The sequence below is a fragment of the Aythya ferina genome, assembly GCF_964211825.1.
Source record: "Aythya ferina genome assembly, chromosome: 8".
Lineage (NCBI taxonomy): Eukaryota > Metazoa > Chordata > Aves > Anseriformes > Anatidae > Aythya > Aythya ferina.
Window position 1 is genome coordinate 4,715,521 of NC_140304.1, and position 288,358 is coordinate 5,003,878.

A 288,358-nucleotide genomic window follows, 5' to 3' on the forward strand; every position below is an offset into this window, starting at 1 on the left:
CAAACTCACCAAATTTAAGTCAGGGTATTAAATAGCTGTGAGGACGGATGCCAGTTTGAACTATCATGATGTTCCTCTAAAAAATAAATTTTAAAAAAATCTGTTGATTGAAATTATATATTTTGATATTACACATATATAATCATATCAAAAACAGCTGACCTTAGATATCTCTGAAAAAAAATATTTCCTAAAGAATTTCTTTACAAGAAGACAGTAGGAAGACAAACAGCAGCAGTTTGTAGATTTATGTTCTTGACTCATGGGTTTTGACAAGAAGTTTTTTGTTTCTTTTTTGTTGTTAAGCAAGTGGGTGAATACAGGATGACAGGAATAATGTGTGTTCTTAACCAACTTGCTGTTTCAAAACAATGCTGGGAAGCTGCTGACATATCAGTATGTATCACTTGTACAGCAAAACTGCTGGAAGGAACTCAGAGAGCAACTTCATCTACAGTTTCAGATCTGCTCACCAAGTTCCTTGGGGAAAGCACCTGGCTCCAGACTGCAGGGTTTCTCCAGGGGCAGTAAACATCTGATTTTTCTCACCATCCTGATACAACTCATAGTCCTGGGTTTGTCTTGTGCACCCAACGTCCTGCCATCCCATCCAATCCATCCCTTGGTTAATGACATCACTGAAGTGGAAGACGTTCAAGAACTGGTGTCTCGGTAGTATGGGGAAGCGCATACTGGAGTTCAGGGCTGAACCTGGGATGCGACTGGTGTGATTATAAAACAGATAATCCAGAACAGATATACATGTGAGAACTTTCAAACAGAAAAGAAGCAGAAGAGGTGTTTTGCATATCTAATACTAATGTATTAGTACTACTCTAATCCATTAGTATCTAATACTAATGTATTAGTATTAGAAGTGAAAACTTCTACATTTTACTCAATGGTTATTCGGTAAAAACAAAATATGTTGGCCTTCCCCCATATCAAAAGTTCTTATAAGTTTCCATAGTGAGATACACATACATGTATTTTAATAGACTTCTGATAATATTAGTGACACAAGGATAGCTGATCCTAAATGCTGTTTGCAACATTCTAAAAAGGAAAGGGTTATGGCTGCAGAGAAATACAGGGCAAAGGTAGGAGAAATACAGCCCATCATCACATCTTCCTTTGTGAAGGTTGAATCCTGTGTCCCGCATACTCTCTGACAAGACTCATTTATTTCTACAGTGCAGGTCTTTACATTTAAGAGAACGTTAAGACAACCTTCAACTCTTTTCACTTGAATACACTTTTCAATCAAGGATACTATAAAGGAAGTCCTAAATGTGGTTATCAAATACATTTAAAATGTTCAGGGAAATGGAAAATATTTTTCAGTCAACTTACTTGGAAAACGCAGGACATGCTTCAGAAATATCAAAGACAGAGAGAGAAGCCTTTGATTTCCTACAGGAAATTTTTGCTGGTGAGATGCTGAACAATGACTGTTTAGATGAGGTTATTCAATCCACTGTAAGTCTAGAATCCATTTTATAAGCAGGCAATTAACAATCACTGTTCTAAGCTCAGTAAAGATCTCTGCTGAGCGTGCATGTAAGGTTAAAAAAAGGTCAGCTGTCAAGAGTAACTGGTTTCACAGAGAGGGAGAACTGATGCGAGTGTGGGAGAGATGGCTCTGTCATCATGTTGATCATCATCACTGCCACTAGTTTGATTGCTACAGACTAGATATGAGTAAGACCCTATGGCAAGTTGGGTGCAGGACCTGACCCAGCTGGAAGCTAACCCAGCAGAAAAAAAAAAAAAAAAAAGGATTGACTGGATGAGAAATTCGGATTTAGTAAGTAGCTAACTCTCCTTTTACCTACCATAGGTGAATGGGAATTTAAAGTATGAAATAACCTCTTTTGGCATCAGCTGGACTCTGTTGACCTAAGACCACTGTATCCCAAAATACTAGGATCTGCAAGGAATGAGATGAAGAATAATACAAAATCACTATTATTTGCTTAAGGTAACAAAATGATGGGGCTTCATTTGGAATGGTAAGTACCAGATTGATCACCACGTATGAAAGGTGATGCTGCTCTAGAAGTTTTGGAGAGGGTTACAAAGATTACAGACATATGAAATGCATTTCTAGACACAAACACTTGAGTGATATTTTGGCGATTTTTTTTTTCCATTGAGAAAAGATGTAAGACAGAATTGCACACATTGATGAACAGTAGAAAAGCAGTTGATGACCAACTTTTGTCTCCGTATATAGTAGTTCAAAAACAAGGGGACAAAGGAGACATATTTTAAACCATTCAAAGGAAATACTTCTTAGAAAGTGTGTAATTAAACTATGCTACTCTTATCCACAGGAAGCAATTTAGGACAGTACTTCAGCAAGAGTCGTAAAATGGCTGGCAATTTAGACTTATGACTAACATCAGTGATTTGGAAGAGAGACCAAGTCTTATGCCTGCAAACTTAAATTTAAGCAACTTAGAGAAGCAAACAAACAAACAAACAAACAAAATACTGTAGAAGCAGCGGTTCCTAAAGGACAGGGGTGTTCTTCAGGGGTGCTTTTTACATCCTCTTGTGAAACATTGGTTGCTGCTTATTACCAAAGAACTGTTTGTGTATTTTTTATTTTATCCTGTATGGCAATGACATCGTTCCTTATGAAATAAGCAACGGTAAGTAACTCAAGGAAGGCTCTGTAACACCATGTTACAGAAGAATTTAACCTGGGATGACCACAGGAGATCATCAAGTCCATTGCCCTGTTCAAAGCAAGGCTAACTTTGAAGTGAGATTAGGTTACTCAGGCTCTTTTCTAGTTGAACTGCAAAAATCCTCAAGGACAGAATTTATACAGCCACTGAGTAACTTGTTCTGAGTGCTGAACCACCCTTGCCATAAGCAATTTTTTGCTCACACACAACTAGAACTTCCCTTGTTGCACCTTTGAATGTAATTCCTTGTCTTATTACTGTTCACCTCTGAGAACGGACTGTGTTCTCTCTAAAAGGTAAGCAGAGGGATATTGAAAGACTACAACCAGACCAGAAATACACTTTGCCCTTCTAAAATGGATTTTTTAATCTATCTGGCAATGGTGTTTAAACATACCTGCAGATTACAAACTTTTAATTGTAAAATAGATTAAATGGGATGGAAAAGTAATCTTACACTACCCACAAAGTTTCTCATACTTTGGCTTTTAAACCTGTAGTCAGTATATTCTCAAAAAAATCCATGATTTAATTCAATCTAATCATGACCTCTTTAAACTTAGGAAATCCTACTACATAACTTGCATAAAAATATCAAGAAATATATCGATCAAACCTATTATATGAAATTGAAGGTGCTTCTGTATGTGACTCTTGTACTGGGATATAATCGCAGGCTGACCTAGAAGATACCCTGTAATACATTCCTTTTATCTAGACTGCAGACTTCTGTCTCTTCCCATAAAAAAACAGGAGCCCCAAGATGGATCTTCTTAAAATGTATATTCAAACCACATACTTTCCAGATGTCTGTGCTTGACATTTCAACTGCAGGAAAGATACAACTAAAAAGAGGTATTCATCTTTTAACTAAAGGCAAGGATATTAATTTTGCAGCTCAAAATTGACACCTTTTCTTTTCAAGTGTCATAGACTTGAGCTCTGATTACACAGTCTTCACAGGCATCAACAAAAGAAGCTCTTGTTTCATCTTTGCTTCATGCTGTTGGTTTATGGCTTCACATATTCATTTTGATAAATCTCACAAAGTGCTACCTTTAAATGAAGTTTTCATTATTAAGTTTTTGTCATTAATGGTGGAAACAATACCTATGCAAACAATCTTTTATAAAATGAGATTTTTAAAATGTTCCACTAATTCAGTAAGCTCCATAATATTTCTTGCTCATCTGCTTCCTTACTACTCTCTAGCCTGTTTTATTTTAACTCTTATTTTACTCTAGGACATTTAACAATGGAGTGTTTTTTTTAACCTCTGGTCAAGGTTTCTAAGCATTTAAAACATTAGAACCCAAATAATGTACATTAAAAAAAAAAAAAAAAAAAAAAAAAAAAAAATCCCAAGGTTCTGAAAAGCATGGTAAAGGCTTTCATCTTGTTTGCAATGAACAGGAGAAGGTGTGGTGGCTAGTCTTGCTCCTGCCAGCCCTGAACACAATTGTCACAGCTACCTCATTTCATTTCAAACAGACAAAACTGGAGTCAAACAATCTTTCTGCAGCACACCCAAAATCTACTCTCATCTACAGTACTTCAATGACTCAAAAAGAGACCTTCCACCACCTCAAAACTATCCTTCTTTACCTTGATTTCAGTTCCTTGGAAAGGCCCAGGTCTCAAAAAGAAGCATTATTCTAAATTGATTTACACCTTCTGGAAAATAGTTCTTTTCAACTTTGCTAGATGAAAATCGATTTTGTGAACAGACATGCCATTCAAACCAGCCCAAAAAGTGGCCAACCTAGACTTAAAGATAAGCATTTTTTCAGTGTTTAGTCTGCAATGCTATTCTAATTAAATAACTTCAGTTTTTACTTCACAGAGATACAGTAAGAAAACACTATTTAAAATAAGTTTTTAACATTCTACTCTGAGTCAAATATAAGCTCATAATAAAAATACTATTATGTCAGTAGCCTGACTACCCTATTCAAAAAAAAAAAAAAAAAAAAGAAAAAGAAAAAGAAAATTTGGCTTTTCCTCCAACCGAATTTTTTATAGGAAATACCTGACCTAATTTTTAAAAGTAACTATGCAATGTGCTTACATTTGCTTTAAAAAAATACTTTGAATGTTAAATATCTAAGTGAGAGCTCTTGAAATGCAAAAGTAATGCTCACTACTCACTTGTACTGCATTAAATACAATACAGACCGCATGCAAAATTACTCCTTAATAGACTTTCCACATTCAGTCCTCCAGCTATACTTTGTGAGATCACTGTCAAATCCCACCTTCCTGCTGCTGACAGCTTACAGCAATAACGTGTAGCATTCTTCATGCTACATTCTCTCATGTCCAAGACGTTATCTAGAAATCTAGGTAGCTCGTTGTTGGAAGATTGCTCAAACTTTCTCTTGCTTTCTTCCATTTTGAGAAGATTACAAACCAAAATGCTTAAAGCAGAAACTCCAAAACCTCCGTGAAACACCACCACTGGATATCAAACTCAGCAAAGTGGTGCTTACTCCCTTGCAAACAAGGGTGTTGTGGATGCTAGAAATTTACATAATTTCAAGTGACAAAACAAACTGAAAACAAATTAATTGCAAGTTACTCAAACACAGAGAAGCAAACTCTGACTCAGAAAGCTACCGAGCTTCAAAACGGTTGGAGGCTGGGAGTGCATTTGGAGAAGGTGTTACTATATGCTTTGATTTCCCACAGCATTTTTCAGGCATTAACTTTCATCTACTGCTAGTTAAAAATTTGGTCTGACCTACTAGCATGGTCATTCTTATGCTCTCCATCTCACTTTAACTGTCTCTTTCTATATAAGTCTTTTCTATATTGCTACCTCCTTTCCGAATCCAGGTTCCAAAATTACGTGTGCACATTTAAAAGACTGCAGAAACCTTGGGGGTCAGCCAGTATCCACCTCACTTTGCCATTCAATCATGCCCAAGGCTGAACAGATGCATCAATCATAATCTAATTCACTTGTCTCTCATCTCTGCATCAAGAGTGCTTTGCTAATAAGAACCACAACAGTTTTTCCTATTTTTTTCCCCACATATAAAGAAGCTAAAATCTTAGAGATTTATACAGCCCCCATCTATTGAATTAACAGTGAGCTAGACACAGGAAAGAAAAAGGAATACATGCATACTACTGGTAGAGCATGCTCTTCAGTTTCTTGTCACTGCAGATACTTGCTACAAAACAGGGAATGAAACAAAGAAGAATTAAGTTATCTCAGTACCGTTATAGATCTAATAAGCAGAATATTTCAGTACATCTTCATTTTGAACATAGAATTATCAGCCTATTATTTGGATGTGGAAATAAATTCTCCTGTATCTTATACTTTTTTTTTTTTTTTTTTTTTTTTTTTAAATCTGCTTCTACAGCTATACCCCTTTCTGAGCTGCTAAACAAGGCAAGTGGAGCACAATTCTGCCATGTTCTCGATTTTTACTTCAACTCAGACAATTTGGAAAGAGTTATTTATGCCAACATTGTCACAATTTCTCAAAAGAAGTGATGTTGTTTAATCAATATGAACAAACCTGATGCTATCTGCTCTATCCCTACTCTGTTATCAGCACAAAGCCCATCTTGGCTATGAACTAGAACAAAAGACTCAACAATAAAGTTGTGCCAGAACTACAGTTTGTATCTGAGAAGGTTTTTTTCTTTCCTTTTTCCCAGAGCTTATCTACATAAGCTAAATTATCTCCCTAAAATGTTTATTTCTGCATGCTTTTCAGATAAGAGTGTCCAAATGAATTATTCAACAGGGAAGAATCATGCCATCATCTACTGCTATTATGCTTAGATAGGTAGAGAGGGACAAAATGTTCCTGAATTTTATTTTATTTTTAATATAATTTTAAAAATTGCAGGGAGTCATGTTTTTATCTCTATTTATTTTATTTGTATTTCTGATATTGAAGGAGGGAAACCAAACCATAATCTGTGGTAAAATTTTAATACCCCAAGCCCATTTCCTGAAGTTCTCCCTTCAGCTGCATGTTAGAAGCAGTGCTAAATGATCTAGTGCTATGATTTGTTTTGCTTTCATGCATACTGAAGTGCATGGGAATGTAAAAAGTTAGTTTAATCTACTAGGTTCAACTACGTGCAGTGAAAAGGCTCTGTGGCTTAACAGGTATCAATGTCACAAAGTTACATTACAGTAAAAATCTCCACCATTACAGTAAAAGTCTCCACCACTCTGTCTCTCAGCCCTTGAAAAATATGGAAGAACAACATAAAATACATCTATCTGAAATGTGTAGGAGTGTTCAAGACATGACATCTGTGTTGGGAACATGGATTCATTCAGCTTCTATGGCACCATTTTTTTCAGCTGCTGACAGCATATGTCCCATATCTGCCTCTCATTCAAACAAAGGGAAACTAAGAGAAAAATAGCATTAGGTCATAACACTCTGATTTTTACAATTAAATGCAGCAAAGAAAAATAAAGTCATTTTGGTTTCCTCATATGCTCCTTTCTGGTTCAATTATGACATACTTGTATACATTTCATTATTTCAAGGAAAAAAAGATGTCATTGTTGCCCCCAAGTCAAGTTGTAAAGTCACATTAAGTACAGAGTTCACATTCCTCTAGACTCACAGACCTTCTGACCCATCTTCTATTTATTTATTTATTAGTAAATCTTCAGTTAGTCCTGGCACAAATCTTAGGATTTAAATATCTGAACTTCTTCACTTTGCAAAAAGCAAAAGGTGACCTTGCACACGTAAATTTTCAGCCAACCAAAAAACCGTTCCCCTTGTTTCATTCACAACAAATCATAGACATATCAGACTCACCAAGAGGAACAATGAACAGAGTTAGCAAAAAAGACTTCACATCCCTGTATCTCAGTTTGGCCATTTTGTGCACTTCAACAGCATCAAAAGAACTACACAGGTGGAAAGGGCAGAGGGACATAGAGCGGATTCCCTGCTTTGTTGCCTGGTAGCTACCCAGTTACTCAGAACAATAAATTTGTACTAAGATGCCTGGTAGCTAACAGGAAAGCACATTACTCTTTTTACAAACATTTTGATATTTCTGTTAGCAAAACCTCATCACTCTGGTGGCAGGATATATAGCATGTGGACCTCAAAGACGGTGATGTTTAAAGACAGTTGGGCTGCACACAGACAACAAAAAAAGAGAGGTAGTTTCCTGATATATCTGCTTCTCTCATTTCTTTTTTTTAAATGCAAAGCAGCTTTGAAACTGAATATACATGTAGGTTCAAAAAGTGTCAGCTTTTTTACTGGTCAGCTGAATGGTTACAGTAAAATTCAGACTAGTTGTTATGACAAAGATTTAAATAATACAAAAGATGATACAGGGATTAAAGGATTAGAAACATAATTAGTGTCAGTTAGTATGGTTTTATGGAATGTAGGCTACAACAGAAAATTTGTATTTAAGGTATTTGGACTTACGAGGCATTTGTGCCTCAGAACTCCTCTGAGGGACTCTATCCTATAAAGGATTGAGAAACTGTAATGGGAATAAGGAATTGAACAAGTTTCCACAGTGATTCTCTAACAACAACAAATATATATATATATATATATAAGTTAATGTAAATAAGGCTGTTTATGTAATCAGAGCTGCAAACATTAGGAATAAAGAAACAAAATCACCTCTTGGAAAAGCAGCAACAGTACAGGAGCATCATATACAGGTCTTTTGTTGACACCTTACATCATACTTTGAAGTACTGGAAGGGATTTAGAAAAGAACACATGGTTTATTTATGTACTGCAGAAAAGGCCTTATAGACAAAGGTAGGCTTACAACAGCTCAAACAGCTCTAGTTTATCAAAGAGACGAGAGACAGCTTAATTACAGGATACAATTATCTTGTGAGAGGAAAGGCATAAAAGGCCAGACAAACTGAATTAGCACTTCTGTAATGGGATTTATTAACTGTTCCTTTCAGTATACCTGCAAAATCATTTGAAAGCATTCTCAAAAAAGTTTTTAAAAGGTTAAAAACTTCTTCTGTTTGAGCTTTACATTTTAAGGAGGAACACGTTTCAAACTAGTTGTGGCGAGTGAGATTTTGTAATCACTTTCTAAAATTTATACTCATTAAATTTATAGCATTGACATTTAGCATTGCCCCACAGCATTTCTGGGATAAATTCTTGCTCAGAGGACACAAGGGAAGAGGTAAGATGAATGGGGGAAAAATAAAAGTCATCTTGCAATAGCACTTAGGTGCTTGTATATACTGTGAACCTGAAGGGAATTTCCAGGAAAAAATATACAAGCACCTAAGTGCTGTTGCGAGATGACTGTATTTCTCCCCCATTCATCTTTTACTCAGATGATACTCAGAGGTATCTTTTTATTCCTTCTAAGGGACTACGAAGAAGGAAAAACAGCACAGAAACTGCTATGCCCTTTCTCCAAGCAAGTCTGACCCACAGCCCATTCAGAAAAGGCCTAAGAAAGCAAGAAATGCCTTACCAGGTGTGACCACTGTGGCAGTACTTCTCCAGCAGTGAGAGACTGTTCTGGGACAGTATACAGACCTGGCCACTTTCTGCAGTGTATTCCCTGAAAAATTTCTGCCTATTCCCTTTATTATTTGCTTTTGGACATTTAGTCCATTATTTTTTCCTTTCCCATTTTGTGCCAATTGATACTGTCTTCCTCCTGGAGCAGCAGCTTCTACTTTTTTTCCCCCCTTACTGTGAGAAGTACCTTCTATTATTTGTGTTAACCTGGTCTACCCCTTGCTTGAGTGCCCTGCAGTTCTGGCATTGCATGATATAGCCACCAGCAGTTCTGCATCTGTTGTTTGTTATCAACTACCTTCACAATTTTGAAAACTTCGATCATATCTCTTCCTCCTTCAGAATTCCCTATCCAAACTGAAAAGTCCCATACATTTTAATTTTTCCTTTTTTTTTTTTTTTTTTTTTTTTTTTTGTCCCCTAGGTCACCCATCATCTTAATCACTTTGGTTTCTTTACTTTTTATCTTCTACGTGTGCTACATCTTTATTGCAATACAGAAGCCAGAACTGTGCTCAGTAGACAAAATGTGTGTGCACTAAAGTTTCACACAGTTGAAAAATTATACTTTCTGGTTTGCTCACAAGCCAGCACAGAGACAGGCCTGACATTATTCTGAATAAATCTGCCTGGCACCACCTCCAAGAAATTTATGTCATGGGCCTGTCAAAGCTCTCCTCCTCCTCTGTCTTCAATCTTTTCTTCGCCCTCCTACTGCACGCTCACATTCCTCCAAGCCAAGTCCACACTGCTCTCCCATTTTTCTGCTACACCCCCACTTTCCAAACCTCCCATTCCAACTGTAAATAAGCATAGGACCCTGCATGAACTGATTTACTGTGCACAAAACAGTGCAGAACATGTTATGAAGAAGACATGAGAGATCCATACGCCACCTCACCCTGCAGCTAGCTCCCATGAGACATCTGCATTTGTACTGCTGTTGGTGGCAGCTGTTAGCATTTTTAAAGAATGGTAAATAATATAAAGAAATTCCTTTCACATATCCGTCAGATTTGGTGTATGCGAGTGTGTTTGGAGGAGCCAGGCCCACCTTCTTGTGCCTAACACAGTGCCTCAGGGCTGCTGGGCCTAAATGCGCTCCAATACCTCACCACCTGCATGCGTAACCTCACCTTGTACCTCCCACAACTTTGCCTTCAGTGCTGAACATCACTGACCTAATGAGTCAAAGCAGCACTGCTGCCCAGGAGTAGAGATACAAAGGAGAATACCATTTAATGCCACCTCGCGCTCCCTCTCATCTTTGCCTGTGCACAGAGGGCCCACTGTTTTCACAGCCATTTTCCCAGCACTGGAGAGAGCACGTGGTGGAAAGGGGCACTAGCCAGGGTGAAACACGCAGGCACAGGTTGTCTATTCAAAGGAAATCTGTCAGGCAAGTAATCTGATTTTCCACAGTGAGCAGCCTGGGAAGGGTATTGCTCCAGTAACCAACTCAACCCCTGTGGCTGAAGTTGCACAGATTTTGCCTCTCCCCACTTACATACACTCAGAGTTGCTCGTGCCTTTACAGAGAGAGCTTCCCCTGACACAACCTGCTATTGCTAATGACAGCAGTTTTCACTCGTTCCTTCCACAGGAACATGCCTGAGAACTGCACAAGTTTTCCCTCAATAACGCTAACCTACACCAAGATCTCTCTAAGTTTGCATACATCAGATGAAGTCCACAGATAGAAAGTAGCTACATTTTCAGCAGCTGATTTTCAAGTATAAACCATTGTGCTCTCCAAAAAATAAGCATTAGCAAAGGGGATATGGTAAGCAGGTATTCTGACATAATATTAAGCAAGAATTACTAGAGGAATCTAAAAGAAACCCAGAGACAGTATTATCTTGTAGTGGAAATCCGTAAAAGTATAGTTAATGGTAGCTTATACTCTAAATAAAGGGTCTGATTTGGTTCCTCAGGAAACAACAGAATACTACCATTAATTTGTGAATGACTGAATCCTACATAAACACCTTAGCTGTACTAAAACTAACATATAATCCCAGCCACTTTCTGAATAATATTCATAGTAATATATTCACTAGCTAAAATACAATATTTCATGAACAAGTCTTCAGCTTGTAAATTAATTTAAAATAATTGAAAGCGTACAGCCCAGTGATTGTGTAACTTCTTTGGAGGTACAGAGTTTATGGTAAAATAAATGAAAAGAGAACATTTTCCAAACATTACCACAAGCAGAAAGATTATATTAAAAACAGTCACTCTGTGGAATAATACAAAATAAAATATCATCTGATCAGCTCAAGTAATGCTGATTTGTATTTCTGAATTAACAAAATCTATGTACAGTTGCAGAGACTGCAATTTTACAAACTGATATCCAGTTGAACATATTTATAACACAATTTATACACTATGTACAAACCTAGTTCTCCAAGGAACTCTGTTCAGCCTGCTTCGACATGGAAGTGTATTATCTATTCTTAGGACAGGATGCTGGCCTTCCCTTTCATTTAAATACTGAAATTCTTAACAAGACTTGAAAAAATTTCCATTTGCTATCACATGATAGTGTTCTTAAATCACTTGTTTGTTACCAAATGTAGAGGAGTAGAGCCAGTCACAACAATAAATAACATTGCTTACTATGAACTACTTAGACTTATATTCACACAATCACACTTTCAGCCTCAGTGCTTTAACAAGACTGTAGGATCCATTTATCTTCGCTTTTCTTGACACGTAGATCAAAATTGCAACCACAGGTATCGCTATTGCTGTTGTGCAAGAGAATGCAATAATCAGTGGCATCATTTGATGTCTTTTTTCCAATTTTCCTGAAAATGGAGACAAAAGGAAAAAAAAGTTGTGTAAAAATTGATTCAAATGGATATACATGTATAACTAAAAGCAGAGCTATTAATGACCTTCATTGGAACACATTTTCTGTTTTCATGCACAAAGCACATTTCAAAACCTTTTCCTTATGTTGTTTTTTTTGTTTGTTTGTTTGGTTGGTTGGTTGTTGTTTGTTCATTTTCTTTAGTAACTTCATAGTACTACTTTAATTCTTGGCAGGTATCTTGGTCTTCAGTATGCTACGCATGTTCAGACCCATCTGATATAATCTACAATAAAGATTACCATGGAGTTCATAAAGAATACAAGAAGAACATCATGTGTAGTTCATGCAGGGGACAGAATGGAGCCAGAATCCACCTTTTTCTGGCCATATCCTTAAAGCTACTATGCCAACTCAGGTAGCAGAGACAACATCCATGCTGAAAAGAGGTTCTCACCAGCTGTCCTGTTTATTTATTTATTTATTTATTTGTTAATGTTAAGTGCGGTATTTTTGTGAAATATCAGCTGTGAAAACTATCTGTGAACTAGTTTTGCTCACCTGGACACAAAATTCATTGGAAGGTGCAAACAAAATAAGTTTAAGGTAATACATTGACTTACCTATAACAGCTATCTCTATCACTTTGATATTGTTTCCAACCTCATTGAAAACATCAAGCAAATATTTGCCTGTATCGTTTTTGGTGACATTGTAGAGTGTAAAGGTTCCATTCACTGATGGCAGAATAATTTCTCTCTCTTGGTGAACTTTTTTCAGGACCATCTGTGATGGTGGGTTACTGTATGTGCTACATGTTATAGTGACATTTTCTCCTTCTTTAACATTTTCTGATGGATATACTAACACGGTAATATTTTGAGGAGGAACTGAAAAGAAACACAACATACAAATTAGAAATAAACAGAAGAAAAAACAAAACAAAACAAAAAAACACACCAAAACTCACAAAGTATCAGCGGCTTGTATATGAGAAGTACTAATCCAGCTGATGAATTCACTACATTCTTCAAGCACATAGCTTTATAATATTAGACAGACACTACTCTGTCACAGGCTATCCCACACATACTTCATCCAACAGCAGTTGACAGAAAGAACATTTTGATGGGGTATTCTGTGTATCTTTACATTATATGGAGCCTTTTCTTCTCTTGTTTTAAATTCACTGTGTATTCATTTGAGTTCACAAAAGGACACAGACCAATAGATCCCAAGGTCCTCTTTCAATAGAAAAGAAGTACAAAAGGCAAAGAAGTTCTAAAATAACAGCTTTTCACCAGCTTCCACAATTTTAAATCCTGTTTTCAAAGTTGGGGGGGGAAGTGGAAATATGAAATATTTTGAATAAGCAAATATTTTGTGCTCTGCAAATCCAGACAGAAGTTTTCATCACCACTAATACCCTACCACTTATGTCAAGAACCTGTGCAACTCATCTCAGTTTTTTAAAGACATTGTCATTCCATCCATCTAAACCAAATATTAACTCTGTACGGTAGTTATTTTAACTTACCTTTGACATCAAGTACTATGTGTTGAGACTGCTTTCCAAGTTTGTTAATGGATATGCATTCATATATTCCTGCATCCTTTAGTTGAGCCTTGTCTATGGTGTATTTGCCATCTTCTGTTTCAAGGGTTGTGATCACATCACCTGTTTTCTTCCTCAGGGTAATCTGAACAGCTGGAACATCTGCAGATGTGCAAGAGATGGTAACACTTTCTCCTTGCTTCACCACACTTGAAGGGAAAATTGAAAGTGTTGTATTTTTTGGTGGCGCTACAAGTAGAGAATAACAAAGACATAGATTAGTGCCAGAAACAACCCCTACATACTACTTCATTGTTATGTAATAAACAGCAGCAGGGCTTAAGTAGAGAAATCCACTTACTACTGAAATGAAACTGCAATCATTTCATATTGGTTGAGGAGTCAACATTTGGCATAGCTTAAATGGCAGTTGCAAGAACAGTCTACGAAGTTGTAGCTCAAAGGAAAGCCAGAAGGTGCACTGTAGTCTCCTCCACAGAAAAAAAAATTAGTTTGTATTTTCTCTTTGAATCTTTTGTATGCAGGTAACTGGATCCTACACCAAGAACTATTTGATGGAAAACACAGGCACTTCTCTGCATAGGTTCTTTGTCTCATGCATCACTCAAAGGAGTGATGAAAACTCAACTGACATGAAGAACTTCATATAAGCTATCTGTACTAAGGCAGATTTCACCCTTAATTATTTAAAGATACCTAAATGACAGTGGCGTTGGGGCCACCTTTTGTCTCCATTTTTTCTTGTCACGCAGGTGCCCCAAATATTGTAGAACTCTGCACCGAGTCTTCTACAACAGTTCAAGTAGGAAAAAATGTTTCCATACAACTCTCTGCTGAGAGTAACCCTCCTCACAAGATTATTTTAAGGAATAGTGTAGACACTGACAGTGTAGGCATGGAGCCTTACAGCAAGAGTTCTCCTTCTTCCATCTGTGACATTTGTAAATGGAACCAACTACCAATGTGCAGCAGAAAATAAGTATGGAAAAAGTGAAGTGACACTTAATGTGGAATGTGTCTGCAATCTATTCTAAACCACTTAAATATCATTAGTTATGTTAATTCTGCATAAGGCAAAAGTAATACTAAAGATAGAGGAGATTTTTATGAAATCAAGAACTGCTCACTCAAGTATTTCCTCATTTTGGTTTTGGTCTCAGATTCCATCCGAAACATTTGGCTCTACTAAAACAGCAGTAGCACAATAATCAGAACAACAACAACAAAATATAGTCCAAAGTAGTTTGTAGTACTATTAAATGACCACTAAGTAGTAGACAAAGTAGTACTATTAAATGACCACTAAATTTGCTCATCACTAAAACTACCTGTCCAAAGGAGACTGAGATGTTGCTGTGAAATTGCTACGGACTATTTCTACAGACTATTCCTACGGCTTATTTCAAGGAAATAAGTATCCCCCAAAACACCAGTTCTTCAGATTCTTTTATCACTTTGAGTGTTGCATTGCAGTAAACATACAGAGGTATGTATGTATAGCCTTAGTGAATTAGCTGAAAATTAAGCATAGAAATTAAAAGCATAGCCTTAAAGAGCATTAGTAAACTGTAAGTTAAATCCTGAATACGTAAGGAAAGCTTCTTAATTTCCTATATATCAGTATGTCAGCACACTCCAACCCAATACACAGACTGGTTACTGAATTAAATTCAAGTAGACTTGTACCTTGTATAAAAATGTCGACTGTTGCTTTTTCTGTTTTATTAGTTACAAGATTAATTACTTCACAGATGTACAGTCCTGAGTCAGTGAAACGAGCATGAGGAATAGAAAGGACATTGTTTTCTATAAAATGCTCAATGTTTCCATCAGCCAGATGTTTGCTCCAAACTACTTGTGCTGGTGGATTACTCTCAGTCACACAAGTGAGTTTTAGAGGGTTGCCTTCCACTGTAAAGTTGCTTGGAGATACAGTAATGATAGTATTTTGTGGACCAACTGGAAGAAAACAGAAGAAAGACAAGGTCAACATGTTAGTGAAGAATGATATGTACATCTTTAACAGCAGCTTCTCTACGGGTGTGTTGCATGCACTACAAAGGAAAAATGAATAATGTGGATAGCATTAATGTAGTGGAGCACTTTTGCCAGACTTGATAAGACATTTAGTTTGCAGTTTTGAAAGCGAAGCTAGTCACAATATGTACCCATAGCTTAGTGTTTGTTTACTCTTACGTTTGTCTCCCTGTTAAGTCTATAAACCTGAAATTGCTAAGCATACCATGGCAATTTTAAAAATAATTGTTTTTCTGCATACTGTCATTTTTCTTCTGGTCTTCAACTTTCTGACTGAGCATCAGGGCCCAAGATATGAGAGTGACAGATGAGTTACCACAGGACAGATTAACTTCTGTCATGAACAACAGCAGGTGCTTAAGGCAATATGCACAAGCTTCTCAATGACCATTACTGAATAAAAACATTAAATTTCTATGCCCTGGCCTTTGAACATGAAACCATTATCTGTTCCACAAAGATGTTAAAAGACTGTGCTCAGAGATAACATTTAAGAAATAAAAGGCATATCCTAGCTTTGATATTTTTGCAATACATTTGCTACAGTTTAACATAGATCCTAGGCAATAGACTATATAAATACAAAGAAGTGCAGATTATTAATGATTTATAGCACAAACTTCATAAATCTATTTAATGAACCATAACATTAAACAGTATTTGGTATGAAAGCCCTGATATAAAAACACTTACAGTTTGCATTCAGTTTCAGAGAAGTAACTCTTTCTTTGGGCTCAAAGTCCATGGTAGCAATTGGCAATTTGGCCACACAAGTAATCTCTTTCCCAATATCTTCAGTTGTGGGGTTAAATGAGTATGTCACAGTTTTTGTTTCTTTATTTCTGCTGTCGTCATCAAAGAAATGTTTCTCATGAAGAGTGTGTCCCTCTTTCATTAAGAGTACTTCCAGGTGATCAGAAGGAAACACATCAGGAATTTTACAGATGACAGTGGCTGGTTCCCCGGCAACTAATGATGTGCTGATCTCAATGACAGGATCAGTGGGGAAAGCTGTACGAAAAAAAAACACTTTTCTTTAGTCTACTTGAGATTGGCCCTAGACTCAACATAAGAGCAAGATCCAGACATCACACACCTTCAGTTTAGATGTGTTCAGAACATGACCTTATATCAACTCTATTACAAAACATACATTGAATACATACAGGTCTTTTATAAGCAGTTCACACACCAACGGGTAATACATTTGTAAAGTTGTTGAAATATACAGATGAGTTAATAAAATCCAACAAGGCACCTAGGCAGTGGTATAGCTACCTAGGTAAACAGAGGCATCTGACAAGTTTAGACATCTGGATCATCCCTCTGCAAACTGCAAAGACTTTGATTAGGTGTTTTGCACTTATAGCTTTCCCATATATGTCCATCTCTACCATGCTGATTTTTTTTTTCTTGTGTTGTTTTTGTTTTGGTCCAGCACTATAAAAGTTTTGGGGAGTCTATGCTCTGGCTTTCAAGTATTACCAACAATAAAAACAAATAAGAGCAATACATACTATCTTCAAGATAGAAAGCTAAGCAAAAAGGGGCTGAGAACATCCTGAACAGACAGAGGAATCTTTACAAGGAAACATACGTTGAGCTTTATCAGACTCCTTATTCTATCATTATCAGTTAAATACCAGCTGCAATGTCTAAGAACAATTAATCTTTTTTTTTTTTTTTTTTTAAATGAATGAGTACTACCTAAATAAAAGTAGCTTTTACTTACAGTAAAGTTCAACTTTGATACTCTTCTCCTTTTTCCCTTTTTCATTGCAGAAGGCAGTACACAGGTAATCATTAGAATTCTCAACACTAACTGGATTCATAGTCAAGGTAGAGTATGTCCCGTAGTTGTTCACTGTTCCTCCAAGAGGGTGGTCCATTTGGGTTCTCCATGAAAAACTTGGTGATGCACAGCCAGTAGTATTGCATGTGAGTACGAGCATTTCTCCAATCTGTACAACAATTCTGCTAGCAGGTATAATCTCCATTTCAAAGGCTTTAACTACAATAGGGAGAACATACACAAACTCAGTAGCATTCTCAACATTTATTTCCCCTCTTCTTCTACTGTGACATGAGCTTATTATTTTACAAGTTTACAATTGTGTTGAGGTTAAATTAACAGATGATACAATGGTTTACATTTCCAAAATATCCCATAAAAATCACTATTTTTGTCATAGTTAACACAGATTCAGATGATCCTAACAGGTAGTTATGATGAATAAAAAATGCATAGAACCAATGTGGTCAATGAAAATAAATGCATTGGTACAATATAACTTTTCTACCAGGTGGATCTAGTTCTAAACCTTTGTAACATTTGTGGGGATGGATGGTAAATAAGATAGTAAGGACAACTGCAGAATTGCTTTCAACAGGGCATTTAGTACCAAGCTTGACTGGTACTGTCAGTTATGACAGTAAAAACCAGACATACAGTGATGTACTGCAGTTGTCTCCAAGACTGTCTTTTAGCCAAATTCAATAAGAGTTTTTGTGGAGCAAAGAACAGCTCAAAATAAATGCCAAAAATAAACTTATTGACATTTTGAAAGAACTACTTAATCGACAGTTGTGTTCACTGGAATGTAAAAGCAAACCGAACAAAGAGAGAGAACAATAAAACAGTAAATTGTAGGTCAATTTACAATTAAGAAAATTGAAAGCAAATGAAGAAACAAACCTTCCCAACTTACCAGTTATTAACACATACAAAATAATTAGCACAGCTTGGTTTATTCTTCCCATCTTTTTTAACATTTAGAATTGCTGTTACTAGGAAAAAAAAAAAAAAAAAAAAAAAAAAAAAAGCCTCGCTTTATTTTCTGTGAAGAAGCACAGTGAGAGCCTGCTGCTCTGCAACTGTTTATGATAATCGCTGCAGTGAGCTCTTTATAAAGGCTCTTGAAGTGGAGCGGGAAATCCCATGATGGGGAAATCCAGGGTAGGGAGGAAGAGATCCGTGCAGGGCTGTGCCAGCAGTCTCAGCGCCCTCTGCTGCTTTTTTAAATGCAAAACTTAAAGCGCAAGAAAATAAATATTAACACTTGTAATGGAGTTCCTAGAACACTTTAAAAAAAAAAAAAAAAAAAAAAAAAACAGTCAATATCTGATCTGGCATATGACTGATAAAATGAATGGATGTGGGTAATTATGTGTAAGAAATGGAACTATATCTGAGATGGAGAAGTTATTCAGGTTTGTTTTTAGAGCAAACATTTTTATAGGACTGAGTCATTGGAGAAAACTTGAGAGTCAAAACTGAGCCAACTGGAGAAAACAATGTTCTTTGATGAATAATTTTACCTAGCTCAGTATTTCTTTTGAAAACTACTAGCACTCCCAGAGGCGATGCTACTCATGTTACTAAGTATTTTTGATCCTTAATAATGAAGTCAGCCAGCTAACAGAAGTCTGCAGATCTAGCTTGCTCAGCTTGAATTAAGATCATCATGTTCAGACAAACTGAATGAACTCATTTTCTAAATTCTACTTCAACAATGTCCCTAAAATGTCCCTCTTTCAAGATGCTACTGCTCTGTATTACATTACTGATATGCCTCTCAGGTCTCTCATGTCCCATTTCTATATAACTGAAGTACAGAAGTTGAAAATATGCAGATCAAGGATTATCTTCAGTGTTAGACATCTAATGGATATACAAATGCAGTTGGGAACAAAGACTATCTGAGGACTACTACTTCTGGCTAATAAAGAGACAATATTAGGAAAAAATAAAATTACATTTTCTGCATGTAATTCTAAATTAGGAAATGCTATGAGTGCAAAGAATGGATAAAGGTTTCCAAACCTCAACAACTTGGGTAGTTCATATTGTTCAAACATGCATCACTAAACAAAAGCAGCAAGAAATTCTATGTAAAACATACATGTTTTAAAAATGTTTCTGACAAATCATTTGGTATGCAAAAATTTGACTATTTGATATCTATGAAATATTGTCATCATGAAGCATATTTTATAAAGGACATAAATTCAGCTATTTAGTAAATGAGTAATAAACTGGAAAAATGAAGGCTGAAGAAATAATGCTGTCAATGCTGAAGAAATTTAATTGCTGAAACATTTGTCCTACATCAACCTAATCCTTTTTGAGCCATGCATATTTTATGGTCATTAACCTAATGCTAGCTCTAAAATCTCGTATTCGGGTGAGATTAGTACTGGAAGATGCCAGCTCCTGCTGGCCTACAGGCATGATGTCTTCTTCAGATTAATTTTATTTTTTTTTTTAAATGATTTTTCTCTGACTATAGTTTCCACTACATTTATATCTTTGTCCAGGTATAGCCCGACTGGAAAAGCTACTTGGGTAGATAATGATAGGACAAGGGGGAATGTTCTTAAACTTAAAGAAGATAGATTTAGACTAGATATAAGGAGGAAGTTCTTCACTGTAAGGGTAGTGAGGCTCTGGAACATGTTGCAAAGAGAAGTTGTGGATGCCCTGTCCCTGGAGGTGTTTAAGGCCAGGCTGGATGGAGCCTTGTCCTACCTGATCCAGTGGGTGGCATCCCTGTGCCTACGGCAGGGGGGTTGGTGTTAGATGATCTTTAAGGTCCCTTCCAACCCAAGCCATTCTATGATTCTATAGAAACACCAAAGCACAATGTAGTAACTACATTCATGACTCTGTCAAAGATCTTACACGAGGCAAAGTAAGAAGCATTGGACATTTTTTCCCCCCTTTATATACTCTTCATGAACTCAAATATAAAAGGGATGTAATAATTGTGGGAAGTTAGAATTGTAATGTCAGAAAATGTCTTCAAACCAGTAATAATTAATAGCAATAACAATAAACAGAAGAACCCAAGAATTATGTTGAAGACAATAAACAGGGAAATACGAAAAAGCTAGGAATGCCCAAACAAAACTCACTAAAGCTAAAACTGTCACAGTGGATTCTCCTATAATTTTTATTAGAGGAGGAGGAGGATGACAAATAAAAATTCTCGTAAGTCTCAGAAAATGCAAGAAACGGACTGTTCTGGAAGTATTGTTTATCAAATTCTGTAAACAAAAATCTGACCAGAGAAAAAAGTGGGAACTATATTCTCCTACTTAAGTTGCAAATAAATACTTCTTAATCACAGCCAGAGAGAAATAAGAGATAAAAATTTTGTTTTGATTGCTTAAATAATCACAGTCTAAGCTGAGGGAGAAAAGGCAAACTTTCCCTATTTCTGGGAAATCCGTTTCTAGACACAAGAAGATATAAACATAGAAGGCCATATCCGCATGCTGGAAAAACTGTAATCAAACCTTTAATCAGATAACTCAGAATAGGAAATAACTCTGATATGGCTCCCACTAAATTAAACTGGACAGCTGCCATTAACTGGAGTTGGATCCTTACCAGAGGGACCTACTATACTGAGTGATCAAGTTTAATCAGACAGAATAGGTAAGAGCAAGATGAGCCAATACATGTTCAGATTCTAGATCTGCCAGGAAATTCAGAAATTTCTTAAAATGTACTTTATTGTTGTCTCTGTTATCCTCAACATCAACCTGCAAATAGGAAAGTGGATATCCAGTTTGCTTGTTTTCAGAACTGGCTGTTCTGTTTGAAAACAGACAGAAAGCAGCTGACAAGTTTTAGGGGTTGACAAGAGTTCAACTCCAGCTTTTCAAATGGCACAGTGGAGGATGCTGGTGATAAAAAATAGAGGATGCATCTAGATTCACAAGCATTATAGGATCAACTGGAAGAAATTCAGACACACGCAGAGCATAATGAACACTGGAATGTAACCAGTATTAAAAATAATAATAATAATATTGCTAAAGACACAAAAGATTGAAAGAATTAAGCACTGGGATGTAAATAAATGTTTTCCCAATACATCTAGTAATCAAAAGAGACTTTTCTCAGGCTTTGGTGGACAAACCAAGATAAAACAAATGTGTGTCTCAGAAGGCAGTTTGGAAATACTGAACACATCATTTTTGGCCTGGCATCAAAAAAAACAAATGTCCTCCAGGAAACCGAAACTTAGTTATGACCTCTTCTGGAACACAGGACAAGAAAGCCACGTCGGAACTTTTCTAAGCATTTGCTTTAATTCATACTTCTACAACCATGTTAAATATCTAGAAACAAATTTCACTTAATTTCCTCTAGTCAAAGAGAGATCACAAGTTCTCGATGCCTTAAATGAACTAACATATAATAATGAACAAAATGTGCATTATGCAGGAAGCTAGTTATCCAACATTTCAAACCCTCTTTCTGCATTTCTGATGTCCTGAACTGCGTGAAGGAAAGCTGAAAGGCTAAGAGTAATGCTGAATCTGGTCTCCTAATACCTTCACCACTGATTTTGTGATTTACCGCCAAGAGGGTTAATCCTTCTCTTTTGGCATAGGGGATTTAAAAAAAAAAAAAAAAAAAAAAAGAGTTAGAAGGAAACTGGCCTGATTTCACTTTCTGTTTCCTGTGCCAGTTAAAAATACTATGTAGTGCTTCAGCACAATCTCTGCATCTAGAGCCACCGCTTGGGATTTCTACTAAAAAATACGTACTGCTGGAATAATTATTTCTATATATGGCCCCAACACAGAAAGATATGCAAGCATATTTATTACTAAGCATCTTCAGTAAGTATGATCAAGTAATTACATGATCAAGTAATTGAAGAAACATGAACCTGGAGGACACGTATGAATACTGCTGACCTATACAGCAGGCAATGATATGGTAGCTTCAGCCTCTCAGTGCTCAGTAACCTCAATAGACTGTTATATGGGTTATATACCATTTTTCTTTCCTCAGTGCCTACTGGCTTTTTGGTTCCCAGTACTTTCCTGACCCTTTGCTTTCCTTAACTCCCTTCACCTTCTTTCTTATCACCTGGCAATAGTACAAATTCTGTATAACCCCAAGATGGGGAGGAGAGCATCACTGACTCCCCATAATTTTCATCTCTGGATGAAAAGGATGGGATCTACTTGCAGATCTATTTAAAGGATTGTGCCTGTTTCAGGAATTGTAACTTTGTTCCTAGTTACAAAAAGAACACCAACGCCTTACCCTGTAACCCACATCACACCTTACAATTGTACTCCACATCTAACTTGTCATCTATTGAAGAAAGGTAAAAAAGAAACAACTTAAAGATTTATCATCTGCTTCTTTACCTTTTCTGGAATTTCTGAAATACTGTCTATTAAAAATCACCAACAGCAACTAAAACATATGCATTGACTTCCTTCGTTATCTTTCTCAGGCACCAGCTCACCAGCTATGACAATTCCTGTTTGATTAGTAACTGCACAGCAACTAAAATCACCCAAAATACACAAAAAATATCAGATAACATAAAAACACAAGTGTGTTATCATTTGCATAGACTACAAAATAGCTAATATCTTATTCTCTTCAGAGGCATTGTCTGTTTCATTTCACAGAAGAAACAAAAAGTTCATTATGAAGTAAATCGCAGCTACTGAAAAGAAAAGTCCCTACTTTTGATCTTACTCAGTTGTTGCTGCCAAAAAACAAGCTGTGGAAATCCCAAATCTTATTTCTGAAAATAAAGAAAAAAGTTTTTTAGATCCAGCAGGGCTGGAAGTGAAACTGTTGGCTAACCTTTAAACCCACACATTCCTTAAAGTATTAAGCAAAGTACTGGAAGTAAAACTTAATCAGTTTGAGTAGCTGAGCACCACTCTTCACGAAGACATATGTTAAAAGAAAAAAAAAAAAAAAGAAAAGAAAAAAAAAGTTCCCCTTTTGAAATACACCCTGGTAAATACACTCCAGTATATATCAAGAACCAAATTCAAGTACACCCTTGGAGTTTTCAAAATGTTTTTGTGACTGTAGAAGCTCAGACCTGTTTTGAGCTAAATGTACTGAGATATATCCAAGTCATTTGTTCTCACTGGAATTGCAACTTTTCAGACAAAACTAATTCAAAATGGTCAGAGTAAAGAAATAAAGTGGAATTTGGGTAAAAGTGCAGACACTGGCTAGGACCTGGGATATGGTAAGATAAAGTAAACCAAAACATTTAATGAATACAACTGAGTTACTTAATTCTCCCAGCAACCCATGTGAAATCCCAATACCAGTAAATCAGTTGTGTACATCGTTAAGGCCAGCACTTCACATCATTAGATTAAATCAGTCAAGAAGAGGGTAGAGGAACACTTTCAACCAACCTCCATTATTAATTGCCAGCAGCTCCTCCCCAAGGCACTTGTAGATACCAGACTATGGGAAAACAGAGATCAGTCACTTCCCTATTTCCCATCTCGTTTCTGTCCTTCAGTCATGAGGACAAGTATGTCCCTACACAGCCGGAAAGAAAAAGGGTAACGATGAGAGCAAGTTCTGTAACAGATCATTCCAGGTGGATCAGAAGCGAAATAGACACATCAGAAACAAATGAAGAACTTTGACTCTCCCTAGACAGACTACTGATAGCTGCACCGCTACTAGCTGATTATCTGTCCTGAAACTTGTCTATCACAAACTATATTCTTTATTCTTTTATGATAGTTCTTACTCTGAAGAGCTGTGTTCAGCGGTATAGATATTATTTTTGCTGCACCGTGTTATATAAATGTTACCTTTGTAATCCCAAAGTAGACCACCTCACTAGCAGTATTGTACAGATATCACAAAGACTTAACATTGCATGATTCAAGAATCATCATTTTCAAACCTTCCACATGGGAAAGGATTATGGGGAACTCTCAATGTATTTATTTTTAACTGGCACATATGGAAGTCTTTTTTGATCTAGATATCGCCACTTCTCTGTCTCTGTAGGTGGGCTGGAAGTTCTATAGTAAACAACCCTCCAATTAGAAACAAGAAAAAACAAAGTGATTTTCACTTCCATCAAGCCAAAATGCAAACATCCAAGAGAGCATTTTGCAGTAGCAAAATATGTGGCTGTATGTACATACACTAACAAAGTGACACTTACAGCCAGCTGCAAGTCCATTAAGGACCTGGCATCTTTTCCTTCTTTTTTTGAATGTGCTCTATCCTAAACCAACAACATGCTGTTTTATGACTTATACTGTTTTCTTCCCCACCACCCAGAGTTAACTATCATCCTAGCTACTCGCCTTATTAACACTTTCATGGAAGGAATATGCTAATGTAGGATTAGCAAAGTAATAAAAAACATCAGCGATTGATTTTTTTCCAGACAAGCAAGAGTAAGAAAGCTGGGAGTTCCTGGGATTTACTTCCCCTTTCAAGACAATTACTTGGCACAGCATCAAAGCCAAAATCCTTGTTGTCCGAGATAGACAACTGAACAAGAATAACTTTCAAGGTTGTGTCACCTATCACAGACCACGTTACTCTGCAGTGATAAGAGAGGCGACTTAAGAAATGTGACACACGTTTGAAACTGCTGTCAGGCAGGATAAAGCTCTGTGCTGAATTACCTTGAGAAATGTTTGACTTCTGACATTCCCATGCTTCTTAACTAAGGATCCCTCCCGAAATTTCCCAGAATTGCATGTGAATACTGATTCGTTAGGAACAAACAACCTTTTTAATTGGATATATTTTGTCTCCATTGACTTCATTTATGACTTTAACCAACTCTACAGCATGAGGAACAGACAGTAGTACCTCTCCCCCAATAGTAGAGCTCCAGACAAATGCTCCACCTTTTTTTTTTTTTTTTCTGGAAAAATTTCTCTAACTGATAGAAAAACCAAAACACTACTGACTGGATCAGAGAGGACCAAGCAGCTAGTGCAAGTGCTTTTAATTGAAAGCTGGAGTATCCTAATAGGAAACATAAAACATTTCTGTGCAGCCCAGGTACTAAAAGGTAAGTCATCAAAATGTTACATATGTAGTGTTGAACCCTTTTCTGGATGGAGGACCAAATCCACTTAACTTCTGGTAGGCTCATGATCTTGAAATTAGACACCTACACAATGCCTTCCTGTATTCAAGACATCAAGCAGCAAAGTGACTTGGTATTTGTAAGGCCATCAGGGCACAAGAATTTCCAGGGCCGTGTTCAAGGGTTAATTCATTAAGATTTTGAGCAAATTATATAAGGCTTAGTTTCCTAAACTATTTGAATTAATACAACACAACTATCTTATGCTGAAAATAAATACTCTCTAGTAGTTCTGTATTATTGATATAAATTATTTGATATAAAACTATCACCCTTTAGCTGACATTTTATTACACTGATTTACCCACTGTCATGCCATGATCCATCTGCCGACTTCTTTTTTTTTGCACATTGCTCAGGTGTCTTGTGCCATGACTACATTGAATTTTGTGGTATGAAGAGACATTCTAGCTCTAAGGTCAGCCTATGGACCTTATGAGTTCAGAAAATACAGTTTACACGTAATTTAGGATGACTAATAATTTTAGGAAAAAAAAAAAAAAACAAAAACATTTCCTTTTATCCTGCCAACTGGAGTTCATAAAATTTATTAAGCAAGCTGACTAGAAGATTTGCAGATTTAATGTAAAGGAGGACAATTTTTCAGGTTGAATATAAAGTACATAGATATGTACTTTATATACACACAGATAGATAGATAGTATATAGATATATGTATATATATGCAAATGATTACAAGAATGAACACAAATTTATCACAAAGTAGAAAAATAAGCAGCATCTTTAAAAATACATAACTACCCAGGTAAAGATTACTAAATTAATCTGAACAATTTACCAGTAGCTACTAGATCATCGTATTAAGATCTTATTACAAGTGCAAATATTACTTTCTTAGATATTAAAAGGAGTAGACAACACAGTATAAAAATTATTAATTTAGACTAGATCTGGGAGTTATGGTAGATACGAATTAATTATCAGTTTTGCATAATATCCTTTTTAAAGATATATATTTTTTCTAATTACCTATAAACTTACCTTGATATTTGGTTTTCTTACTCTTCCTTATAAATATTGATGTTTTAATAAACATATTTTGTACTATGGTATTCATGTATTTTTAGCAGGATTCGTATTGTATAGTTAGCCATTTAAGATTAATTTTACCCTTCCAACCTTTTTTCAGGTGACCAAAACTCGGACTGTCAAGTTCAGTGCTTTCACTGATGTAATTATCTACTCGATATGACTGGAAATAGCACTTTCTGGCACATAACTATAAAACAAATCATTGTGAATAACTGGAAATCCTGGATGGACCTAATTAGAAGAAATAGTACATAAAACCAAGCAAGAAGTCACTGTAATTTCTTGGTAATCTCATTATAACCCATCTATATCAGGTTCATAGCTACTCTTTAAGGTCACTGAAGGTGATACACTATAGAAGCCCGACTTGAAACATGACAGAGAACTTCCAGATTTATCTGGGCTTTAATTGCTTGCTGTCTTTCAAAAGAGAAATGCCTAGATTATTCAGAGAGCTCTGTCAAGTGCATGGCATCTCAAGAGCCCGGAATGAAAGCGAGTATAGCCTGCATTGTCACATCTCTGTTTACAATACACAGCAGTGTTCAGTAAAAGTGAGAGCAGCTTTGTGCTTCCCCAACAAATATGGAGCAAGTGCCCAGGAACCCAAGGCAGCTTTAAAATCTCACTGTTAAAGAAGAATGCAACCTACCACCCTGACAATGAGGAACAGTGGTTTACACAGAGATAAATTACACAGGCTCTACTCTGAGAAATTTACTGCTCAAAGTAAGCATGAATGTCAGATACCATCATTAACTTCTTCATAAAATTTCCAGGATCCACACAACAGGAGGCTGTTTGAAAGAGCAGTAAAATAAATTCTTACAAATACCATAAGATCTTTTTACTCAAGCACTCGAAATATTTCCTGACAAATGCCAGCTTTCTGCTCAGGAATCACTTAACATTGTTCCATGAAACACAACAGAAGATGTAAATATATTTTATACATAAAAACTATATATAATTTTTATAATAATGATATAATTTACAATATAATTACAATATATTAACATAATATATATAAAAGATAATTTAATTTGATATGATATAATTATATATATATTTATGAAAAAAAGGGGGGAGGAAAAAATGTGTAACAGGGAATGGATAACCAGAAAAAGGCTCTACCTGAAATATCATTAGTCTCAGCATCTCACAGATTTTACGAAAAATGTTTTATCTTCTCAAGTAGTTCAAAGGGAAGGACAAATGGTGCTACCATGCACATTTCAGATAGAAGAAAATTTTATAGAGAATATTCTTAGTATCCTATTCTCATATTATGAAACATGACACACTTAGGGTTTTTACCTCCTTATATAAAAAGGAACCTTTTCCATCTATAAATTCCACTGATACAGTTTGTCTCTTATATTACACAGTTCCAAATATACTAGAAAAGTAATCTTACTTCAAAATGTTTGACATAAGATATATGCCTTTGTAAGACAAAGAAGATTTTTCCATTTAATTCAATATTCCTCTATACCTTTGAACAATAATGAAGAATAGGCAGGGGATAGTTGGTACACAAGATCTCACTCCTCCTCCCCCATTTACATTATTTCAGGAATTCAAATCTTGTTTGAATGTACTCTTCAGTGTATTTTTATAGGGAAGAGAGAGATAACATTATCCAGACCTTGACACACCAGTGAGTTTTATCAAATTTAGGATTTTGTCTAGATACAATTTTGACTGATCCACTGCAAGTGCTCATGTATTTGATAAAAATCTCTTTCTGACACCTGCCAAAAGCAGATTAAAAGGCAAAAGCCTAAGAACAGGGGAATCACAAGTGATACATTTGATTACATACGGACTCAGAGAGATGGTTTCTGTGCATCTAGTATGCGGTTTTGGGAGTATAATTCAATATAATAAAATCTTATTAACACATGGAAACAAATTTGATAAATGTCTAAGAAATCTGGAAGTGGAACTCTATTGACTCTCTTATTTGACTCTTTTATTCTCCATGCAACTACAAAACAGTCTCAATCATTGCTGAATTTTGGATGCTACTAAGCTTCATCAAATGACCTCTTCAGAGCATCTCAATTTTGCACACAGACTGACAAGCTTTTGCTGTGAAAAGCAGCTGTTGCCATCTTCCAGCTTCAAAGAAGCTGCTGCTTCTTCTGGGTAGCAGCTTCACCACCTGCTGACTTTGCACTACGTGCTGCTATAAAGCTGCCTGTTGCCATCCACCTCTGAAGGTAAATTTTCCTAAAGTTATGCTCATCACCTTCTTACGTGAGTCTTCATTCTGACCTAATCTAAAATCCAATGGACTTAAATATTTTTCTAGAGAAACTACTAGACTTTGCATTGTCCCCTTCAGCTCTATAATGTCGTACTAACTGATTTCGTAAAATTGAGAGCATCTTATTTACTACCACTAGAAACTGGAGAGTCTAAAAAACTATGCAATTTCACTGCCCAGAATCAGTTTAACTGAAGTTGAGAGGAACAAGATTCATAAGTACTTTGCAGGGAACTTTCTGTTATGATAGGCAACTCAGACCAAGGCTCAAGTATGAAGCACAGCTGCACTTTAGGAGGCAGTCTTTGCTGCGGTACAAAAGTTTGCAAACTTTGTCAAAAAGAACATCATTATCCAAAACGTGAAAGCTGGGTTTGCAACACAATGTGGAAATGCATGTTAAAATTGATTTCAAAATACAAGAAGGAAATAGTAAATCCCTAATATTTTGTAAGAACCACTGTTTTTTTCCCCCCAATGCATTTCTTTCCATTCTTTCTTGAGAGAAAAAATGGCATTTACTATTTCAGTAGCATCTATTATTACTTTTCAAGCATTTCTGAATTTTATTAGAAGAAATTCCACCTTCTCCAAATATATCATATGTGAAACCTTTCCATGGATTCAGTCCTTTTTGAAATCCAAATGTCACACAGTGGATAAAGAAAGAAACAGGATATCCAAGTAAAATACACAAAAATAGGAAGAAGTTTGTTTATGAAATGGCAACCAGAGTCCTGACATATACAATATTCTCATTGTTTTTTCCTTTGCCATAAGTTTTCTGACCCCCCCCCTTTTTTTTTTTTTCCTGGTTGATTTATTCATCAGCTTTTTCTATCACTATGGCAAAGGCAAATATCCTTTGGAAGGAAGACCATTTTCCCTCCTCCACACTTCCTCTGTGACAGAGAAGAACATCGATTTATTGCCCTGACAAAGTTGGCCACCTGGACAGAGAGACCCATAGCTCTCAGGCCAGAAGTGCAAGACTATACAGTACTCTGGCAAAATTGCCTGAGAAACAGATTGTTCGCCACATCAGCAGCATTTACCATTGGTAAAAAAAAAAAAAAAAAAAAAAAAAAAGCAATAATCAACAGCGTGCACTTCAGAGGAAGATGAGGACTGCACATAGGCAAAGTTCATCATGCAGTTCTTTAAGTAATTTCCTTATTTGAACACAATAGTATTCCCCCTTACTAGAGATATGATTTCCTTCTTTGGGTTGTCTTATTTTATTGCAAAATACTGTTTCTTCAGCAATTAAAAAAAAGCACAACATGAAAAAAAGAATCAGAACCCACACAGAATGAACAATACCTATGAAAAGTGTTAAATATTGGAGCATATAAATTTGTGAAAGGATCTAGCATTTTATCTTTGGAAAAAAACAAGAAGCTTCCTGAAAGTTTCCCAACTAAATTGTATCATGTAATCAGAGAGTATCATTACCTGAAATCAAAGCCTATTTAATTCACGGAAATGCAAAGCACTTGACTGGAAATGAGATGAATGTTCATTTATCAAGGCACAATGCATGCTACTTTTCAGATAAGAAAATTAATCTTCCTCTTTTCACCTGTGCTGTGATATTTATAATGTTGGATTTGCCTGTGTTTAGGTTGTGAGCTTAATATTTGACCTTTAATCAAGTTCTAGAAAGGCAGAAAGAAAGGAAAAAAAATCCTAAGGTTTACATACATTCCATTTAGTTGTAGGATTTAGACCAGTTTTACCAAATTTGAGTAACTATGAGTGTTCACATATAGACCATATAGACTCCTACACTGCAAAAAAAATCCCCAACTTACATTTAGTTGTTTATATCTGCAGTTTGATCCCATCCTGTTATGTTCCTTTGAAATTATATTCTTTCCCAGTTGCAGTTTAAAACTCCTTACAATACAAAACTTTATGGCCTGCACTAATATTTTAAAATTGTTCTGCATTTTGTTAGATATGTACAGATATACTGACACAGTAAATTATTATTGATATACATACTAAAAAAAAAAAAAAAAAAAGAAAACAGTATACAAAAGAATATACATTTATCTTCTGGTATTATCATTGCTTTTGTAGTAAGTTTTTAGTCATTGATTTATGTACATACTGAAAATTTCTACCAAAAATGCCTCTTACAAATTATCTTTTAGTGAAGCTACATAAAATAGAAATCATTTGTTTCCTAGTGCTACAGGTAGTGCAGTATCTGCATTTATCTTGTCAGTAATTAGAGATTATACAGGAAAAAGAGAAACTCAATTCACTATGACAATGAGCTTCTTGGTCCAACTCTTCACAAGACAAGGAACTTGTATTTGAAATTATCTCAGAGTTCTCAGAGTTACTGAACTGTAAGATCATTTATAAACATTTTTCTCACTTTACTGGTGAATGTCAGTATCACCAGGTTGTACCTCTGTTTACAAGTGCAGCCCATGCACCGCTGTTTCCGATGGAAACTCCTATGTGACTTTGTTTTACAAGCTCGGTGGAAATGTGTGCCTCTATTCAAGCTGTGATGGAAAATACTCACTATGAATGTGTCAATGTGAATTACACAGGAAAGTTAAAGACATAATTGAAATATTAAAGGGGAAGGAGAGCAACACAACATTCCAAGTCTTACTGCAATCCTTCTAGACACCTAAAATGCTAAACCAACATATGTACAAGTTGAATTGTGTCAGTCTTCAGAACTGTATCCACTGTAGGGTACATAAGCTCCATATAAAAGCAAATAGGTAACTCAGTCTCAATTTTAGTTTTCTTTAAAAGATTTGGAAAACAGTTACAAAAAGTCATGCATAACTTGTTTTGCTTTTGACTTCACTGTTGTGTGTTCACCTGCAGGACCACAATTTGTCTCTCTGAGGTAGGTAGCTTCGATATCTTTTTTTTTTTCCTTCCTGTGTAATATATTCTATTCCTTATACTATTATTATACATTTTGTGAGTACACATTCTCGTCACATTTTTATAAATGCCCATCAAGTAATTACGTAGCACAGCATCAGAGTTAATAACATAGTAACCAGTAATAAAAATAAGGGAGATAATTGCTTTTATTCTATGCCTGAATGAGAACTGAGTCATACTACCATTTTTGTCTTTGCTTCTCTAAAGAAAAATATGTGACCAGAGTGATTTGGCTATACAAACATTCATAAGATTTTCACAGAATCACGGAATTGTCCAGGTTGGAAGAGACCTCAAGATCATCGAGTCCAACCTCTGACCTAACACTAACAAGTCCTCCACTAAACCATATCACTAAGTTCAACATCTAAACGTCTTTTAAAGACCTCCAGGGATGGTGACTCCACTTCCTTGGGCAGCCCACTCAATGCCTCACAAGCCTCTCAGTAAAGAAGTTCTTCCTAACATCCAACCTAAAACACCCCTGGCGCAACTTCAGCCCATTCCTCTTCATCCTGTCACCAGGCATGTGGGAGAATAGACCAACCCACACCATTTCTTCACATTGGCCCTCTAAATCTTGCTACTAATCAGGCAGTGCAAGTTATTTATTTGCAATAACTTCAGAAAGTTATTGGCAAGGATTAGCACTAGTCACTGAATTTTTTTTTTTTTTGGACCAATTCAAAGAGGATGAAGCCTTATCTTCCTTTGGAAGGACTTCAAAATGGTGAATGATTGCCAAGACAATCAGCCTTTGCTCGGAAAAATAATGTTAGAACAATGCAATAGGTCACTGGAACTTTCCCTCCAATATTTTTTATATGCAGACATTTAGGGAGAACTGGGAGGTAAGGCATTTTATTTGAAACAATAAAACCCAACTAAATAAGATTTAAAATGTCTTTCAAAAGAAGAAATTTTGTTAGGACCATTAGAAACTAACTACTACTATGCAGCATTAGGCTGCTGCAGTTTGTTCTCTTAGTTCACAAATGATGGTAGTCTAGTCAGCCCTACCGTGCATCCCTTATTGAACAAAAATCTTCCAGGGCTAATACAATTGGAGCAACAGTAGTGGAAAATGGCATTTTCCTCTGGTATGGAGAGCAATATTTGGGAGAGCTGTAAGTACATGCAATGTAGCTTACTCTGTGTCCCTAGACGAATTCTAGGCAATTCATGTTGAGCTGTTTCATATAAAACACAATGAGAAAGACAGGTTTTAGTAAAATATATAACACATCTATTGCACATTTTTAAAAAAAAAAAAAAAAGGTAACATTTGTGTAAGTTGCAAGACCTTATAGTTTTCAATGTCATACTAGGCCATTGCATGTGGAATGGAGCAGTTTCTAAGAACTTCTGTAGTTAGGAGAGAAGAGTGCTACATTTAGGGGCAAGTCAGCTTACTGTAAATCTACTTTCATAATGAGATTGTTTCTGCATTCCTTTGCAATTATGGGGTACGGATATATATAAAGTTAACATACAGCCAGTTCCCAGAAGCAGAGCCATTTTAGAGTTGGGTTTCAGTACGGCTTTTAGGAACAAAAATTTTTAATCTCTTTCTTAAGTCAGTCTTACCTTGTACTGGCTGTACTAAGAGTTGACTCTGTGATAGAAGTGCAACAAAATTCCTCCTTTTGCTATGCAACCTGTTTTCCAGAGTTTGCTAAATGTAATTTCCAAATTTTTGTTACATTTTGGTATCTGTTTGAAAAATGGATAAGAGCCAGTTTGATGATGACATCAACGGAAGTTTAAAATATTAAGAAGCAAAGGGGAGAAAAATAAAGAACTCCAAACATCCGTATGACAGTTACAGAAATGTAGGTGTTTTAGAAAATTTTGTTAAAGAACAGCAGATGCTATGGAAGTCCCCACCTTGAACCAGTTTCCTAGTTTTTCAAAACTTAGCTACCAATGCTAAAAAGGCCCCACCTTCACGCAGTTCACTTTATTACAGCCCCTGTGCCCTGTTTGCAAATCTTTTCAATCACTGAAATTAAACTTTCATACAGCTGTGAATTCTGTGCAGACTGACCATTGAGTACATGCCAGATCAGAATCTGATATGAACTTACCCAAATTAAGGACCTGTCTTCTCATTCTCAGTGTGAGGTACTTCATATTCTGAGGTGCTATAACAATAATTAAAACCCTTAAAAAATACACACAAAAAAAGAAAAACTCATCATTTAAATTGAACTCACTTCCTAGCTACTGATGAGTTTGTTCATTCAGCTGTAGGGTTAGCTTCAGACTTTCAATGTGCTCATTAAGACTGTACAGATAAATTTACAGAAACACAACCTCACAGGATAAAAGCAATTAGTCATGGATCAAATACAGGTAATAAAAATGGAAATGCTTTGTACTTCCAAACTTGTTCTAGTGAAGATGACTATTGATCAAAACACTTTCATAGAAACTCCCACATCAATAGCTATATGTAGAAACAACCAAAAAAAAATAATTACATAGTCAAATTCTGTATTGACATGACTTAATAAAACAAAATCTGTCTCATGGTCCCTTCCAAAGTACATCTCCTGTTTTAGTCCATTTTCTCTCTTTTCTCTAAAAAGAGAATGAGTCAGGCTTTTACGAAACCTAGAGAGCAGACAGTTTTCCAAAGTATTTAGGAAGTACTGCCCTTCCCAAGTTATGTCTAAGCTCTCAGGGCAATTTTAATAATCTCAGAAATGTATTTGGGTAAAATAAATAAGTTTATGAGAATTGCTCTCAATACTTTTAAAGCTCTATATTTTTTTCAGTTTCATTTGTATATTTCTTTTCATATTTCTCATGCAATGTTTTTCAAATTACAGGCTGCAATAGCATGAAATCTCATTAGACCTATGCTACTTTATTGCACTTCAAAGACAACCTGAAAATAAATAAATAAATTTTGGTTTTGACATACAAACCCTCTCCAGTCCATATTCACTGTCTTTATAGTACATGAGTAAAAATTGACTGATAGGAATTACTGTATTTTTCCCTATAAAGGCTTTTTGGCTTTGAGAAACTGCCTGGCAATTAATATTATTTTTAAAGCATCTGCACCCCTTAATAAATCCATTGAACTATGCATGTTTTCAGCACTACCAGTTTTCTTAATAGTCATTAAAGAATCATTTCCTGGGTAAAATCTGAAAATTATCAACATCATATCTGATATTTTATAAAAGGTTTCGGTCTGTTAAGCTTTGAGCCATGTTTGTTCTCTACGCATATGAATGCCTGCATACATAGCTATTTCACAAGTACAGCTGAAAACACAATTTTGGGTTCTTGTTCGCATTAGAGTTTAAAACACATTACTGGTATTTCAGCAACTTCCATACAAAACAGACTGGTTATAGCAAAGCCCCCAGCAGGCTTCACGATATGTATGCTGCTCTTAAAATATAATTGCTAATAACCTGCATCCAAAAATAAATAGTTGTTCACACTACTCATTTTAAGATGTTCCCTAAAACACTTGCAAGTCTGTAAATTTTAACCTATTTTTTTATTTATTTTTTTTAACTCAGCTATTTCCAAATTGAGGTATTATCTCCTCATACCTACTATGTATGATATGACCAAACATACAATCCCTTCAGAGTAAAAAAAAATGTTTCAGCTCTTGTTTACATATACTCTGGATAGTCCTAAATAAGTATACATCACTGTTCAACAATACAGCTGCATCTAGTGGGGCTGTAAATATAAGGCATTTCCACAGTCTATATCAGAATGATACAACATGAAGAAATTTCTGCAATACTAAACATTACTTTCAAGGATGTTATGTTAAAAATGCCATTAAGGTTGCATATCCACATTATAAAATAGGAAAAGAAGAGAATTAAAGATTACTTACACTCACACATAACTTTTTCAAAGAAACTGTCAGTTCCTTTACTGTAGAAGATGGACTGTAGGAATGAATGGGGAGTTAGAAAACAAAGAATAATCTTTTTATCCAAACCTTGCCTTATTTAGCCAAAGTTAAAGTTAATTAGAACTATCTCTTGAATAATTAAAGTAGTAAGAAATGCTTATTACACTGAAAACTCAGGTGCATAAATTAGGTACTAAAAGTTAGTAGAGTTCAGATGTTCCAGAGAATTGGGTGGGGAAAAAAACAATAAATTAACCAGCTTTCTTCCACGTTTTGGTAACCAACATCAACTGTGTGGCTGTAGGTAAAATAAAGCCATATATATTCAAATCAGTACAACTACTACTCTCTGAATAAGCTGAAAGGAAAAGGAAAACTCTTAAATCCTGACGCTAATGGGAACTGCAGTAACATCACCATGATTATGAGGAAATAATTTGAGATTACAGAGGAAAAAGAGAAGTCGTCATAACCCAGCAAGTGAAAAACCAGCTTTAGGCTGTATCCAGCTTTTGGACGGTTTTTACATGGGAAGTGACACCCATTTGTTCTATTTCCAATGAACATATCCACTTCTCAAGGAAAGAACATCAAGCAAAAGCCAGATCACTGCAGTTTCTCTTGCCAGAAGCGCACATTTTTTTTCTGTACTAAATGCATTTAAGTTCCAGAGAATTCAAGGAAAATAACACCTCAGAGTATATATTGAGATTCTAATCTCCAGAACAGGACGCTTGTAGTCTTTCATTTACACCAGGAAAACACTGAAAGCTCTTTTCTTCCTTTTTATAAACTGACCTGATGAAGAATTTGCTGTGTGTCAGTTCACCTGATAAAACACAATGATAAATCTGAGACCAGTGAAGTCTGTATGAGAAGCAACTTACAGATAACAGAATATGATGGTCCAGCACTTGAAGAGAATCCAGATGCCAGGCAATCAGCAGTGTCTGTTGCAGGCCCACTGAATGGCTTCTTCCTGGCTCCTATAGGAATGTCTTAATTTTGACCAAGAAGAATCTATTAAGAAAGCTTATCAATGAAAAAACATCTGAACTACTGGAGGAAACCTCACGCATAATTTAGATTCAACAGCAATTCCTACCATTGGAGAATGTAGTGTGATGTAACGGTTATAGTAGGAAATTAAAATGGAAAAAAATGAGTGCAACTGAGCTTGTTTAATATTGGATAATTTTATATTACTTGTAACCTGAAAAATATTTACTTACAACAGGCATACAAAACTGTGCGCTCTGAAGATCTCAAAAGATTCAGAGCATGTACCTTTCCCAGCAATAGCCCAGTTGGCTATTCTCTTTTGATAAAACATTTGGAAGTGATAGCATTTAAATTCACATCAGGTGTATGAAACTTATGAACATTTCCTGCATAAGTGTCTCAATAGGTACCCTGGTTCTCCTCTTTAAATTTATTTTCCTTTCTAAGTAAGTTAAGAAGTTATTTTAAATCTCTTCTTGCTCTTCAACAAAATGAGATTCTTCATCTCATTTTCAGGATTTCAGTTTGACTATCTTTCTCCTTAATTATAAAACCATCTGCAACTTTATGTACTAGCTTCAGCACATCCAGTTTCCCTTTGCATATTTATTTTCTCTTCTCAGCTCTGCAGAGGTTAACCTCAAAAACTGTTCTTTTCTTTAAAGACTCTGTTCTACACTGACAGTTCTCATTTTCTGTCACCATAAGCGTTCTTACGCCTTTTTCCAGTCCTCTCAAGATCACAGGTTAAATGTGATTGATTCTTTTCCAATATGCCTTACCAAATCAGCTTCCAACATTTTGAATTACAGCTAATCTTACTCCTTCATAAAGACTTCCTCACTTGTACTTAGTTAGCAAGACCACTCAGCTGTTTACTTTTTCAGAAGCCACTAATGGTTCAAGCTGGCACTGAATGTAGCCTGCAGGTTCCCCAGTAGCTGAAACTAGTAAAATAACTATGAACTGTTTTGTAGCATAATATTTGCAGGCATTTAAGTTTTTTACATTTCTTATAAATTCCAATACTAGCTGAATTCTCAAACTCCTTGCTTCCAAATTCTTCCCAAATTTAGTTCTATATTACTCACCAGTACTGCGTAAACATGCTATTGTTCTTTTCCTGCTGAGTTCCTGCTCTGTCATTCCAGACAGTTCATTAGTATAAAAATAGTAGAATTAAATTGATTAAGATTTCCTACTATTCTTTCTTTTGGTTATCTTGTTGGAAATGCCCCACCTACTGAGACAGAAATCTGGAAAAAAAAAAAGATTCTGAGACACTGAAACTGAAAACTTCTATAGCAGAACAAGAAAGAGAGAGAAAGAGAAAGAGAAAAGAAAAAGGATAAAAATTCCCCTTACTTGTGAAATATAATTTTCCTTTAACAATACTCTTAAGTTCAGTGTAGGCTCTCAGTACATTATAGATTCTCAAGACTGAAAAAATAATATTTAGGTGTTACACTTCAGGTATTTTTGGTTACTGGTTTTCCAAAATACTGAAATATACACATAACATGGAAATATACTCATAACTAATGGATTAGTTTCAGTTTATTATGTACCTAAAATCTCAAACATACTTAAAGAGTATTGCTAAAAAAGTCCATAGTATTGTTAAATAAGGGAACATGAAGGTGTAAAAATGCTGCAAGATACTCCCCTTAGTTGCTAGAGCATTAAACAATGAACTCCCAGTCTCATAGTAACTTACAGGCTTTGTGTAAAAAAAATTAGCAAGCTTTTACTACAGCAATTATGTCTTAATAGCTCTGAGCATATGTTTTTGAACATAGGTACTAAGAGCAGACAGCTGTTTAATGAGGGTTTGAAAGCTGTGGAAATACCCTCGTGAAAGAGGAAATGGAAATCCCACCACCCAATTACTATCTTGTATATAAAAAATTATCAGAATCATGCATGAAGTTCAATGTTTAGGAATATGGAGAGATCTCCCTATATTTGATATTTTGTGGAGATCCACAGGGCCTGTGTTGTTACAAATATCTCCTCCTTACATCTCTTCGTTCCCAGTACAATAGGAATCTCTTTGAGATATTCATCCCTTACATATTTTCTGTTGGAATCACTATTTAGGAAGACTGCAGTAGAACTAAAAGAAAAAGAAAAGGAACATACATGGTCAAACTACCACAGGCCACACGCAGATGCTGCAGACAGCAGAGCAGACACGTGGAGGTACAGCTCACTCTCAGACTTGTTCCACTGATGACAGAATATTCTCGTCCTTTTTTCCTTATGTCTCACCTGTGTTGGAGCAAAGCTGCTTGTCAACATTCCCATTCATAATAGAAATACTGTAGTTTAGAGCTGCATAACTGCTCAGAGCTTAAACTTGGGGAGAAAGCACATGAAAAAGAAAAAGAAAAAGAAAAAGAAAAAGAAAAAGAAAAGGAAAAGGAAAAGGAAAAGGAAAAGGAAAAGGAAAAGGAAAAGGAAAAGGAAAAGGAAAAGGAAAAGGAAAAGGAAAAGGAAAAGGAAAAAGAAAAAGAAAAAGAAAAAGAAAAAGAAAAAGAAAAAGAAAAAGAAAAAGAAAAAGAAAAAGAAAAAGAAAAAGGAAAGAAAGAAAGTGAAGCACTAGTAGCAGGAGGGAACCTTTGCTCTTCCCTGTGCAGCAGGCCCTGGCAGAAGACTGCTGCTGCTGGGAAGGTGCCTTCCAGGCAGGGAGTAGCTGAGGAAGCTGCGGCTGATTTCAAAGCTGTAAAGGAAAGAGATGCTTGAGCAGACAGACTGGAATGACTTCCACATAAGCTATTACTACAACTAGCAAAGTTAAGTTTCAACAGGAGATGTAAAGAAAGATGTGTAGCTTTCCACAAGCTGTCTTTTATCTACAAATGCAGTAGCAGACTTGAAGTCTGCATCCTGAATCGGAGCAAGCAGAAAAATGGCTTTCCAGCTTCAGCTTTTAATCTGTTCCCTGGCCTGCCTTCCTCAGCAGGTAGCCTGGAAGACATATTATAGCTGATTAATTGCAACCAAGTTAGGGTTTTCATGGAAATAATGGACAGCACTGGGTATCTCATGTATTAAAAGGAATTAAAAATGCAGCAAATACTAACAGAAGACTGAAATAAAATGAAAAAAACAAAACAAAACAAAACAAAACAAAACCCACAGCGTAATTAATTTGGCATCCCCCATAAATGTTAAATTAATTTACCAGAAAGTTTTTAAGCAGAAGAGCAAATTTTTAAGTTACTGTTGCAAAACAGATGCATTTACAATAATCAGCTCTTCAAGTCAGTGAGGAAAAGAATGCTACACCATGAAAGAGCCTATTCAACATCCTATGTATTTCTAATTATGTTTTTATAATACATTTCCGGTATTGCTCAGAATATTTTCATTGTAATTAATAATTGCTCATTAATTCAGAGCCATTAACACCCTTATGAAAAGTTATTATTGTCAATTACTCTCTTGGTTTTATTCTAGAAACCCACAAAGTGCTAGGCCTGTTTTACAGGCCCTGTGTGGACTTCCTTCAAAAAGTCAGCAGCCAAAATTTTCATATACTATTACTTCTTGTTTCCCCATAAAATATACTGCTTTGATTTATCTTGTGGATGAACGCATACAAGGACAGTGAGCTAAAATAAGCGGTTTCAATGTAAAGTAAGTAATTAAAAAAACTATATGAATTTTTAGAACAATTATTGTAAATATTCTCACAGATTTAAAATGCATTGACTGTATCAGCTCATGCTTTATTCCGCTCACCTATGACACTAAATCCAAAAAATAGCCCTGCCGGATTTCTTGCTGAGTGTGTTCATTTTAGGGTAGTTACTGCAATCCAAAATTAGTACTTTATTTAAGCATCAGCATTTTCTTGGAAACAAATACAAAGTTGATGGTTATTTTTAAGAACTTGCTGCATCACACATTTAGAAAATACAAATAACGGCAGCAAACATGAATGAGATGTACCTTATACAGAGTTACAGGAAACAGAAATCAGACAGAACAAGGAGATCTTCCTATCACCAATAACTAGAAATTGGACCTGCTATTGTTTATTTAAAACATAGGGAAAAGTCTGCTTCCTGTCACCATGCATGCATTTTGCACCATATACAACATGACCCTTGGCTTATAGTAGACATCAGAGAACTTCTTGGCTTCCATTCAGTTGATCCATTATAGACTGAACCTGCAGAAGGTTCAGCCAACATCCACACTTCTTTAAAAGGATTTGACACATCAGAAACCAGAAAATTAGAGTTTCCTTGAATTCTAGGAGGAAAGCACTTGAGCGACAAAAGAAGAAAAGCACAAAAATGTTTTAGGTCAGGCAGTACTATGTGGATGGTCCTTCCTGCTGCTGAGGCAGCACAAAGCAAAACTTAGAGCTATGTAAGTGATGTACCAGGCTGAAACCTCCAGCCAGATCTTGAAAGTCAGGTGCCAAATGAGACACTGCACCGTAATAAAGCACATTAATAAAGGACATTAATAAGGACATTAATAAAGGACAAGACTCATTATTTGCTGTGTGTTAATGTAAGCTGAAGGAATGATGCTACTTACTGGAAGGTGCTTCTTTTCCTGTGTAATATACAGCATCTGGGTATTCAATGCAAACGCTGGGCAGAGCAGCAAGTAGGTGGTGTTTCTACACGGTGTGAACAGGAACCAGAGCTTTTCACATGTTGTTGATATAAGGGAAAGATTTTGTATTTTCTTATAATTTATTCTGAATTTTCTTCCTAAATCCCTCCAGTTAGCCATGCTGGTCATAGAGGACTCTTTAAGATTTCCACCCCTCAGAAAGCATCATTTTCCCCACTTGATCTTCAAACATGTCCTCCTAGCACACCGATACTGAGCACGGGGGCTAAAAAGAACTCCTGAATCATCAAATACACAATAGAACAGGAGCTGATAAATTCAATGCATTATGAAATGTGAGGAAGATCTCAAAAATAATTGCTCTGTAATCCATTTCACTTTTTTTTTTTTTTTTTTATTTTTAAAGTCAGTGCCATATTAAAGGCAATTGATTTGTCGGCTCTCTGCTAGCCCAAGAGAAATCTATTCAAGCATACAGTTGTTCCAATGGCCTGGTTCTTCACATTTCCAATCTCATGGCCAATTCATATGGACCTGCTTCTCTGCAGACTTTCTGTACAATGACCTCTTTCTTCCACTATGTCTTCTGTCTACAGATGATGCCCTCTTTTTGAGCCTCTCCTGAAGTAACTTTGATAAACTTCCTTCTGGCATCCATGCCACTATTTCATCTTGGCTATATCCACTAGCTCAGTTTCACTCCAAAGGAGGCGACTTATTCTCCTATTCCTTTCAACCTCATTTTCTCTGCTTCAGTCCTTTCTCTTCTTTCTTAGCACTTTCTCTTCCAGCTGCTAGTCGCTGCCCTTATTTGTAATACAGGTTTGTGATTGTGTACGGATTAAAATTCTGTAATTATATTAAGCTTTTCATTTGAACTTGCTAGTCCTTTCTGCAGGTTCCCCTGAAGTTCCTCAAAGTCCTCCCAACCAGTGACTAACCTCAAAGCTTTTCTGGCATTTCCAAATTAATGTCACTATCCATGCCCGTTACTGTCACACTACGGGTGCACTGAACCCTGAAGGCACAGTATGGTATCTCACAGCTACCTTCTGCCTTGACAAATTCCTACATACCCAGTCATTTTGTGCCTGTGTTTTGTGACAGGCCCATGTCTGTAGCAGAGGAACTTAGTCCAAACATAGCACTGGCTCAGTGTTGGCCCCCTCACGGCGTGAGCAAAAGCACTAATGAACAAGCCTGGAGGCTGGCTTCACCCTAGACACAAAGTTATTGGGCTGCCTGGATGTGATTTACTTTCAAATGCTTAGATTTTCTTTAAACTCAGTATTAAATAAGACCTCCCCAGATTTCCACAGCTTAGGGCTATTTTTGTTTATGAGTTTTGCTTTTTTAATAACTTTGATGTTGTTATAAGGAATACCTAAGCTTACATTGCCTCTTTGTATTCTTAAATACCAATTAGAGGTGAAGTACAAGCTTTGCTTGGCCTTACAATTTTATTAAGAATTATATTAATATATCTTGTCTGACTTTAACTTCTAATAAAAATACCAATGGATGAATTACACGTACTAGCTAACTAAACATGACTATAAATTAATAAAAAATTATTTTGTTCTAGAAATTAAAAACTAAATTTAAAAAAAATAATAAAATTAAGACAATCAACATATGAAAAATAAAATATATGCAGATAAAGATAACTTTATGAGTGTCTTACAATAACTAGCCCAGATATTGACTTGTACAACGTTCATATTTGGCAGTGCTCCATCCTTCAAAAAATGAGCAATGACATTTATAAGTGGATCAAGGAGGAATTTTTCCCCTCCAGTTTTCTGGACCACATAAAGATGTTTGTTTCCTGTAACCACACAGATGTGGTGCATAACTTATCTACTTCCGCATTTACTTACATATATGAGCAGAAGAATCTGAATGTACATTTAAAATAAACAAATATGCATAAGTAATGTTATGTCAATAATGCACTACTTATTTCTCACAGTTTTATCTGTGCAGATAATCTTAAAGCCATTTTACATCTGCAATTTTCTCTTTCTTGTCCACACACTTAAATATAAACCTGTTTCCTAAACTATTCAATTTGCTGTCAGTGTTAAAAAACAAAAGCTAAATAACTGCATCAGTGGAAACCCTGTTCCCTCTCTCATTCCATTTCAGGGATTCTGACCCTGTTTTTGCTGGTATCTGTGAAAATCCAGAGGTGTTGTAGACCAGTTGACTTGCACAGCTTCATCCTGTTCAGCTGCAGCAGCACAAGATCTCTTTGGACCATAGTGCCATCTAGCTTCTCCTGACCTCAGTAATTCTCTGCTGGACACGATCCACAGCTGTAACAAAAGGAAGAGTCCCAGGGAGCCATTGTTAATGTAACTGTCGATACCCTCGACTATTTCTCTAGACATATAGCTGAATAAGAGGACAAAATTACCGGCCTCTCAAGGAACTCCTCTCTGATCACCCATTTAAAACTGGGAGACTAAAATCTGGATTTTCCTTTGGAACACACTAACACCTTCCCTCCAAAATGGAAAATCAAGATCCATCCCAATGCTCTAGGCAACCTACCTGTGCCTCAGCTGAAGCTCTGGCACCACACCAATACTAATACAAACTTCACAGGACATCAAGGGCAGCACGGCTAAATCCTCTCACATTGCTGAAGGCAGTTCTAAAACAATCCCTGCTCCCGAAGGGGCAATACTTGAAAAGATTTGGAAGATCCCCTGATGTGCCAAGAAAGGAAAAAAATAAATGGACAAAGACACTTTTAATTCATATGAGGGGTTTTTTGTGCCTCTTTTTTTAGTAACAAAAGCTCTTTTATAAGAATTACCGAGCAGACATGAAATGATCCACCACAACTCGTAACAAGCTGTGTGAAATAGGAACCCTTTTCAAGTAACGGATTTCCCATTTTCCAGACGAATATCTGGAATCTGAGATGCACCGAAAGCTGCCTGGGTTGCCTTTGCCTTGGCAATGTGAGCGGGAATCCCTATACACAAGCAGACAGCAACAAACCCAGTCCCCTTACCAAAGGACACAGCAGAACAGCAGATGAAGTCTCCAGGTCTGGCTCATGCCCTCGGCAGCTTGGGGTGAGCTGGGAATACACAAGATCCTCCCTTCCTCTTGATCCTTCTTCCTAATTCACTGCTGTGCTCTTTACTACTAGGAGGGATATCTCCTGCTGTGTCTCCCACATGGTTCAATTCATCCACACCGGATCATTACACGGACTTCTGCTGCCAATGCCCTGCAGCAGTGGGCAGTGAAACAGCCAAGTCTTCTAATCCTTACTTCAGGCTCAATGGCAAGATAAAGATTCTCCATTAAATTCTACTAATCAAACAAACTTCTTAAATGGCCAGGGCAAACTAAGGCCTTAAGGCCTAAATAATGGACAAGCTGAGATTCCACTGCCCTATCTTCCTTTTCACATAACTTCATCTGAAGTCTGGGGAGAGATGAGGATAAATGTGCTACTCGGTGTGTAGTCACATCACTGAGCACTTTCTAAAGGGATGCAGAGTTGTGACCCTTTGCAACTGGCTTCTGTGAGGGAGAACACAGCCGTCACTTCCCTCCTGCACACTGGCTGGCTGGCCTTGTTCTGCTGCACACAGCCAGCCGCCCTCACTGCTGACAGCACCCACTAGCAGCAGAAACCCTTGCTGAATATCTGAAGGCAACCCTGCCATCACTGGGCATGGTGACGGACATCCTTGGCAAGAGTTTGCTCGTAGACTGTCTGAACAAAAGCATTCACATAATGGGATGTATGTTAGCCTGGGGATGGCTGGCACAGAAAATGTACAGTCGTGCTCGAAACCAAACACTGTGTAAAAATATTACCAAAAATGTATTACAGCAAGTTAAAAATGTTTTTTGTTTTGAAATCAATAAAACGTAGTATTTCAACATAGCACTGTGTAAGTGATGAGGACAGAAAGCAAAACAACACTGCAGCATTTCTACAGAGACCTCAATCAGAAATGAAAAACTGTTTGTGCCATTCAATCCTGAGTGTGGTGATCATAATAATTTTCAAATTACAGATAAAATTAATGTATAATCAGCTATTTTATTCATTACCTTAACATAATTTTTACAGTGTTAGATATTAGAAAATGAGGTAACAGTTACAAGACCCTTAGGTTTACATGCAATGTGCTTTTATTTTTAACTGCTGCTTTATCTTCCCTTTGCTCACAGAATTACATTCACAAAGATTCCTCGGAACGCGTTCACATTTGGGAAGATAACTGGTTTACGCATTTGTATGTGAATGAGAGACTTTTTTTCCTTAGAATTAAATAAACAACTGTCTCCCTAATCTAGAAGGAAATAGACCAACAATGGCAAGAAAATCTGAAGATAACGAATAATGACCTAAAACCGATTCTCAGAATTCTGCCCTTACATTCCACAGAAACCCGACCACCCCGTGGAATGGCGTCTTTTATTCCCTGGCCAGTCTTCCTCTACCCGCACCGGCTGCAGCGCGGGTCTCAGCGCCCTCCTGGCTCTGGTTCCCTGATCAGCCTCTGGGCATCCAAGGTTTTGGGCTGTGCCCCAGGAGCCACGCTCTGAACATGGGGCACTACCTGCACTGTGTCGCAAATCGGTATGGCCTTATGTGACACACGGGCACGTGCTGCCCAGCAAGCTTTTTAGTGGTTTCGCTGATCTCTGAGTAACAGCTGTGGTCTTTGATAGTCTTAAATTCCCAAACTCAGCCAAAGGGATACTTGGCAAGGGATAAGAAGTTCCTACAAATTTTGTTCATATCAAATTAAGAAAAAAGGTAGTTCAAAAGGCTATATATATATATATATATATATTATTTTTTTTATTATACACACACACATATATACATATAAGTATATAATAGTCCTTGAATGAATGACAATAGCTCAGAAATAAATTACCTCTCCATCAAAAACCTCAGAATGTATTCATGTTTGGGTCAAGACCAAGCATGGGACACTACCACCTCAACAACACATTTTTAAGCATAGGATGCCTACATCGCAGAAGGGACTATAATCATAATCTTGACATTACCATAACGACCGTGGTTGCTATCAGGTGACAGGTATAATATAGATCATCAGTAGACAGTACAATAGCAATATTTAATGATGCATGAGATAGAAAAAAATTCATGCCTTTAATTCAGCTCAGATCCATCACTTGTTATATTTGACTGTGAATTGCCTAATCTTGTTAGTATGTACATAAAAGTTACAATAAACAGCAAAAAGCCAAGCAAGGTATCTACTGCAGAATCCAGAGAGTTCACATTTACTCATCATATACAATGAATATTTTTTGTGATCCACTTTGTCTCTTTTATTTTAACATGATAGGTAGTTCTACTGTCTTGTTTTCATACCACACACACACAAGAAAGCTGATTGTCACAGCGAGAATTATGAAAAGTGCCTTTGCCTTGAAGTCAAACAAGCAGAAGTGAGGCTGTGCTTTTGTTTTCCCAGGTTGCAGTCTACCAACTCCCTGATTTAATCAGCCTGAGAGAAATAATGCCACAACTGGGGGAAAAAAAAAAAAAAAAAAAAAAAAAAAAAAAAAAAAAAAGACCTACAGTAAAAGAAGACGTTCTATTAAATGAAACAAGCATTTTACTACTACCTGTATAAAAGATGATTAACTAAATGAGAAATGTTTATGGAAAAGGTGCCTCCTGCAGTGAAGCTATCCCAACATGCATAGATAGAACGGGATGAAATGCAACAGAAGACAAAGGAGTAATAACTTTAAGGTAAATACGTAATATTTTAACAGTATTTCTTGACATTACCTCTGCTCAAACCCTGCTGCTCCTGTCTCCACAGCTACAATACAGCCATTTCACTAGGTCTTGGAATGAAAAATATGAAGTTTATAAGGAATCACAGAAACGATGTTTGTGAAATGATATAAAAGTCAGTGTCAGAGGCTTGAGGGTGAGAGGAAAGCAGCTGTTCCAGCACTGAGGTACCCTGAGGTAAGGCAGACAAAGGGGACAGAAGAAAACAAAGAGGACATCTCACTCAGTGGAATAAACAGGAAACAAAGTCTGTGCAATGCTTTTCAAAACTCTGGCTATTGCTTGATTCACCAGATTTGTCTCTCAAATTCTTACATTTAAAAATAGTTTTCTTCTGTAGCTAATGCTCACTCCGTTGCCTTCAGACTGACACTGCACCTCCATCACATCATCAGCTTCAGAAATGATCAGGATGGCTGAAGATCTTGCCTGATGCATATCTGCATTTTTAATTCTGCACTGAGAATGTCACAGGACAGGTGAAGACTCCAGACAGCCTGAAGACAGCTATTAAGAAATTTCCATCTGAGATGTTAACTTCATAAAGCTCTGAATAAAAAATTAAGATACTGAAGAAATTTCTTCCAGGCATAGTAGTTCTTTCTGTGTCTCCCTCAGGACTACTACACTTAACTTCCCTCACTCAGCTGCTCTCTGAACCCTTGGGAAGAAAGGGAACGGATCAGAGAGGCCAAATCCTGCTGCAGTAATTGAAATTTGTCCTTTCCCTAACAGCACCAGCATGTCCACTCTGAAAATGGCAAATGCAACAGCCTCCTGCAGTATGGCTCTACGACCAGCAGCTGCTTCACTTTGTCGGACTGCTCCCGAGCACAAGGCATCTTTGGTCTAAGCGAAGCTTTTCAATAACAGCAGCTCTGTCTTTGTTCTTTGTACCTTGGTCTTTGAACTATAGGAGCTAGTTAGTGAGAATAATAATTATTCTTTCTTTTTTGTGTGTTTCTTTTTTAATTGATAATAAATATGGGTTTCATCTGCTGTCACTTCTAAAGAAGGAGGAAATCTTTTGAAGCAGAGGTCGATCCCACAAAAGTAGAGAAAAAAGGTGCTTAAAGAACACTGTAAAATGTTGGCAGAGGCACAGTTTTCAGTTATTTGTTATTTTAACCCTTTGTGCTGAAGCCTACAATACATACAGCTCCCCTGTGGGGCTCGAGCTCCCCCTCCAACAGGTAGTTTGCTCTCCTTCAGAATGCTTCCCAGAAGCTCAGCTGTAATTAATCACAATGCATGTTAACAATGAATGTTTTTCTCCAACCTTCAAACTATTTGTAACTTTTTTTTCTGTATCACTTTAGTTTTTTTTACATAGCCTTAATCAAATGTGAATATCTGTAATACAGACAGCATTATCCACTACTCTACATAGGAAAAGGCACACCTTCAACTGCTTCTTAGCCTTCAGTAGAAACTTAAGCATGTGGGACTTCTCCCTCAGTTTTTTTAGTTTTAGTTTACATTTGTCTCCCCAAACTTACACTGCTCAAGGAGTCATTCCTTGATCAGCAGGATCAAGTGCTCTGCCCTTAGTGAGGGAAATTACAGAAAATAGTGAAAAAGGAGAGAAAGAGAGAAAAGGAGAAAAAGAAAAAGCGAGAAAGGAGACTATTACCCTGGTAAAATGATGACAGTGCATGGGAAGGATTGACATAAAAGAGTAAAAAAGGTAGCTTTCTTAGAAGTTAAACAGTCACGAGAAAAGCTATTTTCGCTGCCGTTTGGGAAAGGGACTTCTGAATTTAAAGAATACTGCAATAATCTAGTTATGTGATTTAAGATGAAATGGAAAGCTAAAGTATATGTTGTCACTTTTGCTCTAATGAAATGCTACACTTAAACGTCTTCATTTGAAAATAATCTGTATGTGGGTTTTTTTAAAAATAGCATCAATTTGGTAGTTAGAAAAAAAGGTTCACAGTGTGCTTATGGCTGACTGAATCCAGAGGTAAGCTCTTATTCCTGCTTATAAGTCCAGTAGTGCTGATGGATGTAGTCTCCATAAGAACGCTGATGCAATTCATACTGGTAGTCTTTTTTGATGCTAGAGATTAATGCAAATCTGCTGGTGTGTTTGTTAAAAGAAGAAATTGAGAATGCAACTGTGCAGTCTTACTTATTAAGAAAAGTATAGAATTCTGTTTCCTCACCCGTAAAAGGAATCAAACAATTTTATAGGGTTTATTTCATCATAATCCCAGGCCTCTTTTGGCTTTTTGACCTTTTTCTCTGTACTGTTTCTCAGGATCACGCTGTTAGTGCCCTCTCCCTGCCATCTTTATCTCCTCTTGTCACATTTTCCCAGCCTCACTTTGTTCATGGCACCTTTGTCTAGGGCAACAATTGTCCAGTTTTGGTGGAGGTCCGTATTATTGGAGCTACCTGATTCCACGAAAGAGCTCAAGGCTTTTTACAACTACCTTAAATTAAAGATAACTTCAAATGATTTGGTCCAAACTGTAACTTCACAAACAGCCCCTGCAAGCTTTTTCACAAATAGCTGTATTTGTTAACACCTGCCTTGGGGTGTAGTTCTGAAGCATCACAATTTTACCTGCAAAGAGCTGGTCCCGCAGGGAAAGGCTGTATTTCTGCATAGGCAAATCACAAACGGAGTGGCTAAATTACAGGCAAATTTACTTTGGTTGTAATACCAAATGGCTGTTTCAAGCCAGACCAATACAACTGACCACAATTCATCCAGCCTGTTCCTGACTGCTAGCTGCTCATTTCCAGAAGCCCTGAGGAAATAGCAAAAGAATAGGCACCTGCTGCACATGAATAACGTGATGCATTTGCACTGCCGTATAAGAAATTCAACACTTTGGTGAAATCACACCCATCGTTCAATATTCGTGAAGCTGACCGGTCATTCCAGGAGGGGGAAGCTTGAGGCCACGCTCAACTTGTTTGGCACCATGCCAGATCAAAAGACAACTTCGCTTCATTGCCATCTTCATTTACATCTTTTGAAAAATTGTTTGAAACATTTTAAAGAACAATATTTAAAAGTACAAATATGCCTTGCACCTGCACATTTTAATGGACAACTGGCAACGCATGCTTTGCACCTGTCAATTAGTAGTGTGAACATAACAAATTCATATTGAAGAAAAGTCACCAGTAAGCTAGCAGTGGACACATGTGAATTGGCTGTAAAAAGAAAAGCAGAAATGCTAAAAACTGAGACCAATCAATTTTCTCATATAAGAAGCAGTAACACAGAGGCAGGAAAAGTTGAGTTAACCTGTGCTTCCATTGTGATTTACCACACAGTATTTATAATGTGGAAATACAAAGAATATCACTGCAGAACAAGGCATACAGGACTTTTCTGAGCAGTAAGTTTAAAATTTTTAAATTAAATTAAAATTAAAATTCTTAATTTAAAGATTTAATTTAATTAATATTATTTTTATTTAAAATTCTTAAATTCTTTAAAATTTAAATTAAAAATATTTTTTTTAATTAGAGAAATTTAAAATTAAAATTATTTTCTGCGTAATGCTATTTATGTCACCTGAGTGTATTAAAACAGTCAAAGATTTACAGTCAGATGTAATTACATCAAACTTTCCAAGGGATTTCCAGCTGTTCTCTGGAATTAATGCATAGCATGAGGATAGCCGAATGACGTTTTGCACTATAGCATTTTTTATACATACTTGCATTTAAAACATTGTCTATATAAAATACAGGCATTTCAGATTTAACTTGCATGCTATTTGATAAGGGAGAAACCCAGAAGTTCATTTTCTGACGTTTGGATATTGATTTATGAAACAGGTTATTGCTTGAATTCCAGACTGCCGTGTTCCATAGTCAAAATCAGGGGGGATGTTGTTGGCTGATTATTTTAATGTTTGTTCCTTTGCTTATGGGCCCAGTACTGAGCTTTGCCAAGTGTCTGCAGCTATGGTGGGAAGTGGTGGCACTCATCCTCTTGTGGGTTCCAGCCCAAGGATTACCTCATAGTAGAACGGCGTCTTAGCCCTGGGAGGCCCTTGGTTTAGCTTTGTTTCGGCAGTGATTCAGAGTATGTTCCAGAACTGGTGTAGACGTGTTTGGAACAGCTCTCCTTTGTCTTCATTTGCTGCGCAAAGCTAGCAAAAGTACAGTCACTTTGATTACAATGTGAGATTACAAGAAGACTTTCCAAGTCTTTCCAAGACAGATGCACAGTGGATAAAATAAACTTTGCAAACTTTCTATGACCATGATTCCTTGTTAGCCCTCCCGATCCTTCCAGTGCTGTCACACAGGTGGCATGCTGTCTCTGAGATGGAGTTGGAAACTCCGTCAGCCTCAGATCCTAGGAAACTCCTCTTACTTTTCTACAGGTCCTTCTAAGTGACTACAGCTGTTTTCAAGATGTGGATACATTATCAGGACATCAAGATATTTTATTTTTTCTCCTTTTGAGGCCGTAGCTCCTTGGCTTTGTCAAATCCCATCCTCAAGAAGAATCTTTTCTGTGATTATGGCAACTTTTTTTTTTTTTTTTTGAAAAACAGAAGATCAGTAGGGGGATTTATATATAGATCTGTGTATCATAGATGTTGAATGGGTCTAAGAGTCATGAAAAAATGAAATTATTCCTTTAAAAGAAACTTCTGTTGAAACTTTAGTCACAGCACGCAAGGTAAGTGAAGTGCGGAGCAGTGTAAATATGGCCAAGTAGCCTTTGATGTGATACCGTTGTGCTCGTTTCCTCTGTACTGTCTTAGCATCCAAATATTCTCCTAAGCCAAACTCACATAAATACTTGTCATCAAATGCAGGAACCTCATTTTTTGAATAACTCTCCTTTGCTCCCCGTGTCCATTCACACTCTCAAGACAGCACAACGGAGGTGTTTCTGCCCTGGTTGTTTTAATGAGCAGCGGCCACAGATTCAGAAAAGAATTTCCCCCTTCCAGCCTTGTGTGCCAGAAGGCAAACCAAGCACCATCACCATGAGAACAGCATCAGCTTGGCAAAGGGGCAGGAGGTGGTCAGGCACGGGAGAGGGAACCAGCGGTGTTTCGGGTGCGTTCCTGAGAGGAAGGCGGCTGCAGCGCTCCCCGCCAGGCCCATTTCCCTCGCCACCCTCCGTGGGAGGAGCTGTCGCCTTTCCAAACGCCACAGAAAATCTGTCATTTTATATTTAGCAGAAGCTGTGAAATCCCGCTTCAACAATAACGTATCTAATAGAAACACAACAAATTGGTAACCGAACAGATGATAAGGCCAGAAGGACAGCACTAGTCTCCATATTGCGTTATATTTTACTGAGTGCATTACCACAGGCAGAGGCCCTTGTCAAAACAGGCCTTATATAAAGAGCTTTTTAAAAAAAATCCAAACCAGGTTACTAAAAAGGTGTCTGTTTTTAACGATTTCCACAGATAGCATCATCTTGAAGTTTGCCAAAGAGGAGGTCACGGAGGGTCCCACACGGAGCCCTGAGACGGCACAGCTGGGGGACAAGGAAAGGGTTCCTGAGGGGTTCTGGGGAGGGGCACGAGGCATTGGCCAGCTCTCCACAAATGGACCTTGCGTTCGGGGAGCTCCAAGTGCTTATTTCAAACGCTCGGAGAATCACACCGATTTCATAAAAGCAAGAAAAACGAGCTTGCAGCGAGTCTCGGCCAGACGCTGAAGCCGTTGGAGGAGCTCGGGAGCGGCTCGGGCCCGCTGCCTCCTTCAGGGGGCCGAGGGGCGTGCGGCCGCCGCCCGGCCTCGCCTCACGGCCGCGCCCGCGGGCAGCAGGCGGCGAGCGGGGCCGGCGGGGCGCGGAGGCGCCGGGGCTGCCCTCGCCGTGCTCCGCGGGGCCCGGGGCCCTCAGCGCGGCGCGGCGGGGGCGCCGCACACCGTGCCCCGGCGCCGCGGCAGCTGCGGGCAGGGCGGGGCGGCGGTGGCCGCGGCGGGGCCGGCGGCGGCGGCCGCGGGGTGCCGCGGGGCGGCCGAGCCCTCGGCGCGGGGCAGGACGGAGCGCGCCGCCCGTCGGAACTCCTCGCTGCGCCACGTGTAGAGCAGCGGGTTGAGCGCCGAGAGCGAGCAGAGCAGCAGCCAGCTGGCCGCCTGCAGCGCCGCGGGCGCCGGGCGCAGGAAGAAGGCGAGCAGGCTGACCCAGACCAGCGGCTGGGTGCCCAGCAGGAAGACGCAGCAGAGCAGCAGCACCGAGACGCTGCTGAGGCGGCGCTGGGCGCGGCGGGGCGGCGGCGGGGCGGCGGGGAAGGGCAGCTGGTGCAGGAGGTGGAAGTTGAGGACGCTGACCCGCTTGGCGCTGCCCCGCACCCGGCGCACGATGCCGAGGTAGCAGTGCAGCAGCAGCGCCGTCTGGCCCAGCACGGCCAGCGCCAGCAGCAGCGCGGTGTAGCGGGAGCCGGCGGCCGGCTGCCGGGGGGGCGGCTGCGGGGCCGAGCCCGGCGTCCAGAGGCCGGGCAGCAGCGGCAGCAGCAGCAGGGCCAGGGCCCAGGAGAGCCCGATCATGCAGCCCGTGTGGCGGCGCTGGTAGAGGGCCTGGTAGACGCTGGGCAGCTTGGTGATGAGCACGTACCTGTTGAAGGCCACCAGCAGGTGGGAGGCCAGCGAGACGGTGAGGCCGAGGCCCAGGAGCCCCCCGCGGAGCAGGCGGTACTCGGCCGAGCGCAGGGAAGAGGAGTTGGGGGGCAGCAGCCCCAGCACGGCCTCCTGGGGCATCCACAGGGCGCAGACGCTGAGGTCGGCCGCGCAGCCGTTGACGATGAAGGCGTTGCTGGTCGTCTGCAGCTTCTTGAAGGAGAACACCAGGTAGATGACCATCACGTTGGATAAGGTCCCTGAGATAGCGAGGGCCGCGTAGAGCAGCGACAGGAAGATGCGGGGCCCGGAGGAGTCCTCCCAGAGCAGCAGCAGCGGCGAGCTGGCACTCCAGGAAGAGGCGTTGGGCATCTCGCTGAGTACAGCTCAGTTTTGGCTTCTCCCTGTAAATCCCATCCTCAGCCGGGGCCGAAGAGCCTGCTGCAGGAGCCCCCCGCCAAACACGAGAGAGGATGTGCAGCTGAGGGACTCTAAGGCAGATTTCAGTCATAGAAGCTGCGAGTCCAGCAGACGCGGTTAGCAGTAGCCATCTGCAGAACAGCAGCGTCCAGGGTTGGGAGGTAACAAGGAATCCCAGAGACTAGCTAGCGAAGGTGGGTCCATAGCGTGCAGATAGCTGTTAGCAGACGGGAGCATGACTGAGGATTCGGTAGCTGTGAAAATGCCAAAAGCAGCAGCACCTTGCAATCGGCAGCAGGAACGGCAGCAACTGATACAAAGCTTTGCAGTTTCTCCTGTGCCACAGTACGTACACTGTATATCATTCCAGGAAGATTCAGCCCTTCCACTCTTCATGAATTATTCAGCAGATTTTCAACTTGTTAAATCAAGAAGGAAAAAAAAAAATCTATCATGCTCCAGAAATACTGCAACTACACAGTCTGACTCTTTTCTCTTTGCTTTGCCAGTTTCCTGGTTCTAGCCCATTTACGCAACTTTAATTTTCAGCAAGCTTTCAAACTAATATCAGTCACTTATGACTAAAATACAACCCATTTGCTGTAGAAACTCCTCAGCTTGATACTGAACCTGATTTTTCTGATCTTATTTCTGTTAAGCAAAAATGTACTGTTCCTTTAAACAATTTCAGAACTGGTCTGTAATAACGTTTGCAAATTAAATCTCCCCAATGTGATAGGTACACAGATCCCTGCTAAGACAGCATTTCTTATTTGAGGAAACCGGTCCTCAACCTACATACGTTACATTTCTTCATAAAAGACTCAGCTTGTTTTCTCTTAACAGGACGTTTTGCATCACTAACCTGCTGGAGGTAAATGTTTGTGTCACTAAGTACACAGGTGAAATGGAATCGGTATAGTCTTTGAAACGGTCTCACAACAAATTCAATTCAAAAAGCAAGTTCTTTCAAAACGGAATGAAAGCTTCTCACACAGACCAAGAGTTGGTTGAAGAGCAGGGTGGAACAGTCACAGGATGGACAAGAGTTGGCACTGGGATTCTCCCAGGTACTCTACAATGCTTTACTCAAACAGGGACCAAATGTTAACTCACTTACCATTGAAAAGATTTAATAAGAAACCGAGAAAAAATGACTTCTTAAAAAAAATTTCTTCTTAAAAGCATTCCAGAAAAAGAATGCTGATTAAGAGAGAAACTGCTTTTACACATGGATTATATATGAGCTAGATAAGTAAACTTTCTCTGCTGGTTAGGTATTATCTGGGTATTGACTAAAGATATCTTCGTAAGGTATTTTAGATATTGTCAAACTCACGATGCTGATAAATAACAACAGCAAAATAGTATGTTAGCAGGTAATCACAAATTCTTTAAGATAATGAAGTTAATCTGTGTAGATCAGTGGATTAATTTTCAGCATAGCACATCTTTTATTTGGCAGAAAGTCTCATGTTTGTAATTGACAGGACTGTTGATCCAAATATGTATTCATTACAACTATGAGTATCTGTTCTTTTTTAATTAACTAGATTGCTCATGTGCTTAAGGTTAAAGACATACCTGAGCAATTTACTTGATCAGGCCCTTAATTACCATATTTTTTTGCCTGCTGCACTTTACAGTGTAGATCTAATCATGTGTCAAACCTTTTGAGGCCTTTCATTGTTTAGCTGTCAGTAGAGAACAGTTATTATAGAAACTAAAATCCTCCTCTTTCTGCAGTACTGTAATTGAAAAATATTCTTTAAATCTGTAACAAGAAATATCTCCCTAACCGAAAGGCTTCATAAAGCATACCTTGAAGAGATTAATGGTTCCATAAGGCATTATCCACAGAATTGTAAGCCCAGTAGAGACCTCTAGATTTATTTAATCCATCTTTCTGTGTTTATCCAACCTCCTTTTCAAGATCTCATGCGCTACAGTTTTTTTCTCCCAGGAGGAGGAGATGCATTTATATATGAAGCAATGGAAGTGGTAGAAGTTCAAGGTTAAGTGAACAGGATATAAAAATTCAGGGCATTTCTGAAAAGCTAAAAGGTTCTAAAGACTTCCTAACATTTTACTGTCCCCAAACTTATTTTTTAAGAAGTTGATTGTTATGGAATACTGGTTATGTTTATCACAAATTGTTAAGAACACAAAACATTATCCATTAGCTGGAATTTACTGTCTTTAGTATAATACATCAGTAAGAGGGAAGTATAGAAAAAAGGGAAAGGGAGGAATTGCTTTCAGTGTCCTAGACACTTTTTAATTAACTGTTCTTCCTTCGTAGTTACTATATGCCTCCAAACCAATATCTATTGTTGTATCCAATATCCAGTGCAGTAACAGGAACCCTTTATTGTGTTATTGGAAGATTATTATATTATTTGCTAGAACTTGGGCAGCTGCTAAAGCAGCTGTTCTATTCCTGATTTTGCCAGTCCTTCAGAGAGGCTGTGCAACAGTTACCATCACCTATTGCAGTACTGACTGACAGGAATATTAAGCACCATGGATAAGTTATCATGCAACACAACAAATTTGCTGAAAATCATCAGCAGAATTAAACTACGTTAGAACCATTTGTGACTAATTTTTAACTAAAGGAAGGAGAAAAAGCAAAATGAAAACATGGCTGTTTGTTTTCTTATGGACAAAGACCCTACTATTATTAGTGAGGCTAAATAAAACTGTTGCACATGCAAAAAAGATAAGGTGTATTACACCTTTAACAAGGATCCTTCTGTAAAGCAATGTTTCCAGAAGGCATTTTAAATTATGGTATTTAGAAATGTAATCTTCAGAGAATAATATTGTCACATTGATTAAATACTTGAGACTGTTATGCAAAGCAAATATAGTAATATCAGCTAGAAAGATTAGAGATAAAAGATACCCATCACACTCATTTCTTTTGCAATGTTATCTTGTAAGTGATGTGCTTTAGAAGAAGGTGATTTTGCTGTTACGATGTTAGATAAAGAGTAAGAAAAGACAAAAACAAGAAAGCTGGCTGATATATGCGTTTTATTATCAATTAGCTGTATAATATATATATCTACATTCCAAAATTAAACATTTTATTAAGGAAAACTATTTATAACAAAGCACAACTTTTTTTCCTTGAGAGGTAGAATTACCTTACCATTAATCTATAATTCATATACATATATGCACACACATATGCTACTTTGTGTGTGTATATGTTCCATATACACAATTGTGGAAAGGTACAGTATTGCATGTAACTTTTATTCAGTGATTCATATAGCTGCTCTCGGTATTGCTTATTAACACTTTCAGTATAACTTTATGTACCAATTTGCAATCTAAAACTTTTCAAAAAAATTTGTGGCACTTAACTTCATTTGCAGAGCAAATGCAGGTCATTCACAGGTCTTCGGGAACAAAGACTGATAAGTCAACCCCATTTTATTTTGAAATTCCTGTAGATATTGGAAAAAATAACGGGTAACACATCTGTACTGTGTTTGTTTCCTGAACTACAATGGCAAATAAAGTTTTCACAGCTGCTTAATTTTTATTTTTATTTTTCTTGTGGAGTCTTAAGTTTTAAACGTGATCTCTCATACGTCACTGGAACACCATTTCATTTAAAGTTTCATTCCTAATTGCACCTGATTGTATATTAAAGGTTATCTTTGCTAATGAGAAAACTATTCAGTGATACAGCAGGTTACGCTACCTATAACAGTAGTTTTCAAATCAAAAGATTTATGGAACATCCAATCAGTAAGTGAAAATTCAACAGAGTTCCAACATCTACTTCAATGTGCTTTGCTAATGAAACTTGTATGCATACTGCCAAATGTAGGTTAACAACATGCAAGTATGCAGAACTGCCAAATTCATCATACAAACATATTCTTACCAACTTCAGCGTTGTCTATATTTTTGCAGTATGTATGGCAGAGCAAAATTTAACATTCTATATTGAAAAGAAAAAGTTAAAATACTCCTTTAAGACAAATTGAAAGAAAAGTATTAATAATATGATTGAATCATCAGCTAAATTACCTTCTTTTTGCAATTGAGGATGTAACTTACATGTTGCATCTCAATTTATTTTTCCTTATGAAAGATCAGCAGCTGAAAGTGGAAAGCAGAATATGTACTCAAGTGCTTTCAGTTAATAGTGTAATAACTAGTCTCTCACTAGTTAGACTTCTGTTAACAGAAGACCAATTAGTGAAAGAGGTAATTACCTTAGGTTTTAAGCAGTAATGATGGACCCATAAAATGAGAAAAAACTTCTTGTTCATAAATTTTTCATATCTGATAAACACATAAAAAATTTTTAAAATACACATTTTGGTAGCAAAGAAGTGAAAAACTAAATTAAAACATTCTATTTTTTACATAATTTTATATATATAGCTTAATAAAATATTCTCTTAATACATTTTAAGACTGTACACAAGTTAATAAATGTCATAATGAAATTCATTAGAAATATATTCAAGTAGTTTCAACATTAAAAATTTTAAATCTGTATATAATAACATGGAGTAATAATTTCCACAAATTCAACTTCAGTGCATCTGTAGTAGTCATTAACCAGAAGCTTCCTGCTGTTGAGAAGTTGCCTCCTGGTGTTAAGGTTTTAATATATCTTGTATTGAAGAATCCTCATCTGAATGAGCAGCTTATTTCCTTAAATTCTTCATGAAGGACTTCCATTGTAAGATCTCAACAGGTTTCACCAAAGCAGCAAGGCTTTAGTACTGAACATATTCAGACTGAAGGGACTGTGCAGAGAAGAAAAACTGATTAAAACTCACTAAAAAGGATATATTTATATGTAATACACATTTTGCACTTAAAGATGTGCAGGAAGGGCACATCTTTAGGAAGGACAGGAAGGACAGGAGGAAGAAAAAGAGTTGGAAGTGGATCTGAATTTCTGCGTAGGAAAAACTCAAAATACAAGCAACTCAAAAAAACTGGACACAGAAGCTCAAAAAACAAACACTAAAATTCATCAACTTCTCTGTATCTACATTCCTCCAAACCAAATTCTAGAGATTCTTGGAGAAAGCACTACAAACCCTCTAACATAACAGCATAAAATACCACGTTAAAAAAATGTGTTGGGAAAATATATTATTACAGCTATTATAATTATTTCCATTTATCCTGAATAAGAATGAAAGTGCTACTGTGAAAAAACAGAGCACGCTTAAGGTGTTGATTCAGGTAATGACATAGGAAATATTCACATTGTAGCTCATTACTGAGAAAAATATTACAGCATCACAATTTTCCAAATTAATAAATTCGAGTGTAATTACTAAAAAGATTAAAATTATACTGTTACTGCAAATTGTTCATAAGGCTCTGCAAATAACATATTTAAGAAGGAGGCATAATCTAATTACTGTATTTATTTCTGGTTCCATTACAGTCTTCTTATAAAGTAATCAGTTTAGAGAGAATCTGAACATTTTATTACCTCCTGTACAAATGTGTTGAGGAAGGTGTCATGACCAGAATGTTTTATCTGAGAGTTCTTCATTGTACTGGTGCAGTTGTAAATGTTGTAAACAAACTCAACTCATCCACACCCCACACCTTATATTTAAAACTGCATCAATACAATAGGATGAACAACATGAGTCCTACGAAATCTGAGCCTTATCGTCTGGTTTCCACTATTCCTCCTGACTTGTGACTGTAGATATGCACACTGACATCCATAATGAAACCTGTTAGTAGAAAAATCACTTCAGTATAAACCTTTAGAACACTAATACTGCTTTTTTTCTTCCTCCTATACACTGAGACTAAACAAAACGTTTCTGAAGTTGTCTTTTAAATGCATTTTTCACATGTTCCAGATCTGAGACCATCTGGATAATCTTTCCTAGGTTGAGAAAGAAGTGCTGCCAGCATACAGACACTGACTAAAAAGGGTATGATTTTAGCACCAAATAGATTTGATAATGAAGGATATCGTGTAATAGAAAACAATTCACTGTAAAACAAAGCAGTGATAAAAAACATTCTTTTTTTTTCTGTTATAGGTCAGTCACTATGAAATATACAATCATAAGTTTCTCCCCCCCCCAATGTTCTCTAATCATTCTGGGTTATAAGCTTTAGTGCAAATATTTGTTAAGTTATTACAAAGAGGGAGGCAGAAAGAATATCCCTTCATTAACAAGCACTCAGAACTTCTGCTCTCTTAATGATCCTCAAAGCTATCTCATTTTTGGAAGAATATTTTTAAAATCAGAATTATGGTTGCATCAGCTAAAGCAGGATTTTAAACTGATCCTCCAGAATTGAATTCCACGCAAAGTTGATTAACAAAAACCAAAAACGCAGGAAATTTAGCGATACACACTAGTGTGATGTACAGTAATAGATCATTTTAAGCTTGGACAGCAGAAGGATGACCTGAAAAAATTGTACATATTCATTGTTCTCAGGAACAGCTGGCATTAGTTGACAGAGAACCACGAGCAACACATGTAAGACAAAATAGACAGTAACCAGAAATTTTACATTACAATTTAAGTAATCCTAAGTATTCTGAAATTTAAAATTCATTAAATTATTATATATATGGATATCCATGGATATTCTTATCCATGCATTCAGATTGCTTGAAAACAAGATCACATGTTTTGTTAATTTTCATTACAGATGGGTGGGTATTTTTTATTCATTTAAATATTTATTTTAAAATAATCAGGAATCATGCTTCTTAGTGTTTCCACCCTTCACAACAATTTTTCTAGAGTAAGATTAATTGAAAATCACTTCTCGTAAAGTTCCTATTACTAAAAACATGGTGGCAGTTATAACATAGCTGTTGTAAAATATATGGACTAATTTTTGAGTTCAAAAAGTCAAAATATAGTTGGGATGTTGATTTTTTTTCTTTTTTTTTTTTTTCTCCTTACTGGATTTTACAGTTAAGTAATACTCTTAATATTTTACATTGTCCAAAGAGATTGACTGTAATATTTCAAAACCTAACTTTTTTTTTTTTTAATCTCAAATGGAGGAGTTTTCTATTTTAGAATTCACATTTCTACCTCCTATTTTGCAGTGAGTCAAAGTATAGCCTTTAATTCTGAAAGCTTTATTAAAAACAGAAAGCCCCAATCCACCTTTACAAGTCACAGGCTGGTATTTAAGACAATCTTTCTTAAAATAGAGGAAAAATATAACAGAAAAATAAAATGAAGTTGCTGAACTGCCACAAAGAGAGAATAAAGTTAGTTAAGTAAAATCCTCAATGTGTAATCCTACAATGGTCTCGTCTCCTGCAGTGTCAAGCTCAGCATTTTATACCCAAGTATCCAACATTTAAACAAACGAAGAATTAGATCGCTTCCCTACAATTAATGATATCATTCTAATCAAATTCATGCTGAAGCAACTGCTTAGATTATCTTTTTCTTGTTCAGTAGGAGACACTGAAAGTCTCATGGAAAAGAAAATAAACCATGGATCCATCTAGGTGCTAGAACCATACTCACATACATTTAACTTCAGGACTAAGTCAGCTACAAACTAACTTTTTAAAGACAACAACCCTACAGCATTTAGGTCTATCTGTTAGGAACTGAACATGCACCTTCTCCAGAAAAGAGCAAAATTCAAGTATTACATAAGGATTTTATCCTAAAAATAGTGATCTCACAAGTAATTAAGTCTGAATGGCCCATCAACTCTCCCAAAACATTGTTGAAACAAGAATGTTGTAGAAGGCAAGAAATAATATGAAAACAAGATCCACTACAATAAATCAGGATGTATTATAAGAACTACATACACACTTCAAGTGACCCTTTGAGTCTGCTAGATTTACAGATTAGTAAGATACACTATTTTTTTTTCCAAAAAACTACATTCCCTGATGTTAAGCTGTAGTTAAGAAAACCTTTTCTACAAGTATCAAGTTCATACACATAAATTTTAAAATGCTGTTGCACTTCTGAATTTTTGAAATTTTTCCATCTTGCCAGTTTCCATGACAGCTATAGAAGCAAAAGGTGACTCATCTTAAGAGTACCCAGATACATACTCTCTGGTAAAAATACATTGTAAGGAGTGATATTTTGTGTTTACAGTAGTTATAAATCCAAGGAAGGAATCTTATTGTAGTAGCTTAGATGTGGTTTTACATTATAACATTATTTCTGCAAACTATAATTGTGAGATTATGTTTAATCAAAGCACACTACTTGTTAAATTTGCAAATAAAATATTTATTCTACTTGGTCAGAATGGCACGTTGTCCATTCTATGAAAACCAAATTTTTTAATCTAGTTCATCAGCATATGGCATCATAAAACATGATAAGGAAATGGATACACCTAGCAAGCTTACACTGATGAAAGAACAAAAGCCATTAGGGAAAAATATATGGCTGACAACCATAGCAAGACATAGTCACAGCCATTTTTGTTTTAAATAGAATGTGAAATAGTAGTATTAATAAAGGGGTATTATTTTTTTTTCTCATAAAATTGAGAAAATGAGTATTAGATAACATTCTCTTCCATACTGGAAAAAAGAATGATGTACTTGCATCACCTAAAACTTAAGGTTCCTCATTTTCTCACTAATTATATTAAAAAATGTTCATTAGAAATGAACATTTACTGTTCTAACCATCTTAAAACGCTCCTTCACCACTGGTGTTAATAGTTAAACTAATAAAGAGAAATAAGAATAAGGTGATTTTCCAAAATAAGAATACCTGTACAACTACAGATAGATAGTTTGACATCTAACTCTGGTTAAGTGAATTCTGCTAGTAAAAAGCACAGGCATGTAATTCATATCGTTCAAGAGTTCTTTGACGAGAAGTTAAATGAATAAACATAACTATTGGTATATGTAATAGACTTCTGTCAGGTACATTATCTGATGTGCACCAATTAGAAAAAAGCTCAATGTAATACAAGCACTTACTGCATCAAGGCTAAGGTTTGGCTGACAGGACTTCAAGTAATTTCAGCATCTAAAGCAGTGAAGTGGAAATCATTAAACAAAATTCTATTTTTAACAGAATTCTGCCAGAACAGGTGATAAGGTTTCATGTTACTCCATATTTTTCTCATGAGCTTATGACTGCTGATGAATATCAGCACAAACAAAATATTACTTCAAGCACTGATATCCAGATAAGACAATCTTCTGTGGTTCACAAATTGTTTCCAGGAAGAAGAGGGGGAAAAAAAATGATGCTTTTATTCAACTAAATGCAGAGTTCTACAATAAAGAACAAGGAATGCAGGACATTAAACTGTAATGTGAGCGTCAGTATCTTGGATAGCAAGAACTCCCAGTGCATTACAGTTAAAGAAGCTAACGCAAACTTTGAATATATAACCAGGATGGCACTAGGTAGAAGCACTCTGCACCTGAAAGATGTCAGAGTGCTACTTTCTGAAAAATAATTTTCAAAAAACTGTAAAGGTTTCTAACATTATCCAAAAGGATGTTTGAGCCAGTGTCATACATGCAAAAAGTTCTACTCATCAAAAGACAACAAAACTGAGATAAATAGTGTGAAATATCTTCATGACAAGAAAATAAGCTAAAGGACTATAATAAAGAGGTATATCAAGTTTCAGATTAAAAGGTTTTAAGTGTGACCGTCTTCCAGTAGTGGGACCAACTATCAAAATAAAACCAATCAAAATAAACCAGTCTCTTCAAAATGTCAAATGTCTTCAAAACAAATCAGTATCAAGTAGGATCCATGTTAGCCAGTACATTTGAGACTCATTACCAGACAAAGAAGTACGCAGAGATTAGATATCTGAGTGTATAATCTTTGCTCCTTATCATCGAATGGTATTAAGCCAGGAACTGCTGAAAGGTTGTATCTTACATCCTTCCATTACTAAGTCACTAGGTAGGAAAAAGACTAACAATGTTCTTAAAACAGCACATTCTAGAAAGCTACTTTTTTCCTGTAGAAATACTTCCTGTTCAACCTAAAACTTCATTCTATGCCTAACAGATTTCATTTAAATCGTTATTTTAAGTCACTTACTAGTTTTGTTGCAAGGGAACAATATTTCCCTCCTGACGAAGATGCTCATAGCTTTACAGTATCAGGATAACCATTTGCCTCTTTGTTAATTACTCTTTTCCTCTTGCTTAAACTAAGCAAGAATCAGTGTTCCTCATTTTCCTCCCTTTTTTGTAAGAATTTCTCACTCTTATCTAAGAAGGAAGCACGTAGCTCCAAGACAAGACATGAGACAGTAATTTATATTGTAAACCCAGCCCCTTTTCCTACATGTTTGAGGAATTATTTGATCAGTTCCATTATCTTTAAGTTTACAGCTTAATCTTGATTTCACAGCAGATTAAATAGCAACATAGTGCTAGCCTTCTGTAAAAGGCTAGACAGAATAAGGAACAAGGCTTCAATCATTACTTAATTTCTAAACCTATGCTTAAGGGGCAAGCCCACCAACTTTGCTTTTCTTGCTAAGGATCACTTGTAGCATAAAGCAACTACCTTTCCAAAGGAGATAACAGTTACAAATTTTTAAGATGTAGTATTTTTATTCAACCTCCAAAGCTTTAGCTGTTTGAGGAAGTGTCTGCTGTTCCTGGAATGGTTTGTATGACTACTTGGTACTCTTGTAACCAACCGGAGCTATTATGAATAACAGCAACTTATTTTTCATGATCAATTCACGCTACTGGTGTAAGGCAACTCTACCCCTTCGGGCTCTCCACGTAGGTTTATGTATTAATGTGTAATATGTAGCTGTAACTAAGATGTGGCTAAAAACAAATAATTACTTCTGGCAGCATACCAGTTACACAAGGTTCTCTATTGTACTATTACTAGGTACTTCTTATTGTACTATTCTGTTACAGGAACTGATTGACCTTCCCAGGAATTATTGTTCAAGCTTATTTAAATGTGACAATATTGAAGGTTATTGAAGGCAAGAAATCCAAAAATGAGATGCTTTGCCACTTAGATATTCAAATTAGTGATTGCTCTCTACCTTTCTTTGTGTACTGACTTTTGTTCCACTATACACAGCTGGAGCCTTTGTCAGTTATCCTCTTCTGAGAATTGAATTTCTGTAAGCATCTTGGATACAAAACTGAGATCAGCTGGAAAGGCTGACTTTCTAGAAACATCAGAATTTATGAACAAGTGAAATACTCATGGCTGTGTCTCAAATCAAATATCCTCAGTTTGCTGTACAGCTTTTCATCTTCCCTTTTCATCTCTGTGTCTAGAAGAATTCAACCAAACTAGTAAGTAGCTTGAACTAAAACAGTCCTGTTCCTCTAGAACTGGTTTCCTTATAAAAGTTACTAGGATGGTTTCTGCATCCAACTTGAAACAAACCTCAGTTACGTATAGTTTGCCTTGTAAGATCCTATGTAACAGGTGAAAGTAGTACCAATTTAAAGAGGTACGATAACTTCAGGTAACTTAAAAGAATGTGGTAGTATTCAAGAAGTCCCTAGGACATAAGTTACTGCCAATGTTTAAAGTAGTTTAAACTCAAACTGAAACTCAATACAGATCACTCAGTGATCCTAATATCATGGAATATTAACACTTATTGCAGATAAGTTGCAGTGGATAAGAAATGCATCGTAGCACAGCTACTCTACTTTTCAAATGCAAGCATCCATTGAAGGAATAACAAAACATCTGAGGTAACAAGTTCCCTCACAGCAGCTTTGTTTTCATAATACTTTTCGTACTAGCTAGGTTTCAGTCCCCCACAAATTCCACAATGAAACAGTGAAAATGCATTTCCTATTGTTGCCTGTCCTCATACAGTGCAACTCATACACCCAAGCTATAAACATGTGGCTTCTGACCTGTAAGTGGTGCCAATATACTAGCTGTTAATGAGAAGATTGGTCTCTTACTTCAGGAAAAAAAAAAAAAAAAAAAAAAAGCGCAACACAACCCATGAATGACCTTTTATGCTGATGTCCTAATAGCATGCAGGGTGTGTATTGCCTGTTTTAAGGCAGTGGACTTGCCACACTGAAAAACAGTAGCAGGTATAACACTAAAACTGTAGTTGTACTGAAACAAATAACGTGTCTGTGGTAAGGAAACAGAAAGGAAAGGTGCAATATTCTCAAGTTACTTATATGTGAAGTTCATTTTATTTCCAGTGCCTGAAAAATGTAAGATATGAAGTGTCAGTAATAAACGGAGGCTGATGGGTTCAATTAATTATAGGCAATATATTCCATTAAGTACAGTGCAGTAATTTTAATAATTAGTATGATATCCAATCTTTGGAAACCAAGTATATTAAGCTGTTTATTAAATACTTATTTTTTTCCCTGAAATTGACATTCTATAGCTGAATTTCTGATTCCACAAGTGAAGTCTCTCTAGTCTCTCTTCTCTACATTTTGCACAGCATCACTTTCAAGTTGCACTAATTTATTCCTGTATCCTCTTTATACATACTCTTTCGCACAGAAAAAGGACACAAAATAAAACCAAGGCAGCAAAGTTCTATAGGTATGAAAACTAAAATGGTAAGATCATCAGAAATATATAGCCCTAAAATATTTTTCATTTAATGTTAGAAGAGTACTTCGGTTTCAAGTCAAACACACTCATCTTTTAAAGGAATCCTATCCTTAAGAATGCACTATCTTCCATTTAGTATGACACATACAGTACAAAAGTTTCTTTAAATCCATTTTTGCATGAAGATTAAGATGCATAATAAACTTATAAGCTATATTATGGATAATTTGCAATGAAAATCTAAAAGGGATGAAGGTCCATAAAAAAGGTATCAAGAAAGGTACTAGCTTAAGTTTAGTATTGATTTCTTTTCATAAAACCTCCGTGATCTAGATGCTAGAAAATAGAAAAAAAAAAAGCAGGGAAAAAAGCAGCTGAAAGGATAGTTACTTAAAAAGGCAACTGACAAAATGCTGTTGAAAAATATTAAAGGAACTCAGAAAATTAAGCTAGTTTAAGATTAATTTTTTTTTTTTTTTTTAAAAAACAGCTTTGCTCACAGAAGCGAGGAAGATCAGCAGTGGTCAGAAGCCTGAAAGAGTTGTGACTGAACTTACAGGAATTGATCGAGTCTGGTATTGTGCTTGAGGAGCTGTAAGGCCCATAAAGGAGGGTTGATGCGTACTCATCTGTCACGGCGCTCTGAAAACTGGTTTGGCTGCTCAGGTTGTTGCCACTACTGCTGTTTCTGTTGTACAAGTTGTTGTTCAGTTCATGGTTATTTCTGCGAGGCAGCTGCAAGCTGCCATTCAAGTGGCTGGAGATTTGGCTTACAGAAAAACCTGTCCTAGAGGACAATGATGTCATTTTGGTCTCATCATCATCTGAAGCATCATACAGGTTCCCTAGAGAACTGGCTAGTCTGGAGTTTATGGAAACGCTGAATGGAAAACACATGGGGGGAAAAAATACACACAATGTATGTAGTACGTACACATAACAGACAATTCAGAAGACATTAGGTGAATAATATGGACCATTCTGAAACAATTAATGCGTGCACACAACTTTATCTTCTCTAAAGATGAAATTAACTAAAAACAGAATTCTGTGCTAGGAGTTCCCATACTTCATTTACTCACACCCCTGTCAGCTTTCACCTCTGTCAAATCACGCACACGTGCAGAAGACTGTGTTAAAAGGTTGAGGCAGTGACTGATCTACACTAACATACTTTATCTGCATGTAAGTTTAGGAACTCCTCCTCTGTTTCTTAGAGGTAATAGTGCGATAAAAGTCTTCAGATAACCAGGAAGGAATATGATAAAATTTGATAATAAAAATAATAATAATAATAATAAAATAATAATAACAATAAAAATAAGGTGTCAAAAAATCTGATTTAGTTGTTTTAAAAGTAAATAGTTGTGCCCAGAAGTTATGTAAAATGCATCATTATATATTTAATTTGACATCCATAATTACTTAGTACAGTAGGAATAATGGAATTGAATAGCAATGAATCAAGGGTTTGTAAAAATCCTTTCAATTACTGCTCAGTATTATTCTGAGATTAATAATATACAGATTTATAGGAATAGTTGCAAAACTCCTATAAATTCACATGAATATAAAAAAACTGAGCAACATAATACTGTTTCTGAATTGACACAATCCTCCCCAAACTTACACTGGTAGTGTTTTTATGTGTGTGTGTTTGGGGCAGGGTTGTTTGTTTTTCTCTCCCCATCTGTAGGCAACTAAAATTTGGCTAGTGGAACAGCAAATAATTTTTTATGTTAATTTAAGCCTTCTCACACCCAAGAACAGCAAGTCCTTCATAGACTGCATATGTGTTGAAAACCAGTAAGCATTTGTACCAAAATGAGAAATAAAGAAAAAAACCTTTTAAGGTTAGAGGCTGACGATGTGGTAAATCTGCTTATTCTTTCTGCAGACGGTAAATTAGCTGTCATGGCTTTGGAGGCCTTCAGTGGAGACATGGATCCTTCGGTGCTGCCTGAAGTATTCAGTCTAGAAGTAGTGGAGTTTTAGTGAGAAGTAAAATTATTATAATTGAAATGCATATCCCAAACACACAGTCTTTCAATACATAGACTGGTATTTTCAAAAGTGATAATCTCAAGATGTACTGAGAACTCAACAGCAAATTATTTGCCTGGTTTGAGAAACACTTAAGGTGTTTTTCTCTTTCTGTACCACATTATATTGTTATAGGTTACTTTTCACCTCAATATTTTGTGTCAAATTTGCAATGACAAAGAATACTTTTTAAGTTTAATAAAAATTAGTAAATGAAGAGCCTAGAAGTAGTATGAAACTCTCTCCATCGTTAGACCAAGGGGGTATAGTCATGATCAGCTCCTAAGGCCTTGGGTACAAGCCTCCAACTACAAGCACAGAAGGAATGACAGCAATATAGCTTTACTTCCACACCAAAAAAAAAAAAAAAAAAAAGAAAACCATGTAAACAGAAGTCTCTGAAGTTAGACACCTGGAGTAATCTATCTCAAAAATCCAGGCTGCAATAAAACTGAAGGTAATGTGTTCTTTTTCATATTAGTGCTTTATAATGACAAATACAATGTCTTACATAGTGTATTTTAAATGTAATGGTAAAGGGTTCAGCGGTTACAAAAGCATAAGACCTAAATCCACTATTCCTATAGCTCTTAAAGTTAAGCCAATTTTTATTCTCGGTTTTATTTTCTTTAGAGGGGAACTGTTACTACTATTTCAATTTCAGTATGTGTCGTAAATGAAAAACATTTATGAAAATGAAAAGAAACCGTTGGCTTTCTTGGATCCACAGAAACTTCTGGGAAGTACTTATTTGTAGTAAAAGGTACAGTGTCCAATTTTAAACCATCAGAAGGTACTAAAATTCAATATTCATCTGGTACATCTTCTGATAAAAATATTGATTGTATAGTCTGTAGTCCATCTACAAGAACCACACAGACCACAACTTGTGATATACAGGCAACATTTAGCTGATTTAGGTTTTTGAGACAAGTATTTATTTTTACAGAAATGAATGGGTTATGAGTTAACTATCCAACTTTCACTGCATAACAGCATGGATATCAGAAAATATGAAGAAATTACTTGTATGTACTAGTTATTAAGGAGAATTCATGGTATCCCCAAAGTACAGCTGTATCCCTCTGCTTAACTATTTTTTTTTTCTGTGATTTGCAGCTGCTTAAAAAGGTTTGTTCCCTGCCATTTCTCACAAGTCAGAAACTGCTAATCAATTGATGTGATACACATAACTCAAAACACTGAATACAGAAGACTAAAGTGGTATACATTTAGAACTATAATCGAATAGACAATTTCTTAAGGTTAATACCTGAAAGGTTGAGATATGGACCTGGTGTGCAGTTTCATTTCTTGTAGCCTAAAGAAATGAAAGAAGGCATTTTAAAAATCAAAAGTTAATTTATTTCAAGTATACTTGCATATTTCACACAGGCTTTAAAGTATGAAACTAACTTAATTTTAATTTAAACAGCAGAGATCATTTAGTATTAAGAAACTGCAGGTTTAATTCCAAACTTTACATTTTTACAGACCCTAAAAGATTCAAAATTGATATAACAAGAAAGAAAAACTACAGAAATTAAAAAGTATTTTAGTTAAGGACAAGTTTTAAAATGCTATATAGACATAAATATGAAGGTTTTGAAATAGTTTTCTGCTTTATCTTTTGCTGCTAAAAAATAAGTAGTTATCCTGAACAGGAAGACAGAAAATAAAAGAACAAATTAATAAATATGCATCTAATACACACACACAAATTTCCACCACAGAAGTGGCACAACTAGTACCACTGCTTAAACAAGATGGCGTACTTGCTATAAAGATCTGATAGCAGAGTGAATTTAAAATTGCAAATTACCACAGAATTATTTAATTACCTCAGAGCTCCAGTTGTAGTAGAGCATGGCCTTCTCCGACTTTTTAAGGCATGAAGCTTATCTCCCTGTGTCATGCCATTCTTTGCTTCCGTACCTGTTTTGTCTTCATATTCATTCTGTGAAACATAAAGTATGCAAGCAAAGAAATATATAGAATTTTTAAGAGCAATGTAGTTCAAAACTAATGAACATCTCCTTTGCAAAGATTAACATTTAAAAGGCTATTTTATAATCTTTTACATTCATGGGGAACTATGCTATCTTTGTACAGTTCCAGTGAATAAAACGTGTCATTGTACAATTGCACAACCAAACCTCAAAATCAGTTCAGGATGCTCGAATCTAATGCCACTATGTATTTAAATAAGTCTGTTTTTATAGTACCTGAATTCCAACTCTTTCCGCCGTAACTATTACTAACAGTTTAAAGTTTTTACTAGTTCAGAAAAAGAAATGTTCACTTTAGCTGACACTTCATGCCTCTCGTTACACTAAATAATTATAAGATCCTTAACCCAGATGTACACGTAACAGCAGTAATCCACAACACTGCAATAAAGGGACAGATATCTATAAAAGGGACAGATATCTATACACTCATGCATTACCAGCTAGAAGCTTGTAATAACTAGATTTCCATTAGGAAAATTTATCCCCTATGTTTTCAAAACAAATGAACAAAAAAAAAAAAAACAAACAAAAAAAAGAAAACACAACTGAAAACTGTGGAAGACTTATCTGAAATTACACAAACCTTCCTGAAGTATAAGTGCCCAGAAGTGACCGACACTTTTACATGTATTTCACAAAGTTTTGTATATTTTTCACAAAGTTTTAAATATACTCCAAGTTTTTTTGTTTTTGAGAAAACTGAGATTTGTTCTAATTGTCACACATTTAAAAAAATGTCCCCAAAAAACCCTCAAACCTAAATGTGATCTATAGCTACTTATAATGATCTGCTTTATATCTGTTTATTTTAAATTCTTCTTATGAACACTTACCTCCCCGTATTGATCCAAGTCTTGTACTTTTTTCAAGCTGTCACTGATTGACATATCACTCAAGCCACAAAGAACTCTGTTAATGTTTCCATCAACTACTCGTTGTTTCTGTTTGGATTGGATGAGATCTCCCTCCAGCCATAACATTGCTTGCTTCCTTTTGGATTCAAAAGGAATCAATTAGTATCAATAAATTTGCACACAGATAAAAACAATATGGAAACATGCTACTTTTATAGATTGACAACATTTGAATCCTCTGTGCATCTTCAACTGAAAATAAATAGTCTGCACATTTTAACACTAAAAAAATCATCTTTGATGGTTAAAACATAAAAAAGAAACAATCTCAAAACAAGTCTGTAGCCATCGAAGAAATATTACACAACTAAAACTTCATTTTACAAAATCCTAATAGTAAAAGAGATTAACTAACTGAATTGCCATCGCATTTAAAGGCTCTTAAAAGCCATTTTAAAAATCATATAAATTAATTCTTTTATATACATAATGGGTAGAAGAAACGATGACACCACACTTTAACTTACTATCAGCATACATCTTGTGTATATGGATATTGTGTGGCAGAAGTGGCCATCGTCATGTAAAGTTTAACAGGAGTTTAGGAGCAACTTTCAGAAAATACAAGATTATATCCTTTAGACAGGTGGCAAAAATAATCATCATTTAATTGCTATGTACTTGGGCTTAGCATGCTTTTGCTGGATAGATACCTGTCAAGCTTCTACACATAGAAGTTCCAATTCAAGAACTGAGATCCTATTACCATAACAAAATTAAATTCTTAAAACTGAACAGAAGAAAGTCTGAGAAGATGAAATTCTGTTTCAAAAGAAAAGTTTCCAGTGAAGTTAAGGTAAAGCCTAAGAGTCAAGTAGCCTGAGCCAGTTGCCCAAGCTTGCACAATAACGAATGGGAAAGTTAAACACTTACTGAAAGGTTTCACCACATCCCAAGAAAACTAAGTGTGTTGGGGTGGGGGGGAAGCACACAAACCCACTAAATCCACCTAACAAAAGCAGCCTATAAAAGACATTCAAATTCAAGCACATTTTAAGTCTTTCAAGATTAATTGCGTTCACAGCAGCAAACTCATTTAATACCCTCCTACCCAAGTGATGTTTTTTTCCTACCAAAAAAAAAAAAAAAAAAAGGAAAAAAAACTGTTCAAAACCTCCCTCAATAAACCTCAAAGGACCTAAGGAGATGAAGCTTTGACATCTATGAAAGCTGGGAGAGCAAATTTGTAAGATTTAACCTTTTTGTCAGATGCAATTTTGCAGTCCTGAGACCAAGACTTTTCATATTAGACTGATAAAACTGATGTTAGTTTCTTCCTCCTCATTCCCATTTTGAGGCTACTGGTGACATCACTTGAATTTTGTCTGAATATCCAAACAGGTACCTATTGCCATTGGGTTTGTCAGTTTTCACTGACCAATACAACAACTCTTGGATATAAATGATATAAATAATACAGATACTAATTAAAACATCTGAAAGATCTTTGGCTATCTACAAAATCAAACTAAGTATTTCAAAGCCACTGCAGAAAAGACTTAGTTACTGTACATGTATTTCTCATTCTTCAAGTGAACAGCATTTACTAATCACCTAATATCTTCCTCTCTTATTCGTGCTGTATTATGGAAGTTATTTTTAGAAATTCATCAACCAAGGATCAGCAAGGTGTAGAAAAATTTGATCTGTCTTCAGTGAGCACTTGTGGTTCGTGAAAGTTTGTGATTTACAGTATTTTGAACAATGGTGGGCCATTTCTCAAATAAATGAGTATCCATTCCAATGAGTAGAATGTAAAGAGGAATCCTAATTCATGCTCCATTTCTGTTAGGAATTACAGTAACACTTCTTTCTCTGGAATCCTATTTTAGATGCAAGGTCAGATAATGTTTTTCTGTATTTATACAGTATCTTTTCCTCATAACAATGAAAATGCCTGATGTTTAGCTGAAGAAGGTATCACCTCAGAAATATCAGCATGACTACTACAGTAGTAACTCAACACAGAAGTCACTATGAAATTAAATGTAACATCAACATCACTGAAGCCAGTGTAATTGTACTGGAAATTGTATTTCCAGTCAGACCCAGTCAGGATCAAACTTTGAATCTCCCATTCAAATTACCAGTACACAAAGTGTTTTCAAATTAAAGTATATAGTCAAATTTGAGAAGGAGCCATATTAAAACTATACAGCTATGTTTTGCTAATAACTACATTAGCTCCAGGTCAGAAATGTTCATACATTATGCCAGGAATCTGACAGAGAGCATAAGTTGCCCACCACACACTTATTTAATCCTTAGTTACAATGAAGAAAAATGATTCAATTATTACTATGGCAAGATTCAAGTGTCATCATAGGCTTGAAGTATATAAAGTATATCTTTTCTATATTAACATTTTAATAAATCTTTATTGTTGATTTAATCTTACATCTACACCTGGAATTTATACTGCCAATGTGTTTATCTCCTAAGACCCCCAGATCACAAATATGCAGTCTTGAGACCCTCTGCCCCTGAAGGCAACAAAAAGCACAGCGCTCCAGAGAAGGTGATTGCTAACAAGTTCTACCTCAATCTCAAATTAATCTCAACTTAAATATATTACAACAGGCAGTAATATACAATATTAGAAGACAGAAAGTAGATCCTAAACAATAGCACAAGATGGATAAAGATGTATGTAGTGGGTTTACGTGGCAAGGTTTTGGTAGCAGGGGGCCATAGGGGTGGATTCTGTGAGAAAGATCTAGAAGCTGCCCCACGTTTGGTAAGGGCCCCATTGTTTTCCAGAGTTGAGCCAATAAGCGATGTTGTTTTGCGCCTCTGTGAGAGCATATTTAAGACAGGGAAAAAAACGCTGCGCCACACAGCAGCTGGGAGAGTGAGAGGAGTGAGGAACAGCTTTGCAGGCACCAAGGTCAGTGCAGAAGGAGGGGGAGAAGTGCTCCAATTGCCGGAGCAGAAGTCCCTGCGGCCTGTGGTGAGGCCCATGGTGAAGCAGGATGTTCCCCTGCAGCCCATGGAGTACCACGGTGGAGCAGGGTTCCACGCTGCAGCCCGTGGAGGAGACCACGGTGGAGCAGGTGGCCCTGCACCGACGGAGGCTGCCGCCTGTGGAAGACCCCTGCTGGAGCAGATTCCGGGCCGGAGCTGTAGCCTGTGGAGAGGAGCCCACGCAGGAGCAGGTGACCTGGCAGGAGCTGCTGCCCGTGGGGGAGCCAGGTTGGAGCAGTTTTCTCCTGAGGGATGGACCCCGTGGTACGGACCCATATCTGGAGCAGTTCTGGAAGAGCTGCTGCCTGTGGGAAGCCCACGCTGGATCAGTTCATCAAGGACTGCGTCCTGTGGGTGGGACCCCACAGCACAGGGGACCAGAATAACCGAAAAGGAGCGGCAGAGAAGAAGCGTTGTAGACTGACCATAACCCCCATTCTCCCGTTCCCCTGCGCCGCTCAGGGGGAGGAGGTGGAAGAGGGTGGATGGGGGGGGGGGAAGGTGCTTTTGGTTTCTTTCCTTTGTTTCTCACTTCTCTAGCTTGTTAGTAAGACTTTTAGTAAGATTTATTGCTTATTACTATCTCCCTATGCCGAGTCTGTTTTGCCTGTTACAATAATTACTGCATGATTTTCTCGTCCTTATCTCAACCTTTGAGCCCTTTTCACATATTTTCTCTCCATTCCTCTTTGAGGAGGGGGAGAGAGAGAGCGGCTGTGGTAGAGCTCGGCTGCCCACTTGAGCGGAACCACGACAATGTAGAATAAGGATGTAGAAAAGCAGTTGATTCTTAGTAGCAAATTAAATACACATACTCTTCCAAGAAGTGTTGCTGAGGTCCTATAATAGAGCCTGGTCGACATATTCTTATCCAAGCAATGGCTTCAGCATGCGTGAATCTATAGTGTTTCATTATGTAGCAGGCAATCAGCGTTCCTGTTCTCCCCAGGCCAGCTAAAGAAACACAAATATTACACACAAAGTCATGAGCATTTCCTAATTATCAAATTCAAGTATAAGATATAAGACAACTTTTTAATAATGTTGTTTACCACTTGAATATTTGAAGAAAATTTCTGATTCAGTATCCTGTTTGCCATATTACTGGATTTCAGTGCTGTACATATATGAAGTAGTATATCATATTTACAAAAAAAACATCCTTAAGAAAACATGCAACTGATCACTTCTCCCTTGTGCACTTCTACCTCAAACATTTTTTAAAGGTTGATATTTAAGAAAACTGTGACCAAGCTTGATTTTGTACTTGTAAAACTAATTAAATAAGTAAATCCAGATACCTTTGTACCTTCAGATATTTATCAATCTCCCCTGTTGAGGGATTTTTTGAAGCAGCAAAAATCCCATGGCTTGCTGTAGCTGAGCAAACCAAGCTACCAGGGCAACTGTGAGAAGTTCCCATGACAGTGTTCCCACATCACCCAATTGAGGAATTTAGAAAAATATTGTTACCAGCAGCTGGCTTCAAGGACAAGGTTTACATGACTGCTAATCACAAGGGGGTTGTTTTCTTGCAGGTAGAGTTGTTTTCTTGTAGTTGTTTGTCTGAGTGCTTTTGACCAATAATCTTGTGTGAAACACTATCCGCCCCTGTTAAGTTCACTATAAAAGTTAGGCTATTCGGGCAATAAAATGGAGCATGATCTGACTCTACTGGTGTCTGTCATGCTTTCGGCCGTGCCTCCTGTAACACTCCCCCACCCCTTTAAGCCCCCTCCTTTTTAGGCTGAATGGTCCCACCTCACTCCTCATAGAAGTGCTCCAGTCCTTTGATCAGGCCCTATGTTGGACCATTTCTAGTAAGTCCGTGTCTGTCTTGTACTGAGGAGCCCAGAACTGCACACAGCACTTCAGGTGAGGCCTCACCAATGCTGAGTAGAGTAGAAGGATCACCTATCTTGGCTGCTGGCAATGCTTTGCTTAATGCAGCCAAGAATACTGTTAGCCTTCTTAGTGGTAAGGGCACAGTGATTTGTTCAACTTGATCCACTAGGACTCCTTGGTCCTTTTCTGCAAAGTTGCTGTCCACAGCCAGGTGAGTCCCAGCACGTACTGGTGCCTGGAGTTGTTCTTCCCCTGTACTTGGTGAAGTGAACTATCTATATAAAAAGCAATATGTATTGAACAGTATATAATTCTGCCAACAACAAGTTGCTGGCAAATCAGCTTGTTTACCTGACATGCATATTTAGTGCTCATGAGGAAAAACAAACAAAACACAACAACATTGATTGAATAGCACTATTACTGTTTCAGATCAGCAAGACATTTGTCTCCACAATGTCCTTACACAATTCTTTAAACATACATCAAGATGAACCCTTCAGAGCCTTTGTTAATCCTTCTTGACTAAGCATGTTCTGTATATTTTCTAGCTGATACGCTGACATAGGCTGGTTTGAAACACTGGCATCACAATAACTCACATTAACTTGAAACGTAGAAGTTATGCTCCACAGAAAAATGTAGAATAACAGTCCCAAAAGCACAAAGAAACCCTTTCAGTCATTAGCATTATACTAATCTGCTAGGAAATGCCAACTGTGAAAGAATAATGCAAAAGAGAAGTCTGCATTAACTAAAACTCTTGCATTCAAGTGAAACTAAAAGAAAAAAAAATCATAGAACAATGAACAACAGTTTGTCAGTTTCTGTACACAGTAGTGTAGGCTGAAAGAGCTTAATATGCACATGAAAATATTTGGTATTTGTCACATATTTAGTCAAATTAAAAAGCAGTATTACTTTCACATGAATAGGTTATTTTTCAGGGTTTTATCATTTTTTAAATTTTTTAAAATAAATTCTATGCATTTATACTTATTTTGAACTTCAGTATGAGAAATAAATACACACACGTACCTTTACAGTGTACAGCAATAGCACCGCCAGCATTCTCACAAATGTTCAGGAACCTCTGAACTATACTGTCGCTTGGTGTGCTTCCGTCTATGAAGAACAAGTCATAATGCTCAAACCCAGCATCAGTGAAACGTTTTGCCTCATAAATTTTTTTGTTTAGCCTTATGATTGATGTGACATTATGTTTCCTGAAATAGGGAAAGTAGGCTTCAGGTGCATGAAGAGGATAACCTGTAAAAAAACAAATAAAGCAAGGTGCATTGCATCAACTGTTTTATGAGAATGAAGTTCAATGTCCTGCTAGTCAAAATCCTTCTAAAAAATTTTGACTAGTAAACATCCTAATACTTAAGATGTTTTAATATTTTATTCAGAATAATACAGAAAGTTGTTGATATTGAAAACATCCACAAAATGCTCACTATAATTAAAAGAAATCAGAAAAAAATAAAGCACAGCATTTCTGAAGCACTGTACTGCCTCTTGTTTAGCCCATTCCCCTCTACTTGTAGAGATTTACAGATAGTTGAAAGCTAACTACATATATGAACTTAGCATTTCAGAACAGCTCTTTATCATAAGAATAAAACATGCTTTAATAGGACAGATTGTGTTTATGAGGAAAACAGATTGGTGATCTACATTATGGACAAGAGGAGTAGTCAAGGGTAAAGCAATGCCAGAAAAATTTATGCTTCACTGTGATGAAAAAAGCTTTATTGCCTTGATTCAATTGAGACACAATATGATCCTCTAGATGAAGTGTTCATAAAAGTAGAGAGAAAAAGGATTAAGTGATGTTCTCATCAAATTTCTAGTTAGTTTACTTCTCCTTTACCTTTAATTTGCCAACTACTTTCTTTTCCCAGCTCCTTCTTGGTAAGTTTCTGCTAATTTATGCTAGATTTCACCTCAGCCCATGTATTTTTCTTCTGATTCTTAAATAGGTTTACAGTTACTTCCCTCCACATTAATTACACTCAAAAATTAAGCTACTTGATATCTGCACGCATTCCTGAATTGAACATTTTTAAATATCAGATGCCTAGGTAGTAAGTAGTGTAAAACTGCAGAAAAGGTGCAGGTGAAATTAGTCCACATCATATCCCCACCAATACAATAGCATTACTTGATCTCCCTAGATCGAACAGGTTTGAGACGTTTCATGGGACATTTCTACAAGTCATATACACATTGGTCAATGCGATTAGAGCCACAGCATAATGAGAAAAATGTAGCTTTGCAATGTGTACTTACTCTCATAATTGGATCATAAGCATTAGTGTTCATTTAATAGCATTTCAGTTGTATACACGTTAAAAACATAACAGATTCTAAAAAAACATATTCTAAAAAACTTAAAAGATTTTCCAGACTCTACAGAATAATTTAGATCATTTTGAAGATGTTCCAATCCAAAGCAACCAAAATATCGTCTCCCTAGCTTTTGATTAAATCTTCAGTGGACACATTGTACAAGTAGAGGAAACATGAGAGAGCAGTAGTAAAGAGGTAGATACTCAGAAAACGCGCTCTTAAAAAACAAAATAGCATGGTACAAGGAATGAGGTGAAATTAAGCAAGAAATATGACTGATTTTCCTTTTAGCTGAACCAAATCTCTACTTTGTCAGTCAAGTTTCTCTTTTATATTCCATTAGAATTACATATTTCTTTTATATTCCATTAGAATTACGTATGTTCTTTCCATTATCCCTAGTAGGAAAGACAAGCTTCCTTTTAAAGACTTTCCTTACCTTTGTTACAAAACCCTTAATACAACTCACCTTTAATTTTGCATACTCATCCTATCAGGTGTCAGTTTCCAGAAGGTAAGTAAAGTACCTGAGTTTTTCTGGTATTTTTCTCTGAATGGAAATCACTGACTGTTAGAAGAGACCTTTGAAATTAAGTTCTATGACTGCATACAAAATGTTCACTGCATTATTATTATTTCTGAAGACAATCTATAAACATCTATGATCTTTTGCTCATTTGCTACATATGTTTAACATGCTACAAAGAAAAATAATAGCACTAAAATATACACTTTAAAACCCTGAACCATACCATTTTCAAGTTTGCTTTTTGGATGTGGTCCACTAAATGCCAGAAATTTTCCTGGAATAATCCAGTTGAAGTCACCATTTTCTACTCGCTGGAAAAAAATGCAACAAAGAAGAACATTTTAACATCTCTAGATACAAGTTAAAAAAAATAGTATGTTTTTTTTTGTTTGTTTGTTGTTTTTTGTGTTTTTTTGTTGTTGTTGTTGTTTTTGGTTTTTACTATGTTCTTGCTGCATTAAAACACCTCAAATATAAAAGTTTGTCCTATATTTATAAGCTAAATAAGAACTAAACGTAAGCTGTTTCTCAGAAATCTCTTCATAAAACAAAGCCACAGCAAGTTTTGCTAAAAAGTTTTTCAAATAAAATCGGATCCTATATCTAAGGTATTTGTCCTGTACAGGACTTGTGGTTTTAAGACACCTATGTATAATATTGCTGGCAGACACTAGCATTATCATGTGTTTTAGTCAAAGAATATGGAAAAATGCTTCCCTGTAAGGAAGTAGGCACTAAAAAGCCAATTCATGGAAAACAAATTACAAAGAACAATTAGCCTTCAAAAACAATTATCCTTTCTCCGTAGAAACAGAAATTCACACATTGGCATAGCTCTAATGAGCTCGCAATCATAGAAGCAAAATATAGATCAAAAATAAAAAATAAACTGAGGTTTTGCATCTCTTTGCAAAAATGGCTTTTCAATTTTAAATGAAAACTTCAGAAAGGTTCTGTGAATTCTTTTCTTGATCAAACTGAAGAATGTCTTCTTTTTAAATGAAGATTGCCCATTCCTCATTTGGCAATGCAATTATTGTCAGCATGACTTTTAAGGACATGGCATTCAGTTCAACTGCATTATGAAGCTTGTGTTTTTTGCTCTCAGCTCACCAAAACATCTTAATGAGTGAAAGGTTCTGATAATGGGCATTACTGTAATCAATTCACCAACTGTTTGCTTAGCTAACCCCATTAGGCTTGCTCCAAATATCCTCACACAGCAAAAACTCCGGTAAGTTAACAAGCTTGCGTAAGGACTAGTGAAATGATTCTTACTGCCAAGTCAGGACCGCTCCTCACAACACACAAATTTCTATTCCAGACTGCAATCTCAATATCATGGCACCTCTACTCCCTTCATTAAAGCAATTCTGTTCAATCAATCTGAATTATTTTTATATTTGCATTACCAGTTTTATTTATGAGTTAATTAGTTCTTTGTAGTACACAGCTTTTTGTGAATAATTTAAATTTTAACCACTCTGAACTATATATATTCAGCACCATATGCAAACATCACTGTAGCAAATTGAGAACTTGGTTAACAAAAGGGGAATTAGCTGCCTTAATAGTGCAGTAAGATGGAAGAACTCTATAGTTCATCTTCATAGATGAAACTGAATTTCCATTAGCCTGTTCCTTTTAAATCTTATGCAACTTTTCTCCACACAACTATACATCTGAAGAGCTAACAGAAAAATATGGAACAATTAAAGTTCTAGAAATACAGCACAGTATATGTCTAAAATACAAAGCTGACCATCGTACATAAAATAGTAGAAGACACACAAAGAATAGACAAAAAAATTAAAAAGGATTCCAAGTTCTCACAAACTCAGACAGCGAGCAGGATTCATTCAGACATGCATACATTTCACAGAAATGTAAAATGATGTTAAGCACTAAACAAGATATTAGGGCTGTTTTGTATACAGCTTTAGCCAATTGTTCTAATACTTTCTTTTCAGGCAGCTCATTGTATACTACATATATACATTCCTAAGAGTTTCCACCCGCCATTCTTTTTTAGAATGAAATTTTACTGCTATACACAGATTAAGCTAAAACTAAGTAGTTCATCAAAGGCCACACTAATTTCTCAAGCTATGTTAATGTTCTGAACTCTAAAAAGAGAGCTGAATATATATTCAAACATTTAGTACACCTCTAGTCTATAAATCTTTCTCCCTAACCAATGCAATAGCAAGAACTATAGACAGCTCCAAAAATAACTTCCAATACAACTACATTGTTTGTCACTGTCTTCATTAAAAACCCTCTTCCTCCTTTCGAGTGGAAATATGAGACAAAAACACCCAACTAATCTGGATATACACTTTGGGCCTGGAATTTCCTCTGGACACAACACAGCTCACAGGTGCAGCAAGGGTATATTTCAAAGTATCTCTGCAGCAATATTGCTTTAAATGGCTGTCTATTACTAGAAGATAGAGATGAGAAGAACTTACACAGTTTACATTTAAAATTACAGAATAAAGTCCTGAAGGAATCCAGAGCCACCCAGAGCATCTATTCTTAATTTGTAAGACAAATGGCAGAAAAATGAATGACAATTTAGCTTTCTGGGACTTCATTAAGGAAATTTTTAGATGTATTTTAATTACTAGAATCCCATATAATGCACTGATTAAAAAAAAAAGTGAGCTCACAATGTGCTTAATCTATATGGCTATACAAAAATTTATCATATACCAAGGACTAATAGCATCTCAAGAAGCTGTTCCACAGGTATTAAAAGAAAACAGATTTTGTGGGGCAGCTGAGAGACTTGGAGTCATATCCTGGAACAAGAATGGGAAAGCATGAAAGCAGTCCCAGAAGCCAGGAAGGCTATGAGAAAACAGATTTCTTGCAATTTCAGTGCATCACATTGTAACGATACTCATCTTGCATATTGTTCAGACAGAATAAAGTTTCAGGTATCTGTAGGCTTCCAACAATTACCTAACCAAGGGAACTGTTGTGGTTTCATGTACTTACCGTACATACAAAGACTGAGTTTTACTTGATTTAGAATACTTTTCCAATATATTTTAAACTTGTGGGATACTAGGTATTCTAACTTAAGGCAAACCGGACACATTAAACCCATTAAACATACAAACCTCATAGTGTTCATATTCATCCACATCAAATGTCTTAAAGTCAAAAAATCCATGCTGTAAGGCCTAAAAGGCAACAACGTGTCAGTTCATTCTTAAATATGATTTATAATCTCATTTTATAATGCTGTTCTTAAAAATTAAAAACTAAATCACTAAATGTTTGTGCTTTTGGCTTGCTGAAGTCTCTATGTTAAGACAACATTCAATTTTGCACAGACTAACAACACAGACAACAAAAACTTTAACAATGTCCAAAAACATCAGGTTCATTATTTCCCCTTCAAAGACATTATGATGTGACATAAGTTTGTTGCATATCAGTTAAATCTTAAAACTGAGTCTCCACACACTCATATGTTTTTTTTTCTTTAAGGCAGATGACAAAAAGTAATTCCCTTTTTGTCATAGTCATTTGATAATTTCTGTGCTGAATATATTTAACATTCTATATTTTATGACCAAAATGCACAAAAAGTTTATTGCTTTTCTGTGTTTGATATGACACTCTGATTTTATTAGCATAATACCCAGGCAAAAATCTTACACAGAAGTACTACGCGTAACCTGTATTTTGTGATTAGTTGTTAATACTTCTCTCAATGCACTCCATTGGTAGAATGAAGTTAACAAGACTATGGTAGACAAGATTTATTACATGATTGAAAGAAATTAAGTTTTGTATTTGATCCCTGTACTATGATTAAATAAGTCCATTTTGTACTAAAGATTTGTATATAACAATATTTAAAACAATTTTATGAATAAGCAATCGATACCACAAATTTCTTCCAAAGAATTGGTGTAATACATTTCTGCAGCATATATTTATACTGAATCTAACACGTTCTGAAAAGTATAGACATTGCACAACATTCTATGATTAAGGTGTGTTAACAAAAGACCATATATCAATGTTTTAGAAAACAATCGTGTTCACCACTTTTTGTTACAGTTATTTTTCTTTCTTTTTAGGCATAACTAAAATAGTTTATTTAAGTAGACAATGTTGTCATGAAACCTAAGATACTGAGAGGTTTCTTTGAATGGCAAATCTAGAAAAACGTATTTCATTGAAGCATGGCTAGACGGCTGCACTCCAGAATTTGTAGGCCCCCTGGATTATGTGTATGTAATATATGCAACAAAGTCATGAAATTTACTCAGGTAAACTAAGATTTTACTTTAGATTTAGCCATAGAGTTTCTACTCGAAGTGGCTTTATTTCTGTAGGTGAACTGGACAGAGATTCAATAAGTTTTATGGGAACAGAAGAGGAAAAAATGGTTTTCAGAGTCCTTTTGACATGTTTGTTGCAGATAAATCATACTGACTGCTTCATAGAGCTTCAGGATCTGTAGAAAGCCACACAAATTAAGAGTCTTACTGTTAACTGACAGCTCCTTTCCCACCCCCACAGAACTAAAAATATTAAGCTTGATCTGTCCTTTTTTCAATTTTTAAGAAACACTTGTTTTGGCATACTTTTAAGAATTACAAATAGTCTATAAGGTGTCAGTACAGAACCATTTATATAACCTGTTCCTCTCATTAAGATCACTGGGAAATTAGATGAAAAATTTGATCTTTGCTTACAGTATCAAGTATATACTGTAACACCAAGTTGACAATTAATATGTAAAATAGCATTTTTAATCTCCAGCGCTGCTTTTTATTTTCCCCAGGACCATAACCACAAATTTAGCAATTTAAATTATGCTTTTCAAATTATTTTTGATAAATTCATAATTTTTACATCGACTATTAAACATATTTTGAAACCACAGCACATGCAAGGCAGAGCTTTAACAAGCAAGTTGACAAACTTTTTTAAATGACACACCAAAACACTAGTAAGATACACTAGTTTTCATTCTTTTTAAAGAATTCTGAAAAGAACAGGTGTCAAACACTGAAATGGAGTTAAGTATCCAAAAAGAAAAATACAAAAAACAGTGCTTAGATTAAGTCACAGAATATCAGTACCTTAATTTTGTCAACCTAGGTTTATAAATGATTCGTTAGCAGATCTAGTGCATTACCTGTAACCCCACCCTGAGATGGGGCCTGGGATGTTTGCATTCTAATTCATGAAGTGAGCTACAGAAAGTTATCAAAGGCTAACCGAGCAGAAACATAACCTTTTCCCGTCTTCCCTTGTCACTACTCCAACACAGTTCTCAGTAACTTAGGCTTCATGACAGCACACTACTCATTGACACGCATCTTGCTTTGAAACCAGATTTTCTTCTAATGTATTTTAAGAGTGTTTTACTTCACCTTTTTTAAAAGTCAATTTAAACCTGTTTTGCTAAGGAAAAGCATGGTTACCTTATTTATTCCCTGTAAACAGTCCAAGATCGTGAGATTGTATGTGCAGTTCCCAAATGAAGCATCTCTATAGATTTAACAAATTCATATAAACATTATTTTAGAAATTAGGGAAAGACAGCACAGAATAAAATACATTCAAGTTATTTCATCCCCTCCAAGAATTCTGTATTAAAGTTCCAAGAAGACATTGCTTTACCAGCTCATTCATGCTAAAGCATACCCTTACCAAGGATGTAGCTCAGTGTAAATACAGTTGATACTGTAAATTATGTTAAGTGCATGTTTTTGTCAGGTACCCACATGGAATAGATACAAAATTGAAAATTATGTGACCTTGATTCTGCCACTCTGAAAACAACAATTTATCGTTTAAAGATGACAGAATGGCAAAAAGCAGAACATCTTCAAGAAGTAAGACATCAACATAAAAACAAACACCAACATGAAAAACAACAGCAACATGTATTGTGGAAAAAAGAAAAAGTACTTTTCAAACTTTGCTTCAGACCGGTCTGCATTTTAACAGTGACTTCTTAATCAGTCATTGAAGAAATCTTTTTTTAGTTTTGCTCTAAGCTATCTTATCAAAAATGTTAAGAACTGCAGTTTCTGAGAATAACAAAATACTAGGTTTCAGCCAGATACATATTTAATCCATAATTTATTCAAAATTTCAATCTTTCACTGAATTTTTTAATTTTTTTTTTTTTTTTGAGAATCTACTTGCTATATTTACTATATTTGTAGTACCAATACGGTCCTTCAATCTCAAGTGCTTAAAGAGTAAAATACTCTCACACATTCTTTAAGAGCAAAATTACAGCAGTTTTAAGCAAGCAGTGTTCACAGAAAACTTAGTTAATTTAGGAAAATTAAAAGCTACAAATTTGGTAGTTTCAGATTACAGTTTACTCCAGAAAATCTTTCAAGTTATTAGATTACTAAAATAAATACTTATTGCAATGTTTTATAATGGGAATTTGTAAATGTGAATACATCTTCAATATTCAAACCTAGCAAAGAATTTTTTTCAAAAAGTAAAGCCATAGAGTATTTTCATTAAATAAACAGATTATACCAAAGCAATTAACCCAGAAGACTTAATATATTTTTCTACAGGGAAAAGTTGAAGATCTTTTTGTCATAAGGTTTTCAGAAAAGAAAAAGGTCTTCTGAGGAAAAAAAAAAAATCTTTAGGACCAAATGGGAACACGTACATATAACAGAAAAATCTTTAAAAGCTACAACAGTTTCATGAAAAATTGACAGAAACAACAAAACCTAAAACAATGCAAACCACAAAACTAATTATTTAAGAGAAATATGAATAGAAAACATGATTGTAACAGCCATCCTGTATTAGGTTACTTTGCTATAACAAAAATATGATTTTGTATCTGTTTGTAACTACTTCAACCAAGAGTACATAAAATACTGCAGAAAAAAAGGAACACAATTAATAAGTGGTATGATGGAGAGGGAAGGAGGACCTAGAACTTGACCAAGGCGCACAAGGTAAGCCTATCACAATTTCAGCTATAGAGTTCTCTTAGCTACAGTTCCCACAGACAGCTGTTACTAGAAACTGTGCACACTGAGCTTGCATCTCACACCCTTATCTATCTTTTGTGGTAGACAGTGATGAAACACTAATGAACGTGATAAAAAGCTAATGAACAACAATAAAGCACTAACTACTAAAACGTAATGAAACAAACAGTAGGTATGAATGGCAGTGCAGCATGGTAATGACAGAACACCTGGAAGCAGTGGCTTACTATCACCTAATGCTTCAAGGGAAAGCATGATGTTTGATGCTCTATGGCAAACAGAGAGTATATTATACCAGACTTTGCCATAGTATCTCCCCCAAGTATCTGCTGGTAAGAAAAAAACAAATCATGAAAGTTACTTCTATAATAATTTGGAAAACAAGTAAAATGGAACGAAATCTGAGCTATTTTAGTGCTTAACACCATAACCATTTTTATTTTAGGCCTCCCATTCCTTTTTCAGGGTAAAGCTAGGAAAAAACATGTCTGTATTTCTAGCTTCCACAAGTACAACTGCCTGTTTAGAATTAAATCTAGATGTGCTTTCCCCTTCTGAAACTTCACTGTTCTCTGTTTCAGAATTTTAGGCTAAACTATCAACAGGTATTAAATTTTAGGTATGAAATGAAAAAGATGGATCTGGCAGAAATTATGCATAATCCATGAGGACTCTGTATGCTGGATCTGTTGATATAGTAGAGACGCATCCCAGGGAATAACAGCGTATCTCCTGATAGTTACGGGACTTAACAGTAATACTAAGAATCCCTCTGTGCCAAAACTTCTTTACTGAAGTATGAAGGGAATTTTAGCACTTTTCACAAATGCTAAAGTTGTTAACAAACACACTTTATACAAATTAACAATATAAAAGGTCACTGAAGCAATAAAGTGTTTATATTAGTTATTTCCAGGAAAATATTTGACTAGTAATCCAGATGCTCCTTTTCAAGTAGCACCATCTTAAATCATCAACTCTAATGCCTCATTTAAAACAAAAAAATCTAGCTCTCAAAGTCTCTCTTAATCCCATCCCTCTGTGCATTATTCAGCTTAGCTTTGTGTCCGTTCAAGAATCTGTATCAGATTCTCGTTATCTAGAAATCACGAACACTAGCACACATCTTTTATTCCACACATCTATGCATCAACAGTCAAAATTCACGAAGAAAAAGCAATCTGAAATACAGATCAGGAGAGTGCTTGTGGATTCCATGGTCACAGGCAAAATCCAAGTCAGCAATTTTCAAACACACTGCAAGCAACAAGATGCAATAGCAAAGAAGGGAAGGAATTTTAAACGTATGTTACATACATAGCTGAACAAAATTAAAAAACAGTTTAGTTTAAACACTATTACTTCGTGACTTTTTTTTATATATATTCAACCTTCCTATCAAATAGATAATTTCAAATTAATCTAGAGAATCGTTAATAGTTATAGATTTTTAGACAAAGAATTTTGCAGAATTTAATTAGAGGACAGACATTTAATGGCAATCTGACTGCTAACTTCAGATCTGTAAAGGTCTTGAAATACTCAAAAAGCAAAGACTTTTTCTTGACCTGATATACCAAGTATTTTAAATAAATTACTCAATTAAAATATCTTTTTGTTTAGAAGGAGTTATCTAAGGTATTTTCAGTCACTAACTCAGTTTATCCTTCATTAAAAGCAAAACCAAAACAAATCTCCACTCTTAACCACCTAGATGACTTCCTCCAGGCTAAGTTTCCATGTTTTTTCCCTAAATGAGAAAAATGAGCCACAAGCCAAATCAAATCATTATGAAGCTTTGTAAATATTTAAAAATCAAATTTTATCTTATCTTCCAAAACCTCTTAAATTAAAGCATTTACTGAAAAAAAAAAACTCACACACAATAATTTAAAAAATGCAGAACAACTGCCTCAACTTCACTATTCTTTGGATAAACCCTTCTTCCAAACGATTTAGTATACAATTTCTAGACCTTGGATGAAATACTGGATACTGTCAGAACAAGTACTAACCTTTACAAAAATCCCATTAGAAATACAGTTAGTATTTCTCATACCACAGTGACTTAAGAAGCTATTTATATAGTATTGGAGCCACTAGCATGCATTTTCTTGAAGCATCTGTCATTGTCAAAGTTCTAGAGTAATAATTAATAGTAACTTTAGCTGTAAAAAATACAATAGCTTTTGAATGGGCCACACTTTGTGCCACGCTAAAAAGCAAATGCAAACACTAAAACAGTTACAAGGAAGACTAATGCACAGAAAGAAAATCTACTAGCTTCAAAAAAACATAATTCAAATGAAACTAGAATTCCATACATTCTTCCTACTTAAACTTATTATTCTCCTTTGTCTACTAGTCTACAGTAAACTATTTCACATGCTTACACTTAAGACTGTAATAATTTTTAAGTTACTGGGACTACTTATGCATATGCAAAAACATTTTGCTTTTTGCTGATGGAAAAAGAACTATTTGGATTTAGTTTATTTTTTGTTTTTTAACTGTTAAGTCTGTGTTAAAGAAAACACAGAGAAAAGGAAGACTTGTACTATTTGACATGAAACAAAAAGATCATACACAGGCGTCTCCTGCATGGTGTTACAGTGTGGGTGCTGTTTACTGTAGCTGATCACGTGTTTCATTCCAGTATTCTTTCAATCTTTGATGGCCAAACACATAACCAGCTTCATTTTCAAACAGTGCTTTACCAACTATTACCTGATAACTCTATTTAGTTTCAAATTCAGAAAAAATGTGAATATTTCTGACATACAGATGTAGCATGAAACTGAGTTGGCATTACAGAGCTGCAAATCCCACATCCGATTTCAGTTATCGGAGCTGACCTCAATACTGCATAATACTTTCTACTTTACCAACCCTCTAAATGCTGTCCATAACAAAATAAATTGTTTCCCTAGCACTTGCAAATAAAGAAATAAAACCTAAACTCTAGCTCTGAAATTCACGTCATATCTAGAGATCGAACACAACTAAATTAAAATACATTTGTTTTTTCTTATTGTATTGAAATCAATACAGAGCAGTTTAAGTTGAAAATCCAAAGCAGTTTTATTACAGGAAACTGTTATTTGTGATGGTTTCAAATGGTGTTAGTCTGTTTTCTTAAGCGGAAGCAAGCAGATACTGTACAAGATCTTCAAGAGACTAGAGCGTCACCAGGTGACAGCGAGTCAGCCAAAAAGAAGGTGGAAGTTTCTCACATACTGCGGCACCTTATCTCCTGCTTTGTCTTCGTTATTTCCATTATAAAAATAAAATAATTTCCACAGAACTTGTAAGAGGGGTATGCTGATTTCCTTCCACCCCTGGACAATATTCACTGAAGCTGTCTTCAAATGAAATACCCAGCTGAAGATCTAAGCCGATTAAGGCCTTTTGAGGTCACTGAGCTGGATGAAAGTAGATCAGTTTGCTGGTGATCTTTTCATGTAAACACACGTCAGGACTCCGTGAAGAATCTGACGGTCTTGCAGAGCTTTCTACCTATTGAAAGTTGTCTGTTGTTTTTTTCCCAAATAGAAGACACTTCAGATATCAAATTAACAAACTTGTTAAATAATCTAGCTGTAACACAACCTTTGATCACTACACCCCGATAGCCTCTTACACTTGAAACTATTCAAACAGAGATACTATATAACTTCTGTAGTACAGGGTATCTAAGTTCCAGGCTTGAAAAAAATTAAATTCAAGACAGTAACTACTGAATACCTGTGAATAATATCCCAAAGTACTTCCTTCCTAGACCTTAGAATAGGAGGGAAGGCACAAGACATTTGGATTATATTTTCCATTGTCATTTGATAAAGTAGTTTTAGCCCTTTTTAAAATGTTAACTATATGGAAGGAGGGCAAACTTCCTGATAGCACTAACTTGTTTTTTCATAGCATAGCCTGATGACAACCAGATATGGTGCCTAACGTGACATTAATGCTTCCAGTGATAAAACAGGTTCATTTGCTTGAGCTTCTGTATCATGCTGTATTTTGCACTAGAGATGCTGCAATGTCTTACAACATAGAGGTAGAAGAAAAACATCTCAAAAAAAAACGGGGAAGAAGAAATAAATTATTTCTTCCCTGCTCCCGTCTGATACAGGTTGACCCACTGCAGGCCCTCATCAGCTCTACTTGCCCTTCTCTCAACCCCAGTAATTCTTAAGCTTCTTATACATCTATTCCAGCCTCTCCCTACAAATTCAAATCCCAAGTACCTCCTCTCTAACTTTGACTCCTCATTTCTTACTTGGCTTCCTATCTTATCAAATTCCTTTAGTTCATCTCCTGTCTTCTTTTTCTCACCTCCTGTACAGCTAGATTACACAGTTTTCTTTACCAGCACGATAAACTATACCACACAGGTAACAGAATCTTCTTAGGCTCTAATCCAGTGCCAAGACCTTACATAGTCTAAAGCAGCACCAAAAGAAACTGAAGTGCTTTTCAGCCTGACACCAAATTAAGAAAAAATGCTAAAGAAATATAGATGCTTATATCTACTAACATATAAAAGCTTTCTTCCAAAAACTCAGAATTCCCTATTCCCTCTGGAGATCAAGGCCCTGGCTCAAGAAGATTGACTCCTATCCTAGAAAATAGCCTAAATGCTGCGTTAAAACAAAACAAAAATAATAGTAAACCAAACTACAGAAAATCTACCAGAAGAAAGGAAAACAAACAAAAAAAAATATCAGAAAAATCCATAACCTCCCCCAAAAGCTTTACTTTTAACCAACGTGTTTTACGGATAGCAAAAGCAACTGAATGTAAGAAAAGTAAAGTGGAATTAAGACCTATTTTATATACATCAAAAAGCTACATACACATTAACTCTAGAGCTTAAAGAAAAGTTTACTTCTTCAGTAACAGTTTACTAACATAACCATTCCACACATATTTTGAGATTTCTTTTGACTGGTATTAGCTGCACGAGTAACCTCAAGGGAGATCACCTGACTGAATTTCTTCGACTCTAGAATATACTTCTTCGTTTGAATGTGGTTAGGATGACGTAAAATAATGCAGTGAAAAGTCACAACAGTGACAAGTAAGTTCTAAGAAGCTTAAGAGCATCAGTGGAAATTAGAACATTTGCCCTTCCTGCCTGTAGAAAAATCAACAGTACAGAATGATTTCAACTTTAATGAGCAATTTAAGTTAGGCTACAGATTTCCTCTGAATATGGAACAAGAAGTATTTTGTTCTACCAAGAGTCACGGATTAGGATAATAATGTCCAAATTAGCCATGTTCGCCACAATTAACACAGTTAAAAGGCTTAAGAAAATGTTAGGACATTGGCGTGCAGCCTACCTTAGAAGCAAGAACCTGATAGCAAACTACTGCTCAGAGAACCTGTGTATCAGCAGAGTACAGGGTAAATCTAGGTGTATTAGAGTATAGCTAGCAATTTTAAAGATTTCTCTGTTGTACATTCTTGAAATTGTTTGCCTAGGTTTTCACCTAGTAGGGTATACTGATATACCCTCTTCTTTCTGGTTTATGTATAATTCAATTTAGCATTCTATTACTATAGTGGTTAAAGATATTTTCCCATCTAGCTAAATGATTGATGTGAAAAACAGCATTATTTTATGCATACTGGTTTTATTTACCAAAGATCCTTTCACTTGCAGCATATGCCTGCTGCATGTTTTATGGTTTTTGGTGTTAGCTCTGGAGAACATGAAGAGAAAGCTAATTAAGGACAAGATAATAGAATTTAATAGGACAGAGGTACTTTTTTTTTTCCCTTTAGAAAAGGGAATAGATTTTACATTTCTTTTACAGTGAGACGATGTCCCAGAAGCCTATCTTCACAAAATTCATGAATTCTCACAGATGGGTTACAACAATCCATACATAACACTCTGGATAGATTTGGAAGACAGGTTTGGAAACACGGATAGCATCTATTACTTTAAAGAAGTTTGACACCACCATTTATCTACCAGGAGCCTGCAGAAGAGTTAAGCATCAGAAGACTGACAACATTTACTGTTCTCTTCTCCTGAAGCTGGCAAACTGAATGAATGGATTACTCTTCGGCAATAATTTTGACAATTCAGACTGCAAATGCTGAGTAGCCTCTTTGTCAGACATTGACTTCTCCAGTGTGTTCAGTTTGTATTCTCTCTTTTTATATACTACAAAGCTATCTTTATAAAATCTTGCTGTTTCTTACATTTTATTTTATTATTATTATTATTATTATTTATTTATTTATTTATTTATTTTTACAAACTCTCATTTCATGATCCCTATTTTATTTTGGAATAGAATCTCATTAAGGATTTGTTCTGAATGCATATTTATTAATTTCAATATTAGTTATTGATAACACAATTGTGTTAACTTCATTATTAAAATTAATTATTTAACAAAATCATTCTGTGCCACTTAGTTTATTATGGTTCTTGTCAGCCTCAAAAAAGTCACATTATTTTCACTATTCCCTACCAGCAAAGGAGAAACAGCATTTTAATAACTTATTACTACATGTATCATTCAAAGGGATTGGTTGCAAGACAAAAGTCTGTAGCCTTCAGTTTGAACAAAAAAGTTCTGAAAAAAAATTCCTCCTCAATTTTCCATTTTACAATTTCAGGACTTGATAACTAAGCTTTTTGCTTTGTCAGTACAAATAATACCTTAATTTTTACTGTAGCAGGGGAAGAAGTGGGGAAGGAACCTAAACACATAGCAATTTCGTATAATTCTGAACGGTAAAGTTTTTGGAATAGATAAACAAAGTACAGCTATTCTGAGATAACGCACATTCTACATTACTGAAAAAGTTTTGCATCTCTACTACATACAGTTTGCTTTTTAAGCATGGTTTTAAGAAGCTCAAGATTTTGAAAAAATTAGGTTGGTTTAATTATTAAAAACTCTTATATGAAAGAAATAGCATTCAGTTGTTCTTAATCTCCTGCCAAAGTTGAACCACTGAGACAACACTATTAGATACGAAAGGAAGAGTCAATTTTCTAGACTCCCTTTAAATGTTACAGAGTAATCCCCAGAAGGAAGGGAAATATTGCAGTGAAGATTTTTACTTGTTGCTTTCCCCAAAATAAGGAGACAAAAGAAAAAACTGACACTGTTTCTGTGCTGAGAATAATATAGTTTGCTCCAAATAACTTCTTGGAGTAATATTCTAATAGCTGAGCCTTCTGTAAATGGAGGGGCTGATGCAACTCTGTTAGATTAGGAGAGCATCAGAAAACAACACGTGTAAAAGGTGTAGAAAACTATACACTAACTTAAATCATCATTCCTGTATTTTATATAGAATTCATAGATGTTAAACAAAAAGACACTGACATGTTCATAAGAGGTCATCTTTTTATGCATTTTATGAAGTATTTTTTTTAATTAGTTTAAAAGTTAAATATATCAATAACCTCGCATAGCTACCAATGATCAGATCAATCTATAAACTCTCTGCTGACAAAAGCAATCACTGATAGGATACTGTTCTTTAAAATGTATTCATTGGCTTAAGATTTTATAGTTAAACTGGTGTTGACATATAAATCTATCATCCCTAAATCTATTACCCTGTACAAACCGCTAGAGATAAACAGATCTTCCTTTGTTGAGTGGCTGTAGAATCAAATGAAGCGTTTGATAAAGACAAGGTAGCTCCGCATTTACAAATGCATCAGCTGACAGTGAGCACTACTTGCTAATTGCTGACTCCCCTAGAAAAGTGGATCTTGACCTTCTTGCAGTTGTCCTATGAGATATTGCCTGTATTTGCATAATAGCATGAGGCACTTTTACTTGTAAAGCACAATGACATTTCATGGCTCACACGACAAAAAAAAATAATCTCAAAGTCTTTTACACAGACATAATAGCTAAATGCCCTCAGATCTCGGCCTCCATACTACCTTGCTATAGAGAATACGGTCAGATAGTTAAAATTAGCTGTTCATTGAAAACAGAAAGGCAAAATAGCTTAATTTGAACTTCTATAGTTATTCTGTAAAGCAGAAAATATAACAGAAAACAAAACAAAAACTTTCATTCACTTAAGTCTGGTTAGGTATTAAGTAATATTAAAGGTAAGAATGACTTCCAAATAGTAAATCATGATATATCATAAAGAAAAGTTTTAATTGCTAAACCACGCACATGCTAACAAGTATTTTCTAAACCTGAAAGTTTGCAAGATTGATTTTGGTTTTAAGATGGCCAATCTAAATAGTTTCATTATTCCAACACAGCGCAAGTGATTCTACCAGAAGTCATTTCTTTTTCTGTATATCAACCATATTGAAATAATGTCTGTATCAGACATGAAACCATTTTCTGGGAAGGGAGAGGAATCTGAAATAAAAAGTATGTTTAGCAAATTCCAAAAGCAAAAGTTAGACCCATTTTTCATGTTCACATACCTAAACGGAAGATATGGCGGATTAGTTCCAGACGAAAGTGTCCTGTACACTTCCTCTGGTGTTTTCTTTAAGTATATTACCTAAAGCAGGGGAGAGAAGAGAATGAAGATGGAGGGAAAATAAAAAAATAACCCGCCCTGATCCTGAAAAGTCGTTACCCATTTATATGCTTCCCTCAAACCACTACTCTTCCAAATATTCCATACTCCTTTACAAGCAGCTCATAGGCCATCTGCAGACCAGAGAAGACAAACCTACATAACACAAAAGCTTCAGAAATCAACAAAAAACAAAATAAACTGGGATTTTTATCCCAGCTTATATTTATATATTTCTATGTTATCTGTGACGGTAAGCAGTCATCTATACTAGGAGTACTCTGCCCAACTTCAGATGATTCAACAGAAGTACTATGGTAGCAGCTGACAAAGGAAACATTTTTCCATCAAAGCTCAGTTGAAACTTTCTATACATGAACATTTTCCGATTCCCAGTTGTCAGTATCAAACTACCCATTAGCAAACAAGATGTCCAATTCAGCAAGCTGAACCTGTGACTACGAGAGCAACCTCTAGTTAACACAGCACACTAAGCCAAGGCTTATTCTGATATCACTGAAGGCCAGCAGTTCCACTGGCTTAACATCAGAGTAAGAAACCAGAAACATCACAGTAAGAAATAAGGAGACACCACCTTGTTGCACTTCAAATCCTATTTGTGCAGTACAACTGCTCCTAAAGTAAAACCAGCTTTGAATTTGTGTTATGTGCATTATTTATAGATACCTCAGCCAGTTTGGAGTGACACATTTTGCATGTGCAAATGTTTTGTGAACAAAGCAGCACAGCTTTCCTATCTGTTACCATCCAACTCACCTTACAGACAGCATCTACATGGCTACTCCTTCATTCTATGCACATTTTACTGCTGAATACTGAGCACCAATGATTGTTTTCTTAACCAAGACAAAGGTCCTGATCTAAAGGCTTTAAGGTTCAACTTCAGACCTTAAGCACATTGGAACAGAAGTAAGTGGTGGTCACTCCCAGAATCTCTGCAAGTTGCTTTATGCCTGGAGTTGTATCAATGTAGTGGAATTCTCAGTACTCTGTAAGATGTCAAAATGGTAGGTAGATTTGCTTGCTTTTCTTACTCAAGCATGGACAAGGGAGACAGCAAAGGAAAAAAAAAAAACTGTTTTGCTTTAGTCTGAAAAACTCTGTGGTGATGCAGTGAAAAGAAGGTCCGAGTTCATCCTTGTCTGACTATCACAGATTTTACTACTTTGAACTACTACTGTAACTCTGGGCCAAAACCCTCTACGTAAACTAATATACTTTCAAAAGATCAATGCAAAATAATAATAGCTGTTTTGTGTTTTTCCCCCTGTAAAGCCACTTTTAATTCTCTTCAAGAGAGATTTTATAATAGGTTCATCCCCTGTTCCCACCGCGTCACTTCTCTTAATGCACATCATACAGGGGCACTGCTATCTGTAAAAAACAGTCTTAAATATTACAAGTTTTCTAGCATTTTTTTTCCCCTTTGATATGTCCATTCTTATGTTCTGAACTTCCTGAATAATCATGCAATTAAAGAAAAAGCTCTTCTCTATTGGGACATATTCCTGCTAGGCACATTATGTGTAGCAATACTGGCCACACGCACACTGCCAAGAAAATGTATGATGTATGTTCCAAAGCGCTTAGGAAACAAAAAGGGTATTTTGCAAGTCCACCTTAGCATTCATCCACTATAATTACAAATACAATTTCATTTCATCTTGTTCACACCCCCAACATACATTTTCAAATTAAAAGCATATGAACAGATCTATTCTATTGCTGTTAAGTTATCACAAGAGTTCTGTGAGGCAAACGTAAAGCAATTTGAGGTGTTGTTTGAAACTGCAAAGAAGCTGTACGTGGTGCAATAGCTGAAAAGCCTTTGTACTTGCTGACCTTCCAAGTGAGGGATTACTGACTTGAGCAGTACTGGGATGTGCTTAGATTAATAGAGAATGAACCCATAAAGCTGCAGGCTGGGCTCAGAAATCTAATTTATATTCTTACATTATGAAAAAAAATCCTGCAGGCAAGTGATTGAATGTGCTTTAGTAGTTCACTATTACTCAGTCTCACTTGCTTTGATAACACTTAAGACCCAAAAAACTCAACAGCTTTTCCCTTGCACTAGCATTACAGAAGTCTAATAAAAGCTATTGGTACCAAAATACACACAAAGTAATCATGAGAAAGCAATACGACCAGCCCATCTGCTGTCTACAGGGAAAAGGAAAGAGAGCTTAGTGGATCTCTTTTCAGAGCTTGTCACAGTAAGTATTGTGTTTCACCAAGACTACTCAAAGTCAGATTTTGGTCCACTAATCAAGCTCTGATCTTAGAATTGCAAGATGCCTACTACTTGCCAGCTCTAAGGATACAGACTAGTATTACTCCTATTCTTCTCCCAGAGCGAACTATTAGATACTGGAGAACACAAACAAGTTGGGGCCTTTTTTTTTCCCCACCCCAACCAGAAGAGAAACGTAATGAATACCTTAACGTTATGCAAAGTGGCATCTGTCCCCCGCTCCACCCCCCAACTCATCCATACATTATTAGACATGAGAATATGCACCCTCCTTCATGATTTTGCAAAGAATGTGCTCTTTAATGACAAGTGGGGAGTTCCTGTCGTCCCTTCTGACTTCACAGAACATTCTGTGTAGTAGTCCCAGCAATTTAGGAGAAATCCTGAACTTCTCTGTAAGATCAGCAAAATCTTCATGTTCTTCTATTCCTGTTTTAAATGTTTGTTGTTGTTTTAACCTTAATCTTAGTTTTATGACAAATGTAATCCTTGCAGAATTCTTCAGAGCAAGGATATGAATTTAGCAACTGGACATGATTAACTAAATACATTGAAAATCCATTACAAAAATTAAAATTTAGAAAATGAATCATTCTGAGATGCAATTTACAAACAGGTAAGCTGTTGTGAATCAAGTTTTAAGCTCTCTCAGACTCATGACTCTTACTAAAATATTTTAATAGCTATTCGAGTGTTTCAGTTCAACTTGTCTAAGAAGCTGTTTAAGTGAACAGTCTAAGTTGCATAATCATTACTGGAAACCCATTCCTAAAACATGATCCACTATTTTCCACGTTTCATTTTACACTTAATATTTTAGCACCAGGAAAAATAAAGCAAGCTTTCTCAATTAACTTTGACATATTGGTAGAGTTCAAAGCTGTGGAACTTTCTGTCTCAAAAAGCTTATGAAATTGAGGACAAGACACAAATGCAAAAGCACTTGAATAAAATAATTCATCATCAAACAGTATGATCAAGTTGTCAAATACAAAATGTTCTTTTCATTGAAGATCATGACTAGATTCCTTCAGGTCAGAAACTTCCCTACCATGTAGCTCATGAGTGTACAACTAATGCATGTAACTGAATACAGCATCTAGAGGTAAAACACTCTAATGTTATTTCCCAAATTAATATGCCTGGATTACAAAAGTTAAGCTTCTGTAGTTTAAAAAAAAAAAAAAAAAAAAAACAGACTATTGTAATTATAATCAGATTATTATAATCATAAATTACTTTTCGGAAAAATATTGATTTTATGAATTTATTGGCATTATTATTGATCACCATAGAAGAATATGATTGAACTTCCATAGGAGGAATACACACATATAGAGAAAAATTTTGGGATGAAATGTTAAAGTAATAGATACCTTTGTGCAAACTGTTTTCCAATGTCACACTAAACTGAAATAAATTAGAAAGTGACTATGCTGCATATACATTGTTTATAGTTAATGGATGCTTTTTTGCATTGGTAGCACTGTATTAGTAAAGAATTACTCTTGGTACAGAGTATCTTCTAATAATCAAAAGATATTTACAATATCTGCTAGTCTTTGACAGCAGAGTATTATATGCAGATGTAGACCACTTGCACATGCTAGCAATTAAGAGCTATAAGCAGCTTAACACAGGCTAAGCTAGCGTTACACGTGCCTGTAGTTGTGGCACACGAGTTTACCTTATCATACACATAAGCTACCTTCTCTCACGTGTGATGAGCCACCGGATACCTACTATAGAGTACGTACACAGCCACATCATGGTACACACACTATGTGCTCCCTCCCCCCGATACGTTCCAAAGCCACCCCCCGTACTGTAAATGGAGTTAAGTGACACAGAAAAGGTCTCTCTAGAACTCATCCAGCAGAGTTTTCAAAGATGGCTTATAAAAGAACCAAATGACAATCTGTCTAGCCCCCTAAGGGAACATCCCTTGGGATGCTATTTTACACAAAAGAGATGTTTCTTAAGGAAGGTTAGAAGTATCCATGCAATAATTAGTACTTACGGCATATGCACCTATTAGAAAAGCTGCATTTGCTCGTTTCCTCTGGTCAAAACTGGTATAGTAAACTATCTTCTTTCTTGACAGACTGAAATACTGTTAAAAAATAAAAATAATTTTTAAAAACCACCATACTTACTGAGAGAAGAATACAATTTTAAAACAATTTAAGTAGTCACTTTTAGTAAACTGACAAGGCAAAGAATTCCTATAGAGTCTTTTGAAATTAAAGGAGAAAAAGTTCCTGGTGGCATGAACTATCTTCTTACATTGCAGATAAGAGTGCAGGGAAGCATTCGCTGTTCCATAGCAAATATATTGGTTTTGCTGTGCTACTTTATTCTATAAAATGCAGTTGAATCAACACATTCAATATAAGATACTATACTTTTTTTTTTCCTAAATATCCAAACAATACCTTATGAATGCTGTTCAAAATCATTGAAATTGTCAGACTCTCATGTGTGTTAAATCTCTTTAGCATACTAAACACATTCTACAGAGAAGACAGTCAATTTCTTTTAAAAAAGCAGTTAAACAGCCCTCATCCTCTATACTACCTAAAAACGGGGTTACAGACAACATACTTTGACAGGTTTAATAACGAGAGTTTATAAAAATATTGTGCAAGTGAAAAGCCTAAAAAAAAAAAAGTTAGGTACAGACATAACTTGTTAGTCTTGCAATTCTTCTTTATTTGGGAAGAAAAGAAGTCTCTGTCAGCATCCTGCAAACAAAACTCCCATTGAAAACAAGACCAAGAAGGAGCAGAAAAGAATAATCAGGACAATCTGCAGCAAAGCTATTTAAAGCTGAAGAGAAAATTGTCACTTAAAAATGGCAAGCTAGACAGTTTATTGCAATTTTTATTTTTCTTTATTAATTTTATTACATTAATTTTATTACTTTATTAATTTTATTATACTTTGAAACCTTGTCACATATGCTTTTCCTTATAGTCTTCTATGGTTCTGTTACAGTTTGAGGAAGTCATCAACAGATACACCAGATTCTGCTTCTAAATACTTAAAGGGTATTTTTATTTTTAAAAGTTGCACAACATTTTATGAACTGCCCGTGTTCCAGTGTTGCTGTTACCCAACTTCAGTATTTTAAAACCTATTTGACAGTTTACTTTCTTTTCCTTCTTTTGACATTTGGGGGTTGGAGGTAGGGTAACTGCGGCAGGACTGTTTTATTCATTTAATTAGTGCCACTATATTTCACTTCCATACATTCATAAACATTGAATATCATCTTAAATCTTGTTGCGAATTCTAGGACTGCTTTCACTGCAGAAACAAACTTTGCACCCAAAAAAAAAATAGCTAAAAAAAACCAATAGCTGATAAACTCAGGAGAAACGTGATATACGCATCACAGTGAGCTTTTTACTCCCACCCTTCATGGTGCCTTTAATTAGCAGCTCTAACTGTACGTTCCAAGCTGGTTTTATTACCCACAACTTCCAGAGGTGGATACAGCATGAGAGCTAATGCCAGTGTGTGCATCTAGATAGGACTACAGGTGCTGAGAGGGATAATTGCCATTGATTGGAAGATAATCATGTCTTGAGATCAACAGCAACATCTCTCAGAGTATATACAAACATACAGGGTATAAGCAGTTATTTAATTAGTGAAGCTTTCAATTATTATTAAAACTTGTCAAAATTTTAAGATCCCTCCTTTCTTCCCCCTCCTCAATTTTTTAATTTTAGTGTTCTCTAACTGCAGTTCCGCCCATGATATGTGGGTGGGATAAGATTACAGTAGTTATGCAACAGTGACAGAACTTCAATTATAACTTGTTGACTACTACTTTTTTAAAGCAAAGTTCTTCGTAACAGTTTACAGCTCACCTGAAATACCACTTGAAACTGCAAAAAGCACAGGCTGCTAGCTAGCAGGAGTTCTATTTAACAATACCACATTTCATGTTTTATTTTACAGAACAGACTTTTTTTTTTTTTTTTTTTTTTTTTTTTACCATATAGGTATATCAGGTCAGACCAATTCTGAAACACTTATGTACCAGCACAATCCAGAGCGGTAGCCCACCTTAAATGCTCCCAGAACATTTAAATGAAAGCAGCGTAGCATTTTAACAGCTTCAATTTCAAAAAGCAATTTCATAATCTTTATGAACCATATAGATCATATGGAATATTTAATTATTTTTTTTAGTCCTGACTAAAGCTTTAACACAAAATTGAAAACTGAGGCTACTGAATGGCTTACAGCATAGCAAGCAGAGGAGAATTGGATCAGAATAGAACGAACCACTATTTTTGTTTGCACATGGGTTAACGAAAATCAAAGTTTACAGCAAATGCTTGCTGAAGTGACTTACTGCTTGAAGTGCAGCATGCGTGATTGCTTCTCTTAACGTGAACAAATTCTCAACTCAATTACACTTTCAGTATTAATACTAAGTTACATAAACTAGCTTAGTATTGTTAAACATACTAGCTTAGTATTATTAAACAAACATGCTGGTTTTTCAAACACATTTAGTAGGCTAAGTCTAGTCCTTTGGCTAGGTTCAATAAGTGTTAGGACAGTTGTTATCATTTTTTTTAATTGTTTATTTTTAAGAAACAGCTCTAGAGCTCCACCTGAATGTAGAGCTTTTGTTTCCTCGGGTACTGCAGAAGGAACCAAAAATGTTTCAACAACGAATTTCTCCATGAGTTGTCTATAGAATAGCTATAGTTAAAAGATGATACGGTAATACAGTTGCAAAACACCTTTTACTTTTAAAAGATTAAAATACATGTATTGTGAAGCACTAAAGATATTTTTCTTTACCAACAAGAGATTTTCTGTAGCACTCACACATCACTAGAACATAAAATGAAACAAAATTCATCTTGTTAAGATGCACCCCAGAGGAATAAACTGAAAGACAGGCTTTTGAAATAAAAGCAGATGTTACAGAGAAGCGTGGAAGTTTTGTTTTTGTTTTTGTTTTTTTTTTAAGGTGATGAAAAAACTCATTGGTGCATGACAGGACTCCAGAACACATTTTTTCACTTTAAAATTATTTTAATTTTATAAAAAGATGAATTCTTGCTTCTTGAAAACCTCAAGAGAGACTTACATGCACAGAAATTGACAACAAACCTAGAAGGTGCTACTGTGGGCAATTACTAGATTAATACCTATTAGAATCACCAGATCACCATGTTACTGTACAGTAATTTAGTTAATGGATATAGTTTAATATACTTGCATTGTTCAGCGAGAAATTACTGCAATGTGTTTAATAAAGCTGGATAAATGTAAACACTGTTTACGTATACACTAAAATATACGTGTGTAACGGTGAATGTAACGCTTGCAAACTGGGCGTGAAAAAATCACATATTAAAAAATGTCTCTCTGACTTGCCTCATAACCTAAGCTGTCCTGAAGGAGACGTTTGTAATTACTACAGTTCCATGTATATGACAAGCAGGTTATTTATACTGAAAACAAAAAACAAAACCCAGAACCCTCTGCAATTTCACAACACAGTTAGTATATGAGAACTGTTAACCCCACAGTTCATAACCCTGCCCAGACCTTCCCTGCCTTTGATCTTCCATAATTCATATCATTTTTGTCAGCAACTTTCCCTCTAATTACCCACTTCTAAATTTATTGAGGTTTTATAAGGTTATATGTGCATGAAACCCAGTAGTTTTTCAAATAGTTTTATGAAATTGGACATTTAAATCGAAGAAAAAATAAATTTGATAATTGAATTGTAATTTCTTAGTCAAGCATTTTTCCCAAACAGGATTCAATGAACAAGTAGGAAGATCGCATGTCCAAGCATTTTTTCTTGCTGTTGACTCAGCTAGTCAAGATCATCTCCATAGCAATCAGCAAAACATTACAAACAATGTCAGTAAGGTTTTCCTGTAAAGCATAACTTTAGTACTTTACCTCTAGCTTTCTCAGCAAAATTGATATTTGAATAAATCCTTCAGTGTTTCTGAACAGAACTATTCACAATTTTTAAAGCGAGTCAGCATAAAGTTATGATAGTTTACTTTAAAATGCTGGTCTGCCATAGAGTACATTTCAAACAGCGATGCCTTTCGCTCCTTACCTGCTTCCTTCTTCCAAAAAGGAGAGGTGGAAGCAGAAAACTGCCTCCTCTGTGGTTATGAGGTTTTCCCTCTCCCAAAAAAGAAATAGATACAGCTAAAAGATTTGTGGGGTTTTGTTTTTTTAAATGAGATCTTATTACATTTTTCCTGTTTCTACTCATATAAATTTTAAACTTAAGAAAAGCCTGCCAAGTCTTAAATTCCTTTTGTGATACCATGGCCACACAAAAATTATAACATGTAGTGCATAATTTTTTGTGCCACACTTCTTTTAAAAACTTTTCATAAGAAAAGTACACACAGCGTATACCCAACCAGGTACATACCAAATCATAGCTGGAGTCATCTGGGCATAGCCACTGTGATTGCCTCAGAGTCCCGAGAGTGTTGCAATATAGCAACAGCAACTACCCAACAGCAGAGGTTGGATTTCCAGAGGATTATAAACCACAGTGTCTTAACTTCCTATGATCAGCCACTGCTTGTGCTGGTCCCAGAGCACGGTTACCTTTAATGCAAGTGTATGCAAGCAGCAGGTTGCCAAACAGGACTCTTTCCCCCAGTTCAATAGGCACTTCCCATCCAAAAAAACATCAATCACAGGCTGCCCACGTGTCGCCCTGGTGCCCCATGAGAATTACCATACTTCTGCTGCAACAGTTGCCCACTGCATCAATGCCTTGCCAGCAGGTAAGTCACAGGTCACAAACTTCTGTCTTATACACACACTAGTTCAGGCCTCATGTGGGAGAAGTCCCTGCAGGGAGGCTTGTGAAGGACAGACATGAGAAAGTGAGAGGTAGAAGAGCAGAGAGAGTAGAAACTGAGAAACTCAACTAGCAAAGCTGAGCAATAGTCTTTTGTAGCTAGATCTACAGTACAAATCAGTTGCATGCTTAGCCTTAGGATTAGGTCTTTCAAGTCTACTTACCCACTGCAGATAGTATGTAAGTTAGGACAGAGTCTGGCATGTATTTTAACTATCAGAGAAGCAAAGTTCATATTAGCAGGTACTGGCCTATCTCAGACATAGTGCCAATTAGGCAGGCTGAAATCTATTCATGCAAGAGTTTCTACACTACTCGGGTGGTATTCCAAGCTTCGGCTGTTTGATTTCAGGTATTACTTACGAGTGGTTGCACTCTCAGGTTACCCTTCTCTATTATACATTAGAGAGTTTAAGTTAACCTATTTGGAATTCCTCTATGGTAAGGTAGCAGCAATAAACAGCACCTCTTTTCCAGGTGATCTGCATGAGATTTCTGTTCCGTTCTTGCCAATCTGTACTCTTCATCTTGTACTGTGAGTTGTTTTTTGTTGTTGTTTTTTTCCCAAAAAATATGAAAGTTACATTAAAATAACATTAAGGTTTACTAAGCCAACTCTGCAAATATCAGTTACTCATTCAGTTTCAGTTTGGCTCCCTTATATATTTTTTCCAATTACAATATATGACCTTTGATATGATTTTAGACAACTACTTCATAGAGACAGGACAAATACTTTGCAGTCAAAATAAAAGCTACCATGGAGGAAGATAGCTAAGTTTTCTATTTCAACTGCAGAACAACTCAAGATTGTCTTAAATCTACAATCCTTATTTGGAAGCAGGAGAATAAGAGGGCTTCTACAAAGGAATTGATAGCAGTGACACCTCTGAGAAGTGTCACTACAGAAAAAAAAAAAAAAAACATGTTATGTGTAAAAGACCTTTCTGTAACACTTATTACAAGCAACATTTTATTGAACTGAAAGATTTCAAAGTTTTAATTTTTTGATTGAGTGAGATTTAAATAGTGTGATTTTGGAGTCTGTTTTATTCTTGTTCAAGGGGGTCAGGGATAGGGAGTTGTTTGTTTTAATATTTTTTGTGGGGGTTGTTTTTCGGGGGAATAGTTGTTTTGTTTGTTTTTGAGTTATTCATACTAACATACCAACTCATTCGCTGCAAACCCATGAAGTATCCGTATAACCAGACTGTTTCTTGTTACTATTTTGTCATGAAACGAAGGTTATGAAAAATGGTGAACCACTCATCAGTAGCTCACCCACTAAGCAACAATCAGGGCATATTCCTTCTTCCATTCTTCAGAGGGAAAAGAATTCAGAACAAAGAAGAGCCTTAAAGCTTAGTTGCAACTATCTAGATAATGAGAACCTAATAATTGCTTTCAAACTGAATAATAGGTTTTAGCTGAGTTTCAAAGCACAAGAATATAGGAACATTGTTTTTAAACGAAGCTTACCTTTAATTTCTTATTTAGTTTACAGCAATATCTGTATAACATTGCCAAATTTAAAGGTCCAAAATCTGCATAGAAACTGGGAGAAAAGAACAAAAATGTGTTATTTATACAAAGTGCTAAGCAAGTTTCAGCATGCATGTTGTTGATAGTTAAAACTGTTAAAGAGTAACTTTTGGGGAATACGAAGTAAACAATATACATATGGCACTAGATAAAACCCTATATAGGTTCATTTAAGAGGAAAATAGTAACAGTTAATTTGAAAGCATATGTAGCTTCAGTTTAAGGTGCTGCAGTAACCACCTGTTCCATTATACGTGCACACACACTAACTTTCACCATATCCAGTCCGGGTTTGGCCAAGACTACAGATAAGGAGAGTAGAGGACTTCAAGACGTGCTCTACTCTCCTTTTAGCCATGCTGCTCTCATTCTAGATATGTCCTCATCTCAATCAGCTATAGAGCCTGTATCATTAGATGCTATGAAGTATAAGCAGAATTTTACAGCTTCGAGGAAATTGTATTTAACAATGTCCAATCTTGGTATCTCTCTGGAATTGAAATCTATTTCCTTTTATTCCATCCTCCCTTATTCCAGAGACTACATATTATACATATACCCTTTACAGAGAATGTGTGTTTCATTTTTGACACTTAGTCCTCTCATCTCTAAGCTCTCTCAATTTATTATTTAATTAATGTTTTTTCATTGTTCTTCTTCTTTTCTTCTAGATTTTCCTCAAACGTTCTCATTACCCCTGAAGCAGCAACTGCTGCCTTTTGGATAAGAGATAATAGCAACAGGCCATACAGAAAAATTATTGCAAAATAAAGGTTGCCTGTAGGGATTCACAGTGCTTTTCGTAGCTAACCCTAAGAGCTATACTTTTGAGGCTTACCACTTTATTAACATCCCCCATACATATCCTCTCAAACAAAAAAAGACCAAGCCCAGTGAAAAAGAGACAATTGTATTAGCCTGATTGCCGTTCAGAAGGAGCAGCCAGCCTGCCACACCAGTGTTATTTCGGTATCATCTACTGTACAACATCAAATAATAGTATAAGTGCTTGTTAAGATTCAGTTCATCCCCTTCGGTACAAAACATTAGGACATAATGCTTAAATACAGAAGCTCATTAGCTGGGTCAAAGACTAAGCTGTCCAACTCAGGACTTTATTTGTAGGTTGCATGGAAGTTAAGTGAAAATTTCAGGGGCAATAAAGCAGTGACTGACTTGAGATTCCACATCTTTTCTAAGATAAGACTGCCAGATATGGTCAACAGTTACAGGTACTTTTAAAAAATATTCTCCATTAAGTTTTTAATTGAGATGAAACGAAGCGCAACATATAGTTCTTATAACACGGCTCTGATCAGCCTAATGATAAGTGAAATGTGTATTCAGCTATAATGCACTGAAAACCTAAAGCCATGCTGCTTTAGGATAATAAATTTTCATTACTAATTTTTTGCTATAAGTACAGCAATATGAACTCACATAATCTACTTTTACCTTTCAGCAAGATTAAGCTCAAACAGGAACATCGGAAAAACACATGAAAATTAATTTACAAATCAATTTATACACGACAGACAAATTACTTACTGTTTTGATGGAGGCAAGAAAAAGATACGTTTATTCAGTCAATCCATGAAGTAACAGGGTATTTTTACAAAATAGACCTATTCAGATTCTCTCAGGAGCCAAGCTAGAGTTAACTTAAATTTACTACTTCTCCATTATTTACTACTAAGTACACTGTGTTTTTCTTAATACAGTAAAAAAAAAAAAAAAAAGAGTAGCAGTACTGAACGCCCTGGTATTATTACCACTATTTAAAACACAATCAGGAAGAGAGGGTATTTTTGGTGAGTGGTGCACCACTGCTACCCATACACCAAAAAGAACCACTGTCAGCTCCCAGTTCATTTGCCCAGCACCACCTAGGCAGTATAAACAAGCTGACTTCACTAATAACACTGTTGTTGCGGTTGCATGAGGGAAAAAGTTTATTTCCTACACAAATAATTTTATTTTTTTATACTAACTTTGTTAAATTTGAATAAGCTTGAATGTCTATAATGGAGCTAAGTGACACAAGTGTTTCGCAATTCTTGAAATCAAACAGTCCTGAAAGGTAACAAAACTCGGTACTGAAGTCAATGAACTCTGATCCACAACCCCCTTCTTCTATCTTTAAAACTAAATACAATTTCTGATAAATTTTAACAGAAGAGTTCAGTCTTGTCCACTCTTATTACTTTTAGTATAAAAGGCCATTTTTTCCTTGAATTCAAGACACTTGATCCTACTCAGACAGAGGATTTTCTTCTTAAGAACAGAATTTTGAGAGAGTGAAATATAAGTGGAGAATGGGAAATAGGCATGGAATAGCGATGAGGAGAAACAGCACACCAACTCATCCGTTAAGTTAAGGAATTTTATCTGGTAAAAGTTAAAGATAAAAATACAATAAATCAAGTCTGATTAGTGATAGTCACTGGTAACAATCTATGCAATATTAGTTCATTTATATTTCTTTTATGGGTAATAGATCTATTGTATCCAGATGTATCCCTACGTTTCTGTAAGCATTTGAATGTGGTAAGACATTGGGATGTCTCTGAAGCTTCAGCCAGTTAAGACAGAGTCATTTGCTACGGAGGTGGGAACCAGATATGAGAACAGAAGGCAAGTATAGTATTAATCTACATTTAATTACATTTTGTTTTAATCAAATATCTTGATGATAGCTTAAATTATTCTTCCCCCTCATCCCATGGAAACTTACTATCCTTACACTTCTCCAACCATGTAACGGTAAAACCCACAAATACACTATATGAATATTTAAACACTTTACTTCATAAATGCTAACATAATGGTACTTGGGAGCAGTAGCATAGATCTCTTGTGTCTGTGTTCTCCTTAGAATCAACTCCTAGATCCACCCCTTCTTATCAGTTCTTACAGGAGATATTTGAGTTATTTGGTTACCCAGGAACTGCTATTCACCTGGAAAGACCAGCCCAAATGAGCTCATCAGTTCACTCTGGCATGCCAGTACAGTCTTCCAAGGAATTTAATCATGAAAAAAAAAAAAAAAATATATATATATATATATATATATATATATCGTCTAGAACTCTTTGGGACAGTAACCTGTTCCTGATTGCAGTTCTGTGCAAGGCCACATGAAGGTGCCACCAGTTAGGTCACGCCTCAGGCACCTCTGCTGCATGCTACTTCTTACTGTGTATTTGCACAGGGCTGACCCTAGCACAGCAGCAGCGTGATAAGCAGCTTTCTGATCCTGAAGTATTGGATGGAGCCTGGTAATGGTCAGTGAAGCCAGACAGTCTTTGAAACGAACTGATAACCTCCATATTAACATCACAATCAACTTACTTATGGCCAAGGTATCAAGTTATCTTTCAAAGATAAATTGAACTGCTTCTATTCTACCCTAGAAACCTAATAGTGAACACAAACTTTTTGCCCTGTAAATGAATGTAGCAGAGCAGTAGTTTTATATTGCCGCTCACACATTCTGTGATACAGCAACATCAGTACAGATGAAAGGACAGGAGATTGCTGCTAGAAGATCTATTTCAGGATTCTGTTCTCCATGCCAGCTCAGTGTAAGTTCAGTGTTACTGCACCTGAACACGAGGGTGCGTGCACACTCTGGCATCCAGTAGCAGGCACTCCCAACAGTCTGAACATGGCTCAAACCCTAATTATCATAGGGGAAAAATAATAGGACAGATCCACAAAGTCAGTCCTAACAGGGCAATAATGCTCAGAGGGGATGATGTTACTTGCATGGCAGCTTAGTCAGTTTTTGAGTTGGTAACTTGAGAACAGGGACACAGCTCAGCGATTGCAATCACTTACTGGAGCATGCTCACCAGAACTGGAGCACAGTGACTTTCTGTAAGAAGCTTGCTTTCTTGGACACGAGCAACTGTGTTAAAGGTTTTTCCTACCAAAGAAGAGCACCTCTAATTGGCTTTTATTCAAACCAAAAATTTAACTCTAAGGACTTTAAGAACTAGCAGAAATGTAATTTCCTAAATACAGGACGACACTAATTTGTAAGCATGGTAGAAAGATCCTGATTCTTGTTTATCACAGAATCACAGAATTTTCTAGGTTGGAAGAGACCTCAAGGTCATCGAGTCCAACCTCCAACCTAACGCTAACAGCCCTCCACTAAACCATATCCCTAAGCTCTACATCTAAACATCCCCCAAAGACTTCCAGGGATGGTGACTCAACCACTTCCCTGGGCAGCCTGTTCCAGTGCCTCACAACCCTTTCAGTGAAGAAGTTCTTCCTAACATCTAACCTAAAACTCCCCTGGCTCAACTTAAGCCCATTCCCCCTCGTCCTGTCACCAGGCACGTGGGAGAACAAACCAACCCCCACCTCGCTACAGCCTCCCTTGAGGTACCTAAAAAGAGCGATAAGGTCACCCCTGAGCCTCCTCTTCTCCAGGCTGAACAAGCCCAGCTCCCTCAGCCGCTCCTCGTAGGACTTGTTCTCCAGGCCCCTCACCAGCTTCGTCGCCCTTCTCTGCACCCGCTCAAGCACCTCCATGTCCTTCTTGTAGCGAGGGGCCCAAAACTGAACACAGTACTCGAGGTGCGGCCTCACCAGAGCCGAGTACAGGGGGACGATCACCTCCCTAGCCCTGCTGGTCACACTGTTCCTGATACAAGCCAGGATGCCGTTGGCCTTCTTGGCCACCTGAGCACACTGCTGGCTCATATTCAGCCGACAGTCCACCATCACTCCCAGGTCCTTCTCTGCCTGGCAGCTTTCCAACCATTCCCCTCCCAGCCTGTAGCTCTGCTTGGGGTTATTGCGCCCCAGGTGCAGGACCCGGCACTTGGCCTTGTTCAACTTCATGCAGTTGACCTCAGCCCATCGGTGCAGCCTATCCAGATCAGTTTAGCTTACTATTAAAGTTAAATAGTGAGACTAAAATAGAACGAGGGAGATATACATGTATATATGCATATCCACTTGCTTTTCTCTCCCCCTTTCCTCGCCTGCAGTACTAGAACATTCAGGCAACTGCCCTGCCAGCTCTTCTTTGCTCCCACTGAGTAGCACAAGAACCAGCCACCGGCTAAGAGGCCACCTGCGTGCTACAGATAAAGGCTCCAAGCCCTGAGCTGAACACGCCTAAGTGCAGCAGTTTCTGGATGACAGCCAAAAGGATTAATCCACATATTCAGTACAGCCTAACTCTGCCCGTCAGGAAATATTACCTATTCTGTTTCTTTTTCCTCCCATTACTTTTTCCCAAAGTGTGTTCTACCTTCCCACTTCCCAGGTGCACGAACGAAGGTGGGATGCCCAATAGCACAAGCTGCCTGCTCTAACCCCACCAGTTCCAGTAAGGGGTAAATCGCTGGCAGCTTTATCTGGGCCAAGGCACAATCCCTAATGCTTAATACTACTTAAGGATCACACGCTTCTGAATGACAAAGGAAGATACAGTGAATACCTGGAAGTGATATAAACACCCCACTGCTTGCATCTGAATGTAGGAATAATGCCGAGGGTCTGGATTATGCAGAACACCAGGTACTCAGTCTATTTCCCCTTCATTGTTCCAAATCCTCCTCAAGATACTGGCTCTTCAAAATCCAAGAAGAGATCACAGCACCAAGTTACAGATAATTAAATAGCTACTCCAGATGCACGTGCTTTTCATACAATGCTCCTTGATGCAAAGAACATAGGATCAGTGAAGAGCTTCTTGCAGAGTTCGACCATAGAAGATTCTTCAGATTATGTTAGAAACCTACTCTCTACAGACAATAAAAGCCTTCTTAACAGAGGCCAAGACTTTACATCAGTTTTCTATATTAAGCTATACTCTTGTCCAATAGGAAAGTGAAGTCTAGAAAAGAAAAAGTTATTCTACTCCAGCCCCACTTGCTGCAAACAAACAACAAAATATCTTCAATGCTTTTGACAGTTTATTTTGTCTTCTCTGTGGGAATCACAAAATTACAGAATGGCTGGAAGGGACCTCTGGAAGTCATCTGGTCCAAACCCCTGCTCAAGCAGGGACACCTACAGCAGGTTTTGAAATCTCCAAGGAGGGAAAATCCACAACATCTCTGGGCAACCTGTTCCAGTGCTCCACCACCCAAACAGCAGAGAAGGGCTTCCTGCTGTTCAGATGGAACCTCTCGTGGCCCTGTTGGTGTCCACTGCCTCTTATCCCAGCACTGGGCACCACTGAGAAAAGCCCAGCTCTGTCCCTTTTGCACCCTCCTTTCAGGAGTTTATGGACTTGGATAAGATCCCCCCAAACCTCCTCTTCTCCAGGCTGAGCAGCCCCAGCTCTCTCAGCCTCTCCTCACAGGAGAGGTGCTCCCATCCCTTGAGCCTCTTGGTGAAATGAAGACATGCTTGCATATGAAATTTAATTTGTACTGGAGAGAGCAACCCAGGTGTTGAGGGGCAGCACTTAGCAAGTTTCATATATAAAGGTATGCCATTAATTCACAACCTAGGCAAAAGTTGATATTCCCAGATCTTCTCATTTTCTTCTTTGCATTGAATTTAATCCCTCGATTTAAGATGGAAAACAACAAAGCTACAGTACTATTCTTAATAGTCACTTGTAAGAATTAGATGTAAAAAGCTGATGTTAGCATAATGAAGTTTTTCTGTTCCGTATGTAAATTGATATTGATAACGAGTTAGGAAGTTCCTTAAATTAAGTATTGTTTTGGGTTTTGTGGACCTCAACTTATTAAGTTATATTGGTCATTTGATAGCAAAGTTCAACTTTTCATAGGCTTCTGACATGAACAAGGAACTCCCTGTTCTCCGTGTGAAGTGACAGGTCTGTTTGTTGTAACAAGGCTAAGTTTAAGTTTTCTCTTTTCCTTTCAACTGATATAAGCCACAGAAGGCTAGCGAAGTTCAGGTTTCCTATGCAAGTACCGTTATGGATAGCCATAGAAAAGAAGCATTTTCCACCAGTCAAATTAACCCTTACTCTTACCACAGGAAAGAGAAACTGCTTCTTTGCATAAACGCATCCTACAAGTCAAAGTACAAAGATTACTCATTAAATGACGTTTTAGCTTTAAGTCTTACTTTATGGCTGCTCAAACCAAAAAATGTGTGTAACATAAAGACTGCTGGGAAGTGGGCAAGTAACACACTAAAATTTTCAACCCACGGTACAAGACATTGGATGTACAGACAATGTCATGTTATTCCTTTTAAAGCTGATCACAAAGTTTCAGACTGGACCTGCAAATGCTGTTTATACAAAAGATTTGAAGTTAGAAGAAATAACCCAATAAAAACATAATGGCTTATGCAAACTGCCAGCACAGTTTACCAAGATGCTATTCCAGTTTCTAATGAACTTTTATTTCTGTTTTCTGAGAATTTACACAACAATAAAAAGGACATAAAAAGTTGCTTTGATAAAAACATGTGAAAGCCAAGTTAACCAGTCAAGTGTAATATTCCTAACCCAGATCTGTGTACTGAAAGGTGAAGCATGAAAGACACTATTCTTAGAGAATAAAAAGCTTCTTACTCTTGCCTAACTCACTAATTGAGGTCTTGCCAAGCAAGGCTTGTGTATTTGCCAAACAACAGTCTTCATCAAACTGGATTATTTCTCATCAACTCCATTTTCCTGACGTAGTAGTTACCTGTGCTATATTACTCTGAAATACTGCATTTTCCTGTAAGTAGTAATGCAGACTTCCTCAGGAGGGACCTCAGAGTTTCAGAGAGAGACTGACAAAATCTTACCGAAATAGAATAACTGGGAATAAAATCTTAACAATTCAGAGTTGCATCAACTCATTCAGGTTTCTCGTTCCCTTACCCGAGGAATTTGCATACCCGCTCTTCCCTAGCATGATAGGTTCAAGGTTAAATTGCAGCACATTAACTGCAGCAGTGACAGTTCTGCGAGTTCCTTGTCAGCCAATGTTTGAGATGTTCCTAAGTGCATTTAAGTCCTTTCAGAAATTCAAAAAAGTATGAATGTTTAAGTAAGACCGTGTTATGAATTTATTAAAACAGTTGACAACTTCAAGTGAAAACCGAAAGCTAAAGTACTCAAGATTACATAACCACATTTGGGGTATAATCTAGTGATAAATCACGTGATAAAACACAAGAGCAAGTCAGCATTCAGCAGATCAAAGCTTCCAAAACCATGAAGTTCAGTGCTAGCGCTCTTTTCTTTAATAAATCGCATATAGTATTGATTTACACTATTCCCTTCTGTCTCATCAAGATTGAGGAAAGGAGGTGAAAAAAAGGAAGTGAGGCAGGAAGGAAGTTGATTACTACGTGATCCAGTAATATGCTCTTTATAATCAGACTAACAAACCCATACCCACATATTCCTGAGGTTTTTAGATCACATGTTGCTTCAGAGAAAGCAAACTGCCCCCAGTAAAGGCAGCTAAGGAAATTTAACACTTCATGCCTGGGAGCTATTGCTGAAGATAATAGAAAAACAGCCCAAAGAAAAGCAGTGTACTTCCATGCACAGAACTATCTGTCCAGTCACTAGTATGATGCACCTTAACATGCATCATATTTGACACAATAACATGCATCTTAAGTCAATAATTGGTTGTGCTAACAAAGTCATTTCACAGCTGTTGAGGATTTTGCATCTGGATGAATATCTACCCACATAACAACTTGAACAAATCTCCTACTCACATAACAAATCTCTTCCACACAGCAATTTGAACAACTCATTTGATTAAAAAGCAGAAGTGGACAAGAAATGTTGATTGGGAAGAACAGCACAGGCAGGCCATTTTGACTCTAGAAAACACTGTTCTGAGCTACAGCTCTTCAAAGCTTACTTCCAAATATTCATTTTATTTTTTTTTTAATCACTTAAATATTTCTATTCTCTTCCTCAGAAAGGCTGCATTTTTAAGAAAGCTAGCAGGAAATCTGATTTGGTGTATGAAGTTATACTCTGGTGTATGAAGTTATACTGCTTTAAACAACTCCTGATGTTAGGGCCTGTCCTTACTGTGTAGCCTGTGAAACAAAACAGACAAATATAATCAAATTGATAGACACGACTGGGAAACTACAGTAGAATCAGCATTTCCCTAAGAACTATCAGATTTGCATTCTCTCTCTCACTTTGCCCCTAGCTTTCCAATTTCAGAAAGATACTGACAAAACTACAAACCTGTAACCCTACCGACTTTTACTTCCTCAAGAACACAAATTTCCTTAAAGATGGGAGTGAGAAGAGGGAAGAAAACTTGAAATCAGATATGGTTTTACTACCAACTATTGCATAACTGATAGTGAAGCATGCTGCGTTACAAGTATCAACAGAAAGCTTAGCACTGTTTCTCTTGAAGAGCTAGGTTACTATACAGGATGCATTCACACCACCCAGCAACTGCCACTTAGTTTCTATTTCGTATTAAGTTTTACTATTGGAGAACACAACAGGAGGAGTACCGTTACTGTATCAAACATGGGAGATACCTTTAAAAAGGTGCCAATAGATTAGCAACTATGGATTCAGAAAAAATACCACAAATTAGATGTCCAAATTCTTTAGATGTGCCCTAGAAGATAAAGGAAATGTGACTTCCTTCCATTATCTTGTAAATATACATGATATTATTATACATTCTGGTGTGCGGTTAATTGACACATGGATTAAGGAATATATTTATTTAGTTTCCTTCAGTGATTGTTACAGAAAATATTTGCAATCCAAACAGTAAATTACAAAAGTTAACTTTGAAGAAGGATCATCAGGAACTCCTTTAGAAGGCTGAAGACAATGAAGAGTCAGAAACGTGCGTAGAAAATAAACCCCAGTACTGTAAGATTTGCATAGAAGATAAGCTAGAAACAAAGGATGATTAGTTTACACCTGCACAGAAACAGCACTGAGGTCACTGGTGTAGGATGCAATTGATGCTCATACATTTTTCAACACATGGGGGAAAAAAAAAAAAAAAAAGTTACGTTTAAAGATATGACTAGAACTTTTTCTTGTTCCACTAGAAAAGTTTCGGTACTGCAGCAACCCTTTGTCAAGCAGCTATAGCTGCCATCGTGCAAGGAGCAGCTGAGCTGGGAACACAGCGTACAGTGACACCTCTGTAACCACAGCACAGAGCTATTACTTTATTTGTTCAGTGTAATTATTTCATGTCTCTTCGAAGTACTCTAACTGCGCTCAGTTTAACTGTTGCCCTTCTACACGCTGTCAGAGTCTTCCAAGCTCACGAGGCTTTAACTTCACCGAATACTTCCTCTGCTGCTCTAAAGCTCCAAAAGCCAACAGGAAGTGCTGTATCAAAACCCTTAAAATAAGTTGCAGATGTTCTTCAAAAGAAGATTTAAGCTCTGCATTCTGTGATTCTGTGTGAAAGGGGGTCACTTCATACGCTTGATAAAGGAAAACATGCAGCAAAAAACTTTTGTGTAGTATGAAAGACGTTTAGATGTAGAGCTTAGGGATATGGTTTAGTGGGGACTGTTCGCGTTAGGTCAGAGGTTGGACTCGATGATCTTGAGGTCTCTTCCAACCTAGAAATTCTGTGATTCTGTGAATATATGGAAGCCCTCTATTAAAGACACTGTTTATAAGGTGTAATTAATCTAAGAGATCTTTTCCACCTTATAAAGCAATCTTACAAAGCTCAACTATTTTACCCCAGGCCAACTACAATTTAACTGCTTTTGTGAGCTTTTAAATATATATATATTTCTGTTTTAAACAAAACAAAGCTAAACTAGCTTCAGACGGGTTATACACACGCTCAGGCTAACTTACACCAAGCCTTCATCGAGGTAGCTGGCGGGGGGTGGCGGCACCCCACGGAAAGCCTGAGAAGCGCTCCCCCCGGCACCCACGGGGCAGCAGACGGCAGCACTTACTTCTCGTAGAGCAGCTCCTCGTCCGTGCAGAAGTAGTGGGTGTTCACCGTGCTCTTGGGCTTGCTGCGCAGGGTGGCGAAGTACAGCCGGTCTGAAACACAGGCGGGGGCTGCGCTAGGACCGGACCCCGCGGCGGGGGCGGGGGTGGGGATGGGGCAGGGGGGGTCCCGGCACGGCCGGGGGGCCGGGGAGGGCACCCCGCGAGCAGGGGGCAGCCCGGGGGGGGCCGCGCTCACCTCTGAGGATCTCGGCGGCTCCCCCCAGCAGCTCGGCGGCGGCCGCCGGCGGCTCCATCTTAAAGAGGGCGCGGAGCAGCGAGGCGCGGGGCGGCTCCGAGCTCATGGCGGCCCCGGGCGGCGCCGGGACGCGTTGGCTGCGAGGGGGCCGCCTGCCCGCGGGGGCCGCCAAGCCGCATAGGAACCGGGGCGGAGGCGAGGAGCGGCTCCGGGACGCGGCGGGCGGGAGGGGCGGGAGGGGAGGGAAGGGAGGGGAGGGAGGGGAGGGGAGGGAGGGGAGGGAGGGGAGGGGGGAGAGCGCCCGTGGGGACCGCGGCTCCGCTCCGCCCCCCGCCCGGGGCCGCCCCCGGATGAGGAGGCAGCGGGCGGTTACCAGGCGACCGGCGGCGCGCTGGCAACAGCGGCTCGGGGCCTTTGTCCGCGCCGGCCCCGGGCACCCCGCGGCGCCTCCTCCTCCGCCGCCGCCGCCTGCCCCGGGGCTGCCGCCGCGGAACGGCCCCGTGGGGCGGGGCGGGGCGGGGCAGGGTGGAACCGGGGCCGCCGCCGCCCTGCCCGGGCTGGGGCGTTCGGTGGCGGGGGTCCCGGCCCCGCTCCGCCGTCCGGCCTGATGGACGGGCAGCCCCGCCAATCCGAAGCCGCCCTGCCAGCCCTCCGGCCAATGAGCTGAGGAGACGGCCGCTCCCGGGCACGCCCCCCGAGCGGGTCTCGTCCCGGCGGCGCCGCCGCCTTCCCGCCAGCGGCCGCGCCCTCGGCGCTGAGGGGAGCGGGGGGCGCCCGGGGGCAGGGGACCCGGACACGGGGCTCGGGCACGGCCCGGAGCGCCCCAGGCGCTAGGGTGAGCCGAGGGCGCTCCCCGAGAAGTTACCGAGGGGTTAAGCAGCGGGGAAGCGTCCCACGTGCGCTGCCAGGGCTGTGGTAACGCGGCCAGAAGGCACCCGCGGCTCCCTGCGTAATGGGGAAAGGCTGGGCTCGGAAAAGCCGAGTTAGGCTGGTGGCTGCAATTAGCCTCCCGACAAAGAAACAGAAGCATTAAAAGCATTAAAACTGCCTTTCTTCCACCCACCCCTTCCGAAAGGACTTGTAAGTGCCAAATAGAGCAGGCTGCTCGTCTCATTCTCACACCTAATCAAGAAAAGGGTAACAAAAGTGAGGTGATCTGTTAAAAAAATGATGCTATTCCTCCCCAAAGGAGGAAAAAAAAGTTGAAATACCTTAGAAAGATGTAATAATGCAATATGCAGCTCTGAGATCCACGTTATCATCCCCATCTTCTCATAACCTAACCTCAAATCACACCCAGTTCATGTACTGAATTCTCGTGTGCTTGCAGATGAGGCTAAACTGGGGTGTAAAACGCTTTTGTCTCTTCTGTTTTTAGTCTAGTGTCATAAGCACAGGATGATACTGAAAAACTTTAAAAGTGCTGAACTGAAAACACTTTTTCAAGTAATCGTTTTTGTAGCTGCTTATTTATTTTTGGTATCAGTTCGAATTATTTTGTACCTGCATTCTTACATTGTTCTTTTCCTTTTTTTTTTTTTTTTTTTTTTATATAGCTCCAGAACTAATATTCCTACATATCACTCTCTTTGAGCCTGCTCCTATGAGCTGAAGCAAGGAATTTCTTTCTTACTAGTAAGTACTATTCTGTACAACGTAATTGCAAGACTGAGACTGTACTCTTCAGTACACCACATTAAATAAAGGTTGCTGGAGGGTATTTGCTTTCCATGGAAATCAATGTGTTCATCTATGTTGTTCTATACGGCTTTCTCTTGTATTTTTTACCTGTAATTAAAACAAATACTCAATTCTTTATTTACAAGCAATGTCTTGGAGTAGAAATTCTCTGTGGGGCAATATATCCAAAACCACAGATTATTTTTACTCAAACTTTCATTACAGGCCAATGCAACACACATTTCTAGGTGCATGCCACATTGAGGGGAATATGCATGAGCAGTCTCAAGTTAGCTTTAACTAAGGTATCTTGGGCAACAGAAGCAAAGATGGAGCTGTTTAACAAGCTACATTCCCAGTATCTAGAATCCCTAGATAGTTTATGCTTAAGCCTGTTCCTTGTAAACATACCTAGCTAGGTAAGTATATCTAGAATGCATACATGACTGGAAACTGAAGCCCGCCTCTCAAAAATTGTTTGCAGGCTTACATACTCTTTGGCAAGGTAACAAATGTTTTGGCTGCATACAAGCTTTTCATTAGTGGCAGTTAGCTAGAACCCTGTCCTGGTTTCAGTTAGCACAGAATTAATTTTCTTCCTAGTAGCTGGTGGAATGCTGTGTTTTGGCTTAGAATGAGAAGAGTGCTGATAACACCCCGATGCTTTAATTGTTATTATTATTTTGTTATTTTTTTTTTCCTGTCTTATTAAACTGTCTTTATCTCAACTCACGGGCTTCACTTTCCATTTCTCTCCCCCGTCCCAGAGAGGGAGGGGGGAGGGTGAGCGAACGGCTGCGTGGTGTTTAGCTGCCGGTCGGGTTAAACCACGACAAACCCTAAGCATAGCAAATACTTAATCTTTCTCTTCCTCCTATAAAAATATACTAAATAACCTCCACGTTGTTGGTTTTTTTTTTTTTTTTTTTTTTTTTCAGTTCCAGCATTCTTTCATAGCTTTTACAGTAGGCTTACACCTTTTAACATACTTTCAGAATGTTTTCATGTCATTTTTTTCTTATTATAATTATTCCAATTACTATCTTTAATGTTTGATATAAAGTATCAAGGTGACAGTGACATCTTGTGGCCTTTATTTTAACTGTAGGTAAAGCAGCAATTTTTTTGTAGTCCTCTCATATAATTTTAGGACTATATCCTGTTTTAAAAATGTAATTTTAAGAAAACAACTTCTCCTTAAATTAAAAATGTTTTTTTACAAGTATTTCTTAAATATGTATCTTAAGACGCCATTTAAAAAAAAAATCTATATTGCATAAACACAAATTTCTACAGAAAATTCAGAGATGGTGATGAATCTGTTTAGACTCCAAGATATTTCCAAGTGACATCTAGGTAATCTCCTAGAAGAACTTATCAAATACAGATTATTTTGTTAGAATATAAATTAAATGTTCAGTAATATATTTGAGCAAAGACTTCCAAGACACTTTTATAACCATCGAAGGACAAATGCATTATGTGTAGTTACCAACAAACAAGTTAAAAACAAAACCCCTTTGGTTCCTAACAAAATGAGTTACGGCTAAACTTGAAGTCCAATCTTTGAATTTGCTTTTTTAAGACTAACTGCTTACTGCTCTGGTTTTATTATGCCTTTTTTACCCCTTTATGTGAACTTTACCTAAATTAAGTGAAAGTATGCGTCAACAAATACCTAGGGTATTTTAAAAGAATTAGTACTACTCATCTGTATTGAAACTGTGAGCTTACTTTAGACATTTAACAATGAAAACTTGGTCAATAATGTGAAAATAAATACATAACAAATCTGTTTATATTTTTTATTTGACAATGGTACAAATTAAATTTACAAGTATAATAAAAGCTTGTTCGATTAATTCCTTCACTGATAAAGAGCTAAAAATAAAAAAGCTCTAAACCAACCCCTTCTTCCCAACAAAGAACCCAATATTAAGATTTGGCTCAGTTGACAGTTCACTTTACATTTTAAAAGTAAGGTAAACAGTATCTGTGACTCTTCACAATTTCAGTTAATACTGCACAGAACAGAAATTACAGATGAACAATTAAGTAAATGAAATGCAGTAAGTTACCTCTATGAAAGTTGCATTTCTGGAAAGGTCATAGATCTATTTGGATACTACTTCTCACTACAGCACAGTAATTAAAATTTACTTTTCACTATTACAAGAAAATTAAACAGATTTTACATTGCCATATTAAGATTTCACCCCTTAAAACTTACAAAAAATACTAGGAAGACTTCACTGACCATAAAACAAATCCTTTGACAGACAGAACAAGACAAGAGTCCGCTGCTCCTCCCAAAGAAACCCAGACTCTGTGTTCAGAATCAGCTGTAAAGAACTTGTTACATTTTTCAAACATTGCTTTTGTTCAGCTGAGCAGCTAACTGAAAACAGGTTTATCCTATGTTAACATAATATTTCCAAAACTAGAGTCCCAATATAACAAAAGCTATTAATAATAGCTGTTTCTTGCCTGAGGCCACATAATTCAGAGACCGGTTATAGTCCATCCCTGCCACATCACTGTACTTTAGAACACTTTTTTTTTTATAGTGTTTTACCCACTCATTGTACATTTTAATTCGGTTGCTGGAGCTACCAAAAACAGAGATGAAAGGAACCAAAGAGTAAACATTCACTTGAAATAGTAGTTAAAAAAAAAAAAAAAAAAAAGCAGACCTGTACTATTATAAAATGTACACTCTGGAATAAATGTAGAACAGCTTCCTCTCATCAAGAACTGTAAATATTATTATTTTTTTTTAAGTGAGAATTTTCTTGGGAACATTTTTGTAACAATGCACATGCAATGTAACAAAAAACTAAGTCCTCAAGAGAGTATTAATAAGACAATCTCATTGTTTTCTTTTGCTTCCCTGCATATATAATTTTTGTATTTTATTTATTCATGTTTTTGTACATTTCCTACAGCTAGGTTTTACCTTTCAACTGTTTGCAGTATTTCAGCAACTCTATGCAAATTATTAATAGGAAAAAAAGCCATATCACAGAGACCATTTTTCCACTATCTCAGCAGGAGCAGTTATTGTAGGCAATGGTTTTAGGACTATCTCAGATTAAGGTGGGGTACTCTTTTTCTGGTTTGCTTTCATAGCAGCTTCAGAAACATCTCAGAATACAGAATAATAGCTTATATACAACGTTCGAAAGGATTTTGTACAGGAGCCTTGCCAGCCGTTTGCTGCAGCCCTTCTATAGTTTCACTGGGAACTGTTTGGAGGAGGAGGAAAGGGAAAGGAAGTATCTAAACATGTCATTATCAAAAATATTCCTAAACCTCATTTGACTAGATACGTATATTAAAAAAATAAATAAATCATGAACATTAAGGGTAGGAGTGCATTTTTGTCTGCCTGTTTCTGGAGAACTGGCCGAATTGTAAATGCTTTTCAGGTGACGGAAAGAGGATAATTTTATTATAACTGAACATTATTATTTATTTTTGAAGTTTTCTCAAAAAATTTCCTTGGGTGGTTAATAAGAAAGGGGGACAAAAAAATAAAAATTAAAAGCTGTATGGAAAAAATTTGGAGGCTACAATTAAGGACGGCCAAGATGCAGTAATTACATCTTCTCTCCTTCCATTCAGTACAATTCACTGAGGATTATTTAACATCTAACCCCTTAAATTCATTGGCTTACATTTTATTTTTGTGATTGGCATAGTTAGGAAAACCAAACTGAGAAATCATGATATTAGAGTATTTTAAAGGCATGCCATCATAAATATTTACCAGTTTATTTACACAGTAAGATCTCTGTAACAAATGCTCTGCTCGGTGCCACATTCCGGAGTAGCCGCTGTTAGTGTCTTTTTCTAAATTTCTTATATCAACAGGCTTCACAAACACTCCCGAAGGCTTCCCTGTATGCCTTGCTACCAGAAAATTCATGGCAATATCATCACAATTTTGAGTTTCATCTATTAAGGCATAAACAGCTTCTGGCTGTCTTTGAAAGTCTTCTAAATACCCACTATGAAAAAATGCTGCACCAATAAGAACCATAGAATATTGATCTCCATTTCCAAATCCAGGGTTCTGCAATTCAAAGCTGCCGTAACTGTACACACCTGAAGGAGTAGAAATGTGCTTTCTAGGAACAAATCCCACTATATGCTCTGGAAATTGCTGAAAGTAAAAAAGAAATTAAAAAAAAAAATTAAAATGAAGGCGACACTGTGAGATAAAAATGTTATACATCTTTCACAAAAACTTATGCTTTTTCTTTTTTTTTAATGAGAGGCGCATAAGATTACTGCCAGTAAATACAGCGAACACAGCTGTTGGCATATGCTCCTTTGATCTACAGAAATGCTGTGCTTAAATACAGTTTTGCAAACTTAACCCAATATGCCTCATTCCATATCACATATCGCTAACAAACATCTGTTCTCAATTTGCAGCTGTAAATTTGGCACAAAATCAAATTTTACAGACAATCTCGTAGATATACAGAAAAACCAAAGCCTCTCTTTTTTTGTTTTGCAGCCTACTAACAATTTAAATAAATTCAGCAATTGGCAACTTCTGTGTTCATGTACAAGAAGAGTTAAAAATCTGAAAGTTACAAACTACAGGTATAACTAATATTGACGAACAGTTTGGCAATTTCTATTACTCAATGTTTCAATCCTTTTAAAATCTAATTTTACAGCTAGAAAAACAACGGTAGAACACTGTGATATAGTATTACTCTAATTAAAACCATTAATCTCATTTGTAACTCATAAATACTGCCTGCCAAGGAGCAAAACATTACCTGCCAAACAGAAAAGGCAAAAGCAAGGTCATGAGCACTGACTAGTGTATCGTCATCCATCATTAAAACAGCTGAAGGAAGGAAAAAAACAACAAATTTTTAACTTAGCAAAGGATTAAAATACATGGGCACAGTATGCAGTACAGAATTTGACAAGTTAGCTGTGAACCTTCTACAACCATTTAGCTAAGTTGCAGACCTGTATCGTAACTCCTTGAAAGCAAATTCTGAAAACATACTTAGATTTCAAAGCTGAAGCAAGGCTGCAGCTCTGTAATAACTGGATGAAAACCTAAATTTTAGAGTATTTGCCATCCTACAACAGAATTCAGGAACCTCTGATCATCTGTAGTACAGCTGGACAGATCGTTGTTGGAAAACTTGGGAGTGTTTCACAATGCAACTTCAGATTCTACTAACCTTGTGTAAAATACAACTAAAAAGAATTAAATCTCATATACTTAAAATGCCTTATACCATTCTTCAGTGTGAAATTTTACCCATCTCCTCACTGCTTCCAAGTTTGAGTAAGCAAGCCTAATAAATCATATTGAATGATGCCAACGCAATTAACTATGATCGAGAAATCTTTGCCTTAAATTTTAGGCAAAAGGCTACCAGAAAATGGAAGAGAAAATTATCAGAAAATTTCATTATCAGAAAATAATGAAAAGTTATATCAGAATTCCAGATGCATTAAGGCTTCTATTTTTTACGTTCAGCACAATCCTATCACAGTAAAACAAACAAACAAAAACACTAGGGAAGCTGAAGTTTCTAGTGTTTGCCTGTAATTCATGGTTTGAGTAGCAAGGCATGTTAGTAAGGGGGCAGTAAATAGAATTACCTTTACTAATCATGAGTAAGATCAGGTCTGTAATGCAACATTTGTGTTTTTTTTCCACTTGAAACAAACAGGACTTATTGTTGTGCTTCTCCTGGAAAGAGCTTAGGAAGAATATTTAGATGAATAGCCAAGGACTTGGGAAAATATTATTAAAAAGTATGAGTACTTGAGATATGAGTACTTGAGATAGAAAGCTGGACAGTTAGGGAGGGGAGTTTCTCTAAAGAGCAGAACATGCTTGAGAACTTTGTCTTAAAATCATGAATTAAATCAAGTCTTATCAGATAGCTTAAGACCAAATTAATGCAGAGACTCCACAAATATGTGCACTATGAATTTCAGTGAACCCCCTATGTTTGCTAGACAAAGCAAATGGAGAACGAAGTTGCAAAGGCCTATGAAATGCATTTGACACCTTTTTTTATTCTTCTTACTCTTAATTGACAACTTCTAGCCTGCTGCTTCTGGTGGTGATGGGCATCTAATAGTATAATACAGGGTCCTTCTGTATTACCTACATTGCATTAAGTGGCCCAACAGTTCCATGGATTCATTACATAGTGTAACTCAAACCATCTCTCTTCAGAATACAGATTTTGAGTATGAAAAAATTAGTAGTAATATGAACTGCTGATTACCTTTTGTTTCCAGCTCGGGGAAATTCTGGAGTCTGTTCCTCATACGATTTACAGCTTGAACTTTAAAGACAACAGGGACAGGATGAGGACCCAAGGAATTCCACATTTCCTCTGGTACTTTCTCACCAATGTTGTTCCACACAACAATCACTTTATGTAAATGGGGGATGGCTTGATAATGATTTAAAAGCTTTAGCAGTAAATCAGTTCTATTGTACGTCTGCATAATAAGAGTAAACGAATCCAAGGTAGGCTGACTCTGGGCTTTTGGTTCCCTCCGCAAATTGGGCATTTTGTCATCTTTGATATTGGGAAGCAAAGCTGTTAAAGCACCCGCCACAAGAAGCAAGACAATGATCACCACGGAAGTGAAGCGTAGTAGGCGGATGCCCATAACTCGTCCTGGAAGTTTACAGAAGTGCAAACACCTTTAAAACAAGTAACAGGAAAGGAAAAGTTATTAATCCCATGTACAGCTACCTCCCTTGTTTGCGCAAAACTCCCATAACATTAAATAAACTTTTGTTTAAGTAAATAAATGAGTGAATATGTAAGGAGGATTTTAAGACCTGAGGCAATTAATTTCAGCTATCACGGCAGATATTTCTGGTACCTGGTTTCTGACATTGACGTGCTTTTCACCTCTGCTTTTTTGGGTTAACTCTGAATTTCCTCATTTTCCAAAAATTAACTTAGGTTAATTCTTTAACTCTATATTGTTACTATCTCTTATTTTCTCAGTACAGTGTTTCTGAGTGAACATTTACACACCAAACTCATCCAGGTGAAATTAGAAAACAAATTTGTACTTCCAGCACTGCAGAAGCCTTGCCTTAGTTGTGAAACAAAAGGGCGAGAAGGTGCCTCCTCAAGTACACAGACTGTAGAAAATACGGTTCTGATGATACTAACTGAAGCTGTCATACAGGTAGGGCAAAAGAACCATGCCAGATGAAGCAGCGTAGGGATGTGGGAACATCAGAAGCAGCTGTTCTGAAATCCAGAATCCAGCAGAAACTGGAGGTGTCAGAGGCTAGGTGCTGTGTGTTAGCTAACTGCAGGGTTGGGGCGCGGGGGTCAGCCTAATATAAGGCAGGGGTTTCTGGATCCTCCTGCTTCTGGAACTAAGTGGGAGCTCTTACAAAGCAGCTCCTACAAAGGCAGCCCTGATTTTCACCTCTTAAGCAGTATTCCCAATTCTCCAGACCTTTATAAATTGTAACGTCAGTGAGATCTACCGATCACTGCATTCCATGGGCTGCACCTCAAATGATGCGTGATCCACATCTGTTCCTTCTCTCTGCTAGCAAGACGGGTATGCATTGGATAAAAGATAAAGAATCTGAGCTTACTGCTAAGTAGTTATTCAACTACAAGTATCACGTGTTAGTCCATTAGTATGTTCCAGGCTTTCAGCTGGAAACTCCGGTTAAATTGAATGATCCAGGACAGTCTCATCAATTAAAATTTTTAACTGACTTTTTTCACAGAAGTTTTGATCTTTTCCACCCCCCCAAAGCTCATATATTGTGCTTGAAGATACAAATATAAATTACGTAGTCTAGAAAACCCTTCAACTTACCTCATTGTTGCCAGGTAAGATTGTTTCCTCCCCTGTTGTTTTTACAGAAGGACAGTCGTTTGTGATCCTTGAATCTGATGGAGAGTAAAAGGAGTCTATAACTGAAGATCAACAGTTAGCCCACATGCTACCACCATCTTTCTGTAAATTAACATTCCTGTTGATTACCAATTTATGTGCACATTCTTGGCAATTATCCAATCCCTTTTGCTATTGCTCAGCTGAGTAATTATCTCTGCCTTTCAATGAAATCTCCAGGAACAAATTATTATATTAAACCAATTGCTTAGAAAGAAAACACAGCACTCCTCCCCCACTATGGCAACATCTCTGTATTCTGTCCTTAGGGTCAGACAGAGATGCAAGCAGGTCTGCAGAACCTCACGGTCCATTACAAAGTTTACCAATCACCACTAAAATGCATCACTTGGCTACCATAGTCAAGCAAGTAGTCCTGCTAACAGATCTTTTCAGGCTCATCCCCTTCAAACTTTCCTTTACACAGCTTACCAATTGCATCAGAGGCACATCTGGTGTTTTTGAACTACCTGGTCTGTCAGGTAGAGAAGGGAAGGCAAATTCAAGTGTAAGCACGAAAAGGAAGCATGCAGAAGATGCAGGACAGTAGCCTAAGCAAGCTGTGTAAGTCTGAGTTCCAGTTTTATCCCTGACTTATTTTGTGATGCTAGCGAAGTCACTGAAGCTGTTTCCAGAAATTAATCACTGGTTTTGGTTGCTTTGTTTCCGGTCATGCCTGATTGGTAAAGAGGATGGATGAGCAGCAGGAGCTGCTCAGCACTTCTTCGCTCCAGCATATCTCGGCCGTATCTGCTTGGTCATCTGTGATTTCGTAAAGGTGAGCCTCACATAAAGGTGAGCCTCAACTGCTCTTCCCCCAGCTGCAACCCAGCCGTGACAGCACTCACCAATTCCACTATGACAATTAATCAGTAAAAATTTAAAAGCAGAATTAATGTTGAAATTTATGCGTTGTTTATCCCAGCACTGAAACCTGCGTTTCATCGCATCCTTACACACCGCAGGCTGTGGCGATGCTGTTACACCACTTGAACGCCTCACACGCAGCCCTTACAGCTAGAAGTCGTTACACTTTTACCAACCAAGTTATGAAACTGCAGCGCGACGCTGCCCGCAAACATACCCCACCTGCAGCGAGCCCCTCTTCAAGCCCAGACTGAGGGAAATGAGAACCGTGAGCCGAGGCGCGGCGCTTCGCCCCTGCCGTCAGACAGCACTGAGCCGGACACAGGGGGCCGGGCCCCCCCCGGCTGCCTCCCGCCAGGCCCCGCTGCAGGGCCCCGGCCGCGGCGCCAGCCCCGGCAGAGCGCGGGGTGCGCAGGCGCGCTGGGGCCGGAAGTGGGGCTGGGGAGGGCAGGGGAGGGGCGGGGAGCGCTGCGCCGCGCTGCCGGGCCCCGCCGGCCCCCTCCCGGCCCCCTCCCGGCCGCGCCGTGCCCGTCCCGTGCCCGCCCCGCGCCGCCCCGCACCATGCTGCCCCTCTCCATCAAGGACGACGAGTACAAGCCGCCGCGCCTCAACCTGCTGCGGAAGGCGTCGGGCTGGTTCAGGTGAGGGCCGGGGCGGTGAGGGGGGGGGGGGGGGGGCGAGGCCGGGGCTGTGGCCGAGGCCCCCGCCGTGACGCGCCGCGTGTCCCCGCGCAGGTCCATCCTGGCCGACAGGACCTCCCGCAACCTCTTCTTCTTCCTCTGCCTCAACCTCTCCTTCGCCTTCGTGGAGCTGCTCTACGGCATCTGGAGCAACAGGTACCGCCCTGGGGGTGGGGGGGGGCTGGGGCTGCCACGTCTGCTGCCGGCCGGGCCGGGCCTGGGCTCGGCTCCGCTCCGCCAGGGCCCCCGGCGGGATGCGGCGGCTCCGCAGGCGCCTGTCAGCGGCTCTGACCGCTTGCCACAGGGATCCTTCGTCTGGGGATGGCAGCGTGTAAGTGCTGGGTGGCATAACCGGCACCGCGCCGACTGTCCCGGCTCTGAGAGAAACGGGAATGAAAGCCTGCAGGTATAGAAAAGCGGCACATAAATCCACAGAGGTGTAAAAGATGGAGGGACTGGGTTAAACTGCTGCTGAAAAAACTTGTATTAAAACATAATTGGGGCATGTGAAGGAACTGCTGTGCGGCGTTACAGGTAGAGAACAGGTAACGTGGCATCTTCATCACGTGCTTTGTTCTCAACAGAGGTGTTACTCTATGGTGACATTTACAAGTCCATACGCACATCAGTTGACTGCCATGGGAATGTCTTAAGCCCAGCAATTTGTCCCTGTGCGTGGAACCAGAGATCCTTATCAAAAGCTGCAGTATGGGCACAGATTACTCAGACACTTGATTAAGAGTCCTAATGAGCAATGTCTGTTTGGAAACAGTTGCATCCTACTACTTACCATACTTTTCTAATTCTCTCAAATTGTTCAATCAGGTCCTTAACACTGTTTACAGTAACAGCTACTGTAATGCTAGTGAGAACCCAGTGCTGTCTGGAGCACAGACTCTCTTGGCACTCTGCAGACTGTCTCAGATGTACTTAAGTTTGACTTTGTTGGTTCACTTCTGCAAATTGTGTGTGGACTATTAGTATGCGTAGTCTGAGTAAGAGTATTTTTCTGAATAGTTCAGGAGATGGGAAGATTTTTTTTCTAAATGGTTCAGGTGTAGACCTAGGGGGTTTCAGTATCATCTTGGAGCAGCTCTTTATTCCAGTGCACCTGTCTTGGGTGCATGATGCTGTTGGAAGCATGGTGAAGGTGATCTTGAATTCTGTTCTCACTAGTGTCCTTAACGATGTCAGTGAGACAGAGACGGTAAGACTGCAAAAAACTGCTGTGATTGTTCAGATGATTCTTCCCTTGGCTTCCATAGGCAATGGATTTTCTGTTTGATCGTGATTCTGAAAAATATGCCTTTATCCATTCAAATGTAAGTAGGTTGCCAGGACTGGGCTTTTCATATTTTGAAATAAAATCTATGATTTCAGCCCCCAAAATTGTTGTTAAGTTCTAAAATACTTCAGTCTTCATTTTTCTTCTTGATTATTTCTTATATTCTTCTTAGGTTTTGTTTACCGAGTTGCTGAGTTGTTTCTTAAATCACAAAACCAGGATCTAAGTTATATGAGCCTCTTACAAATAGTCTGGAATGTTGATGTTCTTGAAGGACAGACAACAGCACGGATTTTCCTAGATGAGAACTTAGTTAGTTGAAGTGAAGTCTGCTACTATTTTAAAATATTTACTGCACATGCATTTGTGCTACTAAATCAGCTGTGGAAGTGTCCTCTCTTAGACACGGTATGTGTGACTACAGGGATTCTGCTAGATCATGCTCTGGTTGACGTGTTCTGCTGCTGGTGGAAGTTTTGCATACATCCCCGTGTTACTACTGCTTAACTGGATCACTTGTTTACCTTCACTTCACACCCACTTTTTTGTCTCTTTAATTCACAGGTCGTTAAAAGAAATCTCAGATGCAATCAGATTGCTAGATTACTAAAATAACTCTTACCAAGTTTCCTGTCTTTTGTGCAGCTGACTCATTTATTGCTGTACCTCGAATACTGAGCGTGTCTATGCCGTGTAGTGAAATGTGTCGCAGACACAGTCTGTCCTGACCCATGGTGATAAATACACGTGGCTCTGTGCACTCGGAGATGTTAGTTTCAGTCCTGAAAGCAGCTCAGCTGTGCTGGTGTTGCACCTGTGGTCTTCTTGCAGGTTTGAGCGCATTGCCATGATCTTCTGCTGTATGGTTTCTGGCTATAGAGCTGATGTGGTTTTGTCTTTGTTTCAGTAGCAGTTAGTCCTTAGACGTTTCTCTTTCCTGAGGGACTGTACAAAAAAGCCATTTCGTAATCACTGCAAACTGAGGCCTACTTGCACAGCCTGTTCATGATTGGTAATTCAGTCCAGTTTGACAACTGTTGTTTGCAGTTTAAAATCCCGTTTATATACAACATACAGTGATACAACTACTGACTTAATTCATAAGTTGCTTTGACCTTTGTAGGGTAAAGCAGCATGCTAAACTTCTGAGTTAGTCACACAAAATTTTAACTCTGCACTGGCCATTAAACTAAACCATTTAACAAGTGGTCTTTCAGCCTCTGCTTCCTTCAGCTTCTAGAACAAAATGTTTATCTTCTGGTCAAAACCTTGTAGCTGATAAGGGAAGGATATAAGGACGGGTAAGGTTTACAAGCTGTGGCTCATCATTATTTTAACACCATTGTATCACTTTTGAACTGAAGTTAACTTGAATGCATTTACCTGAAAGCACAGCTGGAACAGGTAGTTGTTTGCTTTGATTTCAGTGCAGACACATTCCAGTCTAACTGCTTCCAGTTAGGTATGGTGATCACCAGCAAAAAGAGCAAATGATTGCTATCATTAAACTTTGCAAAATGAAGAAGCAGACACCTGTAGCAAACTCAGTAAATTAATTTCATACTTGGAGGGAACCATCAATAACCAGCTTGTGGTTGCTAGGTACAAATACATTCATAAGTTTAAAATATGCTTTGGTAGTGTCATTATTTAAAGTTTAAAAAAAAAAAAAATGGAAAACAAACTTTCCATGAAGATTACTGTTGCTTAAGATTGCTTCAGATTTGAGTAACTCAAATCTAATTGATAGTGTTACGTAAATGGATGTAAACATGAAGCAGGTATGTAGCAGTCAAAAGAACTTAAGGAAAATACTTGTTGCAGTTCTTTTATTTCAGGCAAAAGAGAATATGATCTGTAGAATGTGTACTGGAACTCTGTTTTTCAGCCTGCCCTAATTGTAGGAAGTGTCAAGTTGCTGCAGTGTGAATGAACATCAAAGGAAAATTCTTAGCACTTTGTATCTGATAAAGCATTAGCTCTGAAATAAGATGCCAGAGGGGAAAACTGCTGTGCTGAAGTAGACTTCACTATTGTCAAAAATTCCAAGACTGTGAACTAAAATTATAAATAGAAGATCTCAGTCTTTACAGGCCTAAATTATTTTGTCACAGGCATACATTGCTCAATTTTACAAATGTTTATCATGGCTGAATCTTTTTTTTTTATTTTTTTTTGGCTATAGACATTAAAATTATCTGTGTGTGAAAACTCTTCCAAAGTATCACATTTGAAAATGCATTTGGGAATATTGCTTTTGTAGATGGTGTTAATGGTAGTCTTCACCAGAAAAGTTCCTGTTAACTTACACATACACTGCATATAATATATACTCAACAGCAAAATCTTTAAACCCATTTTTTTGACTATGTGTAAAAAACTACTTTCATAAACTTATATGGGGCCAGTATTTAAATACAGCTTGTATGTGTGCACTTTGCTACCAAATTTGCTTATATGGTCACTGAGGAGGAGCCTTACCTTCTTCTGTACACTTGCTGAAATAGCACATCTCAGCCATGTGCTGTGCTGGTGGTCTATCCTTCGTGTCAGTGTGGATATATCTTCTGTTAAGATTTTTTGGCTTGTAGCAGAAGCACCTTATGGTGGTTCTGGTCCATACTAGGGATGATCCTTAGCAGCTAATTGCCTGTTGTTACCCATTGACCAGCTGAATTTGGGAGGTGAAGTGAATCTTTTAGTCAAAATAGCTCAGTCACGGTGGTGTTTTCTTTTTAGTTTTCCTTCTTGAAAGAGAAAAATGGACTTAAACTTTTTCTGTGGGTGGGGATTAAAGCTAAAGAATTGAAAAGATAGCACATCAATGTTCAGAAATTAAGATTTTACCTAGAGAAGGTATTAAGCACTTAAATGTCATAGCTACCCTGAAAAGCTAACTGGAGAATCAACAGACTTGTTACAAGAGCAAAATGAATGGAAATAATCATTCTCAGAAACTCTTCATCCTATGGAGCATTTTGAAATTGGCACTTATTTAATGCTAGTTAAATTCTTGGTAAACTTTTCTATATTCTGTATCAGCTATTAGACCAAGCTCTCCAGGATATACCAGATCTTTAATGCAACTTGAAAAACAGACTGCTTTCTGTTTTGTCCCTGATATTAATATATATATATCAATATATATATATATATATATATATATTAATATAATATATATATATAAAAATATTTGGTCACACTATGTAAGTGAATTTCTATTCTGAGAACTGTCCACGCACTGAAGGCATGTATTTCTGGCAGCTGTAAGGATTTGTATCATTAATAGCATTAATGAGCTGCATTTATTTGAAAATTTTCTTCCAATTCAAAACTCCTGTTGTTTAGGTTGAGGCTTTGCTGAGACATTGTGTTGATTTCTTTTGAAATCTTTATTGTGGTCTGAATATCTGAATATCTGAAGTCCGTGGGTATATCCATGACAACAGTTCTGATTAACAGCATCTTTCTGGTTATGAAACTTTTGTCAGGAAGTACAACCAGTAGAGCTGTGACAAAGGGAACTTGCATCAAGAAAATAAAGTCTTGTGTGTTGTGTGTATATATATAGTTGGTGATCCAAAACTCTATAATAGTTTCATACAGATCATAAATATTTGCTGGAAGAGTTGAAAAATGCTTTGTGACTGGGTGAAATAGATCAAGATCTTTAGAAAGCATGCAACATAAATTGATTTTTTCTTAACTGTTTTCTAATTGAGGTGGTAAAAAGTAGAAGTTGAGTTCTTTGGTAGACTTAAGGTTTTTTTTATGTTACAGTAATGCTGTGTGCCTTGTGGGGGAATTCTGTCAGAGAAAACGGATGAACCTGGCTTGTCCACCATGGCTGTCGTTACTTGGTATTGATAAACAGAATTCCAAAATATTTGTGAGTGTGTCTACTGCAGGGGCTTTGGTTTGTGTCAGCAGAACACCCTCCCACACCGCTCACCCCGACATCAGATGCTAGGAGGATTTTTCTCTAAGCAGTCCTGCAAAGCACCTTCACGAGGCTGACAGAAGCAGCTCTGGCAGCAGACTTTCGAAGGCCGTCTGGTGGGGGTTTCTGCCTTGTGCTAGCAGAGCTGTGCCTGAGGCTGGCTGAGTATTCTGCTAGTCAAAAGACTGAATGTTCTCTTTTTCTCATACCCAGCATAACTTGTTTTTTCTGTTCTTTTCCAGTTTAGGTTTAATATCAGATTCTTTTCATATGTTTTTTGACTGCACTGCTCTATTGGCTGGATTAGCAGCTTCCGTTATTTCGAAGTGGAGGTCAAATGATGCTTTCTCATATGGGTAAGAGACTTCAAGCTGTTACTCTAATGTACTTCAGTAAATACCTAGGTGGGAATTTTTCACTGTATACACAAAACCTCTTTTTGCAGAACAAGAAAAAGTTATATTGAAAACGTGCTTTTTAGGGTGAGTTATTTAAACCTTTAATATGGACACCTTCCTAAAACAGGAAAAAATGTAGAGGTGTTGCTTTTGGCGAGCACGTTTCACTTCTAAGAGCTCTGCAACAATACTAGTGCAAACAGGTTAGGCAGCAAAAAGCTTCCGTGCTTTGCCACGTGTACAGCACCGGTGTATCATGACCAACTACAGCATGGGTTTGCCTGCATGGTGCAGTGAGGTACATTACAGGGGATCCTGGAGATTATAAACTGAAATTATAAACTCTGCCTTGCAGAACCAGCAGCATTCAGCAGGTGTCTGCCAGGGCTGTGGCTGCCCTTAACAGCTGCCAGGAACAGCTGTGCTGTCCTCTAGGCTGAGGAATGTCAGCCCACACTGCCCTTCGTGGATATAGTTGCTGCAGTGGTTCTGTGTCAAGGGAACTTGGTTCCACTGTGCCCTGTAAAACAATACTGGTGATATAATATTGTTCATCTGTGATGCTAATTAATTAACAGCAAATGAGCTGTAACACAGGTTGCTGCATTCCCCGTAGCGTTACTGACCTGAATGTCAGCATTTAGCTTCAGCTGTCTTGCCTAAGCATGGACCGTGTGGTTTGGGACTCAAAACACTCTTTAATTAAGGTGGAAATTCTGGTATACCTAGAAATCAGCTTAGGAAGAATTGATTTTGCCATGAACTAACTGCAACGAAGGCAGGTTCTGTCTTAATTACTGCCCTGTATTTAAACAGCTTATGTTCAATTTATTAGAGTACAGCCACCATATATTAAGTCTGGTGTTTCCTACACTGGAATTATATGTTAATGTAACCTGGCTCTTTCTTCATTGGAGAAATTTAGTAGCTGAAATAATTGTTTTAGTTAAGACCTTTACTAACCCCCCCGTTAAAGGGGAAACAAATCAATGTATGACTAATTTTTTATTAAACAAAACTTTATATCAACATTCTTAAGTAAACGTTTAAGTAAAAGTTGTAATCATGGTTTCCAGATATACGTTTATATCATAACTTCCAGTACAGATTATCTTAAATGGGAAGTATCAAAAGCTTTCTTTCATCCAGGTCAGGTAATGGCTGCAGAGGCAAGCTCTGGCTGATTTTGCAGTTGGGGCTGTGGACCTAACTAGAACACTTAAGTTAGACTGGTGGGCTGAGGGTTGGGGTTGTTGTGAGTTACTGTCTTGCTCAATTCTCTGTACCAGCTTTGCTTTCACTTGCTCCACTTATCGCTTCATTGTTTTATTACTGTTACGTTCCAAGTGATCTCAGAGTTGCTGTGTTTTAAAACACCTGTGGAAGTTGAGTAAAAGTTTGTTGTAATGGTGAAATTTCTGTCAACATAGAAAATAATGAATTTCATATAATTATCTGTAGCTTTTATACTCTGTCCTCATTTGGAAATTCCCTGTGTAATTCAATTGTTTGAGAACTAGAAATTTGTACTCCAGTTTCTAAGTTTCACTTTTCATTTTCAACAGTTAAATGGAGGTAGTCATAACTGCTGTTCTTTGTTGTTTCTTGCAGATACGTCCGAGCAGAAGTACTTGCTGGCTTTGTAAACGGTTTATTCCTCATCTTCACAGCATTCTTTATATTTTCTGAAGGTGTTGAGGTATGTAATGATGCAAACTACTCTGTCAATTTTCACTTTTCTATTTGATACAAATTTCTATGTGTAGAGTGTATTTAATGGGGATAAAATTACTGAAATCACCCCTTAAAGATGTGGGATCTGAACAGTGTTTTGGGCCATCTGAAATTGCTGTTTTGTGACATAAACCCAGTGTAGCAGTACGAGCTTCTTAAATAGTGTTTTGATGGTGTGTAAAGGTGCTGTCATCTTGACGCTGTCCTTTTTCAACCAGTGCATAGTATATCTAGACAGATCCGTATTTTTCATTGTTAAAGGCCAGATGAAGACAAGAATGAAAGGCCAAAGATTGTCATACAGAGTAGAGAAGTTAATCATAAGAAATGGATACACATTCTGTGAAGAAGTTTGGATAACTCAAAGAAAGAGCATTGTTTTCCAAATCTTCACGTCTGATACAAATGCCAAGTGGTGATAGTTTGAGTTCTTATAAGGACACTTCTGGATTTTTTTTAATAAAATGATTCAGCTGAGAATTTTCCTAAAATATTGGGAAAAGTTGAGTCCAAATCTAGAAGCAGCAGCAAAGCTTACTAGAAAAATTGAATAATACTCTTTACCCTTCCAGTGGTGATGTTGAAACATTATTGCCTTCCTGCTGGTCTTAGCTCCCATGCAAGTACTCCCTTTTTTTTTTTTTTGTGATGATGACCCCTTTTCTCCCTGTCACTTCAAAATTTTTCATCTGCTGAAAGTTTCATTGTTTTTCTGTTGCCTGTACCTTTCATCCCTGTGGATGGATGTTGAACATTTTTCTCTCCTTTCAGTAGCAGTTTACATCCTTCAGCACTTAGCTCCAGATTCAAATTGTGTTAGTCCTTGTCGTGGTTTAACCTGGCCGGCAGCTAAACACCACCACACAGCCGTTTGTTCACCCTCCCCCCTCCCTCTCTGGGATGGGAGGGAGAAACGGGAAAGTATAGCCCGTGAGTTGAGATAAAGACAGTTTATTAAGACAGGAAAATAACAATAATAATAATAACAACGATGATAATAGTACTACTACTAATAATGTGTACAAACAAGTGATGCACAATGCAATTGCTCACCACCTGCTGACTGATGCCCAGCCTAACCCTGAGCAGTCCGGCCCCCCTCCCCCGGCCAGCCACCCCTATATATTGTTCAGCATGACCCCATATGGGATGGAATACCCCTTTGGCTAGTTTGGGTCACCTGTCCTGGGTCTGTCCCCTCCCAGCTCTTGCTGCACCCCCAGCCTGCCCGCTGGCAGGAGAGAGCAAGAAGCTGAGACGTCCTTGGCTTGGTGTAAGCACTGCTCTGCAACAATTAAAACATCGGGGTGTTATCAGCACTCTTCTAATCCTAAGCCAAAACATAGCATTCTACCAGCTACTAGGAAGAAAATTAACTCTGTTCTAACTGAAACCAGGACAGTCCTATGTCTTGTTTTTTTTTGTTTGTTTGTTTTTTTCTAAAGCTTTTTGAATATAGATTTTAAAGTTTAAAAACAAACAAAACCACAATTTGTTCTCATCTGTTGTTTCATTCCCCTTATCCCCACTCTCCAAAGAAGGAAAAAGCTTTTTAGACTCCTGGAAATTATTTATGTTATTCGGGCAATCCGTGTAATGTTAAAATGCTTTTGCATGTTCTAGAGCTGAATCCCACAGGAGAATGAAATCGTACAGTCAATGCTAGCTAGATTGAAAGTATATTAAAATATTCTCAGCACAACTTTATTTATAAAACTTCAACTTCAGACAATAAGAATTAGTCTGTGCACCATCTCAGAAATTGGAAGTCCTGAGTAATTCTTAATTATGTCTTTCTGTATACTTGTTTGTATGGGAGTGCTCCTGTGTCTAAGCACTTTTGTGCTACCTTAATAATGTGACAAGACTGTAAAAACATCATCATTGCTTTTTGTTTTTTCTTTTTTGTTTTTGATTTTTCCTAGAGGGCACTGGAGCCTCCTGATGTGCATCATGAGAGACTTCTTCCGGTTTCTATACTGGGATTCATTGTAAACCTTATAGGAATATTTGTTTTTCAGCATGGAGGTCATGGGCATTCCCACGGTTCTGGTAGGACATCTGTAATTTTCAGTGCTGTTTACTTCCTTAGAACCCTGTGTTCCAGAACCCTATTATCCTTCAGTGACAGCCCCGGGATTACATTTTTAGGTCTTTTTAGTGGCAATCCTGAAATGTATATGTGATATATATACGGGACTTGTTGCAGTGTTGACGTTCATATTTTAACGCCAGCCCTAGTTACTACTGTAACTCATGTATTCTCACATAGTTCCCACCCATTAACTCTGGAACTCCAGGATCTGCATTCTGGAACATGAATTCTACTGCACCTTATGGGAAGAGAGATGCAGAGTATCTTCTGGACAAAATTAGGCTGTAGTTAGGCAGGGTCTTTATGAGCAAAATGTCTGAAACAAATTTTAGTTATAGGATGAAGATTCAAGTACTTCTCAATTTAAGGTCTTTTGAACTTTAAATGCAGAATTTCCCTAACTGTATACGGTAAACATTCTTTTTTTTTTTTTTTTCCACCAAGCTAATTGGTAGCTATTTCAGCTTAACATATAAACTGATAGTATAAAATAGTCTATGGACTTTAAGCAGCAATTTAAGCTTTAATTTTTAATGTGTGAATAATAGCCAGTTTCCAATCTTTAGCTGTTTTTAATGTGTTTGTATCTAGTTTTGTACATGAACTGAGTTGTGTTAAAAATAACACAACTTGTTTCAGAAGTAGGAATGTATAAAAATATTTGACTTTTCAAATCAGATATGCATATCACATGGCTACACAGCACAGGTTTAGATATGAACAGCTTGTGTTAATTTTATTCTAATTTATTTAAAGCCACACATTGAAGTGACCTAAAAGATGAATATGTTTTAAGTAGCTTAGAGACAAATGTAAGCATGCTTCTATTTGGCACTTAAATTTATACTAATTTGTTTCTAGGGCATGAACACAGCCATTCTCTGTTTAATGGTGGTCTCAGCCATGGACACAGTCACAGAGGTCACGGTCACAGCCACGAACATAAACATGGACACAGTCATGACCACAGCCATAGCCATGGACACTCTCATGGTCAGGACTATTGTCATGGTAAGTGCTTAAAGTCATAGACCATGTCTTGACTTGGATATTTAAATGTGGCATTATTGATTTTTCTGAACAGAAGAGAGATGCTGGCAGCTTGTTGTTGTAAGCAAACAAGGAAATAGCACACCTCATATTTAATGAAGCTACGCCAGTGCCTGTCTTGTGGTTTGTTTTGCTAAGTGCTGTTTTATTTGTGCTCTATGCAGTGTTAGTTTTTATAAGTTTTAATTTACCTTTATATTTTGAATATTCACCTTAATTTTATGTGCAAGCAAAATATGAGTATGTATGCAACAGCAATATAATAATTTAATAATAATAATATTAAGTGCTTTATTTCAATTTTTGATGAAAATTAACAGACAACATTAAGATGCTTTGCTAACTTCCCTCTCGTGTGGTCCTTGCTCTCTCCACATTCTCCCCACCTTTCTTCAGTAGAACGATTTGATTCTTGCATAAACTATTATATATGCTCACTAGAAGTCATTTGCTATCCTATGACAGTTTTTTTCTTAGGAGATTTTTTCTGACTTGTTCCACAGAGGCCTTAATCTACTTGAATGAGAGGATTTTTTTTGACTTAATTCTTAATTTTACTTTCTCTGTCTTATCTGTCTTGTTTTATATAACATGTAAATGCTTTCTTGATGGAAATATTCCTTGTTAGCGTATTTATTGATAGTACTCTTTTTGCTTGTATGTATGGCTTGTATTCTTGAGAAGGCTTCTTTTGCTAAGTATTAGGAAGATTTTGTTTCTTACTTTTTTGTTAAATAAATATATGTTGGTCTTTTTATTTATATATTTTTGGTGTGTGTATATTCTATATAAAAGATCATTGTGCAAAGCGGTGCTTTCTTTAAAAATATGTTTTAAGACTTGATTATTGCATTGCTAGAGCAAAATCTAGTCATAGCGAGCAGTTTCTCTGAGTAAGAAACTTCAGAAAGGAAGACCATAACTAAATATACAACTGGAGCGAGTCGTTGTGTAGGTTAATATGCCAATATTAACATTGTCTTCACAGATGACCATTCTCTTGAAGGGATGACTGGTTCCAGCAAGCAGATCTTACAAGGTATGAGAAGAAATATAGTGATTTATTAGTTTATTGTGGTCTGCCTGTGAGTGTCCATTGCTCGTCTATTTCAGAGCGTGCCTCTGGGTAAAAGCTACCTCTTTCTTAGAGGAGCTGTTCTGTGAAGTCCTATTTCACATGTGAACAGACCAGTGCCTTACTGTGTGCGTGACTGGGCATTGAGACATTCACTGAAGTATAGACGTAATGCTTTGTCAACACAGTTTAAAATGGAGAGCCCAAAACTGGGATTCAACTTCTGTTATGATGTTGAAAAATCAAAGAAGAAAAAACTAGGAAAGAGTGGTTAAAAGCAGAAACCTAAGATGCTGAATTGAAATGTATGCCTTGGAAAGTGGAAAGAGTGCCATTATTAAGATAGGCTGTATTTGAAAAATGCAGATGGATAAATAAGCTCAGTAACCCTTCAGGAATCAAAATGTCACTTCATCAAGCTATTACACTTGGTTTAAACAAGATGGTCATTCAAGCTATAATCACTTGAAGGGGAATTGGAGTCCATAATCTCCTGAGTATTAGTGCATATAAACTACTGATGATGTCAGTTCTGAGCTTTGATTTTTTTTTTTTTAAGCATTCAAAAGTTAGAGTGAAAGAATTGTACCATGTAAGAAGTATTTCTCTGGCATAGCCAGATGTACATACTGTGTTCTTTTATTGGGTGATTTTCTGGCTTGTTCGTAGTCCTTAAAAGGGAACATTTTCAACCTCTTCCAATGTTTATATCTTCCACCATTGTGTTTATGTATATTCAGTACTTCAACAACAGATATGAAAAGACTGACTTCCAAATGGAAGGCACATTTTAACTGAATCACAGTTGGAAAAAAAAATAAAATTATTTATCGATACGTATATTTAACTTCTCAGTATTGTGCTGGGTTGGCCAAATAAGCAACCACCTGATGCTCACTTGTCCCCATCCTGCAGTGGGACAGGAGAAAGAGTCAGAAGAGTATAAACAGGAACTAAGTTTGGGATGAGATACAGGCAGTTTAAAAAGTTAAAGGGGAATTGGGAGGAGTGGGTGCAAAGGCAATCCCTTACTACCTCCCAGCCAGACCCTGAGCAACAGCTACTTTGGAAAGACTCAGTGTTGTTACTGAGCATGATGTTATAGAATAAACATAAATATTAAATAATAATTATTATAATAAATGGAATATCCCTTTGGTAGTTTGGGACAGTTGTCCATGCTGTGTCCCCTCCCAGCCTCATGTCTGTCCCCAGCCTACATGCTTTTGGGACAGAGGGCGTAACAGAGAAGGCCCTGAGGCTGCTTGTGCAAGCATTGTTCAGTGGTAGCAAAAATACTGGTGAGTTCCTAACAAACCTAATACCTGGTGCCATATGGCCTGCTCTGAAGAGTTTTAAATCTATGCCAGCCAAACCCAATACAAATGAAAATGTAGGAACATCGCTAGAATGCTGATTTATAGTTGTGGGTTATTTTGGGGCTGGAGGGGAGTATTATTGGAGTCCCAACATTTGTGTTCAGAAAGCTGTTTCTGAGTGTCTGTTCTTGCTATTGCCAGCAGAGAGCTCCAAAGGCTAAGTTGTGGCTAGCTGCAAAGTGCTCAATTACTTGTTTTTCAACTCAATGTGCCACAAAATAAGAGTGAAGTTATTCATGTCTGCAGTATATAATTATCAGAGTCATTTGTCTTAAATCTCTTTGCCAAATAACTTCTCCAAGGTATTGCCAGTGAAGCATCTTTCAAAGCTTTACAGATGTGTTGTTAACATTCTTTATCATCTTATACAGTACTAACTATGGTAAGTGTAAAGGGAACATGAGTTTCTTTAGAATAATTCAGGTGGGTATTGAATGAAGAAATTTAGCTTTATCTGTTGATCACTGCTTAAGTTGATAGCCATGCTGTGACACACCCTTTTATGCTAAGTGCAAAAAATAATACAATTTCTTCAAGTGCTTTATATTTTAAGGATATGTTGAAACTCTGTGAAAGCTTTCTGTGTATTTGACAAAAAATGAAGAATTCAACAAGTACAAATCATGCTATCTAGTTCTTGAAACTCTTCTTCAGAGTCTTTGAAATACTTCCATTAGCTGCGAGAGTACCAAGTTGTATTGATACAAATTAATCTCTTACAGGGGTATTTCTACACATTGTTGCAGACACGCTTGGGAGTATTGGTGTAATAATATCTGCTATATTGATGCAAAACTATGGTCTAATGATAGCAGATCCTATTTGTTCAATGCTGATAGCATTGCTTATAGGCGTAAGGTAAGTACTGATATCAATTGCTTGCTTGTACTTTCAATGCTAGTTACAGTTGAACAATTACAGCTCAGAAGAAAAGGATTATCTGTTATGCTAATGTTCTACAATGCTTGCTTTTATTCCAAGATTGATATGTTACCTCTGTTCTGTGCAACTGTCCTGGTGTATTTTGAAATGTTACCTCGTTTTTCTTTTTCTTCAGCTACTGCTTTTGCTTTTAAGTCTGCATATTTTTAAGTCTGCATATTTTACACCTGTTGGTGTAATATTACAAAAATACTACAAAAATGTCTTTCAGGTTCAAACCATAGAACTCTTCCTCTCTGTATTTAGTACACTGTTATGTAAACCGATGTACTCCAGTAAATGGAGCAGAATGGCTTCAGTGCAGCTGAGTTGAGCCTGCTGGCACGGGACATGCCCTTGTCCCTGATGAATCAAGACTACATTTTTTTTTTTTTTCCCTCGAGAGAGTTGTCTTTTCCTATGCATTTATATTCTGATACATCCTTATTCCTTCTAAGATTTAGTGGAAATGCTTCAAGTAGTTTTGTGCTTTCCCTGTTGTTGCTTACCAAGATCATTGTAAATGTGAATCTATTTGGATTTGATAGGACAAGCAAACATTTTGTTCAGTGATGCTGTTTGTGAGGCATTTCTGGCACCTGTTTCAATGGTGGCATAGGGCAGAATGTCACCTGATTAACTGCATAGTTACATTTACACCATATATGGCATGTTTATGCTACATGCATGGCAGCATTTGCAGAATTATTGATGTGAATCTCCCTATTTATCAGAGCAGGCCAACATGCTTCAGGTACTAAATGCACACAAAAATCCATGTACTAGCAGTCACTATGAAATTACCACTTGAATATAAACTCAAAAGGTTTACTTAAACATCCTGTAATTTTGTAAAGGTCAAATTATTAGCAAACCAATTCTGTGACTGAGATCTCCAAAAATTGGAAAGAAAGTGTGTAGGCTGCCGTGGGGAAAGAAGCTATTGATAGTTAACAGTTAAGTAGAACACTGATTTCTGTACCTATTGTATTTTAAGGGTCTGCCTTTGTGTACAGTAAAGCATATGCAGAGCGTTGATCCAAAAATACCACGTGAATGATTGCTTTTTTGTTCTGCTCATACAGAGTTTGGAAGAAGACTGTAGCTTCTGTAATAGAAGTTTGTAAAATAAAGTTATTCATAGGTCTTGTAGCATAGCTAGGATGGCCCTGTGGAGGTCTCTGTTCGATGCTGGAATGGCTGGAGAATTCCACTACTTGATGCGTCCTTTGACCCCATATCAGACCTAATGTTTAACGTGGTCTGTATCATTATTTTGTTGGCCCAAAACACTGTAAATGATCTCTAGGATTACTTTAATAAGTCTGAGTGCAGTCGTTTGCATCATAGTCAGCAGAAGTAAATCTGTGTTTCTTTGACTGACACATCCTGGCACAGCAGTGGAGCAAAGATTAATTGCAGGTTTTGTTTTTTAAGCAGCCCAACAGACCTAATTACTAATGAATTTGAAACACTTGAAGAAAATGATCAAAATGACTGACAGTTTCAAGTCAATATTTTGATAGTCTTGTGGTATTTAATAATTCTCATTTATGCTCCTGATCATAACACCATTGTTTGTTCTACCATATTCTCCACTATGCCATGTGTGTAATGTGTTCTTTTACAGATAACTCAAACTGTTTTTCAAATTTTATCATAAGGAGATCTTTTGTTGTAACAGTAGGGGCCCAGAGTAAAAAGAATATTTGTGTGTGTGGGTTGTGGTTTTTTTGTTTGTTTGTTTTTTGGAAAAAAAATAGCCCACTCATCTATAAAATCTCCCTCTTTCTAATTAAACCACCTTCCATAAGATGGAGTGGAATGGGAGTACATGCGTGCACCAACAAGTGGACCTATACATGGGTGTTTAGGAAATTGGATTCTTTTCTTTGTGGCTGTAGTAAAACAAGTGTAGTTTTGAGTCAGGGATACAAAAGCTAGTCAGATAAAGTAATTGTTCAAAAGTTCTGATGCTGTCTGAGGATTTTCCCCTAGCTGGGACTACAGAGTTTTGCTGATTTCAAGTAGGGTTGCATAAAAGCTGTTGGGTACTGGGTCTTCTTACAAGAGTATGTTAGCTGATTGGTTAAAAATACACTACTAGTTAGATTTAATTGTTGATCTTCCAACGCTGTCTTGCATGAATCCACATACGTGAAACCGTCCGTTTCCATTTTAGTCAGCTATGTAGGCCCCTGGTTCTACATTACTTTTATTATTTACTGGCTGATGCACCAGGCTAGGCAGCACTCTCCTTACTGCTGTTAACGTTAACCAACAGAGTCACAGAATACCCCGAGCTGGAAGGGACCCATAAGGATCCTCGAGTCCAACTCCTAGGGCAAGCAGAATCCTGAGCTTGGATCCTCTCCTATGCCTTTTAGTCATCTGAAGCTTTAAAAGAAAGCAGCAGGAATGTCAGAATCTGTATGGAAATGTTTTTGTTCCTGGCTGTCAGCTTGTTATATGGGAGGGAGACTTCTTTCCAGAAGTGCCTTTTTTGGTGTGTGTTGACAGGGTTTTTTCTGTTTTATGGTTGTTAGGCTAATTATATCTCCCCTGCCTAATCTTTGATGGGTGTCAATAACCTGAAAGTTAACTGGGACTAATTTTACTGTCTAACTGAAGTCTGTGGTATTAGAAAGGAGACAAAATTCTATCTCTGAGCACTTGTGCTGACCTTTTGTTGTTTGTTCTCAAATGCCAAGCATTTAGGATTGATTTGCCTAAAGCACAGGTGTTTTTCCATCATCAGATGTATCTCGCTGAACTCTGTCTCAAATTTTACAAAAAAAAAAAAAAAAATTTTGTTTTCTGAAATTGCTTCCAGGGAGACCTCATTCTGACCTTGGGGGCTGCTTGTTTGTGTTTTGTTTGTTTGTTTGTTTTACACTCTTTTCTGTGGTACCTGTGTATTCGAAGTGGGAATAAAAGCAGAACACAAGTCCTTATTTCCTTCCATGAAACTGCAGCACCCAAAAGGCCAGTAAAATGTCAAAGCAAATGCATGTAAGTGCAGAGAGCAAATGTTGATCTTAATCTAAGATTGAACAAACTTCATCTGTATACAAGCAATTTGTTGATCAGTTGCTTTCTTTAATGTTGGGCACCTCTCTGTGAGTTAGCATTACCGTTCCGTTTTCTGAATGATGGCAAAGCTTGCCAAAACAACAACAAAAAAAAAGTCACAGAAGTACCTGTGGGATGACTAACGAGATCCTCTCTACAATATAAAGCTGGACAGCCTCTATCTTGTAACCTGTTTTGTCTTGTGTAGATGCACGAAAAGTTGATGGATAGCTCTTCAGAGAAGTCAAGCAGTGCTTTTAATTCAAATGCTTGAGCCTTCCTGTAGACAACATCTCTAATTAGGGCAAATTGTCAACTACTGTTGTGCTGTGTTGCTCCTGTGATCCTTCACTGAGGCTGCTCTCAGGTGGCTTAACTCTCTGCCTGACTCCTTGTGAGTTAGTGTGGAACATTCTGGCTGCAGAGTAAAAATCCGGTGTGAGATGGTCCTGAGGTTGCTTTCACCGACAAATACAGTTCTCTAAAGCTTAGCAGAAGCAGAACTTTGGGAGCTCTTTCAAGACTGTAACAGACATGAGGTCAGCACTTTGCTTTAGTGGACTATGGCCTTCTGTGTTCCAGTAAAAACCCATCTTCAGTAGGATTCCTTAGAAATACTGTTAATATTTATTACTTCCCTTGCTTTAGAATCATTTTTTCTGCAGGCAGAACAGCCTGCATTCTGCTATTCTGATCTGGAGAGGCAAAGGCATAAAGTCAGATAATTCTCCCTTTCAAATTTCATTATGATTTTACCTACTGTAGAAAGTTTGCTTTTTCTCTATTTTAAGCTGTCTATTGAGTCTTGACAAGCAGAGTCCTGTGGTTCCTCAGTAGGAGGGCTATATCCTGTAGTCTTTAAAAATCTTCGCATCATAAATCAATGGCAAATTCTATGAAGCTGGGGGGTGAAGGTATTTTGTAGCCTTTTAAGTGTTCCTTGATACTACTGCTAACATCCGATTAATCTCTTTTCTTTTATTACTTTGTGTTCTATCTCATGGAAGTGTCCATTTAGTTATTAATCATAAGTAGGAAATGTTTGTTCTACAAGTCTGTTTAACTGGTATTTTGTTTAAAGACTTTTTAATTTAAAAAAAGCTTGAATATTTCAGAGTTATTCAGGTTGTCACTCGAGATTTTTAGTGAACGTTTTCTCTATAACTTAATGTCAAAGACGAACAATTTCTCAAGTCTCTAAAACACTCTCGATATGTGAAACTCAATGCTCTTTTTCTTGCCTAAGATTTCTAAATGTAATATAAAATGTTGAAGCAATTTTTGTATTTCCATCAACTATGTGAAATTATTCATCAGACAAAAGCCACAACTCCAGTATGAAGCAAGTAGTTTGTCCAAAACCAAGATTAGAGCCACATCTTTCTAGAAAAGTACCATAGACTCAGTGTGATTCTAGTTTGGGTAGAGCATGTAGACTGCATATTAAGCGGTCAAAGAAACGAGGCAATTTACTTCGTGAAGTTGTTTCTGTGGTTACATCATTTTCTCATTAAGTCTAGAGTTGTTTGAGCACGATAGAATATGGAAGAGCTTTGGGAGAGGGCATGCCTGGATTGTTTGGGGCATATACCTGTAATATTTGGGGCATAACAATATGAACATTATTAGTAAATGCTTTTGGTTTGTGTGCAGTTTTAAGCTGATTATCCTCACTTTTAAATAAAGGTACAGAAGGAACGTTCAGTTGCAAAACTGCCCCAAATGAGCATGCTCCTTGTTAGGGTTGTTTTGAGCCATCATTGCTAAATGGCACGTGCTGCCTTCATTTATAGGGTAATAGTACCTGCCAGCTTTGGCTTTATGGGAAGAGACCGCTTCAGATCGGAGACGTAAATACCAGGCTTGTGATCCTCGTCCTGAGCACACTGGTTAAAATTGCCATTGCCAAATTAAAACAAGGTTTATGAAAGTTAGTTCCGAAATAGGCTGACAGTCTTGGCACTGCAGATGTGGGTGGTGGCTGAAAAGAAGCGATTTTAAAATCCAGCTGTAGATTTTGCAGCTACAGCATTTGAATAACCATAGCTGGTCTTGGGTCCTAGCAGTGTTTGCTTACCTCCCACAAAAATCTTTCACAAGAATCCTTTATTTTACGCAGTGCTGACAGCTCTAAATGAATTTCCTGTTTGTGATCTGACTACAATAACTGTAAAGGGTACTTTGCCCCGAGTTGGTTTCAGTCTCGCTGTGTAAGTTGATGCCAGTGCCACAGTCATGCTAGGTATGCTCACAGAAGCGGTGGCATAAACAGGATGGGACTGGCATGGTTGTGAGTGTTGTCTGAAGGGGATGTAAGCTGATCGAGATCCTGATGCTTTCACGCTTCACTGTTGTTAGTCAAGCAGTGTGCAGTAGTGGCAGGGTGGATTTATCAGATGTCAAGGAGTTTTATCTGCTTCAACACCTCTCTCGCTTCCTCTGTACGTGAAAGTGTGATGTGCTTTCCTGCTGTTAACTTGTTTTGCACACAAGTCACTTTCACTGTTATGGCTTTTGTCGGGGATTTATTTGAGTTAGTCTCTTTCAAGTTCCATTGCATTGTATAATAGTGGGATAGTTTAGATTTAAAGCTTGGTAATTAGGGACAATTGTCAAGTTTCATCTGCTTTAGTAGCACAGCTTACAGACTGCTTATGCGAGAAAAAACTCTCTACTTGGTGAGAATTGTACATTATTTTCCTCGATAGTTCGTTTGTAGTTAGAAAAAGGGGGGGGTGGGGACAGAACTAGTGCAAAAGCTGCTGGAGAACAGCTATGTGCATTTTCACTAATGACTAATCAAAAAATATAGCTGTGGGGGGAAGCTTAGTCAAAATCTCTGACCACATCTTCAGCATGCTTGGTACGATCCTCTTTCCTAGTGGGAAGATGAGAGGGAACTAATGTTCTTAGTGCCTCCTGGTGCTTAAGTGATTCTGGGTTTAGTTAGAGTTTGAGAAAAGAACATATTGTGTGGACTTCAGTTTTTAATCAAAGACTTTCTACTTCAGCAGCATGCGTGAAACAAGGGAATGTCAAAGACATCAGAAAACTGGATTCCAAAGCTTGTCACGTTAGTTTGGTGTGCAGTGAGTGACTGCCTTGCGAGAGAAAGTGTCCCTTTGGACCCAGATCTGTGCATGGGCTTACGTGCTCCAACAGCATTTGTGAGAGCTATCACATCATTGCTGTTGTCTTCTGGCCTTTTCAGCTTTGCAGAAGACAAATTTGAAGCTGAAGTAGCTTCCTAGTTAAAGAAGATACGACCTTATGTGTGTTTCAGCTTTTGCATACCGTCTCAAGCAACTCCCTGACTTGCCTGTATTCTTTGGGTTTTTAAGATGTTGACATTTAATTAAACGCTCTGCTTTTGGGTTTCTCCTTTAGTCTGGATAAAAGTGTAATTTGTGCAGCATTATTGTCAAAAAACTTGTACAGGAGGCGTTGATGTAGAGCCATTGCAGCAGCATGAATAGGTGCAACCTTGTCAGCAGGAAGACAATCTTCTAAACTGCACCGCCTATACCGTGGAGTGTCATTCACCATTCACCTTTTCGTGTAATGGTTGAGTCTGAACTACTGGTTCCAATGTACTGCTTAAAACTGCTGCCTGTTGCCTGGCACGAAGACAAACTACTTGGTGCTGCTGCACGTCCTGCTGATTGCATAGACGCAACCTCAGAAGATCGTTCTATTAGGGTAAAAGGCTTTCAGAATGAAGCAGATCTTAAGTTTAAATACATCTTCAGCAAAACTGAACTCTAATGGGTTTTTAACTTCCTCTTTTCAATGAGTGTCCAGAGTGAATCACCAGTTTCACTGACCAAATTCTTTTTTTGGAGCGGGTTAAGTTAACAGCCCCAGCCTGCTAGTTCTGTGTTCCTGCGGGCTGTCTCTCCAGATCTTCTGCTTCCCAATTCTTTTCCACACCATCAGATAATGTGCATCAATTTTATTAAATACTGTAAATTTAAGCAAATCTAACGTGTTTGGGTCAGACTTCATGGATGCTTTTTCCCCCGTAGCAGTCTATTGCAATAAAAAAGGCATGTTCCTGCGTTCTCCGTTCTGTTAGTCCGTCCTCTGGGAAAAAATCTGCAGCATGTGTGTTTGAAGCCTTTGCATGGAAATGTTAGAACTTTTAGAAATTGTTGAACTTATGGCAATAGTCTGTGTTCAAAAAGTCTTATGTTCAGATTGCATTTGGAACTTTTTTAAATGTGTTGTTCTTCCAAGCTCTTTATTAAGAAGCAAAGTTGCGTTTTTAACTAGTGAGTGAAACTGAAACAATTCAGCAATGGATTGACAGCTCCAGCTCCCTTTGATGTAATGCTTGTGACATGGATGTTTAGTGAGATGGGTCCACTGACAAGAGACCCTTTTCCTCTATATTTCTGTAATGCACTGTCCATAGAATGTCACACTCAGCTTAGGCTTCCTTTAGACAGATTTGGCAATGCAATAGTTGTCAGTGTTTGACTTGGTCAGGTTGAAATATCTCCTGCTTGCCCCTAATTGCTTCTTCCTATTTCTGAAATGATTCCTCAGTAGCAGCACAGCTGTGTGAGGCGACATGGCAGGTATCAGGCAGTGAATCTGGCTGGACTAACAGGTCTGTTTACAAGGACACTTTGTTTTAGGGTGCTCGTTTTCCCAGTGGCTCATTCCACAAGAGCTGTGCAACCTCGAACTCCTTCCCACCCTGGCTAAGGGTTGGCCAAGGGGTGGGCTGAGCAGTTGAAGCTGTGTAAGCTGGCACTGCTTCCATGTAGGGGTGGCACCGTATGTTTAAAAACAGAAAGGAATGGTGAGGTCACAGCATTCGCTGCTTGGGAATATACAGCTGGGCCGTACGGTGAGTTCTTCATTGCTGCATGAGGTTTTAAATGAGGCTGTTCCAGTTTCCTTTAACTCAACGCCCAGTTAATCTCTCAATTTCTTTCTGGTTGCTTTTCGTCCCATCGCTCTGTGTATTTCAGTTGTGATGAGTGTTGAACACTGCAATTGAGCTTATAGCTTCTTAAATTTATCATTGCTTTTGCTGTAGAGCGTTAGGCGACTGTTATGCTCTTGAAACTAGATTCCTAAGTAAGCTCTGGTATTGGGCTATCAATGTTTGTCATCATCTTGAAAATTTTAGGGTGCCCTACCAAACCAGGCATGATACTCTGCTACTAAACAAAAGTCAACATACCGAATGCATAACAGTGTGAATTTGTAGTGGTAGCTTGAGGGTATCAGCTTACTGGTATCCTGGTGGTTTGTTGTTTTGTTTTTTTTTGTTCGTTCTTTTTTAAAAAGAGGTATTAAGTGTCTTTTTAGTTTGCTGATTAAACAAGACGATGCAGTAAGGAGGGAGCCTTTAACTGCTTCCAAATGTTAAATTCTTGAGGTTGGATGAGACCCTACACTTAGTTCACTTCAAGAATATGCTAAGCTGTCTTTCTGACAAAATAACTTTGTTATAGCTGGACTAGTGCATACTAATTTTGTTTTATGACCTCCCCATTATTATCTTAGTTCATAAGAAAAATATGCCTCAAACCAGACACAAAGCAAAACCAGTTCAGTTGCATATTTTTATGGTTGGCTGTAAGCGATTGCAATTGAAATAGGTTTTGGTTTTAAGCTGTACATATCAGCTACTTTGTCATATAAGTTTGATGCTTAAATTTCATCCCAAATTCTACTTACCCCCATTGCGTTAACACTGTTTTGTGATTATTTGCTAAATGTCTCTGGGAAATCTGGGAAGAAGTAATCTTGCCTTTAACCAGACACCGCTGCAATTTTGTCTGTCCTTTTACTTTCTGTAGCAGGTTTTTATGACAGCTCTCTCAGTTTCTGGTGAAATAACTAAAGAAAAAATCAGGAACATTAAGGAATGTCATTTTGCTTTGTTCTGCAACTTTTGAAAGTTGCAGAAAATAGCTAACTTCCTTTTTTCTTTTTAGCATTGTTCCACTTTTAAAAGAATCCATTGGAATTTTGATGCAGCGAACTCCTCCTTCTCTGGAAAACGCCCTGCCTCAGTGCTATCAGAGGGTGAGCTCGTACACTTTGGCCATTTTGCATATGATCAAACCACTAACTGAATGAACCTCAAGCGTATATGAGAATATTGTGATTTATTTTTTTTTCCAGTAATGCCTGTGAAAGGTTCCTTAGATTGGACAAATGGAGATAGCAGTTTAGGATTTCCGAAAGATAAAAATAAATTGTGTATAGCTTCAACTCTGTATTTTAAATCTTGCTAAGTTGTTTCAGAAAAAATGGACCCTGAAGCTTTTCCTCTCAGTCATTTGTTCTGATAGTGCATGATGGTTTTTTGTTTAGTACAGAGTAGTTTGTCTCCCTCAAAATCTAGTTCCTTCTTTAGGAAAGTGATGCACAGTAACATTGAACGTGTGTGTGTATGCAGGTTACTTTGGATTTGACTTTTCCTGGTGTATTCCTGTCTAACTTACCTTTTACCATGTCATGATCTGAACATGTACAACACCTTTACAAAGTTAATACAATACATCATTTGAAGGATTTTTGTTAGAATTGGGCATATTAATACATTTCCATTAATAGTTAGAATCTCTATAATTTTTAATGGGAGAATTCCCATGTTTACAAAAATCACAGTTTAAATTTGAGGGCATTCAACTAAATGATTTTTTTCTTGGACACCACTGTTTTCAGAAATGGTTTCAAGAAAATATATGCAGAATGTAAATTAGCAAGATACAAAATTGGCCCATACATAGTACCTGTCCTCAATGCTTTATAATCACAGTGACAGTAATAATGAATTTAAGTGAATTAGCACAAATTGGATGATGAACTAGATGTAAAAAGTCATATTGCCTTCATTTTTTTTCTTCTGTTACAAAATTCAGAAAAAAAGGTTGCTTTTATTTTTAGGTGCAGCAGTTGCAAGGAGTTTACAGTTTACATGATCCACACTTCTGGACCCTCTGTACTGATGTTTACATAGGGACTTTGAAATTACTGGTAGCTCCTGATGCTGATGGAAGGTGGATTCTAAGCCAGACTCACAATATTTTTACTCAGGTATGTCTCTCGTAAGTGAAAATTGCGCATCCAGGTATAAACGACCTGTCACATGATGTGACACTGTAATTCATATTAAGAAAAATGTTTCTGGTTTTGGTATCAATACAACTGTTGAAAAGCTGCTCTGCTCTAGCTGTGTAGAATGATTTCAAAATATTGCCTAGCATAAGTAGAATTGCTGTACCATTAATTTGCATTAATTGCATTAATTTTTTTAATGTCACTTAATGGAAATAGCAGTTGTTTTGTGAGGTGATCAAGTTAATGCAGAACATTCTAGTATGTGTATTTGAAACTAATTTTACATCTCAAGTCTCTAAAGGATTGCGTTTTCCAAGTGAGTTGTTCACTCTTACACTGTTTGCAGCTTTGCAGTTTCAGAGCCGTGTGTCTGGCAGGGGAGTTGGGAGAACAAGGTCTGTTGTTCTTACCTGGCCTATGGAGATGAGTGGAGGAACAGTTCGAGAAAGTAGATTTTTCTCCTTGGTAATACTGACCCTTATCAATCTTGATATAATCATCCAGATGAGTGGCAAAACCAGCTGTCTGAAAGGAAGTTGAGGATGGTTGAAGACAGTCTCATCTTTCCCAGTGTTCAGGCTGGTGTTTCAAGATCACCTTGCATAACCAGCGGCCATCACAATGCTGGCCTGACCCTGAGGTTAAATAAACGACTGATGATTTCTTTACGTTGTTTTATATTGAATGCTGATAAACTAAGCAGATCCACCTAAGCCTAGTTTAATAGGATTTCTGAGGAAATGAATACTTCAGTGTAATTTGCATACATCTACCAGAAGTTATTTTAGTGTGTCAGTTCATTGTAGCCCTTGTTTCTTGCTAGAATCTCAGTGTAGAGCTGGTTCAAACCACAAATCCCATGCTGTGCTCTTACTCTTCACTCCATTTTAATCTGATAGCTCTTCAAGCAGCTTACTTTTCAGGCAGTTACATTTGTACAAGAGAAAATTTGGGCAGCATCAAATGTGACAGGTATTTAGGATGAATCAGAAAAGGAAAGCGGGCAATACGGGTGTTAATATGCCTACGTATGTCCATTTCTTGACTGTATGAACAACCATGTGTTTCATATAGTACTCCCTAAAAGTCTGTAGGTTTCAAAATGCCAGGTATCTCAGTAAATGATGTGCTTGAATGTATTACAGAATGCATTATAGAAAATGAAGATACTGAGGTTTTTTTGTAGGACAGCTTACTGGTGCACACTCTTGTTTGGGACCATTGTTCAAATTGTCTTGGTGTTAGAGTTTTGTGGTTTTTAATCTCTCCTTCTCTTTTCCACAGGCAGGAGTAAGACAGCTTTATGTACAGATTGATGTTGCAGCCATGTAGTGAGTTTCTGAAACTGCTGTTGGACCAAAGTTTTCTGTACTGTAATGGTATAAAACAACATGCTTATCAAGACAGAGCCTGCCTCCACAACTGGTCTGGAATTGACTGAATAGATTTCTGTCTTTGGGCTATGGATGGAGTTGATTTCTAAGGAGTAAATACAGAATGAATGTTATGGACTTTGGGTCTTGTCTTTTTGTGGCCCCTAAACTTGTAAGTTTTTGACGGTTTTTTACTTACTACGTTTGTTCCAATATGAAACTAAAATGGTGGTACTGGAAACCCTGCAATGTCTTCAGAAAAGCTGCTGAAACCACTGCTCATTCCCATAAAACCAGTGTTATCAACAATTGGAAACTTGTTTTGTATGTAATGTCACAATAGCTGACATGCTTCACTATAATTGTATGTTTGTACAATTGTTTGTACTTTGCAAACTTAATGAACCAAACCATATTGGGTTTTCAAAGTGCCTTTTATATCAGGAGAGGTATTTGCCAGCATAAATATGAAGCATCAAAGGGTTTTATTACTTTTACAAATATATCTTGTATGCAGTCTGATTATTTACTAGTGATGTGTGTGGCGCTTTAGTGTACTTGCATAACTGTAGATGTTAGACTTCCCTTATTCTTGCATCTTAACAAACAGGAAAAAATTCTAAAGGTAAAAGACAAAGCCCTTGTGAAGAGACTTTCCTACCAAACAAGCTGGATATTTAGTTGCACATACATTGTGGAAATTAGTCAAGATTTAGATTAAATTCCAAGTCTTAGTCTCCTCATACTGTTGAGAGTAATGAGATATTACACAATGCTACCCATGTCCATAGTCACTAAAACAACAGGCAGCTGAGGGAAAAGATGATGGTGATGGAAGCCATGCAGGAAGCTTTTTATTTTCCAAATTACGGGGCAAAAAAATAAATGCCTAAGTTTGTGAAAGTCTAAATTTCCTTAATATTAATAGCTTGTAGTAATTTTTATTAAAGTGAATGGTGAGATAACTTTTGCCTTTCCAAATACTAAAAATGTGCTCCTGGTTGTTACACCTGAAATGGAAATAAAGACCACTGTTCATGCTATTTAGGATTATGCTTTTCCAGATTGACAAGTCAGATGTTTTTAACTATCTCACTGTAGTCTTCTATGTTTTCCATTTGGGAAAAAAAAAAATTTCAATGCAGTAAACTGTCATTTCCAGAAATGTCAGTGGTCACATTTTGTAGCATTTATAATCATTTTACGCTCTCAGATCTGAGCGTTGCTTTCAATGACAATCTGCTATTCTTGATATTACAGATGGTAATTCCACTATGCTGTAGTAGTTAACTTAGTAATGGAAGATTTTATAAGAGGACATTTTACAAACAAAACGTTGTGGAGTAAGAAGGAAGACAGATATTTGTCTGGTAAATCATAGCCACTACTGACTGGTATGGATTTTACGTATTTTTTCTGGCATCTGATAGGGAGTAATACTGAAACCAAGGCCCTCTGAAGCTGACAGCACTTGCTTTGAAGCAAGTGCAAGGCACTGGGGAAAGTAATGAAGGTTCATTTGCATCAGTGGTTTGCTTTGCCGCTGATGTTTCTGAATTCACAGTAGAGATGAAGTTCCTTGCACTCATTCTGTTGCTCTTAAAAGAGATCAAAATTCAGGTACTATTTATGCGATAACAGTGTTACTTGCCAAATTGGTGGCTGGTACCTGAATTCTCCTGCTGAAATACAGAAACATTAACATGTAGGAAGCTTGGGGTTGTACTTCTGTACTTGGAACTGAATGTTGGGTGTAAAGAAAAAGAGCACTACAAAGCCATATGCTACTACTTAGTCCTTCCCAGTCTCCAGATCCTCCTTTATCCATACTGCTAGTTTCCAATCCTATTCAGTTCTGGGGATGCAGGTGCAGTCGCCCATTCAGCCAGCTGCACCGTTCCACATCCATCTGCTCTGGCCTCCTGCCTGGCACCTCAGCCAGGCTTGTTCCCCGCTCACCTCGGAGATGCTCTGCCAAGTGTGGAGGTCCTGGGAGGACGGCAGCTGAAAGGTGTATGTGGTGGGGTAGTGTGCAATAATCTGTTGAGCAAATTTGAGTATTTTGGTTTAATATATTACTTGCCTATATGGCCACAAAACAGGTAATTAAAAGATGGTTGTGATCATAGGTCTGAGAGACCTCATTTTTTGTGGTGTTGCCTATAGACTGCTGCTGTTCGGTTGACGGCATAATTTCTTGATGTTGTAGTTAGTTACTGTCTAGAGGGTATCAACTAAAATCATTTTAAAGGCAAGCACCATCCAAATTCATAATAATTGCCATGATCCACGATCAGAATTTGGTTTAAAACATTTTTATAGAGCATATTTTTGGGACTGAGTATTTCTGAAATACTGTACTGCTGCCCAAGTTGTTGGGTTTGGCCACTATTTTAGTTGTCTTAATGAAAAGACGACTGCTACAACTCGTTTCCAACTGAGAATCTGCCCAAGTGGCACTTGGGTGGGTTTTTCTAAGATGTATGGCTACAAAATTTTTCAATATAGGAAATTGAGTGCAAAAGCCTGCAAAAAATGGTTAAGAATTACACAATATTGATTTTAGTCATTTTTGACACTTTTTGCTTATGAGGACTTACCTTACCATTGGAAGCATATGCACAAGTCTGAGACTTCTAATCAAAATAGCACCTTCTTCATTATTAAGGATGACTTGATGTTTCTGTAGTTTCTCATCGTTAGTAGGAGTTGGTGACACTATTTTTACATAGAAATTGAAACTACTGCTACTAATAGAATAGACCTTTGTCATTAAACATTCTTTTTTTTTTTTTTTTTTATGTAGTGAAACTTGGTTTAAAGGTAGAGGAAGGAAAGGTTATCTCTAACTGTTGGTCAGTGAACCTGTTTTGGGAATATAAACATGATAGAAGGTGAGAGAAGCTGCTCCTGAACTGCAATTTTCCATCCTTTAAATACTTGATGGCAATCAAATTGTGGAGTTTGTGGTTTTTGTCCCATTCCAAGTCCAAACTTCAGTTGCTAAAACCTTGATGCTTCTATAAGATTCAAACCTTAATCAATACTCATGTAACAGATCTCACCAATCTTTTAAATGTCAGATCAGAACAGCTTTAGTTACTAGTTAGCCCTGTCCTGCTTTCCCCAGCAGCCACAGACTGCCACTTGCTGATTCTTGACTATCCCATACCTTTTGCATGCATTTACGAAAGTAAGTAAAGGGGATTCTTTTTTTATGGAAGCTCATTTCTCTGATCCCGTATCCTCATTCAGTAGTTAATTCATCCTTTACACTTCTACCAAAATTCCTATCCCTGACTTCTTGGGATTCTCTTTTGGATTTCTCCCCCATTCAGGCTTTGTTGTAGTGACCATCTATGTTGGGACTTCATTGGCCAGAGACTTCCATAATGTGAAAAGGTACCGATTCTGGTACTCTTGTCTCAGGCATGTGAAGGCTACGTGCTTCAATACGTGCAGATAGTGGCTAATCTACTTGTCTGTTTCAGTGAGCCACAAAAGGTTCCTGCCTATGTGGTAATTTGGCAGAAATCATGTAAAAGGAGTTGCGTATTTCACTCCTCTTGTGCATTAAAGTTGTTCATGTGTATGCTAGGATCTTGTACAACAGTTAAATGAATCGCTTCAGTATTTTGGCTGAAGTGTGAAATAATGTGAATGAAGAAATTGCCAAAATCATTCCTGGTAGTATAAAACATACTGCTTGCATACAGCATATTGCTTGCCTTTAACTTTCAATTATAATAATTATTCTTAGCAGTGAGCTTAAATTGAACCGTACAATATCAAAAACAAATAAATTAAGAAATCTTTATAATAAAGCAAGGCAGCTCACTGAGATTCTGAAGACTGTATATGATTTTGTTCTGGAATGCTAATGTAGTAGCTTAGCCATGACTTGTCCCAAGTGCAATATTAGAAATTTTTAATGTAATCTTTTCTACTTGAATACCGTCTATATAAAATGTTAAACGTCCTATATTGCTGAGAAGATATGGGATCAAATTTCTTTCCAATAAATCTTCAGTTTAAAAAAAAAAAAAATGCCTACAGGTCTGCTTTGTTGTCTTTTCCCAGTATGTATGACTAGCTGAAATAGTAACCACCCATAGCTGATGCTAAAGAGGATTCTTGCGGTCTGTTTTCTGAGAACTGACATGAACTCAGCTGTGATTGTTGCAGTTTGAATCCAGCACTTCAGTGGCAGCATTAATGTATGGAGAAATCCAGATCTATTTCAATTTGCAGCATTCCAAAATAAATTCTGTGCAGCCTCTCCCCGTTTCACCAGCTGTCCTGAAGGTGAGTTCTTGTTTTCTTCGTTTAGACAGAAAGAACATTCTCATCTGTATTCATTCTTCCACGTGTAAAGATGAATACAGACCACATAGGGTTAAGCTTGCTATCATTTCTATTGATGAGAAAACTGCTGAGTTTCTAGATATTTAGGTTTTGCTTTTCAACTATCTAAAATGCATTTGCATGCACTGTTGTAATAGACTTGATTAATTGTTTTTACAGAGAAGTGATGCCACGTAGACATCTGGTATAGCTCTTCAGTTTTGTACTTGCACCCCTTGTCCCTGTGATCAACCTAAGATGGATGGAGATGTTGATGAACTGAACTAGACAAAGTAAAGCATTCTTAAGGTTTTAGAGGCTTCTGAAGATGTCTTGACTTGATAAAAACTGATACTAGCAGGTGTATCTTGCAGTTTGTAGTCTGAAGCTAAAGCAGGTCCATGTTCGTACAGTGTTATCTTCTGTAGCTAAGTACAATCTAAATGCATTTAATCTAAGCTTTACATATTGAGAGAAATAACCATACGCTGTCAGGAAAGTAGAGATCAAATAAAAAAATGCTATTTTTATTTAAGCGTTCCTTTGAAATGCATTGTTTTCGAAAGTGGAACTATCTACAGAAAAAAGCTTAAGCATTTCTAATTCCAGAGGGTGCATAGTGCCTGTAACAATCATGGAATGTAGTGGACCGCCTAATTCTACTGTGGACATCTGATGTAGCGTGCCTGAAGCAATCTTCTGATCTTCAGCACCCACACGTGCAAGTCCAACACAAATTGTGTTTTCAGTAATTTCTGCAAGAAAGAATATGTAAGAAATGATTCTCAAAACTTTTTCAGAGACCAAGTTCAAACTGTCTCATAAAAAGGTTAATTTACTGAGTGATAGCCAGATTATAGAAGAAAAAGTACTTGGAATGCTCAAATCTTGTCCCTGCTCTTACGCCTCCATTTAATCATTGGAGTAGCCTAAAATTAAGCCTATTTTTCAAAGAAAATACAAAGCTGTACGCTAGAGCTGCTCATAAGCAAAAGCGGGAAGGCAGTAGCAGTAAATACAATTAATTCAGGAATTTTATTAACTTAGAGGAAACTGCTGTGTCTGATTAATTCTACATAATGGATAAATGAAAGGATTGTTTCCTTTTCATCTTAAAAATGTTTCAGAAATAAACTTTTAAAAGTAGAGACAAAAAAAATAGGAATTCATCTGACACAAGGGAGTTATCTTCATAGCTGCTATGATTTCAGCTCTGGTCTTGATAAACATCTTCCATAAACTCTTGACTAGTCTTAAGAACTCAAAGTCAAAACCACAGTCCTGCATCTTTGGGGTAACTAGATTCATACTGGTATTCATGTACAGCGTAGTGTGACCAATTTAAATAGAACATAGCTGAATTTTTTGAGGCTTGACTTATCTAAAATGCCTGGAATCAGCCTCCTGCAACTAGAATTGATCAAAGAGCTCACAGTTAAAGATATCCAGAAACAGTGCAGTGCTACCAACCTGAGGCTTTGACTAAACCTCCAGGAGCCACTGGTGCATGTTCATCCGTGCTCAGTGAACTACACTGTGTCTAAGCTCTGCCAAATTCATCTAATGATTAGGATTAAGAGCCCAATTCCACTACAGATGATGAGAATGCTAAGGCAATGAGGAAGGAAGTAGATTCAGGGACTCATCACTAAGTGTGAACTGAGAAGAGAAGTAGCAGATAAAAACACTGCAGTAACAGTACCTGGTTCTTCTCCTTGGAGCCTCCTATTTTGAATAATGGTGAGAAGTTGTTCTGCAGCTTGGTTCACACTCATGTAGCGCGGTGGCTCATAAACCTTCCTTCCTCTGCCAGGACAGAAAAGTAGAGTAATTTAACATATAAACAATTCCATTATGGTTTACAGCATTCTTACAGTTTATTTCAAATGAAATATGTGAACTAGCAAATTGAACTTAAACAGGCCAGGCTGTCAGGCTGGCCCTTCTAGACAAGAATGGAAATTTTAAGGAAGACAGAGCAGAAGCCTCTCTTGTGCTCTCACCACACCTGTGAAACTGCAGGTCCTCCAGCTGGCAGATTGTTTGAATCCTAAAAGCAAATTCAGCTGTTGGAAGCAATATGCAGGTTTTGCAATTGCTCCTGAAAGATGCATTAGGCTTAAACTCAAGGGCAAACTACTGTTTTCCTGTCAAATGCCCTGTAGACAGATTATTACAGACTAGCAATATATTCTTAAATGAAATGCTTCTTTCTTTGCCAACTGTGGGTTCAATCAAACAGATTTTATTTTGAAATTCCAAAATAAACAAACCTCAATGATACTGTGAGATTTCACAAATGTTAATTTAGACCAGAGTTACAGCATGTGCATAAAGTAACTATTTATATTCCCCATTGTCAAAACATACAGATTGCACAGAGATGATGAAGGTTTGATGAGTGTTTTTTGGATATAGTTAAATGCACATAAAAGCATTTTCTGTATTTTGCTTGTTTAACTGTTAAAGAACAGTGGTACATATTCAGTACTTCACACTGCTTCCAGACAACGTAAGGAAGAATGAATTCAGAACACTGTTTATGCTATTAACCTATTTCAGGATGGAACAGAACAGCAGTTAAAAAAAAAAAAAAACAAAAACCACCTGACCTGTCAAGGAGAAAGCTCACCACATTCTGACCTAATGCTTCTCAGAGGAACTAAGATTATGCCCTGCTGCAGATTCATTCAGTTACTGTAAGTAAAGCCAGGTCCTGTTGTAATGAACAGAAAAAAAAAATCTACTCCTTATATGAAACAAAAGACCATGGCCACTGAGAAGCACAACAGAAGACAGGCAAGTTCAGTACTAAACTTTACCTTTAGGTAAACCTTTTTTCTTATACTTTATATATACTTTATATATACTTTATATTTCTTATACTTTACTTTACCTTTAGGTAAACCTTTTTTCTTATACAAAAAAATACTTGGTAAATACACCATATGTTTCTATATATTTTCAAAATTGTGACTCACTTAATTAGATTCTCCACAGACTGCTCCTTCACTTTAATATCTGTAGAAAAAAAAAAAAACAGTAACATACAGTACAGATTCCCTACAAACTTCCCAGTTAGCTTTCTGTGTAGGTAAAGCTTAGTTTAATTAGAAAATTCTGTAAACTTTATAGCAACAGTTTAGCTTTTACAGGAAAATGGAATACGGCTTACATTGTTTTATATGTTAACTATAAAGAAAGCAATGTGATTTCATGTGTGTGATTTTACCTAAAGATAGTGCAAGTTCCACAAATTTCAAAGTAGCTGAGATTAATAAAAACTACTAAATTACTAAGTATAAAAATGGCAGGCCTATTTGCTAAATAAACTAAATTTAACTAAATGCTAGCATGTTTAAGCACACCAAGGTATTGGGACTAAATTCTTGGGAATTAATTCTTAAATTATGAATACATTGTGATGACAGAAGGTAAACCCATACAGCTGATGGGCAGTGATTACATCACTCCCATGCAGGAACCTACTTTCGTTAGCACTTCCGTCCTGTCCCAATCAAAATTTAGACAATCTTCTCTTATGGGAAAAAGGGGGGAGGGGACAGGCAGGGAAGGAGGGCAGGTAAGACTGAACATCTGCAATTTTGTGAAACTCCAGTTGCCCACAATCTCTCCAAGAGACCATCAAATGTTACCTGTATTCAAATCCCTGAAAAATATCAGTGAAAACTGGATACATTTTAAAAGTATTGCTTAAGTTCATGATCAGCCTTTAAACCAAGGTAACTCTGAAGAGTGTGGTTTAAAATGCAAATCTCCAAGATTATTAGTGCATAGTTTACCAAATTGCTTTTCTGTCAATGAAGTTGCTTTGAAATCAGAAGTGTATCAGCACTGATCTTTTTATATCATTATTTGCTTACCTGGTAATCTAATCTAGCTGGATAAGCAATCAATACACAGACCAGAACAACCAAATTGTATTAAGGGACTGATTAGCTTAGGAATTAGCAGTTTTCAGCTGTGAGCTACAATGAGAGGTGGGTACTATGATTGTCCCTGAAGCATGAGATTCGATTTTACTATTTCCAAATTTTTTCTCTCTTACTACTGCATAAAGAAATGAAACATAAAAAGGAAGTACATACATGTAGAATTAATTATATACAAAAATCTAAAGAATACTTAGTTTTAATGTATTACAGTTGGAATAATCCTTGTTTCAAACACTTTGGAAGTCATCCTTCTTTAAAACAATTAACAGAATTCTGGTATATAGCCAACTTTGAAAACAAACAACTTTCAAGGCATTGGAAAGTTTGATGTGCAGTGATGCTTACATATTTAAATTGTTTCCTGCTCAGGATTCCTCCAGTTACCTCAGAATTTGTTTTTACGTAAAATATTAATGTACTTAGTACTGAGAGTTCCCACCTGTGTCTGAAAGATGATACAGAAAAGTATGTGTATATATACAAATATATAAGCTCCACATATTTTACACACTGGCAATTCCATGATCTTTAAGGCTTTGCCTAGACTAATACAGTTACTCGGAAAATGGCTTTCAGCCTAGGATTGTTGGGTGGGATAAAGATCAGACAGCACCATGGGGGAGCCTGAGGATAGCACTCAGCTAGGAGCTGTACTGTATCAGACCCAGGGTCAGCAAGAATTTTTACAATACTGAAGCTTCTCACATGACAATCACCTTTGCCAAAACACCACCAGATGAGGTAATTAGGGAATGGAGTATCACCCCACCTCCCTGAAAGTCAAATGTGTTGAGCTCTAACTTAATTAAGTCAATAAAAGACAGCTGCTAGCCACTGCAATCTGACCTGGATCCTGAGCTAGATCTAGCTTAACATCACATTGATCTTTATAGCAACCAGAGGCCTCCTGCTCCTGTGACTTCTACAAAGGTATAATTTCTTACAGATTTTCTAAAGAGGAATTAAGAAATTCATGGGCAGCGTAGCATGAACAGTGGCTGAACTGATTCTAAGTACACATACACTGGAGTTCCAGTTTTGGTATATTTTTAAAGATCTCTGTTATCTAACCTCTGTTTAATCCCAGACTTCATCTCATGCCTTTCACTATTGTATCTGGACCCTGGCAATGATGATAGCTAAGGCACCAGGACAGCTGCTGCTTACCAAGTAAGCACAGTGTGTGCATTCCATTCTGCCTGTTCTTCTTGATCTTGTCAAAAAAGCTTTCTGGCTTCCATGTATCTGTCCAGAAAACTATAGAAACCGTCTCTCCAAAATTGTACAACTGTAAAAACAAAAAACATCCAATGACACACATCCACAGTCAATTCCAAAAATGCTGTTAGTAGTACAGCACACAAGAAAAACTATAAAAGCAACAAATTGGCAACACTGTGAAGTCCTGAGCATAGTGAAGAAGTTTAATAGTTTTTGGAGTACTCCTATGAGACACTTGTTTGGTCTCCCATACATAAAACAAAACATTGCATTAAATAAACAAAATCTCTCACTCTACCTCTTGATTAGTTCTACTGCATTCCTTTTCACTCCCTCCTTTCTAAGAAAATCTGTAATTAGTGAACTGTTTTTTCTTCTTTGTAACATAGGCGTGTTGCTCTTTTACTCTCCAAGCAGTTAAGCGTGTTAAAGACTGATTAATAAGCTACCCGTAACATTTTTACCTATCTTGGCATTTCCCTTTCCGATGTACAATAACTTTCAATCTACCTTCTATTCTTTGTTACTTAATTCTGAAGGCGACTTTGTCTTAAAGGCAAAAGTTTTAAGATTAGCACCAAAACTCTTATTTATTATTTCTTATTTTGGTTAAGGTTGGCAACTTCTGGTAAAGCTGTAATACTTACAATGTTTTCCTAAGCTTTGATTCTACTGACTTGGTAGGATTTATATTACAACAGCACTTTCCTGCAGACAGAAGCTGTGCCATGCAAAAGCAGTTAAGAGTCTAAAGAGATAGCTGAGATGAAGATCTGAAGACAGAGACAGATTGCACCTAAAGCAGAGAGGTGCAAAACTGTTTATGTGCACGTAGGGTGAGAACACTGCCAGCAGATTCTGTGTAAACGTGCTCACTGCCTTTACTTGTCCCTAACCTTGGTGAAGGCATTTGAAGCAATGCCCTTGCCAGTCATTTCCAGTGATGCAAAACTGAAAATTAGATGTAACCTAAAGCAGAATTTGGCTTGAAAGTTTTTGTAACCAACTCGAAAACGGGCAAAAGCATGCGTCAATTTTGGTCAATTCAGCTCTGGAATGGGGCCAACCAAGATGGATTTTGCAGCTTGCCAATGTTCTGTCTGCTCAAGCCTACCAGAGAAACCATCAGCATACAGACTGTCCTCCCCACTTTCTGTTTAAACCCAGAAGGCACAGCAGCTTTTTCCAGCCCACTACGGGAGGCACCATGTACACTGTTAGCAGAAAAGAGGACCCTACATGTAAGTAGCTCTGGCAGCTTTGTGCCATCTGGGGATTCCCCTATACATACTTAATCTATTGTGGCATTAGGTTGTGGTTTTAACTCCCTTACTCTATCTAGCAAAGCAGAATTTGAATCAAAGCAGAAAGTTGTTTGCTTCCAAGAGACTAAGAGCTCAAATTTTAACTATTCATGCTGGTATGTACAGCCTTTATTCAAAGATTCCTGGAAGATTGCTAAAAACATTTACATTTCCTCTTTTAAATATTTCATTCTAGCACAGGAACGAGAACACACAGTGCATATTTCACAACCTAAAGGTTCTTCCAGTAAACTAAATATAGGTTGAACTAAATGTATTGTTCCTGATGTGCCTTTTGAACTATTTCAAGGTTGTATTCTATAGGAAGAAAATAAGGGGAAAAAAAAAAAAAAAAGCTATGTTTTGTCTATGTGGCTAAAGTTCTCTCTATTTTGTACCAAATGTGAAGCAAAAGTATTGGAAAAAGGAGTTTCTCCTCTTCGCTGTTAGAGGACCTGGGAAGCTAGAAAAGCTAAACTTAAAGTTTTAAAAACGTAAAAAGCTTAAAACTAAAACTTAAAGGTTAAGTGAACCTTAAATCTCACTGGGGAGGTGGCAGTACACCTTCAGCCATCAACAACTACTGAAATGTGCAGTACCAGCCTAGCAAGCCAGCTTGCTGTCTGCCATCTGAAAGCCCCTGCAGTCATTTTCCAGAAAGCAGCAGCACAGAAAGTAGCCTCAATTAATCCCTTTGGCATTTTGATGGCCTGAAGGAGAGAATCTTCCACCTCTGCCTTTCTGCAAAAAACAAGGATGTGCAGAAATGGATAAATGACAAGTGTCTTATTGGGAATCAGATCTTTCAAACTACTCTGCCAGATATTAAAAACAAGTTGGATGTAAACTTTTATGCCCTAGAACATTTGTTCCGATTGTTATTTTTCTTAGATATTCTTTTCCACCGATCATTACAAGGACTCTCCATCATCTTTATCGACAAAAAGCAAATTATCCTTTCTGTATAAGCATTACCACTGTCAGATTCACTGAATGTCCTTGTTCAACACATTTTGCATTAAAACCGAAGTCTGTCAAAGAAATATTGGAACACTTTTGTTCAAAATGGCTCATCTGTTCAGTAGAAACAACTTCAGAATATCTTCACGTATTCGTAGTTTCAAAAATCTGTACAGCCTCTCAGCACCTGGACAGCACTGAAGTAGCTCCTACAGACACGGGATGGAATGGGGCGTATTTCATTAACCTCATAGAAGTGACTTTGCAACTTATACCCTTGTATGAAATAAGCTTTTAGATAATAGATTCCCTAGCACTAATTCTATTCATATTTCTTAACTTTAAAGAGGAGAAAATACTACTTTGGAAACTTTCTGGTATACAATCTATGAATGCTGTGGAATTGAGGCAACAAATGGATGCTTCTGTTGTGTTTGACCACTTGTAACCAATCACCATACAAGCAGTTATATAGACACACAAATTTCTTTCTCATCTACCATTTTATCTCTGCAGACATGTAAAACTTAGGCAGACGGAGGTACTGTTCTTCCATTAGAGCAAGCCTGCATGACTTTAAAGAAGCAACACGCAATTGTATCAGAACAAACTTTCAACTTTCTACCCAGGTACCTGTCGGAGTCAGTCAGTTCCCAATACAGCTTCTTGTGCTGCGTGCTAATTCTTACCTCTGGAAATCTAGCACAAAGTCTTAGACTTCAAAGAAAAGCCTTCCTGCAGAGAGAGCATTAATAGCCAAAATGCCGCTGTCACCCTAAGGACTCAGCAGTCACAGATCTCAGCCGGGGACGCAGCAGGTGACTGGGCACCAGAGCCAGAACCCACTGGCAGTACAAATGGACCCTTTCCACAAACCATGGAAGATTCAGAATGGGGGCCCAAACTTCCAGGTTGCAGGTTTGTCACTGGCAAACAAGTGTGGCACACATTTGTCAGCCCACGTGCATTATCACACAGCCAAGGATTGTTATCACGCTTTGAGATTGTTCAACATGACAACAAACAACAGCCCTGTGTTGTATTTTCTGTGAAACACTCGTGTTGCGTGGTTGCTGGCACAGCTTTAAAGATGGGCAACAGCAAATGAAGTTTCACAGCAGTCTTCTGCGTGCTGCACTCGACATCAAACAGCTGGGGTTTCGGAGTGGGCAGCATTTGTTCTGTACGTGCTGAAACATTTCCAGCAGCACATTTGCAGAAACCATCAGATTTGTTACAGTGCCCACATTCTGCTCAAGCACACAAGTGCCAGAATTTCTAAGGGGTTCAATGAACTGGCTGGACAGGCACTTGGTGCTCTGGGCTTGGAAACTGATGTGTTTTTACCTTCTCCCTAATGCTCAAAATCTTCACAGAAGAATTTCAAAAGCTCATTTTGAAAGACCTGTCTTTGGAAATAGCCCTCCCCCTGCTCAAGCAGTAATTGGCTTAAGCAAAGCTTTGTGTGCTTAACTTTTGCAGGCTCTGTCTGCTGAGTTTTCTGCCTCTCACTGAACACTGAAGAAAGCTGTTCAATTCACATTTGCATCAGCTCAGAATAAGCTAGAACCTTCTCTTTTGCTTACACACACAATACGAAAGAACATCAGACAACTTTTGGTACTGAAGTGCCCGTCTGCTTTCCATTAGTATTTCTAACCCTTCTATTAACAATATTTCTTCTTTAATTTGTTTGTATAAGCAGAATTGATTGCAAACTGTGATTTGTTTCACAGAATAAACTGGAAGAAAAAGTGCTGCACCATGATCTCGGCTTGGATAGTCTGCCTGCAACTAGAATTTCAATGAAACTAATGAGCAACTTCAGTAATGACCAATCTGAGAGACATCAGCAACTTGAAGCTGTCCAGATCGACAGACCTCACTAAAAATACTGGTGTCAATAACCACCACAACAATACAGAGCATGAAAAGAAGAAACAAGCTGAGACTAAATAGGGAAATTAAAAAAGGAAGATTCCCCCATCGCCTCTAAAAGCAAGCAGGAGAGACTATGCAAGATGATATTAAAGGGCAGTAGGACAACAGCTGCAGAGAAACCACGAAGTAAACATTTCAAAATGCAGACATTTATTTTTGTAGAATCTCTCCCAGAATTACTGCTGTATCAGCTGCAATGATAAAGCAATTCTTCACTTGACAGCCTATCTCCTCTCCTAAAACTTCAGAACAGCTTTACAAGTGGAAACATGACAGGGAGGAAGGTAAAAGGGAGTCTTGTCAGTACATTTTTCAGCATAAATGTAACCCACACGAATCCCACAAACCCCATAGGACTGTGAGGATACTCAGACGTTACGCTGCAGATAGTTTTCACAGGACAGGACTGCTCTGCAAATGAATATACCACACAGCCTGATCACGTCCTGCTGACACGTCCAGAGACTATTCCCCAGTGGGATCTGGAGACTGTATAGCATCTCGCATCATCCCAGGTGGCTTTTTGATAAAACCCATTGAATTTACACTGCAAATCTAAGGCACGTTTTGTTCACCCTTGTCATAAGAGTTTTGATGGGATGCCAGGTAACATTCATCCTCAAAAATGGAACCTAACAAGTCAGACTTTTTCCCTTTATCCTCCCCAGGCGGTTAACAACCCTCCATACCATCCATACACAGCATATTAAAAGGTTCTTACTGTGCTATGTATTGTATACTGTTGCCAGAGAACAGCCTAGGAAGGACAATCAGCAACAAAGAGGTAGCAGGAATCAGACAAGCTTCATTTTTGTTTGCTATTGGTCCTATTAAACAACCACAGGCCTAGGCCTGGCTGTTTGTGCCATCTTATTTAGTACTATGGACTTTTAACAACTTTGAATCCGTCCCAGGAGAAGGCTCACGTGAAGAGGAATGTTTTTTACAGTTACACACACAGAGCTGCAGCTCCTTGTGCTACCCACAGGCTGTCCCAGGAACCTCCAGTCCCCTCAGTACATGCCAGCAAGGGGACTGTGAAGAGAAAGATGTTTGGCTGGTGGAAGCCCACTCCACATGACTGCAGTCTTCAGAAGGCAGCTGAGAGTAACCACATAAAAGTAGATAAAGGCAAGAACATGTTTTTCCTCTTAGCTGTCTCCTAGATCAGTGCCTAAGCGATAGCTGCTCTACAAGAAGAACAAAATTCAATTATCAAAAGACTTCAAAACTTCAAGCAAACCGAACAGGACAGCATCTTCCCTCTAAGGTAACATCCCTTTATCTTTGGTAAGCTTGTTAGACTCTCCCCAGCGATATCAAACCTTCCCACCCTACTCACTGGTATTACTCATCCGAGACAAAGACAACCAAATGGAGACGAAAGTCTGTTGGGAGTAAATGGGTGTTTCTGGGCTGTATTTTCTGGTGACAAATGGCACAAAGCTGCACAGCAAATACGAGTAATAAGCTCGTGTAACTAACACTGATTTACCATTTAGTTGGTTTGAGAAGCAAATGCCAACTTGTAAAAGGCTCAGAGGCAGGTAGTCAGAGACAAGAACTAGTGGTAGAAAACAGTTTATTTTAACTGTCAGTGAATAAAAAAAAAACATTTGCATAGAGCCCCTCCTATTAGAGCAAGGAGTATTTTTGAAAGGTTAAGAGGCACAGAGAGGGTGGAGGTGGTACTCTGGTTCCGCTCCCGCAACTACTACGGGTTTTCTATTTGACTATGACCACGGCAAGTTATGACAGTATCCTTCAGCCTCCCCATCTACAAGTAATACTCCTCTACTTGACACAGAAAGGTTACTCACCTATTTAGTGGAGACTCAAAGACAACATAGCAAGCTCTGCTTTTGTGTTTAAATGAACAGCTAGCAGCAAAAAGGCAAAACTACTTTGCAGCTGTAATTGTCTTGCAAGGACTAAGTGGACTGCAAACAAAAAAAAATCATGAAGATGAGTCACTGAAAGAGACAAGGGGACATGCAGATGTTTGTTCCGAAGCTATTCAGGTGGAAAGTGGGTATGGCTCAAAAGAAAGGCAGGTCTTTGCTATGACATGTTTTTAACTAACTATCCCACCAAAATATAAAATAAATGCTTACAAAACTAGCAGCACCACTCTCCCAGAAATGAGTGGCTCTTCCTCTGGAGCAACACCTCTTTATTAAAACGAAGAAGTGAATGGAACCAATTGAAAAGATGATAACTGAAAACCTAGAAAATACAATGGTGCTCTTTCTACAAATGAAAGAGGTGTAACTCCTTCCTTCCACAAAGACCTTAGATTAGAGGTGTAAAAATAAAACTATTGTTTATTGCTAAGGTTAAACTAAGAACACATCACTTAAGGTTCTTGAGGCAGTCCAGATCATTCACTGTATTTTGATAACACGGGCAGGATAATAATCTGCTTTCCAGTCAGGCAGAGATTTTGGGCAGTACAAGGGCTATATGCCATTTCAGCTAACTAGCAGGATTAACTAATTGGTATGTTTGCTGAAGCTAGAACCTGCTCACCATATTCTATTCTAGCTATTTTCAAGCATATCTCTTGGAAAATCCTTTCTTCCTTCTTCTGTCTTTTTTTTCTTTTCCTGTACTTTTCTTCTAACTCCTTACCTTAGTCTTTTGTCTCATCCCCATGGCTTGCTTCCAGCTTTGCACCTTAGTGTTTTTTGTTTGTTTGTTTGTTTTTTAATAGTAGCACCGTTTTTTCAAGCCATTTCAAGCTGCATCATCCCTTTACATGCATCCCAGTTCAGAATGATGCATCTTCCTCATGTGCTTGACCATCCATCTGCCCCCTCAAACACACGCCTATCAGGACGGGGTCAGGATGAATTCTATCCTGAGAGCTCTGTTCTGGCCATTCTAGTCAGTGACCCTCTCAAACTCATCCAGATGTCACACAGATTAGGAAGGAAGGAAAAAGGCATAAATTAGAATTTTGTTCTTGTTTTGTTTTTTGAATGTATCTGTCTCTTTATTCTAGGGCTAAAAGCCTTAGCAGCCAGCACTTACTCTAAAAACTGAGTGTGGGTATAGATAAAGCCATGGAAGTCAGGTTAGACTCTTCCCTTTGTTCTCAACTTGCAATGCTGAATCCCCATCAGATAGGGCTGAGGCAGCATCAAGATGACCACTGGGCAGCTGAGCAGTGGTAAATCAGACGTAAGCCTGTTACCGAAAATACTAAGTGTTAAAAGTTACAGAACTGGGGTGCAGCCGTTGACAAGGACAGCTGACATGCCCCATTAGCTACCACCTAGTAGAAGCCCTCTGAGAATTTCAGCCTTCCCTTGAAGACTTCTGTCCCACCTCTCTGACTCCCCCAGTGCGTAGTCAACTGCGTGACTCCTTCCTCTGGCGTTCATTCTCCACTCTAACAGGAGTCGTAGTGACCAATGTACTCGCATGTCAAATTCCAGGCAAGAGAGGTGAACCTTCACAGAACATGCTAAGAGGCATTCACAGAGGCACTTTTCCTTGTGTCTTTCCCCACTTCACCTTCTGTTTCCTATTTGCTCAGTTACTTAAATTACTGAGTCTCACTTACTTATAAGAATAAAATCCTAGCCTGTACAGCCTTCAGAACAGCTCCACTACTTGTTAGTTAAATGGGCAAGGCAGGTTGTTGTTATTTTATTTTTTTTTTTTTTAGAAAAAATACATTCCCCCTTCACAAGTTGACAAGAAACATATTTATGCTCTTTGTGGAAAAACACCACTAATGCTCTGAACTTATCTAAAGTTCATAGATAACGTTTACATATACGCAGAGATTGCTGCACAATACTTCTGATATACAGAATCACAAATCTTACTTAAGTTACTTCAGTAACTATTGTACAGGAAAACTGCACAACTGCCAGAATGTTGTTGGCTACACAGAAACATCACTGGTGACAAGCGACACGCTCCTTTGTGAACACACTGGGCTGTGTAGCTGCATTTTACCAAGGCCTAATCAGCAGTTACAGCTCACTATGCACATGGCTTTCAGAACAGCGTATAAAGGTGTTTCCTGTTTTTCTCTAGTAAGAAAGAAAGAGGTTTTGTATCACAATCAGATTAAAACAAGAAAAAAAGCCAAGCCTTTTCTGTGGTGAAGCAAAAGAGGAATCCCTGTTATACTTGACAGCAACATTGCAAGTTGAAACACGCTAACTCCAAAAGTAAATTGATGGCAGGAGATCACCATGAACATAAAGCAGTAAAGACTGTTGAAAGAAATTATAAACTTCCACCACAACTCGAATTAAACCACCAGCTGTTTTTTGTATGTTTTTTGTTTTTGTTTTTTGTAAGATACCCCTCACTTGCTGCTTATGCCTTTGAGGTACAATGAAGAGTTAAATGTATAGCTGCTTATAGGCCTGTCCGGTAACACAATATGATCACTATTTCCTAAAATGCCTTTTACAACAACGGGAATGTTGACTTATGAGAAGGCAGTCCCTCCCAAGCCAGAACGGAAAAGGAGACTATTGCCAGAGTGAATAACATCACATTTCCTCTGTGCTCTGTTCCTTTCAGTATGGGATAAGGAAATAGTAAGCTAATCTCCAAAACTCTGTATACGTGAAAAAACATACGACTGTAATATGTTCCCACTTAGTTTTCTTCTCTTTTTTTTCTCCAATTAGCCTAGAAGCTCTATAGTCTTCATTCCTACGCCTAACTGGAGTTACGGAGGAAGCAAAACTTAGTCATCTGTACTTTTGGGGAGTATGAGCCTTGCATCTTCTTTCCTACTGAGCTAAAAAACAAGAGTAGAAAGGTAGTGGGTAGCAAAAGCTACCTGTCAACAGTTCAACTGCAGAAGCAAACTTTGCACCACTGTGAAGCCAAAAGGGGAAAGAGTGAGCCCCAGCCTTAGCTCTTGTGTTATCTGCCCCAGTAAGCGCAGTCATGCGATAGCTGCCATCTGTCTGCTACATACGTAGATTTTAGACATCAAGGAACCTATTTCCTTCCTAAAAGATAATGTTGCCAGTCTTATAGCAATAGGCAGGTGTCACTTAGAAAGTGCCCACAGGAAGAACTATAAAGAATGTGATGATCCTATCCTGCATTGCCTTTAATACGGGCATGATCTCAGAATATGTGTCTCTGCAGCGTCGCTGAGCTGTCAGATCAGACAGGGTTCTCACATTTCTAAACCATTCAGAGGTGATCGCAGATATAACACCCAGTTTATTGCAATAGGTTTTCTGCTGTTGGGCAGCACAGAAATATGGCTAGTGAAGTTTGCCAGTGTAAATCCGAAGGCATCAGTTTACTGAAACAAAAAACGGTGTTCGTTCTGTTCGGCTAGGAAGGAATGCTTCCTCCTGCAATGATGAAAACTCATTCAAATGCTCAACTGTTCCCTGTAGCACACCTATATTCCTGTGCTTTCTTATAGTCTTGGCAAAGTGGGACCTTTGTTTAAAGTAGGAAGCGAAGGCTGGTCAACCTGGGAGAGAAGGAATGCATCATATACAACATTTTGGAGTTAGTTACAATCCCAGTTGGGCACATAGGCTTGTGCATACATTCCTTTTACTACAAGACCAGCATGCTCCACAATGGGTTTAACAACCTAATTTAAGAATAAACTTATCAGGTGACCATCAGTAATGCACGGAAGCCAACACGAGCAAAGCTTTATCTGTAAAATAACTTAAATACCAAAGCTTTCTGAGGCAGAGGGAAGTTAGAGAACAGAGAAGAACAAAAGTACTACACATGGGCTCATCAAAAGGGACTTCTGGTGATATGAAGCATGCTGAAAAGGAAGCATTAACAAATTCTGCCAACAGAACTGTACAATTGCTACAGATCTTCAAGCTTTGGATTGCAACACGCACTGCTTACAGCAATAGAGGAGCTCACTAATTCTATGTTTAGCACTTGCGGGATACCATATATCCAAAAATGTTACCTGTAGACCACAGCATCCTACTGCATTCATGATTGAGGCATTGTGAATGACCCTGTACGGAATCCCCAAGTTTACTGCACGTAGTACTAAATCACTGTGCGTCGTGGCCCTGTGGTAAGAAGGGAAAGGGATTAAAGATTGAAAAGATACAGTGACCAAGTCTTGCTATCGTTACAGTTTGCTTTGAAAGTAAAATTAAACCCTTTACAAATAGGGAAATGCGTAGGTGCCAAAAGGGCAACAACAACTTGACTAATTGCTACAGGAAAGTAAAATCCCCAATAAGGTTTCCACACGCTGCCTTCCCCAGCTGAAAATACCAAAAGCCTCAGTGTGCTACCATTCTTTCTGGCATCATCAGAACTCTAACACTAGCATAATTGTTCCTTTTTAAAGCAGCTTTGGCAACTACGTGAAAAGGAAAGTTCCATTTGTCCTTTGTCTTCTGCAGGTGCCTGCTGGACATCTGTTGAGCTGTGAAATTCAGCTCTGTTTGGCACAGGCTTCAGCAAAACGCCTCACTGCACAGGCAGACCTTCTCTCATCGAGGAAATGCTAGGAAAGCAACTCTCGAACAAGAACTTGGAACAGACTGAGGTAAACTAACTGCGTTCAGTACCTGGAAAAAACACCCTTACACTAAATGTACTTTTATGAACATTTAAGCCAAATGACTCAAACTAACAATGCCTCGGCTTGAGTACTCAAGTTTATTCTGAAGTAACTCAGAAAAATCAAGTTAAGTTTAGAACTGAGCTAAATTTGGCTCTTAGGTGCATAATGCTCAAAAAAAAACACTTTACAGTGACTGGAGCAAGAATCACTGGGCTCACAAATAACAAGATTAGGACTAAAGTCTTTCTAAGATGGTAAGTAAACATAGATCCAGCTAATCTTATTTTTGAACTGTGACAATTTTTAAGTGTTTTGCTTGCCCATGTGTTTACGTACCTGCTCAGCACTCCATTTTCCATGTGAAATAGGAAAACGCACCTACCCCTGCCTAAATTTAAACAATGACTTTAGCCATCTCATCCCAAAGATGTACCACATGTTTCTGGCCATTCCAAAGAAAGAATTTGCATATGCTGATTGGAATAATTAAATAGGAAAACTGCTTTCACCCTGGCCTGGTTCGGTTGCTCTAACAGAATTTCCCCCATTATCAGTGTGATAATTTCCACACTTCATGTCTGACCAGCACCAATGGCAGATCAGGTGCTTCAGACAGGAACACAAATGTGGCAGCAGCTGTTAAGTCTGTGGAATGAGTCATTACAAAAAAAAAAAAGAAAAAAAAGAATCAATTTCACTGAAGGAAAAATGAATAGAGGAATCTGAATTTAGGAAATCAAATGAGCAAGGGATCAGCTGGCTTTATTCACTGAAATGTGCTCCCGCCAGATTTTTCTCCCAGTAGATCTGTCTGTAATGACTGTGGCTGAGAGCAGAAGTGCCCTCACGAGCCCTCAGCTATACGCACAGAAGCTGGATGGATTCAGCCCTCTGCGCCCAAGGCTATACCAGTGTGTTTGCTGTCACTGATACTGAGTTTAAGACTTTTTGTGGGTACTAATAATACAGATATTAGCACAGGCTAGATGAAGGCGGGCTTTCCAATACAATACTAAAGTTGTCAGACTCCTGCTAGCACATCCATGGTTTTATCTATGTCTGCAGAGGAAACGCAGTGAGCACCAGTGAGAACTTTAAAACGGACACAACTTGTTTCATCACCTTCACCATTAACCACTTACACCTGAGGGTTCCTAAGACTGCCAAGTGCTCTTCTTGCTGGCAAGCATACTTGAAACTCTAAGATCAGCTGCAGTCACACAGCTTCTGCCCAACTCTCATGGGGTTTCTCTTAGGATAGAAACATTCAGTATTCTTTCCAAGAAACCTCTGAAAGCCCTAAATCCTCAGGGCTCTACATAGGCAGAGGAGCAGTTCTAACTAAAATACAAAGAACTAAGAACACAAACATTTAGACAGTAGCAACTCATTCTAAAAAAGGGTAGTTTTCTACGGTGATGGAGTATGTTATAGCTGATCAGAACTGCAATATTTCATTGCTGAAATGACTGATACTTGAAGCAGATGGAGATGCTGCTTACAAGTAGCAATTATAATTAAATAATGTAGAGGATTTATGTTGTGCACTTACATCAGTCCCTTGATCATAGCATAAGGATACAGGTAATGTGGCTCTACACTCTACATGAATCCCAATGTTAATGTTAATATGCACTAAAAGTATAATTAATATTTCTGAAATACAGCAACATCTGTCCCTAAGAACTAGTTTAATACAATATTCTCTTGCCAATTCCCTTCAACCTGTATTTACATAAATTATCTACTTTTGACAGGTGTGCACTGCTCTTCTTTTTCATAAACTATTTTTTCACTGATAAATAGGGTGCTTGGTGATTTGATTTTTTCTTGTGCCCCATAGCACTGTGAAAACAAATAAATCTTGAATCACCAGCTGGAGACTAAAAGCTCTTCTATGTGGCTTGACATTACAGATTGATGATGCCTGACTGATAAGACAGAAGGGAGATCCTTCTGGTAATAGAAAAAGACTGTACCTTTCAGTAGGAATTAGAAGTGGAAACAAAAGGCTTAATAAACCAAACTGAGAAGACATTTTTAATGACTTAACTGATTTTAAAGACTAGCATATATCAAAGCCTAAGTGCTGTACAATCAAGTCAGTATTCTTTCTAAAACAGCTAAGAATTAAAGCTGCAATTTACAAATGCTAATCACAAGTAAAAGAATGTTTTCTCAAAACATAGCACATTTCTTTACTATGTGATATTCTAGAATCTTTTCTATTAGCAGATAAAACCTGGAGCAAAATATTTTCTATAAAAGCTAGCATGAAGATTGTGACTGCTGAAGGAAACATCTATATATCCCAAGGGGGATCTATATATCCCAGATATATATTCCTGGGTGAGGAAACTCCAAAGCAAGACAGAAGTGTGGACAACTGCGTGTATATTTTGTATGCAATAAAAATATACACAGACATAAAAAGTGCTTCTGGTCTGAAAATCAGCTTCTTCATGAAGAGTTAGAGCTATGGATGATAGCCCCTTTCTTTTGAAAGAAGAAAGTGATCAAGCTTGAGCAATAATTAAAATTTTGCTTCATCTTACCCAAAGGGATCACCAACAACAAGAAAAGCGACATCGCTAACATCAGCGTCTTTTAAAATGCTGTCTGCTTCCTGTTCCACCATTTCTCGGTCAGCCAAAATCAGTTCTTTTCCATAAAACTTTTCCTAGAAGTTGAAATGAATAAGAAACACCAAAATAAGACAAGTGGGAGTCTTTTCATCTCTCTTAGTATGCTTACTTGGAAACACGGACAACGGGCACTGGAAGGAGAACCTGACTACCACCCCCAGCTGTCTGACCCACGTCTTTAGAGAGCCCTGCCTCCCCTCACAAGAACACATGGGCTTCCCATTAGGCAGCTCACAAGCTGACAAGAATTACTTTCAAACATTATTTCCAATACTGACCTGGCTCCTAAAGTAGCTCACTCACACCCACACACTGCAGCTATCCAGGTGGACTGTAGGCACAGTAATTCAACCAGCCATCCCATGTTAAGGCATCCCCTCTCCCGAGTCAAAGCCGAACTGCTCAGGATACTTATAACACTGACATAAAACCAGACACAAATATGACACTAGCTACACTATAGCCTAGCTTTATAGCTTTTATTTTTCTTTTGTACATTGCAACTAACCACATCTAAGGAATAACTTCACATTAATCCTTCATTTTCAGTCCTCTGTAAGAAATAATTTACCTCATATATGGGTAAATTTGTGTTTGATTCCATCCTTTGTTTTTCTTCAGCAGCTCGCTAATCATTGGGACTCTCTGTATGTTTTAAATGCCTTTATTTCCAGAATCAACCTCACATGTGTAATAAAGCTTCATAGAACCAGAAAACAAAAAGGATCACAGAATCCTTCAGGTTGGAAAAGAGCTCCAGGATCATCTAGTCCAGCCTTCAACCTAGTACTAAATGCTAGAAACATGTTGTGTGACTATCCTGAACATATGTCTCTGCAAGTTTCACCACTCATTTCACATGCTCTTTACATTATTAGATTTTTTATTATTTTTTTTAATTTTTATTGCCAGGGCACAGACCAGAAAGGATGCTTTTATTCTGAATAGTACTGAGCAAATTTGGGCAGCGTGGTTTAATGGGTGATACTGGTGACAGGGGGATGGTTGGACATGATGATTTAGGGGGTGCTTTCCAACCTTTAGGATTCTGTTAGGATGTCTGTGGATTTTATGTCCCGTCCCCCCCCCCCACCCCGCGCCCCCCGCGCCCACCTACCAGCGCCTCGCGGCCGGCGGGCAGCACCGAGGTGTACGCCTCCAGGTACACCCTGCCGCACCGCCGCACCGCCTCCAGGCCCTTCACCGTGATGTCCTCGGCGTCCCCCAGGCCCAGCCCGATGAGGTACAGCATGGCGGGGGGCTCGGGCACGCCCGGCAGCGCCGCCGGCCGCGGAGAGGGAAAGGGCCGCGAGCCGAGCCCCGCCGCCCCCGTCACCGCCCGCCCGCCCTGCGCGGCCTCCCCGCCGCGGCCCCGAGGCCCACCTGCCTCCCGCCACCGCGCTGCGCGGCGCTGGGCGGCCGCGGAGGTTTCTGGGAGTTGTAGTCTGCGGGCCGCCGGCGCCCGACATGGCGGCGGCGGCGGCCGGGGGGGGCGAGGGGCCCGGCGGCCCCGCGGTGCCGCTGCGCAGCGGCCGCAGCATCCCCGTGCTGGGCCTCGGTGAGTCCTGGCGGCGGGGGCGGCACCGGGGCAGAGCCAGCGAGCTGCCAGGCCGGGGCGTTTAGGTTTTCTGTCTGCAGCACCGGAGCTGCTCGGTCACACAAGCGTCAGGCTAAGCCATAAGGCAAAGCGAGCCGGGCGCTTCTCGTCTGTCCCAGCGCTGCGTGCTGGCTGCAGGGCAATTGCTGGGGATTTTCACTGGTGTAAAGCAGGGCGAAATCGGAGCTTAGGATTTTAGAGCACGTTAAGCCCTTTAAGTTGATAGGAGTTGGCTTTTCATTTTAATAGGGTTAGGTTTTCATCCAGCAACACTAAACAAATAGCGAGGGTTAGCAGTGCTCATCCAAAATAATTGGAACAGACTTTAAAAGTCCTAGCAACTCAGCATCAGCAAGAAAAGGAGTTAAAAGTGTACAAAATATTGCTGACAGTTTTTACCACGTGTGCTTATATGGATTGCGTGTGTTCATAAACACGTGGCCTGCACATACCCAGTGCAGGGACCCGTTAGCTCAGTCCCTCCTGAGCGTACTCCGTGCAGCCGCCCCTACACAGTGAGCAAAGGGGCCGGTGTTGCTCGGAAGGACAGGTTTTCTTCCTTTCATTGAGTTCTTTTCACTAACCTCTGACGTTTTTGGACAGTTTTGGACAGACTTAAAGATTTTTTACAAATACAAGAAAAGTTTAAGCGGTCTTTTTAAAGAATGGAGTCAGTCTTACAGCCATCGTTTCAGTGTGTGCTGAACTGTATCTCAGGTTATGTACAGGGTCATCATTTTTCTGCTGGAGATTGTGACCATTACTTAGGTGATCGGGAGAAGCAGACTGGACAGCAAACAGGCAGGAAGACTCCTTTGTACTCCCTACGAAATCACATTCTTGCTGTCCTTCAGTTGTATTAGTAAGTGCTGAGTAGTTCGTTATCAGCCTGAACTCAAATGCAATAAAATGGATAACAACAGAGAATATAAAGAAAATTAAGTTTGAAAATTTCTGGCCCAATAAATTCTGTCAGTTGTAGCTTTCAAGGAGCTTCCCTTGACATGCAGTGTTGTCACAAAGAGCAGGATTCGGTTCTTTGGTCTCCCTTTTCTGTTCTTGTCTTGATAGAGTAACATTTGACATGTTGCTTATGTATTCTGCAGCTCTTTGAGGACATTATAATGGGTAGGTACTAATCAGATAATATTAAGAAATCCATGATAGGCACTGCAAAAACATTGCAGATTAAAAACAAACAAAAAAAATAAACTCAAGACTCACCACACTTGCATTTGTGGCCAAGCTACAAGTACCAAGATCTGCAGCCTAACACAATGGGATCTTTATGGTAGCTCTTCCCACTTACTACACTTTTACAACTTAATGGCTTATTTTTGTTAGAACCTCACTACAATTAGCTAATGTTTGTGGCTCAGAAAAAATCACTAAGCAATAAACCAGAGAAGAACTTTCCTCAATGAGAAGGCATTTTCTGCAGGATTTAAGAGTTGATCGTCTTACCCTTCTAAGCATACAGGCATAACTTATCTGTGGTAAGTCATCTTTGAGGTAACGAGCATGTATGTTCCCTCTTGCTAGATAATCTCTCTACAAAGCTCTTAGGAAGATGAATATGATACATTAAGGTAGTTGCAACTATCCAGTCATGTCAACCGTAATGTGGGCCAGAGAGATGTGCAAGTTACTTCCAAGCTGGTCAAACCCCGTTCACAGAGCAGCTGAGAGCTGCAGTGGGAAACATTTAACGTGTTGTCGGTCAGAGTGCTTTACTCAGGAGAGGGTGCAACAACTGTCTAGGATGGCATTCTATTAAAAATACAATACCTGCTTTTCCCCTTCAAGCTTCAGATGTTAAAAAGTGTTGTTTTTGTTTTCTTTTTTTAAGAATGGGTTTCTATGGCACAGCTGCTTTGGCTTCTTAATTTGTATAGGAGAAGTGCGGTAAGTTTTTCATGGTTTGATGCAAAAAGGGGAGACAGGAACAAGGAAGTTGAGTGTTCTTTGGTTAGTTTACAGTCTCTAGTGAGAATGATGGATTTGTATACCACAGGTTATACAGTGTGCAAAATTTACGATCAGTCTGACAGGTTTACTTGGAGCAATGTGCCAAAATCCATACATCCAAAATTCTGTATTTACTGACATGCGTATTCAGGTTCTGTGTTGTATCTGTATTGTGTCCAGAAGAAGACAAGTCTGCTAGCAATGGTAAAACAAGAAGTCTTTCCTCAGATACCTACCAATTATTTTAAGGCAGCCCATCTTAGTGCTAGAAATATGCTGTATAGCTGAAGTTTTATTTAACAAAGAGAAAGGATCTACATCTTTCTTGCTTATTGCATGATTTTAAAAACTGTTGATAACTTTATATTTCTTATGTTCCAATTACAACAGTTGTTTTAGACGGTGTTATTCACATGCAGGGGGGTCAGACGTGTCTACAGGTAATGGTATTTTTCATTACAGAGGCTTCTTTCAAGTAGAAAGTAGAGTAGGTTTGTCTGAAAATAATTGTTGTTTTGGCGCTAATGCTTGATGTAAGTGTAAAAGTATGCCTAGGAGAGTACACTAGTTCATAATGGCTTTAGATTGCTTTAGAAAATGGGCATGTTTACTGTGCTAAAGGGATAACTATAAGTTTTTTCTGTATTTGCAAGGTTTACCTTAAAAAACAAAACAAACAAACAAACAAAAAGCGAACAGGGCAAATAACTGGTATAAAATGGCAGTTTTGAAGTTGTTACAGTTATGCTTTTGCTTGGGAGCTACATGTTTCCAACTATTGCATACTTTGCTGTGAGTCTTTACTGTAGCAGGGAATTGCATATTCTTGTATTGTCTTGATTTAACTACAGGCTGCTTGGTCCTTATCTAAAGCAGCACTCTTGAAAACGGATCACTTGTCAAAGTTGTACACAAAATATTGTCCTCTTTGGGCTTTGGAAAAATAATTCATACAGATTGTATTGTTCATGGTTACTACGGCTATGTAGGAAGCCTCCACTTCGAAAGTTGCCACTTCCTTCTTTTTTATTTTTCCTTTTTTTGAAGTTTGGTGGGTAAAAATGTTACCCTTTAATGTATTTGGATATAATTCAGTAGCATGAGGACTTTTCTTCCCATAACTAAAATATTAGGAAACTTTTTCAAGGTTAGGTGTGTGCTGCATAGCTGAGTTCAGCATGACATTGCTTCTTGTTGGAAAGCTTTGTGGCCTGAGGGAGACTTGACGATAAAGTTCCTTAGTGCTAAAAAGTATTTCCTTTGCCACTGTGCCTCTCCGAGTGCTTCAGTCTATTTTCCAACTAAAAATAAGCACACCAGTGCATTTTAAAACTTTGCGAATGGGGAAGCTCCGTACGTGACTTTAAAAAAAATAAATAAAATTACATTCGTTTACTACAAAAGTTCCCCAAAACCTCAGTTATAGCCATCTCTTAAGACTTGTTCTGGCTCTCTCGATTCCCTTTAGAAAAGTTTTGGTTTTTTTTTCTTTTCTTTTCTTGAGGAGCTAGGATGTGGGGATAGCAATCATGAAATTCAGGGATTTGGCCAAATAGCATGTGATTTCCTGACAAAATTTGTTGGTGATACCACAAATATACATAGAATGTTTTCTTGTAAAGTTTTGTTTTGTTTTGTTTTCTGTATAATTCTCAAGTTTCAGTATAATTAGTAACTTGCTGAGATTTTAAAACAGAAAAAAAGTCATCGCATGATCCCCTCCTATCAAAGTATAAAATTAATGACATGCTTGTATGAGGAGGGAGGTTTTCCCCATGGAGAAAAGCATAAACTCATTTTTCTCCTCAAAAAGCTATGTGTAATCTGAACCTTAATGCTGAGTAGAAGTATCTTGATATTTCCTTCCATTATGCATTACTATAACATAGTTATCTGCCGCTTCATTATTAATCATAGAGTTGCTCATAGTCATTTTTAAACTTAACTGTGCTCAGAAAAAAGACCCAGTCCTGCTGGGGCTGGAATCGAGTGAGATTTTACTTCTCAGTTCAATGGCAGCAGATTCAAGCCTTCACTTCTTGTTCTCAGCTGTTACTGCCTTTTTTTTTTTTTTTTCTTCCCATGGCTCTTGTTTTTTCATGGCTTCAGTTCCTAAGGAAATTTATGGAACAGTGGTCTTGATACCAAGACCTATGGCACTCCCCCCTATTAATCTTACCCTGTAATAAGAATTGGCTGTTTATTTCTGCCCTTTGTTTTACGTCTCAACTTCTTTTTTTCTCCCCTAGTTCTGTCAGGAGTTTACTTCTCACCCATGGTTACCAAGTTTCCTTAATAGCCTCTTGTGATGAACAAAATGCCACAACTATAAATCTTTGTGCTTCGATTCATCCACCGTTTCGGGAGATCTGACCTTGAGAAGTTGTACTTGAGCTTTGAGGGCTGCCATATATTTAACTCCTCCCGTATGTACGAAACGTGGCCATGGTCCGTGTGGGTACATGCTTGGAGGCAGCGGGATAAAATGTGCCTCCTCTCCTAACCTGACAAAACGTACTGACCTCCTGAAAAGACGAAACGCTGCACAAATGGGGTTCTGAAGGGTGTTAGTGAATGCACCTGAGGGAAAGTGCTGGGCAAGTTTCCGCTGATATCAGCGTACCTAGTACAGAATGGTACAGAAATAAATGTGCTTTTGGTTTGTTTGTTTGTTTTTCTGGAGGAAATTGCTGCTTTGTCTGCTCTTTGTATACCTACAAACATTTGAGACCAACTTTTTATATTTTTACAGGGGATTTTACCTTGAGCCTGATTGTAAAAAGGACAGTTTTCTTAATCTTCAATGCCATATTACCTCATGTGCTCCATTTTCCATAAAAACTCCAAAACCCCTTTAGCATTGGAGTTATATAAGAATGTGAATTAAATAGAAAAAGATTTTAGAAAAATAGAAAGAGATTTAGATTTTTTTTTTTCTAAATAAGCTCAATCTAGAGAAGAACACTTAATGTTCCTGATAAGGACTTCAGGACTATACTTTTAAAGCACTCACATAAAATAGAACTGAAAGAAATTAAAAGTGTATAATAAAAATTCTGTGATCACTTTGTGGCAAATGTGGATCTTACAGTTACCCACAAGAAGCAGAAGAAATGGACGGCCTAAGTATTAGTTAAGTGCACTGTAGTGCCAATAATTACTGTAGTAAAGGCAATGCAGTTCAAGTGAACCTTATAGATTCGTGAGAGTAATTGTAGCCACAGTCCCAAGGCTCACTTTCTGAGGAAAGACATCATGAAGAAAGTGTAGGAAACTCTGTTGGTAACGCTTTCAAATCATACAAGCTTAATGGCTCATTAGATGAATGAATTATTTGTAGCCAGCCTGAAATGAGCGGAGGAGCAAGCTCCAGGGTATTTAACTTTTGTCTTTCACCATGTTTCTGTAATGTAGAAAAATGATACAGAACTTGATGAAAAAAAAGCCTGACTTTTATCTTTCAGCCTTCGTAGCGCAGATTTTCGTTGCCGTACCTGTTTTCTTTGCCAGAGCTCCGTAGCACAGTCCTGGCAGCACTGAGTGGTGAGCTCAGGTGCTGCTGTAACCAACGCTGCAGTGGTGCCTCGTGCCTCCAAGTGGGGAGGAGGGAGGTGCTGGTTCCTAAACCTCCTTCAGTTCTTCCAGTGGTTATGCAAAGTGCCTCCAGCACTGAGTGTAATACAAAATCCTCCTGACAGGGGGGAGAGAGGAGAGAAAGGGGATTGGTATCCTTGTGGCTTTACATCAGTTTCATAACGAAGCGCTGTTGCCTAGGCTTAACGCCTGAATGGGTGGACTTTGCATTCTGGTGCACGCTGGTCTGAGGGTGAATGTGCAGCATGAGAGGAGGGGCTGCAAGAAGCATCGCTTAGTATCCGAGCTTTGAGAAAATACATCTTAAATTCTTAGATGATGGGGATAAAAAGCACTTGATCAAAACTGTTCGGTATTGGATAGCTGCGTTGCTGCTGTCCTTTGAACTTGTGAATGCCATTAGCCACCAGTGGGATGCTGCAAGGCTCGCACCTTCCAGTGCCATCATTTCTCTGTAGTCTGAGTAGGCACCATGGGCACTATGACGGTGTAACAAAGTAGCCATCAGCTTGAACATCATCTTCAATGAGGGTCTTACAATAATGAGTTATCATACATGCATTTTCTTTTTGTCAAATCACTATAAACTGCAACTCTGTTTTTTTCTGTCGTATTATCTTTACAATATTTTTAATTGGTGTTGAATTATTGATCTAAGGTTAACTAAGCTTTTTAATATTGCTATCCTTCTACTTAATTGTATGCTGATTATGGTTAGTTGTAAATGATACATATAATTTATTCTTCAGTCAAACTTTCACAGTGGCAATGATTGTGGTAATATGCTACTTAAATGCAAACTGCGGACTTAGTACTCGCATCTCTTTTTTCCTTTTGATCATGCTTTTTTGTATGTGTGTGAAAGTTGTTTGAAGACGGAAAATTGTGTCACAGGTCTGTCATTTGTTGTGAAGTGTTTCCAAATTTCTAATACTGTGAATCAGTTGATGTAATCTTTATCAGACAGAGTAGTTTAGGAAGATGTATAAGAAAGAAGGAAAATAACACTAATAGTTGTATTGGGTCTCTTTATTTGCTGTATAGCACGTATCATCCTTACTAGTTATGAAGCTGAAAGTTCTATCAAGGTATGATAAGTACTGGAAGCAATTTCAATGGAGTTAACAGAGGGAATTGAATGAAAATCATTTAAAACTGGTTCACACCAGCAATTCTTCGTGCACTATTAACTGCTAAGATCTAGTCACAAAACATTATTCCGAGGAGAAAAGGTTTAGTGAACCTTAGAAATTGGATTTGATTTATGCCAGAAAATCTGCCTTTTCACTGCTTGAGATTTCTATGGAAGGAAGCCACAGTCTTTTACCAAACGGTTTCTAAGGTAACATCTTATAGCAGAGCATCTGAAACCAATTTGGTTGTTAATGAGAAATAGTTCTCTCAGTGGTGGGAAAGTGGGGAGTGAAAGAAAAGGCTTCAACATTTGGCAGTCTGTCTGTAAGGGCATTTAAATGTGTGCTGCCGCTCTGCTTATGAAATTTCTACGTGAATTCCACATTCACAGTCCACCTTTCAAATGACAGGTCGGGGTTTGTCCTTCCATATACATTTAATTAAGAAGTTATCAATGATAAAAAATACTTGTGTATGACAGCTGGATAATTTAAATAGCCGGCATTTTCATCTGGAAAGACCTTTATTCCTACAGGGGAAAAATAATTGCTTTTTTGGGCGATAGTGTATTTTTCCTGCCAGAAACGCGTCCTAGTGAATTGGTGGTTTCAGAGCTGCAGCACCCCGCTGGTGATGGGTGCTGCCTGCAGAGTTCCTGGGCTCGTTGTGGGAACCATCCCGTGACATTGCTTTCATAACTCCTTTTCTAAAGTTGTGTCTGGATCAGCGATGCACCTTAATGTTACGGTAGGTGATCTGCATATCCTTCACCGTCTGACCCTCTTTGGGATGGAGGGAATAGAGTACTTCTGTCAACAGTGGCTCGTTGCCACTTCTTCCTTCCTCTCAGGAAGAGCGAAAACTAGTAATTCTGGCTTCCCTTTCCCTGCATACATAATCAACATGTTAGGGCTCTCTCCTGCTCTCACAGCGTGCCTAGGCTGTATTCCCGCAGTCTGTTCCTAGGTGCCTGAGGAGCACTGTGGAGCTGAAGATCCTGCTTGCATACTTTCCTTCCTCTTCTTATTGAAGTCTGAGCTTATTATAACCGAGTCACAGAGGAGAAAAACAGCCCCAGAGTGACCCCTTCGCACTAAGCAGTGGATTATATTTAGCAAAAACATCTGAAACATCAAAGTAAAGCTTCAATCAAAAAGAAATAGAAAAAAAAAAAAAAGCAATATCTAGACAGCTTTTACAGAGTCAAGAGAAACTTGGTGGTAATCTCTAGACTTCAGTCAGGTCTGTTAGCAATATCTTAGCATAGCAGTGTTTGAATAACATGAAGCTGTGCTTGCAGAATTGTTGTAATGCTGTAAAATGTGTGTCAGTGCAACTTCAGACCTCTGTCGAGTTCTCTGGTGAATCTCCTTGTACCAGTGTGCTCCTACTGTCGGGAAGCACCTGCTGTAGTGCAGTGCTCTGGGGGCCTCCCCACTGTCCCGTGAGGTCAGAAGCCAATTTATGCCTGTACAGCCTGTACAGCTGCAGCTCCTCTTGCACCATATCCGTACAAAACCACCTTCACCAGCAGCTGGTTGTCAGAGCTGCTCCATTAGGTACACGTTGTTAGGTGACACTCTCGGGATCTGAGTAAAGATGTCCAAGTTATTTCATAAGATTGGTTGTGATTAAATTTGAGTGTAGCCACATTTCGTAACTAGAAATGCTCTGCAACTGCCTTATGAAAAATATGGAGAAAGAGAGCTCCATAACAAGCTTGACTTTGATTTCACTTGCTGCAAAGGAAAACCCCTCCGCTCTCAAAAGGAAGAGAGGATGCAATGAATACTTCGTCATGCGATGCTAAATTTGATATGCAGGGTAACTGACCCAATTAAGAAAAAACTGAGCCAAAATGCAGCAGCAAGAACACTTGGGTTCTGTGCTATGCTTACAGAAAGTCAGTGTGACCTTATCTGCTTGTGTAAGAGCAGCACCGGCGATAGCTCTGGGGAACATCAGGGAAGAAGGGCTCCAGGAAACGAGTTAGTGGAGAAGGACTTTCTGATCTCTTTGTGGTTGGCTTGAATACAACTTATTATCTTTTTTGTTTTAGTAAAAAACAGGGAATATATCAAATTATTTAACTACTGCTGCTGAAAGGGGGATTTTTCTTTCTCTATTTTTCTCCCCATTCCTTGCCTGAAGTCTTGAGTTTTGTTTTCCTCTGGAGAGTTATTCTGCTTCCTGAATAATTATAAAACTATACGCTTTTTGGCTGTTCAGCGCGCTGAATCAGCTTGTCAGGGAGTCACATGAATGCAAAAGTAGGTGAAAGAAGAAGAGGAAAGACTGGCAGCCTCTTTCAATAACAGTAAGCAAGGACAGTAAGTAAAGGCTGCCTGTCCTTGAGCCAGTCTACAGAAGAGGCACACCATTCTGTGAATGGCTCAGCAGTGAACCTTGAAACGTGTTGTGTGTTCATTTGCTGCGTGTAGGCAGCATTTTATGTTTGATCATGTCATAAGATATCAGTGGAATCAAGTTGTACTGACACCAAAAACTTCAGTGTATTCACAACGTGAAATTGGTAAAGATGCATTACATGGCCCTAATGTTGATGTAGTGTTGAAATAATACCAGTAAAACTAATAGAACAAGGTATTTCAAGCTTATTATGGTATATAGTGAGCACGTAAACATCAGTAAAAGAGTGTTTGATATTTTTCTTCTGAGAGTTTTCTTCTGAAGTGACTACTTAAAGATCAGCCAGCAAAGGAATGGTATTTTTCTAGGTGTTTTGTTTGTCAGCTGGGTGTTTTTATTGCCTACTGATGTCAGAAGAGAATTAATCTGTGAGATGATCTCTGAACATCCAGCCCGCAGTTTCTCTAATGTAAACTCTTTTAATGTAAGTGGTTGCACTGATTTCAAGTAGCCATAGTTATTCATATCAGAGGACATTTTTATATTTTCAGATAATATTTTCACAGATTATGAAGACATTAGGTCCCCAGAAAGTGAGAGAGAAAGTAAGTCATGTTTCTCTTTTTTTTTGGGGGGGAGGAAGGGGTAAATAGTTCTTAAGCATTTGTTTATTTAGTGCATCAGGACTGTTGTAATTCATCTTGAGGAACAGAAATTAGGATAATTCCCCCAAGGGTAATCTTGGTCTCTATTTCCTCCTAAACAAGTGTGCATGCCGTCATGGAATAGGGAACGATAACAAACACATCCTGAATTTTCCTTCTCTCCCACTCTCTCCCTTTACCTTAAAAGGGTTAAATTAAAAAAAAAAAGAAAAAGAAAAAAAGCTGTTTGTCCTAAATGTTCTTACTGAAATCCATTATGCATGAAAAGAGTCTGAGTTCATTTGCAAGACCTCTAAATGAACTCCATTCATTCTGTGCTTAGAGAAGTCCATTCAGCCAGAAACAGGCATAATAATTGCAACCTAATTTATTTGGCACCAATACCAGATTATTAAAAGGGATTCTTATGAAAAAGTATAGTAATTTTTCTATGCCAGTTATATAATTTTTAATAAAATTCCTTTAGTATCTGAATAATGTAATAATTGCATGTGTGTTCTATGTGTATAGATGCATAGAAGCTGCATTCATCAAATTCTTAAACATTTATGAAGACTGTGAAATTGCAATTTTAGAGGTGTGATTTGAATTAGCTTAACTTATTTTTTGGTGTAAAGCAAGTTGTAGGGACATTATCTGTAGGTGGTTCAGGAATTAAACCAGTTACAGTATTTGTCATAATTAATGGCAATGGAGAAAAAACTCTTCAAAATTTCCTGTCTTTTAAAATATTGTAACTTTGTATGCTTTAGAATGGTAAAATCCTTACGAAATGCTTGTCAGAATTGTAGGAATATAATAAAATCTATGAAGATAAATCAAGAATTGAATACTCCAAATTTTGTACATCCTAAATGTAAGCAGGGGTTGTCCCACTGTGATCAGCGGAATTTCATGCTCTTCAGGAGTCTGTGTATCTCAGACCGTATTATAGCTAACATGGTTTGCCAGTGGTGAGCAGGATGATACAAGTAGCGTTGACTTTCCTTCTAAGATTGGGAATGAACAAAAATGATGAGCAGTGAGGAGAACCTGGCTTGTTGTACATGCACGAGGACTTTGTAAGTGCTCGTGGGCATTCTCTCGCCAGTTCAGGTATGGGAAGCGCTGTGGGTGCATCTGAGGTAACTGTGTGTGTGTTTCCTTTTTCTGCCCCTCTGGGTGAGCTTACGCACTTGTTCATTTCATAATGTGCAGATAGTGGTGCTTTATGTACAAATAAACACCATGTTTGGAGGGAAAGAGAAAGTTGTCAGTGGATACAACTTTCATTTGATATTATTCTTTGACGTGTAGTCCTTCTGCAGATAGCGTTGTAGCCATCCGTGTGCTGACTGCAGTTCCTGGAATTAGGGCCTCTAAGTACCAGGCATCACCTTAGAAGCTGGCTTTAATAGCTGACGGAGCATTTCCTCAAACAAACTGTAGAAAATACTGTTTGTGGGAAGTCTGACTGGGGGTGAATGGGTGAGGGGCTCACGGCAGGAAGAACAACTAACAGGAAAGGGTAAGTAGAAATATCATCCTCCTTGCTCTCAACCAGTTCTTTATCTGACGGTCCTCCTGCTGGTTGCTTTTCCTGCTGAGTCTCCTCCTCCTTCCGTCCCCTTGACAAGCAAAATACACTTTTTGTACATCCAGTGAATACCTACACAATGAGAGTGGCTTGACTTTGTTGCCGAGGCTCCCTGTGCACCAGTTCTCTAACCCCTGTGCAGGATTCCATTGTTCTGGTTACTGCTGAGCCTGACGTTATGTGAGTTGCACCTGCAGCACGGCCCAGTCTGCAATGGGTTCCACAATGCAGTAGCAATGTGAAACTACCAGGAGTTCAAAAGAGTAAATGCTTCGTGATATGCTTTCTGCAATGTAAATTGTTTTTAAGTTATTTTGTTTCATGCTGTTAGTGTTTCATCTGTAAATGTTGTGCTCCTATATGAAAATAAAATGTCATATACTGGTTTTTTATAAGGTATATATTTTCTGTTTGATGTTCTTCATTCAGCCTGACTTATGATCTCACTTCTTTACAGTTACTTCTTTATTTTTTTCTGTTTTCTGATCAGCATCAACAACCTAGCATCTTACGTATTTTCACAGCCTGGAGATGTGTAAGGGCACACTGCCTGTCAGTTCCCATTTCTTTGCTATGTGAAGTGAGAATTCAAAAAGAAGGTTCTGTGACAATATTAATTTAAAAAAAAAAAAAAGTGGGGGAACAAACAATCAAAAAAGAAATATGTCACTCATAATTCACTTCTAATTTTCTAATTTCTTTTGTTTAGGTACTTCCCATCAGGGTGGCTATTCCCATGATGCTGTGGTCCATGCATTACAGAAATGTGGCATTCGTCATATTGACACGGCAAAAAGATACGGCTGTGAATCTCTTCTCCAAAAAGCCATTAAAGAGAGTGGTGTGAAGCGGGAGGACCTCTGGATAACCACCAAATTGTGGCATAGTGATTATGGCTATGAAAACACAAAAAAAGCCTGCTTGGAGTCATGTGAAAGACTTGGTGTTGACTATCTTGGTATGAATCTTTAATATAACTCATTTACCATGCCTTCTCTGTGAATGTTTGGAAAGATGAATGAATTCTTGTAAAACACTGTAGCACAGGTGGGTAGATTACAGTAGCCAAATTCTGCCTTTACATTTTTGCAAATTTCTTGTTCTGTTTATTCTCTAGGAAATTTGCATACCTGTAACTGAGATCACATAATTTTTCCTTGTTGCAAATCTTTTAAAACAGATTAAGGTGTTTTTTGTAGAAATGCATTCCATTGTTAAATTGATTTGAGGATCTACTACAAGTGCTATATATTTTGCTGAAAACACTCAAAACCTAAAAAAGAACAAGGATTCACAGACTTGACAATAATTTATTGTTAAGAGGGACACAAAAATGCCTAAGCTCTTGTGTGGTCTGCTAAATCTCAGAGAACGAGAGTCCTTTCTACAAGTTATTTTGCAGGATTATTGACAGTTCTAAAAAAATAGCTAAATAACTGCCTTTGGTTTGATCTGTCTGCTGCAATATACTTCAAGGAAAAAGTTAGAAGTGTCTATAAGACTTGAGAAGACTAAATTTAACAGAGTTAGACTTAGTTTTAAGTATACCCTGGTCATGACCTTCTGATAGTCAAAGATGTGATATTTTTACTACTGTTTGACAGGCAACAAGCTGCAATAGTGACCTCAGTTAATTCTGTGTAACAGATCATAAGAGTGGTGGAACCTGATAAAAAAAAAAAAAAAAAAAAAAAAAAAAGATTTGTTTTATACTGGTTTTAACTTCTTCCTGCCTAGCTAGAGCAATCAAAAGAAAGAGAAGGGAGAGAAAGATGAATTTAAAGTAATAACCTAAAATAATGACACTGGTAGAGAGTGTTAATGTGGACAATCAAGGAATAATTGGTTGAACATTATATGTTAGTGTCCTGAAAATGCATATATGCTTCTCTTTCCTCACTCTGTCCACCTGTTACCAATAATCAAACTTTAATGAAATGAACAGCTCTTTTGAAGTACAGATTTTGTGGAATCATTTATTGATAGCAGCCGTGTGCTAGATTTGCTGGCTTTTTTGCCTGGTACATTTCAAGATGAAGAGGCAAAATCTCTGTCTGTTAAAGACTTTGATTTTTATATGCACATCTTTGGCTCCATTTCTAATGGAAATTTATCCCTGAACTGCCTGCACAAGTACAGAGTAAATCAGAATGAATTAATATTTCTTCTTCTCTGTCCCATGCAAATACAAGTCACTGCAAGGAGACTCTCATTAAAAAAAAAAAAAAAAAAAAAAAGTTTCTGTCCTTGGTTTTGTCCTCTAAACAGAGAAATAACATGTTTCCTTCTCTCTGCATTCTGTTTGTTATGTTTTGTGTTTGCTTTCTTTTTTCCTGTGCTTTCTATGGCACTGGTACTGAATGCCAATGAGAGGAAAACTTGACTCACTTCCAGGAAATCATTCTCAGTGATTCCTTTCAGTAATTTGCTTTTTTCTCAGGTAGCAGACTGGTTAAAGTAGGTGCTCGCACAAATACTCAGCTTGGATATTGCTGCTAAGCAGAAGTTTGTGAGCTGAGGAAAAAATATTTGAGAGCTAGAAATGCCCTAATACTGTCACCAAGTGAGTGACTCCGTGGTCTGGCATAAACAGAACATCTTATCTGTCAGATACTTTCAACTCAGACTTCTTTTGCTCACATTACAGAGACAAATTTAGAAGTTATTACAAGTGCCTGCACAATTTACCACAATATTCAATGCTTTTTTTCTTCTTTTTTTTTTTTTCCTCCCCAGTCTCCTGTCTTCCCTCCTTTTCTAACTCTGCTTTCTTCCATTAATGCGGAGATGTTTGAACAATTTATAAAGGTCTTCCTGAACGACCAGTTAGTGGAACACAGGGAGCTAAACCGATGCTGACTTCAGTTTGTTTTAACTTCATGTTTTGTAAACCACGATGAGTTAGGAAATGCTTCATGTGCAATTCACAGATCTGTCAGTGAGGATGGTGACCTCCGCCAGAGGGATGGGATGACAGATTAACAGTTAGACACAATGTGATCTGCTGTTGTGTCAAAGAGATAAAGTTGAATTCTCTGTTCTGTGCTACAAGTTCTGGTGAAGGAGGCCCTTAGAGCAGGTACAATGTGTGGTATGTTTTACGGGGTTGGTAAAAAGCATCATGCTTTAGGGAGCCAAATATCTTCTATCTGAACACACCTGAACTGGAAGGTGCTATTGGAAGGATTTTCAAACAAGAAGTGGAAGTACCTTGAAACATGAGCTTTTCAAGTGTTTCACAAATGTTTAGAGTAAGGGCTTTTTGTTGGAAATTTTGAGGCTTCTCACAAGTCTTAACAAAAGTAAATAGAATACAGAAGTCTGGTTTGCAAATACAGTTATAAGCTTGTAGACTTGAAGCTTAGATACCTTAGCTCTGCTTTCATTCATACCTGCATTTTACATCACCTTTCTGCTGGCCAGTCTATGCAATAGAGAGGGCATGAAATTCAATGGCAGGAAAAGTTCTAGTAATAACAGCAATTTGTGTCCCAGCCTGTTGAGGAAAGTAAATTATGTAGTTACAAGCATGTGTTACAAGCATGTTCTAGCCAGCAGTTTTTCTTTGAAATAGAAATATGAAATGTGGAGCAAAGCATTACTCTAAATTTGAATTTCCTAATTTCATCATATATTAACCAAATACATGGTGGTTACAGCATTTCCAAAAACATACATGGTTCATATAGAAAATTGCAAGATCCCAGATAAGTTACACCTTTATGTTAGAGGGAAAGTTAGCCATTCAGGGCAGTGAAAAAGGAAAAGCTCCAGGGGCCTGGCAGCTGATTGTTCAGCTAAGCTTTGTTCCAAGGAAAGTCTTGTTAACGTCTCCTTGAGGACCTCGTAGGCTACAGTCCATCCATGCAGACTTTATTAAAGATGTGGTGAATACTAGTTGATAAATCTGTGTGTTAGCTGTAGAAAATGCCAGCTGTTGAAACAGATTTGAGGCAGTCACTGCTTTTTAAGAGAGTGTTCCATGTAAAGCATCATTATAAAACTTTTTTAGTAGACAGTTTCAGGCAAGTGGTATTAGGCGAACAGTGTTCCAGAGGTTTTGTTCGAATCAGGAGATTGTATATCCATGAGAAGCTGGAATTTTTTTCTTATTTGCGGGCAGTGGTTATAACAGAGGTTCCCCTTGCATTTTCTAAATGCGGTCCTCCAACTAGCAGTCACAGTAAACCAATATGAAATGGCAGCAAATGTTACAGGTTTGGCAGTGGCAGAATGCATTCCTTAGGATTTAGATCAAACCTCCGAAGTAACTTCTTCTTGAATGTGATTTGTGGGTTACTGAATTCATAAACATTTTTTTTTTCCTTGTGACTGTTCTGAGCTTGTCAGATTCAACCAAATTTAACCTATCACAGATCCACATCTGGAGTTGGGCAAATCTTTGTCGTATCAGCATATTCAGTTTAATAGGTCTCGGTAATTTCTTGCATCTGAGTGATGATAATACACCCAGTTCAGATCGTGTATTAATTCAGGATGTTTTGGAAGTTACTTATTGTTATATAGAATACTCATGAAAAAAAGTCTAGGCGTTGCCATTGCATTGAGATAACTGCAAAACATTGAAAAATGTGGTTTTGCTTTTAGGTTTGATATGATCCAGGGCCTGTTCTTCAAAAGCGGGTTTGTTACAGTGAGTTCTGACTCCTTCTATGTGCGTGTCTGTATACACTATATAAATATAGATATTTATATATATAATGTTAGCAATTTGATTAGAATCACAGACTTCTACTTCCACAAGATGATTAAGAGGAACTGTGTTGATTATAAGTGCCACAACCGCTGAGAAGTTATAAGTGTTTTAAATGTGTGAAAGCAGTTCACATATGAATAGTTTTCCTGCAGCTGTGTTTTGATGTTTGAACCTTAGGCCCTCATTTACTACCGCACCTCACCACAGCCTGGTTATCTTTAAGGCATGCTTTTAAAAGTTGGTGAATACAAAACTTGATTGTGATTTTCTCAAGCGCATACCGTGAACCATTTTTTATTTTGAATTAAGTTTATTTAAAAAAGAATATGGTTGGAAGAGACCTCAAAGTATTTGTTACCCACCACTACAAGACAAAATTAAATCTATATTTACATCATTCTCAGCAGCTAAAATGTAGTCTGTTCTTAAAAACCTTCAGTGGTAGTTGTGCAATTCTTGGTTAATGGAATCTTAAGCTATTTTGATAAATTATTCAAAACTAATTTCTTGCCTCCAAAATGAAAATAACAGTGTTTGTGTTCTTGTAATCCCCCAGGGGGAAATACTTTCACCAGAAAGAAAGTGTGGGGGTGCAGGTGTGAATGTGTGTAGAAATGAAGACGAAATAGTAGAGCTCGGTTAGTGAGGTGCTTACTGTTCACAGTTCTTACGTAAAGTTTTCTAACATGCAGTAGGAGTAAGCAGATCCTCACTTGAAATAACCATGCTTAGTTTATTTAAGTAGGGTGGCAGCTCCGTTGCTCATTGCAGGGTACATCATACTGTGCTATTCCTTCCACTTCTAGCTGTGCTGTGGTGGTTGGTGCTTGCCTGGCAGAAAGACCATTCTGCTCTGTGTATCGGAGATAAGGTACCTTATCTCTGCTTTCAGGAGCACTGCTAGCAGTCAGGACTGCACTCGGTGATCCTGTAGATGTTTTCTAATCTTAAATGTGTGTGTTTCTAAGTGTGTTTTTTATTCCAATAAAAAGCCTAAATTACAATGAACATCCTAAGATGATATGGACATCGCATACACGGTACCATCGCCTTTCTAAAGTAACATGCCAAGAGCTAATCCTGTCTGCATTGAAGAGGTCTCAGACACTAACACAGGGAAAGATGATGTACTGCATTTGTGAAATGTTCAAGAGATCCTTCAGTTCTCAATGCTGGTTAAAGTCATTCTTCTGAGAGTTCCATAATTTCTTGGGCTGAGTACAAAGCATCTTTGTACATGGAAGTCTGTGGTGTAGCTATTTTTGTAAATGTTTACAAACTGTGATGCTTCTAGATATGCAGGCTTTTGGAAAAGTAGCTTTTGGTAAACTTTTGCTGAAGTTGATGATTTTTTTATTCATACTAAATGACTTGTTTCTGCATAGTTAAGTATAGTAGTCCTACTTGGAGAGCATAACAAGCAGGAATTAAAGGTAGGCACTTCCTCTGTGTTTCAGTGAGGTAGGTATCTGATGCCAATAACTTACATTTACTTTATGGATGACATCTGCCTAATCCAAGCAGAAGAGTTTAAATTGAAGTATGGTAGTCTCTTTGCAGTAAATGCACCAACGGCATATGTAATTTAAGATAAAAAAATGAACATGTGATATTAGCAATTCCAAATGCTAATCATTGGGATTGCTTCTAATCATTGGGATTGCTTCTAAGACAGTGGAAATTTTAACACAAACTTTACATGCACAAGAATGAGAATTCAGTATTCCAATATTAGTTATCAGCTAAAGTCTAAAGAAATTGGTATTTATTCCAATTCCAATACCTTATCTTGGTATTTTTTCTTAATAACTACAGCAGAAGAATGAGTAACTCTTTCTTTAAATGCGACACAAATCCAGATTCTGCAAATCATTATATGTAAACAATATTTACTTGTCTGAGCAATTGAGATTGAAAGACTAGTGCCTTACCGATATATGAGTAAGTGCAGATTTAGCTCATGATTTTTTAGATACATCCAAAATCATTTTTTCTTACATACACCTATAACGTATCTTAATCTACAAAATTTTGTACTGTTCTAATTAGATTTTTAGTGTAAGCAAAATACTCTGAAGTGTTGCAATGATGTACCGAAATGGGAACCAGTGTATTATAGAGAATTTTATGCTGGCTTGTCCTTTTAAATTAAGGTTGAATTCGTGTTTATAGAGGCGGAAAGCTAATATACCAGCCTAGGAGTATATTAGTCATTATTGCAATCGTTAAATATGAATAAAATAAAACTATAGCAGAGGATGTGTTTTCACAGAGAGATCCTGTAAATGAATGATGTGATACATTTAAAGAACAAAAAACCCTTTTTATTGCAAACAATTCAATTTTTTAACTTTTTTACTCTGTATTTGAACTGTCTAAAAAGGCGTATTATAAAGCACAAAGATCTCATTCATGAATTTGTTTCTTTTTCCTGTTTTGTGTCAGACTAGTATATGAGGTAGAGGCCAACACCTCTTTCCCTGAGATGCCTGAAGTTTGAACCTGTGGTTAGGATTTAAGAGACACTCAAACAACTACATTTCTATTTAAGTTTCTCCTTCAGAATGATAAGCAGCGTCCACAAACTTAAAAAGGAGTTGTAGGTCCTGTCACCTTGGAAATTTATATAATCTGGTTTGGAACTCTGAGTCCAGTAATATGTACATATTTCTCATGTTTAGTGGGTTTCTTTTTTTTTTTTTTTTTTTTTTTTTTGCTCCCTTTTTCACTAGGCAGATAAGGTTTTCTTGAATGGAGAAGATGCAAAAAAATCCTATCCCAAGACAGCCAGTTTCAGTAGCAACTTGGCTAATCTTATCAGTTATAAATCTTAATCGTGCTTTAAAAAATGTTAATATTTCATAACAATGTAGCAAAACATTTTTTTCCCTTTTTTGTTTGTTTGTTTGTTTGTTTGTTTGTTTGTTTGTTTTTTGGTAATGCTAAAAACAAAATATCACATATGCTGGAACAATGTAATTATAACCAAAACAAAAACCTGGATGAAAGAGCAGCTGTGCTGTAATTTCCAACAGAAATTCATAAATGGAAGTATTCTTTAGGAAGGAAAAAAACAGGCTCACTTTTTTGATCGTATAAAACATCTACAGAACTGCCAAACATTTATGTTCCCCAAACTTGAAGGCTCTCTTCAGCAGTAGTCCAGACTTAACTGCATTGACCAAAATCCCTTTGATTTTAAATGGGACTTATGTGTTAAAAGCTTATTAAATGCAAGTGTGACCATGAAATTTTGATTATGGTGACCTAAGCCTGAGGCAGATGTGCAGCTTCTGCCACCTTTACTTGTTAATGAAATGTTGTAGATTTAATTTATTGAAAATTAATGGATGTATGGAATAATTGTCATGGAGTTGTAACTATTTTGATGATAGTATGTTATGGGACCAGTATGGAGGGAAATGCTGCTTTGTGTGGTTGACATTTTTTTGGAGACTTTAATAGTCTTTCTTTTTTAGATCTTTATTTGATACATTGGCCTGATGCACATGTTCCAGGTAAAAGCAATCGGGAGGTCCGAGCTGAAACCTGGACAGCGATGGAGGAGCTCTATGAGGAAGGTGATGTAATGATGAAACGCTGTCGTGGCAGAAGGAATTAGAATGTACTTTAAGATTTGGGGAATCTGTAATGAAAGGTGTTCAAAAAAGTCGTTTGAGCTGGTTGCTCATATTTCAGTTGTGTTTGGGTGTATAAATTATGTGTACCTCTTTGAAAATTGCAGCATTAGTTTTCTGATAAGCTAAATAAGAGAGCTTTGTGTTGCTTTTAAATAATACATTGCCACATTCTGCCTGTAAGATTAATGATGGTGTGCATACTTCCTTGATGAAATCTACACATTACATTGAAATGTGCGTGCCCCTACAGAACATCTTTGTAGTAGCCTCTTCTGTTTCATGTATAAATCATGCTATCAAGTTTTATTTCCTTTTGATCTTTTTTTTTGTAATTGTAGAATATCATTTTCCACTGTATACATATATATATTTTTCCACAGAACGTATACTGTGCTACTATATAGATTCATTTGCATTTTAGAAAATGTTACCCAAACTGGCTAGTAGATAGGAACAAACACGGAACTGCAGTTTCTTTGGTATTAACTTTTGAAAAGGATTTCAAAGGAGGGATCTGTTCTCTCAAGTTCTAATATCTGTCAGTTTGATTTTTCGTTCACAGAAATCATCAGTTAATGTTCATAGCAATAGGACGATTAGACTGCCCCAAACAAAATTTATCACGTAGGTTTAACGGGGGCATTTTGCTCCTGAAGTATGCACACTATTACCACAAATAATGTAAGAGAAGATCCTGTCATGCAGTTCCTAGGCAATGTGGGCCCACCTTGTTACAGCTTGAGAGAATTTCTTTGGACTCTGCAAAGACTTCTTGGACTAAGTAGTCTGTCTGCTAACTTAATTACTGAAACAGTGATAGTAGGAGAGTGCTGCCTATACAGGCTGCAGTTGCTGGCAGTATACATCTACCAGTTTTATCAGAGTAATAAACAAACCCACTCTTGCATTTCAGCCCGTTAAGTACTTTTGGTCTGCCTTTGGAAATGTAGAAGTATCTACGATTATCTTTGATACATTTTTCATTCTTGCTTTTTATATTAAGCATAAGGGAAGTTGCAAAAAGTATTTTCTGCTGTGTAAGTTACAACATTAAGTTTTTAAAGAAACGCAATACCAACCTAATATTTCAAAACATCAATGACTTCAAGTCTGAAGATGGGCCATTCAGCAGGCTACTTTGTCTTTCCCTTGAACAGTGCTTTTTGATGTATATTTAAGTTACTATATGTCATTTGTGCCTAGATATGCCATCCCAATGAGCTGCAAATAGGTTGTAGTTTCACTTGCTATTATTATTCCTGTCCCATTGTCTTTCTTCTGCTTTTGCATGTGTTTGTGATCTTTCTTGTCTTTATTTCTCTACCTGTCTTCCTACTGGGAAAGACTGTGAGCTATTCAATGATTATCCGGTAAGACACTGGAAATACTATCACTGACCTCACCTGCAGAGGTAGTTTTTATTTTTTGTTTCTTTGCATATCTCTCTGTAGACATCTGAGTTTGCATTTATTTTTGTTACCTCAGCTAAATTTTCCTCTCGCTGTAGATGATGTATTAGTCTGGCTGAATCAAGTGCTTTCAGATGTTAACTAACACAGTTTTGCTTTAAGGGATGCAGCCTCTGGATGTTCCGACCATAACCATGTGTTACTGAAGTGATACGCAAATGTTAACCACTCTGGAGATGGAAATGCAATGATTCCTGAGGAAAATGTTAAATAATTTGTTTGTATGGTTAACCACTAGACTTTCCGTTGAAGATTAAATGCTTGCTGCATATCTTTGTGCCTTGTTGTGTGTTATGTGAATAATGTGTTGGCCTTGGTATGAATATTCACTTTAAATATATTATTTGGTCAAAATCCTTACTTGAGGAAAAAATATATCTTCATTTGGGAAGGAAAAAAAATCAAGTTCTGTGGTAAACTGGTGAGTTCTTTATTTCCTCTGAATGTGGTTCAGGTTATCATTGTTACCTGAAAATTACTTGCAATACTATTATTTTAGGGAATGTTGGGAGAGAGAGGGTTGGCATGAGGAAAAACAACAGCAGAAACTAAAATGTTCGTGTCTAAGAATTGACCATTTAAAAATGAATAATGTGCTTCTGCAGTCAATTCACAAAGGAAAGACTGAAGTTACTCAACTTGCTGGTGAGTTTAGCAGCTAGCGGTGTCCACATTGAAGAGTTTCTGTAAGAGCAGTTCTTGTGGAAAAATTGTGGAAAAATTGGTTGGTGTTTTGGGGCTAATGAGGCCTATCTATCTGCAAGAGTCTTGTGAGATGATTAAAAGATCTCAATATTGACCTAAGGCTTTGGTCTGACTGAAATTAATAAGTTTTTCTTTAATAGCTTCTTTGTGTTTACAAATAGTTTGAGTGCAGATATTTGAAAATCTCATCTTTGCCTTCAGTTTAAATCCAGATGATGTTTATTCTGCAAAATTGCACTTACCTGAGAAAAACAACATTTTAAAATGATTTAAATTATTAATAGCCTTTTTTTTTTATTGTTATTACCCATTACACTAGAAGGAAGGTAAATAAAGCATTAGTGCCCAAGACAGTGAAAATCTTCAATCCAGACAATTTTTAACGCATTAAGTTTTTAGATTGGTCATAATGGCCACAAGATGATGCAAAAAAAAATAATTCCAACTGTATTTATGTTTATAGTGTTGAGAGAGCTTTTTGGGTTGTTTCTACAAAGATGGACTCAACCAGGATCATCTGAGAGTCACTGCATAGTAGCAGGAAGACAGGACTGCAGGAGCAGAGCTTGTAGGGCTTCTGGACTGAAGTATCTTCTTACCCAGTTGAAGAGAGACCTTGAGTCTGTGTGTCTGTCCAGGTCAGCATATGCTGGTTTGTAAGATCCTGTCTTTATTCCCAGATAAAAAAAAAGCTCTGTGTGACAAGTTTAAAATATATATATATATGTCAAAATTATTTGAATACATATTTTAGGGAGCAGAAAGCTTGTATAAAAAGTTAAGCAAGACTCCACAGATTATAATGAGTCCAATTTTAGGAAACTCCTAAGTACTTCTGTCTGTAGAAGAAAGAACAGGTTTGCTGTTATCTGAATGCAACGTGTGTCAATTAAATGGGTACCTGAAAAGGTAGAAGTGCATTCATTGTGCTGTGCAGACATCCTTAACGTAACTGGTTTTAATTCTTGAGTGCCTAGTAGTGCTTGCTTCCTCTCTCTTCTCTCAACAAAAATTTGAGGTTGAGCTGTAATATCAGAAGCTTCTCATAAGTAGAAAACAATATGTTCAGATGACTGAAGGGAGAGCTCCTCTGCTTTCTGTCAAAAATCTCCACTGTGGCTTACCACTATGCTGTTTTTAAGAACCTTCTTGTTGTATTTCACCAAAAGGGATCAGAGGGTAGCATTTTCCGAAAGAATCCTTTTTCTTGGTATGATTTGAACTGGAAACATGAACAATTAAAACTAGGAAAGAACCTGAACAGTATTTGTTTTAGATGTGGTTACCCTCTTTAGTTGTTAACAGTTCCAGTGAAATGCTGTTGTGCCTGAGAGTGTAACATCTCATGTTTTTTGGCTGTTTTTTTTAATCTTTTGTGACTTGTTACTCTGCTCTATTTTCATTGGAGCTGTTTCACGGGAGCTGTGGCCTTAAGGTCACAGAGGGAGGAGACAAATCTGTCTGTACTGCAGTGCTGAGAGGCAGAGAATTCTCGACCTGTGCCTTTGTTCAACAGGCTGCACACGTCTTCTGTAAAGACCTAGGGGGTAAACAGTGCTGAGGGAGAACGGAGAATAAAATCCTGCTTTGGTCAGTGGGACGTTTGTGTGCAGTCACTAGCTCTTCCTGTTGTAACAGCTGAAATCAACTAGGGTTCGTGTAATATCAAGGCTATGGTTGGAATTTTTGTGGTCTCAAACATTGTCATTGTGTGGAATTATCTTCTCTGGTTCCTCAGGACGGCGGCCAGGCTGCCTACAGAACCCATTCCAAGATACATATGTTGAGTCAAATGTTCCCTTGACAGCTGCAGCATTCTTGTATAGGCATTTGTCTGCTGGCAGATGAAAGCAGTGTGGCAAACTGCTTTGACATCATGAATAGTCATTATATATGCTCACTGGTAATTGGGCTGTTTCTAGCAAAGTGACCCTTTCCGTATGCAGTGTCTTTAATGACCTTGATTTTGGCATTGTGGCTAGCCCATCGTCTTGGCAAGCTCTCATACACACATGCACACGATTACTTGTCTCTCCATCTCAAAATGCTGGGAAGAATGAGAGCCTGCAGCCAGCTTTTGCCTGTAATTGGCAGGAGCAGTAGCGTGGTGGTTGTTGGGGGTTCAGATCCCTCTCAGACCTGATGCCATTTTGCTGAAAGTTGTGCTTTTTGCTTATCTGCTTAGGGTAAGCAGTGCAGCTTATGCTTACATGAGATATTCATACTTGCATCAGAAATTCCTTAATGTGTTCCCATGTTTTTTGGTAAACAGAGAAATGCCCTTTAAAATGATTATTCCATTAATTTGTTAGTTTTAACAGGCTTCATGTATGTTGCAGAAAGCTCCATAAAGTAACAGAAATTGTTTACACTAGTAATGTAACTGAATTCATGATGTTACTGGCAAAAATGCTATGCTTTTCCCAATTCCAAGTGAGAGAAGAAATCTAATCAACCTTAAAAATGTCCTGGTCCTATTCTTCTTTGGGCACAGAGCAGCACAATTTTCATTTTTAAATCCTCCATTATGTATCAGTTTTAAAAGATATGAGTAAGAATTGAGTAAACCAAACACATCTTTTGTGTAGGTGGCACATATTTGTAGTACATCCTTTCCTAGATGACATTCTGCTTTTATTCTACTGAAAAATAATTTTACATCTATGCTGATACTGTCAAATGATGAACAACTGACAGTTGGCCTGCAGCTGTGTTACAGTTCCACAAATATTTATATTAGGAGTGTTTTTCTTGGTAGAAACCATGTGAGTGTGCATGTGTGGAAATTGCATTAAAATTTTAATAAGTAAAAATAAGTAAATGATTTTCACGGTAAACAACACATCTATTTCACGCTATCAGTAGTATCCTCTTTGCACATATAAAGACATCTCTTGGGCTTGTTATGATCAGAAACATTTCAGAGATGTGTTTTCATGGGTTTGAAGGTGGTTGCAGTTGGTGAGGATGTTGGTTGCACCACACCCAACACACTTGATCAGATAAGGCAGCAATAAAAGATATATGCAAATAAAATGACTACACAGTTTTAAAAATCATGTCTTCATATTGTGCAACATTTTAAGAATAAGAAATTGCCATAGAATTAGCAGATCTAAATTGGCAAGAATGTTTACCCTTGTTATTCCTTGTTCTTTTTTTTTCTTTTTTTTTGTAATGGACTTTATTCTAAGTGCAAAAATAAGCCCTCAGACTTCTTTGTTTCATGATTTACTGCAATGTGCTGTTTGTGTTTTTTCTATAAGCCTGTGAAGCTCATTCTTGATAAATTCACAAGTATCTTTTTACTTAGCTTCCTGGAAGCAAATCTATGCAGTTGTGTGCATTTTGTGTGCATCCATACAGACGTGCATAGAGGTCCCAGTGTGAACACAAGAACTCTTGGGAAAGCACTGCTGAAATGCAATTCAAAGGAAAGTCCTTGCCCAAAAGGACTTTTTGTCTCAGGAAGTAACATACATGATTTGGGGAAAAGGTGTCACTTACCTGCTCTGCAAATGTTGAATGCTGAACCCAAGGTATTAGACTTTAGCGATCGTAAATTGGTGTTGTTTTATTGGTATGAGTGAGGCTGTTCTTACTTGTGTCGGCTGGGAATCATTGTCTTCTCTAATATGGAAGTCCCAAAATATCCTAGTTCAGGAAACAGTGCCATCAGAGTTACAGGTGGAACAAAGTCTGATGAGAACCCGACTATGTTGTGTCCATGCTACTTTCAAAGAGCTCATTTTACGAGTGTTTGCAGACTGAGCCATGGATCGCTTAGCTGGGTGGCTGATAATGCTGACCCCGTTTTCACAGCACAGCGTGTGGTGGCAATACTGCCTCAAGCTGTAGTGGGATTGTTTCTGTACCAAGTTGTTTCTACAGGTCTGTCTGCCCAATTGTTTGTTCACAAGCAGTTGCTTTTAACAGGGGCTTCAGAATGTTCTTGACATAAAAACATCTTTAAGCCTTTTTTTTAGGCTGTGTTCTGCACCCAGTATTATTCTACATGCTTAAAACTGCCACGAGAGGAGGAAGAGTCCCTCAAAGCACAAGGGAACTGATTCAGTTTTGAAGACAATCAGATGAACACCCATTTTGGTAGCATTTTTAATCTGATCTGCTGTGTAATGCCAACTCCAGAGCAAAGCATGTCAGTATAAATGAGGTGATGTTGCATTGAAGTAATGAAGATGAGCAGCCAGAATCAACAAGACTGAGAATACATTTAGCTCGTGTTGCTGCATCATGCTACTTAATTAGCTACTTTACTGTTGTGTAAACCAAATGTTTATGAGATTTCAGTCACAGAAACTGACAAGTTGACTTCTACTCATGCTTCTTTTTTGGTCTTGCAGTTTGTCGTGGTTCGTAGGTGATTTGCAGCAGGAGTAATAGTCATGGAATTGTAGAAGCAGGAAAGTCATTTTAAGGCTGGTAATGCTCCGATGCTACAGTAATGGATAGGATAAAAACATCCTTTGGGGAAGGAAGCATGATTTTTTTTTCAGTTAAGAAATGGGTCTTCTCATCAGTTTTGCCACAGTCTTCCTGTGTGTCATTAGATAGGACACTTAGTGTTTTGGAGTCTATGTCTGTGAAATGGAAGCAAGTCTTACAGATCTAGAACTTAATTCCTTTTTGGATGTGTGTAAGAGTTGTCTGTTTTGTTTATTAAGGCTCTGGCTTGCACTCTGTATGTGGGACACACTCAGCCTACAGCTTGGATTTAGCAAGCAGTGCTGAAATCATACCCTTTATGGTTTTTGAGTAACACCATTTGCCTACAGCAAAGTTCTTACTGTGCATATCACAGAGGATGTGGACCTTTCCAACCTGTGTAACCTCCTTTAATAAAGATGCAGGTGCTGCAGCTGACCTCTCGTGAGAAGTGGGTCCCTGTTTGTGTGTATTCTGTGGCCCACGTGGGACAGAGCGGGCACTGTTCTGGGGGTGTGGGAATTTGCCCGTGCTCTGGCTGCAGGGAGGGGGAGGAAAGTTGGCCCCACAAACCCAGTATCCAATTTTGTCATTTAAAGAACCTTTTTGATCTGAACTTTGTACAGCTATGTTAGAGAGTATTTAGAAGTTTGGTAAAAGTCCATAGTAGTGCTCGGGAAAGATAAGGCTCGCTATTGTACTAAAGCAGTGTTGTGGTGCCAAGACAGTATATTTATGCTTTATTGTTGCAAGGTTAGTAGTGTCCATGAAACTTGGTACAATTTAGTATTACACTAAGGAAAGAAAAAAATACCCAATCATTTTCTAGGTTGCCATAAAAACTGCTGTGAGCTAAACAACACAGCTCCATTGCAAGCCCGTCCATTAGCAGCTGGGGGTAAAATAGTGTGGTGAAAGTACCTGCATGGTGGCAGCCAAGATTATTTTGTGTGTAATGGAAAATAGATTTTTTCCTCATTATTATTAACCATTATATTGAGGGCCAATATGTTTTCTAACGTGTCTTACAGAGTTACATGACAGTTTTTCAAAGCTGGCTGAAAATTCCTGCTCCACCATTGTGCATTGGTCAATTGTGCAATTTTTAGCATACATAAAAGAAGCATCATTGCCAAATTTTCCTTGAAGTCAGAGCCACGGGGAGTAGGGCAAAGACTCGATAAGCCTTAGGAACTAATGGGGAATTGCAAACTTGTTGCACATGGTAGTTTCTCAAAATCTTCCTGGGGCCAAACCACTCATCTTCCTTATCTGCTTGAGGAAATACTTTTCTCGAGTCAAAGTGCTGTGACTTTGTAAGAAAGATAGTATAGATATATCTTGTAAAAGTGTACTTTCCAGAGCTATTGCAGCTAGCATATTGTAAACTTTTATTTCAGAGGACTTTAACTTTAGGACTAGTTAAATTGATTTTGTTAAAAGGATGTTGTCATAACAACTAAGATATGAAATCTGCCTGAATTCTTTGAAATGGGATTACTAAACTCTTTAAACAGGTATAAAATTGGAAATAAGTACTATCCCCCCATCCCCCCCCCCCCCAACACACACACGCACACACACATTTCAGGAGCATTCTGGTATTCTGGTGTTTTTGAGACTTATGACACAAACTGTTATGGTATAAAACATAACTAACATGGAATTTCTTGATTGGAAATCAACCAAAAATTTCCTATCAGTAAATGCAGTGAGACTATAGAACAGGCTTCAAGGTCTGTTAAGAGCAAAACATCTTGAAATATACTATAGGGGAAAAAAAATAAATTGAAGATTTTGTGGGAATGGACGAGTTTAATAAAAGCTTTCATCGTTCATGTCTGTGTTTGAGGTTTGTTTTATTTCAGCCTGAAATAAAAGCTTTATTCTTCAAGGGCAGTAACAGCATGTTTCTTGTAACTCCTTGGCTTTCAACAATTGTGTATAATATTTTGGTTCACCATTGTGTTAAAACTGCAAATGTTTTTCTCACTTCTTTGGCATAATGATTTATTAGTGTTGACACTCCAGGGTTGTTTGTCAGTAGAAATCAAAAGCTTGGGTTTCGCTCCTTCTGGCAGATTACATACAAATTATGCAAATTGCTGTAATGCAGGTTATAACCTAATTATGTTAAACATCTTGAACAGTGATCATTTCTGTAAGTGAAAGCTGTCTAGCACTTCAATTGCCAATGTATTTTTTTGTCCTTGTGTTCTACAAAAGAAACCACATTAAAAAGCAGTAGTATGCATGCAGGTTTTGCTGCTGTGCTGCTTATCTGCTTCTACTGCTAAAACATATGAAAGCAACACAGCAGCCAATTTACCTATATTTATATGGTGTAACACAAGTTTTGTTTTGTTTTGTTTTGTTTTAAGGATTTTAACAGTGTGTTTCTAATAATTAGCAAGCTGTAACTTTACTTACTAAATTTCATAGGAGAAGGCTGGAAAATTTTAATTCCTTTATTTTGCTAGAGCAAATCTAACCTGCAAAATTTTTACATGCTAATTCGTAGTCTCTTAGCAAGTTACTTTTTTATTCATAAAACACATGTACATTTTCTGAATAGTTTAGGAATGGTTAATACATTTTCCTCCAACTTTTTCATCACCTTTATTCTAGATAAGCAAAATTACTCCTTTTAAACTATTAATGCACTTCAGTTTCATTATTATGTGCTTTTTATATGTTCTGTATTAGCGCTTCAATATCAAAGGTACTCCCTATAGCTCCCTGTCAACCTCAAGACAATGGCAATTTCAGTCCAGAAGTCATTTCTGTGACACCAAATGCCTGAAGTTACCAAGTAGCATCTTCTTTATCTAATAAATAAATAAAAATATATAACTTTCGTTTTAATTCCTTTTTTTTTTTTTTTTTTTTTTTTTTTGCTACAGCTATTTGTATGTATGTATATAGAGGAGGATATACTGTTCACACAACTCGAGGCACTTTCTGTCTGCAGAGTTACAGGTTGAAATGCAGATCAAGTCAAGCCAAAGTTCACATCTTAAAGAAATAAGCCTGAGCCATAATCTGCAGAATCTACAGCCTAAGGGGAACACTACTAGCCTGGTGACAACTGTTTTCCCTGTTAACTGTGTTTAGCACAGAATAGGGACCAAATTGTCAAGGAGTAGTTTGGTTTGAGGTATTGTGGCAGGCCTATAATGGGAGTTTCACTCTATCATATCTGAGGTTTGAAGGAAGACATCTGATTTCAGAACTGTCAGCACTTAATTCACATATATACACAGTTAAGGTAAAAACAAAAAAGCTTTCATTATCACCTATGTGTCATTTGATTTGTGTGTCTACAGGAGCGGAGAAATCTAGCCATTCTAATGCAGATGCTACTTCCTACACTTTTGAACTTCTTAATTCTTGTTAGACACTACTTAAAGTTGTTATACTGAGTTTTATGTAATGTCTCTTTAATAGCAATAAGCTAATGAAAATATAAGTGGGGTTATGTAGTTCATTTAGGCTGCATGTCCTTGTGTTTTATTGCTCACACCTTATTAGTCTTCTGCAAATGTTCCACTTTTCTTTAGCTTTGGCAAGCTGCTCAGAACACCATTTCCTTCTTTTCATTCTGGTGAAGTCCAATTGTTCTTTGCTTATACTACATTAGCCTTTCCCAGAATTTAGCCTGGCGTTTTTATACACTGGGGAGTTTCCAGTGTGTTTAGATTATAAAATGATTTCCTAGTGTGGCTGTGACGAAACCATGCTTTCAGATAATACCGTCAAACTACATTTCAGTGCTGTTTTCTGTTTCTTTGCAGTGTTTTGCTCTACAGAAATGATCTGTACCAATCATTTTCTTTTTTTGAAAGTGATATTTTTCAAGTAATCCTTCTAGGTAGTTAAGATCATCCCAACACTTTTTTGTTTCTCTTGTTAGGTTTGTGTAGGTCAATTGGCGTAAGCAACTTTCTTATCAGTCATCTTGAGCAACTAAAGGAAGACTGTGTGGTTACTCCACATGTTAATCAGGTGAGTGGAGAAATAGAGTTAAAGTATCTGGTTACTAATCCACTCCTCCACAGCCCTGTGCCTGAAAGACTACACATAATCAGCTTTACTCTGCAATTTCTTCTCTTTCATTTCTATACGTATATTGGAAACCATTCAGGAAGATGACCTGAATTAGAAAGAAATAATAATAATTACGTCCTTTGTCCTTTTATTTCCCCAGTTTTTGCCAGGCAGCTTGTTTGTGACTGGTGTTAAGGCACAAACAAATGGTCAGCGCACCAGTTTTTGATGATAAAACAGTTTAGAAATAAAATTCAGGTAGCACTAAATGTTTAGTGTCTGCAGAGTACACAAAGCTTTGGAGATTGTGTTGAAATACTAAATGTAATTCCTCTAAGCAACACTGAAAGACTTAGGTGATTCTGTATCCATGCAAGGGTGCTGTTCCCCTTGTTCTCTCCTTATTTTAATCAAAAAGATTGCATTAAATTCAGTGATTGCCACCTACATTCCGGCAGACTTCCAGCATGCTGACAGCTGTTCCCTTGTTGCAGCTGTGGTAGTTCATGCTTCAGTTCCTACCACCTACTGCCAGTGGAAATGTTCTTAAAGCTAACATAGAACTGTGAGCTGGAATGGCTGAAGTGCAGACACGTGCTTTTTCCTTTGCTGCAGGTGTTAAGGATTTTTGGCAGCATTTTGTGGTGTAATGTCATAAACAGGCACAAAAAGGTGGCTCAGAATGTGACAGAACTTAACATCTCTGGGGTTTTGCTGACTAGTCTAAAGGTTACCAAAGGACAATTACGAAAGTTTTCTAATGAATTCTTAAATTTAAGTTGGGAATGGAAGCGCTATACTCAATTCTTATTTTATTGTCCATTACTTACAGAAGATCTTTGCTGTAGTTATGCCTGAGGTAGCCTAGTCTTTCAGTGAACTGATCTTTAAATACAAAACATTTGCAAGCAGTCATTATGTAGAAATGAAGGAAAATCACTTCCTATTACCTGTTTTAAATTTGCTTAACAAATTTAGTGTTGCAGCTCCAGCAGTTCTTAGGATGTTAAAACCGAGAGTTATTCTGTGAAGAGAAGGAAGTAGGAAGGCCGGAGAAATGAGGTGCTTCATTAGACTTTTTGTAGTCATCACAAACTAGGTAGAAAGCAGTGCTTCTGTTTAATGAACCAAGTTGTAAGCACTGCTTTTCTTCTTGGGGAAAAACATGTTCCTCAATAAGGTAGGATGGACCAAAGTAGGAAAGACCTGTCTTTTCGAGAATATACTCTTTCTAATGTATTCAGTAGTAATTAAGCAGTTTTTAAAAAATGTAACCTACTACTAAAACTACTGTCAAATGCTCGAAGTAAAGCCATTAAAAATATTTTATTCTGGCATCAGGTAGAGTGAAATTTAGCTTAGAAGTTACATTTTCATATTCTAGAGTTTGTAATTGACTTGGCAGTGAAAGGCTTGTATTTATGCTCAAGGAAAACACTTCCTCTTGTGCCTGTTACTCAGTAGGAAAAATAATAATTAATGTATACATTCGCTTAATAAACTCACTGAAACTAAACTGATCTCCAAATTCCATGTAGGGGTGCTCATCAATATTTTTGTACTGCATGAAGAAGTTACTTGCAGAAGTGACTTAAATGTGTTAATGTCACTGTTGATACTGAGCCCAGTTATGTACATTTGTAAAAGGTAAAAAGGTATTTTAGGATTTTGAAGCATTTGTATGTAAGCTCACCTGAACTGTTCCTCTATGAAGAAAACTCATTTTGGGGCTTAAATGTCAGTTTTATGAGGAAAAATAATTGTAAGTCTGCATTCCCCTCGAGAAGCTGACTGAAATCCAGATGCAGGAGAGCTTTACCAGGTGAAAAGATCTGATGAATCTGGTGGAATGAGTAAGGCTCGTGTACTGTCAAGTGTGCAGTGTCACGCGTACCCTACTGAGGGTCTAGGTCCATGTATTAGGCTTAAGTTTTCCCCCACTGCGGTACGACTGTCATAAAAATCTGTGCTTTCTTGGAGTTCCCCTGTGGCTGACCAAGTAGCAGCTGCGGAGGGTTCAGTAACGTGAACTGCGAACTCCTTTATTAAATGTATGACAGATTTTACACACAAATCACTCAGGGTAGAGTGCCAGAACAGACCAAGATCTTCCTTTGCAGCTGTATGACGGACAGCCCTTGCCTGAGAAAAGCTTGGTGACTAAAATAGCAAGGGTGGGGCAGGCCAGGAAGCAGGAATTATTATTTTGAGGGGAAGCGCGTACTGGCCACCCACCCTGTGCCTCCTCAGCTCAGGATGCTAGCGCCTTGCACTCAGATGCTGCTGGAATCTTCCAGAAAGGTTTCAAAATAAAAATAAATTCGATAGTAATTATTTCATTGTTTTAGGATTACTTTTAAAAAGAAAAATACTTGCTCCTACCATACACAAAGGTGTGCGACAAAATTCAGCTCGTGAAATCTGGGAGTCTCTCGATTCAGCGAAAGGCACAAATCACGTTCCCAGGCAGGAGGTGGCTGTTGCTGTACAGCCTGGTGGTGAAACAAGCAGGTAACTCAGCAGCATGCTCTACTTGCTTTAAGTATTTATGGCGCAGCTCTGCTGCTGAGAACCCTTTTTAGACCAGCAGCTACATGCTGCTTGCAGGCACATCAGTAATAAATGCTGAATAAGTCACCTGATGCTATAGAGATGCTTTAGATTTTTCAGCATCTGATCATAAATAATTCTTTATTTAGTATTTTCAAGGCTACATTACTTATTATACTTAGTGTAAAGAACCTCTTCTAAAATTATTACTATTAATACACCCGATAGACAGTACTTACAAAAACTTCTATGAAATCCCAATATTCACAGTATATTAATACATTTGAAGACACTGTGTATCTGTATCTAATACTCAGTGCAAAATGATACTTACCCAGAAGAGTACGTGGTGTTTCTCGAAGATGCTCAGGCTTGTGGTGTAGTTGGATAAGGAGCAAGTAGATTAGGCTTGCTTTGGGTTTTGTTAATCAGTGTTCTGAAAGGAACTGCTTGCTCACTCTTTTTTCCCCCTCAGTTTTGCATAATAAACAATGAGAATATTTTCTAGTCGGGTCAGGTGCAAACGAGTGAATAACTGTATGACCTAAACACTGGTCTTTCAAATATAAACATGAAATACAAAGGCTACGCAAAGGTCAAGAAACATCAAAGGTTGAAGACATGGATGTGTCTGCTGCTTGAACCTTGTTCCCGAGTCCACCTAGTAATTTAGATCATAGCAGCTTTAGGCTGACTCAGCCCAGCCTTCGAGGGGCAGTTTTTTCTTAGTGTGTATTGAACGACTGCCAGCCTATTGTTCCTGACTATTGTTGTCTGAAAAGACAACATGTACTAAAGATGAGAAACAGGAAATGTTCATTTGTCCTTTTTATGGCAGAAGAAATTTTCCAGATTCCATGTGTTGAGGTAATTGTTCAGAAGTGAGTGCTTTTCTCCTAAATGCGCAAGAGTTGGATCCCTGGAACAGCGGTGACGGCTGCTTGCGCTGAGGGCACATCACATGATGATGTACTCTCTCTTTTTAAAAGAAAATGACACCACTTTTCACCTGAATGCAGGGGAAGGTGCGTTTCTTACAACGCATAAGCTGTGAAATATTTTTTGAAGTAAATAGAGGCAAGGAATGTTACAGAGATTTGTTTTTGGCTTTCACTAAGTGCCAGAATAAGTGGCTTTTTCGAGATCTTTACGTACCAGTAACTTTTGTTTCCAGTTGCTGTCTTTGTAGCTTGTTCCTTTTCTCCTTTTAACTGGTTCTGGGCGATCTGTGATCTGCCTTCCTAGCAAAGGCTCTCCAGAGCTGCTCATTCCGCAGCATGTCTGCTTCCCTCCGTGTTGTTGGCTGTGACGCCACTCAGGGAATACAGGATTTTCCATCTGCAGTCGGTGCCAACACTTTGCTTCACAGGTCAGGCCCTCACCCTAGACATATTCTGGTCAGCGTCTTGCAAACCCAGACTCAGCCCTGCCTCCTCCCCTTGCCTGTGCAGCCCCAAGAAGAACATCAGTCAAGAGATAAGAAAAGAAGTAATTTGGGGGAAGAGAAGGTAGTCCCAAATCACCCATAAAAATGACCTAATGCTGACTCACAGTATGTATTTGCATGCATTTCTCAAACACTGAGCAGATCAGCAGTGTAAGTCCAACCGCAGGTAGAGAAGACGACTACTCATACTTTATTTCTGTGGTAAACATACAATGCATAGGAAATTATTGTGCCAATTAATGGCAAAATGTTTGTAGGCTAATATCCTTCGTATATCTTCTAAAACTGATAATTTATATCTTCCAAAGCAGTGATTTCACTTGTATTGCATTTTAAAAGCAATAGGGTAAAAATATCCTCATTTATCAATGACAATGTTTTCTACTAAATGTATTTTCAAGGTTTTTACTAAAAGTTTCTTTCTGTTTATCTAAGGCTGAGTACCACCCTTTCCAGCGACCTCAGGAGCTGGTGGATTACTGTAGGAGCAGAGGTATTGTTTTTGAAGGCTATTGTCCTTTAGCCAAAGGTGAAGCCCTCACTCATCCTAGTGTCATTCAGCTGGCAAAGAAATATGGCAAAACTCCAGCACAGATTTGCATACGCTGGAGTATACAGGTAATTGGAGGGTAGTAATTAAAAACCTGTCTCCTCTCTCAGGAAAAAAATAAATTGCAAATGGTTTGGGATATTGTGCCTCAAAACAGAATTTATGAAGAAAATATTCTTGCCTTCGGTGTACTGATATCCTATAAACTAATTGTTGTCCAGGAAATTTGGAATATAGTACACAAACCATGGCACTATTTGAAATATGCAAATAATCTGGTTGTCGAGAATGAAAGGAATCACCAATAAAAGAGCTGTTTCCAAACTAAAAGTTATAAACAGTAAGTAACCATTCTGTTTCTGTCACTCAACACAAAGGGATGAGCAGTGAAATAGTGTTTTACAGTGACTACGTAATCTGTGTTGGAATTTAATGCACTGTACATAACTGCGATTACAAATAACCTATGGAAATGTCAGCGTCATTTGAAAAATGGAAGAAAAACCTCAAAAGGCATGAGGAACGTCTTAAAATATTTTGAAGAGAGTATTTGCTTTGAAACTGTGTAAATTTTAATGATGAAAATAATGATGTTTTTCAGAATGGGATTGTGACTATTCCAAAGTCCACGAAAGCAGAAAGGATAGAGGAAAACTGCAAGGTAAGATTTAGTTATGCACTCAAGTTTGCTAATATCCAAACTACTGTTTTTAATATTTTGGTTTGTCTATCTGTTGTCCTATACCATTTTAATATTAGGGTAACTCAGTTAAAATTAGCAAGTTATAGCAGCTTAGAATTACCACAGTATATTTAAAAAATAAAGAAATTATATATATAAAAAAGAAAATGCACATAATTCAAAAATGCCAGAAATCAATGGAAATTTAACCACCATGTACAAAACAAATATCCACAGAGTTACTGAATACTGAAAAATCAACTTTCATAGTTGATTTTTGTCATTAATATCTTTACTTGTTACTTGAGTGATAGTAGAAAATCTAGTCTGGTTATGGTTAGGTTCTTTTTATGAGAAGCATATAGATCAAATGGAAGGAACTTGTATGCTCTGCATAGCACAAGGACACTATGAAAGCAGAAAAACTCTGTTGGAGATATCCCAGATACCTCTTAAGGAAGTCAGTCCTGGCAAAGCTGTCTCTTCCGCTACCTTCTTCCCACTGACTTACAGAGAAGGTCACAGGATGTAGGGTATGCACGAAGAGAAGTGGGAAGGAACTGAGGACTGACAGCATCATCTCCCTGTTTTTTTTTTCCTTGTTGTACTGACTGATTTTAAGTCATTCCTTATATTTTCTCCCCACTTCTGTAATCTGAAAGTGTGCTTTTGGGAGGGGGGCGGAGAGGGAGGGGAATCCACAAACTTACTGTTCTTTCAAAAATATTTTAGGAGTATGAACTGTTTGGTAAATTGAGAAGAAGACAGCAAACATCTGACTGTCAGTTATATCACTGTCCATGTGCTCTAAGTGTAAATTAACACACGTGTAATGAGGTTTTCTCCTGGTGGCTGTGCCTATTTATGTAGCTCCTGCCTCGACTATTTATTCCAACATCTGCCCTGCTTCTGTGGTACAAGCACAGCTGTTTGTGGCAAAGTATTGTGAGCAGAACCAGGTTAAAAATCTCTCCTTCTCTTTTTTTTCTTTCCCAATGATATTTTTAAGTCCAAGTTAATTCTGTGTTTTACAGATTTTATTCTGTGGCCTCACCAATTCATTTAATGCGGCTGAAGGATTGCATTGCAGCAAAACTCAAAACATTTAGGATGGGGTGGGGGGGAATTACAGTTGTTTGATGTTGTTTATCATAATTCCTTTTTTTTTTTTTTAAACGCATGCCGATGTGTTAGTTTGAGTCTCAATGATTTCTAGTCAAAATGCATGAAAAGAGGCAGTTGCTTTCAAGTCAGCATTGGTACTGAGAAGCTGTAGCACTGTATCTTTTTCTGCATTAGCTGATCCATGAGTATTTTCTCTAAGTACACATAGAAAAGATATAGACAGATAAAAACTCAGATTGCTAACTTCATAAAAATTCCTATACCTTCTAATAATTCTATTTGGCTAAAGTTCTGAGGAAAAGAATTGTAATACTTTTTAAAACGAACATCTGGATATAACCAAAATATTGAGCTCAGGTTTCCAGAGGGATTGCAGTCAGTATTTGTATACCTCTGGCAGTGACCATATAGCATGCTGTTAAAAACAGCTTTGGTGCTGCCATTGTCTTGGAGCCTTGCTTGAGGCCAGAGTGCTGCAAAAGCATCTCAACAGGGTCGGCAAATGAAAATGAGTCACAAAGACAGCAAAGGGCCAAGTAGAGCTTGTTAACTTAATAGAATGATGTTTGTCTGTGACAAAATCTAAGAATAATTTCCAGAAGGATAAAAAAAAAATAGAAACATTCTGCTTCAAACTTAAATGATGGAAACACTCCTGATTCTCTCTGTGTTCATGATGTTAACTCTATATGCATTCCCATAGGTGTTTGATTTTACAATAGCAGAGGACGATGTTGAAATTCTAAATGGATTGCATGATGGGAGACATGTTTCCTGGGACCCAAGCCTTATTGTGTGAGCTAAGGTTTGTGCTTTTTCCTTTGTCAGTGATCAATATGTCATACCACATAATTTAAATTCAGGGAAGGTTGCAATAAGAATGTAATTGTGAGCTTACTGTCTGGTATTAATGATAACAGATTTGAAATCCTTACCAAAGATAACAGACAAAAGAATTTCTGAGGGTAGTGCTTTTGTCCTGAGATCTTATATTTCCATCTAAAATCCTGATCCACAGTTCACTGAAGCCTGTGCAAAGCTTCCTATTTATGACATTGACCTCATATCAGGTCATATAACCAATGAAGATGAGGAGATATCATGTCCTTATATGTAGGAAAAAATGCTACCTACTGGTGTACAATACAAGTGTGGAGTTCAAAGTAATTTTTCAGGTATTTTGTTAGAGGGTTGCAATATATGAAGAAGAAAAAGCTGGGTGGAAAAAACATGTTAATACCATTATCACTACAGTACTTATACTGTATAGTATACTGTAAAACTCCATGAAGAATATGATCTCACTGTAATAAGCAATATATAAGTATCACAAGAAGGAGTTTTATATATATTACTGCATAATAATGGCGTTGACCTGGAGAGTTCTATGTGTATTGTTTACAAGCCTGTAGTCATAACAAGGTAGGAATACTTCCAGGAAAATCCATGCACAAATAAACTGACTGCATGGATAAGAGTGGAGTGGGAAGCTCTTAAGAGCCAAAGAGGCATCTTTGTTGTTAAGCATCTTTTTTTCTTACAGGAAATTCTGGTGAGATTTGTGTAGCTTTTAGTGGGAATTAGTTTAGCTTTCACTTTGGATTTGTCCAGGAAATTTCATTAACAGAATGTTCTTCAGAGAGCTGTTATCAAATATGTATGTATATGAAGAGGTAGATGTAGATACAGATATTTGTACTTTACAAGTCTGTTTTGAGAAATACGTCTGCAAAGCCTTTATCTGCTGAGTATTGAACTTCTAGTCACATGGTCTGATATTTTAAGAGTTCCCATGTCTAGAAAAGTATGGAAAATCTGAGTATGATTTATATTGTGTGTGGACTTCCTGAGGCAGTTTTCCCAGTGCTGTTCTGCTTTAGTCATATCGTGAAACAAAGCTCCTTAGTTTTTATCAAGAAATGGCTTGCAACAGTCATATATTCCAGCCTGTAGTGTTTTTCCTCAAAGCTGAGCTTCCTTACAGCTCAGATAAAATACAGAAAACTTAACCTTGTTGATAACAGCTCCTCAGCATAATTGATTGGTAAAACCAACTACTGGTAAACATTTCAGAGAAAATACGTTTGGATTTGCCTCTTGAATCATTAGTGCTTTATTTATGATTTTTAAAACAAGATATTGTATGAAAAGCTGCCCTCACTAATATCTGTACAGTGGACAATGTACTGTTCCAGAAAGATGCACTACCTACATATTAAGCTTATCTTGCAATTTTTCAAGTGTGGTCTACAGTATGGGGTGCTTTAGTATTTAGTAATGTCACTTCAGGTGTCCCAAGAACTGCAATGTACCTGGTTTAACTGTTGTAATGAGGGGTTCAATATTTCAAAAAGTAAGGCTTATTTATAAGATTAAGGTATTTTTTCAACTTTTGCAGAAAATGATGGCAATGACTAAGCAAAAACTGGAAAGAATGCCCACAAATAAACTGTTCTACCTGTGATCATCGCATAATCCTGCTTTTGAAAAAACACTTCGTAGAATAACACCTTAGCATAGTAATTTCCTCAGAGTTTAGCAATATGCATAGAAGTGTTACGTAGCACTGGAGCTGGGGGACTCATTGCTTCACATTGTATCCAAATTCATTGAACAAGGACTAGAAGGGAATCGCTTGCCTAGTATTCATTCAATGTGGGTTTTAGTCAGCGAAGGCTATCTCAGAAACTACAAAAGAGAGGTGGGTGTTTTACCTTGTTATCTCTGAATAAACACTCATCACATCAACATACAATTTCCAACATAAATGATGCATACAAAGTGAACCAAATCTTTATGTAAGCTTGCAAATTTTAGCTTCAGTTTTATCAAGGCAATGTTCAGTTAGGACTAGTTATGTGCCTATAAGTCCCATGATGGACAGAACAACTGATTTTGCTGTGCTGTTTCTGACTCTCTGTTCTGAGCTAAGCAGAACTAAACCAGGTTTAGTTACTGTGATGACTATAGACTGTAGTGAGGATGGCTTCCTAATCCATTGATAGATTTTATGGTTCCCTCTTTCAAAGAGATCTCAATCTTGCATTTGTATCTGGTTTTGCTAGGAAGTCAAGGCAGTATTTTCTCTGATCTAGATGATGTTATCTAAGCTATACAGTGAGTAATGAAAGGAGTAATAAGATAGAAACACTATTACTATAATAGCATACTTGTAAGGAGCAGTTTTAATCTGATACTTCTCAAACTACCTTCAGACTTGATTATTGTAGGTTTTTCAGGGCTTTTTTTTCTAGGATTTTGTGTGTGTGTGTGTGTGTGTGTGTGATTTTTCCCACCAATTGCTTTGCTGCCAGGTAGTGCCTTTAGAACTATTTAAGTGCCAGGACTCAGTTGACCCATGTTATCTTTCTCCTAGGTGTGGTGTGCTGTTTTTTATATTGTGCCATCACTTATCCCCATTGTTTTCTGCTAGAAGCTGTAACTCCCCCAAGGGACTGGAATCCTGTTATCTCCTGTGTGCTTGGGATACATCACTGGAGCTTCTTCCCTTGAGAACAGCTTTCACAAATCTTATACCTTGTTAGTTAATTTAGGGACATTGAGCAAATCCTCTTTAGTTTTGATCCCATTGCACAGGGACAACAGACTAAGTAGGTTGATATTTTATGCTCCTCTCTACAACTAAATTGGCATTTAATATGTTGATAGTTTTCTTTTTAAACAAGGGCTACTGTAGAATGATGAGTCCACGTAACCTCGTCTAAGTGAACACTTGTAAAGTACTGACAACTTTGGTAACAGTACAAAGCAAGTCAATGAATAACAAATTGGAACATGAACAGTAGTGAGATCCAGGGGTAGCAGTGAGGAGTGATGTTCTGTAATAGAAGTGAAATTTAGCAGAACAAAAGGATATAAAAGTGCAGAACATACGGAATCAGGAAGTTTAATTCCATTTGTTTAATTTCTTCTTTGGTTCAGAAGTCATCCCTTGAATGAATTCTTGGAATGATACCATGTATGTTCTTCCCTAGGGCTGAAATTCCTTCTCTCGTCCAGACTTGCCTAAGACACACTTTCTCCAGAGAGAAAGCTCTTTCACCTTGCTACCGTGACCATTTTTAACATACAGCAATGCATGCATTTTACTATTGCAACCCACCGTCTTGACAGCAGGTCTAGGGAATACATCTCCAAACTGAAGGCATATCATGTAGGTTATTTATGGTTGTGACTGATTGGGACACTCCTCTCTAGTTGAGATAAACCATTACAATTTATCAGTGTTGCCTAACAAAGTGCATTCAGCCTTCTTTGTAGGAGCACTGAAACTGGAAGGGAACTCTTAAAACAAATAAGGAAAGGAAAAAAAAAATAAAAAGCAAAACGGAAAGTCAGTGGGAAGGGTGAGGCCATTTTCTGTGCAGCCAAGTGGCTTCCTGTCTGCCTCTGAGTGGCTCCCTCTCTCCTTTTCTTGCCTGCTTCTGACTTACATCTTTTATATGACAGGAGGTGAAGGCACCTGAGAACACTGAATTGGAAAATGGTGGCAGTTGTTTTGCAAAGTGCATGCTTAGGAATTTTTTTTTTTAATCTTTTTAATTCTTTTTTAATCTTCTGCTGTACTTGTCCCCCCAACACACATTTGAAGACAAGTCCATTATTCGTCTGATTAGGGTGTGTAATAAAGAAACTATAATACTAGTAAGTTCGCAAACCCACAAAGCCAAGCAGGCTGCACTAATATTTGTACCTCTTTTCGGCACAGTGGTTAACACCAGCTGATTTTCTTATCTAAAATAGCAATTCTAAACTCTTCTGACAGGGAAGCTGACATTAACCCTATGTTTCTGAAAATGGGGACAAAGGTGGAGCAGCTCTTGTGGACAGTAACTGAATCCAATCAGTTAACTCTCTCCACATCACCACACCCCTGCCAAAGCTTTGAAGCTCATGGGAGCACATCTCTGACTATAGGCCTTTGGGTAGAAGTAACAGAAAAGCCAAGCTTGCTGTGCTGGGAGTGGTTTTTGTACTTAATCTTTTTGCACTTATTGCAGCCTCCAAAAACGTCTGTCCTTTTGAAAGAAAATGGCAAATACTTGCACTGGCTCAAAGTGAGCCTATGACTAGTAAGCTAGTCCTCACTACAAGGGCATCGACGTGCTGGAGCGTGTCAGAAGAAGGGCGATGAAGCAGGTGAAGGGTCTGGAGAACAACTCTGATGAGGACTGGCTGAGGGAGCTGGGGATGTTTAGCCTGGAGAAAAGAAGGCTCAGGGGAGACATTATTGTACGTAACAGTTACCTTGGAGGATGTTGTAGCAAGGTGGGGGTCAAGCTCTTCCCCCAAGCACCAAGTGATAAGACGAGGGGAAATGGCTTGAAGTTGTGCCAGGGGAGATTTAGGTTGGATATTTGGGAAATTTCTTGACTGAAATTACTGGCTGTGTGGCATTGGAACAGGGTGCCCAGGGCAGTGGTTGAGCCACTGTCCCTGGAGGTCTTCAAGAAACGTGTAGATGTAGAACGTAGTAGCATGGTTTAGTGATGGACTTGTCAGTACTAGGTTAAAGGTTGGTCTAGATGATCTTAGAGGTCTTTCCAACCTGAATGGTTCTGTTTAATATTTATGATAAAAATGATGCAGTCTTGATCTTTATTCGGTGTCCACTAACCCATCTGGAGCATCACATAGGACTAATTACAGCTGCCAGGACATTATAGAATAGTAATGACTTTCTAAGGGCCCAGAGCATGAGAACTGTCTCCAAAACTTGTCACTACCCACTTGAAGAAGAAAAGAAAAAAAAAAAAAAAAAAAAAAACAACAAAAAGAGGAGCTCAAACCCTGAAATGAATTTAAATCAGTCATTCTGATACTGCTTCCCAGTGGCATAATAAGTATAATAAGGATAATAAGTATCACTCTGTGCACTCATGGTAGACGTGGCCCATATTGTGAGATAGGGCGCCTTGCACAGATGCATTTGTGCCAGATCTCAATACCTGTGCCCAAGAGGAATCTTTTATGATCTCAGAAAGGGCTTTGCACACCAGAGCCCTTTGAGACCCATTCTGTAGCTGACCTACCAATAGGAAATTCCAGAGTCCATTAGCAGGGATATCATCCTATTAATGATTACTCTATTTCTTCTGCAGCAAAATAAATTTCCAAGACTATAGGAGCCTCTCCCTATATGAGGCTTCAGAGCTGCAGTATAATGAATTACTCTTAAGTTCATGTCTTGGCTGTGAAGTTGCAGTGGGGGGAGCAGGGGGGATGTTATAATTACTGTTTCCTGGTAACAACAGCGGAGATTGCTTTGTTTTGTTTTTGTTTGTTCTTGGAACTTGTTCTTCCCTAATGGTACTCCTGGAGTCATCCCATGGAGTATCCATAAGTAGAGTGTTGCTGAGATGAATTTACAGTAAATCACTTGCTTTGGATGCAGTGTAAAGTTGCTGAAAGATTAAACCGATGCATAGCTGTGAAGGTTGTGTGTATACTGTGGTATAACTTTATTTCCCTGGTGTTTAATGCATTTTTTATATTATAATATTTAATAATACTTATCTAATATGTGTAATATGTAAAAATATACCAATGAAATGGCAAGTATCTGTTTTTGTCACGTGATTTTGGAGATTTTTGCATGATTGTCACAAATGCCTTGTAAGTCAGATGCAAATACCTCTGATCAATTTGGAAAATTATCACAGGTGGCTTTTTTTTCTTTTTTCCTTTTCTGGAAATGGTTATTTTACTGCTTTTTTTTCCCCAGATACTACAGATAAATAATATCTGTAATCTGCCAAATAATTGCATATATTTCAGCTAGGATTTCTGTTTCTTCAGAATAGAATGTTAAGTTACATTATCATGTTCATTAATATCTTCAGTTAATCCTAGAAAAAAATGTATAGTAGGATTTTTCTTGATTTACCTGTATTACTGGAACAAATGACTTTCAGAATGTTTCCTAACTGCATTATACAGTTTCATCACTCTGCCAGTTTTGCTATATTTTAACACATATGAAAGAAAATATATAATGATTAGATACATTAGAGCCTTATGGTTTAATGGCAATAAATAAATATGGTGTTGAAGGGTCTTTGAGTGCAGTGATAACCATGAAGAAACTAAATGGCACTTTCTCAACGTCTTCGGGTCTTTTCATTTGGAATTAAGTGTTACCTAATGTTACATTCAACTTTCTGATCTAGAAGTAAAATACGAATTCTTACAAAAATGGATGTATCAAACTTTTTACAATGGCAGTTTTAAAAAGTCCATTCAATTAATATAGAACGGATCAGTATCAAGTAGTCAGAATAAAAACAGTTCATCTAAATTATAGAATGCTAATACTTAACGTTAAACATGCATGCTTCTGATTTTGCAATGTCCTCATTGCCTGTTTTTATTCTTTTTTTTTTTTTTTTTTTTTTTTTTTTTCCCCCAAACCAGACTTTTGATTTTAATGTGAGGAAAGAAGATACGGAACATTTGAACGCCATAAATGTCACACAATGAATGCCACAGAAAACTAATTCATCTAACGTATCCATTGTGGAGAGGATAATTTAAAACCAAATTGTTCTGAAGTTCAAAAGTGATGCAATTGAAACTTTAATTCATTTAAAACTGAAGAATAGATTGTTCTTCTGGGTACTCAGGGTACCCAATCAGCATCAGTTAAATAAATAAATAAATAAAAGCAGTAACAATAGCTTGTATGTAATGTCATGTTAACAATTTAATAAAATCATTTCATTTACTTTTCTTTGTTGTGTTCTTACCGATACAAAAGTGCCTAATTTAAGTGTTTTCTCAGCTTTCTCGAATGTTTCTGGCATTTTCTTCCAGTATGGGTTACGCTATCTCACAATACTGTAAAGTTTCTGTTACCTGCATGTATTTGATTTAAGGTGTCATTTTAACCCTTTTGAACAAAGCAGTTGTTACTGTTTTTTTGGTTGGTTGGTTGGTTGTTTTGTTTTTTTTTTTTTTTTTCCCTGACAGATTTTGTAAAGTATTATTTAACTTAAAGGCACAGATAGGAGCAGGCTCCAATGTGCATTTATAACTGGTTCTGTTACTAACAATGATTGTAGTAAGTAGGTATTTTTGTCCTTTTGAAAATCCTACCGGTAAGTTATGTGTGTGTCCAGGTACCTAGATTTCTGTGAAGAGAAGCCTGACATCCCTTGGAGTTGAATTCATCTGTCTTCCATTACAGTAAGATTCATTTTGCTTACAAATTTATAATATTCTTCTCTGAAAACAATCAAACAAAAAGAAACCAAGCAAATGAAAACAAACAGATGATTAGTGCTTCTATCTGTGCTTTATGCAAATATCGTCAACAGTGTTATTATATGATAGTTTCGAGAAGTTAACTGGCTTTCAGATAAAATATGTAGAGCTGAAGGTAGGATGTAAATGTCCTAACTGAGAGGATTGTTTCTGTACTGCGTAACAAAACATTGTATAATGTTGTGCTGGAGCTAATTCTAACCCAGCATGCTTCATGGTATCAAAGACGGTACAAATGCTTTGGTTTAGTACTCTGTTTGCACAAATTTATGCCACATCATCTTCCTTCAGGTAAAGTTAATAATGTAGTTCTGTTATTTTGTAGGAACCACAGTCTGAGCATTCAAACACTACGCTCCCTAGTACGAACTGCTTTCTTTTCTCAGTTGTGTGGTGTAAATCTTAAAGAATTACTCAAAAATACAATCTGTTTGTTCCAGGTCTACTGCAGAAGTCTGAATCTGGAGCAATGCCTTACTTTTCACATTGTTTTTTTTTTTACCTTTCTGCTAATCATGAGAATTTTGCAGGTTTCTACAGGCCGCTCTGTACTTTCTAGGTGAGCCAAGCTATTCTGTTGGTACGATTTTGAGGATCTCCTGTCTTGGTCAGGCACTTTATGGAAGAATGCCTCTGTTTTGTGGCCTGAATTATCTCTGGGTGAATAAAAGGACATTTTGCGTAGATTAAAATTTTTGAAGGTGCATAAGGGTAGTGTGTTTTAGAAAAATCCTTTGGAAATCTGTCTTGCAGGGATTTTTCTCTTTTCGTGATGGATTAACGTTCACACTCCTCTGCTGCAATTGTCAGTAATCCAGCAGTGCTGGCACTAAGAGAGCACTATCTTCTGCTGGTGTCAGAGGCCACTGATGCAGGCTTTGGGAGTCCCCCATTTCCCAACTTCTTTTTCTGACAAGGTCAAAGCATTTTCCTGCTAGACAGCGTAATTTCCTTTTGCTCAACTAAGAGTTACCAGGAATTATGCCAGAGAGAGATTTTTCAGATACAAAATTTTATTTTAAGATTCTTTACTTTCTTTTTTTAAGATCTCTTTCTAAAGTACTCTGAAATTCTCAGTGTTGCTCCAAACGTCAGTGTTGTCATGCTAACTCTTCTATCACAAATTCTGTAATTCGTGAAGGATTGTTTGAGTGCTTTTTCGTGGGACTGATTGATTTGTACATGTACAGCTTTCTTTGGTTTCTTTGGCATAAAGTAATCAATTTGAGTCATGTCAGATTGTTATATGATTTTAGTTAAGATGCTAAAGCTAAAATTTAGGCTTCTTATCTGGGAGATCGCGCATTACTGTTGCCCTACGACTAGCAAGGTTTCTGCAATGCCCACAACACTAAGTTCTGGTTGGAATTTCAACAAGAATTTTGCTCATCACAGGCAGCCAATAATGTGAGATTTACTCGCATTATTTACTCACAGTGAGACACTACAGCACGCATTCCTGATTATCCTAAAAACTCAAGTATATAAGAGCATATATGCGTTATTCATCACATTGTCCTTTCTCTTTTTTCTGACTGGGCAATCTCAGAGTAGAGTTTTCAAAGAAGTTGTACCCTGGATTTCTGTCATGTATTTCATGGAACTGCAAGTGTCCTTAACACTGGACCTGGCAGATAGGAGGGTAAGAAAAGAATTCTTGTTCTGTTGATTGAGATGGAGCGTAATCCTGGCGTAAATCTTCTCACTAAACATTTATCCATGTGCTCTCGGTAGAGTTGGCTGGAACAGCCTGAATTTACCTGTTTGTGTGATTCAGCCCTTGTGAAGAGGTTGCAATCTGTGCAGCTGAGACAAATTAACCTACATTTTCCAAGGTTTTAAGCAGCCTTCAGTGCAAAATCAGCCAGGCTGGCTTCGCTTGCCTGAGAAGGACGAAGCACAATTTCAGTATCCTCACTGGTAAGATGTCAACATGGGTATAAATGCGTGTGGTCATCTAATACAATACTTTTTGTGATGCAAATAGCCAGCTGTTTGGAGTGGAACTGAAATTGCCCAGACATTTTACACAACCTCTGACAAATAATTTGTTGGGTGTCACGTCTTTGAGTTGGAGCCCTCTCAGTTGGTTTACCAATAACCTAAACATGAAAGCTGGTACGTCTGACTACTGAAACCCTGAGTCATTCTATCCTTTAATTAAAGCACGTTCTTTTAATATGTTCCTCTTGCTTAAAATTATATGAGAATGATTTCCTAGAGGAAAATGCCTAATGAATGCACTTTTATTTAGTATTTTCTATAGATTAGCTAAATAAGGGGGAAAGCTTGAAATATCTAGGGTATGTCAGGCAGTTGCAGGGGATACATATGTCAACCTCAAGCATGATTTATCTTGCATCCCTTTTCTGACAGTTGTAATTTAACGGCTGTATTTTCCTCCGGGCTCTCAGGAGGCTAAACATCTTTTCAAGTTTCTAGCTTTGTGGTGGAAGAGTCAATGTCTGTTTGGCAGTGTAATTTATCTGAGTCATTCGGGGAGAGGCGTGGAGCAATTGAAGCATGACGATTAGCATAAATAAGGACTCTCCTCCTGAGGGTAGTGTTACGCTCACCGTGTTTCAGAGGAAAGCAGGCTCCCCATAACAACTGCTGCTGCTAATTGAATTGTGTGATGCTATGAACTGAAAGACCTAATGTATTAAGCTCTGGCCTATTGTGATATTCTTTTGCATTTCAATTTGAGGTGGAGTTAACAGAGCAAGGAAGGAAGAGGAACATTTCTGCAGTAAGAGCAGCTGTGGGTTATCAGGAATCACCCTTTTGGGTTCGCTGAGGTGGGTTTCTTTGAAGAAGGAATTATAAAACCTAAACCCACAACTTCTTTTGTAGCTTCTATATAATGACCCTGGTACCACTGTTAATAAATAAATAAATAGAACTTTTCTTCCTATTATTAAACACCTTCTGACTCCTGTGTTTTGTTTGTTTGTTTTGCCTTTTTTTTTTCCTTCTTTTTTCTTTTTTTTTCCTTAACATGGAAGCACCACTCCATGGGGGCGTTTGGGGTGGCGAGTGCCCGGAGCCACGTCCCCCATCCGCCGGGACAGCCCGAGCCCCGCCGCTGCCGTCTGAGGGCGGCCGGGCCCGAGGCTGCCCAGGGGCGAGGAGGAACCCGGGCCCGGCCGAGGGGGCGGGCAGGAGGCGGCGGGGCCGGGCCGGGCTCCCGGCGGCGGGCAGGGAGGAGCTGGGGGGGGACGGTCGGAAACCGGGGGGGGGAGCGGCCGCGGCGGCGGCGTTAAAACCGCCCGGCCCCGGGCACGGCCGCCGGAGTCGCTCGGCGGCAGCGCAAGATGCGGGGGGCGGAGGCGGGCGGCTGAGCACGGTGAGAGGGGGTCGGGGGGCGGCCGGGGGGCTGTGGCCGGGGGCTGGCGGCCTCGCAGCTCCGCTCGGCTGCTGGGGCGGCTCCTGCGGGCAGCCCGGCCGGGTCCTGCAGCTCGCAGCGCCGATGGTTGCCAGCGCCAGGTACCGGCTGCCTCGGCTTTGTTGCAGGCGCAGGGAAGGGGCTTGCTGTGCGACTCACTCGGGTCTCCTTCTTCTTCTTCTAAACTTAATACCGCGTGCTCTAACTTTTATTTATCGGGGGCGCCTTTCCTCTGTACAGCTTTGAGATGCTCTCTCCCACAGCAGTGAATTGCCTGCACCGCTCCTTGGGATGGCATCGGTGTATTGCTACCGGCCCCCTCCCAAACGCATCCAGGCTCTAGTGAAGGAGGAGAGTGCAGGTCTGTCACGCACTTTCTGTGCAGGCTTCTGTGCATTTGCAGTTAAACCAAATGAAGCCTGATTCATTCGCTCAATCTCTGCCGTTGTGTCTGTGGCGTGTTTCCCACGGAAGAGATCCAGGTGCTTACTGCTGGGAGCTCTGACGGCGTTCCCACTTAAAGAAGTGCAATGAGCCAGCCCCTGCCGACCCCAGCTCTACCTGTGCAGCCCTGCGAGACAGAACTGCGTTTTGTCCCACTGGCTTTAGCTGTTTAACATGCCTGACCACCTCTTAAGTGCATTTTAACAGACGAGTAAAACTTATTTCAGTGTGACTGCATTTGCGACTGGTGCACAATTCAATCAGCAGATTATCCCGAACCAATTCAAGCTTGTTGCATTGTTTCCTTTACCTTTTTTTAACTCCGGGCTTTGTCTGTGCCTCCTGTTCTCAGGGCTGCAGTTTCTGGGTGCGTGCAGGAGCAGCGAGCTGCGGGCAGCCCCGGGTTTCTGCTCGGCGTCTCGGTCCGGCGGCCGCGGGGAAGCGGCGCCCAGCCTGGCACCATGAGCTCCGGCACCAGCGCCCCCGTGAAGGTGGTCAGCAGCCTCGCCAACACTGATGTCAACTATGTCATCAAAGAGCACTATAATTACACGGGAAAGCTAAATGAGAATGCGGACAGTGGAATAAAAGTGACGTCGGTGGTTTTTATCATCATTTGCTGCTTTATAATCTTAGAGAACATTTTTGTCTTGCTCACCATCTGGAAAACCAAGAAATTTCACAGACCGATGTACTATTTCATTGGGAACTTGGCTCTTTCAGACTTGCTGGCTGGTGTGGCTTACACTGCCAACCTCCTGCTCTCTGGACACAAAACCTACAGCCTCACCCCCTCCCAGTGGTTTGTAAGAGAAGGCAGCATGTTTGTTGCCTTGTCTGCTTCTGTGTTCAGTTTGTTGGCCATTGCCATCGAGAGATACATCACCATGTTGAAGATGAAGCTCCACAATGGCAGCAACAGCTTCCGCTCCTTCTTGCTGATCAGTGCTTGCTGGGTTATCTCTGTGATACTCGGGGGACTCCCGATTATGGGATGGAACTGCATCGACCTCCTGTCCAACTGCTCCACCGTGCTGCCTCTCTACCACAAGCACTATATTCTCTTTTGCACCACAGTTTTCACTGGCCTTTTGCTATCTATTGTCGTCCTCTATTGCAGGATCTACTCCATGGTGAGGACTAGGAGCCGTAGGCTGACATTTCGCAAAAACATTACCAAAGCTACTAGGAGCTCAGAAAAGTCACTGGCGTTGCTCAAGACAGTGATCATAGTTCTGAGTGCCTTCATTGCCTGCTGGGCTCCCTTGTTCATCCTGCTTTTACTGGATGTGGGCTGTAAAGTGAAGACCTGCCCAATCCTATATAAAGCAGAGTATTTCTTAGTACTGGCTGTGCTCAACTCAGCCACGAACCCTATCATCTATACGTTAACAAACAAAGAAATGCGGAGGGCTTTCATCAAGATCCTGTGCTGCTGCAAATGTCCCCCGGCAGATTCGGGGACCAAATTCAAGAGGCCAATCATCGGAGGGATGGAGTTCAGCAGGAGTAAGTCTGACAACTCCTCCCACCCACAGAAGGAGGAAGGCGACCATCCTGAAACCATCATGTCTTCAGGCAATGTTACCTCATCTTCTTAGGAGTAACCGTGGAGGTGTATTCCAGAGCCTTCCTCTGAAATGGGGGAGCTGAGGCGCCTCCTGCTCACTGCGTCAGCGCTGGGCCAAGTGAGCGAGTAGCATTAGTTCTAATGAGGCAAACGGTGCACTTGCGAGGCTGGAGTTCAAGAAATGGGACAGACTGTTCTGGCTTGAAAATCTTTTTCCCTGGAGCATGTTTTGTCTTTGCACTGAGGCAGCTCAGGATTGTCAGGCGCATTCATATCCTGAAATCTCCTTAGTAACTCTGAAAGACTGATGCCTTGGTGAAATGATGCCTGGTGTGTGTGAGAGAAAGAGAGTGGGGGAGGAGGAGGGAGAGGGAGAATGAACCTTTTTTTTTTTTTTTTTTTTTTTTCCCTGTGAGAAGAATGTGAAGTTATTTTTCCTTTACTTGCAGCAAACCACTGACACAAAGGTCTTTCTGTACTGAGTTTAGCAGTGGCTCTGGTATAGTTGGTCAGAAGTGTTTGTTTAACATATAACAAGGGAAGAGATCACACAAATATAATTTAGAGCACGTACAACCATAATTTGGCATCACTTTCCAGAGTTCTTAGAAAAGTAGCAAGGTTTTATGTGCAGAGTCCAAAGCTGTTGGGGTTTTATTTAGCGAGATCATAGCTGTGAATTTCTGTTGTTGGTCCGTGTTACATTTGAAGACCAAGAGCCAGGCAGACTTGGCAGTTGTGTCCACCTATGGGATTCTGTTGACTGCGTCAGTTTTTGTGGAGTAGCTCAGAGCAGCATTTGGCTCCCTATGTTGTTTGCCATGTTGTTATTAGCATTAAACAAACTGCGTTATCATGATAAATGCGTGGTAGAACTAAAGGTCATTTCTGTTTAAGGTGACTGAGAGTAAATCTAACAGTTTAAGATACTATTGACAACAGCAGCATTTTTGCCGAAGTAAAAAGAGCTGAAAACTGAAGGGGAAGGTCAGTGTCAGGTGCACAGTATTTCCAAAGGTCAAGATTGGTCAGAAAAACTGAAAAGTGAGTTTCAGAAGAATACAAGGAGAGTTGAAGCAAAATGGCTATAGATAAATGCACTTCCATAACAAAATGCAATACATTTTGGCACATTGTATTCATGTTTATAATTTCAGCAAAGATGTCTGTATTTTATCAGTTCGTGGAAGAAGTACCTATCATTAAATTGAATGTATTTGTTTTACAGCGTCATTTTTACTCCTCTGTTTTTCTAACCTGTGCTAATGGGGTTGAATGTGTACAATGTAAATAAGTTAATATGTTGCAGGAGTCTTCATGCACCTAGAGTATTACTGTAACAGAAGTGGTATATCTGGGATAGCTGAGAGCAATTGACTGATTTACAGTTATTGGCAACTCCTAGAAGTGGTATTTTGTAAAGAAAATTTATTGCCTTTGTAGTAAAATTTCCAGTGCAATTAAACTGATTTTTTTTTTTTTCTGGTTTAAAAAATAGTATTTAAAATGTTCCTGACTTTTATTGTTCAATTTGCACATAGCTTTATTGACTTCTAAACATTAATAAACTGATTTTTTTTTAAAGATTCTGTTATCACAGTACTGGTACTTTTGTACTGTTGTGGGAGTTTTGTGCTGGGTGTGGTTTTGTTGATAGAAGCTGTTGACAGAAATGAAAGAATTCCTTGATTTTGGCACTGGGATTAAGCCGGTTTTGTGGGGTCTTTGATCCGTGAAGACATAGGATGCCACTTACAATATCATGTAAAATCCAAAATGAATGCTAGACTCTGACTTTTCCTCAGCAGATGCTGAACTGCCATTAAAATAATCTCTACACTAGCATTACCACAAGCAGTTTTCCTCCAACAAGTAGTGAAGCACAAACAGAACAAAAAAAGGCGCCTGACAGTGCTGCCATGACTGCCTAGAGTAAATGAAATAATTAGTTTATATTGCTAACAGCATTCATAAGTTTAATTTTTAGCTCACTGCAAGTATCAGGAGGTTTTTGAAATGCAGACCTGTGCTCTCAGCTGCGCAGCTGTAGCCCCGTTGGGTGCGGCAGCACGGACTGGCTGGGTAGCTGTACAGATACGGTATTATTTCTTCCAAAGTTTCAACTTCCATTTCCTCTCTTGCTGCCATTCCCTCTCGGTCTTTTAAGTTTCACGGAGCTTGTACAGGATGCAGTTGGAGTGTGAAGATAAACCTCACCTTCTCGTAGCGTATGTCATCGCTGTGCAAGGTTTACTGTGGGAAACTGGAGCCTGCTCGGTGAGGAAGGCTTTGGGTCGCAACCTCACTTCCTGAAGGAAATTCCAAAAATGCCCTGAAGACAAAAGAGTGGAAACAGGCTGGAATTTCTCTCCATCTGTCTGCCTGTACGGAAGGAATGATTTCATGTGTGCTCACTTCCTAGGCTTTTAATTAGTGACCTGAGCAGAGCTGGAAAAAATGTCAAATCTGTGTTTGTGCAAAAGATAAAGTCCCTCTTGGCTCAGGCCTTCATTTGGGCAATGATGGCTTACGCGCGGTGCTGGCAGCCATGAGGGAAAGCGCTGCTTTATCCCAGGGATAAAGTCACGTCTGTGCAGAGCACCAGAAGCATATGAACCTTGAAAGTCCAAGTTGAGGCCTCAACGTGCTGCCAGCGAGTAAATACAGGCAATATTCAAGGGACGTGACTTATGGGTTAGGTTCAAGTCCTCGCCTGGACTGGTAGGCACGTTGTCACCCAGGGGAGAGGGGTCCTCCCGCTCCGGAAGCCTTAAGGGCATTTGTGGCGTTTGTCCCCGCTGGGCCTGAGATCCTGTGACGAGGGACGGGCGATGTCGCAGCACGGCTGTGCCACAGGCCCCCAGTGACTGCCACCAGCCTCTGGGAGCTGATGGCTACAGGTGAGTCACTTCCCTTCACTTTGCCTTTGTTCCTGTATCCCTCTCTTATCTGTCTTGTCTAATTGCACTGCTGGCCTTTGGGGGAAATGACTGCTTTCCCCCGTAAAAGCAACTGTGTGGTGGGAGCCCAAGTTTGGTAGGGAGCTCAAAGCACTACGCAATTCACACAACGAGAGGCATGCAAGCAGCAGAGCGTGGCTCTGAGCCATGGGAAGCATTTCCTACGCTCCCGATCGAGACAACTGAAAGCTATTTCCTCCATAGACTGGCTACATCTACGCATGTAGAAAAAAATCACACTGGGACTAATAACTGTAATAAAATAATAGCAATAATAAAAGTTAGGGTTCCTGCTGGAAAAAAAAGGCCATTTGTACCTCTCTTCACTTCCTATGGGAGAAGGCTGCGGCTCCTCAGCCACGCACATCCATGGCATAAATCAGCAGTTGGGCCAGGCGTGTTGCACTCAGTTCTGCAGCCTGTAATGCAGAAAGCACCCTCCTCAGATCCCAGAGTACCTTCCATAGACACTGAAAGGGCATGTGGCTTTGTCCTTTTGCTGGCCATGTGACAATCTGGCTGAAAACATGCTTTGAGAACTGAAAAGGAAAAAAAAAAAAAAGGAAAACTAAACTTATACCAAGTCCCTCAGTGAAATAAAATAGCCTGAATTCTCGGGAGTAACCTGGCCCTTTCATTTATATTCTTGTTCCTAGCTCTTCTTCCACCACAAAGAATAAAAGCAGGGATAGAAGATGATCATAAGCTCCTTCTGTTGCTCCTGGGGCAACTCCCTAGCTGACTGTGCCCGTGTAGGACCCAGGTGTAGCGCTGGGTCTATTGGGCTGCAGCCAGAATGCCCTGCAGCCACGGCAGGAGGAGCACACCTTGGGCTTGCTGTGCACTGCAGGCAGTCAGGACCAAGACCAGGGGACATAAAAAAAACATAAAAATACTGCTATCCATCCTTCTCTTATTCGTTCAACTAAGAACGACAAGGACCGCCCAACTGCGACGTTTCCTGATTCCTAATTTGGCCTGGAAGATCTTAATGCTGATTGCATTTTGTGTACAAAAGGTCAGATTGACAAAGCATCAAAAATTTGGGTATGTAGAACAGAACTACAAAACCTTCTCAGCTCTGACATGCTGGAAATTCCCCAAGGACAGGGTTTTTTTTTTTTTTTTTTCATTTACGGGGTTTTGAAATTCCCCAGGAAAACATTTACTGCCTTTTAATAATTCTCCTTATTATTTTTATTGGAAAAGGAAATGAATCCAACTACAACTGAACCTTCAAGGATATAAGAAACGAGCAAAGTCCATCTAAATTCAGTTCCTGTCATCTGCTTTCATAATCATTTCTAATCCCATCTTTGCATTCACAGATGGGGAGAGTTTGTTCATTTTCTGTGGTGTAATTTATTCTCATAGAATATTATTTCTCTTTATGCAATCTGCAAGAATTGCATAGGGTCAGGACATTTCCCTCTAATTATTACTCTACCTGAGTAATATTTAATTGTTACTCTTCGCCTAGGATTTTTTAAAGTTCTATTTCTATAACAATTAACAGTAATTAAATTCACCTTGTACACAGGAGGTAGATGTAAGAACTTGTGATGCAGCTAACTTGTTCCAGTACAAGTTTTATGCTGAAATAAAAAGTGTCTAGAGAGACCTGAAACTCAATCAACTCAATCAACGATAAATCAAGCTACTAACAAAAATAATGTGTTTTGGGAGGGAATTTGGGAACATAATCAATGTAGGCTTACGTGAACGACTAAAGAAAATTACTATATTAAGGACCTGCTCCCAGACAGGAAGAGAGGGGCACATTCCTTGTGTGTCCAGTAATCACCCACAAATCCTGAGAGATGTTGTGCCAGAGCAACATTCTCAAAATAAAACCCACCAAGCAAAGCTCTGCTAAGCCAGATCTCTTACCCTACCAAAAAATCTCCTCCCTGAGTTAAACTGGAACTATTTTGTTGCCCTCAGAGCCATCCCCACTACCTTCACAGCACAAAAAGGCAGGAAATCATATCAGCCACACCCAGGAATTCTCTGGGCATGGAAAAGTCCTAATAAAGCAGAGCCGACAAAGCTCTGTCAACCCTCTGTGAACCTCTGCAACCAAGCCTGATTTAGCAGTAGCATAATGGAAACCTGACACAAAGGCTTTTTTTTTTTTTTTTTCCCTGCGCTTAAATGAATGATCACTTGGAGAAGATCCATCTTTAAATTCATTGTACAGTAACTATACAACAGTATGGCTCATTGGTGAAACGTGACCAAAGCCAGATTAAATATTTACATGTGTACGTAGCTTTTGCAATGCCTATTCATAATTACTCTTCTCAGCTACAAGCAGGCTCAAAATTCAGACTGCACTTTTTTTTTATAACTAATGAACATATGGAAACCACAGGCTGGGGGGAAATCACTGAGTAAATACTGAGCTAAAATTATCTTCTAGGCTCCGTGGAATCACCCATGAAAACAATCACTACCTAGCAAAAGTCTTTGGTTTGAATCAGTGCTGACAGCTGAAACTTTCAGGTGGCTGTCTGAGCTATCTGCTAAAAGCTTTTTTGCTCTCTTCAGCATACATATGCTCTGCATAAGCCCAGACTTCTTGACTTGGCAGGACACTGGCATAAATCACTGGAATACGGCCTCATGCAAGTACGCCTCAATACTGAGCACCTACAGTTGTATAACGTGAAGATGGGGATGTGAATTTATATAAGCAATGAAAACAGAATTTATATGGTTATGGAGAAAGTGCAATAACAATTTTCACATGATGTGAAAACTAGATTTGGCACAATTGTAGTTCAGAGTGTTCAAGAGAACAGGTTTCAGAGACAGTTTGGGATTGGTGAGGAATTAGACTATAGTATCTGATATTCTTCACCTGAAATGAAGGGAAATAATCCTCGGTGATAATTAAGGCACAAAGTCAAGGGTTTGCAGTTGTGAAGTGTATCCTTAGAACTGCAGCTCTTTCCTGAGCAGCTCTAGGCAAGGTCTTGTGAATTCTCACCTTCCCGCAAAGGTATATAATGTATATATATATTATATATACATATGTGTATATATATATACAAGGTTGTTTGCAGCTGATTATTTTGTATTTTGTGGTATTATTTGAAGGATTGCTTTCTATGGCATTCTGAATATGGGGGATGGTCTGCCAGGTCATTTATTGCCCAGCTACTTGCAATATTTCCTTGTGCTTTTATACCTGGATGCTGCTGTATCACAGCTAGCATATGGTGGGAAAATCAAACAGAAAAAGGTTTTTTAGCAGTACAGACAACTCTATCCTCATAGTTGGAAGAATGACTGAGATCTTGGCTGAAAAATGCATCCTTGAAAGGAGCTGTTATGGAAAAACAACTCACCAAAAGTCTATCTTATTATCTTTCTTCCTTTCAGTGAAGACACAACTACGGTCTAACGTTTTCTTCTAATCTGGTGGCCACTCAGATGCCTGTTGCATGAGGAATAAACTTGAGCTATTTCCCAAACACCAGTCCCTTGTAGCTGTTTTTATATCCATTGCAACTCCCACTTTTACTGCTGGTTTAAGCGTGAGATAAGAAATTGCTTGTAGCTGGCGTGTACAGGGTTATCCGATCACACCTTTTGAGCAAATCCTTTATGCTGGCATAGAGATATCACTTCAAAGCTGCCTACAACTCCATTTCAAAAAGAGTTCTCTCTCTCTCTCTTTTATTTTTCCCCTTGTCTTAGAAATTCAATACATTTTGCATCTTACTCTATTACTGTATTTATTTTTTTCCTAGTCTTACTCTTTTTACATATTGCAAGTGTTGCTTGAGAAAATCTTTACCTTTCATCTCAGTTTGACCATTTCTCATGGAAAAGTGGTCATATTTTACTTTTCTAATAAATAATATAGGTGGGAGGGAGAGGAACTGGTCCATACAATGGAGATGGTGAAGGAACGCCAAATCTTTTAACTCGAAATGGTTCATCAGTGCAAGTGGCTGGGGTCAGAACTCTTTAACGGCAGCGTGAAGTTCTGCTTTTCACTAAACTTGCTGAAAACTGCAAAGGCATTAAAGAGGGCTCAGAGGACAACAAAGCAAGGCGGTTTAATAGGATGAACGACTATAAAAGGCTCAGTGAGCAAAGCCTTTTCCCACCAGAGAGGAGAGCCGGGAAACACAATACTCAGCCTACCAGCTACGCTATGGAAGTGTGCTGGATGATGCAGAGAGAAAGAAAACCATTTAATGCTCAAGACAAAGAGCGGATTCTGCCTGCAGAAGCCAGAACCAGTTAAAACACGTATTTCAGATTAGGATTTAGCCGCACTTTGATGCTTGATGCCTTGGTGCACCGTGGTGGGCCGGGAGCTCTTCCTTCCCCACAGCACCCGCCTCAGCCCTCCCACACAGGACCTTTGCTGACCGATGCCCCTCCAGCCCCCCTTTTCCTCAGTGCTGTTCCTGCTCCCCTTGGTTTTCCTGCCCACCCCCCTGCCCCAGCTCTTCCTGCGCCTTGCCCTTCACCTCTGCCTGCTGTGGGTTCCCCGGGGGGTGCAGACGGCAGTGGCTGTGGGGCCCCGTGGCGGTGGCACTGCTCATGGTGCAGCCTCCCTGCGGGCCTGGGGACCCTGGACCAGGGCGGCAGGTGGTGGGGAGAGAGACTCAAAAACCACTGTAGCAGAATAAAGGAACAAGACAAAGCCAAAAAAACAACGCTTTTATCTATAAAAAGTGTGCGCTGTAATGGGGAGGTGAGGTTTAAACCCGAAGTGAGGAGTGGTTTTGGCACCCGCCAGCGAGTGCCTGGCCGCCCCCCTGCAGCAAGCAGCCGGTGCTCGCAGCTCTCAAAAGGTCAAAGGGGCCCCTGAGAAACTGCCACAGCTCCAGTGCTTGTGGGGTTCACGGGTGCTGAGCCTGAGACTTCAAGGTGAGAACTCGAGCACAGCAGCTGCAAAGTAGGCCAGGCCTTGAAAGCGGTGGTGTTTTCGTGGGAGCACTGTAGCGGTCTCATGTGCAGCCTGCGGGTCTTCTTGGCCGCAGCACGAAATGGCTCCCTGCCAGCCTGAGGGAGTGGGGCTGCACGGGCCTCCCCTACAGCTCTTTGCTCTCTCCGCCTGGCACTTTACATTCTCAGTGGAAACAGGCACCCTGTGTAAACCTGGGGCAGTGTAAAAGCAACCAGAAGCATCTTAGGCAGGAGTGTGTCCCAGGTCTTGAACTGTTTATGAAGGGATTTTTGGCTGAAGTCTCGATTGTTTTTTTCATCGCTCAGCTGAGGCACCACTGACCTTGCAGCTGGCTGCATGCGGTTGAGGGCTGGCCAGAGGAAGGCCCCACACCACACACCTCAGCCAGAGCGGGGAGGGAGCAGAAAGGCCTGTGATGGTCTGTGGGACAGCCGCGGCCACCTGCCTGCCTCAGGTAGTGGGAGCGGAGCAGGTAGGGCCGAGGCCCAGCCTGGGAGCTGGGTGAAGCAGGGCTGTGCCCCTTGGCAGTGGTGCTCGAGAGGAAAGTGAACTAGCTCCGGCTTGATTTTCTCCTAAGGGAGTACGGGGATGCAGTGTTTGTGGAAGGATGGCATAGACCTGCAGTAGCTGTGCCACGTCTGCGTGCATCCCAGTATAACAATAATAACAATAATGATGATAATAGTACTACTAGTAATGATGTGTACGAAACAAATGATGCACAATGCAATTGCTCACCACCCACTGACTGATGCCCAGCCTAACCCTGAGCAGCCTCCCTCCTCCCCCCAGCTAGCCACCCCTATATATTGTTCATCATGACCCCATATGGTATGGAATACCCCTGTGGCCAGTTTGGGTCAGCTGTCCTGGGTCTGTCCCCTCCCTTGCTGCACCCCCAACCTGCCCGCTGGCAGGACAGAGTGAGAAGCTGAAACGTCCTTGGCTTGGTGTAAGCACTGCTCTGCAGCAATTAAAACATCAGCATGTTATCAGCACTCTTCTCATCCTAAGCCAAAACATAGCACCCTACCAGCTACTAGGAAGAAAATTAACTCTGTCCTAACTGAAACCAGGACAGCATGCACATCAGTGTGTGTTGCTGCAAGATGGTTCCCTTCCTGAAGTACAGTGAGAGTATGATGCTATGGGACATTAAAGCCCAAGCTAACAAAGTTTTGGCAGCTGTAGTTAAACTACAATATCTACTGGGTAGAAGTGCTAAAAATGTAGTGCAGAATGTTGAAAGCAATTGCAAATTGTGAAAATGCTTATTTCAGTCTTGCCTTTACTTTAGTCCTCTGAGCCTATCTGAATTACTTTGTTATCCACCTGAGGGCAGCCTTTTGAGAACAGGTTAGTAGAGACAAGGCACTGAACAGGTCTGTATCACCCAAGCGTGACACCTTGGTAATTATGATATACATTGATGCTTAGTCAGAGGACCGATCTTTTTCACACAGGTTATCAAGCAGCCTTCACACCCTTCTCTACTGATTTTGTGTGTGTCTATGTAAACACTTTATTGATAAAATAACCAGGGTTTTATTAGTCCTCCCGAAGAAGCTTCCTTGTGCTTTGCTCATTTCATCAAACCATTCATCTATAGCGGGGTGCAAACAAACAAATCTGTCCAGGTGCACTAAAGAAGGTGTAAGTATTCCTAACATTATGCTTTTCATCCCATTTGACTCTGCCCATGCCCAGAATGAGATTGATGTGTCTCTGAACCACACTTCAGAGCAAAGTGGGACAAATAGCAAAGCATTTTTAACTGTATTTGAAAGCATTTTCATATATGTCACTTGCAGCCTTAGCCTTGTGTGTGGCCTCTACTCTTTTTCTGTTATGGGAAATCAACCTAATAAAACTTCTCCTTCCCTTCTGAATGAATGTCATTGTTATAATACAATGAGTCAGAAAAGAAACAATATTAACCACAAAATAATGGCAGTCTAACCACCAGCATGAGTTCTCCCCCCATCCATCAATCAACTGCAATGCCCTTAACTGCATTTCCTTATTGTAATCAAAATCTGGCAAAAATTTAATGAAACTGAAAGTGGAGGGGTTCCCACAAATCAGAAGTAGGATTTTTATTGATACAATTGCATGCATGAAATTTCCTGTTCAGAGTCAGCAAAATGAAAAAGCTTGTTTCCTGTAAGCATCATCTGTATAAATCAAGCAGCTCCATATCTGCTTGGGTTTGGGAAATGGAATAACGATGGCTTTAACTTGTTCAGAGTTTTGATAACCAAATGAATTAAGTCGATGACATTTTATGTCTGACACATTCTCTGCATTGTATTTAAAAAGCTTGCAGAACATGTAGATTCATGTAACACTGTAATCCCTACACTTTGTGCGGTAGGATTGGAAAGGATGTCAAAATACTAACTCCTTATATGAAGTCAGAAACAAACCTGGCTAATGTTTCTGCTCATTTTTGCTCCAAGGTAGCTGGCTGCTGAACTTGCCTTTTGTTCTATGACTGCGAGCCTCTCTGGCACGTGGCATGCTGGCCTGGAAATGCTTTAATTAAATTGTCAGAAATACTCTGCTGTTAGCCATGCTGTTAGACTTGGGATTTGAGATGAAGGTGGAGGTCTGAGTGGGCTACAACAAGCCCTGCAGTTTGAATAGAGTTTTGGTCTAACAGATAGGCACAAACATAATCCATGAGGGATTTCCATAAGCAGATTTCCCACGTTGTTCAGGCACACTCATGCAGGTTGTACGTTGCTCCTGTGTGCATTACAAAAAAGGATCTGGCCTGTTTGACTAGTTGTGGCTGAGGTATAGCTGTTTCTATTGTTGATGATACACGACAGGAGAATGTAAACACTGTCAGTCATTTGCCTTTGACTCCTTGTTCTGAGTGGCTGTGTGTGCATTTATTTGCGTTTGAGTTAAATGAAGGTGACCTGGAGAGTGATTTAGGAAAAAGGCTTGGACTTGCATCTACTTGATCCTGGCCATCTTTAAAACTTTGCCACAGTGTACTGTGCATTTTTTAGAGTTCACAAGGGTGAAGTTTGTAAAAATAAATGAGATGAAAAGCTAAAGGGGACCAGAAGTACAGGCTGCCTTTCTTGTTTCCAGTTTTAGTTACACATGTTTCTGGAGGTTTGTTCGATTTTAATTTACCTTTCACGTGGAAGGTATGTCAAGCCCAGACACAGCTCTTCTGTCTGTGCTTTGACCTGGTCATCTGAGCCTGAAAACTGTATAGCTGTGTAACTGCAAGGCAGCTTAAGCTAATGCACCATCTTTTTCGTGACTTACTAGTTTTAGCAGTGCTAATGTGGCTAGCTGGTGTCAGCCCCAGATACTCTCATTTATCTGCCCCCAGGCATGCAGATGTACCCGGAGCTGTTTTGATTGCAGAGACATTACTACAGATCCGTTTGTGGTTGCTGTCTGTATTTCAAAAGAGAGTTTTTATACGTAAAGTGCTGGGGAAGCTGAAATTACACTGTTTACTTGTCTTCTCTGACAGAGGGATAAGACGACTTGTCCTCTGAAAGAGGGAGAAGACGACTTGTCCTCTGTCTTTATTTTTTTTTTTCTTATTCTATGTATTTTTGTTTTGTTTTGTTTTGTTTTTAAGTAGGAATCATTCCCCTTTACTGCTTGTTCAGTGTTCTGTCACAGTCCTGATGGTCAGTCTCTGAAAGGCACATTGGCTTTGTTGTTATACAACAGTTAATTAGCAGTGGGACTGCGAACAGAAAGCATCTTAAAGCAGAAAGGACACCGTGAGAGTTGTATGGGACAATTCTCATTTAAGGCAGATCCTGGGCTCAGATTAAATTTGTTTCTGGAACAAGTTGTTGGAGATTCTACCAAAGTTAAAAATTCCTGTACCAGACCTGCACCTGACCCTCCCAGTGGTCACTAACGTATGGGTGCTACCTCTGGGTCAGACCTCGAACCCTTGCTTCTTGATGGAAGATTTACCATCAGTTTGCATGGGAGTGGTGTTGGAACTGTAGTTAAAAATGAATAATTGTTTCACTTAATGTTTTCCTGTGCTGCTCCTTGCATGCTGGCTCAGTCGTTGCTCCCAGCATGAAAGGGAAATCCTGCAAAGTTGATCACACCTGTAAGTAAGTTTCAGAATGACAGTATAAGACGTTTAAAAAGCTAAACCTCAGCCCCACCCAACCAGGCACAGTTGAGTGTTTATGTTAAGTACACCCAGAAAGTCTGCATCAGCAGAAAATAAAGTGTTCTTTTCACTCATTTTTGAGGATCCAGAATAGGGCAAAATTAGTGAATGGCAGTTGTGTGTTTATTTCTCTCCATGAAGTGGAGATCATGTCATAGTCATAGAAGTATTTTGTGAAATAACATTTGCCCCAATTATGTTACATAACATGCACTAGAAATTATGTGCTTCTTTTCTCTGAAAGTACTTGTACCTAGCAATTAAATCCTCAGCTAGCCTAGTCTCTGCTACCTCAGTTAACTTTCACAAAATCATAACCAGAAGAATTGGGAAATCATGGATTGGGGGGGGGGGGGGAGGGGGGGGGGGGCAAGGGTGTTGCTGGGGAGCTGAACATTATGGCAGATTAAAACATAGAATTGCTTGTTGGTGAGTGCTGGTGCTCGGAACTCACATTTTGCAGAAAATAAAATGCTTAACCTAACAGCAGTTTAGGAGGTGGAAAAATTGAAGGTTTTCCTCTGGGTCAAGGGCATCTGCACCCTCTTTCTCTGGTAGATGGAATTTCTCTCTCTTGAGTCTTCACACATGAAGTGCATGATGGGAATATGCACTTATATTTAATAGCCTAAAACCAGTAGAAGTGTCAGTGTTCTAGCTGATTTAAATTAGTCAATATGGATTATATTTTAATAAGCAAGTAGCAGTGTGGTGAGGACATCATCTTTCATACCTGTCTGGGTAGACTCTACTGAGCCTATTTTTCACGTGTTTTTTCCATGTTTTTCTGCAGATGTGCTTGGACATGGCTGTACTAAGACATCTGAAATTATTTGTTTGCCTCTATAGGTGGCTTTGTGGATCATGGAAGTTCTCAGAGAAGCATGTTTTCCATAATAATGCATTTTAGTTTTTTTAATCTCAAAGAATGTGCAAGCATGTGGTTGAAACTAAGATTTTAGTGAAGATGAACCACTTTTGTATCTGTTGAATTTTTATTCATTCTTAAACATAGCTGATTTCTGGAACTTCAATACTATTTCTTTTTTTTCAGTTAATTTTGAAAACCACCTACCTCTTCCTTTCTTAATTCTGCAGGGTGTGGAAAGAGAAAGGGCAAAAGTGCATTAAAATGAGGGTTCTCGTGGGGCTGTATCATGACTGCAAATTGGGGAACATTGCTATATGTTCCATTAGAGAACAGCCGACATGAATTACAAACTTGTATTTTATGATCCTTTCACTATCACAAAATCAGAGTGTTGCATAAAATCATGCAACAGAAAGAATGACAGAAAAGTCATCCAATATATTGCTGTGACTTCAATCACAAGTATACAAAGACATCCTGAAAAAGCATTTAGCTTGTTTGTGAGGACCTCTGTGGGCAAGGACTTGCAAGTTCTCCAGGCCGTCTGTCGGAAGCACTTTGTTCTCCTTACCGCTAAAAGTGCCTGAAATTCTGTTTTTGCAATTTAAGTCCATCTACTTTGCCTATTTTTTCTTGTGGAAGATTCCTCTGTACTTAAAGTCTGCCAGGATGGCCCCCTTGTTCTCTTGTGCCTTCGAGTAACTGATCCCAGGTAATGTAATCATTCCCCAAGGATTTTTTTTTTCTTCTAGTCCTCAGAGATGTTTTTTTTTTTTTTTTTTCTAGACCTCAAGTGACTTTTTTTCCCCCCTCTGGAATGTCTTTAATTGGATATTATTTGTATGGGAACATGCATATAACATTTTAAAGAATAATCTAAAAGGTCTTGCAGCCTTGAACAGGTAGTGTTCCGCACACCAACCAATGACATCTTAGTGAAGACAGCATGTTAGTGGTTTGACGATTGCTGAATATGACCCTGTTTGCAAACAATAGTGCTGAGGGCGTGCAGGGTTGTTCCTCATGTTGCAGACTGTTGTTTTATCAGCTTACCAGACAAACACTGTTGTAAGTGTCAGTTCAGGTGACTAAAAACAGTGGAGACAGTTTTCTGACAAAAGCAGAACCAGTGCTCCTAGCTCTATTTGGATTTGTGTTTAGGGGTTATCAGGTTCTTCTCAGGCCTTGCTAGAGAAAACTTAAGAAATTCTCTGTGAGTGTAAGTGATCTGTGTCTTATTTTATATTTTGCTTGTGGCCCCTCACCAGTAAAGATTTCAGATAATTTGTTCAGTCGGCTCAGCTCATGGCAGTGTAGCAAACTGGAACTTTTCTGTAGTTGTTTTATGACACAAAAACCTGTTTCAAAATCACATTCTGCTGTGACTGCTGCGAGCAATGGAAAGTGTTTTCCTGCAGCTGTGTGCTCTGTGCCTTGCCGCTGCAGTCCTGTCAGCTGCCCGCATTGCGTTAGGGCGCGCTGACACTGGTGTCCCCACAGTGACCGGGCTGGGGGGCTCCTTCAGGATCCAGCAGTGGAAAAGCCCACTGCTTCAGGATCTCCTCCTTGCTCTGCTTCAAGTCTTTTCCACTTCTTGCTTTCTGTGAAAAAGTGCTTGCTTGGTATGGCAGGACTGCCAGAAAGGGGGTGCTTACACCGTATTTATTTTTTTTGGCTGGAGGGGGAAGGAGTGGAGGGAAGTTCATTGCTATCCTGGGGCAAGGAGAATGCTCATACCCCCAGAACTGTGTTTTCCTGGGAGCCTGTGGTCCTTGTCCCATTTCTGCTGTGTCCCTGCCTTACCCTCCCACATACCCTGCGCTTCCACCGTACGCAAGGCTCAGCTTGACCTTCCTGAGTTACCAACAGGCCCATTAACACGCCCAGCCACAAAGACCAGCTAATTACTGAGCCTGTGATTAGGTAACAGGCAACGAACGACGACGGAGCTCGCTCCCGAGCTCGGCCCCCTCGCAGGGCGCCTCACACAACCCGCGCCCTGGCCCTGACAGGATCTCGGGCATCAGGCGCTCACAGCCAGGCCTGAGAGGCGGCGGCCGCCCCCTGCTCTTCAAACACGCCGCCAGGCCCTGTGCAGAGGGAGGGAGGAGACGTGTTGGCAGGGTGAAGGCTTCTGGCCGGGGCTGGGCGGCCATCTAGCGGCTGCCCGGCAGGCAGGCAGGCAGGCAGCCCTCGCAGGGGCGTTTCCTGAAGCACTGGGGGGGGCAGCGGGGGCTGCGCTGCTGCTGCTCGGGCGTGGGGCTGAGGGTGGGCAAGGACCTGCTGCAGTGTACTCTTGGTCCCATGCGATATTTTGGTAAAGAAAGCAGCATGGTACAACATCAAATGTACACACAGAAAGGATTTGAAGTCAATCTGAAGGCAATCTGAGTGTGAGCACCAGACTACAGAGGTGGAAAGGTTTCTTGTGACTGCATGGGGAGAAAGCCTCAAGGGCACAGTCTGCAGAGAGATAAATGGAAAGGGAAAGGACGTGGGATGCCAAGGACATGTCTCTGGGTGCACGCGGAGACAGAACTGTGCCCATTTCTGCGTTCTGAACTGCCTGGGAAGCGCAGTGGCTATGGCAATTTCCTTAGCTAATGTTAGCTTCATTTCCATGAACATCATGGTAAGGTGTAAGGGCATCATGTGATACATGCCATAATTCATACTGAAGTGTGTGCATATACACCTGCACAAGTGTACAGTGTGACTTGCAGGTCACACAGGCACAATAAAACAGTTTGTGTTGTTTTATATACCGAATATCCACAGAAGAGGTCTGCAACTAACGATGGATAAGTGTAATGTTTGCTGTTAGTGTTCTATTGGAATCTCCTTCCTTTTAAACAAAAACAACAAAAACAAAACAAAACTTCAGTGAGAAAAGGCACATCCAAATAATGAGAACAACTTTAATTAATGTGCCTAATTTTTGGTCTAGCTGAGAAGAGTGAACTGATCTTTCGTAGTCCCGTTTGGTAAAATTTCGAATAAGCTTAGAGATTCCCAGGTGGCTGTCATTCTTTCGGGTTAATTAATTACTGGTAAAAAAAAGACAGGTTTTATTTATTTATTTATTGATTGTGTCACATATATTCCTTATAGCATTGACTATGATCAGCATAGATTAATTTAAAAGACCTTAAATGAACTTAGTGACCCCAGATAAATCCATTTGTTTGGCCAGCTAATAGCTTTCTGCTCATATAATGACTCTGACCGTAGAGTTCCCTTGTTCTCCTGTGACATTCCCACTGCCGTCAATACACATTTCTTGTGTTCTAAAGAAGGTCACCAGCTTTTAAAAAAAGCTGAAAGCATCAGAAAAAGAGAGACAAGAACAGAAGTAGCCATATGTATGCTGAAGCATGGTTTAAATTTTAGGGACAGATTTTAATGAAAAACATGGCCCAAAATACAAGTGGAGTATAAATAGAGTTCATGGAGTCTACAGTGAACTTGAGTATGGAGAAATACTATAAAGAACTTAAAAATATTACTGGACTTTTCAGTTCCTAAACTGCCTTCTGGAAGGACAGCTAGAGGAATGTTCTTAGTACAGTCAAGTTTTCAGTCTTTATAGCTGGCTGTTGTAACTGTCCAGGTGCTTGGTGAAGATACATTACTTTATATAAATTATGAATCTTTTTCAGGGGCTGTGACTGAAGTAAACTTGAGTAGCTGGACAGTAGTGTTACATTCATGTTCTAACATCCTCTGGAGAGGATGCTGTTACAAAATTTCTGTTTCTACAAGCAATAGAAAAGTTGAGACGAGTTTTTATAAATGAACCATGAGGCTGAGACTTATTTCTAGATTAGCCAAAATGTGTCACTGAATCTTATGGAATCTCATCATCTCATTTGAGACAATAATTGTCCCATATTGTATTTTTATTTTATTTTATTTTATTTACTTATTTTTTTATGGAGGGTGCATATGGTATCCGGATACAGTAGTAAACTGTTATATATATATATATATATATATATGTACGTATGTATGTAAGTATATAGATCAACTTTATGCCTCTGTATTTCTCAGTATTGCTGTGGGCTACTGTCTGTCTTGAAAGCAAGCAATGTTCCTTTTGGGAACTGTGAGAAATAGTTCTTATTTTGAAAGAGGCAATATGTAGCGAAATTTTCTAAAATTAATTTTGTCAGCTTCATCTGCTGGAAAAACAAAACTAACAAAATGAAAACAAAACAAAACAAAAAACCTTAGGCTTTGTAGAAAATTGACTGCATGAAGAAGTTGCTTTTGAATGTTATTTAGATACACAAGTTCAGATCTGATGACACAGAAGGGTTCTTCTCTTTTTATATTAAACAGGGCAAAAATAGTCATTGAATTTTGTAATAGATTATATTTTATTAACTTAAGCTACAAATTAGTAAGAGTTATTAAGTGGAAAAATATGTTATAGACAAAAACGAAAGGCATGCATTAAATATATCAAATCTTACGCAGTTTTGGGGAGAGAATAGTCAGTGAAGAGATATAGCAGTACATAGTGTCCTTCCCTTCTCCCAGCACTCCAAGTTCATAGAATCATTAAGATTGGAAAAGACCTCAAAAATCATGTGGTCCAACCATCCCCCTACCACCAATGTCACCCACTAAGCCATGTCCCTAAGCACTGCGTCCAACCTTGCCTTAAACACCCTAAGGGACAGTGCCTCTACCACCTCCCTGGGCAACCTGTTCCAGTCCCTAACTAATAAGATATTCATGTATCAATGGAAAGCAAAATGGTACCCTAAAATGCTACTCTGAGAATTTCACACAGACTAGCAATCTCATTAGGCTACCTGCATGATTCTGCTCCTTTCTGAACATCAGGTGGACAGAGCGACATGGCCGGTGTTGGTCTGCACTGTCAGGGTTGGTTGATGGTGGAGGAGACTGTGTCCAGTTCTCCATCTCCATTTTCTCTGCTCCTGAAGTTGACCATCTCCGTGCATGCATTCTTTACTCTTTTAAAACCTATTTACATAACAGTCTTTGATGCGTACAGCCTCTGTTTCCTTTGTGCTAAAACATGGAAACTTGCACATGAACAGAGGATAATGAAGGTCATAGGATGAAATTAAAAAGGGGGAAGTTTAAGCTGAACATGAGGAAAAATATCTTGCCAATGGAAAGCATTCTGCAGTAAGCCCAGCCTCCTGGGGGAATAGTGGAAGCTCCGTCTGCCGGAGTATTTAAAACTAATGTAAAAGTCAAATAAATATGCGGTAGAAACAGTTTTGCCTTGGCAATGAGATAGAACAGATGGCTTAACAGATATCATCCATTTCTAACATCTATGGTTTTGTCTGTAAGATGTTAAGTCTCTAGAATTATCCTGCACAGGGCTTGTGTCAACTGAAGCTATATAAGCCATTAAAAAACCCATATGCCTCTGGGTTTTATTTCATTTTCCTCTTAGAACAGCAATAATGGTTAAAGTTCAGGGCATATACTGCAGATAAGTAACTGGCTGGGATTAATGATGCTTGGTTGTATGCTGTGCTATCAGTTTTTGTCAGCTGACCATGAACTGAAAGGAGATGACCTCTGCCTCAGTCACTATCACTTAAAAGAAAAATTTCCTCCCTTCCCCTCCTAGACGCAGTCAGCTTGTAAGCCTCACATGCTCACTTTGGTCCCAGATTTTCAAGTCATAGGCTGGATGCCTGTTGGAGTTTATTTATATAATTTATTTGGCCCAGACATCCTTGGCAATAGCTTAAAAACATATGTAGTGGTTTTATATTTTTAAACAACAGCTTAAAAACTGCTATAATAAACAGTCTTATCAAGTATTCCACACCATTGTCCTAACAGGATAAATCCCCACTAGACTCCAGATTTTCTGCTGAGCCTCACCTAGCTGTCATGTCCTGCCTGGCTGCAGAGAAAATGAAGGGGTCTGCAGTTATCCTGAAGGATAATGCATTTAAACTGGGTGGGGGGGAACATTAAAAAAAAAAAAAAAAAAAAAGAGCTCCTCTGCAGGGCATGCTGCTTGGATGCAGTTCCTTCTGTGCAGTGTGGAATTTGTGTCTGTGTGCAGACAGACACCCACACATGGTGCTGGTTTAGGAGCTAAGGAGCCAATTAGCCAATTAATGTATCATACAGGCTGCAGCATAAAAAGACTCCACAGAAAGGCTTTGCTGCTCTAAAACAGTTATTAACCTGAAAGGTTTTTTTTTTTTTTAATTCATTACATTTTTACTGAACTGACATCGGTTAAGATTCTGGGAGGATTTAGCAAGATATGGCGGAGGCAAAGCATAAAGGAAATACACTTCTTAGTTGGACCCACTTTCCAGTGAAAGTGATAAATCTGCAATTCTGAAAAATACACGATTTTGGTTATTTTTTCCCCCAGAAAAGTTACTCTGAGGGAGATAACCTCATGGTAAATGAAGGCAGAATGCTTGAAGTTTGGCAGATGAGAATCAACAGAAGAGTTTGTAATGAAAGGTCATTTGCTAAGCGATGTTGTCTGTATGAAGTTTGGTCATTTTTCATTCATGTGTTATGCTCGCAGACCTTATCTTGTCCTTATTATAACAAAAACCTTCAATCATACAGAACAGGAGGAAACTTCGTAGTGGTATGGCTAGATGTTTTTTCTTATACTTGTGTATTTTAAAACTAAGAAAATGTTAGAAGGAACTTTGTAAAACACACGTAGTAGGTGGCTTCCTTACTGCTCTTTGCACACTTTGAAAGCATCCTGTTTAATACAGAATCCCTTTTAGCAAATCCAGAAGGCAGAAATGGATTGTAATCCAAAGCAGAGCTTGAATACTCATCTATAAGCTTGTAAAAAGGAAAAACATCATGGCTGGGAGCTGATTCCAGAGATAAATGTGAGTAAGAGGGCTTCTAAGGAGCAGCTTTGGCAATGTGCTTAAACTGCCCTTTTACAAATGCTTTCAACAGTACGTGATAAGTGTATGCTTAAAGGAGGAATGTATCTGGGGTAAGAACTGATTAAAAATTAATTTACAATATCAGCATGAAAAGTAGTAGAGAACAGGCTAATATTTTATTTAAAATGGTGTTACCTTCCTATGTTTCTCTAGTGTGTGTTTTGTTATGAAATTGAAGGCCATAGGATGCAATTCTGGCAGGACCTCCAGGAGGATTGAAATGTTTCTCTGAGGAAAGAAATTAAAAAAAAAAAAGTCGTTTATAGATGAAGACTGGAAGGATCAGTTGTGCTGGTGTTGAATATGACAGTATTTTCCAGCACTAAGAAAGAAACAAAAGGGGTGAAGTGCTTCATTAGGTGAAGCCTGAGCTAACCAAATTAACGTAAAATGCATATATAGTGAAACACAAAGTGTAATGCTGCATATGTCCCTTGTAATCCTGAAGGTCATCTTTGGAAAAACATCTGGGCTCTTTGACATTTGGACAGTCTGAATGAACATGGACAAGGAGGAGAGCTAAATGAAGAGCCAGGTAGAAGAAGCAGTGTGATTTTTAGAATACAATCCATATGCTAATTAGTGGGTTGGTGCTGTTAGTTTTAACTAATTATGCTTGTTCCTACATGTTGCCTAGAATTGTAAGGTTAGAATTACAGTCTAACAGATATCGCAGCTGGACCTGAGTTAAAAAAAGAAATAGCATTGCAAGAAAATCTTGTCTTGTTATTACCATCAACAATAAGTTATTGCTGAACCGCTGGAAAGTGTATTTTTCACTCAGGTGCTTGCAACCCTAGGTAATGCCTCCCTCAAAACAACAACTAGCTAAAGTATCTGATGGAAATCAAGAAAACAGAAGCAAATGCATAAGGAAAAATCATCTTACAATGTTGATTATGAGGAGGAATGATTTCAGAGGAGTAGTAAATGTGGTAATAGGGCTGGAAGTGCACAGCATTTTTGGCAGGTCTTTCACTTTATTATTGTAGGGATAGCTGCTCTAACATTGGCCCATCTACCTCTGGTTTTGATTAACAGCATCAGTTCCTTTCTGCATGTAGTTTTGTTGAGCATTTTTTTTTTTCTTTTCCTTTTTTTCTTATTTTATTATTATTATTATTATTATTTATTTTCAGTTGATTTAGGATTTCATCCACTTGGATCAGTATTTATTTCCACAGACATGGACACAGTATATGTAAGATGTGTCTATCTCTGAACATAGCAATCCATATTTTACCAGGTACATTTCTAACAATATAATTCAGCTTTCCTTTAGACAGTTTTGTAATAGTATACTTCCCCTGATTTCCATAAATATACTTTATATTTACTGTGGTTTAAGTGGGATTAGATAGGACCCTAGAGTAAAACTGCTACTGGACAAATAAGACAAATTTTATTTTGACTAGGTACATTAAAAAAAATCCACCTTCCATGTTCTGTCTGCTGAATCCATGGTGAAGCTTCTCTTCTGTATGTGGAGCAGGAACCATTTCTGCTCTGCAGGTGAGTGCTGGCAGTGCTGGATTTTTACCGTGTGTTTCCAGCAGAGGGCAGATAAATACACCTTTTCCACCATCTGGTACATTTGTAAAGGAAAGTTCCACTGTAAAAACATGAGCAGCAGATTTATATATTGCAGCAATAAATTACGAATCTGTAAAAAGAAGAAATAAAATCAAAACAAGCTCTTCATATAAAAGCAAAGCCAAACAAGAACCCAAGCTCATAACATCAGCTTTTCACTTGTTGCTTTAGCAAGGTCCTTTTTAAAACCCAATTCTCTTGACATATTAAGCCATGACATCAGCTGTTTTCTCTCCAGATTTTCCCATGAATTCCCATAAAAATGCCCATTCTCTGTATTTGAAATAGATCTGAATTTCCCATAATATTTTAGCTACTACATTTAAGTATATCACAAATAGAAGAAAGATACCTGACTTACAGCCCTTTAAATATCTAGCTGCAATATAGCTGTATTTTTCACTGCCTTCCACATCTCCCAAGTAGTGTCCAGGGACTCCAGATAAAACTGTGTTTTACCACATCAAAATAATTCTGTGACTTTTTACCAAGTAAAAGAGTGTCATAATAGCTAACAACTGTTGTAATAATATTGATAAATTTCCAAAACCAACTGGACTTTGCCGTGTTTGCCTACATGTAGATGTCACTGTTTGTTTGTATCATCATGTTGCCTGCAACTTCCAGGGGCAGGCATCTCTGTCTAGGTGCAGTACAGTGAGGAACTGCAGTCAATGAATTATGACACAGCAGAGCAGCCAACACTACTCTGCTTGGATAATTACGGACTTTGACAACAAGTGGATTATCTTATTGATAAAGTACATTGCCCAAACTGATAGGCTTTGAAAGTCATGACTTTCCTCTTGGGATAAAAGTGGCATATCTAATCAAACCCCTTTTGTCTTTAAAAAATATCTATTCAGTATACGAGGGAAAGGAAAAGGGCCTGGGCTGGATTTTCCACAGCTGGTGGTCACACAGGATTGCTACTGAAGGGAAATGTGGGTAAAAGTCACAGTGTGATTGCACTCTGTCCTTAGGTGAGAAATGGTATCGCCACGGGCTTCTCAGTTCTGTCTTTTGTTGAGTCCCAACAAGTGGCATCAGTCTGAATAGTCAACGAAGTCATAAGAATCTAGTAAATGGCAGCTTTTTTTCTTTTATCCTGCTGTTCCATTTCAAGTAATTATACACATATTACAAGAACAATTACAGCTTAAATTACTAGCCCTTTACTGACAATTTTGTTTTTCACATGCTATTCTTTTCCCAGTGGCTTATGCCCTCCTGCATTGCATTAAATTGCTCCTAGGGCTGGCAATTAAGTTGAATATGAAAGGCCTAAACCCTCAAAAGGAAGCTGGAATATTGGAGGGATGCTGGACGTGGCATAGGAGGCAGCCATTTGGCTGGCTGCATCCTTAGGCTGCTGTCCAAGGAGAAACTGGGCTCTAAATGTAAGCAGAGCAGTCCCACCTGAGCTGCTCCTCCAGCAGATTTGCTTTCCTTTCCTCACAGCTCAGTTTAGTGCCCTGTCCACCCAGCTTCATGGCTGGAGAGAGCTAAAGGTTGAATAATGGCATGTTTACAATTCTTGAGGCGTTCTGACTGGTTCGGTGGAGGTAGGTAGAAGAGTAAGATATATTCTGTAATAGCAGCAGATTCCTTCAGTAAGTAAAGAATATTTTTATGGGGCAATAAAACAGTTGGACATTAACTCATAGATGAATTCCAGTTGCCTGCATGACAGAGACAGGCCGTTTGCAAGCCACGGGGCTATTTCTTTTTCTTCACACAGGACAAATAAGGCCACTTGGATAATTTTGTCTGGCTTCCAGCAAGGGATTGGTGATTTCTATATGCTAAATGGGATGGTGCTTTGAACTATTTGGAACAGATGGAGAGAAAATTGGACTGTTGTGATAAGAGCAGGGAGTTCCAATGCAGATGGATTAACAGGTCACCTTTATAATCTAAACTGCTTTTTTTCCTCACATAGGGCCAGCATGCATCTCAACTTTGTCATAGTCTATCCTAGTCAGGCTCGTTCTTGTACCAAATCAAACAGTTTAAAAATCTACCTTTTCTATGAATTAATAATACCTTCAGAATTACCTCTCCACTCTGTCATAACCAAGAAATATTGTTCTGGGAGTGGAGGATGAATATACGTGAGGAAAAAGTATAAGGGGAAAAAAAAAGAAACAAAAGATGTTATTGTAAAAGAAAATATCTTTTGTCAAAACTAAATGAGACCATCTTAAACACTTCCAATGGCTTCACATTTCTGTGGCCTGTGAATTGTAACTCAGGTGTAAACCTGTTTTCCCCTGAAGCCATGAGGGCAACACAGTGGTTTGGCTGGATCTTTGGGAGGTTTGGTCACTACCACACATTCTGCTTAATGATTTACTGATACTGTTATTCTTGAATTATAAAGAATATAAAGGAAAAGTCATAAGTACCTTACTTTCCTCTTGGTTAGTGATGTTCTTTGCCAGCTGTTAAGCCTTTGGGATATCTTCTTTTCTGGTGTTTGCCCTAATTACATCACTAGCTATAGGATTTTAAAATATTAGCCTCAGCTAAGTGGTGGGAACTGAAGACAATTGGCTGATGTTTTAATTGTGGCTTCATAACCGATTAGAGACTATTGGACATTTCCTGTTGCCTAACAATATCCACATTGCTTGCTTGTATTCTGGGGCAAACAATATACTTCTCTTTTTTTTCAGCAGTATTCCCTGTATTCCTGTTTCCAGGGCTTTTCAAATTTATCCACAACAATTAGTAAATATTTGAATGTGTTTGTGGAAATTGTAGATCTGGTTGTTTGGCAAAATTTCAGGGGCTTTTTTTAAAAGCATTTTAGCATTTCTCAATCTGGATGCCTGGAAAAAGGCCAGACAATAATATCCTCACATATCAGGCTGCACAGCAGCACAAAGGCATGCTGTTTCTATGACAACAAATAGCTTTTTCATCTCCCCAAAATCAGTTCTATGAAGTACAGTAGCCCGGATAACAGATTAGTGGGATGATGGCAAGTCTTCTGGATTTGAAGGTATACAGGTGCCCGTAAAGGTTCATATTTCTCAGACTTTGGTTCTGGTAATGCTGTAGTAAAAAACTTTGACTGCAGTGCAGCACAGAGATGCCTGAACGAGCTTCAGGTGAGGTCGCTCAAGGTCTGACAGCAATCTACCCAGTGCACAAGGAGCTGTGAGTTCACTTGCTCTGCTGAGAAGTGGCCTGTGGTGTTGGTTTGTCTTGTTCAAATGCTTCCCAGCGAGTTACGAGGAAGCTACAATGCAGAATACAGTTTTTCTAAAAAGAAAAAAAAAATGTTTGTTATTCCCTTTCTATCAGCATTCAACATGCTCACAAATTGCAGTAAAAGAAATTGCTTTGGACTAAGAACAAATTTTCACATTTTTCTCACATCTTGCTAGGCTTTTGCTTCCACATTTTTGAGAACACCTTCTATATCCCATTCCCCAGTTCCTCCCAGATCTCCACAGAGCATTTCTTTTGCAGTCTCACTTCACCAACTTTGCACTTTGCTGCTTTAAACAATTATTATTTAATGGTCAAGTTCCAGGTAGTCTTATCCTTCCAACATCTTACCTGGTACTCTCGATCCTCACTATTTCTTTCTCCCTCATCTTTCAGAACTCAGCATTTCTGGTTGTCCCTGGAGCCTGTATCTTGACGTCTTCTCTGTCTCTGCCAGCTCTGAACACCAAAGCAGTGACAGCAGCCTGCAGGGAATTCCTGGCGGTCCCGTACACTGGCTGGCCGGGTGGGTGGCGGTGCTGCCGTGTGCTGATAGTGTGGGCTCGCTGTCCTTCAGGCGCCTCCTCTAAATCTAGTTCTTGGAGCTGCAGAACGGTAGCCTTTTGTGGACTCTTTGTAGGTGCCAAGTTCCTTGTAAACGCCTAGCGAACAGGCAGGCAGCTTGCAGCTTGCCTTCTCTGGTGGCAGCAACAGCAGTCAGTGGACGTGGCTACATTTACCTTCATTTCTCACTCTCCATCCAGAATAAACATATTTCTCACCCGCCTGTTATTACAGCTTTAGAAAAATTGTCCTTTATTGCCTAACAGGATCAAAATACTAGTAGTTGGCAGCAGGAGAGAATATTTTGTTCTGCATTGTCTATTGAGATTTTAAGTTTCAAAGGGAATGAATTGTATCCAAGATGATGTTGAGCAGCCTGTTGTCCTTATCCAGTTGTTAGTACTGTGTGCTGTGGACACACAACTGTGTTTTATGGAAAAAAGCATCCTTTTTCACCTATTTTGCTTCAGCATTTTGGTGTCCTGTATATTCACCCTTCCAAATTGTAAACTAAATTAAGGAAACAGCTTCCCTTTACTATTTTTTAAACAAGCACTCTCTTTTATTAAAATATGATTAGTTAAGCAATGTAAGTCACAGAAGGCCAAAATGAACCAAGAGGATAATGCTACTGGAGACTTTTCAGGGAGGAATGCAGTTAAAATTCCAGCAGATTGTGAGTTTGACTCCAGCATATGTGATATTTTCTTAAGCAAAATGTGCCAAGAGTACTCCACATTATGTTCTGGATTTTGCACCTCATAATGGTGGATATAATTAGCAAATGGACTGGAATACACAAAGGAAAAGACATTAGTATTCCAGAAGTAGTGCTGGTTCAGTGTTGAAATGCCCCCTTGTTCCTCAGGGAGCCCCAAAGTCATGCTAACATCCTACCAAAATTCAGATCAGGTATTTAGACCTGGAATATGAAATGAAGACACAAAATGAAAGAGAAGGATGGGGATTTCAGTATTCTTAATCAAAGCCTCTCTTAGATGAAGTCTCTCCTGGCCTTTTTTTAATTATTATTTTTTATTTTATTTTTTAAGAAGAAAAATAGTCTTGCAGGCTCCTGTAGTAAACCTGTCTTCTCTGTGTTTGAAAATCCTTGTCCCAGCTGAAGTTCAGCTACCTGGAAATGAGAAAGGAGGAGCTGAATCACGATATAAGAAGAGAAACATTCTTAACTTCCAATGCCATTTTGCTGTATTCCGGACAAAAGAGCTGGAGCAGGGCACCGGGTAACAGCTTGGGCGTGTGAAGGGCAGGTGAGGTAGGAGTGTGACTGATGTAAGGCGTGGTGAGAAAAGAACCAGCCAGTGAGATTGGAGTTTGCTTTTTTGTCTCTGCCTCTAACCAGATTTTCTGAGAAGGAGGACAAGCAGCAGTTATGCATGCTGGGGATGCTAGTCTCCTAAACTCCTAAAACTAAACTCCTAAACTCCTAAAGGCTGGTCCAGATCCATTCATAGCAGTTGAAGTATTTCCATTTACTTCAGTAGTGCTCAAATTCCACGAGCAAACCAGCAATGTTACAGGCTTTACATATTACTCTAATTGCTCCAGTAGACCACTGGGAATGAAAATATTCCAGAGCCTGAGTGTCCTGACTGCTGAGCTATTAAAAATGGAGTTAAAGGCTGCATATTTAGGTACATTTTTGTGGAGATAAATCTGTGATACAAACTCCATGAAGCCCTACCGTATTGATTTGAGTCTGTATTGATTTAAGTGGAAAAACGTATTGTTTGTCAGTACGAGACATACGGTCAACTACAATCCTGATGACTGTGAGATGAGACCTGAGTTCAGTAGCTGGACTTTAAGGTTACAGTTAGATAAATGTACCTGTTGTGTTTCAAAATAATTATGTGCTTGAAAATGAAGACCGTTTATTCACATCATTTGTCTGTCTCTGACCCAAGAATGACGTCCAACTGCGTTTAGGTACAAGAGAAGAAATAAATGTTCCTTGGTAGAATTCATTTTAAAAGATGTCAACTAGAAGATGTCCTTTGCTACTGTGTCAGGAAACTTCAGGGGGATATTCCAAGAGGGGAGGATTGATAGAAAAGGAAGTGTCAGGGGAAATGTAGCCGGAGTTTAAAGAACTATGTCTGGTAGTAAGCATATGACACTTTTTCATTTCCCTTCTGCTCAGGGACTTACAAAAAAAATCAAAGCAATTTTCCTGGCTGCAACCTAGAACTGTAAACCTCATGAATACAAAATATGTAGATAATCCAAATACATTTGCAGTCAAGGTTTGTACAAGCAGATAGGCCATTTCTGTAAGCCTCCTGAGGACATTTGCAAGAGCTGTGGCAGGATTTGACCTTGCCTATGTATTATGTCAAAACAAGGAAAGATGTAATTAGGAGGTGTAGACTTGAGAGGTAAAGGTCAGATAATTCACAAAAAACACTATTTAATGTGTAGTTCTCTGAGCACAATTGCTGATGTATGAGTACTGTTGATTAAATCTAGTGTGTCAAATCCTTTCTAATACCATAATACTTAATGGATTACAATGGAAAATCATAAGCAAGAAAAAGGAAGAACAGTGAGATTATTTAATTATGCAAGCATTACAAGGGGAGGCTGCTTTTTCCTAATCAAAATTACTTGCAGCTACAGAAAATGTGAACTGCTTGTTTTTTATATGAAAGTAATTCAACTTTCCTTGACAAAATATTTCCTGCTCGTGACTGGTGCGTGACACTGAAACATTTGGCAAGCCAGTGTGTATGGGGATAGGGCAAATTTTGCTACTCAGCAGCACCTTCCTGAGATTTGCCTAGGGGAACTTGTTGCAATTTCTCTCTGCCACAAATAGTGTTAGTAATTAACAGCGTGATATGGACGTCTGCTTCAGCACCCACTAGCACTTTCGACATATTCTTTGTTACTTAATAAATTAATAATGACCCAGTTGGACCTGAACTGACAGTTTAGGATTTGAGCCAGTCTGATAAAGTAACTGCCATATTTTGGGAATGCCCTTGGAGTTTACAGCTCAGCTCATGATCTGAGAGACTGGGAAGAGGCACAGAGGAGCCTGTAGCCTGTTCATTCTTTCTGTTTGTGCTTGAGTGGTACGTGGTCCCTTGGAGCCTGCTGCGATACGACACAGATAAAGCAAGCCCTAGCTGCAGTCTAAGCCTGGTGGAGAGTCACTGAGCTGTACATCCCCTGTATATGCCCTATGGTATATTTAGTCTTAGGCTCGCAAATAAATTTGAAACAAAATCTCTGCCTGAAAAGTAAGGCTGCACCTCAAGGGATTCTACTGAGTCCTCAGTGCTGTAGGAGCTGTGACTTTCCTCATTGTGGAGTTTGTGGCATCTGACTGTCCATGAACCAAACCAAAAGCACATTTTTATAAGGAGCAGTGGCCCTCACCTCCTCTGCACTAGTGCTCTGTGGAAGGCAGCCATCTGCCTGCCAGCAGGTTAGAACCCCCATGAGCATCTCTTCCCCAAAGCACTCAGCCAGGAAATGAGCGGTGCACTCATTATGACGGGGGTTTCAGGCGCTCTCACGTCTCATTCCTGTCTCCAGGAATTTTACTCTTACAATGGTACTCTCAGGCTCTGCAAAAAATTACTGGATGAATTCTGAAACTTCTTCCATCTTGCCTTATTATTACATTAGTACTATTTTGCAAGTGAAACATATAAATTTCCCCTAATTCTTTTGCAATATGGGGCAAGTGAGTTTTGCAACCTGAGAACTTCCTGTAGTCAGAGCTCATCATGGCATAGCACATCCCGTCTTCAGGTATAAAGTTCTTCAACTGTCATATAAATAGTGAGATCTTCTTCATAACAAAGTATTTGTTTTCCTGTTTACATGATTTTTTTATTATTTATTTTTTATTTTTTTTTGCAATAGAGTTGCATCAACAGCAAGAATAGATGATGGGAGTCTTGTGTCCAATGGTAAAGGCCTATGAAGTGTGCAGTATGCAGATATACAGAATGTTAATTCTTTTGGAAGATAGAAGAGGAATATTCAACAAAGTGAAAATTTCAGTGGTTTTGAAAAACACTGCTTTCTCTTCTGATTGATGGGTTGGTCTCTCCCTGACCATATCACAGCATCTATCTGGGCTAGTCTTAGGAAGAGTAATCAATTTATGTTTGCACTGACTACATAAAGAACAAAAGACTTGTATACAGTTTTAGGTACTCTTTTTCTGTGTGGAGCATTCAATGAAAGTCTCCTTTCTTCCTGGCTTGGCTTTAAGTTTTGATGAGAATAGAAAGTCATATGGCACAGTTTCTTCATCAAGTCCCTTTAGAAGTATTGTTTAGGACCGATGTAAAACTAAGGGTTTCTCAAAGCAAGCTAAACTTTAACTGAGTTTAGGCTTCTCTCTCTGTAAAATTGCATCTTGTCAAAAAACTAATCTGCTATGCTTATACAATAGCATAGCAAACCTTCCTACAAACAGGAAAAAAGTGATGAAGAGAAATGAATCAAAGCACCTCTTCTCTTCCACGTTGCCAAACCTTGCTTTTCATAGGCAAATAGCAGGAGGAATGCCCAGTTTGTAGGGGCATCTCTTTAAAAGGGGACAAAGTGTACATAGATAATTCATTCCATAGGACTGAAGGAACAGTCCATTAGAATGGATCCTCTGGTCTCTTTAAAAGGATGTGAACTCTTGATGATATCCCAGTGAAATCCCCCCCCAGCTTGGATTTGTTGAGAAACTTGAAACCATGTGAATGTGGTGTGGGATTTCATCGTCCATAATTCTCATCATTCTTGTTGGCTGTTTCCTACTAGCACATCTTTTCCTTACAACTTTCATTCAGTAACTCTGTTAAGTTAATCTGGAGACCAAGGGGCAAAAGCTGCAGATTTTACCCACGTTCCACCCGCCCTCACCCCCAACTTACAATAAATGTCATCTATCTTTGTTGATTTTTAGCCTTTTCCTATTTTCTTCCATCTGACATTCTAGAAGGTCACACAAAGAGCTCTGGTGGTCTCAATGCATCTCCTCATAAGTGCAAATTAAGTGTTCCAGCAGAACTTTTCTCAGGGAATGGAAACGGGATGCAGCCAGCCCTCCCTTCTGAAGCTTGTAGCAGGAATTTAAGGTCGGGCAACTTACACTGAGCATCTCACTCCCCCAACCCACCACCTTCCAAGCACTGCCACACCACGTTTTTCAGCAGAGACTTTCTCTTGATGTTACTCAGCATTTCACAGCCAAATGCTGTGTAACTGCTGCTGGAGGGTGATTTTAATCCCTGCAACAGATGTGGCTGTTTAAGCCATAGCACAGGTCTGCATTGTTGAGGAACCCATTTTTTGATTTGTCACAGAGGCTTAACATCCCTTGCTCTGTTGGTGTTAAATGGGATCACCATATTGCAGGGCATGCTCTAAAAGATACAAATAGAGCCTTTGTGGGTCCTTTGTGCGTGCAAACAAATGCTGTTGAATGGCACTAGGAGATATGTGGTGTAAATGCCTGAAGTAACTAGGAAAATAAAACTAACATTCACATTTTTAAGGAAAAGGTACAGCATTGAAGAGGCTTTCAGGGTAGGGCATAACTGCATTATTTGAGCGTTCCCTAGGCTCCCAGCCTTAGATGCTATCGCGCTGGGGAAACTTGGTGTGCTAGCTCTAAGGAACAGCACGGAGCATAGAGTGGAGTGGAGACACCACGGCTAGGCTCTGTAATCAGCTGGGACCTCGATTGTTCTTGTGCACAAAGCTGCACTTTTTGCCACCCTAAGCCAAAGACCTGTCATGTTTTGACAAATGCTGTACCCTAGTGTACTTTTTGCTCATTATAATATCATTATAATACCAAAACACACCTCCATCCCAAAAGCTACCCGCCTCCAAGGTGCGACCACCCCTCACTGAGCATGCGCTCTGAATTCCTCGGAGCCTATTACTTTAAACGGAGACGGGAAAACTTTACACCAATCATAACTAAGATATGCTTGACTAGAGCCACTCAAGCTCCACCTAAAAGATAGAAAATAATATAAATTGGCCCAAGAGAAAGGGGATGTTAGGGAAGATACCACCGTCAGGGGAGATACCATCCCGAGGACAACATCCTTAGGACCTCCTGACTCCTGGGATCAGTCGACAGGCTGAGCCTCTCTTCCCCCCCCATTGGGACGCCTTTGGGTGAGATCTAAATACTTGCTTATAAATCTCTATAGAGTCTCTGATCCTTTTTAACGCGTTTATTTCTAGGCTGCGCACCTGCAACATCTATAACATCTATAACATCTGTAACACCTATAACACCTATAACACCTGTGTATTTTATGCATACTAGCTTGCTTTGCAGACAGTCACTATCGCCGGCAATCCAAAAGAACCTGATTATCTGTTGCTGTAATAAACCATACTTGATTGCATTGTGATAACTCTCATTGAGTGCAACGAGGGTGAGGGTGGTTATCCGTGATAGTTCAGTGTTCTGAATCTAACCAGACCCCCAGGCGGTTAATGCATTTTTGGTGAATGTCCGAACGGACCCCCAGATGGTTAATGTGTTTTTGGTGAATGTCTGAACGGACCCCCAGGCCGTTAATGCGTTTTTGGTGAATGTCTGACTGGACCCCCAGACGGTTAATGTGTTTTTGGTGAATGTCCGACTGGTTCAGTGTCCTGAATCTGACCGGGCCCGTAACGGTTAATCAGCTACACCCCTTAACGCGACAGATACTCATAAAATCCTGAAGTGAGAATTTGACTACATGGTGGTTTTGAACATAAACTGACATGAACAAAATATTCCTAGCATGGTTTTTGAGAAATACCTGCTGTTGTGTTAACGCTTTCAGTTCTGAGATTGACAAAATATTTATATAGTAATTATTCAATTTTAATTTTAAAATCAAATTAGAGGGGAACAGGGAAGTAATAGCTTTGTTCATGAGCCGTTATCTTCTGTTTACCACTATTCAGAATATCCTTGAGACATTTGTTATATCTGTCCTCTGACTGTGTTAAAACTGGAACAACATTATGGTGAATTTTGCATGCAGACAATTTGGTTGCTTTGTGCTAAGTCAAGATATGGGAACAGTCAAGTGAAATACAACTAGCCAATAATATGTGTGGAATTAAAAGAAAAATAAACGCTCTTTTCAGTCAGAACTGTGCTGGTAATAAATACTGCCTATTAAAAGGGCTATAGGAAATTAAAAAAAAATGTTAAAAATGTTCACCAAATACTATAAATTTGCAGAAAACTGACTTAAACATCCATCCAAAACAATTTTTCTTCTATTTGTGATAGATACCACTTTCAGACAAAAGTCTTTTGTGGCTAAATAAAAATATGCCTTCAGTAATAAGCCAAAAGCAGTAAAGAAAGAACTGTTGGAAATGCTTTAGAAATTTTAGATTTACTACTGGCTCCCTAACTGGGAATTAAAAATATGCTTTAAAGATTATTTCATCAACTGACTTCATTAGAAAATCATATATGATTTAGGTCATAACTCATCTTAAATTACAAGCCCTCATTTATAAAATGTTGTAAAACTGATGAGCTTTGAAACTCTGCATACTCTGTCATTTCCAAAACACTGTGAAGTAAACTGTTACTCTGAGCTAATTGCTCCAGACTCTACAAACTTAAAATGCTGAGCGGTGCTAATGCTTGTATAGATTAGACTGTTCCCTTCTAGTGTTTACTAGGTTTGTCTGCTGTGGAGATGAAAAAGTAGAAAACAGGAAGAAAATTAATTTTAAAAGGTGTTGGAAAGGCCAGACTATATTATGCTCAAATTGAATCAAATTATGCAAGGCTTTAAAGACAGGCTTTTTGTGCTAAGAGAAACTTGGATGAGGTATTGAAAATGTTCTTCCTTTCTTTCTTTGCTGTGGTAGTTCACTGTTTGCAGTTTCTCTGAAAGGATCCAACAGCAGGGTTGAGGAAACATGCAAGACTCTTAATAAGAACGTGACCTTTATTCTCTGGCCCCAGTGAGATTGCTTCGGTCACTGATATAAATGTGTGCTTTGCTAGAAACAGGGCAGAGATCACCGTGTATTGAATAGTGGCTATGTTACATTTGTCTTTTTTTTTTTTTTTTTTTTTTTTTTTTGACATAAAATAGTAGAAAATAAACTGCTGACAGCTAAGCCCAACAAGTACAAGGAAAAACACAGTAATGGAGAAATTGCTAGGATGGAAGAACCTGAGTCTCTTAAACATATGTGCGAGGTGTGTTCCAGTAAGAACACTGGTTTTCACATTGCTGTAAAGCAATTCCCTTTGCAGAGACCTAATTGTTTGAGGAACAGAGAGATTTTCCTTCATTTGAGATTTGTTTTCTTTTTTTTTTTTCCCCCATTATAATCATACACAAGCAGAATCTTAACTGCATTCTGAATGTCTTCTAGAAAAGAAAATCACCGGTTACTAAGTTCTTCCCTTCCTTCTTCCAAGAGAAGCTCAGTTTTGTTATTTTGTCAGGTTGCATTAGAAGTGGAACAACCTTTCCCACTTGTCGTGGAAATAGCAGCTGGACTCTATGTTGTTCTAACTCCCTGACCTGTTCTCTTGGAACAGCTGCAATGCAGGTCATTTTGGGTTGCTATAGTGTTTGTCCACCCTATTTTTCCCCTTACTCCATCTGTCTTTGATATGAAAGGTCTGGAAATTCTGCCACCACAATCTAGTTGAGTCAAGTTTGTAGCCCCCTACATTGTAAGCTTTTTTTTTATAGTGTAGATTTTAAAAAGATTTTTTAAAAGAATTTAATAGATTTTAAAAGAATTTTAATGGATGTTTCTGCTGGCCTAGAAAGATGCATTTTCTCCACATCTTACAGTTGAATATGTGCATGAGGAAAAGTTGTAGAATTAAGCCATAAGAGATCCTTAGGCTATCAGCTGTTATTAATATAACTGGAATCTAACAAAGGGCAATTTAGAGCTTATCGTTGCCTGATTTGTATGATACATTGAGTAGTCGTGTAGAACAAGTCCAACTGCAAACTGTCCCGTTAGAAAGAGCCAGTTCTTTTTACTGACAGCTGTGCTGTCCTTTGAGCAAAATTCTTCCTACACAAATATGAAAAAAAAAAATCTTAATTATTAACAGAGCTAAAAACTGTCATAGAGAAAGGGTTTAGGCAGACTGAGAGATATAAACAATGCCCCCATTTTCACCAAAGATGAATTTTGTGATTTCCTTTAAGGATACCATGATGAACAGGAACGCTGATATCAGATTATGATTTATTCCTCATTGGCTGTAGTTCTTCAGGGTGAATGATTTGTTTCTTGAGACAGTGAACTGTCATCATCTCACTGATTTCCAGGAGCCTCCTGTCAGGTGTCCTGAGGCACCGATAGGCCTTAATGGCCCTGACCAGCCTCACCTGATGCCTCCCATCAGCTGCCTATTTATGATATTCTATTTAAGCTCAGCTCTGGTCTATTATTTCCTCTGTGAGGGATATGGTAGGAGTGCTGCTTTCAAGCCTAGCTGTATCTCTGTCTGCAGACCCTGCTGATTTGCAGCACGGCCTATGCATGTACCTCTTAGCTTGGCTGCAAGCTTGTTCTGTCACTGTGGGTCTGTCTGGCAACCTCTGGACTGTGCTGCTGAGATATGAACTGACTGCATAGCTTGACTGTGGACCTACCTTGTCACCACTAAGATGCGTGATGACTGGGGCTTGTGGTTGAATCTAGATGCTGTCTTTTGAGCTGCACTGCTCTCCTTGTCGGGTACTGTGGGATTGGCCCTACTGTTACCCACTCCCCTGCCCCGCTGAGTCCTTCTATCCCCCCTCAGTTTGGACTCCTACCTTTATGTCTGTAGATCCAGTGTTTCCAGGTTGTGTGCACATAAAAACGTATTTACTAGAAATAAGGTCTTTTCCAACCTTAATGATTCTATGATTTGTTATCAAGATGCTGGAAGATCTGTTAATTCAGTTGGTGAAGACATGTTTGTGAGTAAAAGAGTGAGTGGAATGTGTGTAAATATTGTTAATAAGCACACTGAAGTTTACTCAGCAACTTTCTGCTGGACTTCTGGGTTATATTGAACAGGATGAGAACTAGAAAACTAACTCTGTCTGAAACAGGCTATGAGGTGGTACATTCCAGGAAATGCTGAAGGTCCTGGAGGACAACGAAGCAGTGAAAAAGCTTGTGATTCATTTTTGTAGCTTCTGTAATCTGGTGATTGTTAGCAGTCCTAGATTTGCAGCTAAGATCAGAGGGAACCTTTAAAATGTTGGCATAGGGAAAGCGAAAGATTGAATAACTTGCCAGGGGCTGCCCCATGAGCCTCTTTGAGGGCTGATGGGAATGCAAAGATAAATGAGAATGACTTCAAGTGAAGCAAGCAAGCTGTGTTCGCCTGTGGCTGAGGTGGAAGTAACTGGGTTGAATTAAACTTCTGTTTTCAATAAAAGTTTAAATTTTAGGAAAGGGTCAGTACATACAACATGAATAAACACTGGAACAAATGCAAGCATAATTTGAGTTAAAGGCTTAGCTGAGTAGACTAACACAAAGCATCTCCGTGTGTCAGGATAATTCCCCATGTGTGAGGGCTTTTCAGTGATCACTCTTTGTTATAATTGTTTGTCTTTATTTGCAGTGAGTGTTTACATGTGTTCACCATTCCTCTTATCATTTCTTATATAAGTTCTGACTTCTGTGACAGAGGACCATTTCTCTTTCAGGAGAAACTCATAATCTGTGAAAAGGCTGTAGAGTTGCTTTCCTGATATATATATTTTTATGCTGGATTACACAGGCTTTTGTCAGGAGCAATGTATGTATAATTATTTCGTGAGGTGCTGTTTTGATACTGATTCTAGGTATGGTTGTAGTTAGAGCAATATATACCTTTTTGAATTAAACTTTTAATTTTTCTTTAAATCCTTGTTTTGTTGGCTTAAAGAACATTCTAATTTGATAAACCAATTCAGCCAGAACTGCCCTCAGTGCAATAAATTTGTCTTAACTTTCTGAAATGTTATTTATGAATGCAGTCCTATGCCTCGTCCATGCATGATGGAAAGAAATGTGGGCTTCCATTGCTGCTTTCTCTCAGTAAAGTACTTGTTGCTCTTAACTGGCATTCTGTGGTGTCCTAGCCTCCTACTGATCTTTGTGCATTGCATGGTGCCTCTCCCCCTTGTGCTATTGAAGTCACCTGCATGCTGTATTTCCACATATAAAATGGAAAAAAATAATAAAATAGATAATCATAAAATTCAGATTCCTTTGTTATTCCTCAAGCACTAGCTTTGTCTTTATGGTTGACTCACTGCTCTTGTTTTCAGCATGACTGAAACAGTGGGATATAAGGTTGGCCAAAGCAAATCCAAGGTGATACAGAGGTTTCTGGATGTGTACTTGCAAATGTGTAACTATCTCTGGAATTTCAAGGCAAACCCAGTGCTATACACCGGCCCTGGCCATTGCTCCACCACCACAATAACAGGAGATTGAGAGATTGAGACAGGTGGCGTTATCCAGCTGTGCCCTTCACCCCCATCTGGATTTGTGAAACAAGTATCAAATAGCATTAGAGGCTTTTTTTTTTTTTTTTTTTTTTTTTTTTCCCAAAACTACTGTAAACCAGCAGTGGTTTATAGAGTTTCAGATCAGCAAGATATGTTGCTGGAGATGTGTGGTGGTTTGACCTTGGACTGCAGCCAGATGCCCCCACAGATTCTCCCTCACTACCCCTCCTTAACAGGACAAGGTGGACGAATAGCGTGAAAAATCTTGTAGATAAAGACCAGGAGATCACTTACCAGGCAACATTACGGGGAAAAGATGACTTAACTTAAGGAATATTCATTTATTGCCAGTTAAAACAGATCTGGATTTTGAGAAATAAAACTACACTCCTGTGTGGTGCAGGGGCGGTAATGTGGAGAGTCTGTAATAGCTCCTCTCTGCCACACCTTGTGCCTCACACTTTTTTCCCTTGTCCAACAAGGGCCCTTTCCATGGGCTACCATCCTTCAGGGAGCATCACCCTGCCCTTGCGTGGGGTCTGCCATGGGCTGTGCTGTGGATGTCTCCTCTGCTGTGGTCCTCTCTGTGGGCTGTGCGTGGCGGTCTCTGCTCCAGTGGCTGGAGCATCTCCTCTCTTCCATCTCTGACCTTGCTGGTCACAGTGCTGTTTCCTCACACTTTTTTCTTCATTGTCAGTGTAGCATTTTGCCCCTTTGTTTTAAATACTTCCACAGAGGCACCCCCAGCTGGGTTGCTGGGCTCAGCTGTGCTCTGTGGTGAGGCTTCTGTGGAACCATCCAGAGCCGACCGTGCCCTCACAGAGGCTGCCCCTGTGGCACCCGCTGCCAGCACCTCGCTGCGGGCACCCGGTACGAGATGTCTGACAGAACTTGTCCCGGTGCTGAGGTGTTTGATGTTGGGGACTGTCCCAGCCCTCCTGTTGAACAGGCTGGCTGACTTGTGTGGATAGTGTTTGGGAGCCTCTGCTCCTCAGGTGGGTTGTCAGGCCTGTTAACTGGAGACGCCATTTAACTATTCCCAATTGCATTGTGCCAGTCAGCCAAGCTGCAGCTTTGACTTTTATTTTATTGCTTAACTTCCTCCTCAATGTATCTCCTGGTCCTTTGCTGAGGAAGGCTCACAATGCTGGGATCGAGCATGGTTAGAAAGCAATCTTATTATGGGCTGGCCCTGGATGCTGGAGGCACAAATGTTTGTGGGTCCTGCTGTTCTGGGGGACTCTTCTCATGTAATCCATTGCTTGTCATGAGCGCTCGCTGTCCATTTGGATTGCAGAAAGAAAACGTCTGAGTATCCAAGCAGCTGCTGAGTAACATTGTGGGTTTGGGAGCTTGGGGAAATCCAGCTGTGGCCCATGACAAGAATTAGGACTCTAAGCAGATGCTGAGAGAGCGTTTTCAAAGTTACAGTAACCAAGGACACTCACTGAGCAAAACAGCTGATTTGAGTGACTTCTGGAGCTGAGGCTATGGTGTGTGTAAGCATATATTTAATACTTTATGAAGTTATGTAATGAAAATGTCAGCGGTGTTTCATGAAAGCATCAATAATATTTATTTTTCATAAAAACATTATGAAACTATTATATAAATTGTTATCACACTTGGTACATGAGCTATTTTCTGTGAGGAAAAGCTTATGTGTTTATGAATTTATGGACTTTTGTCTTCAACTTTTATACTTTATTCACTTATTGTCACAATTCTATTAAATTTGCAAAGGTGATGGAGATACAACTGGGTGAGTTAATGGGTGTTTTCCCATGTCATTTCATGAAATATTTCATTAAAAGCAACTTATTTCTGTGCACATTATTTAAATTATTAAAATCTAAATTATTAAAATTCTATTTATTCAATGTTTCACCAGAATTGTAGAAATGGTTAATGAAATGTCTAGGATGGTATGGAGTATTTGGTAACTCTCAAAATCCCAAATCTCAAATGTGGTAGCTCTCAAATCTCAAAATTTCCTTTTACTTCAGGTTTGATAACTTGAGCCCCATCTTCGGAAAGTCAGACTTTTGTAGGACTTGATTCAAACACTTGCACCTCTTAACAAGAAACAGTTGCACCTTTGCACCCTCCATTCCTGTGTGTGTATATATGTACACACACATAAATATGCTAAAGCTATTAGTATGTTTTCTGTAGTTTCGTTGGCAGAAGTTGTTGCAATTTACAATCTTCAGTCTCTTGCTTGTGGCTGTTCAGGGCAGTCTGGCTATGAGATGGGTAGAAAGGTTTTAGGAGGGTCTTGTTAACTGGGCCACAAGGGCAGAAAGGATTTGGTCTCAGTTATATTAACAATGGTGATAATAGAGTAAGTACCTATTTCTGAAGGATTTATTGTTTCTTTTGTGGACAGGAGGCTGAAAAGATTTTTTTTTTTTTTTTTTTTTAGATGTCCACAAACAAAACCAAACAAAGATATAGAAAAGAAATTCAATTGGTGGAATATTTCCTGTGAGGTTCAGAAAGACATAGCTATGTAGTCTAGAGCAAATGACAGGGCAGTTCTGCCACATAATCTTACCATCATTATAAAACACTGTTCTGTGAAATTCCATTTTTTTTTTTCTGTGGTAAAAACGGTAAAATACAATTTTGCCAGAAATGTTTTGAATAGAAGGGGTTAACTTCTCACCCTCCAGCTCCTGCCACACTGAAACTCTCAGCTGTTGTGAATTCCCAAGGGAATGCAAATCAGTACTATGTTCATGTTCTCCGGGTAGAATTTCTCCTGCCTGTTAATGTACTGTTTCACTTGCAAGTATCTTGTTAAAAAGCTGGGCTGAAGCGCTGTGGCCTGTGTTCTTTACTGTGCTATGAAATGCTCCACAGAATGTGTGAGGAAATTTGCAGTCTCCAGAAAATGTACCCAAAATGTTTCCTGCAGTTCAGACTGGCTTCTCAGGGAACTGGAGTAGCAGTTGACCTTCTCCCTTCTGTCAGTTTGAGAGTCTGTCCTCAGTGACCTATGCACCATGCATCTCAGCTGGGAGAGGTTTCTCTCTGTCTCTCTAATATTGACAAGTAGCTTCATTACTGCTAGAAGTCTATCTTGTTTTGATTTGTTTTTGGCTGTCTTGCAAGTGTCCTTCAGTTCTTTTATCTGCAGGGCCTCCTTTCTGTGACCCCTTTCATCCACTCCATTAGCAGTAGCTTGGTATGTTCCTGTACTGATTTTTTTTGGAAAGAGTTCTATTTTTAATCCCACAGGGTAAGGAAAGCCACATTTTGGCCTTAATCCAGCTGAATAGGAAGTGCTGCAGAGTTGTGATGATGACTTCGGATATGAGCAACTGGAAATGGATTTCTCTTGACTGTGTCAAGGCGACTGTGGAGCAACAGGCAGCCTACAGGTACACACTGAAGTTATAGGACTTCAGATTCTACTGTGTAGTGGTAGAGATCATTATAGCTAGCAGCCTGCTATAATTTTATAAGCAGAGAACTTAAAATACTGTCTGAAGAGAATATTGTGGCTGATAATCTGCCCGAGTTGTGTGGAGAGGTAGTTCAGTGAAATTAAATGGGGATGTATGCAAACAATATATTCCCTTCTTTGACTTCAGTAAGCTCTTTGAATCATAGCTGAGTTGGCTGTGATACCAGAAAGTGACCCTTGTTTTCATTTATTTCTAGAGACAGGCAAACATACCAAGTGTGTATGACAATTCTTGGAAGAGGTGTATTGTCTTCTTGAAGTGGTTTGGGCGTATGCTGTTGTCACTGAAATAGTCTCAAGAGGGATCGTGTTGGTGCTTGCATATGTTGTGAAGGAAGAAGGGCATGCTGCTATCTTCTGTTTTCCTTCTCAGAATATTATGCCCATTTGGGTTACTTGCACAAGAAGAAAGCTTTTTTTTTTTTTTTTTTTTTTTTTTTTTTTTAGCAAAATATTACTTGTGAAATGTTTAAAAATCTCTTTTCTGGAGCTTTATGTAGGAGACTGACTTCTGTGCGAAGATATTAAGAAACAACTTATAGTGCATTTTTTAAAAATGTGACAATCAGTAGTGCCTCAAGCAGTTACAAACAAGAACCAATAATAGGTTGTTTATTACAGAGTTAGTGGGTAGCTGCTCTAAACAGTGGGTTGACTGTTTCCAAGGCTGTAGGCATACCACATGCCAGAGGACTTGCGCTGCTTTGACAGTGTGACTATTGACTTAGCTGTTCATTTCAACAACAGTTGTTGTCAATAAAATAACTTTGAGGAGGGGGGAAAAAAATCTTCCCTGTTTCCAGCACCCATTTCAAATCCCAGTGCTCATTCAGGAATTACTGCCAATGTTTCCTATAGCCTGCAAACATGTTTGCTAGACAGGCCATTTCCGTGACCCCAGAGCTGAGATTTTTCTTGCGGTGCAAAGCCGTAACTTTTAATTAAATGATACAAGTAGCTGAAGAACATGGAAAGGTATATAAGAGAATGCAAGTCGTGGAACAATTCGAGAACTTTTACTGAACGTTTTCACAAATACTGAATAGGTCAAACAGAAATGGGGAGGAAATGGAAAGCAAAATGTGTCAGTACTCTGTTACTGGTGTCAAGAGGTCTCTCAATGATTTGTCTGCTAATAGTCCTTCTCCAAATGTGCAAGTATGTCATCTGTTCAGTACAATAGCACTGGCTGCCTATTCAGAACAGCACTGAGATACAATATTTCATTTTCATTATGCTGTGAATAGGAGACAAAAGCTTTTCATTGTGAGCGTTGTTACTTAGGGAATAGAGCTGTTCAAATTATTTTATGAATATTAATAAAGAATCTATTTTTAGTTAATGCACCACTTGCCAACCATCCCAGATCTTGCAAATCCTCTTGTAACATGTTGGTCACTACTGAATAGATTTTTAACAGCTATTTTTTAGACTGTTTGTCTAGGAGTTCTCCACCTGGCTTCTTTTTTTTTTTTTTTTTTTTTTTTTTTTTTTTTTTTTTTTTTTTTTTTTTTTTTTTTTTTTAAATATTGGTAGTTATCTAAGAAGTACAGGATTTGACTCCGAAATGTGGTTACTAGTGGAAACTTCTGCTTTTCAGTGCTGTGGCTGTGTTGGCGGTGTCTTCCCTTCCCACCCTCAACATTTTGATGAAGTATTTTAGAGGTTTATTGTTTGGTGAAAAAAGTTTCACTATTGTGTGACTTCTAAGAAGGGCAATTTCTGGGGGTGGAGGTGGGGAAGGTTGGGTTAGAGCTGTTTAGTCCTGTTTAATTTGTAGTTTAGTAGCTTGATATGCTAGTAGGCCAAATTGCTTTGCAAATCACATGTAGCCTGTGAGCTGTAAACTGAGAAATTCTGGTCTAGACTATATCTATGAACATCTAAGATGTGCCTAGATTCTCCCATGTAAAGGTTTCTATTGCCTTTGTAGATCCAGTTTTCCAGTGCCTCACTGTTCCTGCAGGGCAGATTTTTTTGCTTTCCTAAAGTGGAATTAATAATCTTTGCAGTAAATGAAGGCACTTGTTACCAGCCTGGTATCAGGCAGTTCCAAAACAGGTTGTCAGTGATCTGGTCAGCGGGCTTTGACAGTCTGTTTACTTCCTTCAACTGTGAGCGTGTGCATTTGTGCAGCTGCAATTGCTTCTAGCTGCTGTGGGAAAGGTTACAAAGCAGTGCCTGTCCTTGGCTCAGGATGCGTGTACTTGAGGAGGCTGGGACTGGTGGGGCAGCTGTCTGTCATTCCTGTGATATCAGCTGATAAACTACAATCTGAGATGGCAAGAGGTCTGGAAGTTTGAAGGTAAAGGTTTTAAAAGGCTTAGATAAGATATCTGCAGTGGAATTTCTTATCTTGAAGTTAAGGAAATTGTAGAAAAGATGACTGACCTAGTGGTTTATTCCTTCCCCTCTGCCCTAATGGGCAGGTTTTCTACAGAACTGGATGTGAGAAGTAATTTGAGGGTGGCTGATACCTTCAGTATGTTGGCTTTCAGAAGTAAACCGTTACATGCTATGTGTATTGCAGGCAGGAACACCAGGAGAGAAATACTCGATTACAATTTAAACACAGCAATCCTTTGTTATACTACTGTATATTTAATTCAATGAGAAAATGACTGCATATTGAACCATACAGATCCACCAAGTGAAGAAAATTATAATTTAAGAATTTTTTGAAATGGATGTCTGCTTCCTTAATTACAGAGATGCTAGCTGAAGTTAAACCTGTTTCACCAGACAATTGTTCTCCTACTGTGGTACTTTAACTATCTGAGTTTCCTTGGTAATGTGGCAGATATTTCAACATTAACAGTTGCAGGATATGGGGACCCATATATTTATCGTTCAAGAATTTAACCTACATATTCCTTAAAATTCTTGCGTGTGTCCTTCAGGTTTGATTGTAGTTCAGTTCTTGCCACCTCTCAAGTCGAAGCCTCAGAACAGGTAGGTTAGAGCTGACAGCGGGGTAGATATTTTCAGTGAAATCTGAAGTAGGTTGTAAAAGTGATTATTACAGACCATGGCAGCTTTCTGAAGGGCTAAGAGTCCTTTGCTTACACCTATGTCCCGAGAAGCCAAACAATAATCATCAGTTACATTTGCAGTGACTCTGCTGTGAATTCCAAAGCATGCTGCACTGAGCAGTAGTAATATATTATGCAAAAGTAACTATACAAGCCTGGGATGATTGTGGCCCTCCAAAATGATGCTACATGCATGCTACCTGTTAAACACATGGCTCAGGGGCTGGTGCCAACGCAGAAATCTTGTTTTTTTTGACCATGAGGCACTTTACTCGGCACCCGGGCTGATGGCCACAGACGGGTCCCTATCTTTTAAGGGAAAACGGATCCTGGGCCAGGAGCTGGCAAGGCTCATTGAGAGGGCTTTAAACTAGGTAAGAAGGGGGATGGGGCTGAAGCAAGGATTGCTGGAGCTGTGCCAGGGGGAACAATAGGAAGGCCGGGGGATAAGGCAATGGCCCAGCTGAAGTGCATCTACACCAATGCACGCAGCATGGGTAACAAACAGGAGGAGCTGGAAGCCATCGTGCAGCAGGCAGGCTACAAGTTGGTTGCCATCACGGAGACGTGGTGGGACCACTCTCATGACTGGAGTGCTGCAATGCCTGGCTATAAGCTCTTCAGAAGGGACAGGCAGCACAGAAGGGGTGGTGGTGTGGCTCTCTATATTGGAGAGTCTTTCGATGTTGTAGAACTTGAGGCTGGGAATGACAAGGTCGAGTCCCTTTGGGTTAGGATCGGCGGGAAGGCCAACAAGGCTAGCGTCCTGGTCGGGGTCTGTTATAGACCGCTGAACCAGGATGAGGAGACGGATGAGGAGTTCTACAGGCAGCTGACAGAAGTTGCAAAATCTTCAGCACTTGTTCTTGTGGGGGACTTCAACTTCCCTGACATATCCTGGAAGCACAACACAGCCCAGAGAAAGCAGTCTAGGAGGTTTCTGGAGAGCGTGGAAGATAGCTTCCTGACGCAGCTGGTTAGTGAACCTACCAGGGGTGGCGCCCCGCTAGACCTTCTCTTCGCAAACAGAGAAGGACTGGTGGAGGACGTGATTGTCGGGAGCTGTCTTGGGCAGAGTGACCACGAAATGGTGGAGTTCTCTATTCTTGGCGAGGCCAGGAAGGGGACCAGTAAAACCGCTGTATTGGACTTCCAGAGGGCTGACTTTGAGCTGTTCAGGACACTGGTTGGTAGAGTCACTTGGGAGGTGGTTCTGAAGGGCAGAGGAGTCCAGGAAGGCTGGACGCTCTTCAAGAGGGAAGTCTTAATGGCGCAGGAACGGTCTGTCCCCACATACCCAAAGACGAGCTGGCGGGGAAGAAGACCAGCCTGGCTGAGCAGAGAATTGTGGCTTGAGCTTAGGAGAAAAAAGAGGGTTTATAATCTTTGGAAAAGTGGGCAGGCCACTAGGGAGGACTATAAGGATGCTGCGAGGCTGTGCAGGGACAAAATTAGGAAGGCCAAAGCTCATCTGGAGCTCAATCTGGCTACTGCTGTTAAAGATAACAACAAATGTTTTTATAAATACATCAACACAAAAAGGAGGACTAAGGAGAATCTCCATCCTTTACTGGATGCGGGGGGAAACGTAGTTACAAGAGATGAGGAAAAGGCGGAGGTGCTCAATGCCTTCTTTGCCTCAGTCTTTAGCGGCAATACCGGTTGTTCTCTGGATACCCAGTACCCTGAGCTGGTGGAAAGGGATGGGGAGCAGAATGTGGCCCTCACTATCCATGAGGAAATGGTTGCACCCTGCTACGGCACTTGGATGTGCACAAGTCGATGGGGCCGGATGGGATCCACCCGAGGGTACTGAGAGAACTGGCAGAGGAGCTGGCCAAGCCGCTTGCCATCATTTATCAACAGTCCTGGCTATCGGGGGAAGTCCCAGTTGCCTGGTGGCTAGCAAACGTGACGCCCATCTACAAGAAGGGCCGGAGGGCAGACCCGGGAAACTACAGGCCTGTCAGTTTGACCTCAGTGCCAGGGAAGCTCATGGAGCAGATGATCTTGAGTGCCATCATGCGACACTTGCAGGGCAAGCAGGCGATCAGGCCCAGTCAGCATGGGTTTATGAAAGGCAGGTCCTGCTTGACGAACCTGATCTCCTTCTATGACAAAGTGACGCGCTGGGTGGACGAGGGAAAGGCTGTGGATGTGGTCTACCTTGACTTCAGCAAGGCTTTTGACACCGTCTCCCACAGCATTCTCCTCAAGAAACTGGCTGCTCTTGGCTTGGACTGGCGCATGCTTCGTTGGGTTAGAAACTGGCTGGATAGCCGGGCCCAAAGAGTCGTGGTAAATGGAGCCAAGGCCAGTTGGAGGCCAGTCACTAGTGGCGTTCCCCAGGGCTCAGTACTGGGGCCGGTCCTCTTTAATATCTTCATCGATGATCTGGACGAGGGCATTGAGTGCACCCTCAGTAAGTTTGCAGATGACACCAAGCTAGGTGCGTGTGTCGATATGCTTGAGGGTAGGAAAGCTCTGCAGGAGGATCTGGATAGGCTGCACCGATGGGCTGAGGTCAACTGCATGAAGTTTAACAAGGCCAAGTGCCGGGTCCTCCACCTGTGGTGCAATAACCCCAAGCAGAGCTACAGGCTGGGAGATGAGCGGTTGGAGAGCTGCCAGGCAGAGAAGGACCTGGGAGTGATGGTGGATAGTCGGCTGAATATGAGCCAGCAGTGTGCTCAGGTGGCCAAGAAGGCCAACAGCATTCTGGCTTGCATAAGCAGCAGTGTGGCCAGCAGGGCTAGGGAGGTGATCGTCCCCCTGTACTCAGCTCTGGTGAGGCCGCACCTCGAGTACTGTGTTCAGTTTTGGGCCCCTCGCTACAAGAAGGACATGGAGGTGCTCGAGCAGATCCAGAGAAGGGCGACGAAGCTGGTGAGGGGCCTGGAGAACAAGTCCTACGAGGAGCGGCTGAGGGAGCTGGGCTTGTTCAGCCTGGAGAAGAGGAGGCTCAGGGGCGACCTTATCGCTCTCTACAGGTACCTCAAAGGAGGCTGTAGCGAGGTGGGGCTTGGTCTGTTCTCCCACGTGCCTGGTGACAGGACGAGGGGGAACGGGCTTAAGTTGCGCCAGGGGAGTTTTAGGTTGGATGTTAGGAAGAACTTCTTTACCAAAAGGGTTGTTAGACATTGGAACGGGCTGCCCAGGGAAGTGGTGGAGTCACCATCCCTGGAGGTCTTTAAAAGACGTTTAGATGTAGAGCTTAGGGATATGGTTTAGTGGGGACTGCTAGTGTTAGGTCAGAGGTTGGACTCGATGATCTTGAGGTCTCTTCCAACCTGGAAATTCTGTGATTCTGTGATCGGTACTTCAGTTTTGACTGCTTTAGCCTTGTGAATTGGTCTGTTTTGGTTTCGTTGGTGAGGTTTTCTTTTTGTTAACGAGAGACTCTGACCCTTGGAGATCTGGAGAAAAAACGGGTCGAGGCAGGGTTGCATGGGGCAGCCTTTCTCTCTGGCAAGCCAAACGGCCTGGGGGGGAGCCAGCCCCAGAAAAGGGGGCCCTCAGCCCCCCCAACCCTCGTCCTTGCTCCACATGAGGGCATCTTCCGGGCCTCTCCCAAGGCAGCCACCTTCGGCCTCGCACGGGCCGCTCCATCACAGAGCTTTGCCGAGGTCACAGTGGCCACCACCGGCCCCGCCCTTGCCCCGGGCCCTATAAAAGGGGCCCCCCTGCCACTGGCCCGCCACTTGCTCAGCGATTTGGTCTTCTGAAAGCCAGCGGCTGAAGGAAGGCCAGAGTTAGGAGCAAAGCGAGAGCGAGGCGAGCAGCAGCCCTTCTCAGTGCGAGGACAAGAGATTGTTCCTAGGACCACTGAGGAGGATGTCTGCCTCTGCGAGAATGCGCCATGGGTCGAGGGCCAGCGCCTCCAGCACAAGAACCAGCAGTGCCCAGGAGGTGTCTGGTGCCCGGCCCAGAGGCTATTACAATAAACATCATTGGAGCCGAAGCGATGTGGGGAGCAGGCCGGCCCCTCGGATGGACACCAGCAGCAGGCCTGGGCCTAGCCGGAGGTCCAGTGATGACAGCAAAGATAGAGAGCGTGGGTTGGAGGGCCACGGGAAGCGGAGCCGTGCCCAGCGGACGGAATATGATGCGGGACCCAGCCGTGGCCAAGGGAGAGATGCCGTCAGGAACTCCGTGAATGAAAATCAAGCGGAGAACGGAATGGACCCGAGGCACGGAACTGGGAGGCGTCCTGGTGCGGCACCGTGGCCGGAAAATATGCCCAATGGAAGGCAGCCTGTGTGGGCAGTCCCTGCCAGGGACTGGCTCGTCCTCCAGCCCGCGGAGCCCATGGAGGTGGGTGCACAAGATGAAGAGGAACCGATGGAAGTGGACCCACCTCGGCCACAACAAACATGGGAGTCCCCCGGCAGCTCTCTGAAAAGTGTCCTCAAGGAACACCGGCAGCTGTGCAGAAGGGCTCGGCAAGCTCCCTATTCTGCATCGCCCAGGCTCCGCTCCAGGCATTAGCCTGGAGCCACGTGGCAATAAAGACCTTTGCCAGTTCTCAGGGGTTGTGTGAGTGCTTCTTTCCCATCCACCAGGCCTTGTGCGAGAGGTGGCAGCCCTTCTGCGCAGAGCCTCGAGGAAGAGCCCAAGAGAGGCCCCAGCTCCCTTCGGGCTGCTGCGCTGGGGTGACAGGTGGAGTCCTCAAGGGCCACCATGCACCTTTAACATTTGTGAAAATAAACCGAGGGGTGCAAACAGTAGTGTGTGAGTGATTATAGCTGGCTGATTTCTTATATTAGGAGTGAGTTTCTATATCCGAGTAATTGGTAATGACAGACGTGGAGAAGGCTGAGGTACTCAGCAACTTCTTTGCCTCTGTCTGCACTGGTAGAAGGGCTTCCCACATCTTTCATTTCCCTGACCCCATAGATGGAGGCTGGGGGAGCAGAGTCTCAGCCACTGTTAGCGAAGAGCAGGTTCGAGACCAGCTGATGAATCCAAAGAGGTACAGGTCTACGGGACCTGATGAGCAGAATCCCAGGGTCCTGAGGGAACTGGCTGATGGAGTTGCCAAGCCTCCCTCCATCACAGCAGAAAAGTCCTGGTAGTGGGGTGCTGTCACTGGGGAGTGGAAAAATGGAAACGTCATGCCCCTACTCTTCAAGAATTAAGGAATTGAACAAAGAGCACTGCTCTTCAACAGGTAAAGCAATGAGGAGACATTACTTCTCAGAAGAGCAGTCAGGCACTGGGACAGGTTGCCCAGGAAGGAGGTGGCGTCACCGCCCTGGGGGTGTTCAAGGCAAGGTTGGATGTGGTGCTTAGGGACATGGTTTAGTGGGCGACATTGGTGGTAGGGTGATGGTTGGACCAGATGATCCTGAAGGTCTTTTCCAACCTTATTTATTCTATGATTCTATAGTTTCATTTCCAAGTTGGTGGAATTATTTTTTTTTTCCTGTTTATTCCAATTGAAAAGGACTTTCTTGCTCTGACTGCAGGTGGTGTTTTCGTCCATCCCTATGGTGGCAGGGAGTGGTCCAGAGAGGACACGGAAAGCCCGCCTGTTAAACACGTGGCTCAGGGGCTGGTGCCAACACAGAAGTCTTGTTTTTTTCGACCATGGGGCACTTTACTCGGCACCCGGGCTGATGGCCGCAGACGGGTGCCTATCTTTTAGGGGAAAACGGATCCTGGGCCAGGAGCTGGCAGGGCTCATTGAGAGGGCTTTAAACTAGGTAAGAAGGGGGATGGGGCTGAAGCAAGGATTGTTGGAGCTGTGCCAGGGGGAACAATAGCAAGGCCGGGTGATAAGGCAATGGCCCAGCTGAAGTGCATCTACACCAATGGACTTGTTAGCGTTAGGTCAGAGGTTGGACTCGATGATCTTGAGGTCTCTTCCAACCTAGAAACTCGGTGATTCTGTGATCAATGAAGTTTATGTTTTCCTCCTGCTTTCCTAAGGATTTCTGGAAAATTTGCTGGTCATAGTATGTCATATTTAGTACAGGTATTCAAATAAATAGTTGACACAAGCAGTCTCTAAAATAGATTTTATGCTATTTGAGAAGGAAGGAAGAAGGAACAAAGTCTTTGGATGCAATCTGCAGGTCTGTTCGGTAAAAGTACACATTTCCACCACTTGCCACTGCTGTGGAAGTGGGCAGTTTAACAGAACTGGTAAGCATCCTAGTAACAGGGCAATGCTCAGTTGTACAGTGTTGTTAGGATTTTGATGTTGTAGCAGGTAACTAACACTTCAGACAATAGTTTAGAAGTAGAATGGGGCAGGATCCATCCTCATTTATAAATGCCTGCTACATTTTAAATAGATCTAAATGCCAACTGCACACTGAGAATGCTGTATTTAGTCACCTAGCTGCATTCTGAGTTCTCATTTTTCTTGTGTAGGTAGCAAACAGGAGTTTACAGGCTTAGCTGTTTAAAATACAGGCTATTCTTACTTGCCTGATGGGGTTGGCAAGAACTTTTTATGAAGCAGATCTGACTTTGTAGCTTTTATTATTTATTTTACTTCTGAAAAAGTATCAGAGCATTGGAGAAAAGTGTTTCTGCCTGCGGATGAATCAAAAATCCTCTGGAAGAGGTTCTTAATCACTCTATATCTCTAGGGTGCTGTAGATGAATTTCTGTAGAAGTTAGTAGGAAATAAGCATACGGATTTGTATAGAAATGTAACCAAATTTTACAGAACTTGCCTACTTGTGTCCAAGTTATGTTTAGATCTTCAGCCAGAGAAATTCTGTACTTGTGTTGAGTTCAGTAAAACTATATAGATTTCTACCAAGAAGGAATTAAATTTTAGCAGCCTAATCTTTTCAGTACTACTTTTTATTTACATATTTATTAATATAAAGAAAATCCCTACTAGATATTGGTTCTTGTGATTACTCAGCAGTGCAAATTTTTCTTCTGTTGGAGCTTGGTCTCTGACATGCTTGTCAGAAGCTTCAGAATTATTCCCACGATGCTGCTTTCCTGGATTTGTGAAAGAGGCAATCCTTCCAAAAGAGAAAAAAAGAACAAACTTTGCTTCTGAGCATTTCCTCCTGCATCTCCAGCAGCCTGCTAGGTCAGTGACATATCTTGTCCCCAGGGGACTGTACCTCACTGCCTTGCTGAGCAGTGCAAATCAGAGCTGTGCCTGTGCTGAACGTTGTGGGGCAGCAAGTCATGTGCTCCCAGATTGTTCTAACACCATGAGCCTTCAGTTTAACAGGTAGGAGACATCCCTTCTGGCAGCTGCTGATATGACAAATATAATTCATTATGTATGTTTTCATTTAACTTAGAGCTGCCATACACCAGGATTTTCATGGATGAGCTTGCTTTTTCTCCCTTGGGAGGTTTTAAAAGTGTCATGGCTTTGCTTAGAGTTCCTAGGTGTCTGGGGTCCTACCTGTTCGGATGCTTCCAGCATATACATGGTGTTAATGTTGGGATTTTCAGTCCAGCAGCAGTTCTCAAGCACTGCTGAACTCAATATGCTGTGCTTGATAGCAATGTGCAGGAGGCCAGATGCATCAGTTAGGTGCCAGGTTTCCTATCCGCACACCTTATGTCTGAGATGTCCAAGAAAGACATCCTGTCAAATATTTGGGAGCAGGACTTTCCTGCAGGTAGAAAAAGCAGAGAAACCATGATCATGATTTGAGCAACTCTCCATAAATCATTGCCAGTTTGGAAACCTCTGACACATCCTTGTAGTTTCAGGTATGTGAGTTTGTAACCCAAAGAATTATCTTCTCTTGGCCTATAGCAATTCCAAATCCATTTTGTTAGAAATGCTTTAATGCTGCATATTTTTCAGCATTTGTTGTGATGTTTTTCCCAATTGTATGCAACGTAGATTAGTTTTAATTGTATACTAAAAATGCAAATGATGTTTTTCAAGTTAGCAGCCCAGAAAAGAAAGGGTAGGAAGGCTGGCTTTTTAGTCACTTCTTGAGTGGGTTTTGGTGACTGATCAAATGTGGGTGTGTGTGTGTGACTAAGCTTCATAAGTACTGTCTAATGTCCTAGAAATATGTCTTAACTCAATATCCTTTGTGTTTTGAATAACTGAAACATCTGTTAAAGGGGCATAGTAGCCCTTTGCTACAGCATTTTATTATGGAAATGGATCTCTTTCAGGAAGATATTAATGGGACTATCTCTGGAATCAAAGTACTTTATTTTCTTGATTTAGATTCTTTTTCTTATAGAGTCTGGTCTCTACTCTTCCATCATATGTCTTTAAGCTGTTAATTACATTGACCTTTTGCTGGTCAGATGGCTAAATAGATTGCAGCAATCACAACCCCTTCTGTATTGCTGTGTTTCATTATGTGGTTTTGTTATGTTCATAAAGCCATCAGATTTATGGTGCTTTTCTCAAAGCAATCCACATTGTCATTTTAACAGAGCACTGTTACGGTTCTCATTAAAATATTATTAAGCCTTGAAGTGCTACTGATCTCATCAGAAAAGCCTATCTGCGTATCCGTCACTCCTTTCTTTCTAGTATACTTACAGCTGCTTTTGCCCCTGAGTGGATAGTTATTTTCATGACCGGGAAAATGGCTCTCCTTGTGACTGAGGGTAGCAAATGATTTTCAGTCCTTGTGTATAAGCTTAAGTTTGTGAGTACCTCATGTTTCTGTTTCACATTCTCCTAAATTAATATTGTCATTGATAGCTCCCACTGCTTCAAAAGATTGGTCACCTTAATCTGCTTTAAATATTTATTTACTGTGCAGTACCCTGCTGATTGCTTTTCTTTCTACTGATATTGTTTTGTTCAGGGCATGAGTTCATTTAAAACATTTCAGAATTTTAGGACACTTCTCAAAGGGTTTCCTTGGCTGCAAACTCTGCTGAGAGGTGTGTCCTATGGACCTAAAGGGTTTTGAAGGCTAGGCTCACAGCTGGTTACTGTGAGTGCAGGTGACAGTGGAACAGCTCAAACCTCTCCTTTCTGCTATGAAGTTGTTCCTTTTGTAATTAAATTTATTGGGAGACAATGAGGTTTAATTTGAAAGTAATCTTAAAGTAGAAACATCAGTGTCTTTGAAATGGTTTTCTGAAATCACTTGTTTTGGAATAGCAAAGATGTACCTTTACTACAGATGCCAGGTTCTCAGTTCAGTTTGTGCTCTGTTGTAGCAGACTGAGGCTTTGACTACTTTTTGTAGAGTTAGATGTGTGTTTAACCTCAACCATCATTTCTACCCTAGGCAGGGAAGCTTTCTTGAATTGTGGCTTCAGGTCAATGGGATTCAAAATGCAGAAGGTGTGAAACGCTGCAGGCTGTGCCGAAGTGACTGCTACAACTCTCCTGGGGTTCTCTGGCGCCAGAAGGCTGAAGGGGAACCTGACCTCAGTTGTAGCATGCAGAGCAGGACTGTACCAAGTGGTCAGCAATGTAAGATTTCCATGCACCACCATCTACACAATGCCTGAGCTCTGGTGTTACTTCCAGGCATATTGAGGTCCCCCTGTAGGTGTTAAGCTGACTGAGGAAGGCCAGCACATCTGGGGCACAGGCACTCCATTTGCTAAAAATGTGTAGCACCGGTGGTCATGTAGTAGTTGCGGTACATCGTGTATCTCCCTGTGAGAGCCTGGTGCAGATCGAAGAACTCAGTGTCCATCTGCTTGTCGTGATTTAGGCTCCAGAGTCAAGACCTTTGCACCTGGAAGAGGCTAGTTTTTGCTGGCCCTGTTATTCCTGTTATGCTCTGTTCTTAGTATTATCCTTCTCTCTTTTTAGATAGCACTACGAACATACGTCTGGAGGAATTAGACATATATATGTGCAAATGAACTCATTTCAGCACTTAATTTCTTGAGAGTAAATTATTAATTTCTGTAGTCAACACAGTTTGTAGGATGTGAGATATTTTTGTTGCAGTGGTCTCATGGTGCTCTGCTGACAAAGTGCATAAATCTAGCACAACCCCTTGATCTCAACAATACCACTGCTTGGGGTGCTATAGAAAGCAGTGCATCCTGGGCTTACTGAGATGTTTCCAAGATTGTCTAATCCAAGGTCATCTAGTGTCCTTTTATCTTCTTTTCCCTTTCATAGTTGAAATACACATAAACCTGTATTGGGCTTGTCCTGATCTGTTTTTCTATATACAAATCATTTTATATATATATATATATTGACAAGCTACAGTCTCTTATATTTAAAAGGATGTTCTTTGAATTTGCTTGTGCAGTTTGTTGAAGTCCAAGGCTAAGAGAATGCAATTACAGAATCAGATTATACAAGCCTTGCCCAACACTGGTTGAAGATGATGTGACGTAAGCAGTGATACAGTGAATGATGGGTTTTGTAAGCTCTGTTTACAATGTTGAACAGAAATCTGCCTTTTACAATAAACTGGTACCTTTTTCAGAAAATGCCACTCTTGCCTGCTGTCAAGTTAAACTAGAGTTTAAAGGAAGGCTTTGGATTTGTTCCCAATTTCCTGTCTGGGTTCTTTTAATAGAGGAGAAATGAACAGCACAGGTGATAACAATCTTTGTAGGAATTATTTACTATGAACATGTGTGTATTTCACTGGGAGTTGAAGAAAATCTAAGACACAAGAGTTCTGACTGTCCTCTTTGAGGAAAAAAATAAAAAAAAAAAGAAAAAGGAAGAAAAATGAAGCTCCTGTGGAGATAATTGAAGCTGAACCATTTCTTATGCTCTTGAGAAGAGCTGCAGAAAGCAAATTGTATGAAAGGAACAAAGGGGGAAATGTCATGTGTCAGCCCTCCCCATTCTCTTGTTGGCTGCATGCCCAGTCTCTAAACTCCTATTAAGCTTTGCCATAGCAACAATACCAGTGAAGCATTTTCCAGTCCAGAGCATACCTCTTGCTGCAGATTTAGGGAGGAGAGATCTTGAAACTGTTTGTCTGTAACCTTATACTTTATTAATCATGAGCCTTTGAATAAGTGGGTGCCCAGGAAGGTTAAAAAACAAATGAACAAAAAAAAAAAACACAACACCAACCCCCAAAAAATACAGACAAAAAACGCAAACCAAAATGCAACCAAAAAACACCTGCTTTCAAAAAGGAAGTAAACTGAACTCTGCAATAAAATTGTTTTACACTTTCATGGAAAAACTAAGGATGTGCTGTGCTCAGAAGGGCATTGAAAAAATGGCAAGCTGTGGGGTAGCTGATGTTCCCCACTGAGAAGGACTGCAACAAAGCATCCTGGAGGATCACAAGGATGTTGCACGTTCAGTAAGAATACAACCAGTACCAGAGGACTAAAAACTATTTAGGCATATGTAGGGCTTTTATGGACATGACAGTGTATAATCTTAAACCTGGCTTCTTGCTTTGAACCTCTCTAAAACGTGATAAGTCAAGCTTTGAAGAGGTGAGGACATAAGTGAGGACATATCACCTGCAAATGAACTCATGCTGAGGCCATGATCCTGCAGTAGTACTCATCTTTGCTGGTATGACAATTAATTGAGAAAGCATTAGAAAGCAATGATTTTGGCATCAGATGTGCTGGAGTTTTGTAGATGTAAGTATACATATGCACAGCGTTCTTTAAAGTTTTCAGCGTCCTCCATTAAAATAAATGCACACATAGCTATGGTTATACGTCTGGCAGAAATGCTCTGCCCTCCATAAAGTCTACTTCTATGTTTTGTAGTCTGGGGGAAAATGCTACATCATGGTTTAGTCTTGATGCCTTTGTCTTTCTGTCTGCTAATGCTTGCTAGTCAAAAACTGGGACCTGCAAGGGTTGTGTTTGTCAAACGGAAAACTAATGGTAGGAATCAGTTTTTGGTGCACCTGCCTTTACAAAGGACATATTTAGGGTCATAGAACCCTAGAACCATAGAATGGTTTGGGTTGGGAGGGATCTTAGAGATCACCCAGTTCCAATCCTCTGCCATGGGCAGGGACACCTCCCACCAGACCAGGTCACTCACGGCCCCATCCAATCTGGCCTTGAACGCCTCCAGGGATGGAGTATTCACAGCATCTCCAGGCAACCTGTTCCAGTGCCTCACCACCCTTGCAGTAAAGAACTTCTTCCAAATATCTCATCTAAATCTACCCTCCTCCTTGGCCAAGGAGGTGGTGGGGAGCTGCTTGCTAGTACTACTGCTGTTGTCAGAGAAGACATGCAGACTACTGCGTTACTCAGTTCCATCTCATTTCTGCGCTCTCATTTATTTTTAATTTAGATGTTACCTCTTTACTACATCTCTTTTCTTCCAGGTCTACTTAATGACACAAGTGTAGGTTGCTCAGCATTGATCAATACTTCATACCTGTGCAAATCATTTGTAGAGATCTCTCCATATTCTTTGGGAGTGATTTTTCTTTGCTATTAAGACTCAGCAGAGTGGAACAGGGGCTTGTGTTGTTTCAGATAAATTTAAAAGGGCATATTCATGTTTATCCAAAGGGTCATTGAGCATGCCCTGCTCTGCTTGTTACCCACAAATCAATTGTACAAATTGTCAGAGATCACTGATACCCAGGAGTGCAATGTTGTCTTGAGTAGGGTTGATTCCTTAGCATACCAAAATTGTATTTCCACAGAGAATTTAAATTAATTGCCTTGTGCAGATGGCCATCAGCAGATCTAGAATTGTACTTCAGCAACAGTTGATTTCAGTGGCAGTTCCAATGTATTTAGTCCTTCTTTCTGTCTTGGTCCCCCAGGTCAATATAATTATTCAAGGAAATCTTTATTGAATCGGTAGGAAAGTACATGAGGTCAAAAAGTACCCTTATTTCTCAAGAGCCATCTTGTGTGGTTTGCAATATAATCTCACAAACAGTTGTACTTACATAAAGCAGAACTAGGAGGAAAATAAGTAATAAAATGTAAGGAACGGTTTATGATGGTGCTCTCACTGGAAGAAGAATACTCAAATTGTTCTTCACTATCTGAGGTATCATATGAATGCATCATTTGAGGTGTAATATGAACGCGTCCTCTTTTGAAGGATAGTGGAGGAGGGAGGGCAAGCTATGGACAGAAAATGTGTGGGGTGGATATATTCAGTATTTGCACTGGAATGTGAATATGTAGTTTGAGCAAGTACATATTGATAAGAAATAGTAATTTGATATTAATTTTGGAGTGCGCGTCCTTGGTAAGAGGAAATTGATTTTCAGCCTTTCAATACACGTTTAGAAATTCTCTTTTGATACCCTTGGTTTAGAAATTACCATCCTACACATATAAAGCAGAACATATCTAAGTACAGATGCACCGTTGCTACACTTGCATGGTGTTATTTCATTGACTGTTCAGTCATTTAAATTGTTAGCAATCAAGATTTCATGCTGAGAAGTATATTGATTCTAGCTTGCTAATGCCAGGAGCAAGCTGTTTGTACTTTGCATTTTAGGGAAAGAGAGCACCTCTCCCACAGATCTTCTGTCTCTAGTTAGGTTGCTGAAGAGACCAGCTGGCTGTCTGAGTAGCATTACTCCAGAAGACCGCCTCTGGATAGAGGCAGGGCATTAGGAAAGGGTCACAGAGCACTCATCCAGCTTGGTGGAGGACTAGAACAGAAGATTTATTTTGAGTGATCTCAGTATTGTGGTATGCCCGAGGCACTGCATAAGTACTGCACAGGCTGTGATGAGTACTTTCACTTGCTTCCCTTCAGATTAAGGAAGGTTCTTGTCTCATGAGTCAGAGCCATCGTATGGCTGCTTGCTGGCAGCAGTAAGGTCTGAGCATGAAGTTTATGCTATATTATACACTAAACATCCTGTCTGTATTAAACCAAAATCTTTTGGAAACCCAAGGTATGGATAATGCCTGCAGTAAAGTGGTGGTTGTGCAAGGGGCTTAAAGCTTTTTACTGGATTGCATGGAGACTACTTGTAGTGCCTGACCTCTCTCATAACAGTTTAAAAGGTGCTCTAGATAGACAGTGGTTCTGACCTTTCCACGTAACAAGTGGTAGCAGCTCCAAATCACAGCTCAAACATCTTCAAACTTGTAGAACTTGTAGTAGCATTAAAAAAAAACAAACAAACAAACAAAAAAAGAGAAACACTTTGGACGTGTATGTGTGCTTAAAAGAGGTGTAGTACTACAGGAAATCATTCAGGAAAATCGTCCCCCTGTACTCAGCTCTGGTGAGGCTGCACCTCGAGTACTGTGTTCAGTTTTGGGCCCCTCGCTACAAGAAGGACATCGAGGTGCTTGAATGGGTGCAGAGAAGGGCGACGAAGCTGGTGAGGGGCCTGGAGAACAAGTCCTACGAGGAGCGGCTGAGGGAGCTGGGCTTGTTCAGCCTGGAGAAGAGGAGGCTCAGGGGCGACCTTATCGCTCTTTATAGGTACCTCAAGGGAGGCTGTAGCGAGGTGGGGGTTGGCCTGTTCTCCCACGTGCCTGGTGACAGGACGAGGGGGAATGGGCTTAAGTTGAGCCAGGGGAGTTTTAGGTTGGATATTAGGAAGAACTGCTTTACTGAAAGGGTTGTTAGACATTGGAACGGGCTGCCCAGGGAAATGGTGGAGTCACCATCCCTGGAAGTCTTCAAAAGACGTTTAGATGTAGAGCTTAGGGAAATGGTTTAGTGGGGACTGTTAGCGTTAGGTCAGAGGTTGGACTCGATGATCTTGAGGTCTCTTCCAACCTAGAAATTCTGTGATTCTGTGATTCTGTGAAAATGTTTCACTGCATGTTTAAATCTCTTCTCTTCTGACACTTGGTTTCATTTCTCATTTTGTTAGTTTTATTGCAAATCTGAGTTAACTCCTGCCAGAAGAAAACAGATAGGTATTCATGTCAGCAAAGCATAACATAATTGGTGTGGCCATAACAGACTGAGATGGTACTAAGGCCAGTAAGCCTGGACAGAACAGAGCTTAGCTTGGGTGCAGCAGAGCAGTATAAGACATTGTGATGATTCACAATGTGATGCATGTCCCAGCTAGCACTTCTGCTAGTTTAGATTTCTCTGCATTGTCCTTCATTTGTGATGCAGACATGTTCAGAATAACACAAGTCTGAGATGTTATTTTCAGGTGTGCATATTTCAGTCTGATGCAGACAGTTCTGGCAAGAAGCACTTTAAAACTTCGTTTTGGTACTGTTTCCTGCTTGGAGTGGGGAAAATTATCCTCATTTTCACATGTAAAGGTTTATATTTTAGAATTAGAGGAGAAAGATGAACAATTTAGTTTTTATATTTACTCCAGAACATGTAACTATCTCAGTATCCTCCATATGAATGAATACATACAGAACGCCAAATGGTGAGTGCAAGCACTTTTAGATTAGATCATTCCACTTCAGAGATTTTTTTCAAACTTCTAGTTTTTCAGAAAAAGTGTTTTTAGTGTTGGAGTCAGAAGTTAGCCAATTAGGTCCATGCCAAAGCATCTAATTAAGCAGTTTATTTTTCAAAAACAACTGAGGCCAATAAGAGCAGATGGTTCTCAGCACTTTAGAAATTCAGGCTGGTTAATTCAAGGCAGTGCAGATGGAGTTGCCTAGCTTTACAACCTACACTTGAAAATATTTATCTTGGCTATTAATATAAACACTTTTTATTTATTTATTTATTTATTTTAAATCTAGTGTCCTGTGTATTTATGAGATAAGGCCACAGTTTGAGTATCGCCCATGAAACCTGTAATAAACCCATCTTCATGTAGAGAATTGGTGACCTCCATGCTGTGTCTTTATGGTGCTGGTTCCTCCAAGTTGGGTGTGTGGCTCAGGCAGCATTTGGAAGTGACAACTGCTCTGACAGTCTATGCAGTTGGTTTCTGCAATTGCACAAAGCCAGCTATAATATGTTTTAAACTGCTCCAGGAGTTTGTGTATGGAGCCAGTTCCAGGTCTATGAACTGCAGAAGTGGTATAGATATGTAAGGCAAAGAAAAGCAGCAGCAAAGTCCTTAGCTCTAAAATCTATACTCATTTTTCCCTACCATATCAGTAAATGAATTAACTCTTTTTGATAGCTCTACTTCTATGAGACACAGCCTTCCTGTGCAAGCAAAACACTCCTGATGGTGTGCAGACAGGTTGCATAGCAGCTTATTCGGGGAGTACACCCCTGGTGAGTGCTCAGGTGCCACTTAGGGCAAAGCACCAGCCAGTGCAATGGAGCAGGAGCAGGGTGTTCGCTGAGACTCTTATCTGAAGCTGGAGTTTCAGAACAGCAGGGGGCTGAGAAAAGAATTAAGATGCAGGTTTCAGTGATGAGGGAAAGATGAAGGAAATAATGTTGGGACCTGTGAAGAGGGAGGTCATGAAACCTCAAATGTTTAAAATTTGAGGTCTGACTGACTTGTTCATAGGAACATAAGTTTACAATCAGTTTCAAGGCAAGGCTGGAAATTGGCTCCTAACTTGATAGCATTGCTTTGTATAACCAGGTTCTGCTCATTAAATCCTTTTTAGTTCTACATCTACAAATTGTGCTGATGTTTGTATACTGTATGCGTTCTGAGTGCATGGTGATATGAAATCTGTGTATGACTAACTTATGTCACAACAAATGCAAGTGCTGAAAGACTGTTTTTAAGGCTGTTTGGAAATGATTAAAGTGCTTTTGTAGATCTTCATGTTACTGTTGATCTTTGTGGTTGTTTTAGGATATGCCAACACATTGCTAGAAAAGTGCCAAATTAAAAATAAGGTTGCAAGCATGAATTTGTTAAAGACCTAACGTGTGATACTAACATCTGTGCTAACATGCTGACTCATCCCATAATAAACTTTTATACAGAATGCTTTAAAATATCCCTGTAGTGAAGAAGATATAACAGAATTCTAGTCTAAAATATCAATAATTTATACCATTTGTCACCAGTATTCATCTGTGTCATTCCTGGCAATAATGTAGTTGTTACTCAGAACTGTTTCTTTTAGTGCAGCTTTTAGAGATGCAGTTAGGGACTGCAAATTGTAGTTATTTCACTCTGGTGTGTTCCTTGGTTTTATAAGTGATGTTTTTTCTCCA

At 38.8% G+C, this 288,358-nt stretch overlaps 8 protein-coding genes and 2 long non-coding RNA genes across 22 annotated transcripts; 3 read left to right on the forward strand and 7 right to left on the reverse strand.

The window, feature by feature from the left end:
- Nucleotides 1–11,351: 11,351 nt before the first annotated feature.
- On the reverse strand, nucleotides 11,352–18,537 carry VCAM1 (vascular cell adhesion molecule 1). Its single transcript, XM_084527036.1, has 7 exons — nucleotides 18,360–18,537; nucleotides 17,384–17,662; nucleotides 16,345–16,662; nucleotides 15,301–15,573; nucleotides 13,576–13,842; nucleotides 12,662–12,928; nucleotides 11,352–12,033 (listed from the first exon to the last, which is right to left on the reverse strand). Exons 1-7 carry the CDS (start codon nucleotides 18,421–18,423, stop codon nucleotides 11,873–11,875), a joined length of 1,629 nt encoding a protein of 542 aa, XP_084383162.1. The 5' UTR covers nucleotides 18,424–18,537; the 3' UTR covers nucleotides 11,352–11,872.
- A 5,318-nt stretch (nucleotides 18,538–23,855) lies between these two features.
- On the reverse strand, nucleotides 23,856–35,750 carry LOC311440314. Its single transcript, XR_014695331.1, has 4 exons — nucleotides 35,696–35,750; nucleotides 33,909–33,985; nucleotides 33,409–33,534; nucleotides 23,856–23,983 (listed from the first exon to the last, which is right to left on the reverse strand). It is a non-coding gene; the product is annotated as an uncharacterized lncRNA (long non-coding RNA).
- A 17,209-nt stretch (nucleotides 35,751–52,959) lies between these two features.
- Nucleotides 52,960–54,222, reverse strand: GPR88 (G protein-coupled receptor 88). Its single transcript, XM_084528609.1, has one exon. It carries the CDS (start codon nucleotides 54,072–54,074, stop codon nucleotides 52,983–52,985), a length of 1,092 nt encoding a protein of 363 aa, XP_084384735.1. The 5' UTR covers nucleotides 54,075–54,222; the 3' UTR covers nucleotides 52,960–52,982.
- A 2,922-nt stretch (nucleotides 54,223–57,144) lies between these two features.
- Nucleotides 57,145–117,216, reverse strand: CDC14A (cell division cycle 14A). Of its 6 annotated transcripts, none has more exons than XM_084528606.1 (17): nucleotides 116,698–117,216; nucleotides 116,462–116,552; nucleotides 105,512–105,587; nucleotides 99,170–99,262; nucleotides 94,777–94,856; nucleotides 84,786–84,852; nucleotides 82,458–82,520; nucleotides 79,553–79,640; nucleotides 77,484–77,714; nucleotides 75,416–75,554; nucleotides 71,556–71,712; nucleotides 70,552–70,667; nucleotides 69,984–70,031; nucleotides 68,513–68,641; nucleotides 67,225–67,454; nucleotides 59,608–59,860; nucleotides 57,145–58,903 (listed from the first exon to the last, which is right to left on the reverse strand). In XM_084528606.1, exons 1-16 carry the CDS (start codon nucleotides 116,801–116,803, stop codon nucleotides 59,790–59,792), a joined length of 1,785 nt encoding a protein of 594 aa, XP_084384732.1. In that variant the 5' UTR covers nucleotides 116,804–117,216; the 3' UTR covers nucleotides 57,145–58,903; nucleotides 59,608–59,789. The 6 variants fall into 6 exon arrangements, with proteins under 6 accessions (XP_084384732.1, XP_084384729.1, XP_084384731.1 ...); XM_084528603.1 differs by having other exon boundaries at nucleotides 67,225–67,547; nucleotides 116,698–117,213; XM_084528605.1 differs by lacking the exon at nucleotides 82,458–82,520 and having other exon boundaries at nucleotides 67,225–67,547; nucleotides 116,698–117,214.
- Nucleotides 117,217–120,168: 2,952 nt separating this feature from the next.
- EXTL2 (exostosin like glycosyltransferase 2) lies at nucleotides 120,169–127,539 on the reverse strand. Of its 3 annotated transcripts, XR_014695708.1 has the most exons (6): nucleotides 127,403–127,539; nucleotides 126,241–126,314; nucleotides 124,659–125,086; nucleotides 124,021–124,121; nucleotides 123,174–123,244; nucleotides 122,042–122,542 (listed from the first exon to the last, which is right to left on the reverse strand). XR_014695708.1 is itself a non-coding variant. In XM_084528612.1 (5 exons), exons 2-5 carry the CDS (start codon nucleotides 126,243–126,245, stop codon nucleotides 122,051–122,053), a joined length of 996 nt encoding a protein of 331 aa, XP_084384738.1. In that variant the 5' UTR covers nucleotides 126,246–126,314; nucleotides 127,403–127,539; the 3' UTR covers nucleotides 120,169–122,050. The 3 variants fall into 3 exon arrangements, 2 of the variants coding, with proteins under 2 accessions (XP_084384738.1, XP_084384739.1); XM_084528612.1 differs by lacking the exon at nucleotides 124,021–124,121 and having other exon boundaries at nucleotides 120,169–122,542; XM_084528613.1 differs by lacking the exon at nucleotides 124,021–124,121 and having other exon boundaries at nucleotides 120,169–122,542; nucleotides 126,241–126,341; nucleotides 127,403–127,530.
- Nucleotides 127,445–157,320, forward strand: SLC30A7 (solute carrier family 30 member 7; the record flags this gene model as incomplete). Of its 2 annotated transcripts, none has more annotated exons than XM_084528610.1 (11): nucleotides 127,445–127,826; nucleotides 127,920–128,021; nucleotides 133,338–133,446; nucleotides 135,100–135,187; nucleotides 137,148–137,274; nucleotides 138,179–138,328; nucleotides 139,356–139,406; nucleotides 141,544–141,679; nucleotides 150,769–150,859; nucleotides 151,727–151,876; nucleotides 153,185–157,320. In XM_084528610.1, the coding sequence occupies 11 exons, from the start codon at nucleotides 127,445–127,447 to the stop codon at nucleotides 153,230–153,232; spliced, it is 1,434 nt and encodes a 477-aa protein (XP_084384736.1). In that variant the 3' UTR covers nucleotides 153,233–157,320. The 2 variants fall into 2 exon arrangements, with proteins under 2 accessions (XP_084384736.1, XP_084384737.1); XM_084528611.1 differs by having other exon boundaries at nucleotides 127,665–127,826; nucleotides 133,333–133,446.
- A 797-nt stretch (nucleotides 157,321–158,117) lies between these two features.
- On the reverse strand, nucleotides 158,118–177,547 carry DPH5 (diphthamide biosynthesis 5). 2 transcript variants are annotated; one of them, XM_084528614.1, is made up of 8 exons: nucleotides 177,315–177,547; nucleotides 176,108–176,232; nucleotides 172,938–173,046; nucleotides 162,741–162,861; nucleotides 160,599–160,638; nucleotides 159,626–159,667; nucleotides 159,320–159,423; nucleotides 158,118–158,372 (listed from the first exon to the last, which is right to left on the reverse strand). In XM_084528614.1, the coding sequence occupies exons 1-8, from the start codon at nucleotides 177,447–177,449 to the stop codon at nucleotides 158,149–158,151; spliced, it is 900 nt and encodes a 299-aa protein (XP_084384740.1). In that variant the 5' UTR covers nucleotides 177,450–177,547; the 3' UTR covers nucleotides 158,118–158,148. The 2 variants fall into 2 exon arrangements, with proteins under 2 accessions (XP_084384740.1, XP_084384741.1); XM_084528615.1 differs by lacking the exon at nucleotides 159,626–159,667 and having other exon boundaries at nucleotides 177,315–177,546.
- Nucleotides 177,495–222,224, forward strand: LOC311441000 (putative oxidoreductase ZK1290.5). Of its 2 annotated transcripts, none has more exons than XM_084528616.1 (8): nucleotides 177,495–177,755; nucleotides 189,811–190,059; nucleotides 197,298–197,399; nucleotides 207,993–208,084; nucleotides 212,559–212,741; nucleotides 213,275–213,334; nucleotides 215,184–215,285; nucleotides 221,915–222,224. In XM_084528616.1, exons 1-7 carry the CDS (start codon nucleotides 177,665–177,667, stop codon nucleotides 215,277–215,279), a joined length of 873 nt encoding a protein of 290 aa, XP_084384742.1. In that variant the 5' UTR covers nucleotides 177,495–177,664; the 3' UTR covers nucleotides 215,280–215,285; nucleotides 221,915–222,224. The 2 variants fall into 2 exon arrangements, with proteins under 2 accessions (XP_084384742.1, XP_084384743.1); XM_084528617.1 differs by lacking the exon at nucleotides 177,495–177,755 and adding an exon at nucleotides 184,879–184,900.
- LOC311441001 lies at nucleotides 199,902–212,548 on the reverse strand. Of its 3 annotated transcripts, none has more exons than XR_014695709.1 (3): nucleotides 211,011–212,548; nucleotides 209,077–209,150; nucleotides 199,902–206,296 (listed from the first exon to the last, which is right to left on the reverse strand). It is a non-coding gene; the product is annotated as an uncharacterized lncRNA (long non-coding RNA). The 3 variants fall into 3 exon arrangements; XR_014695711.1 differs by having other exon boundaries at nucleotides 209,077–210,618; nucleotides 211,011–212,541; XR_014695710.1 differs by having other exon boundaries at nucleotides 209,077–212,548.
- A 3,787-nt stretch (nucleotides 222,225–226,011) lies between the features above and the next one.
- Nucleotides 226,012–230,238, forward strand: S1PR1 (sphingosine-1-phosphate receptor 1). The gene is made up of 2 exons (XM_084528621.1): nucleotides 226,012–226,109; nucleotides 226,945–230,238. Exon 2 carries the CDS (start codon nucleotides 227,054–227,056, stop codon nucleotides 228,191–228,193), a length of 1,140 nt encoding a protein of 379 aa, XP_084384747.1. The 5' UTR covers nucleotides 226,012–226,109; nucleotides 226,945–227,053; the 3' UTR covers nucleotides 228,194–230,238.
- Nucleotides 230,239–288,358: the final 58,120 nt, after the last annotated feature.

Coding starts and splice junctions, on each gene's coding strand:
- LOC311441000 (XM_084528616.1), top strand. CDS start 177,665: ATGGCGGCGGCGGCGGCCGGGGGGGGCGAGGGGCCCGGCGGCCCCGCG. Junction 190,060..197,297: donor ACTTGGTGTTGACTATCTTG/GTATGAATCTTT, acceptor TTTCTTTTTTAG/ATCTTTATTTGATACATTGG. Junction 208,085..212,558: donor TTACTCCACATGTTAATCAG/GTGAGTGGAGAA, acceptor TGTTTATCTAAG/GCTGAGTACCACCCTTTCCA.
- CDC14A (XM_084528603.1), bottom strand. CDS start 116,803: ATGAGCTCGGAGCCGCCCCGCGCCTCGCTGCTCCGCGCCCTCTTTAAG. Junction 99,263..105,511: donor AACTAAATAAGAAATTAAAG/GTAAGCTTCGTT, acceptor ATTTTTTAACAG/TATTTCAGTCTGTCAAGAAA. Junction 70,668..71,555: donor ACTTGGATCAATACGGGGAG/GTAAGTGTTCAT, acceptor TATGTTTCACAG/AATGAATATGAAGACAAAAC.
- DPH5 (XM_084528614.1), bottom strand. CDS start 177,449: ATGCTGTACCTCATCGGGCTGGGCCTGGGGGACGCCGAGGACATCACG. Junction 173,047..176,107: donor GTTGTTGGTGATCCCTTTGG/GTAAGATGAAGC, acceptor TTCTTACCACAG/GGCCACGACGCACAGTGATT. Junction 159,668..160,598: donor TCTGTGGAGAATCTAATTAA/GTGAGTCACAAT, acceptor ATTTGCTTTTAG/GATTCAAACAATCTGCCAGC.
- EXTL2 (XM_084528612.1), bottom strand. Junction 123,245..124,658: donor CCCCGAGCTGGAAACAAAAG/GTAATCAGCAGT, acceptor TCCTTCCTTCAG/CTGTTTTAATGATGGATGAC. Junction 122,543..123,173: donor TTGCCTTTTCTGTTTGGCAG/GTAATGTTTTGC, acceptor TTTTACTTTCAG/CAATTTCCAGAGCATATAGT.
- VCAM1 (XM_084527036.1), bottom strand. CDS start 18,423: ATGTTAAAAAAGATGGGAAGAATAAACCAAGCTGTGCTAATTATTTTG. Junction 17,663..18,359: donor TTTGTATGTGTTAATAACTG/GTAAGTTGGGAA, acceptor TCCCTATTGTAG/TTAAAGCCTTTGAAATGGAG. Junction 13,843..15,300: donor AGTCGACATTTTTATACAAG/GTACAAGTCTAC, acceptor CTCTACTTGTAG/CGCCACCAAAAAATACAACA.
- S1PR1 (XM_084528621.1), top strand. CDS start 227,054: ATGAGCTCCGGCACCAGCGCCCCCGTGAAGGTGGTCAGCAGCCTCGCC.
- GPR88 (XM_084528609.1), bottom strand. CDS start 54,074: ATGCCCAACGCCTCTTCCTGGAGTGCCAGCTCGCCGCTGCTGCTGCTC.